The sequence below is a fragment of the Bicyclus anynana genome, chromosome 26 (assembly GCF_947172395.1).
Source record: "Bicyclus anynana chromosome 26, ilBicAnyn1.1, whole genome shotgun sequence".
Classification (NCBI taxonomy): domain Eukaryota; kingdom Metazoa; phylum Arthropoda; class Insecta; order Lepidoptera; family Nymphalidae; genus Bicyclus; species Bicyclus anynana.
The window spans coordinates 6,794,886-7,083,243 of NC_069108.1; the positions used below are offsets into that span (position 1 = coordinate 6,794,886).

The 288,358-nt window shown below is 36.9% G+C and overlaps 11 protein-coding genes across 24 annotated transcripts in view; 4 read left to right on the forward strand and 7 right to left on the reverse strand.

The window, feature by feature from the left end:
• Positions 1 to 4,460: 4,460 nt before the first annotated feature.
• Positions 4,461 to 8,755, reverse strand: LOC112057586 (zinc finger protein 568-like). The gene is made up of 8 exons (XM_052889716.1): positions 8,241 to 8,755; positions 7,766 to 7,940; positions 7,490 to 7,582; positions 7,270 to 7,413; positions 6,775 to 7,167; positions 6,624 to 6,703; positions 6,187 to 6,323; positions 4,461 to 5,926 (listed from the first exon to the last, which is right to left on the reverse strand). Exons 1-8 carry the CDS (start codon positions 8,318 to 8,320, stop codon positions 4,644 to 4,646), a joined length of 2,385 nt encoding a protein of 794 aa, XP_052745676.1. The 5' UTR covers positions 8,321 to 8,755; the 3' UTR covers positions 4,461 to 4,643.
• Positions 8,756 to 12,868: 4,113 nt separating this feature from the next.
• Positions 12,869 to 16,925, forward strand: LOC112045809 (zinc finger protein 271). 5 transcript variants are annotated; one of them, XM_052889717.1, is made up of 8 exons: positions 12,878 to 13,281; positions 13,580 to 13,754; positions 13,938 to 14,030; positions 14,107 to 14,250; positions 14,353 to 14,745; positions 14,817 to 14,896; positions 15,204 to 15,265; positions 15,526 to 16,925. In XM_052889717.1, exons 1-8 carry the CDS (start codon positions 13,202 to 13,204, stop codon positions 16,722 to 16,724), a joined length of 2,226 nt encoding a protein of 741 aa, XP_052745677.1. In that variant the 5' UTR covers positions 12,878 to 13,201; the 3' UTR covers positions 16,725 to 16,925. The 5 variants fall into 5 exon arrangements, with proteins under 5 accessions (XP_052745680.1, XP_052745681.1, XP_052745677.1 ...); XM_052889718.1 differs by having other exon boundaries at positions 14,116 to 14,250; XM_052889720.1 differs by lacking the exon at positions 15,204 to 15,265 and having other exon boundaries at positions 12,869 to 13,281; positions 15,526 to 15,699.
• A 10,452-nt stretch (positions 16,926 to 27,377) lies between these two features.
• LOC112045799 (single-minded homolog 1) lies at positions 27,378 to 98,522 on the reverse strand. Of its 2 annotated transcripts, none has more exons than XM_052889723.1 (9): positions 97,967 to 98,522; positions 48,722 to 48,943; positions 48,184 to 48,359; positions 46,546 to 46,661; positions 45,881 to 46,001; positions 43,725 to 43,903; positions 31,106 to 31,212; positions 29,749 to 29,896; positions 27,378 to 28,994 (listed from the first exon to the last, which is right to left on the reverse strand). In XM_052889723.1, exons 2-9 carry the CDS (start codon positions 48,894 to 48,896, stop codon positions 28,415 to 28,417), a joined length of 1,602 nt encoding a protein of 533 aa, XP_052745683.1. In that variant the 5' UTR covers positions 48,897 to 48,943; positions 97,967 to 98,522; the 3' UTR covers positions 27,378 to 28,414. The 2 variants fall into 2 exon arrangements, with proteins under 2 accessions (XP_052745683.1, XP_052745682.1); XM_052889722.1 differs by lacking the exon at positions 97,967 to 98,522 and adding an exon at positions 53,671 to 54,214.
• A 9,234-nt stretch (positions 98,523 to 107,756) lies between these two features.
• LOC112045815 (DNA-directed RNA polymerases I, II, and III subunit RPABC3) lies at positions 107,757 to 110,069 on the reverse strand. The gene is made up of 3 exons (XM_024082166.2): positions 109,746 to 110,069; positions 108,823 to 108,945; positions 107,757 to 107,920 (listed from the first exon to the last, which is right to left on the reverse strand). Exons 1-3 carry the CDS (start codon positions 109,913 to 109,915, stop codon positions 107,761 to 107,763), a joined length of 453 nt encoding a protein of 150 aa, XP_023937934.1. The 5' UTR covers positions 109,916 to 110,069; the 3' UTR covers positions 107,757 to 107,760.
• Positions 110,070 to 111,157: 1,088 nt separating this feature from the next.
• Positions 111,158 to 114,819, forward strand: LOC112045801 (H/ACA ribonucleoprotein complex subunit 4). The gene has a single exon (XM_024082139.2). It carries the CDS (start codon positions 111,387 to 111,389, stop codon positions 112,926 to 112,928), a length of 1,542 nt encoding a protein of 513 aa, XP_023937907.1. The 5' UTR covers positions 111,158 to 111,386; the 3' UTR covers positions 112,929 to 114,819.
• Positions 114,820 to 117,306: 2,487 nt separating this feature from the next.
• On the forward strand, positions 117,307 to 141,468 carry LOC112045806 (zinc finger protein OZF). Of its 3 annotated transcripts, none has more exons than XM_052889725.1 (6): positions 117,307 to 118,315; positions 118,974 to 119,107; positions 120,079 to 120,190; positions 121,199 to 135,068; positions 135,361 to 139,726; positions 140,573 to 141,468. In XM_052889725.1, the coding sequence occupies exons 1-4, from the start codon at positions 117,473 to 117,475 to the stop codon at positions 121,370 to 121,372; spliced, it is 1,263 nt and encodes a 420-aa protein (XP_052745685.1). In that variant the 5' UTR covers positions 117,307 to 117,472; the 3' UTR covers positions 121,373 to 135,068; positions 135,361 to 139,726; positions 140,573 to 141,468. The 3 variants fall into 3 exon arrangements, with proteins under 3 accessions (XP_052745685.1, XP_052745686.1, XP_052745684.1); XM_052889726.1 differs by having other exon boundaries at positions 121,199 to 132,829; positions 133,698 to 139,726; XM_052889724.1 differs by having other exon boundaries at positions 121,199 to 139,726.
• On the reverse strand, positions 139,755 to 141,651 carry LOC128199590 (uncharacterized). Its single transcript, XM_052889733.1, has 2 exons — positions 141,474 to 141,651; positions 139,755 to 140,524 (listed from the first exon to the last, which is right to left on the reverse strand). Exons 1-2 carry the CDS (start codon positions 141,649 to 141,651, stop codon positions 139,794 to 139,796), a joined length of 909 nt encoding a protein of 302 aa, XP_052745693.1. The 3' UTR covers positions 139,755 to 139,793.
• A 31,188-nt stretch (positions 141,652 to 172,839) lies between these two features.
• Positions 172,840 to 174,900, forward strand: LOC128199589 (uncharacterized). The gene is made up of 2 exons (XM_052889732.1): positions 172,840 to 173,070; positions 174,080 to 174,900. The coding sequence occupies exons 1-2, from the start codon at positions 172,887 to 172,889 to the stop codon at positions 174,814 to 174,816; spliced, it is 921 nt and encodes a 306-aa protein (XP_052745692.1). The 5' UTR covers positions 172,840 to 172,886; the 3' UTR covers positions 174,817 to 174,900.
• On the reverse strand, positions 173,065 to 175,203 carry LOC128199588 (uncharacterized). Its single transcript, XM_052889731.1, has 2 exons — positions 174,920 to 175,203; positions 173,065 to 174,050 (listed from the first exon to the last, which is right to left on the reverse strand). Exons 1-2 carry the CDS (start codon positions 175,201 to 175,203, stop codon positions 173,141 to 173,143), a joined length of 1,194 nt encoding a protein of 397 aa, XP_052745691.1. The 3' UTR covers positions 173,065 to 173,140.
• Positions 175,204 to 198,421: 23,218 nt separating this feature from the next.
• On the reverse strand, positions 198,422 to 214,027 carry LOC112057293 (uncharacterized). 4 transcript variants are annotated; one of them, XM_052889729.1, is made up of 7 exons: positions 213,438 to 214,024; positions 213,266 to 213,358; positions 213,125 to 213,187; positions 212,850 to 212,978; positions 211,945 to 212,742; positions 210,684 to 210,983; positions 198,422 to 210,379 (listed from the first exon to the last, which is right to left on the reverse strand). In XM_052889729.1, the coding sequence occupies exons 1-5, from the start codon at positions 213,730 to 213,732 to the stop codon at positions 212,222 to 212,224; spliced, it is 1,101 nt and encodes a 366-aa protein (XP_052745689.1). In that variant the 5' UTR covers positions 213,733 to 214,024; the 3' UTR covers positions 198,422 to 210,379; positions 210,684 to 210,983; positions 211,945 to 212,221. The 4 variants fall into 4 exon arrangements, with proteins under 4 accessions (XP_052745689.1, XP_052745687.1, XP_052745690.1 ...); XM_052889727.1 differs by having other exon boundaries at positions 213,438 to 213,939; XM_052889730.1 differs by lacking the exon at positions 213,125 to 213,187 and having other exon boundaries at positions 213,438 to 214,027.
• Positions 214,028 to 216,826: 2,799 nt separating this feature from the next.
• The window catches only part of LOC112045804 (uncharacterized), an 87,081-nt gene continuing 15,549 nt past the window's right edge, over positions 216,827 to 288,358 (reverse strand). Inside the window, exons 3-6 of one of the 4 annotated variants that reach the window (XM_024082144.2) lie at positions 259,281 to 259,673; positions 254,419 to 254,640; positions 251,114 to 251,338; positions 216,827 to 223,909 (exon numbers count right to left, since the gene is read on the reverse strand). In XM_024082144.2, the coding sequence (XP_023937912.1) occupies positions 223,717 to 223,909; positions 251,114 to 251,338; positions 254,419 to 254,640; positions 259,281 to 259,673 (1,033 nt within the window). In that variant the 3' untranslated portion in view covers positions 216,827 to 223,716. The remainder of the gene's footprint in view (positions 223,910 to 251,113; positions 251,339 to 254,418; positions 254,641 to 259,280; positions 259,674 to 288,358) is intronic. The other 3 variants (XM_024082146.2, XM_052889734.1, XM_024082145.2) reach the window with 3 other exon arrangements.

The window sequence follows — 288,358 nt, forward strand, 5'->3', positions numbered from 1 at the left end:
AGCAGAACCTGCCTTCCGAACCGGTGGTAGAATCTTTACAAATAGTCAACTGACGTGTTAAAAGTGCTTGTAAACTGAGCCTACTTGAAATAAATGATTTTTGATTTGAGTTGATTTGATTTGATATTTTTCATTCACATGAGAAAAAGGCAAAGGTATTACACCGTACAGGATGTTCCAAGTTTTCAAATCTCGCTCTATTCGCAACTCAATAAAAATTAAATGAAAAAATGAATGCATTCCACAGACAAGAACGCTGCATTTCATTCTAATTGCAAGTTTTTATTTTTTTATCAAACAATCAGGGCTTTATCTATGGTGATTCTATTTACGAATAAAACCTCCTTCGTTATAAATTAGGCTAGTACTTGGCTAGTACTCGTAACAGACAAAAAATAAAAAAACAAAATTATTTTAGCCCCTAGAGGCTGAAATGCTTGTTTAGCCCCGCTGTGGGGTGGTAATATGACAATGTTTTTGAGCAAGAGTAGTGAAAATGTAATTTTCGACGGCCTCCGTGGCGCAGTGGTATGCGCGGTGGGTTTACAAAACGGAGGTCCTGGGTTCGATCCCCGGCCCGGCAGATTGAGATTTTCTTGATTTGTCCAGGTCTGGCTGGTGGGAGGCTTCGGCCGTGGCTAGCCGCCAAGCGATTTAGCGTTCCGGTACGATGCCGTGTAGAAACCAAAAGGGGTGTGGATTTTCATCCTCTTCCTAACAAGTTAGCCCGCTTCCATCTTAAGACTGCATCATCACTTACCATCAGGTTGTAGTCAAGGGCTAAGTTGTAAAGAATAAAAATAAAAAAAAATAACCAAGTGCGAGTTGCACTCGCGTGACGAGGGTTCCGTACGATGTTAATCTATCATATTTTTGGAAACTGCCCTGAAATTACTACAGCCTTTCTTGATGAGTACTGTTTACCAACAAAGAAATTAGAAATGAAGGTAGAAAATGCATATCATTTTATAACTTACTACTTACTTGTCGTTCCCGTTCCCGTAGGAATACGGGGATAATATATAGCCTATAGCCTTCCTCGATAAATGGGCTATCTAACAGTGAAAGAATTTTTCAAATCGGACCAGTAGTTCCTGAGATTAGCGCGTTCAATCAATCAAACAAACAAACAAACTCTTCAGCTTTATAATATTAGTATAGATTTATTTTAAATTATGTATGGTTTGTTTATAAAGTGTTAAATAAAATATACATCCATAATCATAACCATATCTAATTCATCATTATCATCATTATCAACCCATATTCGGCTCACTGCTGAGCTCGAGTCTCCTCTCAGAATGTGAGGGGTTAGGCCAATAGTCCACCACGCTGTCCCAATGCGTATTGGGAGACTTCACACACGCAGAGAATTAAGATAATTCTCTGGTATGCAGGTTTCCTCACGATGTTTTCCTTCACCGATTGAAACGTGATATTTAATTTCTTAAAAATGCAAACAACTGAAAATTTGGAGGTGCATGCCCCGGACCAGATTCGAACCCACACCCTCCGGAATCGGAGGCAGAGGTCATATCCACTGGGCTATCACGCATTCACGCACATGATATATATTTCCAAAATAACTATCAGGGGGTGATCAGTGATCGATACTGATGCCATAAATGCAATCAGTAATTTTTTTTGTCTGCCTGTCTGTATGTTCGTTATAGAAAGAAAAACTACTCGACGGATTTTAACGAAACTTGGTACAGTTATTCTTCATACTCCTGGGCAGGTTATAGTATACTTTTCATCACGCTACGATCAATAGGAGCAGAGCAGTGAAGGGAAATGTTGGGAAAACGGGAGAAGTTACTCCATTTTTACAGCGATACTACTGTAAGGACTGTAGAGTAGGACGCTAGAGTTAATTAATTGTACAGCGTACAAAGTAGCATCAAAATAGTCAACATCACCATCAACCCATTTTCGGCTCACTGCTGAGCTCGAGTCTCCTCTCAATGAGAGCATAGAGGAATGGGGATGATGACTAGGTTTGAATATATTGACTTTAATGATACATTCGGGTAAATAAGGTCAATGTTAACTAATTTATACATAAAAAGCAAAGATTGTCTGGATATTTGCAAAATAAATAAGATTATAAAATTTCAAAATCTATTAAAAATATTTTATCGTAATTACATGAAAATTCATACAGTTTTAGTTTCCTTACATTAAATGTGTCATTTTTTAATAAATGAACTATAAACATAAACGCATAAATAAAAAAGATATTAGTAATTTTGATTAAGCGCCCATACAAATCTAACGATCATTAATTGCCCACGACGTCATTAGTTCGTACCATTTTGTATGGGGCGTTTTTCAGGGATCCGCGGCAGCGCCGCAAATCTGACCCTTTAAATCCGCGTAGCTCCGAAAGTAATGATCGCAGATACCCTGTTACTTTTACAAAATTGCTTTACTATTAGCATACTCTTAATTTATATACAATTTAAAAAAACTGTCATCATCCCTATTAGAAAATGGAGATGCATCGCACTCAAATTCACGAACAAAATTGTCTGACGTTCTTTGAGGGGGACGAGGTAAACTCACACATCGAAAACATTTAACACCATTAAGTATATTCTGTGTCCATACACTACACACAACTATAAATTTTACTCGCAGTACACACACGCGTAATTTTTACACAGACTAACACTAACACAGACATTGCCAGAGTAAATATATACAAGCAGTATTGTAACTCGGTCGTATTTTTGAAATAAATACCTACAGCCGCGCGGTACGTAAACATGTGATAGGGCTGCCCGCCTCCAGCATTTTAATTACATTTGCCAACTTTGTGTTTCCATTTAGTTTTGTAATTGTAAATATACTTTTTTTTAAATAAACAAATAAAATACTTTGTAAATTGTAGTAAAATAGGAAGTGATCAATAAAATGCTAATCAATGACCTTGAAGGATAGGTCATATTCATATTATGTTTATTTTGGTGATGCCATCTAGGTATTACCTCCACACTAGGTGACCAAAGATCAAGTGCGTGTCGGGCCACTCGCATTGTAGGGTTCCGTATATTATGTTAGCACTTTTATCCCTTATGAAATGCACAAAAATACCGATAACGATACCCCACACTATAGAATAGACGATAAAAATTCATCCTGACTGACAAGGAACCCCCAAAAATTTTTTTTTAATTTTCTTTTTACCACTTTATAGACGTATATTAAATACTGTTACTAAATCTGTTATCGCCGTTTAGTGTTAGAAATAGTAGACGGATATGACGTCGCTCGATCTCGTGTTGGCTTCAGTGTGCTCGTGGCGTTCGAGCCGTCCACATCTCTTGTTGTGTAATTCTTTATGGGTTACTTGGGATAGGCGGGGAGAGTGACTTGAGCGGAAAAGGGGAGTGTTTGTATACAGTCAAAGGATCCTTTAACCCTACTCACATCGTTCACAAGTACGTGACTCTACTCAAGGTCATTCTCTGCCATTCTAGGGACTTATTTTGGTTACAGTTTGATTTGTTAATTAAGTTGTTCTGAGAAGTGTTGTGAATCATAACCTTTGTTCGACATTAGTTTTCTTATATTTTGTAATCACCTTTGACTCCTATAATAAATCTCATCTCATCTCATCTTTTTAACTAACAACGGAATTAGTATGCAATTTTCGATTTCCAATTACTTATTTTTAAGTTGGTCTGTTATTTTTCGATAAATAGCAATTGCTTATTAGCCGTTAACTAACAGGCTAATTACCATACTCCTAATGACAGTCATAACCCATCTAGGTGTTAAGTTCTCATAAATACAAATTAATCAAACCCAATCACTAGGTAGCTATTGTTAACCATTGAGGAGTTCCAGTACCTATCCTTCGTCTTCATCATCAGACCCCTAATGACAGTCACAACCCATCCAGGTGTAAAGTTCTTGTCGGTAAACACAAGATAACTGTTGTACACCGTTAGAGTTCCCTCGTGTGTGTTTCGACTCCAGACCTTCATTAAGTTGTTGTGTTATAAAAAGGTTAATGGAAAAAATATAAAACGCTATAGTTGTCCTTACAATTTTTGAAAGTTTCCCTCGATTTCTCCAGGATCCCATCATCAGATACTGATATGGTGACAATGGGATCACTTCAGGAGTATACACTTTCAAACAAAAAAAAATTCAAAATGACGAAGTTCTGATTAACAAACATTAAAAAAAGTCCTCCTTTTTTGATCTCGGTTAAAAAAGAGTAAAGATTTGATTATAATTTGTTTGTTTGCATTGAATAGGCTCAGAAACTACTGAACTGATTTGAAAAATTCTTTGACTGTTGGGAAGCTACACTATCCCCGGAGCTATAAGCTAACGGGTGACGCCGCGTGCGTCTGCTAGTAGGTGATATTGTTGTTGTCGCTCAGTAGCGATCTCTAGACGCTAATATTTCACTTCACCATCATGTATAGGTTACATAAAAAACAACATTTTTTAAAATATCTTCAATTTTATTACAAGTACTTTTACTGTTCGATAGTAGCGATCTCTAGAGGCAGCCTTAGGCTCAGGAACACATGAGCACGTACACTGCAGGTGTTTGGGCGCTGAGCATTGTCCTTTGCCGAGTACGCCTACATGCACATGTCACGCACACAGGCATGAATTATGTTTCACAACTGCTCTTGTGAAGTGTGGGTTCTCATATGCATTAATAACTTGCTTTTTTGGGTACATTTATAATTGCATACCTCACAGGAAAATGGCTTTTCACCAGTGTGGATTTTAATATGCTGTAATAATTTATCTTTCCGTGCACATTTGTAATTGCATACCTCACAGGAAAATGGCTTCTCACCAGTGTGAGTTCTAATATGCCGTGATAAATCACCTATTTGTGCACATTTGTAATTGCATATCTCACAGGAAAATGGCTTCTCACCAGTGTGGGTTCTAATATGCCGTAATAAATTATCTTTTTGTGCACTTTTATGATTGCACATATCACAGGAAAATGGCTTCTCACCAATGTGGGTTTTAATATGCCGTAATAAATTACCTTTTAGAGAACATTTATAATTGCATATCTCACAGGAAAATAGATTTTTACCAGTGTGGGTATTAATATGCTGTAATAATTGACATTTTTGTGCACATTTGTAATCGCACATATCACAGAAAAATGGCTTTTCACCAGTGTGGGTTTTAATATGCTGTAATAAATTATTTTTTCGTGCAAATTTGTTATTGCATATCTCACAGTAAAATGGCTTCTCACCAGTGTGGGTTTTAATATGCCGTAATAAATTACTTTTTACAGCAAACTTGTAATTGCATATCTCACAGGAAAATGGCTTTTCACCAGTGTGAGTTTTAATATGCTGTAATAAATGATTTTTTCGTGCACATTTGTAATTGCATATCTCACAGGAAAATGGCTTCTCACCAGTGTGAGTTTTAATATGCTGTAATAATTTATCTTTTCGTGCACATTTATGATTGCACATATCACAGGAAAATGGCTTCTCACCAGTGTGTGTTCTAATATGCCGTAATAATTTATTTTTTTGTGCAGATTTAAAATTGCATATCTCACAGGAAAATGGCTTTTCACCAGTATGAGTTATCTTTTGCTTAAATAAATCAATTTTTTGTGAACATTTGTAGTTGCTTATAGTGCAAGAGTAAGGCTTGGCAGCAGTGTGGAGACTCATGCGTTGATTCTCACCAAGTACAACTTTGTTGGGTATCTTGAATATATCATATAACTGGACTACACAATCTGTGAATCTATTTGTATCTGTGTAGGGTTTGGTGCCGCTCTCAGATGATCGGTCGTCCAGTTCGCCAATGTTAGTTTCAAGGATCTGTTCACTTTTCTGAATAGCACCTGCTTCTTCAGTTGCCTGCACTTTGTTCTCGTTACTTGCAGCAAGTCTCGCGAACAGTGGAGTTACTGAAACAAAACATTCTTCTTATAATTTAGTCCGACAAACCTTTATGACCTTTATACAACCAATGATACTTCATAATATAAGTCTCAGAACAGTTATAGTGCCAGAGGTGCAGGGTTCAATCCCTGGCCATTGAACTATTGTCCTCCTTGCTTGCTGGGAGGGGGAGGGGAGTAATGGTCATATTTCAAATATATATTAGTGTTTTTGGCAGACGAAAGATTGTGATTCCCTCCTTGTAAGTAAACACTCAGTCACATACCTAAAGGTTGAGCACAGTCTGCAGCTGCCAGGAGAGGGACATCATTGAGCTTCCGACTGCCTGTTGCGTGGAACATAGCAGCAGAATGTGAGTTTGCAGCCGGGGGAGGGACATCATTCAGCCTCTGACTTCCTGTTCTGTGAAACATAGCAGCAGAATGTGAGTTTGCCAGCTTGAGATCCACAATAACACAGTTTTTATTTGAAGTAACAATATGAATGGACGAGGCAGATGGCCCACCTGATGGTGCAACAGTTTGCAGGGCGTGCAAGGAGCGTCCTACTAAGTGCTGCCCTGGGTCCATCAGCCTGAGGCGTAGGTGTGGAGCCTCATGGGCCTGTAATTACACCGGCAGCAGACCGGAACACTCACAGCACATTGTCTCAGACTTGTCCTAGTGCACAAGCAGTGTTATGACACTAGTGTTGTATACTGACTTGTTCTGCAGCACAAGTGAGTCACAGCTGCGGTTCACAGCTGCACGAGGCTCGAACACTTGTGATGCACATGCAGCGTTCTGCCAAACACAAAACTCATTTACAACATGTCTGTCTGTCCACAGAGGTCATTGTATGATAGATATGTCACCTGGAGATGCTTGCTCATGTGTTCCTTGTGTGCAGGCTCTTGCACAAAGTCCTCAAAACAAAATGCTTTCCTACCAAGAGCTTTACTTATAGCTTCATCCAGTAGCCTGGACTCTAACTTTATGCTCCGGTCAGAGTATTCATCATCAGAGGCACAATTGTGTTGTGCCAATTCCAAGTTATCAGCACTCAACATGGAGTCAGAACTGCCTTCATTCTTCACCACAACTGTTGCAACACCTCCCACTACAGATTCCTCTGCTGCTGTCTGTTCCTCTTCATCAGTGTGATCTATGTACAAGTCACAATGGTTAGCTCCTAATGTTGTTTGTGTCAAATTACACTTCAGATGTGCACTTGTGCAGTTCAGCAATTCTTTGTGTTGTATAGTATTCTGAAACAAGGTCAATGTTAACACCAAACAATCAACTCCTCAAGAGATGACTATGTGTTTCAGGTTTACTTATAAATGAAATAGTTAATACTGAGTACTCACTAATTCATATTGTTCAACTAAGTCTGTCATCAGTGAATGGGCTCTCAAGCTCAAGTCTCTAAATTTACTGAAGTTCATCAATCTCTGAGCACACAGCACACAGAGTGTTTGCTTCAGGTTTGCTCGACGACACAACTGAAACAACTGCACACACACATTACTGATAAACAGAAAAAAACAATATTATGTACTTGAATGTACAATTTGATTGTCAACTCACAGACAGTCCAGTTAGCTGTTCATATGCCTCCTCCAACTTGTGTTTGCTCATTAGAGACAGCTTGCTGTCAGTGTCCAGGCATATCATGCACATCTGTAAATATACCAATAGTCACTGCTGTGGCGTGTGACTAACGCTGCTGTAAGTGTCTTGATTGGAGAATTAGGTATTCATTGTATTTGATGTATCTGTTATTGCCATGTTAGCAAATAAATAAATTGTTATTAACAACTATTGTTAGTGATCTATTCACAAATAAAAACATAATAAACTGACCTGCACTGTTGAGGGAACAGCATTAGAGTGAATCTCCCTCACACTACTGTTTGTATTGAGAAAGTTGTCATCTACCAAGTGCTGGGAGCAGACCACAGCAGTGTTGGGCAGGTGAGGGTCTTGTACGCCGAAGGTTCTGAGCCAAGCAGTGCGGAGATTTCCTTCACTGGGTAATCTACATCAACATACATGGTATTCAGCTATGTGTCTTCACTAATAAGACTACTACTACTAATAGAGTAGACAATGAAATTATACTAGGATATAACTAGGATCCAACAAAGCTCAGTCACTTAGTACACAGTACACAGTGTAAGAGACAAGGTCATAGTTATTGCACTAGGCAATCTTTATGGTAAACTTTTGATTTTGAAAGTCGGAAAACTCAGAAAAGGGCTTGTTGACAAAGAGTTGTAAAGTTGTCTGGGAGATTGGTGGCTGAGGTGAAATTCACGAGATAACTAATTGTACTCACGCATGAAAGGTAATTTCCGTTTTCTCAGATGTTGACACATTGTTTGATGTATTTCCACATAAAGGCACGCAGCACCGCATTATTGCTTCTTCGCCACGAATACAATTGTGCTCACAGATTGAGGAAGTAATTAGATAGCTAAAGTGCCAAAGCGTGATCTGTTGTGATTGTGATCAACTGATGTACTGCTTTTGTGCTCACCGTAGAGTGTCGTCTGCTCTGCTTCACTTCTTATCTCATCATCATCACTAAGATCAGAATTCAGAATTCAAATGTTAGCCTAAGACCAGATAATATTATTTACCACAGAATTCATGCAACACTTCACGTTTCACGTGGTACTTAGCAATAATTTTTTTAGACTCGATGATACTTTTGACTTTTTTGTTTTTCTTTTTTGTAATGTGTTTTGAATGATTTAGTTGACAGGCCGTGCGTATTTTTAAAGGATTTTTTGGTAACCATAAAAATTCACTGGACAAGTGAACAAATATTTTTATTACCTGTCATTTGACACTTGACAGTTGACAGTGACAGTGTCAGCGACAGATAGTTGAGTTGATTGAGCACAGACCAAAGAGTAGAGTAAATATATGGGAAAGACATACGCAACAATAACGTTGACATTGCCTATTTCCCAAGTTCCCCAAAATTCAGAACCTAATATCCTGAAACCGGAGAGAAAATTTACCCAAACCCCCCACAAACCAACAAATAACGAAATAAGTAAAATTTATGCAACTTTTTTATTGAAATAGAAGTAAACAAGAAAATTAATCTAACTTATCTGATATGATTCAAGTTCAAAGAATGCAGCGCATTGGACGCTCCTAGTAATTTATATCACGTTATTTTACTACTTGAAAGATGTTCCTAACGTCTTACACAGTCATCATGTCAGCCGATGGACGCCCACTGCAGGACATAGGCCTTTTGTAGGGACTTCCAAACATCACGCTCCTAAGCCGCCGGCATCCAGCGAATCCCTGCGACTCGCTTGATGTCGTCAGTCCTCCTGGTGGGGACACCTTGGGACCCCAACGTCCATCGGCTCTTCGATCTATGTGCCCCGCCCGTTGCCACTTTAGCTTCCCAACACGTTGGGCTATGTCGGTGACTTTGGTTCTTCTACGGATCTCCTCATTTCTGATTATGTATAATAATGACTATAAACGGCACACCATCCATTATAAATTCTTGGTCTTTATTTTTAGTCAAAATTAAATTAATAACTCATCTAAACTTTTTGGTGGATTAACTTATTATTTACCTCAGTTTTATTGTACTGAATGCATATCGCACGTTTTGACTGTCTCAAGTCGAAAATTTTTCAAATCGAAATATCAAATTTTGTCATATCCGATTCGATTAGGTAAATGTGTAATGTTCATGTTAATGTTGTACTGTAGGGTTGTAACGTTGTACTGTAATGTTATATATCTATACTAATATTATAAAGAGGTAAAGTTTGTAAGTTTGTAAGTTTGTCACATTTTTTAAATGGGGTAATCTTCGGAACTACTGGTCCGATTTTAAAAATTCTTTCACCAGTAGAATGCTACATTATCGGGGAGTGCTATAGGCTATATTTTATATTGGTATCATATATATTAGCCGAGTTATCACAGTTTTTGTCATACAGGTCGGACTGAAAATCCTCTTAAACAGACTTATTCGCATGCGCTGCCTTAATTATTGTGTAAAATTGAAATTAATGTATGGAGACATTATGTATCTTTAAAAGTTCTACAAAAAAGTCCGCGACACCATATATCTATCTTCTATATATTAGCAGATATAGTACCTTTTGTGTTTTAAAAATTATTAATTTTATATACTTAGGTTTACGTCATTATTTATACAACTAAACTTTAATCCTTATTAAAATAAATTATTTATTAATCACAAGGATATTATGGAGATATGATTTGCCCTTTACAGTATGTTAATTACTTAAATAGTTTCGAAGATAATACAAAATTTCTAAAAGACGCAGAAATTCCGCTATATGACGTCGGGCGCTTTCACTTACGTAGTTCCCGTTCCCGTGTGAATATGGGGATCAAACATAGCCTATGACACTCGCAAATAACGTAGCTTTCTATTGGTAAAACAATTTTCCAAATCGGTCCAGTAGATCCAGAGATTACTTCCTACAACCACACGAACTTTACCTCTTTATATTATTAGCATCGAAGTCTCTATTTCTCTTGGTCATACCACCACTCTCAAAGGACTGGACCGATTTTGCTAAGGGTAGGAGTAAGATAGAGAAGTTACAGGGTAGGGTAGGGTACGGGTAGGGAAGCGTAGGGGTAGTGTAGGGGTAGGGTAGGTTTAGGGCCGGGTTTAGGGTAGTGGTAGGGTAGGGGTAGAGGTAGGGTAGTGGTAGGGTAGAGGTACGGGTAGGATAGGGAAGTGGTAGGGTAGGGGTAGAATAGGCGTGAGATAGGGGTAGGAAAGGGATAGGGTACGGGGAAGGTAGGGGTAGGATGGGAGTAGGGGTAGGATGGGGGTAGGGGTAGGATGGGGGTAGGGTGTAGGTAAGGTAGGGGTAGTTTTGGGATAGAGTGGGGGTAGGGGTAGGGTAGGGTTGGGGTAGTGGTAGGGTAGGGGTAGGGTAGGGTAGGGGTAGTGGTAGGGTAGGGGTAGGGTAAGGTAGGGTAGGGGTAGTAGTAAAGTTGACATCGAAATTTACGCGGACGAAGTCGCGGGCGTCCGCTAGTATACATATATATATTAATATATATATTTTTTTATGCATATGCGAGTATATTCTTTTTGGCTAAATCTGAAAAATACTAATTTTTTTTAAATGTTGGCAACTCTAATGTGCTGCAACGTCCCAGTTATCATCGAACACTGCACTCGAAATTGTGGACGAGTATAGTATACATACAAGTAATTATACCATCTCTAAGGCGTATCCGAAAGCAGGTGCGGCTCACCCTTCGCGCGGGTCATTCAACATGCGGGGTGATCCCTTGCCGCCGCGTGACGGGGAACACCTAAGCGCAGCGTAGCGCAGCGTAGCGCACGATGTTCGGAGATGGCAAAATGTGCATCCGACCATACACAGGACATGTGCACACAGCACATGTCCAGCTAGCTGCTAGGCCTTTGGTTCAATTTCGAAAGAGAGGGAAATTCCACATCTTTTCGTACCAAATTCTTCAGTACCTCAATACGAAGTCTTCTTTATGAGATATTAAATGCTTTTTCACGTAAAATATTTCTAGAACCAAAAGTATTTGTTTTGTTATTCAATCGTTCATTTTATGTTCTAAATTTGATAAGACAAATGAGTTCGGATTCGATGAAAATGTTTATAAAGTTTTATAAGAAAAGAAATAAAGAACGTTTGTAAAGTTGTTGGAAGTATAGTATTTTTGCGTAGATTATACGTATACGTACTATACATATTTCTTCAACAGTAGGTATACGGCACACAGACCCGAAATATATTATATATATAACATTACAGTACAACGTTACAACCCTACAGTACAACATTAACATAAACATTACACATTTACCTAATCGAATCAGATATGACAAAATTTGATACTTCAATTTGTAAAATTTTCGAGTTGAGACAGTTAAAATGTAGGAGTGCGATGTGCATTCAGTGAAATAAAACTGGGTTAATAAATATTAAGTTAATCCACCAAAATTATTATTCTTTTCTTATTTTTGTTTTTCAAGATACCAAATTTAATTTAATTCCAAATTCTTTACATTGAAATATATAATATAATATTAGATATAAACCTACTTTTACTAAAACAGGTCGAATTCTATACATTTAATCGCATTTTGAGATTTTACTTATACAATTTGTAACACCAAACATTAGCGTGGCATAGAGTACTACTAGCGCCATCTAGAATCTATTCATATAATACGAATTCTGTACATTCTGTACATTGAAAATATTTTGAAAATTTTTTGTTGGAGGGCATTATATAATCGATATTGAAGCTAAAAATATTATTTTTTTCGATTTTTTGTCTATCTGTCTGTCCGTATTTTTTTGTTATTCGAGCATCACGCTGAAACTACTGAATGAATTCAAATGAAACTTGGCACGGTTTAAGACCATAATACGGAAAAGGTCATAAGATACATTTTATTGCGAAAATAAAATGAGAAGGGGGTGAAATAGGGGTTGAAAGTTTGTATGGAAAGTCCTTCATTTTTAAAGTTACAGCTTTAAAAATTTGTTATAAATCATAAAAAAAAATACAAATATAATGTAACTAGCGGACGCCCGCGACTTCGTTCGCGTGAAACTCGTTGTATACTTTCAACTACCTCTACCCTAATATTGTGATATAAATTACTAAGCGGCGCGTCCACGGCGCTGCACTCTTTGAGTTTGAACTTGAATGATATCTAGATAAGAAAGCTTAATTTTCTTATTTTATTCTATTTTAACAAAAAAGGTGTATTAATTTTACTTATTTCGTTACTCCAACATGTGGCGGTTCGTGGATGTTTTTACCCCGAATTCAGGAAAGAAACTTGGAAAATAGACAATGGCAACGGTATTCTTGCGTATGTCTGTGCTCAATCAATTTAACGATGTGTTACCTTAGTACACTGTAATCTTTGTGTCACTGTCAGTGTCAAGTGTCATATGCAACAAAAATTTAATTGAATTGAATTATTTGTTGAGTTCAGTGAATTTTTAAGGTTACTAAAACTAAATCGTTCAAAACAAAAAAGAAAAACAGAAAGTCAAAAAAAGTATAGCTAAGTACCACGTGAAACGTGAAGTGTTGCATGAATTCTGATCTTAGTTATAAGAAGTGAAGCAGAGCAGACGACACTCTACGGTGAGCACAAAAGCAGTACCCCCATTGATCACAATCACAGAACAGATCACACTTTGGCACTTTAGCTATCTAATTACTTCCTCAATCTGTGAGCACAATTGTATTCGTGGCGAAGAAGCAATAATGCGGTGCTGCGTGCCTTTATGTGAAAATACATCGAACAATGTGTCAACATCTGAGAAAACGGAAATTACCTTTCATGCGTGAGTACAATTAGTTATCTTGTGAATTTCACCTCAATCACCAATCTCCCAGACAACTTTACTCTTTGTCAACAAGCCCTTTTCTGAGTTTTCTGACTTTCAAAATCAAACGTTACCATGAAGATTACCTAGTGCAATAACTATGACCTTGTCTCTTGCACTGTGTAGTGTGTACTAAGTGACTGAGCTTTGTTGGATCCTAGTTATATCCTAGTGTAATTTCATTGTCTACTCTATTAGTAGTAGTAGTCTTATTAGTGAAGACACATAGCTGTGAATACCATGTATGTTGATGTAGATTACCCAGTGAAGGAAATCTCCGCACTGCTTGGCTCAGAGCCCTCAGCGTACAAGACCCTCACCTGCCCGACACTGCTGTGGTCTGCTCCCAGCACTTGGTAGATGACAACTTTCTCAATACAAACAGTAGTGTGAGGGAGATTCACTCTAATGCTGTTCCCTCAACAGTGCAGGTCAGTTTATTATGTTTTTATTTGTGAATAGATCACTAATAATAGTTGGTAAGTACAATTTATTTATTTGCTAACATGGCAATAACAGATACATCAAATACAATGAATACCTAATTCTCCAATCAAGACACTTACAGCAGCATTAGTCACAAGCCACAGCAGTGACTATTGGTATATTTACAGATGTGCATAATATGCCTGGACACTGACAGCAAGCTGTTTCTAATGAGCAAACACAAGTTGGAGGAGGCATATGAACAGCTGACTGGACTGTCTGTGAGTTGTCAATCAAATTGTACATTCAAGTACATAATATTATTTTTTTCTGTTTATCAGTAATGTGTGTGTGCAGTTGTTTCAGTTGTGTTGTCGAGCAAACCTGAAGCAAACACTCTGTGTGCTGTGTGCTCAGAGATTGATGAACTTCAGTAGATTTAGAGACTTGAGCTTGAGAGCCCATTCACTGATGACAGACTTAGTTGAACAACATGGATTAGTGAGTACTCAGTATTAACTATTTCATTTATATGTAAACCTGAAACACATAGTCATGTCTTGAGGAGTTGATTGTTTGGTGTTAACATTGATCTTGTTTCAGAATACTATACAACACAAAGAATTGCTGAACTGCACAAGTGCACATCTGAAGTGTAATTTGACACAAACAACATTAGGAGCTAACCATTGTGACTTGTACATAGATCACACTGATGAAGAGGAACAGACAGCAGCAGAGGAATCTGTAGTGGGAGGTGTTGCAACAGTTGTGGTGAAGAATGAAGGCAGTTCTGACTCCATGTCGAGTGCTGATAACTTGAAATTGGCACAACACAATTGTGCCTCTGATGATGAATACTCTGACCGGAGCATAAAGTTAGAGTCCAGGCTACTGGATGAAGCTATAAGTAAAGCTCTTGGTAGGAAAGCATTTTGTTTTGAGGACTTTGTGCAAGAGCCTGCACACAAGGAACACATGAGCAAGCATCTCCAGGTGACATATCTTTCATACAATGTCCTCTGTGGACAGACAGACATGTTGTAAATGAGTTTTGTATTTGGCAGAACGCTGCATGTGCATCACAAGTGTGCGAGCCTCGTGCAGCTGTGAGCCGCAGCTGTGACTCACTCGTGCTGCAGAACAAGTCAGTATACAACACTAGTGTCATAACACTGCTTGTGCACTAGGACAAGTCTGAGACAATGTGCTGTGAGTGTTCCGGTCTGCTGCCGGTGTAATTACAGGCCCATGAGGCCCATGAGGGCACACCTACGCCTCAGGCTGATGGACCCAGGGCGGCACTTTGTAGGACGCTCCTTGCACGCCCTGCAAACTGTTGCACCATCAGGTGGGCCATCTGCCTCGTCCATTCATTTTGTTACTTCAAATAAAAACTGTGTTATTGTGGATCTCAAGCTGGCAAACTCACATTCTGCTGCTATGTTTCACAGAACAGGAAGTCAGAGGCTGAAAGATGTCCTTCCCCCGGCTGCAAGCTGTACTCAGCCTTTAGGTATGTGGCTAAGTGTTTACTTATAAGGAGGGAATCACATCCTTTTGTGTGCCAAAAACACTAATATATCTTTGAAATATGACCATTACTCCCCTCACCCTTCCAGCAAGCAAGGAGGACAATAGTTCAATGGCCAGGGATGGAACCCTGCACCTCTGGCACTATAACTGTTCTGAGACTTATATTATCAAGTATCATTGGTTGTATGAAGGTCATTAAGGTTTGTCGGACTAAATTATAAGAAGAATGTTTTGTTTCAGTAACTCCACTGTTCGCGAGACTTGCTGCAAGTAACGAGAACAAAGTGCAGGCAACTGAAGAAGCAGGTGCTATTCAGAAAAGTGAACAAATCCTTGAAACTAACATTGGCGAACTGGACGACCGATCATCTGAGAGCGGCACCAAACCCTACACAGATACAAATAGATTCACAGATTGTGTACTCCAGTTATATGATATATTCAAGATACCCAACAAAGTTGTACTTGGTGAGAATCAACGCGTGAGTCTCCACACTGCTGCCAAGCCTTACTCTTGCACTATAAGCAACTATAAATGTTCACAAAAAATTGATTTATTAAAGCAAAAGATAACTCATACTGGTGAGAAGCCATTTTCCTGTGAGATATGCAATTTTAAATGTGCACAAAAAGATAAATTATTACGGCATATTAGAACACACACTGGTAAGAAGCCATTTTCCTGTGAAATATGCTATTACAAATGTGCACGAAAAGGTGATTTATCAAAACATATGATGACCCACACTGGTGAGAAGCCATTTCCCTGTGAGATATGCAATTATAAATGTGCACAAAAAGATACTTTATTACAGCATATTAAAACCCACACTGGAGAGAAGCCATTTTCCTGTGAGATATGCATTTACAAATGTGCACGAAAAGATACTTTATTAAAGCATATTAAAACCCACACTGGAGAGAAGCCATTTTCCTGTGAGATATGCAGTTACAAATGTGCACAAAAAGGTGCTTTATCAAAACACATGATTACCCACACTGGTGAGAAACCATTTTCCTGTGAGATATGCAATAACAAATTTGCACGAAAAAATAATTTATTACAGCATATTAAAACACACACTGGTGAAAGGCCATTTTCCTGTGAGATATGCAATTACAAATGTGCACATAAAGGTGATTTATCACGGCATATTAGATCACACACTGGTGATAAGCCATTTTCCTGTGAGGTATGCAATCACAAATGTGCACATAAAGGTGATTTATCAAAACACATGATGACCCACACTGGTAAGAAGCCATTTTCCTGTGAGATATGCAATTACAAATGTGCACGGAAAGATAAATTATTACAGCATATTAAAATCCACACTGGTGAAAAGCCATTTTCCTGTGAGGTATGCAATTATAAATGTGCACAAAAAAGTAAGTTATTAATGCATATGAGAACCCACAGTTCACAAGAGCAGTTGTGAGACATAATTCATGCCTGTGTGCGTGACATGTGCATGTAAGCGTACTCGGCAAAGGGCAATGCTCAGCGCCCAAACACCTGCAGTGTACGTGCTCATGTGTTCCTGAGCCTAAGGCTGCCTCTAGAGATCGCTACTATCGAACAGTAAAAGTACTTGTAATAAAATTGAAGATATTTTAAAAAGTGTTGTTTTTTATGTAACCTATACATGATGGTGAAGTGAAATATTAGCGTCTAGAGATCGCTACTGAGCGACACCAACAATATCACCTACTAGCAGACGCACGCGGTGTCACCCGTTAGCTTATAGCTCCGGGGATAGTGTAGCTTCCCAACAGTCAAAGAATTTTTCAAATCAGTTCAGTAGTTTCTGAGCCTATCCAATGCAAACAAACAAAATATAATCAAATCTTTACTCTTTTTTAACTGAGTTCAAAAAAAAGAGGACTTTTTTTAATGTTAAATGTTGTAATCTCAGAACTTCGTCATTTTGAATTTTTTTTTGTTTGAAAGTGTATACTCCTGAAGTGGTCCCATTGTCACCATATCAGTATCTGATGATGGGATCCTGGAGAAATCGAGGGAAACTTTCAAAAATTGTAAGGACAACTATAGCGATTTAAATTTTTTCCATTAACCTTTTTATAACACTACAACTTAATGAAGGTCTGGAGTCGATCTGATGATGGAGTCGAAACGCAGACGATAGAACTCCTCAACGATTTACAGCAGTTACCCATTGTTTGGGCTTATTTTTATTAATTTTTTTTTCATTTTTAGTATGTAGTGTATTGGTCATACTTTAAAAAAATATGGCAAATATTCTTTTAAAAAAAATAAAAAAAAGACCTAACGTTTGTGGTGTTATCTCTGCATCTACTTAACCGATTTTGGAAACTCTTTTACTACTAGAAAGCCACGTTATTAGCGAGTATCATAGCTCTCTGTACGCAAAGATTTGTGACGTCTTTACTATAGTGTGTAAATAAGTAGGTACCTATTAGTATACATATAGGTAAACCTTCCTGAATCACTGTCTAATACTACATTTATCGGAAGCGATTCCATTTTTAACCGACTTCCAAAAAGGAGAAGGTTCTACGTTCGGCTGTATGTATGTTTTTTTTTTTATGTATGTCCAGCGATAATTCCGTCATTTGTGGACCGATTTTGAAAATTATTTTTTTGTTTTGTAGGGTTTGATTCCAGAGTGGTCCCATTTTTTTCATGTCAGGATCTGATGATGGCATCCTGGAGAAATCGAGGGGAACTTTCGAAAATCGTAGGGACGGCTAGTGCGTTTGTTAATGTTTCCATAAGGTATCTTAAACCACTACAATTTTATGAAGGTCTGGAGTTGGTCTGATGATGAAGCTGAAAAACAGACGATGGAACTCGTCAACGATTTACAGCAGGTACCTTTTGTTTGGGCTAGATTTATTTGTATTGATGAGAACTTTCCACCTAGATGGGTTGTGACCGTATTGAGGGTCTGATGATGAAGACGAAGGACAGTTAAGAGAACTCTTCAGTGGTTCCCAGTAGCTACCTTGTGTTTGGACTTGATAAATTTGTATTGATGAGAACTTTCCACCTAGATGGGTTGTGACTGTATTAGGGGCCTGGTGACGAAGATGAAGGAGAGTTAAGGGAACTCCTCGACGGTTCACAGTAGCTACCTTTGTTGGGACTTTATGAATTTGTATTGCTGAGAACTTTCCACCTAGATGGGTTGTGACTGAATTAAGGGTCTGGTATTGAAGACGAAGGACAATGAAGAGAACTTCTCGAAGGTTATTAGTATCAGTTTTGGTTACACTCAGTAGGTGTGCTAACACTAAAAATTAAAAAGTGTCATGTTTTAATTAAAGCCGTTTCTGAAAGAACCACAGAAATTTTGTAATTTAAACGGCTTAAATTAAAACATCACTGGCTTGGCACCGCCTTCAAACTGATCAGAAGGTAGCACATAGGTAAGATGTTATTTTTTGCTTTTTAGTTTAGGCTAATTTTTGAGTTGGAAGTCGGTTGAATTTTTTTATTAAAATTTTTATATCTATCATCATTATCAACCATAATTCGGCTCTCTGCTGAGCTCGAGTCACCTCTCAGAATGTGAGGGGCTATAATAGTCCACCACGCTGGCCCAACGCGGATTGGCAGACTTCACACACGCAGAGAATTAAGAAAATTATCTGGTATGCTGGTTTCCTCACGATGTTCTTCCTTCACCGTTTGAGACACGTGATATTTAATGTCTTAAAATGCACACAACTGAAAAGCCCCGGACCGGATTCGAACCCACGCCCTCCGGAATCAGAGGCAGGGGTCATATCCACTGGGCTATCACTACAAAGACTAAATAAATATCTAACATTTGTGGTATTATCTCTGGAACTACTGGACCGATTTTGAAAATACTTTTACCACTAGGAAGTCACGTTATTTGTGAGTGTCAGGTATTCTCACGGGAACGGGAACTAAAGTGTTTTTCAGGTAGCATGGGTACGGTGACAGTCGCCTGTGTGACGTTCATAATACTATTATTGTGAATCTATATACATATTACTATTATTGTGAATCGAGGCAAACTTTCAAGAGTGAAACGTACCGTCACCCGCACCATTCTACATGAAACGGACTGTACGCGGGTAAAACCGTGGGCCGTCGGCATGAACCTACTTACTATGTAGCAGTGGCGAAGAGTCCATACAGTCCGATTCCCATCGGGTTACCTTTTAAAAATCCATACATACATACAGTGGCGTGCATTAGGTTGTAGCAGTGGCGTGCATTAGGTTGTAGTAGTGTATGCAGTAGTAAGAAAAAAATAACCAAACTGGGAAAATCTGCATTTACTAAGGATTAAGAAAACATCTCTTAGGGTATGCAGTTTAATGCATACCACTGCATACACAGTTGTTATGAATGTTATGAATGTTATCGCCGCGTAGCAACGAATTGCGGTACAGACGGCTTCAGTGTGCTCGTGGCGTTCGAGCCGTCCACATCTCTTGTTGTGTAATTCTTTATGGGTTACTTGGGATAGGCGGGAGAGTGACTGGAGTGGAAAAGGGGAGTGTTTGTATACAGTAAAAGGATCCTTTAACCCTACACATATCGTTCACAAGTGCGTGACTTCACTCAAGGTCATTCTCTGCCATTCTAGGGTCTTATTTTGGTTACAGTTTGATTTGTTAATTAAGTTGTCCTGACAAGTGTTGTGAATAACCTTTGTTCGACATTAGTTTTCTTATATTTGTAATCACCTTTGAGTCCGATTATAATATGTAAGGATAATGAGAATCCGGAGTTTGCATCAAGCTGTATGAATTTCTTTTTATTTGCGACGGCTTACCTTCATGAAAATTCCATACTTCGCCACTGCTATGTGGGTAATGAAAATGCCACATTCTTACTGTTAAATGCATTTAATTTTTTTTCCGTATCATAAATAATATGTTTGCAATATCACAATTTCTTTGTTCAACACTCTCCGAATACATTTCTTTTTGATTAAGTCCATAATACCTACTAGTCCAGGATTCGTGGAACATTTTTACAATGGGGATGATGACTAGGTTTGAATATATTGATTTTTATGATACATTCGGGTAAATAGGGTCAATGTTAACTAATTTATACATAAAAAGCAAAGATTGTCTGGATATTTGCAAAATAAATGAGATTATAAAATTTCAAAAACTACTAAAATTTTTTTATCGTAATTAGATGAAAATTCATACAGTTTTAGCTTCCTTACATTAAATGTGACATTTTATAATATTTGAACTATTAAGATTTACAAATAACAAAGATATTAGTAATTTTGTTTAAACGCGCATACAAATCTAACGATCATTACATTGCCTATGACGTAATTTTTTCGAGCCATTTTGTATGGGGCGTTTTTCAGGGATCCGCGGCAGCGCCGCAAATCTGACTCTTTAAATCCCTGTAGCTCCGAAAGTAATGATCGCAGATATCCTGTTCCTTTTAACAAAATTGCTTTACTATTAGCTTATTCTTAATTTATATACAATTTAAAAAACTGTCATCATCCCTATTGATTACTATCAAGTTAATTTTCCGTGAGTAACTTTTTTTTTATTCTTTACAAGTTAGCCCTTGATTACAATCTCACCTGATGGTAAGTGATGATGCAATCTAAGGTGGAAGCGGGCTAACTTGTTAGGAGGAGGATGAAAATCCACACTCCTTTCGGTTTCTACACGACATCGTACCGGAACGCTAAATCGCTTGGCGGTACGTCTTTGTCGTTAGGGTGGTAACTAGCCACGGCTAAAGCCTCCCAGTTAGACCTGGACCAATTAAGAAAACCTCAATCGTCCCAGCTGGGGATCGAACCCAGGACCTCCGTCTTGTAAATCTACCGCGCTCACCACTGCGCCACGGAGGTCGTCAAAAAAGCTTCATCGTGATGAAACGCTTAACTTTTTTATTTACGAAAATCATCTGGTAGCTAACTGGGTTACCATAAAACATTCTGAGCGTCCGAACGAGATAATATACCACGCCATTTATAGGACATTGTGGCTGTTAAGTTGTAAAACTAGTCAACTAAAAAAAAAAAACTAGATATATTACTTAAGCAACAGTAAAAAAAACATCGCGCAGTTTCCCGAATGCAGCCCAGCTGAGTTGGATTCGGCGGTTTACCTTTCTCGAAATTGGCTACCTAACTAACTGGATCATATGTATAGTATATGTATTCGTCTACAATAGGGATGATGACAGTTTTTTAAATTGTATATAAATTAAGAGTATGCTAATAGTAAAGCAATTTTGTAAAAGTAACAGAGTATCTGCGATCATTACTTTCGGAGCTACAGGAATTTAATTTTTAATGATCGTTAGATTTGTATGCGCGTTCAAACAAAATTACTAATATCTTTGTTATTTGTGCGTTTATGTTTATAGTTCATATATTAAAAAAATGACACATTTAATGTAAGGAAGCTAAAACTGTATGAATTTTCATCTAATTACGATAAAATATTTTTAATAGTTATTGAAATTTTATAATCTCATTTATTTTGCAAATATCCAGACAATCTTTGCTTTTTATGTATAAATTAGTTAACATTGACCCTATTTACCCGAATGTATCATAAAAATCAATATATTCAAACCTAGTCATCATCCCCATTTCGAGTGCAGCGTTTTCAAATATAACTGGGTGGAGCGAAAATGAGCAACGAGTTGCGAAGCTGAAGTGTCAATGGGCGGGACACATAGTTTGAAGAGCCGATGGACGTTGGGGTCCCAAGGTGCTGGAATGGCGACCTCACAAAAAGCGCAGTGTTGATCGACCCCCTACCAGGTGGACTGACGAAATCAAGCGAGTCGCAGGGATTTGCTGGATGCAGGCGGCTTAGGTGATGTTGGAAGTCAATACAAAATGGCCTGCAGTGAAAATCCATCGGCTAATATGATGATGATGAAAAAAGACATCTGATTAGTAATAACTATTGGTAAACTCCCCTCCTCCTAACTTCTATTAATAACAGGTTATTAAAAGTTGTTATTAACCAGCTGTTTTTTTTACTGTCGCATAATTAATACAACTTAACAGCCACAATGTCCTACAAATTGCGTGGTAATCTCGTTCCGACGTTTATTACCTGGTAACCCAGTTGGCTACCAGAATCATGAATTGACGTAAATAAAAAAGTTGAGCGTCTCATTAAGGCTCAGACCAATTATAGAAGGACCTGTATCGCACTCATAGTCACGAACAAAATTGTCTGTCATTTTCTGAGGAAAACAAACTTAGATTTTGGTACATATCTTGAACTAAACTAGAAGTTTTTGCTCGTTTTTTACGCAATTCAATTACACACAAAGGTATTTTTACGGAGCTCTTTAACAGACGATCACGATAACAACTATTTAACACCGATTCTACAGAGACAGTTTTTATAATCGCATTAGATCGTTGATCATATACTTTGACAGAAAAGTAACGTCTAGCGAGGCAGGTCCTATACAATAATTGGTCTGAGCATGAAGGTGAAGCTACATGAAAAATTACCTTGATAGTATATAATTGTAAAACCATTCCACGGATCATAGGGGTTTATTTTCTAGTGAAGGTAGGGTTCATACAATGACTTTTAACAAAGACTTTCATATAAGTAGCTACTACTGGACGCCTGTGACTTTATTCGTGGTAACGGGGATGATGACAATTTTTTTAATTGTATATAAATTAAGAATAAGCTAATAGTAAAGCAATTTTGTAAAAGTAACAGGGTATCTGCGATCATTACTTTCGGAGCTACAGGGATTTAAAGAGTCAGATTTGCGGCGCTGATCCCTGAAAAACGCCCCATACAAAATGGTGCGAATTAATGACGTCGTAGGTACATAATTATCGTTAGATTTATATGGGTGTTCAAACAAAATTATTAATATCTTTGTTTTAAGTTATGTTTATAGTTTATAGTATTAAAAAATGTTACCTTTAATGTAAGGAAGCTAAAACTGTATGAATTTTCATCTAATTACAAACAAAAGATTTTTAATAGATTTTAAAATTTTATAATCTTATTTATTTTGCAAATATCCAGACAATCTTTGCTTTTTATGTATAAATTAGTTAACATTGACCTTATTTACCCGAATGTATCATAAAAATCAATATATTCAAACCTAGTCATCATCCCCACTGTTTTCACAAATTCTGCAAAACCACGGATTTTTCCGAGATGAAAGGTAGCTTAAATGTCGCTGCTTCACTTTCTTTCAGTTTTCCCATCCAAATCGGATTAGCCTGGACAAACAGACAAACAGACAAAACATTTTAAGAAAGCTCGATTGTGGTTTATTATCATGTAAATAGCTATGAGCATTTGAAAAAAGACGAAAGTTTTTCTTCTTGGTACATTTTATGCCCGCTGTCCATTTTAGATGAATTTTGATACAATGACGGCTTTTATTGAAGCATAAGCTACTTTTTATCCAGAAAAATCCAGCAGGATTTATGAAAAATTGATTTTTGTGCGGGCATCCATTTGTTCTAAAATAATTATTAATGTATTTCATATATATTTACTAATCTACTTATACCTGTATCCATATAAGTGTTTGTAACATAATTAACATAATTACAATATCTAAGTATTTTTACTAATTGAGATTCAAATAAAAATAAAACTTATTCATATAGATATTAAACAACAGATCTAGAGGTATCTAATTACAGGAAACTAAAAAGAACACATAGGCAATATAATAATATAGAATAATTATCGAAAGTAGTTTATAATTATGAAAAAAAATATCGTTTATTATAAAAAAATGTAGCGAGAAAATGCTCTTTTTGTGTGACGCGACTTATAACACCCTATTATTGTCACTAAGTTGATATTTCGTCTTACAAACGCCTATATTTTATACTAAATATTATTAATTTATCACAGACTAAGAGAAATGTAGACAGAACAGGAAAGCGCCGATCACTTATATAGAAACTGATTTTTTTTCCATCAACATGTTTACTTTGATTTATTGTCCAGTATGTACTGTGACTTTAATTATGAGCATCGGCAATTTTAGTTTACTTATCTTTTGTTTTAAATCTGAACTCCTTTTTATATCTAAAGCTGAGTTGCAACAGCATTTAAATGTATTTTATTTGGGGCTATATAGTGATGTGTTTTTTGTTTAAGTACTTATATAATTAAGTAGTAATATATTTATATATTAAAAAATGTATTAAATCGCCGGACGCATAATCACGAGTAGTTCTACTTCTACTAAACACTAAAGGTATTTATTTATAATTAACATGAGATGGAGACAACAAAAGTAACCTGGCTGTCGTTAACCTATTAAGTATTATAATATACTAGCCGACGTCACGCGGTTTCACCCGCGTGGTTCTCGTTCCCGTGGGAATATGGAGATAATATATAGCCTTCCTCGATAAATGGGATATCTAACACTGAAAGAATTTTTCAAATCGGACCTGTAGTTCCCGAGATTATCGCGTTCAATCAAACAAACAAACAAACAAACTTTTCAGCTTTATAATATTAGTATAGATTGTACTTATTTACAAAGGTTTACTTATAAACTTACTTATAATTTACGATATTTAGAAATATAAATAGAATTTATATTAGAAAGTGCAATTACTTATTGTGTAATAGCGTCAACTCTAAAAAAATCATTATACATATAAAGTAGCATATGCTAGAGACTTCAACCGTGTGGAACATTTGGATTCTTGTAACTAAAATCTAAAAAATACTAAAATCCTTTCTTATTGAGACAACGTCAATAGGAAACTACTTTCTGATTCTCAACACCGTTGCTACAGTAGTTGCGGTGTTGATATACCAGTCAGTAAGTCATCATTTCATTAGTAGGTACATTATTTTTAAGAACAACTAGATATTTATATTGTTTGTTTTTTTTTTCAAAAGATTATTTGCCAAAACATCTTTTAAATGTGACGAACATTCCCGTTTCCCTCCAACTAGTCGGAAAAGTCTTGTCTATTACTATTGTCGTATTGTGTCGTAGCGAGAGTCGCTATATAATTAAATGACGTCGCGAACTGAAACTTCTCTACTTGTATTCTGTGATGTAAGCTTTATTAATTAAATACGTACTCCGTCTATAATTTTCTTAAAGTCTGTGATTATTATAAACTAAAACATAGTAATAATTCCTTTATTTGTGCATACATATTTTTGGCACATAAAATTTCAAACAAAATTACTATAATAAGTTAGTAGACAATAAGTTTTATTGTCATTATAGTATTTTTGTTTAAGTATAAGTTATGCCAAATAAAAAGAGCACTGATAATTTTATTTATTATTACTATCCAGGTGTCTCTCCTTATACTCGTAGAAGAGGTGATTTGGAGCTTAAATTTGCCATGCTACTTCAATGCGAGTTGGCGGGCATCAGATGTTAATAACCAGGATCAGATCATATGATGTTCTTAGTATGGGGCACACCATTGGTGGATTTAGCAATAGGCTAAGTAGGCTGGAGCCTAGGGCGGCAGATTTTAGGGAGCGGCAAATTTGACCCAAAAACTTTCTCTTCTACAGAAATAAAGATAATGTAACTATAATTTTATATATATTTATAGTAAGTCTGCCTGGTAGGAAATCGGTAAAAAACCTTTTACTTTTACAACAGCAGGGTAAGTAACAGTCTCCAATCCCAGGCTCCTCACCTACCCTCTTTAAAAATTAATTAATATTAAATAGTCTCCGGGAAGGTTTTGAGGACCCAATAAATAAATTTTATTTATTTCTACTCTAGCGTAGCACATGCTGAGTGGTGACCATTTTGGTACCACACACATCATTTTTTTGGATTTAATTTAATCATTAGTTTAATATCTTTAAATTATTAGTTTTCCTAAATTTCTTTCATTTGTTTTAGGTATATGTTGTCTTTTGTGTATTATGTGTGTGTGTGTCCAAATAAAATATTTTTCTTTCTTTCTTCCTTTCAATTTTAACATTTTTAGTCCTCTACGTCCTGTACAGTCCTACTAAGAAAATATTAAAACATGCAATTAAATTGACACAATTTATGGTAATTGTATTGATTGCGAACTAGGATACCTATCGAATTTCAGAGTTCAGTAGGGCCTGCAAAAATTCAATATCCTACTGGCGGCAAATATGTAAATGCCACTGGGGCACACCCTTAATCAGTCCAAGATAATAATATAGATAGGTTAAGAGAGTCTGCGAATAATAAATAAAAGTCAGCGTTCTTTTTAAATGACACGTTATTTACAAGAAACTGTATGTACACGTGTTTACGAAATAAATATTTGTAGGTATATTAATAACGATAAACATTTACTTAGTCGAGGGTACTACAACATTGATGAGTCCCTTAATGATAAAGATGCTTGGAGGCCGTTGGATCAGCTTCCACCTTCACACAGGAAGTAAAACTATAAGAAATGTAAACAGTAATTGTTATCAATTGTAAATTATAATACTGTATGACTTTTTCAAAAGAGCAACTGTTGAGTTTCTTGCCGGTATCTTCTCAGCAGAACCTGCCTTCCGAACCGGTGGTAGAATCTTTACAAATAGTCAACTGACGTGTCAAAAGTGCTTGTAAACTGAGCCTACTTGAAATAAATGATTTTTTGATTTGATTTGATTTTGATACATTTTGGTGTTAATTATTATTTTTCTTCCCAAGGAAGTATATTGTGTTTTTTTTAATGTCCTGCATTTACTACCATATGACACATGCGAGGCGCGCGCGCTAGTGATTTAATTGTTTTGATTTTTAAAATTACTGTGATATTCAAAGGCATTTGACTTTTGTACCTAAATTTTAAATTAAATAAGTATACCTAATTACAAGATTTTTAGTACAATTTTCATATCTGTTTCGTTCTGAAAAGTGAGCCCATTCTCGATCATTTCGTTTCACGGAGATCTGACCACAGAGGCTCTTACATTCTAGAAGATAATCAAATGAATTATATGACCATAGAGTCCATAGAATACAGAGCGTTCAGCGCTTGTAGCCATGTGGCAAGTAGATTCTATTTCTACAAACTAAAAAAATGTATCGAAAGGAAAGAAAATATTGACTCCATAAAAACCCATACAGTAATAAAACTAAAAAAATATTAATTTATAAATTAAATTTAATAAATATTTACATTATTTACAATTTATAATTATTTATTTTCGGTGATGTCCGTCACGATATCATAAAAAACCGTTACAATAACCGTTACATTTTTGGCACTTAATTAGGTAATATTATAAACGATATTTTTTGTTTCGTTTTGTTTAAATACGTTACGTACTTCTTTATTTGTTAATATAACTTACAATTTAAAACACAGATGATTAAAATGTTTATTTAACCTTTTTAAATGTTTAAATTAAGTTATTTTATAAACATAAATTTAATTTCAATTGCGTTATACTCATCAGTGAAATTCAGTCACAACAAACTATAAATAATACTTCCTCAAATATACTAAAATACATAATAAATACGTTATTTTTAAAGTTACAGATCTTACATTGTGGATATTATACTGTCAACTATAATATCCACAATCACAATCACAGAGTAGGTAAATAATAATTACTATTTTAATAAAAATGTCTAGCGCAGAAATGCAGTATTTGCCACCATTCCACGTGGGCATAATTTGTACAGTTATAAGGTTCTTAGTGTATTCTTTCTCAATAAAAAAAGAAGATAAAAAAACCTGTTACCTACTGTATTTTTAATGTGTACGTGCACGCAATTAAGTACCTTAAACCAATTATAGAACAACCAGTATCGCTCCCAAACTTACGAACTTGTCTGTTATTTTCGAAGAAAACGAGCTTAGATTTGGTATATATCATATACTAAACTAGAAAGTCTTTGCCTGTTTTTTGCACCATTAAACTACACAAAAAGGTATTTTTACGGAGCTCTTTAACCGACGAACACGATTACAACTATGAAACATCGATACTATAGAGACAGTTTTTATAATCGCATTAGATCGTTGATCATATACTTTGACAGAAGTAACGTCTAGCGAGACAGGTTCTATACAATAATTGGTCTAAGGCAAGTATGAAATATTTCTTTCAGAAAATATCACAACACTAGTGCATCGATGTTACGTTACAGTAACGACATTTAAGAATAACGTTATCAATGCACGAACTCGTTAACCCCACCGCCATGATGGTGGAACTGTTGCGTGTTGTCCACTATGACACTTGTGTAGGGTTGTTCTTGCACTTGAGGGTTGGGGGTGATTTTACCAAAATTACCCCCAAAATTTTCCACCGGCCGTCCATTTTGTTGATTGTGACCGTAAAAGGAAATTAAATTGGTGTAGTTATACTGATTGACTTCTGAACTTTCTATTGAGCTGCAGGATGACGAGCTGGCTGAAAACGGTCTCTGGTTTTGAGGGTAGACGTAGTTATTCGGTACAACTTCCGGTTCCACGTAGTTTTCGTAAAATAAAAGGTCCTGGTACGAACCGTTTTGGTGGTATTCTTCGTGGTTGTCGTAAGGGATGACGGGTAGGGTGTATTCGGGGTAGTTGTACCCCCCGCTGGAGTCTGTGTTGAAGTCGTTCTCGTTGAGGTGGTTTATTTTTTCGTGTCTAGGGGGAATTTGGGGGGAGTCTGTTGGTCCGTGGGTCGCTGCGGGAATGTCTGCGTGGTTCATTTTCGGTGGTCCTTGGTCTATGTTTAGTATTAGGTGCTTTTCTTCGATGTCACTGAAATGGAAATAATATTTTTGTTCATAATAGAATTTCATTTTTGGACTGAAGCGTCGGATGAAAATGCTTTTTGTGATGTCAGTTATTTTCAGTTTTGGCACAATAATGAACTAAAGTGAAGTACGTCAACTAACTAACTTCATAATTTCATATATGTTTAATAGTAAATTTGTTGTATATCGGTGGTGGGAGACTTTGGCCGTGGCGTGGTTTGGTGTGTTACTACCCTACCGACAAAGACGTACCGCCACGCGATTTAGCGTTCCGGTAACTATGTCGTGTAGAAACCGAAAGGGGTGTAGATTTTCATCCTCCTCCTAACAAGTTAGCCTGCTTCCATCTTAGATTGCATCATCACTTACCTTACTTAGCTGAGATTGTAGTCAAGGGCTAACTTGTAAAGAATAAATTAAAAAAAAAATAATATTTTTTGCATTCGTTGTATGTATTCGTAGTGTGTAAGCAGCTTATATCCATGAACCAGAACTTAATGTATTAGTTAGTGTACTGTATGCTCAGACCAACTATAAAAGGACCTGTATTGCACTCATAGTCACGAACAAAATTGTCTGTCATTTTCTGAAGAAAACGAGCTTAGATTTGGTATATATCTTATACTAAACTAGAAGTTTTTGCCCGTTTTTTACACAATTCAATTGCACAAAAAGGAATTTTTACGGAGCTCTTTAACCGACGAACACGATTACAACTATTTAAGTGGCGTGACGTCACTGGTCGCCGGGTGACATACCTGAGCACGTAGTTGACGGAGACGATGCAGTGCGGGCGCGACGAGCGCGAGTTGTGCACGATGGTGGCGTAGCTCTGCATCCACACCCAGCCGCCGGACTTGGTCAGGAAGCGGTAGTAGCGTGACGTCACTTGCCCCTTTGTTAACACTGCACATAATAAAAATAAAAATGATGATGATGGCCTTCTCAAGAAGCCCAAAGGTACCAAGTCACTGAACCATAGGTCATCTGGCAAAACACACTGAAAAGAAGAATACATGAATAATACAGTGTAAACTCTTTTTAACGAAACTCAAGGGACTGAGCATTTTTTGTCGTTATAGAGAGTTATCGTTATATGGAGTGACCAAAAAAACAACCAAATTAACAAGAATTTTCAATATGTATGTCTTAGATAATAAATGCTTATAATTATTATAGATAATAATTGCTTATTTACTGGCCATGTTAACAGTTTAAGAGTAGGTTTACGACTGATAATACGATAGGTACCCAGTATGCTTGGTCGTAGACCATCACTTCCGAGAAAACAACGCATACTGTACGTTTACAAGGCAATGGGGATGATGACTAGGTTAGAATATATTGATTTTTATGAGACATTCGGGTAAATAGGGTCAATGTTAACTAATTTATACATAAAAAACAAAGATTGCCTGGATATTTGCAAAATAAATGAGATTATAAAATTTCAAAATCTATTAAAAATATTTTATCGTAATTAGATGAAAATTCATACAGTTTTAGCTTCCTTACAGCAAATGTGACATTTTTTAATATATGAACTATACGCATAAACGCACAAATAACAAAGATATTAGTAATTTTGTTTGAACGCGCATACAAATCTAACGATCACTACATTGTCTATGACGTCATTAGTTAGAGCCATTTTGTATGGGGCGTTTTTCAGGGATCCGCGGCAGCGCCGCAAATCTGACCCTTTAAATCCCTGTAGCTCCGAAAGTAATGATCGCAGATACCCTGTTCCTTTTACAAAATTGCTTTACTATTAGTATACTCTTAATTTATATACAATTTAAAAAACTGTCATCATCCCTATTAAGGATAACAAACGTTTGACCGACCTTGGATGTTTCGGAGCTTCAAAGTCTGTAGTTACCAGATAACATAACATAAACAATAACACCGATAATAAATATTTACTGTCTAAAAATATGAACACATGTCTTCGTAATAAAGAATGGCATATCGCTATAAAGAGTGTTTCAATATGTGGGTTTTAACGCAAACCAACCAAGTTGGGCTCACTTCAACGTTACAGGGAGTTTATTGTTAAAAAGGATAACGTTATAAAGAGTTTTCACTGTATTATAATGGCAACACTGTACTTACGCGTGCAGTGCGAGTAGCGCATGTGGAGCACATCGGTGCCGTGTATGTAGTGGTACAGCGTCTTCTCTATGAGGTCCTGCGGCTCGTAGCCAGTCAGCGACGCCACCCTGGAACATCACAAAACTCGTTATAGCGATAACGTTATTTGACTGATAGTTCGTCGATATCGATACCGTAACGTGATATCGGTTATTGTGAAAATAACTTATTTTAATTATCATGTTATGGCAACGGTTTACGTTGGCCAATAACAGAGTGTGTCGATATCTGTGAGGTAAAGTGATATCAGTTGACGTTTTGTTACGTGATCACCGCAAAAAGTGATCAGAGGGCCTAGTGGCAGTTTGATACTGTAACTATCACGTTAACGTGAACGCGAATTTCTAAGGAATTGAAACAGCGCCATCTAGTGGCACTACTGCACAACTGTTTCAATTCCATAAAAAATTGCGTTTACGTCAACGCGATAGTAACAGTATGAAAATATTGAAAACTCCCACTAGGCACGCTCAGGGCCTAGTGGGAGTTTGATACTGTAACTATCACGTTAACGTGAACGCGAATTTCTAAGGAATTGAAACAACGCCATCTAGTGGCATTACTGCACAACTGCTTCAATTCCATATAAATTTGCATTTACGTCAACGCGATAGTAACAGTATAAAAATATTGAAAACTCCCACTAGGCACACAGAATTTAGCTATTCCACTGAGCGTATACTGAGTTTTGTGTTTACTTATATTATATATTTATGTATACAGGGTGTCACGTAATGGGGATGATGACTAGGTTCGAATATATTGATTTTTATGATACATTCGGGTAAATAAGGTCAATGTTAACTAATTTATACATAAAAAGCAAAGATTGTCTGGATATTTGCAAAATAAATGAGATTATAAAATTTCAAAATCTATTAAAAATATTTTATCGTAATTAGATGAAAATTCATACAGTTTTAGCTTCCTTACATAAAATGTGACATTTTCTAATATATGAACTATAAGCATAAACGCACAAATAACAAAGATATTAATAATTTTGTTTGAACGCGCATACAAATCTAAAGATTGCCTATGACGTCATTAGTTCGAGCCATTTTGTATAGGGCGTTTTTCAGGGATCCGCGGCAGCGCCGCAAATCTGACTTTTTAAATCCCTGTAGCTCCGAAAGTAATGATCGCAGATACCCTGTTCCTTTTACAAAATTGCTTTACTATTAGCATACTCTTAATTTATATACAATTTAAAAAATTGTCATCATCCCTATTAATGGATAAATGCAAATAGTGTATACACCACCTAATTATCTAAAACTAATTTGAATAGTTTTCCAAAAACCTAATGATGACTTAAGAGTGTGCAATATGTAATTTGGTGGTTACAAATGGTTCTGGATCTCAGATTCTGGAAAAGTTAGGAGCCTGATATTTGGGTAATTGATATTTCAAAGTGTTAGCTTCGTTATGACTATACAAAATACACAATTTGTAAAACTTTTCTCGATAGTTTATTTTTTTGAAAAATAAATGTTTTGCTCACATTTTGCTTTCAATCTCAGGAAAAGCAAACTTTATATTAAATTTTTGTTTTGTATAGAAAATGAGTATATATCTTGAACATGGCCATTTTGTTTTTCGTTATGTAGTTTAATTTACTTGCAATTAGGTAAAAATGGTTTTGGCGCTCACGACATAAAATTTGCGACGCGCACCAATCGCTCCGTGCTTTTCACTCACGTGAAAGTCATAATTCGGCGTCTCGCTTGCGCTTCGAATTTTATCCATATCGTACCGACGTGCTGCGCGCTCTTAACGTTAGGTGAGCATCAAATGTTGGCATATCAAAAAAAACTGTTCCCTATTTCACCACAGGTCGTCAAACTTTGATGAAAAGCCAAAAAAAAACTGCACTCAAAAGAAACTCGACAAAACAATATGGCGTCGCTAATTGGCGGAAGCGAACCGATTTTTTCTGTCAACAGTTTTTTCGGTCGACGTAACACAAGTGGCGAGGGGTTATGCGATACTAATTACACAGCAATTTGGATTATAAAGGCCCTCGAGGGTTAAGTGCTAGGGGGTGGCTATCTAAAGTGGTGTGCACAAGGTTTTCAACTAAGGTAGTCGCTCATAACAGCCTATTTTACGCTACAAACATTCCAAGGTTGCACAAATTGACGCTTCGAAACAACGATATTTTATATTAAATATATATCTAATGTGAAAACTGAAGCGCACAAAAATGTGTTCGTTCGTTATCAACCCATATTCGGCTCACTGCTGAGCTCGAGTCTCCTCTCAGAATGAGAGAGATTAGGCCTTAGTCCACCACGCTGGCCAATGCGGATTGACAGACATCACACACGCAGAGAATTAAGAAAATTCTCTGGTATGCAGGTTTCCTCACGATGTTCTTCCTTCACCGTTTAAGACACGTGATATTTTAAAATGCACACAAATTAAAAGTTGGAGGTGCATGCCCGGGACCGGATTCGAACCCACACCCTCCGGAATCGGAGGCAGAGGTCATATCCACTGGGCTATCACGGCTTACTCTATTGACTCCAAGCATATTTGTCATTTTTGTCACCTTGACGATGTACCTTGAAGTTTTTTTGTCTCAAATTTCCCCGCCCAAAGTGCAAACAAGTGGCAATTATTCGTGACAGTACCACACCATTAGAGCTTTGAGTTTTTTTTACCGCTTTTTTGTCCTTCCTTTTTGCAAGGGTCGAATACAGGATGGCATGGAGACGCATTGAGCTTCAGTTTTTAACTTTATAAGTAGTTTATAGGATAAGTTTTTTTTTTTCAATAAAAGAATATTTTGTTGGTGCTGGAATGGCGACCCCGCACTAGTAAACGCAGTGTTGGTCGACCCCCCACCAGGTGGACTGACGACATCAAGCGAGTCGCAGGGATTAGCTGGATGCAGGCGGCTCAGTATCGTGATATTTGGAAGTCCCTACAAAAGGCCTATGTCCTGCAGTGGACGTCCATCGGCTAATATGATGATGATGAAAAGAATATTTGATTTTTTTTTTATAATATGACCAATACCGCCATTTTGAAAATGTATATAGCTTATGTCACTACCACAGTGCATACAAACTCAATGACACCTCACATGTTAAAATCCGTTTAGCCATTTGGGCTGTAAAGCGTGCCAAAGAAATTGACATACATACGTCATACATAGGTACTCTCGAAAAACATCAATCAATCAATCAATTTATTTCTTTGCAGATACATGCATTATATATACAGGTAGTCGGTAGATGTAGATGGTAAATGTATCTTGCCAATTAGGCATGCAAATTATTTATTAAGTATTTAATGATTCAAATGACAATTTCACCATTTAAAATTTACATCTTTACAATTAAAATATGTATTTTATTTCATCATTTACACTGTAGAATGCCTGTTGAGTTAGGTATTTATATAAATTATTTTTAAAGCATATATTCTTTTCTTTCCTAATTACTTTTGGTAACTTATAATAAATTCTTACTGCCGCAATGAATAAACTATTATGGTACAGAGTAGTTTTATGTTGTTCGCATCTAAATTATTCGCATCATCACCCTCCTCTGTCGCAGTCGGGTAAAAACAATCAAAAGCTAACTTGACATTGAATAAAGAGAAAAAAAATGTAAATTATAATGAAGTTTTGAAAAATTGAAACTAAATATTGCCAATAAAGCATCATTGCATTTTGATATCTGCACACACGTAATGCTGATACATGCGGAAATAAATCACTATTATCTATTTATACACATCTCAGACCAATTATTGTATAGGACCTGCCTCGCTAGACGTTACTTTTCTGCCAAAGTATATGATCAACGATCCAATGCGATTATAGAAACTCTCTCTATAGTATCGATGTTAAATAGTTGATCGTGTTCGTCGGTTAAAGAGCTCCGTAAAAATACCTTTTTGTGTAAGTGATTGCGTAAAAAACGGGCAAAAACTTCTAGTTTAGTATAAGATATATACCCAATCTAAGCTCGTTTTCTTCAGAAAATGACAGATAATTTTGTTCGTGACTATGAGTGCAATACAGGTCCTCTTATAATTGGTCTGAGATACACATCATTCACAATACAGACGAACAAAATCATAAATACAAAATAATCGACAATGTTTGTCTGTGTGAAACGTTTTCATGTGTTCTTATCTTATTATATTCTTTTCAAAGAAACAAAAATATTATATTTATAATGAGGAGGTCACTCTGGAGCCCTGACCACCGGTTGCTTGGACACTCGGAAAAAAAATATATCAATATTTTTTTTTTCCTCTATCCTTCCTAAACGCGAAAGTTTGTATGGATGTTTGGATGTTTGTTACTCTATAACGCCGCTACTACTGAAGCGATTTAGCTGAAATTTGGAATGGAAATAGATTTTACTCTGGATTAACACGTAGGCTACTTTTTATCCCGAAAAAATCCATGGTTTCCCGAGATTTGCGAAAACTGATGATTTTGATGATATGAATGTTTGTTACTCTTTCACGCCTCAACTACAGAACCGAATTAGTTGAAATTTGGTATTGAGATATATTATAGTCTGGATTAACACATAAGACTACTTTTAATCCGGAAAAATCCATGGTCCCCGAGGGATTTGTGAAAAACTAAATTCCACGCGGACGAAGTCACGGACGTCCGCTAGTTTTTTATAAATTTTTAATAGTGTATTGTATCATATTTTCTGTTTTTTTACCATTGTTAAAAATTGTAAAAAGGGCAGTTTGCTTTTTTTTTATTCTTTACAAGTTAGCCCAGAACTACAATCTCACCAGATGGTAAGTGATGATGTAATCTAAGATGTAATCGGGCTAACTTAACTAATTAAGAAAATCTCAATCAGCCCAGCCGGGAATCGAACCCAGAACCTCCGTCTTGTAAATCCACCGCGCATACCACTGCGCCACGGAGGCGCAAATTAATAAATGACAGAGGAAAAAAGCTATCAAAATGAAATAATTTAAATTCGTAATTTGTTTTTGAACCTTTATCCTTATATGGTCATAACGATACCGGTGTGTCTCAGAGATCTTTTTTGACGGCCTCCGTGGTGCAGTGGTATGCGCGGTGGATTCACAAGACGGAGGTCCTGGGTTCGATCTCCGGCTGGGACCATTGAGGTTTTCTTAAATGGTCCAGGTCTGGCTGGTGGGAGGCTTCTGCCGTGGCTAGTTACCTCAACCCTACCGACAAAGACGTACCACCAAGCGATTTAGCGTTCCGGTACGATGTCGTGTAGAAACCTAAAGGAGTGTGGATTTCATCCTACTCCTAACAAGTTAGCCCGCTTCCATCTTAGATTGCATCATCACTTACCATCAATTGTAGTCAAGGGCTAACTTGTAGAGAATAAAAAAAAGAGATCGTGTAAATATTTGCTGACGTAATAAAAGTCAAAGTCAGCTCTATGGTTTTCATAATGCTGACTAATAAGGAAGTAAAGTTATTGTAGTAAAGATGGACTTGACAATGTGAAATGAGTTTTATTGCATTTGCATTAAGGTGCATAATTCTTTGGTGGTGTATTGCGGATATGTTAGTTTTGGGGTGAAATATTTTCCAAGCACTTCTTTTTGTATCATCATTATCAACCCATATCCGGCTCACTGCTGAGCTCGAGTCTCCTCTCAGAATGTGAGGGGTTAGACCAATAGTCCACCACGGCCCATTGCGGATTGGCAGACTTCACACACGCAGAGAATTAAGAAAATTCTCAGGTATGCAGGTTTCCTCACGATGTTTTCCTTCACCGTTTGAGACACGTGATATTTAATTTCTTAAAATGCACACAACTGACAAGTTGGAGGTGCATGACCGGACGGGATTCGAAACCACACCCTCCGGAGGCAGAGGTCATATCCACTGGGCTATCATGGCTGTGAGACTTCGAATGGTTCCTCCTAACTATGTACCTACTTATGTAGGTAGCTACCTATTTACCAGGGGCGTATCAATGTTACGGGACCCCTGGACTACATGGGCCCCTTACGTGTGAAAGCAAAAAAATGTAAAAAGTAATCTACAATATTATTGGTTAGTGGTTACAAAATTAATCAATTCAAAGAAGCCTCAATAGCTCAACGGTAAGAGTGGTGGGACTCATCACCGAAGGGTGGTGGTTCGATCCCCGCCCCGTTGGTCTATTGTCGTACCCACTCCTAGCACAGTCTTTCCCGACTACTTGGAGGGGAATGGGAATGTTGGTCATATTATAAAAAATATGGCAAATATTCTTTAAAAAAAAAAAAAAAAATTGGTGCTTCCCAGTATAAAAAAAAACAAAATGCTGCAGCAAAGCTATACTTTGTGGTGAAAGAGTTTATTAGAGTAAATCAAAAACTAAAGAGATTTTTTGGGATTGGGCGCCCCAGCTAATTTTGATACAGGGCCCTTCTAAGGCACGCTACGCCACTGCTATGTACCTGGTACCTACCTATGTACCTACCAGTGGCGAAGAGTTCATGCAAATCGATTCCCGTCAGGTTACCTTTAAAAATCAATGCATATTCATTGTTGTACGGTGTAGATATATGCATCGATCGTAGATCGTTAGATGGGCCTCAACGCGTCGCGGAATTGTCATTGGTTTCACACATTGATTACGTCATCACTTACACATTTCTCTTTATTTGTGTTGTGGCTTGTGTTTTTGCACTTCCAAAATGAACTTGAAGGCATCATTAAGGGATTAATAATAAATAAGCCTTTTATTCGGACCTTATTAAGCATATCTTACAATAGTTTATACAATACAAAATATTACAGACATTTAAATATTATATCGTTTAAACATTCAAAACTTTTCGTATATTTCGTTCTTATTTAGTTTCTGTAGGTCCGTTTGCCAATCGGCAAAGGCCTCCTCCAACCTTCTCCATTCAGTTCTTTCTCTGGCTACTCTAGTCCAGGTTTTCCCAGCAACCTGTCTGATATCATCTTCCCATCTTCTTTGTTGCCTTCATCTGTTCCTTTTCCCTTCTCTTGGATACCATAATTAAGGGATTAAAATAAGAAAAAACAGTAAAAGTTTTTAAAGTCCACGTCCACTCACAGCATGCGCTTGTTACGTACTAAGATAAGATGTGCGTGCACGTCTTTGGATAATGACCAATTAAGCGTTTTTTAATAATATGGAGAGGCCCATCTAACGAATAATATCTATGGATTTTTGAGAAACTGGAGTTAGTATCACGCTAAATAATCCTTCTCTTTGGGACGACTTCATTTAAATTCCATTCTTCGCCACTGGTACCTACCTATGTACCTACTTACCTATGATTCTTCAAACACAATCTAAGCCCGAGAATTTTCATAAGAAAAAGTAACTAATACTGCTTTGTTCAAAGTATAACAGAATCAAAACAGAGTATTGAATGTCAAATAACACCTGGTCACCAGATGTTCGTAACTCGACACCTATTGCAGATTACCTTGGACTTTAATAAGATTAGATGATTCAAATCTATTGCGTTATGGACTAAGAGCCTGTGGATCCCAGACCTTCGTCATTTTATAAAATGTGTAGGTATAAGAAAATATTAGAAAATTCCTTATCCAACAATTTATTTTGTGGTCCAACATAAGTTTTGTATTGTGACCTAAGGGTAGGCAGTGCATTTTTGCATATATGAAGTGCACTACCTATCATAAGTAAGTTCGCTAGCCAATGCTAGTTGACCCTTTTTTTAATTGGTCTTAAATTGTTCTTTATCATACACTAGCGGACGCCCGCGACTTCGTCCGCGTGAAACTCGATGTAAACTTTCAACTACCCCTATCCTACCCCTACCCTACCCCTACCCTACTTTTCTGGTTGGTTTTTTACACCTTGTGTCCGAAAAACCCAAATATCTTACGGAACCCTATTTTTTTCCAAAATGAAATTTAGCCTATATTACTTGTGGATAATGTAGCTTTCGAATGGTGAAAGAATTTTTAAAATCGGTCCAGTAGTTTTGAGCCTATTCATTACAATCCAACAAACAAACAAACAAACAAACAAACAAACAAACAAACAAACAAACAAACAAACAAACAAACAAACAAACAAACAAACAAACAAACATACAAACATACAAACAAAGTTTTCCTCTTTATAATATTAGTATAGATTGACAAAAAAAAAATCATATTTTTTGAGACGTGATTACATGAACATTTTAGTTTTTAAACATGTTTTTGAAAATACGGGTCAAAACGCCTGTCGGCCATGACAGTCTATATTACAACTTTTTCATGACGTCCCTTATAATTAAAGCATTTGACAAAAATATTTGTCAACAAATTACGAGTAGTTTGACGTTTAAACGTCAAATGTGTTAGTGACGTCACAAAATGGATGGTAGCGTTTTTGACGTTTGGAAAATTTGAAAAAATACGTGATATTTATAATTTGTTAAGAAATCCTTAACTTTTATTAAGTAATTGATATCGATATAAGTATTTCGGACCCTTATTCTATACTACACAAAATTATATACAAAATGGCACGAATTTATGACGTCGTTGATTCGCTGATCGTTATATTTGTATGGGCATTCAAACAAAATTACAAGTATCTTTGTTATTTGTGCGTTTATGTATACAGGTCATATATTGAAAAATGTCACGTTTAGGTAATGTAAGGAAGCTAAAAATGTATGAATTTTCACCTAATTACGATAGTAGAATTTTAGTAGATTTTGAAATTTAACAATCTTATTTCTTGCAAACATCTAGTCAATCTTTGTTTTTATACATATTAATTACTAAATATTGACCTTATTTACCCGAATGTCTCATAAAAATCAATATATTCAAACCTAGTCATCATTAAATATTGTATTATGTAATAATAATCAGTGCACAGTAAAACCAACTGTGGTTTGTGTTGCACTATGGTAAGGCTTAATTGAAATGTGTTTTTTGTTGAATAATAATAAATAAAAAAAAAATCCCCATTGGCTACCATACATACTTATGGCAGGAGCATGAGCTGACAAACTTTCAGCTTTTTAAAATGACGAAGGTCTGGTGGTCGCAGGCTCTCCGTCTATTAGTATGAATCAGGCTTCGGAAAAAGATTGTCAATTCTATGCGAATAGGTATCTGTATGTTTAGGGTTATATATCTTAAAGCCTTAAATCAAAAAACAAACCTTTATTATCTATACTAATACTATAAAGCTGAAGAGTTTGTTTGTTTAATTGAACGCGCTGATCTCAGGAACTACTGGTCCGATTTGAAAAATTCTTTCAGTGTTAGATAGCCCATTTATCGAGAAAGGCTATAGGCTATATATTACCCCCGTATTCCTACAGGAACGAGAACCACGCGGGTAAAACCGCGCGACGTCAGCTAGTATATAATAAAGTCATATATGACTAGCTGAAGCCGCGCGGATTCACCCGCGTGGTTCCCATTCCCGTAATAATATCGAGTTGTGTATTCAGGAAGTGTATAAACACACATAAATATAATTATAATGTAAGTAAACACAAAATTGAATGTGTGTGCAGTGGAGTCGCTAAATTCGGATAATTTTTTGCTGTAGTAGGCACATGACATATCTATAGTATCAAATAATCATTGTAGGAATCCTAATTATGGACCGTAGCAATACTTTTAGTAGTCAGTACAGCATTCGCTAAAACTAACAAAGCGTGGAATACGCCCGCTGGCCAGGGCTGCCAATTTCTACAAACGCTAACGCTCCCACAATGGTGATGATGACTAGGTTTGAATATATTGATTTTTATGATACATTCGGGTAAATAGGGTCAATGTTAACTAATTTATATATAAAAAGCAAAGATTGTATTTGCAAAATAAATGAGATTATAAAATTTCAAAATCTATTATTTTTCTTTTATCGTAATTAGATTAAAATTCATACAGTTTTAGCTTCATTACATTAAATGTGACATTTTTCAATAAATGAACTATAAACATAAACGCACAAATAACAAAGATATTAGTAATTTTGTTTGAACGCCCATACAAACCTAACGAGCGAACGACGTCACTAGCTTGTGCCTTTTTGTATGGAGCGTTTTTCAGGAATTCAAATCTGACCCTTTAAATCCCTGTAGCTCCGAAAGTAATGATCGCAGATACCCTGTTACTTTTACAAAATTGCTTTACTATTAGTATACTCTTAATTTATATACAATTTAAAAAACTGTCATCATCCCTATTAAAAATTGTACGTGAATGGAATTCATTAGCACGTGATCAAGTTGTCGATGGGATCTGTCCCATACAATAAAAAATTTCAATAAAAAAAGTGTGTCAGCTCCGACGCACGAATGTTTACTCTTTCAGATCGACTGTCTAAATAGTGTATGTTGCCTCGCAGTATACACTATGTACGACTCAATAAGTGAAAACTACGCCTGAAAAGTGAAAGGTGCGCAACTGAGGAGCAACAGGTCGCGGCGTGCACGCTGTTGGCGGCAGCGCAGACAATAAATTAATGAAAAGTTCTAATAAACTTATAGTTTTTTTTTTATAAAAATAAATAGACAACAAATTGATAATTATAATTGTCTTTTTTCTTATTCGTTACTATACTATATTTTCTTTATAAATGTTGTATTTTTCACAACTAAAATAAAAAGAAAATATTGACAACCCTACCGGACCTAGCGGACTCGATAATAATTTATAGGCGTTCCGAGAAACGTATAGAACAATACGACCTGGCGAGGCGATTTCCATAGGTTCGAACGACCATACGTCACGGAAAATAAGGAAACATGTCAAATTCAAATTCTAAATTCATTTATTTCAATTAGGCTTAGATTACAAGCACTTTAGCCACTATTACACTAATATTATAAAGGCGAAAGTTTGTGTGTATGTTTGTTCTCGCTTTGCGTTGCGACTACTCAAACGAATTGGCTAAAATTTGGTATGGAAATAGATTTTTCTCTGGATTAACACATAGGCTACTTTTCATCCCGGAAAAATCCATGGTTCCCGCGGGATTTGTTTGAAGTTGCGAGCGTCCGCTAATTATTAGATAATGTTGATAATAATTACTGTTAAAAAAGTTACTGTTAAAAGTTACTGTTCCAAACGCGGCTTTGTCCGGGACATGAGAAACAAATGCCGTGCCGTGAAGTGGATATGACCTCTGCTTTCGATTTAGAGGACGTAGGTTCGAATCCGTCCCATGGCATGCACCTCCAACTTTTAAGGTATGTACGTTTTAAGACATTAAATAAGGAAACCTAAGAATTTTCTTAATTCTTTGCGTGTGTGAAGTCTGCCAATTCGCATTGGGCCAGCGTGGTGACTAAGGCATCCCCTCTCATTCTAAGAGGACACTCGAGCTCAGTATTGAGCTGAATATGTTAATGAAATGAAATGACCTCTAACCACAGCATCGTACAGCAAAAGAGCACAATATACGGTCGGTCCACCTGGAAAGAGAAGCGTCGGCAGACCAACAAAAAGGTGGGCTGATGACATCATTATCAAAACAGGGCGAGAATGGATGTCTCTCGCAAAAGATAGAGATTACTGGAAGAGGAGGCCTTCACCCGAACGGAATTCACATCACAAGAAGATAACTAACCATACTTACATTAGAATAAATATATAGATATAATTATAATTTAAACTAACACACCTAACAAACGTTTGAAATGTAAATTGATGTGGAAATAAAAGGCTTTATTATTATCTATACTAATATTATAAAGCTGAAGAGTTTGTTTGTTTGATTGAACGCGCTAATCTCAGGACCTACTGGTCCGATTTGAAAAATTCTTTGAGTGTTAGACAGCCTATTTATCGAGGAAGGCTATAGGCTATATATTATTGCTGTATTCCTACGGGAACGGGAACCACGCGCGTGAAACCGCGCGGCGTCAGCTAGTTATTATTATATACGGTCGGAACCTATGGACAGCCGGTCGGGGCAAGTTCAACGTTTATAGTTCACGCCAGTTAGCCACGGTGCGAGCGCCTCGCATTCTGACGCTTCGGCGAAGGGGCGCAGGCAATGACATTGGACAACCGCATTGTGCGATGTAGTACTCAATATATAGGTATGTACAGGGTGCTCGGGATCACATCACACTAATCCTACAAATATTATAAAGGCGAAAGTTTGTGTGAAAGTGTGTAAGTATGTTTGTTCCTATGTTGTAACTCTTCACAGGGGTAAACACCGCCACGCGAGTAGTTACAGCAGTGGTTCGTCTGACAATCGGGTGTTCTTACCTCGATTTGGTATATATCTTATACTAAACTAGAAGTTTTTGCCAGACCAATTATTGTATAGGACCTGCCTCACTAGACGTTACTTTTCTGTCAAAGTATATGATCAACGATCTAATGCGATTATAAAAACTGTCTCTATAGTATCGATGTTAAATAGTTGTAATCGTGTTCGTCGGTTAAAGAGCTCCGTAAAAATACCTTTTTGTGTAATTGAATTGTGTAAAAAACAAAAACTTCTAGTTTAGTATAGATATATACAAAATCTAAGCTCGTTTTCTTCAGAAAATGACAGACAATTTTGTTCGTGACTATGAGTACGATACAGGTCCTTCTATAATTGGTCTGAGGACAACCGGGTGTTCTTACCTAGCGTCCAAGAAGATGAGCCTCATGTCGAGGGAAGCTCTGAACATGAACATGTTGGAGTGCAGCTTGAGCTCGGTGACCGCGGAGGGGGGTAGGGAGTGCCCCACCGCCACCAGCCCCAGGGGTGCCGTCGCCTCCCCAAACCTCCGCGCGCGCAGGTACCCCGAGCAGTGGATCACCTGACAGACAACCAGGTGTTCAAATATAAATATGGAAGAAGTAGCCCTTCATATAACTTTGTGCGGTGATGTACGAGGTCGATCGACCTCGTAGCTCTTGAAGTCACTAGATGTGCGCGGTCAATTGACCTCGTACCGCAGCGGACGTGATAAAAGCTATGAAGGCTTTGGCCTCATTCGCATGAGCGTTATAAAAGCGATGCGTTAAACCCATAGTTGAATGTAGGTCTCTTTCCAACGCCTAAAATTAAAAATTCAACACAGCTCGAATGAAGGCCATTGGATCAGCTTCTACCTTCACACAGAAAGTAAAACTATAAGAAATTATAATGTTGTCATCAATTGTAAATTATAATACTGTATGATTTTTTAAAAAGAGCAACTGTTGAGTTTCTTGCCGGTTTCTTCTCAGTAGAACCTGCCTTCCGAACCGGTGGTAGAATCTTTACAAATAGTCAACTGACGTGTCAAAAGTGCTTGTAAACTGAGCCTACTTTTTTTATTGAGAAAGAATACAATAAGGAACTTAAGCTAACTTATCCTAAAACTATACAAATCATGTCCACGTGGAATGGTGGCAAGAATACTGGCTGCATTTCCGCGCTGATCCTTTGCGCAAAATATGAACCAACCCTTCTGTCACCAGTCGAGGCAACTAGCCGCGGTGAAATGATTCGGTGAAATTTTTTGGCACTGCGACCAAGGGCCCACCAAGGGTATCCACGGCAAAAGGTACAAATATGTAACTCTCTGTCAGAGAGGCATACTTGAGCCACTTACCGGTTTACTTAAAATGAATAAATTTTAATTTTTTTGAATAAAAAAGCGCAGTGTTTTAAAAACGAACATTTACTTGGGAAAGCATTTGTTGTATTTTAACGCTTTTTTAACGTCCGTTAAAAAAGCTCTCGTGCGAATGAGGGCTAACACAGAAAATTATACCGCTGCAGTACTAGTCGTCGTCATCAACCCATATTCGGCTCACTGCTGAGCTCGAGTCTCCTCTCAGAATGAGAGGGCTAAGGCCTATAGTCCACCACGCTGGCCCAATTCGGATTGGCAGACTTCACACACGCAGAGAATTAAGATAATTCTCTGGTATGCAGGTTTCCTCGCGATGTTTTCCTTCACCGATTGAGACACGTGATATTTAATTTCTTAAAATGCACACAATTGAAAAGTTGGAGGTGCATGCCCCGGACTGGATTCGAACCCCCACCCTCCGGAGTCGGAGGCAGAGATCATATCCACTGGGCTATCACGGCTATACTAGGGTAGTTCATTCCAACCCTAATCCCAAAAATCCTCCATCATTCGTGCAAATATAACAACGCATTATATTAACAGATTTGCGTTTGTTATTCATAATGCACCCCTCGTGTAGCGAGCGGCGCCGCGTGTGTATAATTGAGAGGGCTTGTATGTATATCTAATTGGCTGTGTTATTCGGCTCACTGTTGAGCACAAGTCTCCTCTCAGAATGAGAGGTGTTACGCCAATAGTTCACCACGCTGGCCCATAAACATTTCATGAGTTTCAAAGTTTTTAGGTAATCTATTAATAGAAAGCAAATTTTTGTAATTTTTTCAAAATTTTATAAGTTTAGTAGTTTCAGAGATTATAGTTTGAACTAATCTTGGTTATTATACATATAAATATTTTATTAAATAACTTAAGAAACCATTTATTTCAAAACTACGAAAAAAAATATTGAAGATTTGATTTGATGTCTTTCACATGATGAACTTTACAATTTTTATTTAATTTTCCATCTTGCCACCCAAAAATGGCATGTAGTAGCGCTTCTGTATTTTTTTTTATTTTCAGTACTTCCGGAGAAAAGTGAGGGGGGTGAATTTTCTTGAATAACTTGAAAATTATTTAAAAATATATTCTATTTATTTCAAAATTACAAAAAAATACATATGCTACGTCCCCAAGGGTGATCGATTAAGATGAAGAAGAATGTCGACTCACCTTGTACCCGGAGGTGGTGAGGCCGGCGTTTCGTTTGGCGAGCACGCACTTCATCCGGATGAAGAAGGCTCGCTCGCACTCGATATCCACGTTGGGGCTCCACGTGCCCCCCACTGGGTACCTACAATGTACACAAACATAAAGAACCAGGGAAATGCTGCGATATCAATGATATTTTAACCCACTTTAACACATTCGTGGTACGAGGTCAATGGACCTCGTAAGTATAGCATCTTCAAGAGTTACGAGGTCATTTGACCTCGTACCATACCACATAAAGTTTTAGTACGAGGTCAAAAAACCTCGTAACGCACCAGAGTAAAGTACAGAAAAATCAGTGCCGCAGCGGACTTGTTCTCAATTCGACGCATGTATTTTTTTTTTAATGTTTGTTACTTCAAAACTAATATATACCGCCGTGATAGCCCAGTGGATATGACCTCTGCCTCCGATTCCAGAAAGTGTGGGTTCGAATCCGATCCGGGGCAAGCACCTCCAACTTTTTATGAGATTGTGTTCAAAGGCTAACTTGTGGATTTTATCCTAGCCAAGGTAGCCCGCTTCCATCTTAGATTGCACCACTTACTATCAGGTGAGCTTGTGGTCAACGGCGAACTTGTAAAGAAAATAAAAATGTAAAGAATTAAAAAAAAAGTTAGTCTCACCCGAGCGTCGGCGGCACTATGTAAGTGTGAGGATGCTGCAGACTCAGCACCGCGTTCATCTCTTCGTGATCTGCTTGGTGGATGTACTCGTAGATAGAGTTACCGGTCAGCTCCACCTGTTGACAACAGACGTTTTTTTTTTTTAAAAAAAAAGAATATTTGCCATATCTTTTACAATATGACCAATACTCCCAATCCCCTCCAACTAGTCGAGAAAGACTGTGCTAGGAGTGGGTACGACAATAGATCAACGGGGCGGGGATCGAACCACCCATCAGTGATGAGTCCAACCGCTCTTACCGTTGAGCTATTGAGGCTTTTAATTTGTGGTTTATAAGTAAACTAGCGGCCTAAAAAAGTAGGCAGACCAAAGACGCGCTGGTCCGACGATATCGTCCAATTAGCAGGCAAAAATTGACTCACGGTGGCAAATAATAGAACTGAATGGTATCGGCTAGAGGAGGCCTATACCCAATGAGGGGTCCTTACTAGTTAAATAGATTTTATTAATTAGAAATAAGACTAACTCACTAACATACTAAACTTAAAACAGTTACACAATACAGTACTAACAATATACTAACATAAAAAAAAATTAAAACTGTTACTCTTATTAATTGAAAAACTTGTTTAATGTAATAATGCAAGGAATAATAAAGGCTTTGAAATTTAAATTGAAATTGAAGTAAACTGGCGGACACCCGCGACTTCGTCCGCGTGGTCTCAGTTTTTCACAAATCCAGCGGGAACTATGGATTTTTCCGGAATGAAAAGCGTTCCTTTTAGCAGATTCAGAAGTGATTACAAAAATAAGAAAACTAATTTCATCTGTCAGGACAACTTAATTAACAAATCAAACTGTAACCAAAATAAGACCCTAGAATGGCAGAGAATGACATTAAGTGAAGTCACGCACTTGTGAACGATGTGAGTAGGGTTAAATGATCCTTTGACTGTTAACAAACACTCCCCTTTTCCACTCAAGTCACTCTCCCCGCCTATCCCAAGTAACCCATAAAGAATTACACAACAAGAGATGTGGACGGCTCGAACGCCACAAGCACACTGTAGCCGTCCGTACCGCAAGTCGTTACAACGCGGCGATAACATTCCCTATGTGTTATTGCAGAGTAATATCTATTTCCAGTCCAAATTTCAGCAAAAGCGCTTCAGTGCCCCAGCGTAGGTAAATCTATCTATACCTACTTATAATAAATCTGTAGAGAGGTCAATTCTGTACATGAAATATATTTCCAAAATAACTATCAGGGGGTGATTAGTGGTCGATACTGATGCCAAAAATGCAATCAGTAAAATTTTTGTCTGTCTGTCTGTATGTTCTTTATAGAAACAAAAACTACTCGACGGATTTTAACGAAACTTGGTACAATTATTCTTCATACTCCTGGGCAGGTTATGGTATACTTTTCATTACGCTACAATCAATAGGAGCGGAGCAGTGAAGGGGAATGTTGAGAAAACGGGAGAAGTTACTTCATTTAAGCTTCCGTCGCCGTCGCATTGTCCCTACCATAGGGGTAGTAGGATAGGGGTAGGGTAGGGGTAGGCGTAGTAGTAGGTAATAAACATAGTACACATCACATACTTTTCGCCTTTATAATACTAGTGTGATTGTACCTGACTCAACCCGAGGTGTACGGACGCAGTTTCGCTGATGTACATGATCTTCCCGTCTGGTGCCACGACGAATATGAACCCGTCCAGGGTCTGGAGCAGGTGCGAGCCCAGCTCCCGGATGGAGAGCTCCCGCGGCTGTGGTGGTGGTGGTGCAGCACCCCACGCGTCGCCAAGACCTGGGGGGGATGATTGAAATTGATGAGAAAACACTATAGTCATAATTATCAACCCATATTCGGCTCCCTGAGCTCGAGTCTCCTCTCAAAACGAGAGGGGTTAGGCCAATAGTCCACCACTCTGGCCCAATGCGGATTGGCAGACTTCACACACGCAGAGAATTAAGAAAATTCTCTGGTATGCAGGTTTCCTTACGATGTTTTCCTTCACCGCTTGAGATTTTTGCCGGATTTGAACCCACGTCCTCCGGAATCGGAGGCAGAGGTCATATCCACTGGGCTATCACGGCTCTCTTTATATTAATAACCTTGCTGAGGTTAAAAGTACCAGGCGATCATAAACATAAATGTAGTAAACTCACCATCCGGGAATACTTGTCTCATTTTCAAATAACTTGTGGTCAATCTTATAACTGACGCCTTGTCCAGCTGTGAGGTGATAGCAGAGGGCAGAGGCAGAAGTTTGGCAAGCTCTAGAAACTCAGCGTTCTCTTTTTCTCTTCTGGATCTTGCTGCGTTCTTGCTTTTCTCCTTCATGATGGCCGCGCTGAGGACGTGCGAACGGTGTACCTCTTTGCGGCTAGCTGGTGGAAGGAGAAGAGAAGAATGTTAGTTTGCTTAACAGTTTGATACTGTTACCTTCACGTAACGTAAACGCGAATTTCTAAGGAATTGAAACTGGCACTGGCACTACTGCATAACTGTTTCAATTCCATATAGGAGTATGCCAGATCCTGACCCAGTCCTCACTCGAAATTTTGCGGAAAATGTAGATGTACTAAATATATTAAATTTTTAAATGATTGTTTTTTAATAAACCATTTTTACTGTTAAACTCCGGAATAAAAATCTGCCAAAAAAAGTAATTATATCCATTACGTTATTTCCTCATAGCTGACATTGTTTACTTATTTTTCAAAAACCTTATTGCGACCTTGGGTTCGAGCCCTTTAGAGCGTTTTTAGTGCATTCTAATTATTTTATGTTCAAAATGGCTAGAATCCAGAGCTGCGAAGTCAGATCAAAATGTAAAAATAAACTGTCATAACACTGTCAAACTATCAAAACTCGTAATAGACACCTCGGAGTAATTTGAAAATAATAAAATCACGTTTTTTTTATGTGCTAAGTGCTTCTGTATTTACAAAAAACCAATCACGACGCTTTATTCTATACATATATATCTACTTCATAATAAACTGCACATACTTAACCTTGAAATCAAACTTCAACTTGGATTTATTTTCATACCCCAAGTCATAAAGGGTTAAAAGGTAATATTTGTTTAATAGTACAAAAAATCCAATAAAATGATATATAATATATTGTTGCAAATTTTTTTTTTTAGTGGGTCAAACTTCTATACATTGTCTGGCATTGTCCTTTGCGTAAACGTCAACGTGATAGTAACAGTATGAAAATATTGAAAACTCCCTCTAGGCACACAGATATTGACGCTGGTTCACTGGGAAATAGGGCGGGCCCTAATGTGGGATATCTAACGTCACCCGGACGTGGGTTTTCTAACTCACGATCTCAGGGCGTCCGGACTGATTCACTCAGGTTACGGTTACACCATCCCGAATGGCCCTCTAAGCCGAGGTCCGAGTCTCATAGGAGACGCCTTTAGAGAGCCGTTCCGTCCTCTTTATTTCAGCCTTCGGGTCTCATCAGGCGATGCTTCTGCGCTCGCCCAAACCCCACATGGAGCCATCGGCACTTACTCAACACGAAAAAAAAACTAATATGGGACGCTACATGCGTTGACACATTAGCACCGTGTCATATCAGGGAGACAGAATCAAGACCGGGAGCCGCAGCAGAAAAAGCTGAAACCGGTAAGTGGCTCAAGTATGCCTCTCTGACAGAGAGTTACATATTTGTACCTTTTGCCGTGGTAAGAAGTAAATTATTACAAACTTTAATTGTACTACATGGCTATAGGCACAGAATATATGTGCTATAGGCCTTACAATCAAATCGGGATTATTTGACACTAAAGACATGGCTGTATGCTGATAGAAAAATTGTTTAATACATGGATTTGAAATATTTAAATGAAAAAAAACTGAAGACATGGTTGTACGGTGTAATACCTTTGCCTTTTCCCCATGGGAATGAATAAAAAGGGAAAAAAATGTACTGGTGCTCTTATAATACTCGCAAACGAAGTCGAGTGCAAAAGCTAGTTCACAGGATACATGATAAAATTATACATTCACACTTTCGTAATTTTAATGATGCAAGCATGAATATTTACCAACCCTTTGCGTCAGAAAAAAAGAAAATTTGGCGGGAAAACAACAGCGCGCCATGTTTTATTACTTTCAATGTATTTTTATATTTTTTTTAATATCTTGGCGGCTTTGAAGTCCGGTACTTTGAAATAGAGGATTTATTAATTTTTTACTGACCTACTAAATGTTAAAAATGTTAAAATTAAAACTCAAAATTTTGCATAAATTGTTTTAATTTGACTTTGATCTGTTTTTTTTTTATTACAAAAGTAATCTACTTAATTATTGTAATTTATTAAATAATAGTATGAGTTTTAGATTGGTTTAATTTTAGTTTCATTGACAGTTTTGCATAATTAAGATTTAAAGACAAGTAGGTACATTATAAAATTCACAATTTCAACAAAAAAATACACATTTCAAATAATATTAACAATTGTGAATTCTAAATATGCTTGGTGATTGGCTTGGCTTCTATGATTTATTATAAAATGAAGTATTTTTCGTTATTTATATTTTCTCTTTAACGTGCTTTTTCTTTTTTAATTCTTCACAAGTTAGCCCTTGACTACAATCCTACCTGATGGTAAGTGATTATGCAATCTGAGATGGAAGCGGGTTAACTTGTTAGGAGATGAAAAATCCACACCGCCTTCAGTTTCTACACGACACCGTAGGATATTGTGCTAGACCCAAAATGGACGTTCTCCTTTATTCTTATTAAAAAAATTATACATTCTTAACACAACGTCACAGAGTATCACGACCTGTAATGATGTAGGATGAATATGTATGAGCCCTTTGCACCTATGAAAAAAAAAAGAAATTGGCGGGAAAACAACAGCGCCATGTTGAATTATTCAGGGTTGGTAATACTTACAAATGTCCTTGCCGGCTTACAGAAAATAGAAATATGGACATCTAGGGTTGCCACTTGCGAAATTTTTATTTTTATTTATTTATTCAATGGCAAGTTAGTCCTTGACTAAGACCTCACCGGATGTAAAGTGACGATGCAGTCTAAGATGAAAGCGGGCTTACTTAAAAGAGGTACGAGTTTTTTTTTTTAAAGAATATTTGTCATATATTTTAAATATGACCAATATTCCCATTCCCCTCCAACGGTCGGGAAAGAGTGTATTAGGAGTTGGTACGACAATAGACCAACGGGGCGGGGATCGAACCAACACCCCTCGGTGATGAGTCCGACCGCTCTTACCGTTGAGCTATTGAGGCTCTGATTAAAATTATTTTATCCATATCTCTAACGGTTTTTGCGCATCGTACCGGTACGCTAAATCGCTTGGCGTTACGTCTTTGCCGATAGGATGGTAACAAACCACGGAGCCTATTACCAGACCATGCCTGTGCCAATTTAGAAATTACAAAAACCTAAACTGACCCGAGCTGGGAATCAAACCCAAGACCTCTGTGCTGAGAACCACAGTGCTAACAACTGCGCCAGAGAGGTAGTAAAAATCTAGGTGACATTGTCCCTTCGATTCGTATGTTTTTCGCGGATTAGGTATACTGATAGTTACCTAGTCGACAACCCTAACCGCCCTTTGGCTAACACCGCGCCAATAAAACAACAGATTGCAACCATTAACATTAAGTGTTGCCAGGAGTGGAGGAATTTGTGATAAAATTCCCTATTTATGCAATCATATTGACTACCTATTTTTAGTGTTACGATCACCAAGCGGCTACTTCGTTAGTTTAATGGTAAGAGTGACTTTGGATCAAGTCCCGTCAAGCGTTTTTCAGATAGCATGGGTCCGGTGACACTTGCCTTACGACGTTCATAATACGTACTGTTATCGTGAATCGCGGCAAACTTTCAAGAGTGAAACGAACTGTCACTGTACTCATGCTATCTGAAAAACACTATAGTTAGGAATTTGGTTGTACCTTGACGGCCTCAATTAAAAAAAAAACAAATAATAAAAAAAAACTGCCGTTTAATGCGATGCGTCCGATACGTACTATCTGTGGACGCCTACCATAAGCCCACCAACCCACATTGTAGCAGCGTGGTGAATGATAAAATCTATACTCTATACTAATATATAAAGCTGAAGAGTTTGTTTAGTTGAACGCACTAATCTCAGGAACTACTGGTCCTATTTGAAAAATTCTTTCAGTTTTAGATAGCCCATTTATCGAGGAAGACTATAGACTATTATCTCCTTATTCCTACGGGAACGGAAACCACGCAAGTGAAACCGCGTTGCGTTAGCTAATCCACTATATGACTGAGTTTTAGACAATTACGTGATAATGGAATAAATGATGGTGATAGCAAAAATATGGCTGAGTTTATGTGGGCTCTTCTCAGATTAGTGCGCGTTTGGAAAAAAAAGTAATTTTAATTTTAAGTTTTTCGACTTTACTTATCACCATAACAACATTGTCTTACAGTTACAAAAGTGCTTGTAAACGCTACAAATACATGAATTTTTAATGGGGATATGATGACTAGGTTTGAATATATTTATTTTTATGATACATTCGGGTAAATAAGGTCAATGTTAACTAATTTATACATAAAAAGCAAAGATTGTCTGGATATTTGCAAAATAAATGAGATTATAAAATTTCAAAATCTATTAAAAATCTTTTATCGTAATTAGATGAAAATTCATACAGTTTTCATGTTACATTTTTAATACATGAACTATAAACATAAACGCACAAATAACAAAGATATTAGTAATTTTGTTTGAACGCGCATACAAATCTAACGATCATTACATTGCCTACGACGTCATTAGTTCGTGCCATTTTGTATGGAGCGTTCTTGAGGGATCCGCGGCAGCGCCGCAAATCTGACCCTTTAAATCCCTGTAGCTCCGAAAGTAATGATCGCAGATACCCTGTTCCTTTTACAAAATTGCTTTACTATTAGCATACTCTTAATTTATATACAATTTAAAAAACTGTCATCATCCCTATTGTATTTAATGATTAACTCAAAATATTTTATTTTGAGTGATTTTAATTTTGACACTCATAGTGGATTTTGTAAAGTCATGATATCACTTCATGTATGTAGATAAAAAAAAAATACTTACGAAATTCCATATTATCAATGCCTGTTGTATATTTGCTCAACACTTTGCGACACGGATACTTCATTATTGTGGTATTAATTAATAATCTGTGGTTATTGCAATTATTTTTGTTATCTGTACGAATTACAAATTCAAAATTTTGTAATTGGAATGTAACGATGTTGTTATTTTACGGAGTAAGTTTCAAAACTTTCAATTTAATTTTAGAACGAAGGATTTAACAAATACAGACAATAAATTTGTCTATGATTCTTATTTGTTGAATGTAAAAAACACACACTGATTTTACTAAAGTTTGTAAAGCTTCACAAATTACAATTTTCGACCACACGAATTTCAAAACAAATTGACATAAAGTTTGTAATTTGTCTGTAGTTCTTATTTGATAAATTATACTACAAAATTTAAACTATACGCGTCATAACTTAGTCGAACTTAGGCTGTTTATAGTCTGCTTATCAGAGTCCAAAACGTCTAGTATCCAGAGCCGTAAAAAAAAATCTTCCGCGCGTAATGGAATTAAAAAAAATAATTGCACCTTACACCAACAGGTTCAAACGCTAACTGAACACACCTTCCTTCCTTATGTCCGTTTCCGAAAAAAAAAAATCCGCAGGTACAATGGATGTCAAACCCGTATAGATTTGAGGACTTCGACAATATAATGCCATTGTTCATTTTGTTTGACACTGTTGTCATCTCTATCTTGTTACGTAACGGTTTGGGTGACAAAAAATTGCGATAATAATCATCATATTTTATTAATACATCAGTACACATTAAAAGTGTCTGTGTGTTGTCTGTGTGTTGCTTATAGTGGGGATGATGACTAGGTTTGAATATATTGATTTTTATGATACATTCGTGTAAATAAGGTCAATGTTAACTAATGTATACATAAAAAGCAAAGATTCACTGGATATTTGCTAAATAAATAAGATTATATAATTTCAAAATCCACTAAAAATATTTTATCGTAATTAGATGAAAATTTATACAGTTTTAGCTTCCTTACATTAAATGTAACATTTTTTAATATGTGAACTTAAGAACATGAAACATAAACGCAGAAATAACAAAGATATTAGTAATTTTGTTTAAACGCCCATACAAATCTAACGATCATTAATTGCCTAAGACGTCATAAGTTCGTACCATTTTGTATCGGGCGTTTTTCAGGGATCCGCGGCAGCGCCGCAAATCTGACCCTTTAAATCCCTGTAGCTCCGAAAGTTAAAGTTAGTTTTCACAATCCGTTCATCTCTGTCATTCAGAAAAAAACATGGCGACCGACTCATAGATACAACCATAGACAACATAAATAGTGAGTAACACGGTATAGGACAGTCGTGCTACAATTGGGAAAAACTTTTATGCATAGAGTATGTCGCTGGCGCTATCTCTAGTATAAAATATCCTGCAACAACGGATGTCTCAAATAAAATCAAATATCTTTATTTGCAAGCTAGCACGCCCAGCGGATTCACCCGCTGAGTTCCCAAAACGTTACATACATATCTATTCAATAGATATCTATTCAATAGTCGAAGATAGCGCGTCGCGATTCATCATCATCATCATATCAGCCGATGGATGTCCACTGCAGGACATAGGCCTTTTGTAAGGACCAAACATCACGATTCTAAGCCGTTTACATCCAGCGAATTCCTGCGACTCTCTTGATGTCGTCAGTCCATCTGGTCTTGGTCGACCAACACTGCGTTTTCTAGTGCGGGGTCGCCATTCCAGCACCTTGGGACCCTAACATCCATCGAACTATGTGCCCCATCCATTGCCTTTAGCTTCGCGACACGTTGAGCTATGTCAGTGACTTTGTTTCTTTTACGGATCTCCTCATTTCTGATTCGATCACGCAGAGAAACTCCAAGCATAGCTCGCTCCATCGCCCGCTGAGTGACTTTGAGCCTTGTTGTAAGGCGACCAAGTCTCAGATATGTGTGTATGTATGTATTAGGGTTGCCAACCGTAGGTACTATAATATATAGTATCGTAATATATTTCAGGTCGGCGTAGTATATACTGTTGAAAAAATATATAGTAAGTAGGTACGAAAAAATACCATATTTTGAACATAACTGAAATCTAACAAACAAAATATTCATTTTAAAACTTTATTAACATTACTCTTTGAAAGATAATAGCGTTTAAAATTTGTCTATCTTACTGAGTTACAAACATTAAACGAACAAATTAGCAAAAAAGTTAAAAAAATAATTAAAATTCAAATATGAAAAAGAAATGAAATCCTTCGGAATGTTAGTCTCCAAGCTCTACAAGTACTATTCGCTTAGTTTGTTTGGACAAAAGGAAATATCTAGATCTCGAAATAGCGAATATTTTTTGTAGCTAAATCTGAAAAATACTATATTTTTCTGAAAAATATTGGCAACCCTATTAAGTAAATATGTATTGTCTAGAAATTACATCTCTATTCAATACATATCAGCCGATCACAGCGCGTCGAGATTATTATAAGTAAACATAATGAGCAAATGTTATGCACAGACACGAGTTGTAACTTTTGAAAAGAATCAATAAAATGACGTCCATTCGCATAATATGCTATAGGTATTTATCTGCAGACATCTTGGCGCGTGAAGTCTTGAATGGCATCTTTTTTAACCGACTTCAAAAAGGAGGAGGTTCTCAATTCGGTCGGTATTTTTTTTTTTTTATGTAAGTATGTACACCGATTACTCAAAGACGCTTGGATCGATTTCGAAAATTCTTTTTTTGTTTAAAACGGTATAGTCCCCATTTGGTCCCATTGCCATCATGTCAAGATCTAATGATGGAATCTTCGAGAAATTGAGGGGAACTTTCGAAAATTATATGGGTGTCTAGTGTGTTCGTATACTTTTCCATTTAGTACTTTTAAGCACTACAATTTCATGAAGGTTTAAAATCGATCTGATGATGGAGCCATAAAACAGACGAGGGAACTCCTCGGCATTTTAGAGCAGTTACCTTGTGTTTGGGCTTGATTAATTTGTATTAATGAGAACTTTCCACATAGATAGGTTGTGACTGTCATTTAGGGGTTTCGTGATGAAGACCAAGAACAATTAAGGGAACTCCTTAACAGTTTACAGTAACTACCTTGTGTTTGGCCTTGATTAATTTGTATTGCTGAGAACTTTCTACCTAGATGAGTTGTGTTTGTTATTAGGGGTCTGATGATGAAGACCAAGGTCAATTAAGGGAACTCCTTAACGGTTTACGGTAGCTACCTTGTGTTTGGGCTTGATTAATTCGTATTGCTGAGAATTTTGTACCAAGATGGGTTGTGACTGTCATTAGGAGTCCGATGTATTCGTTTGAGATGAAATTTTACACTAAAAATGGAAAAATAATAAAAATTTTAATAAAAAAAATACAACCGACTTCAAAACCTAAAAACGTACCCACTAAACTAAAAAGTGAAAAATAACATCATTATGTGTTCTACCTGCTGATCAGTATGAAGGCGGTGCTTAGCCGGTGTTGTCTTAATTTAAGCCATTTCTGACTGCACTACATGAAACAACACTGTCTGCAATAACTAAATCTATAAGATATTCTCACATGGCTTGAATTAATACATCACCGGCTTAGCACCGCCTTCATACTGATCAGCAGGTAGAACATATTATGATGTTATTTTTCACTTTTTAGTTTAGTGGGTACGTTTTTAGGTTTTGAAGTTGGTTGTATTTTTTTATTAAAATTTTTATTATTCAGTTATTGAATAATCGGCATTACTTTGGGAAAGTTCATAATGATTACTTTTTGTCGCAACTCATATTCTGTTCACCGTTGAGTGCGAGTCTTCTCTTAATGAGAGGGGTTAGGCCTTCCACCACCTGGCCCAAAGCTGATTGGCAGACTTCAGATTGGAATTTAGTGAAATAATTGGAATAAAAAACAACCTGAAATGATTAAACTGTCTTCCAAATATCTTATTACTCATTATTAAACAAATCGTTACTTTATTAGATGGTTAATACATTAGTTCAATTTAACTTATCACCACATAAATAATATGTCATCCGTGATAGCCCAATGGATTTGACCTCTGCCTTCGATTCCGGAGGGTGTGGGTTCGAATCCGGTCCGGGGCATGCACCTCCAACTTTTTAGTTATGTGCATTTTAAGAAATTAAATATCACGTGTCTCAAACGGTGAACGAAAAACATCGTGAAGAAACGTGAGGAATTTTCATTTTCATAATTCTCTGCGTGTGTGAAGTCTGCCAACCCGCTTTGGGCCAGCGTGTTGAACTATTGGCCTAACCCTTCTCATTCTGAGAGGAGACTCGAGCTCAGCAGTGAGCCGAATATGGCTTGACAATGATGATGATGCACATAGGCACAAAGTGGATCGCAATAAAGGCTCGTAATAAGTTCTCAGGGTAGGCAGCGCATTTTTGCATCTATGGTGTGCACGCCGCTGAATACCAACCAGCTACTTAAGAGCGCGCAGCGCGTCGGTACGATATGGATAAAATTCGAAGCGCAAGCGAGACGCCGAATTATGACTTTCACGTGAGTGAAAAGCACGGAGCGATTGATGCGCGACGCAAATTTTATGACGTGAGCGCCAAAACCATTTTTACCTAATTGCAAGTAAATTAAACAACATAACGAAAAACAAAATGGCCATGTTCAAGATATATACCTAATTTTCTATACAAAACAAAAATTTAAGAAAATAAGTTTGCTTTTCCTGAGATTGAATGCAAAATGTGAGCAAAACATGTATTTTTAAATAAAATAAACGATCGAGTAAAGTTTTACAAATTGTGTATTTTGTATAGTCATAACGAAGTCACTTTGAAATATCATTTACCCAAATATCAGGCTCCTAACTTTTCCAGAATCTGAGATACAGAACCATTTGTAACCACCAAATTACATATTGCACACTCTTAACAAACAGTGTCCCAGCAATAAACACTTGTGCACTCGAGCAAGCGCTCACACAGAGCACACGTGCACTAATCCTGCGGATCCGGGCGTGCGCCGGTGGTCCACACTTCATGTGTTGTTTTAAAGGGACAGCTGTGAGAGGTTAGTAGAGATAAATCGTTGCATACGTCACAAAATGGCGGGTAATAGGGATGATGACAGTTTTTTAAATTGTATATAAATTAAGAGTATGCTAATAGTAAAGCAATTTTGTAAAAGTAACAGGGTATCTGCGGTCATTACTTTCGGAGCTACAGGGATTTAAAGGGTCAGATTTACGGCGCTGCCGCGGATCCTTGAAAACGCCCCATACAAAATGGTACGAATTAAATACGTCGTAGGTACATAATGATCGTTACATTTATTTATTTGCGTTCGAACAAAATTACTAATATCTTTGTTATTTGTGCGTTTATGTTTATAGTTCATGTATTAAAAAATGTCACATTTAATGTAAGGAAGCTAAAACTGTATGAATTTTCATCTAATTACGATAAAATTATCTTTTTCCATTTTTTTTTTAAAGAATAATTGCCATATCTTTTAAACACGATCATCCCATCGTACTACGACTGTATTAGGAGTGGGTACGACAATAGACCAACGGGGCGGGGATCGAACCACCACCCCTCGGTGACGAGTTCGACCGTTACCGTTGAGCTATTGAGGCTCTAAAATGCGAGTTTGTATGGAGACTGGGTTTCTTCTTTCTTAAAAGAATATAGCCTTATTTCATAGCCACATAGGCTGGACCAACAAGGCAGTTATTAATTAAAATAGGACAAATAATTAAAATTCAGTTAAGCCTAAAGATTTATTTCCTTTGCGTGGGAACGGAGTAACAAGTCAATAAATTTACGCGCCAAAGTCAATATCTATGGCATTGTTTTTTTTTGTCGGCAAAGGCGTAGCGTCATAATGCCTATTGTCTCTGGCCGCAAAGACGGACGCACGTGTCCGAAGCAGGTTTTACTGTGTTTTGTTTATTTTGGACATCTCTTTTTTGCAAAAGTACACCTGTAGAGTCATTCATGAGTAATTGATAATTTGCTTTGGGTGTGAGAATTTTTGATGGAAGTTGTAAGTTGTAGTAGAGTTTTTTTTGGGATATACCTCAGAGGATAATTGCCTCATTGGTTCTGTGGTTAGCCTATGTTGTTTAGGATCACGGAGTCCAGGGTTCGAATCCGGTCGGGCCATATCAGATCTACTGAGTTTTTTACTTACTAAAAAATATTTTTCGAATGTCTCCCAGCTATAAATTACTGGATAACAGTAATGTGTTACTTTCCACCTTTCCATAGACAATTCTAAAAGCGTAGGTTTGCATACGAGAAAATAGTTATGGTTTAAGTGGCTAGCTATTTACCTACTTTTACTTATTTTTATCGTAATGGTGCTTATGCGTTTACTTAAAGTCACAACATTCCCACGCCTTCACTGTAGAAATTAAAAAAAAAAACTCCATTCATATTCAGCATTCATCATCATCATCATCATTATCAACCAATATTCATCTCACTGCTGAGCTCGAGTCTCCTCTCAGAATGAGAGGGGTTAGGGCAAATAGTCCACCACGCTGGCGGATAGACAAACTTTACACACGCAGAAAATTGAGAAAATTCTCTGGTATGCAGGTTTCCTCACGATGTTTTTCCTTCACCGTTTCAGACACGTGATATTTAATTTATTAAAATGCACACAACTGAAAAGTTGGAGGTGCATGCCCCGGGCCGGATTCGACCCACACCCCACACCCTCTGATTTCGATAGGCTAGGTATTTACCTACTTTTACTTAATTCGTAATGGTGCTTATGTGTTTACTTATACAAGTCACTTCATTCCCACGCCTTCACTGTAGAAAATAAAAAAAAAACTCCATTCATATTCAGAATTGCCGTGTCAAAATTGTAAAACAAGTTAGCTAACAATTATTTCGTACAATAAACAAAGAATTTTACAATATATTCCTTGTGTTCTAACTCATAAGGTTTACAGCAAGGAGTTTTTATTAGTGTTTTTTTTTTCTAAAAATCTATTGTCTATGGTCGGTTGACAGTGACAGGTCCAAATTGGCGGGGCTTGTAAAAGCGCGGGAAAGATGGCTAACAATGGGACCTGTTGTTTTACTATTTATTTACCGTATTGCCTTTAGTTTATTACTAATCATAAAACTTTTATTTATGCATTTTTTTTTTGTTTGCTGTTTGGTCAAATCTGTGATTGTGATATAAATGATTTTTATTTAATTAACATTTACATAAGTTAGATAGACTGATAGCCGTGATAGCCCAGTGGATATGACCTCTGCCTCCGACTCCGGAGGGTGCAGGTTCGAATCCGGTCCGTGGCACCTCTCCAACTTTTCAGTTGTGTGCATTTTAAGAAATTGAATATCACGTGCCTCATGCGGTGAAGGAAAACATCGTGAGGAAACCTGCATACCAGAGAATTTTCTTAATTGTCTGCGTGTGTGAAGTCTGCCAATCCGCATTGGGCCAGCGTGGTGGACTATTGGCCTAATCCCTCTTATTCTGAAATTCTCGCGATTTTTTTAATTTTTAATTATTTTTAAGTTCATGGTAGATTTAATTACAGCATTGTCAACGGCGCAGGGTGCGCAGAAAAACTTTAACAAGTTTATGTGTGCACCTTTTAATTTATCATTGTATTTATTATAAATAATTATAAAAATTAAAAAAAAAATGTTAGTAGCTAAGTTAAGAGTAGCTAAATTCGTATCAATTTTTGCAGTGATTTTCTTGGCACGTAACATATCTATAGTATACAATATCGTTGCCTATAGGGTAATTCCAGGATAGATGCCCCAGTGGGATAGATGACTTGATTTTTATTTCACTATGTTAGGAGCACTGTAGGAGTTAAATTTTACTGTAAGTAACGAGTCCTCCCCCTGCAAACCTTAGTGTCGGGAGGAATTTCGACCGGAGTGCATGAGCTTCGTCTGTGTGAGTAAAAATGTTCCGCGGTGAGACGACAAAAGGCGCCAAAATAAGATTCGTAAGTTCTTTCAACAGTGTATTTTTTCTCTCGCTTATAATTTTATTTTTTTTTCTATTTGTCTGCTTGCATTGAAGATTAGCCTATGTAAAGTGATAGATTTTATAGTAATTGAAACTCAACTTTTGTTTTTATTGATAAGGGCATCTATCCCCTACAAAAAGTATAGTTGCCCCGTTTTTTATTAGGATAGATGCCCCTAAGGGCAACTATCCCCAACTGTTTATTATAAGTGTTGTGTTGTTGCAGGAGAGCAAAATGCCTCGTAAATATAAAAGGAAACAGGGTGTTGTCCCTCGTACTGTAACCTAGACCGAAGACAGTATGCTAGCAGCGTTTGAAGAGATGAAAAAGGGAGAGAAAGGCGTAAATCAGATTTCTAGAATATAAGGAATACTATTTAAAATATTAAGACGAAGATTTGCCGTTAACAGCAATTCTTATTTTTAAAGTTACTGTATGTGTTGTTGTTTTAAATTTGAATTACTTTTACTTTGTATTGTATTGCATCATATCATTGTAGTTACTGTCTGGCATAATTATTACTGAAAAAAATTATATATATCTAGCATTTATTTTTATTTGTTTTATGAAAACATCCTGTAATAACAAAAAACGACTCGTGGCTCTTACATTCAAATTAGGAGAAGCTGGATTTCCGCTGGACCGAACAGCAATACGTCAGTTAGCATACCAGTTTGCTAAAAAGCTACAGCTAAAGTATAACTTTGACAAAGATGGCCAAGAAATGAAAATGAAAGTTATATAAAACACCATAAAGACTGATTATAATAATATAGTTGTTTGATTTCAGAACAAACCAATTACAATGTTCAATCTAAGTCGCCAATCCCCACTAAGGGCACCTATCCTCAGAAGATTTTTCATGATAAGTCTTCTATCCGCCACAGTAGGCGTCTATCCCATTTTTTAGAGGTTCATAAAATTACAATTTACACAAAATCTACACAGTCTATATCAGAAAGATTCAGATAATATAGAACATTAAGAAATATATTTAATATCTCCCAAAGAACGCAATGCTCTAAGATTATAAAATTCGGAGTTATTAAGCATTTTCGAAAAGTGGGGCATCTATCCTGGACTTACCCTACCCGTTTCTAGTACCTAAGACGTATAGCTAGGTACATAAGATTTGTCCGTAGTAGCTTAAATAAAAAAAGAAACACCCATAAATAGATCAATAGCAGTATATCCTCCAAAAATGTTTTAAAATCCCGAAACGAAAAAATGTCGAATCGTCACGCACGAAAACGATCTATAACGATTTGGATGTTCGAACGTGAACAAAATGGCGGACTACGATTTTTTTTTCACATTTTATTTGTTACGTTTAGATGCATATTTGTTTTTATTGCACCCGATCCTTGGTTTAAGTCACGGATATGCCATTAGATGACAAATAAGTATTTAGTTTAATGGTGTTCCGAATTTTTGGGGATTAGGTAAACTGAAGTGTTAAAACCGATTGTCGGCTTACAACTTACAATGGAGTTGGAAAAAAAGGTTCAAGTTAGATTTTTTTTTATTCTTTACAAGTTAGCCCTTGACTACAATCTCACCTGATGGTAAGTGATGATGCAGTCCAAGATGGAAGCGGGCTAACTTGTTAGGAGGAGGATGAAAATCCACACTTCTTTCGGTTTCTGCACGGCATCGTACCGGAACGCTAAATCGCTTGGCGGTACGTCTTTGTCGATAGGGTAACTAGCCACGGCCGAAGCTCTCCCCCAGACCTGGACCAATTAAGGAAACGTCAATCGGCCCTACCAGGCATCGAACCCAGAACCTCCGTCTTGTAAATCCACCACAAAAGCCGTCAAAACAGAAAAGGTTTTGACCTCTTTAGGCCGATTGACGTTTTCTGGCGGAAATAAAAGAAAATATTTTTCAACTAAGTATTTTTGATTACACAAATCTACGAATTTACTTAAAGTCTTCCGAAATAATATTCATTCTCTTCCAAGAAACGCAACACTAATATGGGTAAAATGGCGGATTGATGACGTTTTCGATGCAGTAGTCGACTTGACGTTTGCTGTCAATTGTCATGTCATAGTTGCTCTATGGGCGCCTTACTGATATAACTCAAAAACTTGGGTTTTTATTTTATTTATTTCTTTTTATTTAGTTAGATTTATTCACTTATTTAGATTTTAATAAAATCCTTGTATTTTTTTAATTTTAATGATACGCGGTACAAGAGTGAAATAGACCATCTCCTTTAACCTATAGGACTAATATAGCAACAAAGTAAACTAAATACCTACTTAAGTATAATTAGTTTGTGTATGGTTGTACCCTAATGTACAATACCCAATGAAAATAGTCAAACCGGAACAGTAAATACAAAATACTTGTGAATTTATGCTATGTTACAATGTATAGTAAAGGCATGGCCAGATATAGCTGAAAGCAAGCGAGAAAATTAAATACATACCACAGATTATAGAATAATAGACAGAGCGTACGGAAGACGGCAGGGATGCAGCCATTCCAAATACAATTTTAAAAACTAATACATTCTCGAGTCAGTAAGACACATAGTAATCTATACTTATAATAAATCTGTAGAGAGGTCAATTCTGTACATGAAATATATTTCCAAAATAACTATCAGGGGGTGATTAGTGATCGATACTGATGCCAAAAATGCAATCAGTAAAATTTTTGTCTGTCTGTCTGTCTGTCTGTCTGTCTGTCTGTCTGTCTGTCTGTCTGTCTGTCTGTATGTTCTTTATAGAAACAAAAACTACTGGACGGATTTTAACGAAACTTGGTACAATTATTCTACATACTCCTGGGCAGGTTATAGTATACTTTTCATTACGCTACGATAAATAGGAGCAGAGCAGTGAAGAGAAATGTTGAGAAAACGGGAGAAGTTACTCAATTTTTTAAGCTTCCGTCGCGTGTACAGCCATAATGGTTTAAGCTACATAAAAATCATGTATGACGGAAATGTTTTCCTTAAAATTTTCTATAAAAATACAACAGCATATATATGTCTATCTTTTATGGTTGACTCACAATAGCACGTGTAACTCCCGATAGCTTAGCAGTTCGGAGCTTTCTAATTAAATTTGTCTACTCTTATGTTTATAAGACTCATCACCCATCCCTAACTAAAAAAGTTAACATTATTACCTATTCAATAAAAAAAGAATCATAAAAATCGGTAAAGAAACACCAAAGTTATACAAGAAATACCCTAAGCCATCGCGCGTGTATACTAATTCATGCTATATGGATTATTTTTGTGTAACGGTTGCCGCGCTCGGCGCGACTCGCGGGGGGGGGGGGGGGGGGAATAGAGAAGTGCAGCCTTAATGGTAGGGTAGGGTAGGGGTAGGGTAGGGGTAGTGTAGGGTAGGGTAGGGGTAGGGTAGGGGTAGGGCAGGGGTAGGGTAGGGGTAGGGTAGTGGTAGGGTAGGGGTAGTTGAAAGTTTACAACGACTTTCACGCGAACGAAGTCGCGGGCGTCCGCTAGTCTATACTAATTTTATAATGCTGAAGAGTTTGTTTGATTGAACGCGCTAATCTCAGGAACTACTGGTCCGATTTGTAAAATTCTTTCAGTGTTCTAACACTGAAAGAAGCCTATTTATCAAGGACGGCTTTAGGCTATATTATATTCTCGTATTCCTACGGGAACAGGAAGCAGTTAAAGGAAAATTATTTATCATTTAAACTAAAAATTTCATGTTAGTAATCACATCCTACTTCCTACTAATATTATAAACGCGAAAGTTTGTATGGATGTTTGTTACTCTTTAACGCCGCTACTACTGAAGCGATTTGGCTGAAATTTTGAATGGAAATAGATTTTACTCTGGATTAACACATAGGCTACTTTTTATCCCGAAAAAATCCGTGGTTCCCGAGGGATTTGTGATAAACTAAATTCAAACACGGACGAACTCGCGGGCGTCCGCTAGTCTCATATTTAAAATATGAAAAAAAAATCAATCTAGTAGAACGATAATGAACAATTTAAGACGATTTAAAAAAAAAGTTTCAACTAGCCTATTTTAACGGAAAATTTTCGCTTCACGTTTAGAAGGTGTATTAATAGGGATGATGACAGTTTTTTAAATTGTATATAAAAGAAGTGTATGTAAATAGTAAAGCAATTTTGTAAAAGGAACAGGGTATCTGCGATCATTACTTTCGGAGCTACAGGGATTTAAAGGGTCAGATTTGCGGCGCTGCCGCGGATCCCTGAAAAACGCCCCATACAAAATGGTACGAACTAATGACGTCGTAGGTCATAATAATGATATCACATAATGATCGTTAGATTTGTGTGGGCGTTCAAACAAAATTACTAATATCTACCTCTGTTATTTGTGCGTTTATGTTTATAGTTCATTTATTAAATATGTCACATTTAATGTAAGGAAGCTAAAACTGTATGAATGTTTATCCAATTACGATAAAATATTTTTAATAGATTTTGAAATTTTATAATCTAATTTATTTTGCAAATATCCAGACAACCTTTGCTTTTTATGTATAAATTAGTTAACATTGACCTTATTTACCCGAGTGTATCATAAAAATCAATATATTCAAACCTAGTCATCATCCCCATTGGTATATGTATTCATATTTCTATTTATATATATTCTAATATTATATATATAGGTATGTTATATTAATTATTATTGTAAAGTAATGTCGAGTAAAAGTATGGTCGAGATCTTCGCGTTCCATTCTTACTTTACACTTCTAATTTGGTATAGGTAACTGCATATTATTAGGAGCACACAGGAGAGGCGCCATAATTGGATCTCGCTCCATTTTAAAATTTACTTCGGGCCGGCGCTGCAAGTCAGTAAAGTATTCCGGCATGTGGGAGGCTTCGGCCATGGCTAGTTACCACGCTACCGGCTAAACAGTCTAGTCTAGTCTGGTCTAGTCTAGTCAGTAACCCTATCGGCTAAAAATATCGCCTCAAAGCCGTTCGTCCGTATGTGTCCACACCTTACTTGTTGCTAATACACCGGCAGGCGTACGTGCTCGCGGCTGCTGTTATTTACTCTATAGAGCACGTAGCCGATCGATTACCGGCATACTTGCCCGATGACACGCAACTTACTTTGTAACCTTGCTGCAGCTGCAAGACTTCATCGTCAACCCATATTGGGCTCACTGCTGAGCTCGAGTCTCCTCTCAGAATGAGAGAGGTTAGGTTAGTCCACCACGCTGGCCAAATTTCATTTTTGTATATCAAGCGCTTTTTGTGATTTCGTGATTTGTGACCTTTTGCTTTTATATATAGCCGCGTATTTCTCGTTACCGTGAGAGTACAGGGATATAATATAGCCTATGACACTCACAAATAACGTGACTTTCTAGTGGTAAAATACTTTTCAAAATCGATTCAGTAGATTCTGCTGCTGTACAATAAAAAAATTTACCTAATTTTCCCGAAATTCTCGTAAAAATCCGTATTTCTAAATGAAGTAGGTACCTACATGAGTAAGATAAGTTAATTTATTTCTACGAGTCAGCATAATCTATGCACCTATTTTTTTTTTTATTGTTTACATGTTAGCCCTTGACTTGATCAAGTGATGATGCAATCTTAGATGAAAGTGTGAAAGGATTGAAATTATACACGCTGGATTTCCCAGCAAATTATTTATATTAGTTATAAATAGATTATTACTTTTTACATTTACAAACGAGCGAAGCCAAGGTTAAAAAAAAAAGACAAGTCATTTGTCATTGTCAAAGAGTATAGAGCAAGTGAAAAGAGATCACAGACACATAATGCAGACTATATTGCCTATTGCATTCTATACACTAACAAAATGTGCCAACTTGTTAGGAGAAGTATGAAAATCCACACCCCTTTCGGTTTCTCTAAAAAAAAATCTATTTCCATTCCAAATTTTAGCCAAATCGCTTTAGTAGCCGCAGCGTTAAAAAGAAACAAACATACTTACACACAAACTTTCTCCTTTATAATATTAGTGTGATATGTAAGTTAAGTTATTTCTCTAAGTCAGCATGCGCGTACAGTTTATTTTGAAAATGTGTAAAAACAAGAAATAATTCAACGGAAGAACACATAAATAATTTCGTGTTTTTTGTGCAAGCCCAGCTTACGGGGATTATGTTGTTGGTCGGATGCAAGAGTTATGGTTGCCGGGGCGGTGGTAATCCGACGGCTAAACGTTTGGGACATCTGGCGCTACCAAACGGTGAGGAATTTTATGAATAACTCACATTACGCATCCATATTCGGTAAGTAGGTAAGTAAATCGTAATAGTAATAGTAATAGTAAGAAAAGAAAGATCTTTATTTTTAAGTAATGCCACATATCACATTAAATCTAAATTATAACATATAATCTTTTTTACTATATAAAAATAAGTCGGGTTGTCCTTCCTGACGCTATAACTCCAGAACGCACGAACCGATTTCCACGGTTTTGCATTCGTTGGAAAGGTCTCGGGCTCCGTGAGGTTTATAGCAAAGAAAATTCAGGAAAACTTTCAACGTAGGGTAGGGGTAGGGTAGAGGTAGTTGAAATTTTACATCGAGTTTCACGCGGACGAAGTCCCGGGCGTCCGCTAGTCTACTATACAACGTGTCCCAAAATTCAACGATAAGCGGGCGCCAAAAGATTGACCTGCTCATGAGCACTTAAGGAAAAATAATAAAAAAAATATACCTAAATTTTTTTTTTAGTTACAAAATAAATTTTAAAATTCTTTGAAAATTTACACCTTGTATGATATTTTGAACTACCGCAGCTACAATTTCTTAAATATGCTTAAGATTTTTTTTGTATCGGAACCTAAGTAGTACTACTATTCACCACAACTCTTAAAAACACCACAATGCCCGCAGTTTTTACACAAAAAAAAATCAAAATATTTTTTTTCCCTCAAATTTTTAAAGATTTTTACTTTCAGTCTACTTTGACTCATGGTCTTGCAAAAAAAAGTATGAACACCGCTATGGCAAGTTATTTTCAAAGTTGACGCAACTAATCAAGATTTCAAAATAGTATAATACCCTAGGATAACTAGTCACAAAAAAAAATATGCGTACCATTTGTAAACAAGAACCAAATTTCTTAATTGTTCTTGTTGTTAGTAATAAATTTTACTATGTTCCAAAAATGTGTTTGTTATTTTAATTACACAACATTAAAGTAAATGTTCGAATTGTTTTCCACCGGCATTAATACAGGCACGACATCGCCTTAAAAACGACCGTTTTATTTTTCGCGCATATCTTCTAGCATTGATATGTGCCGCAGCCTGAGTGATTTTTTGCCGAAGCTCGTCCAATGTCGTAATCGGTTTTGCGTAGATCCTGTCTTTGAGACAACCCCAATAAAAGAAATCCAGGGGGTTTAGGTCGGGTGATCGGGGTGGCCATAGGATAGGACCAAGTCGCCCGATCCAACGCCCCGGATACTCGTGGTCTAGGTATTGTCTCACAGGACGAGCGTAGTGAGCTGGGCAACCATCATTTTGATACCACATATTTTGAAGGTCGCTTAGGGGGACGTCTTCTAGTAATTCTTGCAAATCATTTTGTAAAAAGTTCAAATAACTGTCCCCATCTAAGTTTCCTTGTAATTCAAAAGGCCCAATCACTTTTCCATTTAAAATGCCCGTCCATAAGTTGACCTTAAATTGATATTGGGATTTGTCTTCTCTCATCAGGTGCGGATTCTCATTGCTCCAGCTGTGTAGGTTGTGAAGATTTAAATAGCCATCTTTCTTGCAGGTTGTTTCATCCGACCATAGTACTTTATCCAAGAACTGAGGATCTTCCCGATGCTTTTGAAGCATCACTCGGCAAAATGCGATCCGCAGTGGATAGTCCCGTGATAGTAACGTTTGTACACGTCTGTAATGATATGGGTGTAGCCGATGACGTTTTAGTATTCGATGTGCTGAACTTTTTGGGATTCCCGTAGCTGCTTCTATGGCACGCACTGAGGTAGTTGAATCAATGTTTATTTCATTGAGAACTTCTTCATCGCATTCCGATCTAGGTCTTCCAGCGTTTCTTCTAGCTGACGGCAAACGACCCTCCGAAAACGCTTGATGCACATTCATAAATACCCGATAATCTGGATATCTTTGAGCGTTTGGGTACCTTTCTCGATACAATCTGCTAGCAGCGTTAGCATTGCACCGACATTCTCCATAAATGAGATGCATGTTAGCGTATTCCATCGGCGTGTATGGTTGCGGCATGATAACGCTAAACAGTCCAAAATACACCAAAAGTCCAATTCACAAAACACAGGCACAGTCCAAAATAATGCCAGGTCAGTTCAGTTTGCAGATCACTTAAGTCCAGTCCAAAATGCAAAGCCAAAAGTCGTTAGTACGAGAGCCACGTCAATTGAATACGGAAAGTTGCGCAGTAAACAAAGGAGCAGAGCGTACTGACTTGCTGGGAACAGGATTTTCTTTACCTGCATCATTGTCATTCAACAAAGAACATCTGTCTATCCCTCTCTAACGTATACTTATCGCTATCTTTCTCTCTCTCTCTCTCTCTTATTTTTAAATGTTATCGTTCGTTCCATTAAAATTCTAGGAAATTGCAACGTATGACTCACATCATTTTGTGCATAAAGTAAAAGTGATTTCTAGGAGCAAAAACATTTTAGAAATTTAGTTCTTGTTTACAAATGGTACGCATATTTTTTTTTTGCGACTAGTTATCCTAGGGTATTATACTATTTTGAAATCTTGATTAGTTGCGTCAACTTTGAAAATAACTTGCCATAGCGGTGTTCATACTTTTTTTTGCAAGACCATGAGTCAAAGTAGACTGAAAGTAAAAATCTTTAAAAATTTGAGGGAAAAAAAATATTTTGATATTTTTTTGTGTAAAAACTGCGGGCATTGTGGTGTTTTTAAGAGTTGTGGTGAATAGTAGTACTACTTGAAAATAACTTGCCATAGCGGTGTTCATACTTTTTTTTGCAAGACCATGAGTCAAAGTAGACTGAAAGTAAAAATCTTTAAAAATTTGAGGGAAAAAAAATATTTTGATATTTTTTTGTGTAAAAACTGCGGGCATTGTGGTGTTTTTAAGAGTTGTGGTGAATAGTAGTACTACTTAGGTTCCGATACAAAAAAAATCTTAAGCATATTTAAGAAATTGTAGCTGCGGTAGTTCAAAATATCATACAAGGTGTAAATTTTCAAAGAATTTTAAAATTTATTTTGTAACTAAAAAAAAAATTTAGGTATATTTTTTTTATTATTTTTCCTTAAGTGCTCATGAGCAGGTCAATCTTTTGGCGCCCGCTTATCGTTGAATTTTGGGACACGTTGTATAAAAATAAGTCGTGTTTTCCTTCTTGACGCTATAACTCCAGAACGCACGAACCAATTTCCACGGTTTTGCATTCGTTGGAAAGGTCTCGGGCTCCGTGAGAAAATTCAGGAAAAATTTCAACGTAGGATAGAGGTAGTAGAAAGTTTACATCAAGTTTCACGCGGACGGAGTCGCGGGCGTCCGCTAGTATGTTATACTTTAGATTTTAAGTGACTTCTTAATTTAATGTCCTGTAATATGTGGCATAACCTAGAGAAAGACCCCAACTCAGCATTTTGCCGCATACTTTCAATAAAAAAAGTATGCAGCACTGATTTTCAGTTAGGACCCAGTTCAGGTGCCGCCACGCACACAGTCAGCGATACACAGTAAGCGATTTAGCGTTCCGGTACGATGTCGTGTAGAAACCGAAAAGGAGTGTGGATTTTCATCCTCCTCCTAACAAGTTAGCCCGCGTCTATCTCAGATTACATCATGGGTTATCATCAGGTGAGACTGTAGTCAAGGACTAACTTGTAGAAAAAAAATTTTTTTTTAATCGTATTTTTACAAGTTAACCCTTGACTACAATCTCACCTGGTGGTTAGTGAGTTGGATGTAAATTTACACCAATACAGTTTCGGTTTCTACACGACATCGTATCGAAACGAATCGCTTGGCGGTACGTCTTTGATAATAGGGTGGTAACTAGCCACGGCCGAAGCCTCCTACCAGCAGGGGATCGCACCCAGGACATTATAAATCTACCGTGCACACCACTGCGCCACGGAGGCCGTCAAAAATACGTCTAACATACATATGTTTTATCGTGGCTCATAATTACCTTTATATGGTAAGCGTCCACATAACCGCATCATACGTATCGGACGCATCGCATCAAACGGATTTTCGCATCTAACGGACGGAGATAGCCTGGTGGATATGACCTCTGCCTCCGATTCCGGAGGGTGTGGGTTCGAATCCGGTCCTGGGCATGCACCTCCAACTTTTCAGTTGTGTGCATTTTAAGAAATTAAATATCACGTGTCTCAAACGGTGAAGAAAAAAAACTTCGTGAGAAAACCTGCATACCCGAGAATTTCCTTAATTCTCTGCGTGTGTGAAGTCTGCCAATCCACATTGGGCCAGCGTGGTGGACTAAGGCTTAATCCCTCTCATTCTCAGAGGAGACTCGAGCTTAGCAGTGAGCCGAATATGGGTTGATAACGACGATATATATTTTGTATTTGGCGTCCATCAAAGAATTTTTAATCGGTAGCCCAGAATTCTATGGTGGGCACTGAACCATTCTACGCCTATGGGTAAGATAAATTAGAAAGCTGAAGGGATTTTACTTAAGCGGGCTCAGTGACTAATGTTTGATTATTTAATTATCACTTCCAGATGTCTCAAATAATGATCGGCACCGGATTAACTTGTTCTCCGAAGCACGGGCGCGTGATATTGTCTTTACATATATCTACTAATATTCTTCATTAGCAACTCATATGCGGCTCATGTTGAGCACGAGTCTTCTTTCAGAATGAGAGGGATTAGACTAATAATGCACGCTGTCCTAATTCGGATTGGCAGACGTCACACACGTAGAGAATATATACCCCCAGGGGTCGCGCGGAGCCCTGGACCCCCATACATTGTATGGGGGTCCGCGATGTCATCTCTGGACCATACATAAATGATAATGTCTCGTATTTGAAATACTAATTAAAATATTGAGAGGGTCTGATCTTTCAACACAGATCTTACTGATATTACTGGCTTGACAGCGGCACCAAACCAATTTATAGAAATATCCAGTGATTCAGCTTTGAAATGCAATTTCAAAGAATCTTCATTATCAAGTTTTTGGGTTTTAAAGAGATATCCGACGAAGCACTGAAACATTTATTAATGTGAAAAGCATTCTCTACTCTTGTATTTACAAAAAATAAATACAGAAACAGTTGTAAGTACCTATTTTGTATCTGTAATAACTAAAATAAATACCTAATCGGATTTTTTTTACTGTTTATTTTTGGGAATTTTAGTTTTAAATATTGGATTAATTGAGTTTAATACTTAAAGTATAGGTAGGTATTTAAACAAATTATAGAAAACGCACGATTTTTTTCCTTTTTTAATTTTTTTTTTCAAATTTGGCGGATGATTTCAGTCTCTACTTTCATTAGCCAAACTCTATCTACTCTTCTTCCTCTAGTCTATGGTTGTTGGCGGCCATTTTTAAAAAAGATTGTTTGCCGCCAAAATGGCTACCGCGGTCCGCTCCGGTTTATGTGTCAATATTGTCTTGTTTTTTCGAGACAAACTCACAAAACTGGTTGTTGCGTGAGACATTTTTTATTTACGCTTTTTGGAAAGCAGTTTGGAATACCTATGCTGCGATGATTATTCTATTTGGTACAGATAGAGATAATCTATTTATTTATTTTAGCAATAATAATAATAATAAAGCCTCTTTATTTCCTATAAACCTTAAACCTAATTTCAATATAATGATTTTAAACTTATTTCGTGGTTGTTCATTATGAATGTTATTTAAACGGGTACATACCACGATAAAACGACGAGATTTTTATTGTCGATATTTCGACGCAGTTGCATGGATCGTGGTCACGACGGGACTGAAGTTGCGAGATGAGAAGTGAAGTCAGCTGTTAGGGGCAAAATCGATCTACCCTCTTTCTTGTTCTTTTTCTTTTTTCAACGACCTCGCGTTTTTGGCTGTTTAGGCAAACCACACTCACGACATCGCTTTTGTTATTATGCGTATCGCGGCGCCCTCTTGGTTTGCCTTCAATTCTACCACCGGGTACCCGGTTTTATCGTGGTATGTACCCGTTTAAATAACATTCATAATTTCAATATATTTTGAAGTTTTTACCTAAACTATGTTATACTAAATAATGATCATAAATATTTGTGTTATTTTTTTTTATTATTATTAAAGGAATCCCTTTGGTGGGTATTGGCCTCCTCCAATTTCGTCCATTCATCTCTTTGCTGCGCTATTTTAATCCAATTTTTTCCCGCTATCGAGATTATCTGATCTGTCGATCGCTTCTGTGGTCTGCCCTCATTTCTTTTTCCTTGTCGACCTGTCCATTTCGTTTCCATTTATTTTAGCAACCGACTTCATAAAAGGAGGTAATCGAGTCGCCGCGTATGTTTTTACTTTAATGTCTATTACCTCCTAACTTTGTCATTTATTAACTTTATGACTTTTTCAATACTTTCAACAACTATCTTCATATTCAATTTTCACAAAACCTTGACAAATTATACAGGGTGCTCGGGAGTGCAGCTTTTACTATTCTATTAAAGATTATTTAATTGACATTTTTTAATAAACTTTGACACTTTAGACTCAGAGAATAAGACATTTGAAATTACATAAATAGTGCGCTTATGATATTGTAAAAAACTTTGCATGCCAGTATATGGCGAATTGTATTATGTACCTACTTCAACATTTATTGTATACCAGCTAATGTACCTAACTATACAATTGCAAATAAATAAATTGAATTTTTTTTTTTTATACAAAATAAGCTCGCGCTTGACCACGATCTCACCTGATGGTAAGTGTAGATGTGGCCTAAGGTGATACGCGCTTGCCTAGAAGATGCCTATTCACTCTCATCTTAAAGATGCCCAAGTTGTAAGAATTAGGAAATACTGACTTCGGGAGAGAGTTCCATACCCTAGCCATACGTATAAGAAACGAAGAAGCAAATCGCTTCGTACGAGTCCTAGGAATGTCAATGACGTAGGGATGGAAACCTACCCGGTGTCTTGCAGTGCGGTGGTAAAAAGGTGACGGTGGTACAAGCTCAAATAGCTCCTGTGCACTCTCTCCGAAATATATTCTGTAAAAAAACCGAGAGACTAGCAACCTTTCTACGATGACAAAGAGTTTGAAGTTTTTTCAGAAGGGGTGAGTCTTCGCCTATAAGTCTCCTGGCTCGGCGATCTACAGCGTCCAAAGCAGCCAACTGATACTTAGCAGAGCCATCAAAAAGGTGACTGCAGTACTCCATGCACGATCGAACCTGAGCTTGATATAAAGTTAGCAATTGGTGTGGTGTGAAGTACTGCTTCACCTTATTTAGGATACCAAGTTTTTTGGCGGCAGTTTTGGCTTTGGCTTCTATAGATCGACCGAAATTAATGGTAGCCGATATGTCGACACCCAGAAGATCTATATGATCGGTGATGGGAACAGATATATTTCGGAAAGAAGGAGATGCAGTAAAAGGACTCCGTTTTGCTGTGAGTAGACACGCCTGCGTTTTGGAATTTAATTGAATTGGAGTAATTCCTTTTTACTCTCTATAAGTCTCCATTAACTCTAGGGTTATATCACAGAGTAACCAGAGTGAGTCAACAAACGACGTACTGAAGCCGGTGAAACCGATTAAAAAAAACAAACGTCACGCGTCTCCTTGACAACCGCATATACAAACTTTTCTCTGCGTGTGTGAAGTCTGCCGATCCGCATTGGGTCAGCGTGGTGGACTATTGGCCTAACCCCTCTGGTTCTAAGAGGAGACTCGAGCTCAGCAGTGAGCTGAATATGGGTTGATAATAATGATGATGACTTATGATGATATGGCATAAGTACAGGGCATAGGCATAAGTACCGGAAAACATTTGCCATATCAAAAAAGCTAGAAAATCCCTTCTGTAGGTTCGAACAGTCAGACAAACTTTATTTATATTAAGTAGAGATTAGTATAAACAACCTTGTATCACTTAGTATGAGCACAACATAATGAATTTCGCTGACTCTGCAAACGTATTGGGGACGTGAAATACCTAAGTACCTTTGAGGTTAGTAGGTCAAGTTTATTAAATGCACTTTGGCATTTATTTATTGATATCTTTCAGCTGGTTAGTTACAGACAATGAGGACCAAGGTTCGAATCCTGAATCATAAAAAAATACGTTATTGGGATTTTTCTTAATAGCAGAGGGATGATGACAGTTTTTTAAATTGTATATAAATTAAGAGTACGCTAATAGTAAAGCAATTTTGTAAAAGGAACAGGGTATCTGCTATCATTACTTTCGGAGCTACAGGGATTTAAAGGGTCAGAATTGCGGCGCTGCCGCGGTCCCTGAAAAACGCCTCATACAAAACGAACTTATGACGTCGTTGGCAATTAATGATCGTTACATTTGTATGGGCTTTTAAACAAAATTACTAATATCTTTGTTATTTGTGCGTTTATGTTTATAGTTTATTTATTAAAAAATGTCACATTTAATGTAAGGAAGCTAATACTGTATGAATTTTCATCTAATTACGAAAAAATATTTTTAGTACATTTTGAAATTTTATAATCTTATTTATATTGCAAATATCCAGTCAATCTTTGCTTTTTATGTATAAATTAGTTAACATTGACCTTATTTACCCGAATGTGTCATAAAAATCAATTTATTCAAACCTAGTCATCATCCCCGTTGGGAAGGAGTTAGTAACCTCTTTTCTAAAGTACCTAATCAAAAAATAAAAAAAATTAAATAAAAAAAATACAACCGACTTCAAAATCACAAAAATGTTTTACTAAACTAAAAAGCGAAAAATAACATTGTACTTGCAAACTTCTGATCATTTTGAAGGCGGCACCAAGTTAGTGTTGTGTTAATTAAAGCCGTATCTGAAAGAAATGACTGAAAATCCAGTTAAAATCTTTAAACGGCTTGAAAAAAATTGATAACCTTCTCCTTTTTTTGAAGTCGGTTAAAAATCACTGCGCCAAAGAGGTCGTTTCTCTTCAAAAATGTAGTCTAGTACTGTCATCATAACTTGTCATTGAATAAATAATATTTCTTTTAATTTTACTTAAAGGCGTGTGTTACATGGATAATCTGAATCATTTGAATTACTTTTTATTAAAACATAAAAAGTTTTTTTAGTTAAAAAAAAATAGTTATGCAATTCGGCTCCTATAAGTACTCGTCAACGCCTTGAAGTTATGGCAAATATTCCCGAGCAACCTGTATAATCGATACTGAGGCCAAAAATATTTTTTTTTTGCAATATCACAAGTCGCAAGTACACCCATAAACCTAATAACAACTATGGTCGTGAAACTAGTAAAATAAAAAAAAAAACTATTTTAACTATTCCGTCTTCGGTACCATCAAAATAATAACTTTAATTGTAATAGTAAAAACCGGATCTAACTAGCACGTATATGTTTAACTGTATCATTTTTAATCTTTGCCAAAATGCAACAAAATACTTAAAAATTAACAAAGAAAACGTTACTTAAAAATTAACAAAAAAAAATCTCAAAAAAAAAAAAAACAATAACCTAACAACTTTCCTCGTGATCTTCATTTAAAAAAAAACACACACAATAATCCAAATAAACAATTATTATTATAGATACGGTGACACGAAATTAAAAAAAAATAACTAAGAAAACAAAAAACATTTTCCCAAAAAAAGAAAAACAATATCCTACCAACTTTCCTCGTGATCTTCATTTTTATAAAAAAAAACACACAATAATCCAAACACAACAAATATAGACACAGTGACACGAAATTAAAAAAAAAATCACTAAATCAATAATTCACATTTTCGTGTTTCCGAACGTCTCAATCAATATGGCGGCGCGGAAAAGCGCGCGAACCGAACTGTCAACACTAACTGAACTAATTATATATAACAATGGTTTTACAATACACTTTACATGCGTTGGAACAATATATATTTACAAAAATATGTATGTATTGTCTGTCCATTTAATATATTTTTAGTAGATAATATTTATTACTTTTTTTAGTAAATAAAAATTTAGGAAAAGTCATAATGACAGTCATCATCTATACTAATATAATAAAGCTGAAGAGTTTGTTTGTTTATTTGTTTGTTTGTTTGTTTGATTGAACGCGCTAATCATAGGAACTACTGGTCCGATTTGAAAAATTCTTTCACTGTTAGATAGTCCATTTATCGAGGAAGGCTATAGACTATATATTATCCCCATCTTTTTACGGGAACGGGAACCACGCGGGTGAAACCGCGCGGCGTCAGCTAGTCATCAATAACAACCCATTTATTGGGTTACTGCTGAGCTCGAGTCTCCTCTCAGAATGAGAGGGGTTAGGCCAATAGTCCACCACGCTGATCCAATGCGGATTGGCAGATTTCACACACGCAGAGAATTAAGAAAATTCTCTGGTATGCAGGTTTCCTCAAGATGTTTTTCTTCACCGTTTGAGAAAGATGATATTTAATTTCTTATAATGCACACAACTGAAAAGTTGGAGGTGCATACCCCGGACCGGATTCGAACCGATACCCTACGTAATTGGAAGCAGAGGTCATATCCACTGGGCTATCACGGCTCTCAATATTAGTGTAAATAAGTAAATTATATAATGGACGGAGTCACGTGAATGTATTAGTTACACAATACACCGTGTTTTAGTTTGAACAATACATCATACATCCGCGCAGTCAGCCATTTTCAGTAAGTTATTACTTGTGGACAATATTTGCCCTTATTTTGTGTAGAACGAACCTGCATTAGCTAGACTTACCTCACTTCATTTTTCACCAGCCGTAGGTAAGTTATGGTAGCCAATAGGGATGATGACTAGGTTTGAATATACATATTGATTTTTATGATACCTACATTCGGGTAAATAAGATCAATGTTAACCAATTTATACATAAAAAGCAAAGATTGTCTGGATATTTGCAAAATAAATAAAATTAAAAAATTTCAAAATCTATTAAAAATCTTTTATCGAATCAGATGAAAATTCATACAGTTTTAGCTTCCTTACATTAAATGTGACATTTTTTAATATATGAACTATAAACATAAACGCACAAATAACAAAGACATTAGTAATTTTGTTTGAACGCCCATACAAATCTAACGATCATTATGTACCTACGACGTATTTAATTCGTACCATTTTGTGTGGGGCGTTTTTCAGGGTTCTGTGGTGACACAAACACAAACGTGCATGCGTTTGTGTTTTTGAAACTAAGAAGCAGAAGAAAACATTATAATATTTTCTATCTATCGATTACTTTTAAGGCGGTGCCAATGGCACAATTAATGGTCAGACCAATCGTACCTTGTTTTCATACCTTTATGCCTATTTCGGACTACCTACTCTAGTATTTTAGTCGAATACGAACAATTTTTGGATTTACCGCCCAAAAATCGTACGTACTCGACTTAAATACTAAAGTATTCCGAACTAGGCCTTAAGGTTGGAATTGTTTTATTTAATGAGGGTGTAAACATATATGCTCCAGCTTATTATCCAGGGAAAGATAAAGGGGAAACGAAGGCCTGGTCGTAGACGTACATCTTGGCTCAAGAACTTACGCCAATGGTTTAATATGAGTACCAGATCACTCTTTCGGGCAGCAGTGAACAAAGTTGAATTAGCCTTATGATTGCTGACCGATAGGACACTAAGAAGAAGCTTTTTTTTTTCTTTACAAGTTTGTCCTTGACTGCAATCTCACCTGATGGTAAGTGATGATGCAGTCTAAGATGGAAGCGGGCTAACTTGTTAGGAGGAGGATGAAAATCTACACCCCTTTCGGTTTCTACACGGCATCGTACCGGAACGCTAAATCGCTTGGCGGTACGTCTTTGCCGGTAGGGTGGTCGCCACGGCTGAAGCCTCCCATCAGCCAGACCTGGACAAATTAAGAAAATCTCAATGTACCCAGCCGGGGATCGAACCCAGGACCTCCGTCTTGTGAATCCACCGCGCATACCACTGCGCCACGGAGGCCGTCAAAAAGTAAACATATACCCTCATCTATTAGACCACTATGATAGAAGCAAAAGCATAGGTACTAGTACTTAATATATCTTATCTCCTATTATTAGAATCGTCGTCATCAACCCATATTCGGCTCACTGCTGAGCTCGAGTCTCCTCTCAGAATGAGAGGGGTTAGGCCAATAGTCCACCACGCTGGCCCAATGCGGATTGGCAGACTTCACACACGCAGAGAATGAAGATAATTCTCTGGTATGCAGGTTTCCTTACGATGTTTTCCTTCACCGATTGAGACACGTGATATTTAATTTTAAACACAACTGAAAAGTTGGAGGTGCATGCCCCGGACCAGATTCGAACCCACACCCTCCGGAATCGGAGGCAGAGGTCATATCCACTAGGCTATCACTAGGCTATCCACTGGCTATATATTATTAGAATGCAATACTATTATTATTAGCAATGCCCTGACAGGGCCCCATGTAACATGCTAAGCTCTTGTATTAGTCTGTAAGTGCATGGATGCTAAATAAATAAATATATAAATAAATAGATAGATAGATAGATAGATAGATAGATAGATAGATAGATAGATAGATTGATAGATAGATATATAGGTAGATGGATAGATAGATGGATGGATGGATGGATGGATGGATGGATGGATGGATGAATGGATGAATGGAAGAATGGATAAATGAATGAATGAATGAATGAATGAATGAATGAATGACTGAATGAATGAATCAATGAATAAATAATTAATTAATTAATTAATGAATTAAAAATAAAATAAAATAAATAAATAAATAATATTTATAATAAACTGACAAATAAAATGCGTTTATAAAATGCGGCATGTGTGGCTGTAGCAGGCTTTAGTCAAGTGTCGTTAGACGGAATTCTGCGTGCTGTTTGCCGTGATTTACGTTGTTCTGCATTTTGTTACGATTTTCTTTAAACAATTACGTTAAAGGCAAAGATTTTGTATAATTAGATATGTTGCGTGCCTACAAAATCATTGCAAAAAGTGATCCGAGCGCACACATGCTTAATTTTGTGTTTCATCATTATCAACCCATATTCGGCTCACTGCTGAGCTCCGGTCTCCTCTCAATATGAGAGGGGTTAGGCCAATAGTCCACCACGCTGGCCCAATGCGGATTGGCAGACTTCACACACGCAGAGAATTAAGATAATTCTCTGGTATGCAGGTTTCCTCACGATGTTTTCCTTCACCGATTTTTGAGACACGTGATATTTAATTTGTTAAAATGCACACAACTGTAAAGTTGGAGGTGCATGCCCGGACCGGATTCGAACCCACGCCCTCCGCAATCAGAGGCAGAAGTTATATCCACTGGGCTATCACGGCTTGTTTTTGTGTTTACTTATATTATATCTTATACTAGCGTACGCCCGCGACTTCGTCCACCTTCTATTATAGGACTCAAAAGTGATTACAAATATAAGAAAACTAATGTCGAACAAAGGATATGATTCACAACACTTGTCAGGACAACTTAATTAACAAATCAAACTGTAACAAAAAAGACCCTAGAATGGCAGAGAATAACCTTGAGTGGAGTCACGTACTTGTGAACGATGTGTGTAGGGTTAAAGGATCCTTTGATAGTCGACTAACACTCCCCTTTTCCACTCCAGTCACTCTCCCGCCTATCCCAAGTAACCCATTAAGAATTACACAACAAGAGATGTGGACGGCTCGAACGCCTCGAGCACACTGAAGCCGTCCGTACCGCAAGTCGTTGCAAACCGGCGATAACACTTCAGACCTCCTTAATCCGGCCCTGTCTTATAAACATCCGTTTGTCGCCGATAACTTTCTTGCAATTGGTTGCTTGCGTAACCGTCAAAACGAAGCTTAACTGGGTCCGCTAGTATAAGAATACGCAGACAATGGCTAACTTGTGTTTGAATAAAAAAAAAATCTATTAAGAATGAATATGTTAGAGCCCGCATGATTAGATCACACTAAGATCGTATGGGACCTAAAGAAATGGGTTTCTTTACAAGTTACGATACGACACACGACATTACGATCTTTTGTATAGGTAGGTACTTTGTTAGTTATAGTCATTTTAAATTACATTATAGTTAAGAGCGCGCAGCGCGTCGGTACGATATGGATAAAATTCGAAGCGCAAACGAGACGCCGAATTATGACTTTCACGTGAATGAAAAGCATGGAGCGATTGACGCGCGACGCAAATTTTATGACGTGAGCGCCAAAACCATTTTTACCTAATTGCAAGTAAATTAAAAAACATAACAAAAAACATAAAAATTTTAATAAAAAAAAATATAACCGACTTCAAAACCTAAAAACGTACCCACTAAACTAAAAAGCGAAAAATAACATCGTAATATGTTCTACCTGCTGATCAGTATGAAGGCGGTGCTAAGCCGGTGATGTATTATTTCAAGCCATGTTATAGATTTAGATTTTGCAGACAGTGTTGTTTCATGTGGTCCTGTCAAAAATGGCTTAAATTAAGACAACACCGGCTAAGCACCGACTTCATACTGATCAGCAGGTAGAACATATTACGATGTTATTTTTCGCTTTTTAGTTTAGTGGGTACGTTTTTAGGTTTTGAAGTCGGTTATATTTTTTTTTATTAAAATTTTTATTATTTTTAAATTTTTAGTGTAAAATTTCATCTCAAACGAATACATCAGACCCCTAATGACAGTCACAACCCATCTTGGTACAAAATTCTCAGCAATACAAATTAATCAAGCCCAAGCACAAGGTAGCTACCGTACACCGTTAAGGGGTGCCCTTAATTGACCTTGGTCTTCATTATCAGACCCCTAATAACAGACACAACTCATCTAGGAAGAAAGTTCTCAGCAATACGAATTAATCAAGGCCAAACACAAGGTAGTTACTGTAAACTGTTAAGGAGTTCCCTTAATTGTCCTTGGTCTTCATCACCAAACCCCTAAATGACAGTCACAACTTATCTATGTGGAAAGTTCTCATTAATACAAATTAATCAAGCCCAAACACAAGGTAAGTGCTGTAAATCGCCGAGGAGTTCCCTCGTCAGTTTTTTGGCTCCATCATCAGATCGATTTTAAACCTTCATGAAATTGTATCGCTTAAAAGTACTAAATGGAAAAGTATACGAACACACTAGATATCCATATAATTTTCGAAAGTTCCCCTCAATTTCTCCAGGATTCCATCATCAGATCTTGACATGATGGCAATGGGACCAAATGGGGACTATACCGTTTCAAACAAAAAAAGAATTTTTGAAATCGGTCCAGGCGTCTTTGAGTAATCGGTGTACATACATAAAAAAAAAAAAAAAAAAAAATACCGACCGAATTGAGAACCTCCTCCTTTTTGAAGTCGGTTAAAAATTGCCATGTTCAAGATATATACCTATTTTTCTATACAAAACAAAAATATATTAAGAAAATAAGTTTGCTTTTCCTGAGATTGAAAGCAAAATGTGAGCAAAACATGTATTTTTCAAAAAAATAATCTATCGAGAAAAGTTTTACAAATTGTGTATTTTGTATAGTCATAACGAAGCTAACACTTTGAAATATCATTTACCCAAATATCAGGCTCCTAACTTTTCCAGAATCTGAGATCCAGAACCATTTGTAACCACCAAATTACATATTGCACACTCTTAAGTACTCATACATTAAAGAATGATACAGAATGAGTCTATACAAGCAGCGTGGTCAATCCGGTGAAACCCATAAAAAACAAACGTCACACGTCTCCTTGACATCCGCTAAAAACTTTTTTCATAATTTGTATTGCAAGATTTAACAATTACAACAATAAGTACGTAAATTGATATTATAATAGACTAATATTCAGTATTTACCTATAAAAAATACTCCATCTTATTATTTTAGTTTTTGTGAACGTAAGTAATATTGAAAATTACTGATGCGCCGCTTCATGTCGTACTGAATCGAGAATGTACCTATTAGTTTTTGAATTCGTATTTGGAATGGCTGCCGTATTCCATATCTATTATTCTTTAATCTATTATTCTTTAATCTGTGTAAGTTACTATATAAAAATATCATCGTAAGCCCGCCAACCAATTATTAAAACAGAGTGGAAGTTAAAATAGGCCGATAATGATGACTATTTATCATTACGATTTTTTTGTTGGTACCATGTTTAATTTTCTGATTGGGTAAGTGCCGTACCCGTAGGTTCCTTAATCGGACCTCAACGGCGTCACCGGTTCCTCAACGGGGTTTGGGCGAGCGCTGAAGCCATTATCTATTCTTTACAAGTTAGCCCTTGTCTACAATCTCACCTGATGGTGAGTGATGATGCAATCTAAGATGGAAGCGGGCTAACTTGTTAGGACGAGAATGAAAATCTACACCCCTTTCGGTTTCTACACGGCATCGTACCGGAACACTAAATCGCTTGGTGGTACGTCTTTGCCGGTAGGGTGGTAACTAGCCAAGGCGGAAGCCACCCACCAGACAGACCAAGAGCAATTAAGAAAATATCAAGCGGCCCAGCCGGGGATCGAACCCAGGACTTCTGTCTTGTAAGTCCATCGCGCATACCACTGCGCCACGGAGGCCAATACGGAGGTCTAGATCTACAATCAGCGTCGTGTCGTGAAGCAAAAAGGGTCTTTCAATAAAAATCTCAAGTGTCAATTTGACATGTTATCATCTTCGATCCGGCCATAGACAAAGGAATATATTTATTCAGCCTCACGCACCTAGGGGATGTGGGGCCATGTTGTTTTTGTCTATTGTCCTCGACTTTATTGTGAGCATAGACAATGGCTGTGAGCTGTAATCGTTAGTTTATGGTCCGTTTACGACTTCTAATATTTTAGTTTGGAAAGCTCCAAGAAGAACCAAGTTCGATTCTCGCTTATAAAAATATGGATATCTACTGACTAACTTACTATTTTTTTCGCTTTCAAGTTTCAAAAAACTGAGTGAATTAACATGAGAAAATTTTTATTGAGGTATTTGCCTAAGTATACCTACATATTATGAAGAAATTACCTTGTTGGCCCAGTAGTTAAAAGGTTTAAATTAAAAGGTCCTGGGTTCGAGTTTGAGTCGATCTTTTATAGGTAGGTATTCCTTTTTAAACCATGTATTTATATTTTTTTGACTTAACGAACCGTTCATTTGCTGGTGGTCCTTTAAGAAATTAAATATCACGTGTCTCAAACGGTGAAGGAAAACATCGTGAGGGAACCTGCATACTAAAGAATTTTCTTAATTCTCTGCGTGTGTGAAGTCTGTCAATCCGCATTGGGCCAGCGTGGTGGACTAAGGCCTAACCCCTCTCATTCTGAGAGGAGACTCGAGCTCAGCAGTGAGCCGAATATGGGTTGATAATGATGATGAGGATGACACCTCCGTACTTAGCCGGACCGTTAACGTAGCAGTTGGTCGCGGAACTCGATTATTACCCGTTTTTTTTACCCGAATATACCGTTTTACCCGAATTACCTGGTGGGTAGGTAATTCTCTTTCCTTAGGAAAAAAAACTGGCACTGCGTATTGAAAATAGACTCATACAAAAAAAACATAAAATTATATTTTTTTTATTATTATTTACAAATTAGCCCTTGACTACAATCTCACCTGATGGTAAGTGATGATGCAGTCTAAGATGAAGCGGGCTAATTAGTTAGGAGAAGGATGAAAATCCACACTCCTTTCAGTTTCTACACGGCATCGTACCGGAACGCTAAATCGCTTGGTGATACGTCTTTGTCAGTAGGGTGGTAACTAACCGCGGCCTGGACCAATTAAGAAAATCTCGATCGGTCCAGCCGGGGATCGAACCCAGGATCTCCGTTTTGTAAATCCACTGCGCATACCACTGCGCCACGGAGGCCGTCATAATATAGGAAAATCCTTCAAAGAATTCATTTAACAAGAAGGCTGAAAAGCAAAAATGATTGTCCGCCATTCCACAACTAAGCGAGGGCGGATTACACAAAAATGGCGGTGCTTAAATCATTAAGTATAATAAATTACACATTCTCAATGCCATAGAGTACAAAGTGTAGCGTTAGTGACAAATGAGGCTGTAACAAAAAGATCCGATACCGCGTACGTGACGCGGAAAGCGATGCCCGAATTACAGATCCCGATAGACGGTTTGTCTATGGTTGCATTTTGTTTTGGCGGGAAGTTATACTGCGCGCGTTCGATTGGCACTTCCGAGGCGAATTAAAAAAAAAACAATAGTTGTTCGAACATAATCTTATGTTAGATTCTTATTCATACTGGTGTAAAGATTTTTAATTAGGAAAGGAAACTACATACCTATGTTGTACAAAATGGATTTTTTTTTTATTTATTTTGTACCAATATTAGTAACACACAAAAAGTAAAAAGAAAAACAGCGGACAAGGAAACACTTATCTCTATAAGAGATCTCTGCCAGTGACTCTTGGCAGTGGGAGAGATTGTCAACAAAAGAAATGGATAGGTACAACAAAAAAAAGTGAGGAAACATAATATACTTAATACATAAATAATAAAAGTAAATAATATTAAATACATCAAAAATAACACTAATAAATAAATTAAAATAAATATATAATTATAACAGTACATATCAATACTATATATAAATAATAACTAAATAAATACATATATACATACATACATATAATATAACGTTCTATGATAATAAAGAAAGATAGTGTTCATTTCTCTTGTAATACAGGACTATTGAATCCTCAGAGTATGCATCGCGTTTATGCATATATGAAGTGTACGCTTAATGCATGAACAATCTATACTAATATTATAAAGCTGAAGAGTTTGTTTGTTTGATTAAACGCGCTAATCTCAGGAACTACTGGTTCGATTTGAAAAATTCTTTCAGTGTTAGATCTACGGGAACGAGAACCACGGATGAAACCGCGCGGCGTTAGCTAGTATGCATATATGTGAAAGAATATAGGTTTTCTAAATATACTTAAACTGAGTTATTTAAAAAAACCTCTTTGGTGCCAGTATTGGATTTTATTTCTAGAATATGAACTTCTTACCCTGTCTAATAACCAATACGTAGAATTCTTCATCGTAAGTAACAGTCAAAGTAACGTCATAAATCAAAAGTGACGGTCTTAATCACAGAAAAATAAAGTCTTCTTTACTACTTACTACTTTTACTGTTACTTTAGCTTCACATGAAGAAACTGGCTGTAAGTAAAGAGCTAAAACATAGAATAAAGCACTATAATATCATAATCATACCAGCTCTAAGTAGGTTTATCTAGTTCCTAATTCGTAGGAATAAAATTCGAAGAACATAAACGAATGACTCATGGAATACCAAGTTAGGCGGTGCGGTGTTGTTTGAATAGACAAGGTTTTTTTTTTTATTTTAAACAATTTGAAATTGGAATGAAATGACACTGGCATTACAAATTTCACACTAATCACGCAACTTTATGAATGCTTGCAAAAATTGTAGTGCAATTGGAATTTGATTCTTAATCCCTTGTAATACAGTACTAGAAGATTGATAATGATCGAAATATAAAATTGTTGTACGTGCCCGTAGTACGCAGTAGTGGGTCTTTTAAATGTCACGATTCCCACGCATTCGGCATTGGGTGTTTTAATGAATGACTTTTTGTCACTAATTGTGTTTTTGTCAACGGGTGGGCTGGGCGTATGCAAAAATGTGAGAAAAATGTTCAATTATTATTGAGTATTGAATAATGGAAAGGTTTTGCTGAATGTAATAGATATAGATAGTAAAGTTATAGTTTTGCACACAAACTCGTACTTACTTTTAATTCATAGTACTTACTTTTAGTCATAACCTGTTGGTACCCTATTAAATAAATAAATAAATTATGTTGTAATTGTAACTTTTTTCTTTTCTTTTTTTTTCATATAAATTGGTAATTATGACTATTTGTGTTATTTTTATTTTGTACTTTTATTTAATTTAATTTAGTAATTGTGATTTATTGTATATATTTTTTTCTTTTTCACCATGTACCTACCTACAATATTTTGCACACTATTAATTTAGTTGAATGTTGTAAAGAACAATAATTCTTGCAAATAAACGATATTATTATTATTGTTATTATTATTAAATTTAACCTACCTAAGACACCTAGATCTATGGTAGATACAACACAAAGCGTCGCATTAGTAATTTTCAATATTATAGCCTACAAGAAAAATGGCGTCTTGTGTATTGTATTTATGTATATTTTAAAAAGTGTTCATCATCATCATCATTATCAACCCATATTCGTCTCACTGCTAAGCTCGAGTCTCCTCTCAGAATGAGAGGGGTTAGGCCAATAGTCCACCACGCTGGCCCAATGAGGATTGGCAGACTTCACACACCTAGATAATTAAGAAAATTATTCCTTCACCGTTTGAGAATAGTGATATTTAATTCCTTATAAAATGCACATAGTTGAAAAGTTGGAGGTGCATGCCTTGGACTGGATTCGAACCTACGCCCTCCGAATCGAAAGGAGAGATCATATCTCGAACTTTATTCGATTATTTATATCTACTAAAATACCATAAGTAAATAAGTACCTACTGCAAAAAGCACACGTCTATCCTGCACCTACAAAAATAATTGTCTATGACGGAAATTTAAATTTGTATTATAAATTCGAAAGAGGCTCGTAATTTAAAAATTTCGAACCTCTGTGAGAAATGTCAATTTATTTTTAGCTTTTATCGCGGACTATGAATGGCGACCGAATCAAGAAATTCCGTAACGAAAATAAACCTAACACAAAAGCCGTGCATCAAGTTAACACATTTCGACGTTATCATATCGACTCAACTTGACAAGTGGTGAAACCAAAGGGGCAAAAAAAATATTTTTTTCATAAATCATCAATCATTTATTGCCAGAATGTGGCCATATACAGATATGGTCATATACCTACAGATATTGTTACATTTTAATGTTAATACACAATCTGCCTCATAGGCGTGCAAGCCGAGTACATTATAATAATTTTTATTTACTAAGTAATATTAGAATTGTCAATTTTTTACAATGTCATTTCATAAATTAAAGTCATATAACAAACATAATAAAATTAAATTGAACCAAAGTAATACTGTCAAAACATTAAGTATACATTTACATGTTATTAATATAAAATAATTTGTCATTAAGGAACTCTGCTACTGTGTAATATCCTTTATCTAAGAGTATTTTAACCATTCTTCCTTTGAATTGCATAGCATCTAACCCTTTCCTTTGTTTTTTTTTTATTCTTTAATTCTTATTTTTTTATTATTTTATAAAAGAAAAAATGTACTGCGTACCTAAATCTATACTCTATACTAATATTATAAAGAGGTAAAGTTTGTAAGTTTGTAAGTTTGTCACATTTTTTAAATGGGGTAATCTTCGGAACTTCTGGTCCGATTTTAGAAATTCTTTCACCAGTAGATTGCTACATTATCGGGGAGTGCTATAGGCTATATTTTATATTGGTATCATATATATTAGCCGAGTTATCACAGTTCTTGTCATACAGGTCGGACTGAAAATCCTCTTAAACAGACTTATTCGCATGCGCTGCCTTAACTATTGTGTAAAATTGAAATTAATGTATGGAGGCTTTATGTATCTTTTAAAGTTGTACAAAAAAGTCCGCGACACCATATATCTATCTTCTATATATTAGCAGATATAGTACCTTTTGTGTTTTAAAAATTATAAATTTAATATACTTAGGTTTACGTCATAGGGTAGATGTAGGGGTTGGGTAGGGTTGGGGTAGTGGTAGGGTAGGGTAGGGGTAGTAGTAAAGTTGACATCGACGCGGACGAAGTCGCGGGCGTCCGCTAGTAAAATAAATAATTATAAATGCTTATCTTGGTAAAAAAAATCTATGCAATAGTTTTACCAAAGCAGTTCTCCTTCCTTTGTCTATTAATAGAGAGAAATTTAAAAATGGAATTTTATATCAAGTGTGAAGCTGGCAAGTGACCAAATCGTGCATAGTGAGTAGAGATACGTACGTAGCGTCTATTGTCTATGGAGGGCGTATCTGAAAACAGGCCCCGCCTATAGCACCTGGCCTTACAGATCTTGTTATAGACTCTGTATCTATATTAATGGCGTGAACAAGGTTTTTGACTCGGGTAGGCGGACTGCATGACGCAGTGGTATGCGTGGTGAATTTACAATACGGTGGTCCCAGTTGCGTGCATAAGGTTGTCGATCAGGGTATGCACTAGTAATAAAAATGGAAAAACCTGTATTTAATAAGCAGTATGAAGACGACTCTTAGGGTATGCGGTACTTTAGTGCATGTATGAAGTGCACGCCACTGGATGGTCCTGGGTTCCTTAGCCTTTTTTTTGATTGAGGATTTTTTAATTGGTTTAGGTCGGGTTGGTGGGAGGCTTCGGCCGTGGTTAGTTACCACCCTACTGGCAAAGATGTACCGCCAAGCGATTTACCGTTCCGGTACGATGCCGTGTAGAAACCGAAAGGGGTGTGGATTCATTCTCTTCCTAACAAGTTAGCCCGCTTCCATCTTAGATTGCATCATCACTTACCATCAGGTGAGATTGTAGTCAAGGGCTAACTTGTAAATAATAAAAAAGGCACTATATTGGGAAATAGGTACTCCCGAGCACCCTGTATTGTGCTAAATAGAAAATTCTTTCTCTAATACAAGAGAAGTCTCAATAGCTCAGTGGTAAATGAATCTGACTCATCATTGATGGGTGGTGGTTCGAGCCCGCAGGACTATTGTCGTGCCCACTCCTATAGTCTAGCAAGTTTGTTGATAACACTCCCATGATATGCGGGCGACGGGGGGAAAGACTGCGTGGGTGTCAAATCGTGCGTGCGGCGAAGTGATGTGCATCAGTCGTGGGTTTTTTCATTCATCGCTACACGCCCCCCGACCTGCGCGCATCATCGGGAGTGAACGAAGTTGCCATAACACAATCTTTTCCCGTGTAGTTGCGTTCCAATTACGGTCGAATTATGGTACCTACCAGTGGCGAAGGATGAAATTCTGACGAAGGTAAGCAGTTTCGAAGAAAAGGAATACCGCTTGATACAAACTGTACATCCTTCCTTACATAATACAAATACATATTACAATCATAAATGTGTATTTTTAAAAAGTAAACCCAGTGGGAATCGTCCTGCATGGACTCTTCGCCGCTGTATGTATAAGGCCTTGCGCCTTATAGGTACAATCGATACTGAAGCCAAAATTTTTTTTTTTTTGATTTTTGTCTGTCTGTACGTGTTTTTTTGTTATTCGGGTATCACGCTGAAACTACTGAATGAATTCAAATGAAACTTGGCACGCTTTAAGACCATAATACGGAGAAGGTTATAGGATACTTTTTATTGCGAAAATAAAATAAAAGTTTGTATGGAAAATCCTTCATTTTTAGAGTTACAGTTTTAAAATTTTGTTCATAAATCATAAAAAAATACGAAATATAATGAGATTTAAATTTTTTTTTAATTTAAGACTTAAAGTGGTAAAATAGGTCTTTAAAGTTTACATTGATTTCCACGCGGACGAAGTCGCGGGCGCCCGCTAGTAAATAATAAAATTTGAAACTTTATTGTTTGTAATTTGCCTAATAAATAGCGTATTTGCTAATAAATATATTATTTCGTTTCCACACTATTGACGGATATTTGACGGCCTCCGTGGTGCAGTGGTATGCGCGGTGGATATACAAGACGGAGGTCCTGGGTTCGATCCCCGGCGGGCAGATTGAGATTTTCTTAATTTGTCCAGGTCTGGCTGGTGGGAGGCTTCGGCCGTGGCTAGTTACCACCCTACCGGCAAAGACGTACCGCCAAGCGATTTAGCGTTCCGGTACGATGCCGTGTAGAAACCGAAAGGGGTGTGGATTTTCATCCTCCTCCTAACAAGTTAGATCGCTTCCATCTTAGACTGCTTCATCACTTACCATCAGGTGAGATTGTAGTCAAGGGCTAACTTGTAAAGAAAAAAAAAAAAAACTATTCTAGGTAGGTACATACAAAAACACATTACCCACCTTCGACAGTCGAGTAAAAAAACCAAAAACACTTTATAACTCTGTTTATTTTGAAAATGGGCTCAAATCCGGCGCACTCGGGCGCGTGCGTTGCTCAAACAGCATTTATTGGCTCAAGCTCAACGCGCGGCTCAACGATTAGCGTATGCTAATGTATATCAGAAGTGGGATAAAGGGTGATGAGTGCTTTTGCTACATCGAAATTACTACAAGGGGCGTATCCTGTATGTATTTCCAGTGGCGTGCATAAGGTACTTGATCAGGGCATGCATTTACAATTGAACCAAAGCGGGAAAATTTGCATTGGATGAGCATTAACGAAACATTTGTTAGGATATGCAGTGATTTAATGCTTGTATGAAGTGCTGTGTATATCATATTTTTTATTGCCTCATATCTTAATAACCGCTGAATAGATTTAGATATTGTTAGAATCGTTGATAACCCAAGTGTGTAAAGACTGTGGACACTGACTCGAGGTAAAAAATGGTTTTTTTTCGAATGCTGCAATATGGCGTGTATCTTGTATGTATGTCATATTCTTTATTACCTCATAACTAGAAAAACGCTGAATAGATTTACGTCATTAATATATTGTTAGATTCGTTGATAACACAAGTGTTCTTAGATCGGTGAAATTAAAAAATAACACAACTACTAAGAAGTAAGATTGTCTCAAGGTAAAAAATATTCGAATGCTGCATTATGGGGCGTATCTTGAATATAGGTATGTACTTATCTTAAAAAACGCTGAGTAGATTTACATCATTATGATGTATTCGTCTTGACAATCCAAGTGTTCTTAGATCAGTGAAATTAAAAAAAAAACTACTGTAAGATTGTCTCAAGGTAAAAAAATATTCGAATTCTGCATTATGGGGCGTATCTTGAATATAGGTATGTACTTATCTTAAAAAACGCTGAGTAGATTTACATCATTATAATATTAGTATTCGTCTTGACAATCCAAGTGTTCTTAGACCGGTGAAATAAAAAAAAGCCGACACAACGACTGTGAGACTGTGTCTCAAGGTTAAAAATAGTTTTTCTTTTTAATACTGCAATATGGGTATCAAATTCCCATCATGAGGAATTTAGAAATAGACATGACCAAGTTTATAAAACAGGTCATGCACCTCCAACTGTTCAGTCGTGTGCAATTTAAGAAATAAAATATCACGTGTCTCAAACGGTGAAGGAAAACATCGTGAGGTAATCTGCATACCAGAGAATTGTCTTAATTTTCTGGGTGTGTGAAGTCTGCCAATCCGCATTGGGCCAGCGTGGTGGATTAATGCCTAACCCCTCTCTTTTTGAGAGGAGACTCGTGCTCAGCAGTGAGCCGAATATGGGTTGATAACGACGAACAAATGTGTATCAGAAGTGGGATGTAAAGAGGGGTTAGATGAATACTTTTGCTAAATCTAAATTATTGTGCTTTTACTGGACTTCAAGAAGGGGCGTATCTTGTATGAGATTTAATTGTATGATTGATACAACTCCCCATTCTGAGAGGAGACTCGTGCTCGACAGTGAGCCGAATATGGGTTAATGATGAATGTAATATTGGCGGCTGTATCTAAAGCATCTTTTCCATGGCAGGCGTGTTTTTTTTTTATTTTTTCAACAACAAACATGGCCTTCAATGCTGCCGTGGAATAAATATTTGCAGGCAGTTAGGTAAGCTACCACCACTTACCACCTAGGCACCGTCCGTGCCCACTAAGTGGTGAGTTAGTATTTGTGTTAATTTGCTAAATAAACTGATGAATCACCGCTGAAATTAAGTCAAACGAAACTTTTAAACCTATATTAGAGTACAGTATTCACTGTTCATTAAAAAATTGCGTCGCAATTCCTATGTTCGCGGCGAAATATTTCGTTATTCGCAAATCTGACTGACGAAACTGACGTAAAATCTGCAAATTTAAACTTTAACTTGCAAATACCTATTGCCGAAATTGCGAATGGGTGGTTTAAGAATGCCACAGCTTAAAATCACTGTGAATAGAAAGACGCATTTAAATAAAAATTTTAATAAAAAAAATACAAACGACTTCAAAACCCTCAGACTAATTAGATAAAGACCTGCCTCGCAAGACATTATTTTTCTGTCAACGTATATGATCAACGATTTTATGCGATTATAAACACTGTCTCTAAAGAATCGATGTTTCGTAGTTTACAATCGTGTCCGTCGGTTAAATACCTCCGTAAAAATACCTTTTTGTGTAGTTATATGGTGTAAAAAACGAACAAAAACTGCTAGTTTAGTATAAAATATGTATGAAATCTAAGCTAGTTTTCCTTAGAAAATGACAGAAAATTTTGTTCGTGAATTTGGGTGCGATACTAGTCCTTATGTATTTAGTCTGAGTTGTGGACTACGGAACCATAAAAAAGGCTTGAAATTCGAATCCTGGATCGCATAAACTAACCGCTGTACCAACGAGCCGACATAAACGTCGATATAAATTCCAAAATGGCGTCTCAACATTACAGACATAAAAATTATTAACGGTCATTTTTTAAACAAAGAACAGTTGGTATTGAGGTCAGAGAAACAAAAGCCCTTGTTTTTGACTTTCCAAATGTAATTCGAAACTGTTTTGACGCCAAGGAACATAACATTCGTTCGTATCATATTCGGCTCACTGCTGAGCTCGAGTCTCCTCTCAGAATGAGAGGGATTAGGCCAATAGTCCACCACGCTGGCCAAATTGGCAGACTTCACACACGCAAAGAATTAAGAAAGTTCTCTGGTATGCAGGTTTCCTCACGATGTTTTCTTTCACCGTTTGAGACACGTGATATTTAATTTCTTAAAATGCACACAACTGTAAAGTTGGAGATGCATGCCCCGGACCGGATTCAAACCCACACCCTCCAGAATCGGAAGCAGAGGTCATATCCACTGGGCTAGGAACATAATATTTTTATAGAAATAAGTAGGTACAGATTTTTTATTGTTTTTTTTTATTCTTTACAAGTTAGCCCTTGACTAAAATCTCACCTGACGATAAGTGATGATGCAATCTAAGATAGAAGCGGGCTAACTAGTTAGGAGGAGAATGAAAATCCACACCCCTTTCGGTTCCTACATGACATCGTACCAGAACGTTAAATCGCTTGGCGGTACGTCTTTGCCGGTAGGGTGGTAACTAGCCACGGCCGAAGCCTCCCATTAGCCAGACATGCAGGGTTATTATGTAATATTTAAGTAATAAGTCACTACATCGTTTTTCATCGTATTTTCGTAATTGTGATCATCTAATATAGTTATTTCAACGAAATTATCTTAACTACGTCATTTTATATCATACAGTATTTTTCCTTTGTTTTACGTTCATCTAACATGATTTATTCAACGAAATAAACGACTTTTCGTTGAAATAATTTTACTACTTAATTGTTACTGCCACTTCAATATTACTACCTACCACTTTACGCAAAATATGTAATTTCCTTGAAAATACTTTTTTTATTTTTTTTTTCTTTACAAGTTGGCCCTTGACTACAATCTCACCTGATGGTAAGTGATGATGCAGTCTAAGATGGAAGCGGGCTAACTTGTTAGGAGTAGGATGAAAATCCCGCTCCTTTCTGTTTCTACGCGACATCGTACCGGAACGCTAAATCGCTTGGCGGTACATCTTTGCCGGAATGGTGGTAACAACGGCCGAAGCCTTCCACCAGCCAGACCTGAACCAATTAAGAAGACCTCAATCGGCCCAGCCGGGGATCGAACCCTGGACCTTCACGGAGTCAATATTCAATACTTCTATAGCACCTGACACTTCAAAATCATCACTTCCCGCCAGTAACCGTTCAACTCTCGAAGCGTCGACAACTCTCGGCCCTCTTTTTAAAAAAGGAACATCAATTAATTCCACAAACAAGTAAAACGCAGAGCAAACAGAATCCGAGCCCCTTACACACTGGGGTGCTTTTCACTGATAGGGCACGTTTGCTACCGGCCCTCCCATTGGCTGGCGGCCGGGGCAGACACCCCCGCGGCGGCCAATCACGAGCGAGCAGCCACCCCGGTTCGATTTTTAAATTTCAGGCCGAATTTGTGTCACAAAAAAAGAAGAATGCTATTTTTGGAATGCCATTTGATTGATGAATTGTTAGAAGCGTTTATTTAACTCGCACGCTTAGTAACTATGGATAAACAGCCTGTAAGGGTCAGCCTATACCTAATGTTTAACCGACTTAAAAAAAGGAGGTTCTCAATGTGACGCGTATGTTTTTTTTTCAGTTTGTTAGGTAGGTACCTACCTCATAACTTCGTCTGTTATTAACCAAATATAAAAATATTTTTTTGTTGAAAAGAGTTTTGTCTATTGTTTGTTTTTTTGCTTCCAGATTGGTTCTTATTAATTTTCAAGAAAATCGGTTTATATATTTTTTTTAAAATTAAAATAACTGAAACAAGTGAACGAAATTGCTCATACTGTATCAATAAAATGAAAAACCGGCCATGTGCGTGTCGATCCACGTGCAGTGTGTTGTTCCGTAGACTAAATGAGCACTTTAAACTCTTAGGTAATGTACAAAAAACCATTAAGGATACCCCACACCATGGAATAGACGATAAAAATTCATCCTCACTGTGCATGTAAAGAGGGTATCCCAAAATTTCTTTTTATCACTTTGTAGACGTTAATACTCTCTATAATTTTTTTTTATGCAAAATTAGTATGAAATTTTCGATTTCCAATTACGTTTTTTTAGTTGGTCGACTACGTTTAATAGCAATTGCTACTTAGCCGTTATAGTTTTCCTTGTAATTTCATTAAGTATATTTTTTCACGTATCCACAAACCGTTTAGCCGGTAGAGGGTGGGGACACTTGACTCTAACGAAAAATAGCTTTTTGAAAAGTTTCCTTGTGAAATATATTACAAAGAAATGTCTAAATTTAAAAAATGTTGGTGAAAATTCTCATATTTTTCAAAGACCTGTCCAACAATACCCCACACTATAAAATAAACGAGTAAAAAATTTATCCCCACGTTGAAATGTTTTTCAAGATTTTTAAAAAAATATTTTTCAAGATTTTATTTTACGACTTTATCTTACGACTAGCTGACGCCACGCTTTGTTGCCCGCGTGGTTCCCGTTCCCGTAGGAATATGGGGATAATTATATAGCCTATAGCTATCCTCGATAAATGGGCTATCTAACACTGAAAGAATTTTTCAAATCGGACCGGATTGGAATTCTTGAAATTAGCGCGTTCAATCAAACAAACTCTACAGCTTTATAATAAGTAGGTATAGATTTTATTTTATGATTTTACATTTTTATTATATATACTCATACTAATTTACAGTCGTTTCTAGTAGTAATAATCCCTGCGTTAAACCGCGGACAGACAGACATAGCAAATTGTATCTAAGGGTTTGTGGACTACGGAACCCTAAAATGGCGTCTTATGTTTTTTAATTTTATATAATTGTAATTAAAAATTTAACACTAGCAACAATTACGTAAATTAATTTTCTAACCAATAAAAAATTGTCCAACTTATTTCTTTAGTTTTTATAAACAATTTTTAAAATATTAAAATTTTAAAAACATAAGACGCCATTTTTCTTGAATAATATTGAAAAATACTGATGCGACGGTTCGTGTCGTACTGACTCGAGAATGTACCTATTCTTTTTTTAATTTTTTATTTGGAACGGCTGCGACACCGTCGGTATTTATCTTCCATTGTTCTTTAATCTGTGACTAAAACAAAAGAAATAAGACGGAGTATTTTTTATAGATAAATATTGATAAGTATTAGTACTTAGTCTATCATAATATTAATTTACGTAGGTAATTGTTTTAGTATTAAATCTTGAAATACAAATTATGAAAAAAGTTTGTACTTATATGCGGATTTCAAGGGGACGCGTGACGTTTGTTTTTTATGGGTTTTACCGGCTTCACCACGCTGCTTGACTCATTCATCATAATTCCTTCAGAAGCTACTATCTACCTAAGCTATTATTACGTAACTATACACTGAAAGACATTAAAACTTAATGCATCAAACTTACTCTTAAAACATTGCTCTTAAATAGATAAAAAAAAAATTTAAAATCTAGATAGATTTCAAAATTTACCTACCTTATAAGAATCCTGTAAGATGCTTCCAGATTTGTGTAACAGCCATTTTCAGAACTAAAATAGTCACCATTTTGAATTCCGAATACACGGGTAACATTTTTATGAAAACTATAAATAATTATTATTCCATAACAAATTTTGTTAACAAAATTGTAACAGATTTTTTTAAATAACTGACACAAACCGTTAATTTAAATACATATTTCACATTATCCACAGTTATGGCCTATTTAAAAAAGGTTTGCACTAAAATTCCGTTAAGATTAATAAGCGTTTTTATTTTAGTATTTTTAATCATAAATCTGAATTCTTGTGAAACAGTACCAAATCAACTGTCTAAGCTAATTAGTTACCTAATTAAAATCTACTTAATTTAACAGATTTTTTAAATTCACAAATATAGAACGCCACTGAATTTATTTTAAGGTTTTTTAAAGGAAGACTTTAGACGCACTTTTAATTAAAAACTTTTTTCACAAGCACCATAGACAAACTCTAATCTTTTAATCTCACTCAGTCAAAGGTCACGGAGTGTAAAGCCACGCGTCACACCGCTCGGGACGTGGGCTGAGAACTGAAATCGCGTCCCGTTCTCTCCCGACCAGAGGGATAGGGAGGGCAGGAGGGGTGTCTGTACTATAAACATTTTAATACACGTTTGGATTTGTTTTTGATACATTTATCGTCTATAAATTGCATACGCCTCGTTTCTTTATGCTTACTAGGAATAGTTGACAAAACAGATCCTATTATGTAGAAAACCATTGCATGTAGAGCATTGTAGGTCATGATAGGAATGCCTGTGATTGTATTCGTATCTCTACAGTCTATGGTTATTGGGGAGGGAACTTGGCCCAAGGTAACAGGTTCGTTTTCCGTTCGATAGACTATTGTCGTGCTCTTTACATATAATTAGGTACGATTGATTGGTAGATATTAAAAAAAAAAGAGAATTTCGTATGGTAAAAACAGTCATTACCTGTCTCGTTGGTCCAGTGGCTATGTGGCTTCGTGTCATGAGGTTGTGGATTCGAATCCTAGGTCGGGTCTATGAAAACCGGGCTTTTCTGATCGCATTGGAGCAGGGAGCTGACAAGCTCTATATTCTCTATCCGGTAGTGAATCGTTAAAATAGGCTGATAAATTGATAATTTTATTTAAAAAAAATAAAAAAAAAACAGTCGTTAAGTAAAATTATATTTAAAAAGAAAAACATTTGGACACCTACAATTTACCTTCGAAAGTAATTGTAGGTAGTAAGTAGGTAGGTAGGTATACAAGCTCTTTGCATCAAACTCAATTTTTATTTAGCCTCGTAGATACATAGGTAAGTAAAATCCAATTGTTTTTTTTTTATGTAAGATTGCAGTGTTTATGTAAGATTCTACAATTGGATTTACCCATTATCATTTTATTCATTGATAGGTAGATAGTGTTTTTTTATTCAACAGAATAGCCATTCCTATTTCAACAATAGGATAAATTGAACTATATACCTCCTTACCAAACCTTATTTAAAAAAAAACAACGCACCAAACCCCATTTTCATATTAAACCTACCTACTTAAAGATAAAATATTATCAATAGATAAAAAAGCAAAATGTTTTGAAATTAATTACTATAATAGTCAAACCTTTTCTAAAATTAAAAAATAAGAACTTTTCAGATAGGCACTCTAAATATAAAAAAAGCAATAGTAGATATGTTGTCTTTACCGTAAAAAACGATATTATATCGTATATTAATCCAAAGTTACACCATAAAGAACCTCGGAGCATAAAATAACCATTTCGGCAGTAAAAGACCAAACAAGAGCCCCAAACCGGTTTATGAAAAAAAAAACGTCATTTGCATCTGACGTTTGCCTCTTCCCGCCTACCGGAAATGGCGGTTTCTGATTGGTCGCGCTCGAACCAATGGCGCTAACAGATGCGAAGGTGATTCCAATTTTGAATTCAAATTATTATAAAGGCGGTGCACTATTGCTGTACAATTTATTTTATTATCTGTTTGAATTTTTAATATTTAAAAAACAATGTAGTTTTCATCGCGTTTTATATAAAAATGACCTTCTTATTTATTTTATAGTTTAATATATTATTTTCATAAAGGTATGAATAGCCCAGTAATAGTAATAATTCGTGATAGCCCAGTGGATATGACTTTGCCTCCGATTCCGGAGTGTGTGGGTTCGAATCCGGTCCGGGGCATGCACCTCCAACTTTTCAGTTGTGTGCATTTTAAGAAATTAAATATCACGTGTCTCAAACGGTGAAGGAAAACATCGTGAGGAAACCTGCATACCAGAGAATTTTGTTAATTCTCTGCATGTGTGAAGTCTGCCAATCCGCATTGGACCAGCGTGGTGGACTATTGGCCTAACCCCTCTCATTCTGAGAGGAGACTCGAGCTCAGCAGTGAGACGAATATGGGTTGATATCGAGATGATATTATAGATACCTAAACATTTTTTTTTTTATTTTATTTTATTACAAATAAATAAAGGGCCAGACTTAACATGGGTAGTGGGTTCGATCCCGTCCCGCTAAACTCTTGTGTGCCTTGTGTTTTGTGATCTTTATGAAGAGCTAGAAGTACCTACCTACCTACTTAAATTACCGAGAATATTGGTCATAGATATTAAAAGTACAAAAAAATATAAATTAAATTATTTTATAATATTCAAAAGGTTCAAAAAACTTTCAGAGCCTCAATAGCTCAACGGTAAGAGCGGTCGGTATCATCACCGAGGGGTGGTGGTTCGATCTCCGTTGGTCTATTGTCGTACCCACTTCTAGCACAGTCTTTGTCGACTAGTTGGTCTAGTAGGGGTACGAAAATAAAAAAAAAAACGGGGAAAAATGAGCTATTTGCTATTTTTTCAGAAAAAAAAAATTGCTATTTTTCAGGGAAAAATGACGAATTCAAAGAGGTAAACTTTGTGATGTTGGAGGGTTAATCTTTGGATCTACTGAGCCGATTTAAGAAATCTTTTAACATTAGAATGCTGGATCTACTGACCGGACTATTCTTTTACCATTAGAAAACCACGTTATTTATGAGAGTCATAGGCTATATTATATCCCCATATTCTCACAGGAACGGGAACTACGCAGGTGAAACCGCGGGGCGTTTGCTATTAGTTAATAATATAGTCAAACATTGAAAATTAAACTATAGTCTGCCAAATTCATTGATAACACTCCCATGATATGCGGGCGACGGGGGAAAAGACTGCGCGGGTGTGACATCGTGCGTGCGGGGAAGTGAGGTGCAGCAGTCGTGGGTTTTTCATTCAACGCTACACGCCCCCCGGCCCGTGCGGACCATCGGGAGAGGTACGAACGATAAGCCTCATTTGAAATGTCAGGTTATGCCATAAGTTGATGGTGATAATTAAAATCGAAAACTTTACAAGGGTTCCAAACGCGCCTTATAATCATCATTATCATCATATCAGCCGATGGACGTCCACTGCAGGACATAGGCCTTTTGTAGGGACTTCCAAACATCACGATACTGATCCGCCTGCATCCAGCGAATGTCTGCGACTCGCTTGATGTCGTCAGTCCACCTGGTGGGGGGTCGACCAACACTGCGCTTTGTAGTGTGGGGTCGCTATTCCAGTATCTTGCAAGGTGTGCTTTAATGTTACTATAGCGGTTTTACCCGCGTGGTTCGCGTTCCCGTAGGAATATAAGGATCATATATATATTGTAGCCTTCCTCGATAAACGGGCTATCTAACACTGAAAGAATTTTTCAAATCGGGCTAGTAGTTAGTGAGATTAGCGCGTTCAATCAAACAAACAAACAAACTCTTCAGCTTTATAATATTAGTATAGATTAGGTACCTAATAAAGGTAAGTAATAATTTGGCCAGGGTTTTTTTGTCGATCCAGTAACCTACCAATGTGCTTACCCTTAAAACCTTATGCACACCACATTTATAGATGCTCAACTAGTCGCAGTTTTATAAAATTGCTAGCGGACGCCCGTGACTTCGTTCGCGTGAAACCCAACTACTCTACTCCCACTCTACATCTACCCTACCATACAGAGGATGAGTAGTGACTCAAGCCTACCCCTACCCTACCCTACCCTACCCTACCACGCGACGTTAAAAAAATATAGTAATTTCTCCCGTTTTCCCAACATTTCCCTTCACTGCTCTGCTCCTATTGATCGTAGCGTGATGAAAAGTATACTATAACCTGCCCAGGAGTATGAAGAATAATTGTACCAAGTTTCGTTAAAATCCGTCGAGTAGTTTTTGTTTCTATAACGAACATACAGACAGACAGACAAAAATTTTACTGATTGCATTTTTGGCATTAGTATCGACCACTAATCACCCCCTGATAGTTATTTTGGAAATATATTTCATGTACAGAATTGACCTCTCTACAGATTCTCTCAGATTCTCCAGTAACCTACCAATGTGCTTACCCTTAAAACCTTATGCACACCACATTTATAAATCCTCTACTAGTTGTAGTTTTATAAATCCATATAAAAATTAAACACCTTTTACTCAAAACATTGGTTATTTGTAAGTAATTAAATTTGTCATTATTACAGTCAAGATACGAGCGCGTCGCTTGTAGCAAATTGAACCAATTTGACACCTCCCGGCTCCTCTCTTGCCCCCGTCGCCATCTCGCCCCCCGTCGCCCCTCGCCCCATTTACAGTTAGGGTAGTTTGGGGTAACACATTTTGACAATGTGCTTAAAAGCTGGTTTTGGCTGGTGGGAGGCTTCGGCTAGTTGCCACCCTACCGGCAAAGACGTGCCGCCAAGCAATTTAGCGTTCCGGTACGATGCCGTGTAGTAACCGAAAGGGGTGTGGATTTTCATCCTCCTCCTAACAAGTTAGCCCGCTTCCATCTAAGATTACCGCTTCCATCTTAGACTGCATCATCACTTACCATCAGGTGAGATTGTAGTCAAGGGCTAACTTGTAAAGAATAAAAAAAAAAGCTAGGTAAATTTAATAGGTTTTTCTTTAATCTTTACAAGTAAGTTCTTGACTATACAATCCCCTGATGGTAAGTGATGATGCAGTCTAAGATGGAAGCGGGCTAACTTGTTAGGAGGAGGATGAAAATCCACACCCCTTTCGGTTTCTACACGACATCGTAACGGAACGCCAAATCGCTATGCGGTACGTCTTTGAAGGTAGGTAACTAGCCACGGCCGAAGACTCCAGTCAGCCACGGTTTAGATTTGAAGATATTAATTTACTACCTAAGTAAATACCTATAGCTTTAAATACAGGTATATAGGTAACAGACAGGTATTTACTTACCTAACAACCCATGTTCGGCTCACTGTTGAGCACGAGTCTCCTCTCAGAATGTGAAGGATTAGGCGAATAGTCCACCACGCTGGCTTAATGCGAATTGGCAGAGTTCACAACAACCCATTTTTGGCTCACTGTTGAGCACGAGTCTAATCTCAGAATTAGAAGGATTAGGCGAATAGTCCATCACGCTGGCCTAATCCGGATTGGCAGATTTCACAACAACTCATATTCAGCTCACTGTTGAGCACGAGTCTCCTCTCACATTGAAAGGGGGTTAGGCCAATAGTCCACCACGCTGGCCTAATGCGGATTGGCAGATTTCACAACAACTCATATTCAGCTCACTGTTGAGCTCGAGTCTCCTCTCACAATGAAAGGGGGTTAGGCCAATAGTCCACCACGCTGGCTTAATGCGAATTGGCAGAGTTCACAACAACCCATTTTCGGCTCACTGTTAAGCACGAGTCTCCTCGCAGAATTAGAAGGATTAGACGAATAGTCCACCACGCTGGCCCAATGCGGATTGGTAGACTTCACACACGCAGAGAATGGAGAAAATTCTCAAGTATGCAGGTTTCCTCACGATGTTTTTCCTTTCACTGTTTGAGACACGTGATATTTAATTTCTCAAAATGCATATAAAAAGTTGGAGGTGCATGCTCGGGACCGGATTCGAACCTACACCCTCCAAAATCGCAGGCAGAAGTAGACTATACTCACATCTAAATAAAGCAATTAACAAAACATACGTTCGTAGGGAAGGCACGGAATGAAAAGCAATCACAGTGAGGGTAGGAACAGAATAAAACAATGCCAATTGTCGGCCACGTGGCCTTGTTAGCGACGCGTGGCGCGAGTGAAGTCAGGCGGCAAAACTGTACGCACCTTATGTGCTATGCACTAGTAAACGCCTGTGACTTCGTTTGCATTGTCGGCGAGTGAGTTATTTGATCGGTTAGCAAAATCTACTTTATTTATTGTGATAGATAATATTATCCTATTTAAGATGTTTCCGAGTTTTTGGCACACGCATATTTATTTATTTATTATCTTAACCCGGGAAAAAATTTAATTGCTTTTTTGTTTTTCGCGCGTATCTTGTATGTATCTTTGTATGTATGTATGTATGTATGTATGTAATATTCTTAATTACCTCATATCTTCCAAACCGCTGGATGGATTTACGTAATTAAGATATCGTTAGATTTGTCTTAATAACCCAAGTGTTTTTAGATAGGTGAAATTAAAAAAAAACCAACAAGACGACTGTGAGACGCTATAGACTCGAGGTGAAAAAAAAATTTTTTTTTTACTATTGCAGCATGGGTATCAAAATCAAGGGCTTTTTGTGAGAAATTCAAAATGGTATCATGGCCATGTTAAAAAAAACTATAATTAGAAAAACGTTATTTATTAATTGTCTATACAAAATACGCGAGGCGGATGACTATAAGGTGCGAGGTTTATGAAGTAAAGTTATAAAACACCTAAAATATACTAAACTAAATATATTGATTATGAAAATCCGACAAGTGCGAGTCAGATTCACCCACCGAGGGTTCCGTAGATCTTTTTGAATATTTACTTAACCTGTAAATAATGTAGACGAAAATCATTCTATTCAATATAATAGGTCCCGACTGTTTCTAATTGCTTTCGACACTTCTGGACTGAGCTTGTTTTTTTTTCTTTTCAGTTTTTGTATAATTTATGCAGTCGGGTTTTTTTATTTGTTTAATTAATTTTTGACTTGTCATTTCTGAAGTGAAACTCTTTATGCAGTTTTTTATGTTTTTTTTTGTGATTGTGTATTACTCATATCTACATTTTACTAATTTCTGCTTTTAGAAAGGTAAAGATTGTGGTATTGTAATTTGTAGGTAATCATTGGATCTACTGCACCGATTTTGAAAATACTTTCACCACTGGAAAGCCACGTTATCATTAACTAGCTAACGCCACGCAGTTTCACTCGCGTGGTTCCCGTTCCCGTAGGATTACGGGGATAATATACTATAGCCTTCCTCGATAAATGGGCTATCTAACACTGAAAGAATTTTTCAAATCGGACCAGTAGTTCCTGAGATTAGCGCGTTCAATCAAACAAACAAACTCTTCAGCTTTATAATATTAGTATAAATATGCTCAAGAGCACGGAAACTTCGAGGTAAAAACGCGGGGCGTCGTTTATTCACTTTATAACCGACTTCAAAAAGGAGGAGGTTCTCAATTCGGTCGGTATTTTTTTCATGTATGTACACCGATAACTCAAAGACGCCTGGACCGATTTCAAAAGTTCTTTTTTTGTTTGAATTAATACATCACCGGCTTAGCACCGCCTTCATACTGATCAGCAGGTAAAACATATTATGATGTTATTTTTTGCTTTTTAGTTTAGTGGGTATGTTTTTAGGTTTTGAAGTCGGTTGTATTTTTTTTATTAAGATTTTTTATAGGTGTAATGACGAGGTCTTTCTATAGGTATCTATGCTAAAGATAAAAAACGTACCTATCTACATACCCAATATAAATTATAATGATGCCCAAATATGAATCAAATTATTTTTTAAACGCCTCTAAGTTACCCTATTGTTATTCAATCATTAGTAATGATATTACCAACAATATGTGATCACACTCCATCGCGTGTGCCAGCTATTATATCCTCTCCCTGCTGCGACTCTGTAGGTACCTATTAAAAAAGTAGGGTGAAAATTGTAAGGAGTTAAAAATAACAACCTCATTGCCCCAGTAGTTAATTTATATGGCTTCGGTTGACGAGGTACTGGGTTCGATCTTAGAACTGCGAGCAAATTCGAGTTCTCAGTTCAAAGTTGGAAAGATGATGAGTTTTCGACTTATTATTATCACCATTATGACGATGCAAAAGATGCTTGTAAACTAAGCTTAATTGAAATAAATTAATATGTACCTACCTATAAGTGAATTTTGACTTCGACTTTTGACTTTAGTGGTGGTGGTAGGTACATCCTCATGCCAGAGCACATTAAAACTTGCTTCTTAGTCATTATTATCAACCCATATTCGGCTCACTGAATGAGAGGGGTTAGGCCAACAGTCCACCACACTGGCCCAATGCGGATTGGCAGACTTCACACACGCAGAGAATTAAGAAAATTCTCTGGTATGCAGGTTTCCTCACGATGTTTTCCTTCACCGTTTGAGACACGTGATATTTAAATTCTTAAAATGCACACAACTGAAAAGTTGGAGGTGCATGCCCCGGACCGGATTCGAATTTACATAAATTCCGAATCAAAGGTACTATAGCTGCCATCTAGTGAGCTATCGTGGAAACTAAATCATTCTGCACAACGTGTATGAGGCGTGTGAATATTCGAATTTTTTCTGTAAGTTTAGATAATTTTGTTGTAGTTTAGCAACTTGACACTAGATGGCAGTATGACAAAATTTAACGAATTAATTAGTATTTAACTGTGTCAATATATTAAAAACGTATAATATCACTAAAATCTAATCGCTGAATTTTTAAAAACACTTTCCAAAAGTAAATCGTTAAAAAAAAGTAAAATCGATTTAAAATAATAAATTGTAACAGAGCCATCTGCCAAAAGATTTTAGAACTGAAATTACTTTTTCTCACAAGATGGCTCTGATTAGTAAACTAATCTAACACGAGAAATAAATGGGAATTAGGATATAACGAATATAATAACTATATCAAAATATTAAAAAACGCTATTGTTACTAAGATTTTAATCTTTGAACTTTTTCAAATGTATTTTTCCTTAAACAAACTATAACGAAAAGTCTAAATTGTTCAGTTAAGGTGTACTAGAGCCATCTACCAGAAAACTATAGAACTACGACATTAAAACAACTTTAATAACAAGATGGCTCAAATTAGTAAAGCAACTCGTCACGAGATGGCAGAATTAAAAAATGGATTATTTTTGATATCAGACCAATCGTGAATTCACCACCCAAAATATAGCCCGACACTCACAAATAATGTGGCTTTCTAGTAGTAAAGGTAAAAGTTTCTCAAAAAAAGGAGGTTCTCAATTGAAGTCTATTTTTTTGTGTGAGTTACGCGATTACTCGAAGACGCCTGGACCGATTTGAATAATTCTTCTTTATAACTATCATTCATCATCAGAAATTGTCAGTGCCATCTATCGGAAAACTACAGAACTACGAATTTAAAACTACTTTTTATCACAAGATGGCTTTGATTAGTAAATCAACTCGCCACGAGATGGCGGAATTAAAATCTGTATTATTTTTTGCATCCGACCAACCGTAAATTTACCTGTTACCACCCAAAATATAGCCTGACACTCACAAATAACGTAGCTTTGACGTGTTAAAGAATTTTTAAAATTAGTTCACTAGTAATATTAGTCTAAAAGTATAGATTAGTTAGTTTGCCATCAAAATACTATAAAAAACTATTTACCCTACATTGCATATTACAAAAGGAGTTTAAATAAAACTAATATAAATATTAAAAAGCCAATTTCTTCATCAACAGATACATGTGCTGATCTACCTCGAAGCCGTGCAAGTTGTTAGCATCTCCTTGCAGTCGCATCAGCAATCCACCAAACGACACATATGCTGCTAATCTTGACGCTGGCTCTAGAGCCACCTCGTCTCCGTCTATCCTGGAACAATATTTTAAAACTATGTACGCCCATAACTTTCGAATGACTGCACCAAACTTGGTTTTATGTATTTGTTATTGTTAGGACAATTTTAAGTAATTTAAAAATTACAATCTGTAAAAATAATAAATAAATAAAAAAATTAAATCTGAGGCAAAGCTTTTCTATACTCCCATACAAACACAATAATAATTAAAACGTCCGCGACTTCGTCCGCGTGAAACTTGATGTAAACTTTCAACTACCCCTACCCTATTCCTACCTACCCTAACCCTACCCTACCCTACCCCTACCTTACCCCTACCCTAGGTATAATGTGTTGCGGACTTTTTTGTAGATATTTATAAGATCTACAATTAATTATAACATTTTATGGTTCTATCTTTTATAGTTTAGGCAGCGTACGCAAAATAAGTGATTTTTTACACCTTGTAAAAAAAATCCTGTCCTAAATAAAATTTAGCCTATGTTACTTGTGGATAATGTAGCTTTCGAATGGTGAAAGAATTTTTAAAATCCGTCCAGTAATTTTTGAGTCTATTCATTAGAAGCAAACAAACATACAAACAAAGTTTTCCTCTTTATAATATATAAGTATAGATTGTACTATATTTAAAGGCTTTTAGGTATAATTTTCTTTACCAATCATTTTAGCACTGTCAAAGCATAAATGGCCAGTTTTTAAGTGAAATTTTCTACATGATTTGCATCCTTTAATTATAAGAGGTCAATGTATAAATGATGCCAAAAATTGTAAAAAATGATGATTTTAAAAGTAATCTGCCTTCTGAACCTCTTGTAGTCTCTACAAATCAAACTTGATGTTTCAAAACTGCTTGTAAACTAAGCTTACTTGAATAAAAACATAAATTTCTAAATTAAACATACAAAATCATACTAACTTATAAACTTTTCCATACATAACATATTCAAAACTGTCCGCCCTGTTGCCTTCAGTTTCTAAAGGATTCCATTCTCCTCCGTCCGGGTAGCCATTCTCTCTCAATGTTGTTGCTAACACCAATCTACAATGAAAAAAAAGAATTTAAACAATATACCAATAGCATCTATTAAGTCTAATGTAGTGTATATTAAGATTGTTACTTAATCAAAATGTATTTTTCACTACTCTTGCTCAAAAACGCTGCCATATTACCACATATTAACACAACAGAGCTAAACAACCATTTCAGCCTCTAGGGGCTAAAGTAATATTGTTTTTTTAATTTATGTCCGAGTACTAGCCAAGTACTAGCTTACTAAAAAACTTTTAAAACATCAAGTTTTAAAAGTGCTTGTAACTATTTGTAAAAACTCTACCACCAGTTCGGCAGGTTCTGCTAAGAGGAGCCGGTAAGAACCACAGTTGCTCTTTTGTTTTGTGAAGGAGGAAACTGATCCAATGACCTACAAGTCAAAAAATTCATCAAATGTGTAATAACCATACCTTACTACACCAATATATCATAGCCCACCATTGCACCTCATTGTAATGTTTGGGTTATTCATTAAGCAGGTTGTTTATTTGTTGTATATCAAATATATTCAATGGCAGGTTGTATTTATGACAACCATAGAGGAATTAACTGACAGTGGGCTTCACTGATGTCTCGGACAGGCAAATTGTATCATTGATTATTGAAGACTTGTTTAATTACCCAAATATTTCACTCATGGTATACCTAAACAGGTTCATATTTAATTCAACGCTGCAGTCTACCGACCAAAATCACACTAAGCTAATGTAAAACAATGCTTCAACAAAACTTAGATAACCTAACTAAATATACATAGATTTTGGAACAATACCATTTAAAGTACGCACCTAAACTTATCACCCAACTCCATAGGGTATATCCACGAGTTAATGTCTAATATTAAATCCATTTTGAACGACTCTGATTCACAGTGCAACCTGCTTACTCTGTCGAACTTCTTTCCCTCTGGGTCCATATCTTTCACGTTGAATATATCCTCAAATAACACACCAGCCATTTTGTAACGAGTGAAACTACTTGGCTAATAAAAAAGGTGTTTTCTTTTATTATTATAACATAATTAAACTGAACAGGAACGTAAATATTTAGTTTACAATCTCGAAAACACGCCAAGCCCAAAACAAAACCAATCCAATGCTCAAATTCAAAAAGCAGTGTTACCAACTCTCCAAAATATTTATCCCTAAAGTTGGTGTCAAAAACCCCTAAAATAGCCTTAATTATTGAGTTGTCCCCCTAAAAAATATAAATTCATAATAATTTAGAAATAATATGCTGTCATATGTTTCAAAAGTCTATATTTAATGCAGAAAAAATACTACGTCTTTATCTGAAGATTCAGATTTTTTGAAATCATACATGTTGACAATGAATAAATTTAGCAATTTTTTTTACTCGATGAAAATTGCCTCCAATTTCCTCAGTGGTTGTAGAATAATGTAATATAATATGTCGTTATACGTTGCTAGGCCAAGAAAGAAATATTAAAATTATCATCAATTTAAAAATCCCTGAAAATACCCCTAAAAATTTCAGACCCCTAAAAAAATCCCATTTCACTTATTTGCCCCCTAAATCTGGGGGGAAAACCCCTAAGTTGGGAACCCTGTCAAAAAGTCAAAATCAACACAAATGAGAAATGACAAATGACAATTGATTTGACATTGACAATTAACAAATTCATTTACAAAGCATGCTGATTAGATGTGTTAGTTTTAATTTTAATCTATTAGGAAACTCAATGAAACATATAAATTAAATATTCAACTGTAGTAATAATATTTGCAGTATATTTAATTTTTGTAATTTTTTTTTTTTGCTACAGTTTTTAAATGTATTTGCAGCTTTTGTTTTAGATTCTGTTTAGTCTCTTTAAAAGCTATTCTCATGGTGTTGCCAACTTGGTATATTTTCCACTAAAACTGTTTATTTTAACAACCCATAGGTCGCAAAATACTATATTTATACGTCTTTCTTTTCTTACCAGCAGTACCAGTAAAGTTATTGAAATCTATTTAATGCGAACAAGACTAATCACAATCATTAAATTAACAGAAAAATTAAATATAACTCGCATACACGATTTATTTGTTGCACGCTTAGTCAAAACTTTTGGTTGTTGAAAATATGAGCTGTAGTTTGTAGTAAAAAGCCATTTGTAGTAAAAGGGATTCATAATTTATTTAATTCAATCTGGTGGAGTGGTTAGATTTTCAGTTGGGCTGGCAACACTGTCGTTAGACAACGAAGCGTCAAGCGTCAAGCTCAAGCCACACGGAAAATAAAATAACCTCACTCTCGCCGAGGCCGAGATTGTCAAGCTAAGACAAAAAATAAGCTAACCTCTTTGTACATACATACACGTGTTGTAATAAAAACATCCGAAATTATAAACATAATCTACAAAACTATTTGTGTGTGCAAAAAACTAATATTCTGTGCTGTGTTAAATTGAACTGTAACCAAAAATGACTGACGTATTGCCATCGGGCAGCGAAGTGTTTTCGGAGAAGAAAAAGAAGAAAAACAAAGATGGGGTGACTTTGGGCGCTTTCCAGAAGATCGGCGACTTCAAAATCGAGCCTTCTGAGAGTGTTACGAAGTTGGACACAGCGTACTGGCCTTTGTTATTGAAGAACTTCGATAGACTCAACGTGCGTACGAACCATTACACGCCGCTGCCATTCGGTAGTTCACCTCTAAAACGCTCTATCACGGAGTATGTCAAGTCTGGATTCATCAACGTGGATAAACCCAGCAATCCAAGCTCTCATGAAGTCGTATCGTGGATAAAAAGGATATTAAAAGTCGAGAAGACCGGCCATTCCGGCACTTTGGATCCTAAAGTCACTGGCTGTTTGATAGTGTGCATAGACCGTGCTACAAGGCTGGTGAAGTCCCAACAGAACGCTGGTAAGGAGTATGTTGCTATTTTTAACTTACATTCTGCAGTGGAGAATATCCAGAAGGTCACCCAAGGTTTGGAGAAGCTACGTGGTGCTCTGTTCCAACGTCCACCCCTCATATCTGCAGTCAAACGTCAGCTCCGAGTCAGAACTGTGTATGACAGTAAGTTGCTAGATTATGACCAAGAACGCAACATAGGTATTTTCTGGGTTAGCTGTGAAGCTGGGTCGTACATACGTACCATGTGTGTACACTTGGGACTAATGCTTGGTGTAGGAGGTCAGATGATAGAGCTAAGGAGAGTTAGATCAGGTATACAAGGTGAAAAGGAAGGCATGGTGACCATGCATGATATTCTAGATGCGCAATGGGCGTACGAAAACCATAAAGATGAGACATATTTACGTAGAGTTATTAAACCTTTGGAAGGTTTATTAATAGCTCATAAAAGAATCTTTATTAAAGACAGTGCTATCAATGCTGTTTGCTACGGTGCGAAAGTACTTCTACCTGGTATATTGAGGTATGAAGACGGGATAGAACTTGATCAGGAAATAGTGATTGTCACAGCGAAAGGGGAGGCTGTCGCTTTAGCCATTGCTTTAATGACAACATCAACTATGGCATGCTGTGATCATGGAGTAGCAGCAAAACTTAAAAGAGTAATAATGGAGAGGGACACATACCCCAGAAAATGGGGCCTAGGACCTAAGGCTTCACAAAAGAAAATGCTAATCCAACAAGGCAAGCTCGACAAGTTTGGTAAACCAAACGAGAATACTCCATCCGAATGGTTGAACAGCTACGTTGACTATAAAGTTAAGAACGAAACAGAGAACGGAGATGACAAGGCAGAAGATGCTGGCAGGAAAAGGACAGCAAGTACCGCAAATGCTGACGACCCAAACAACTCTGTTGAAGTCAAATCAGAGAAGAAGAAGAAGAAAAAGAAGCGTGACACAGAAGCAGAAGAAACTGAGCCAGTGACAGCTGAAACTGAAGTAAAAGAAGAGACAGCAGAGCCAGAAGCGGATGACTCTGTACGTAAAGAAAAGAAAAAGAAGAAGAAGAAAGACAAACATCAAGAGAAAGAGGAAGAATGAACACATCTTAATCTGACTGTATATAAAGGTAAAATGTAAACAGAGTTATTAAGCGTAGAAATGCAACTAATTCATTAAGTGCTAAATGTGTTTTATCATAACAATAAGAAATGTGAAAGTTTGTATGGATGTTTGTTACTCTTTCACACAAAAACTACTCAATAGATTTGGCTGCTATTTTGTAAGACTATCCCAAAATCCATGGTTGCCCCAGAATTTCATGCACCCAAAGTCGTCCTCTAGTATGTAATAATTGTGTAAACATGTTGGGAGTTTATTAAGAATGGATTTTTCATATCCATACTTAATCCAGTGATTCAGTACATGATTCTGAGGCTCTCAGCGTTGAAATTTCTTTCGTCGGTCTTTTCACGATATTGTAATTTTTTTTACCGTCTTTTTTAAACTAATTACAGCTTAGAAGTACTTATTATCTATCTCAATACGATTTCTAATAAAAATTGTCAAATCAAGATTTTTAACAAAAACTTGTCCTTTACACCCAGTATATCCTCCAGTATGAAAAAAATATGGGCATTGAAATTCAATGAACGAATTACAGAGTTATGTTATTGTCATTATTCTCCTATCACCATGCACTGCCTGCTACTCCTCGGTTTCCTGTACCTTTCACTTTTCAAGCGTGAGTATTGAGACATACATATAGTATGCTGCGAGGCATATAGGTCTTCTATTTAGACAGTCAATCAGAAAGAGTAATCCTCCATTAGTGCGTTGGAGCTGACACACTGATTTTTTTTTAATTCAGTGTCTGTTTTTTATCAGTTTGCCCTCCATAAAATTTAGCACTAGTTGATTGTCTTGTGTTGTTAAGAATAACTTGTATAAATAGCTGAGAGATTTGACTACAAGCTCATATTGCTCAAGATTGCAATCACACTAATATCTTATAGGTGAAAATGTATGTTACCTAGTACTGAACTGACGGCGGGTCATGGCTCCAGAGTGAGGAACCTTCTGTATCCAAATCTTGATCCAACAGTTAAGCGAAAAATTCTTAAGGTGTTGTTTGAAGCTCTTCACTATAAGACCATTCAACATTCTTACTTACATATTATTAGCATATTCAGTTGAACTGAATGTTTGTATGTCATTTTTAGTTTTGTAATATAATTATAGTAAAGATATGTGAGCCGCTAATAACTGAATTTCTGTATGTTGTGATGTAAAGCAAACTTCATAAGCATATTATGTTTAACTGGACCTGTTGATACAACATTGAACAACAATTTTTCATTTAATCTTTCTAAAGAAAGTTTGACTTTTATTAGTTCAGTCTGGCCGCTCAGAGATTACATTTCTGACAGGCTGTGTATGCAATGTAACTTCGAATTGGTGTACAAAGTTGTTGAACTGTGCTGTTTCCAGGTTATGCCAACTGTTTGTCTTTATAGTGACGAGACTAAATGACAAGGCAATTTCTGAGCGGCCATACTTTAATTGTAAAGCATCAACATTTGTGTGTGAAGGATAGTTTGCAAAACAGAAATATCTATACTAATATTATAATGAAGTTTTGTGGTATTGTAAGGGGTAATCTCTGGATCTACTAAACCGATTTTGAAAATTCTTTTGCCACTAGAAAGCCACGTATTTGTGAATAGCATAGGCTATATTTTATACCCGTATTCTCACAGACACGCGAATTATGCGGATAAAACTGTGGAGCGTCGGCTAGTTATGAAATAAGTTTCTATGTTTAAGTATAAGTAAATGATTGTGTTTTATATTAAGACAAGATGAAACCTCTTATTTAAAGATGTTTCTTAGTTTAAGCTTATAAATGTTAGTTATTAATTGATAAAATCTATTAATAAAAGAAAACTTGTTTTCAAATAAAATTACGGGTATGTTTGCCTGCATTTATGTACGATTTGTTTTTATTTTTATATCATACTAGCGGATGCCCGCGACTTCGTCTGCGTGAACCACCCCTACCCTATCCTACTCCCACCCTACATTTACACTACCATAGCCCTACCTCTACCCTAAGTATCCTTTGTCCGTCTCCTGGTTCTAAATTACTTAGCGGACCTTGTCAAGCTTTCGCTTTGACTCTTCAAATCAAAAAAAAATCAAAAATCATTTGTTTCAAGTAGGTTCAGTTTACAAGCACTTTTGACAGGTTGACTATTTGTAAAGATTCTACCACCGGTTCGGAAGGCAGGTTCTGCTGAGAAGATACCGGCAAGAAATTCAACAGTTGCTCTTTTGAAAAAGTCATACAGTATTATAATTTACAATTGATAACAATTACTGTTTACATTTCTTATAGTTTTACTTCCTGTGTGAAGGTGGAAGCTGATCCAACGGGCTCTACCTAAGGTACCCTCGACTAAGTAAATGTTTTTTAACACATTGCTTAAAGCTATGCATTGGCAGGTCCATCACAGTCTTGGGGATCTTATTATAGAAGAGTACACCCAAACCTACAAAAGATTTTTTTACTCTTTGGAGACGATATGCAGAAATGACTAACTTATGCCCGTGTCTAGTTAGACGTGGGTTTAAATCTCCTTTTCGTTTGTACAAATTAATATTTTGTCTTACATATACTATACTGTTATATATATATTGACAGGCTAGTATACCTATTTCTTTAAATTTTTGACTAAGGGACTCGCGTGACTCTATTCCCTATCCTATTCTACTCCTACTCTACACCTACCCCAGCTACCCCTATCCTACCCCCTACATCTACTCTACCCCTACCCTAAGTAACATATTGTATCACAGAATGAGTCTTTACAAGCACCGCAGTGAGGCTGGTGGAACCTATAAATTGGAGCAGTGTGCTGGGTCAAGTTCTATATGTCCTCCTATGAGGACAAAGGCCTGGCCCTGTGAGCCGTTAAAATAGTTGATAATGACATCTAAACCAAACCTTTATTGCATGAACAGTTATTTTAGAAGATTTAAGCTTAAATTTTCCCACTAATATTAAATACGTGAAAGTTTGTATGAATGGATGTTTGTTATTAGTCTTTCACGCCGAATGGATTTGTCTGACACAGGAATGAATGTAGATTCTATACTGTATCATAATCTATTATAAAAATGAATAGCAAATTGCGTTGGTTAGCGCATAACTCAAAAACGCCAATTTGGCCGATTCTTTTTTTAAAATGTTTGTTGAAGTTTTAGGATGGTTTTTTTTTATTTTTTTAGAAAAATTTGAAAAGACTAAAAAAGAAATTTATACTCATATACAAACGATTCGTAATAATTTGAATTTTATTATGTATAGGGTAGGGATAGGGTAGGGGTAGGGTAGGGTAGGTAAGGGTATGGAAGAAGTGCACAAAAGTCAAAGCGAAGCTTGACCGAGTCCGCTTGTTACTAATAACAATAGAATACTTTGTTACTTGAAATAAATATTATTATTATAATCGGCATCTTGCTGTTCTATAGCCTAGTTCAGACTACTTTAGTATTTTAGTCGAGTACGAACTACTTTTGGATTTACCGCCCAATAATCGTACTCGACTAAAATACTAAAGTAGTCCGAACTAGGCATAAGGTAGAAAGGAAAAGATACATTCACCAAAGTACCTTTATTCGGTAAAAAACCGACAAACAAAATTAAGAATAGGCAGATAGAGCGCTCGGAAAACGACGGTGTCGTAGCCGCACCAAATACAAAATTCAAAAACGAATACATTCTCTCTCAGTAATTTTCAATATTATTTAAAAGAAATGGCGTCATTGTTTTCAAATGTTTTAAAAACTGTTCTCAAAAACTAAGAATTAAGATGGAGTATGTTTTTATTGGTTATTACTGACTAATAAATTAATTTACGTAATTGTTGTTAGTGTTAAATTTTGAAATTTAACACAAGGAGACGCGTGACGTTTGTTTTTTTATGGGTTGCACCGGCTTCACTACGCTTCTTGCAAAACTCATTCTGGATCATTTTTATTCTGTGATTCTGTGTTGCTATAGAAATAAATTGGACCTTGACCTTGAATAGACTATTGGTTGGTCTTCCTGGGAGTAAATCTTAGTGCACGGCGCGCGCGGCCTGCGGGCTGCGATTGGTTGTGGTCGCTGAAATGGTAGCTACTCCGCAATAGATGGCGCTTGCCGCTTTCGTTCTAAGTCCATGGTTATTTATTTTTCATGCTCCTATATTTTTTTTTAATGTTAGCTCTGATAGCTCTGAGTTCTATTTCTTTTGAGCCTAAAGAAAATTCTAATTCTTACTCGTAAGGACATTGTAGAAAAAAATTATGGTGAAATAATATAATATAATTTAAAACTCCTTGCAGTATATATTCTTTGGTTTAAAACTTGGCCATTCGCCAAGCCAATCGATCGTCACGCCATAGATTATAAAAATGTATTGCGCCACGCCATGCCAAATGCCAATCGCCATTTTTAATTTTCAATTAATGTTTTGTGTGGCGTCAGGCGTGTGCATTTGCATTTGGCAGCTTGTAATTAAAGAAATATCCAGAAGAAAAACAATATATCTACAGTATTCCTCCAATTGAAGAAGATATTTAAGTACTTGTAAGTAGCCATGTCTTTAGATTACCTGTTAATTAAATTGGATTCCGACATGTACAACTTCGAATATTTTCAACAAGTCAACGTATGCCGTTTATGTTGGAAAACAGACCCCCTATCTCAATTAATAGAAATATCTACGGAGAATACGTTAAAAAACGATATAGTTGACAAAATAATCGATTGCTTAGAAATTAATTTGAAACCAAGTTCATTGCCGAAAAATATTTGCTCAGACTGTTTCGATCGTATCGACAAATACTATAGCTTCAAAAAGTTTTGCCAGAAATCTGATAAAAAATTGCGCGAGATATTATCAAATCACGAAAATAGCACAATAAAAAAAGAAGACGTGGTAGGAGACGAAACCTTCGATTGTTTTGAGAGTTTGAAAGGATCGGACAGCGAAAACGACCTTAAAATCGAAGAATTAAGGAAGTATAACAAACGCAAACCTAAACGAACACCTTCGTATTGCAATATATGTAGATTAGATTTTGAAAACGCCGAAAAATTCGAAATACACAATTCTAAATGTCACGGTGTAGAAAATGGCGGTTTCAAATGCTTCGGTTGTACAAAATTGTTCAAAAATCGCAAATCACGTCTCGGGCACGAGGTAAACTTCTGCAAAAGCATGAAAGATGGCTACAAATGCGTCTCGTGCGATAGACATTTGCCGAGAAGAGGCATGTATGAGTCACATATGAGGGATCATCAGAGAAATGTAGCGATACAACTTCCCGATGAGCTATTCAAATGTATAAAATGTGATTTATCATACAAAACTAAGCAGTTGCTGCAAGATCATGGGCTAAAAGTGCATAAGAATGATGTCAAGAAATATGTGTGCGAGGTAAGAAATTATTTTCTTACTGAGAATTTATTACTGGTGTGTACCAGGGTTAATTTCAGTGGAAACAAGGTCCCATAGTATGTTAAAACACTGACTGCTGTTATAAGTAAATAAATATTTGTCAGGGCCTATTTTGCTCTTGGCCAGAAGGCCTAGTGTCCATCTTAGACATCTACATATACATTTCAGTATAATATTTTCCTAAATATTAGGTTATCTGAAAGGAATCCTAAGCGATAAGGCTGCCTTTTTGTATCTTACTTTATATGTATTGTATTGTTTGTTTCCCTGTCTTGTGGCGTTTATATAAACATCTTGCGAAAAAACAACCCCAGTATTGATCTATAGCAAAGGACTTGAAATATCCATCAAATAAAGTGACCAAATCAATCTAACAGTTCTCACAAAGGAACAAATAAAATGTCTATGTAAAGATGTATTTATTATCATAATTTTAATTTAATTTAAATTTTGGTTGTCGGGGAGGAAAAAAATCCCTCCAGACTTCTGCTGGCTAGTCGGCAGAGCATGTCTGACTTGCATAGATTAAAAATAACCTCCCATGTACTCTTTGGTCAGTGTGGAACTGCTGCCTCGGGGTATCTAATTTAATCTAAATATATATAAAAATAATCAAGTAATATTACTTGTCCTCCAGAGCTGTGGCCGCGTGTTCACAAGGAACGACTATCTCCTGAAGCACAAACTCACGCACACCGGAGAGAAGCAGTATGAGTGCCCACACTGCAGCTTCCGGGCCACGCAGAGGTCTTCTCTTACTGTACACATCAGGTAATGTATGTTTATATATTTAGGGTTCTGTACCCTAGGGGTATTGTTCTTTATCAACCCATATTTGGCTCACTGCTGAGCTCGAGTTTCTGAATGAGAGGGGTTAGGCCACCACGCTGGCCTATAGGCCGACTTCACACATGCAGAGAATTAACAAAATTCTCAGGTATGCAGGTTTCCTCACAATGTTTTCTTTCACAGTTTGAGACATGTGCTATTTAATTTTTTAAAAAGCACACAACTGAGTAGTTGTAGGTGCATGCTCCAGATTATATTCAAACCCACACCTGGAATCAGAAGCAGATGTTATATCCACTGGGCTATCATAGATCTGGATACTGAAAGGGTAAAATGTATAAATATAATAGCCTTTTATTCCAAGCAGCCTTACATAAGTTATGCTATACATAAGTTATGTGTTGAAACGTTTATAGTATGTCCTGCTATTCATAGTGTCACTTGACATAGGCCTCCTCCAAATGCTTCAACTGCACCCTGTTGACCACAACTCTGGTCCGGCAAAGCCCCAGAGTTAGGAAGATGTTGTCATCCCACCTTGTTGGACGTCCACATTGTCTGCTCCCAACTTTTGGGTATCAGAGTGTTACTTGCTTGTTAAATTTTTAAATTTTGTAATGTAACATGGCCTGTCCAATGGCCAACCACTAATGGTCAAGTGCGGAAAAGGCCCAGGAAAGAAGAAGAAGATCCAAAGCTATTTCAAGTGGTCAATTCATTCAAGTACATTTGAGATGATTCTGTCAGTTAGTTACTTCTCTCCATTGCCTTCTGACACGCTAGATTTTCTCTGTGGGCTTCCACTAGTAAATAAATAAAACAAAGATTGAAACAGAATAGTGGTTCTTAGTTCACAATCGAAGGGAATGTATTTGTTCATAAAGTAAAAGGAAGTCTTTGACCCTCCCATTAAAATAGGTGGATGATGTTGATGAATGTAGTGTTCTCTTTAGAAAGCACACCGGAGAGCGTCCGTACGAATGCAGCTTCTGCCCTCAGAGATGCATCTCCAGCTCAAACTTGAGGGCACACCAGCAGAGACACTTGGGGATTAAATCTCATGAGGTAACTATTTATTGAGCCAATAAATATGATAATGTTGACCAAAACTTTGCCTTGCTCTGTGAAATCTTGCCATGCCTTGTTCAACTACTGATCATAGTTAAATAACTAATCTCCCAGCACTCCTGGGTTTGAATTAAGTTCTATGACTGGTGGGAGGCTTTGACCTTGGTTAATTACTACTCTACTGGCAAAGACGTAGCGCCAAGCCATTTAGCATTCTGGTGCGTGTAGAAACTGAAAGGGGTGTGGATTGTCATCTTTCCTAACTTAGCCTGCTTCCATCTTAGATTACATCATCACTTACCATCAGATAAGATTTTCTTCTTAATCGTACACTCTTGGCAGAGTGGTCGTGGTTGCACGTGTTGATGAGCAATGCCTTCTGTGCAATGCTCCTCCACTTTTGGCGATTGGCTGCATTTTGAGTACACTCCGCCAAAGATGACTGTCTAGCAGCCTTAACTAAATCCCTCCAGCGGGTTGGAGATCAGCCTCTGGATCTTTTGCCTTGGACTTGCCCTTGCACTACCAACCGCTCTATTGAATCACGATTTCTGGAGATGTGGCCATAGAACTTTAAGACTCATAAAAGCACAGCATATATATATAAAAAGAAAACCTCTTTAATATTATTTCTTTTTGGTAATTTACTTTTTTTTTCATGACATTGTCACATTTTAAATATTCTATATATTATTATTGACTTAACAGCAAAATATTAAAATTTTTATTAAAATATAAAGTAAATGTAAATAATGGCTTTGAATGTTGTTTTTATATTTTATTTATAGGTAAGATTTAGTTTAATTTAATTATTTAATGTAAAATTTAATACTGTAAATAACAATTATATTTTATTTATAGAAACGCAAACAAGCCTTTATTACTATCTATCTACTATCACATTCATGTGAAATAATTATCATTATATATATATACAGATATAGCATGCATCTTTTATGCAGAATAGACATAGGATGGTCATTTTAATACTGGTTTTTGTTTCAGTGCAAAGTGTGCAACAAGAAATTTGGGTACAAAGTCAGTTTGCAGGAGCACATGGCTACCCACATGCCGACGCAGGCGCATCAATGCGAACAATGCACCGCCTCATACTCTCGCCTGCGGGCACTGAAGAGGCACATGGCTGCCAGACACCCTGAGAAGAACCCACCAGATTGATGAACTGTGAAGCAGCACTCGTCACCTGAAAAGTTCCTACCACATGGGTGAACTATGAAAAAGTAATAGATTCTCAACAGATGGATGAACTGTCTAAAGAAGATTGAGATGATCCTACCAGATGGATGAATTATGAACGAGCACTCACAACCTCGAGAAGATCCTACCAGATGGATGAACTGTAAATAAGCACTCGCCACTTTGAGAAGATCCCACCAGATGGATGAACCGTGAAAGAGTACTCACCACCTTGAGAAGATCCTACCAGATGGATGAACTGTGAAAGAGAACTCACCTCCTTGAGAAGATCCCACCAGATGGATGAACCGTGAAAGAGTACTCACCACCTCGAGAAGATCCTACCAGATGGACAAACTGTGAAAGAGCACTCACCACCTCGAGAAGATCCTACCAGATGGACAAACTGTGAAAGACCACTCACCACCTCGAGAAGATCCTACCAGATGGACAAACTGTGAAAGACCACTCACCACCTCGAGAAGATCCTACCAGATGGACAAACTGTGAAAGAGCACTCACCACCTCGAGAAGATCCTACCAGATGGACAAACTGTGAAAGAGCACTCACCACCTCGAGAAGATCCTACCAGATGGACAAACTGTGAAAGAGCACTCACCACCTCGAGAAGATCCTACCAGATGGACAAACTGTGAAAGAGCACTGACCACCTTGAGAAGATCCTACCAGATGGACAAACTGTGAAAGAGCACTGACCACCTTGAGAAGATCCTACCAGATGGACAAACTGTGAAAGAGCACTCACCACCTCGAGAAGATCCTACCAGATGGACAAACTGTGAAAGAGCACTCACCACCTCGAGAAGATCTTACCAGATGGATGAACTATGAAAGGGCACTCACCACCTTGAAAAGATCCTACCAGATGGATGAATTGTGAAAGAGCACTCACCACTTTGACAAGATCTTACCAGATTATGAACTGTGAAAGAGTTAATAAAAGTATGAAAAAGGAATAAAGGTCTTTGGCTGTTTTTATTAATTGAGATTATTTTAGCATGGTTTAGATTTTTGTTTTGGTGAATTTTTCATCCATCATGGTATATGTTTGTTATCTTTATAAAATAAAAAGATGTTGGTAGGATAACCATCTCAGAATGACCTTGAGACTTATTGTATCTTTAAATTGTAAATTAAATATCATCCATTAGGCTATACATTTACAACCTTATTTTAAATTTCATTGTAATCTTTTATGATTTTTTTTGTATTTTCAGCTTGTGAAAACTGTCAGTGAATATTTTGCTATCATATTTACTGATAGTTTTCCAAATTTCAAAAATATGGGTAAGGATGAAACATACAGGGTGCTCGGGAGTATTGGCGTAACTCTAGGGTTATATTCTTTAACAAAAATTAATTCAAAATGTTCAAGAAACATGTGTTCTAAAATGAATATTTTTGGAGTAAATAATATTTCTTTTGTAAATAGATCTTAAAATGTTTCCCTTAGACGCATCCTTATAATTATGAATAACCAAGTTTTACGTATTATAAAATACAAGGTTAGATAAAGGCGTGTATTACATGGATAGCTTTTTTTTTTTCAGGAGGAAAAAAATCCTCATGGACATCCTGAACCGGATAGTGCCGGACTCCTACCGGCTAAAGAAAAGCCCCTCCTGACCCCAAGGCGTTGGTGCTCCTGCCAATTCGACCTACCACCAACACCCCTGTCTATGTATCACCGAGCTCTATTTCTTTCTCTGTCGTCCTTCTCTTTACACTTTATTTACACATGGATAGTTGGAATTATTTGAATGACTTTTTTTTTAGTTGAAAAAATATTGGTTATGCGGTTAGGCTCCTATAAGTGGACTCGTCAACACCTTGAAGTTATGGGAAATACTCCCGAGCAGCCTGTATATTCATATTTCAATTTTTTGCCATTTTCATCATTTGAGCGCCTACTTCTCTGTGTGGTGTAAATTAATTACTTTTGGTGATTTGTTAGTCAGTGTTTTTGTGTCCCTAGGTATATCAAAGTCGTAAAAATAGCTTCACTGATAGTTTTCCAAATTATAAAAAAAATTAATAAGGATTTTTTTTTTTTATTTTAGCTGTTTTCACTAATTGAGCATATAGTTTGAGGTTTGGTTTTTCCTTTCTTCGTCCTCAAGTGTTAAGAGGACACAGTTCCATTTCTGTTCATTACGGCTCCGCCTAAGTGTTATTTTTCTCAGTTAATTGAAAAGCTTTTACTAAACTAAATTACAAAAATAAAAATATGGAAATAGAGAATGGAAAGAATTTCATATTTTTATTTTTGATGTTCTTGTTAATTCTTTAAAAAGATAGCTAAAAGAGGGTAAAAAGAGGACAAGCTACTGGTAGCTTGGTTACCTTGCAGTGTCGTGAGACGTTTGCCAGTGTTCTGTTTTTCCTAAAAAACTGCTGTCGCGATTTTTTTTGTGTTCTGGTATATCAAGCTCGTGTAGTCTCGTATTCCCTGATAGCTTCCTAAATTACAAAAATATAAATATGGAAAAAGAGATTGGAAAGAATTGCATATTTTTATTTTTGAAGTTCTTATTAATTCATAAAAAAAAACTAAAAAGAAGAATCTGGTGCTAGGCTAACCACTTTGGAGTGTCATTAGCCGTCAGACAGTGTTCTGTTTTTCCTAAAAAACCTGTGCTGTCACAATTTTTTTTGTGGTCTGGTATTTCAAGCTCGTGTAGTCTCGTATTCGCTGATAGCTTCCTAAATTACAAAAATAAAAATATGGAAAAAGAGAAGGAAAAGAAATGCATATTTCTATTTTTGATGTTCTTATAAATTCTTTAAAAAAAAAAGAAGAATCTGGTGGTTAGCCTACCACCAGATTCTTCTTTTTACCTTTTTTTTAACCACCTTGGAGTGTTATTAACCGTCAGCCAGTGTTATGTTTTTCCTAAAAAAATGCTGTCACAATTTTTTTTGTGTGCTGGTATTTCAAGCTCGTGTAGTCTCATATTCGCTGATAGCTTCCTAAATTACAAAAATAAAGATATGAAAAGAAAGGGAATGAATTGCATACTTTTATTTTTGATATTCTTATTAATTCTTTAAAAAATAAGCTAAAATAAAAAGAAGAATCTGGTGGTAGGCTAACCACCTTGGAGTATCATTAGTCGTCAGCCAGTGTTCTGTTTTGCCTAAAAACTACTGTCACAATTTTTTTTGTGGTCTGGTATTTCAAGCTCGTGTAGTCTCGTATTCGCTGATAGCTTCCTAAATTACAAAAATAAAAATATGGAAAAAGAGAAGGGAAAGAATTGCATATTTTTATTTTTGATGTTCTTATTAATTCTTTAAAAAAAACGAAGAATCTGGTGGTTAGCCTACCACCAGATTCTTATTTTTACCTTTTTTTTTAACCACCTTGTTATTAGCCGTCAGACAGTGTTCTGTTTTTCTTAAAAAACTGCTGTCACAATTTATTTTTGTGTTCTTTGGCATTTCAAGCTCGTGCAGTCTCATATTCCCTGATAGCTTCCTAAATTACAAAAATATAAATATGGAAAAAGAGAAGGGAAAGAATTGCATATTTTTATTTTTAGTGTTCTTATTAATTCATTAAAAAAAAAAGCTAAAAAAATAGGGAAAAATAAGAATCTGGTGGAATTCTAACCACCTTGGAGTGTCATTAGTCGTCAGCCAGTGTTCTGTTTTTCCTAAAAAACTGCTGTCACAATTTATTTTTGTGTGCTGGTATTTCAAGCTCGTGTAGTCTCGTATTCGCTGATAGCTTCCTAAATTACAAAAATAAAAATATGGAAAAAGAGAAGGGAAAGAATTGCATATTTTTATTTTTGATGTTCTTATTAATTCTTTAAAAAAAACGAAGAATCTGGTGGTTAGCCTACCACCAGATTCTTATTTTTACCTTTTTTTTAACCACCTTGGAGTGTTATTAGCCGTCAGACAGTGTTCTGTTTTTCCTAAAAAACTGCTGTCACAATTTTTTTCGTATTCTTTGGTATTTCAAGCCTGTGTAGTCTCGTATTCGCTGATAGCTTCCTAAATTACAAAAATAAAGATATGGAAAAAGAGAAGGGAAAGAATTGCATATTTTTATTTTTGATGTTCTTATTAATTCTTAAAAAAAAGCTAAAAAGAAGAATCTGGTGGCAGGCTAACCACTTTGGAGTGTCATTAGCCGTCAGACAGTGTTCTGTTTTTCCTAAAAAACTGCTGTCACAATTTTTTTCCTATTCTTTGGTATTTCAAGCTCGTGTAGTCTCGTATTCCCTGATAGCTTCCTAAATTACAAAAATATAAATATGGAAAAAGAGAAGGGAAAGAATTGCATATTTTTATTTTTGATGTTCTTATTAATTCTTTAAAAAAAACGAAGAATCTGGTGGTTAGCCTACCACCAGATTCTTATTTTTACCTTTTTTTTTAACCACCTTGTTATTAGCCGTCAGACAGTGTTCTGTTTTTCTTAAAAAACTGCTGTCACAATTTATTTTTGTGTTCTTTGGCATTTCAAGCTCGTGCAGTCTCATATTCCCTGATAGCTTCCTAAATTACAAAAATATAAATATGGAAAAAGAGAAGGGAAAGAATTGCATATTTTTATTTTTGATGTTCTTATTAATTCTTTAAAAAATAAGCTAAAATAAAAAGAAGAATCTGGTGGTAGGCTAACCACCTTGGAGTATCATTAGTCGTCAGCCAGTGTTCTGTTTTGCCTAAAAACTACTGTCACAATTTTTTTAGTGGTCTGGTATTTCAAGCTCGTGTAGTCTCGTAATCGCTGATAGCTTCCTAAATTACAAAAATAAAAATATGGAAAAAGAGAAGGAAAAGAAATGCATATTTTTATTTTTGATGTTCTTATAAATTCTTTAAAAAAAAAGAAGAATCTGGTGGTTAGCCTACCACCAGATTCTTCTTTTTACCTTTTTTTTAACCACCTTGGAGTGTTATTAGCCGTCAGACAGTTGTTCTGTTTTTCCTAAAAAACCCGTGCTGTCACAATTTTTTTTGTATTCTTTGGTATTTCAAGCTCGTGTAGTCTCGTATTCCCTGATAGCTTCCTAAATTACAAAAATATAAATATGGAAAAAGAGAAGGAAAAGAAATGCATATTTTTATTTTTGATGTTCTTATAAATTCTTTAAAAAAAAAGAAGAATCTGGTGGTTAGCCTACCACCAGATTCTTCTTTTTACCTTTTTTTTAACCACCTTGTTATTAGCCGTCAGACAGTGTTCTGTTTTTCCTAAAAAACTGCTGTCAAAATTTTTTTCGTATTCTTTGGTATTTCAAGCCTGTGTAGTCTCGTATTCGCTGATAGTTTCCTAAGTTACAAAAATAAAAATATGGAAAAAGAGAAAGGAAAAGAAATGCATGTTTTTTTTTTGATATTCTTATTAATTCTTAAAAAAAAAGCTAAAAAGAAGAATCTGGTGGCAGGCTAACCACCTTGGAGTGTTATTAGCCGTCAGACAGTGTTCTGTTTTTCCTAAAAAACTGCTGTCACATTTTTTTTCCTATTCTTTGGTATATCAAGGCTGTGTAGTCTCGTATTCGCTGATAGCTTCCTAAATTACAAAAATAAAGATATGGAAAAAGAGAAGGGAATAAATTGCATATTTTTATTTTTGATGTTCAAGGAATAATAAAATTCTTTAAAAAAAAAAGCTAAAAAATAGGGAAAAATAAGAATCTGGTGGTAGGCTAACTATCCTGGAGTGTCATTAGTCGTCAGCCAGTGTTCTGTTTTTCTTAAAAAACTGTTGCCACAATTTATTTTTGTGTTCTTTGGCATTTCAAGCTCGTGCAGTCTCATATTCCCTGATAGCTTTCTAAATTAGAAAAATAAAAATATGGAAAAAGAGAAGGGAAAGAATTGCATATTTTTATTTTTGAAGTTCTTATTAATTCTTTAAAAATAAGGTAAAAAGAAGAATTTAGTGGTAGGTTAACCACCTTGGAGTGTCATTAGTCGTCGGCCAGTGTTCTGTTTTTCTTAAAAAACTGCTGTCACAATTTTTTTTCGTGTTTATTATTTCAAGCTCTTGTAGTCTCGTATTCACTAATAGCTTCCTAAATTACAAAAATAAAAATATGGAAAAAGAAAGGAAATGAATTGCATATTTTAATTTTTGATGCTCTTATTATTTCTTTAAAAAGGGAGCTATAAAAAGGTTAAAAGAAGAATCCGTTTTGTTGTTTTTATTATTTTTTTAAAAAGAGATAGCTCTCTTTTTAAAAAACACTGGGAAAAAAATAAAAAGAAGAAGCTGGTGGTATCATGTGACGTCTGCCAGTGTTCTTTATTTTTCTAAAAAACTGATGTCACAATTTTGTTTTGGGATTGGTATTTCAAGCTCGTGTAGATAATCATATTCACTGATAGATTTCTAAATTACAAAAATAAAAATATAGAAATAGGAAAGGAAAAGAATTTCATATTTTTATTTTTGCTGTTAATTATTAAATAATGTAAAAAAAACATACACTCGAATTGAGAACCTCCTCCTTTTTTTGAAATCTGTTACAAAAGGGTAAAAGCTTGTACTTTTTTTTGAGGTTTGGTTTTCGTTTTTTTATGTCCCAAGTCACAAGAGGACACAAAAAACACTAATTATTTCGGGAGTCTAGGTCACAAACCACGGAGAACAAGATGTCGAAGGCACCAAACGCACATAGAACCGCGTTCCGATCAACTACACTTAATTATTTCAATAGCCTTGCAAAACTGCCACAAAGATACGTGGTCATCACAAATCAGTTTAAATCTCGCGATTCGCGCAACTTCGGTCAACCGGCTTGCGCTTCGCGTTAACTTCAACAAACAACGCAATTTGCAGCGCAGGCGACCGGTGAGCGAAAACGAGCCGCTCCGTTCGGTTACGGCGTCAGCGCCCCAGAACGTCCATAACAAGCGGGATTAGCGCGACAAAATCTACAATCAGCGTTGGTATCGGGGATGTAGCTGCAAGCCTCAACCACTAGTTGGTTTTCGAGAGCTGTTTCATATATTGACTATTGTGGAGAGATCCAGGTCGTTATTGCGCACAAACCACGGAGCGCCCGCGCAGTGCGTTGCCACGGGATGGGTGCTTCGTGTAAGGTGACCTCTTTTAAATCGAAATGGCGTGCAAGTTTCCTTGAGAAGAGCACTCTTTTCTGGGTTTACCTCTATCCTCCAGGCATTCGGCGTTCTCTAGGCATTCGGTGTTAAGCCAGCTTGTGTGTTTAGCATTGAAGTCACCGGCCAAGATGACGAAGTGGCTTAAAGAGAGGAGTGACTGAATGTCACTTTCTAGCAGCTGTTTATCACATCTTTGATAGATTGAAACCAGTGTGATCGGCAAATGGCCGGTCATACTGACCTGACAGATTGTGACTTCCATGTTACTAAGCTCGGGAGGATCGAGAGGAGTGCAGTGAAAGAGCCCTTGGCTGTGATAAATAGCCGTGCCACCCTGCTTGTGGGTGGTCCGGTCGTTTCTAATCATTCAATAGTTCCCTATTTTGGGATCGCGAAGGCTAGGTTTCAAGAAGGTCCGGCACCAAAAAGATGTCCGGTTTGTGGTCGCTTATCCATTTGCGGACCCCGAGTATGTCATCGGTGAGCCCGTCTGCGTTGTAGAAGCCGACAGTCAGGGTATGCGGTTTTAACCTACCGTTGTGAGCCATTTAGAAAGTTTTTAAAGTTTTCTATCGCGCGGAGCATGATACTGTGCTCGCTCATTACCCTTAGGGCCTTAGTTGGAGGGTCTACTTTGTACTTCTCAATGAAGAGATCGTATTCTTCCATACGGACTACATCCGAGAAGGAGTGAGTCGCGTATGAAGCTTTAGACTTTGGGTTGAGCGGGCTTTTTAGCCGCAAGTTTGCGAGTCGCTGCCCTGCCGCTTCGCTTGCCTGACTGCTTGCCTGGATGTGGGGCCTTCCGGCATCCGCGATGATTCGCCGGATGGCCGGCTTCGCCGCACCGCAATCGGCTTGGGGGCACTTCAGCGATTCGCTCCTTGCAGGGATAATCGATAGTGCCGTAATCACCCAGGCACTTTACGCACCTGGGTTGGGCGAAACAGTTTTTTTGTAGCCGTATAACTGGCATCGGTGACATTGGCCGATTTGTCCTTTGTTATTTGGCTTCTCGAAGGAGAGACCAGAGAGGTGACAGATGGACCTGAGGTTGTATATCCTCATACCCTCGGGAGACAGGTGGACGATCGCTAATACGAGGTCTACGGGTTCTTTTGTACGCGTGTGGTACATAGGATGAACCTCGTGCACAGGAAGCTCCTGTGCAACGTGGTCGGCTTTTATTTACTCTATACTGAGCTCCTTTGGAAGGCCGCGGACTACCACGCGAAAGGACTCTCTCTTCGCGGAGAGCGTAGGTATGGTACCCCTATTCCGTTTGACCTCAATAATTGCTTGAGTGTGTAGGTGATTTTGATGAACGGATTTTGACGAAATTTACATATGTAAAGTGCGGAAACAGGGTTCCATGCACACATTTTTGTTGCACCCTACACTGAGTGTCACCACTCTTTTTCCACACACCACGCAAACGCGGCGCGATTGTTTACTCAAGCGGTGACTCAACTCTATTCTCTGTTGTTGGACTATTTGGGGCGGAAACGGACGGGCGGTGGCGTGCCGTGAAAGAAGTGAATTTATTAAATTAGTTCGAAAATCTCGGTGATTCATAGAAGATGAGTGACTGGCAATTATAAAGGAATTTAAAACTGATCCCCCCCCCCCTCTTCATAACATTGTAATCCAATATTAGGAATTAGAATGGGTCTAGTGGAACCTCCTACAGTGCCCTGTCCATTACCAATGGTATGTGGAGAGAATAGCAACCCTGTTTGTGTCTCTTCTTAACATGATATCAACATCACCGGAGGAAAGACCAGATATCTGCCCCCGGCGCATGTGCCTTTTGGTGAGATCGTGTAGGGCCTGCGGGACGAATTTGCGGTCGGTCCGCAGAGTTCATACACAGTCAAACCCAACAGATTTCAAACGTCGAGCCAAACAAGGGGATTGATAGTAATTATCCATCCACACACAACCCCTTGTACTCCAAGCCCTGGACTAATCTCAAGACAATCGACGGTGTAATGGCGTCCAACGAATTGCTATGCTGCTGGGGTGGGGATTTTCTATGAGAATGAATCTCAAACCGACATACGTCCCGGTTTGAGATTCGCATATCTCATAAGTTTTAATACCCTTCCTAGCAGATTTGTTTGGTATCAGCTGGCCGATATCAAGCCAGCCTTTCCACATAAGAAGGCTCTCATCAAGTGATATATTTTCTGCTGGAGTGTACATCTGCTGAAATTTGTTATTTAAATGTGTCAAAATTGATTGTATTTTGTAGAGCCTAGCGTCAGAGAAACTTACACCCGGTTCTAGTGCACACATGTTATCATTAAAGTGCAGACATCTATCTTCTATACTTATAATAAATCTGTAGAGAGGTCAATTCTGTACATGAAATATATTTCCAAAATAACTATCAGGGGGTGATAATTGATCGATACTGATACCAAAAATGCAATCAGTAAAATTTTTGTCTGTCTGTCTGTATGTTCTTTATAGAAACAAAAACTACTGGACGGATTTTAACGAAACTTGGTACAATTATTCTACATACTCCTGGGCAGGTTATAGTAAGTATACTTTTCATTACGCTACGATCAATAGGAGCAGAGCAATGAAGAGAAATGTTGAGAAAACGGGAGAAGTTACTCAATTTTTTAAGCTTCCGTCGCGTGTACAGCCCTAATGGTTAAAGCTACATAGAAATCATGTATGACGGAAATGTTCTCCTTAAAATTATCTATAAAAACACAACAGCATATATATGTCTATCTTTTATGGTTGACTCACAATAACACGTGTAACTCCCGATAGCTTAGCAGTTCGGAGCTTTCTAATTATTTTTGTCTACTCTTATGTTTATAACACTCATCACTCATCCCTAATAAGAAAGTTAACATTATTACCTATTCAATAAAAAAAGAATCATAAAAATCGGTAAAGAAACACCAAAGTTATACAAGAAATACGCTAAGCCATCGCGCGTGAATGCTAATTCATGCTATATGGATTATTTTTGTGTAACGGTTGCCGCGCTCGACGCGACTCGCGGTGGGAGGAATAAATAAAGAAGTGCAGCCTTAATGAGTAGGGTAGGGGTAGGGTAGGGGTACTTGAAAGTTTACAACGACTTTCACGCGGACGAAGTCGCGGGCGTCCGCTAGTTTAATAATAAAAAGCGATCGATTGGCATGTAAGCAGTAAAACCGGGTGTACAAAATACGTCACGGGTGTCATTCCAATATTCGTCAGGTCTTGTTTTGACAACAACCCCCATCGCCAGAATAATTGCAAAAAGGGCGTACAGCTCATCTGTCGTTGTATCCACCCAACGGCAGATGCGGCTTCTGGGACGGAGGCTGTTGTCCTCGAATTTTTGGGATGCCACCTGCTGTGCATATTTGTTTATCTCTGACGCTATGTGCTCTATGATCGGCCGATCCCATATTTGACCAAAGATCGTGTATGGGTCGACCGATGGAGCAGTAGGCGTTACATTGACTTGTGTGAAAATTTCGCGCCTCAATTCCGGAGGAATCTGAGGGCCGCGAAATTCTCTCCACTGAAAATCGTTAACGACCCTGAATGACCCTGATGAACGGATTTTGACGAAATTTACATATGTAAAGTGAGGAAACGGTTCCATGCACACTTCTTTGTTGCACCCTACACTGAGTGTCACACCTCTTTTTCCACACACCACGCAAACGCGGCGCGATTGTTTACTCAAGCGGTGACTCAACTCTATTCTCTGTTGTTGGATTATTTGGGGCGGAAACGGACGGGCGGTGGCGTGCCGCGAAAGAAGTGAATTTATTAAATTAGTTCGAAAATCTCGGTGATTCATAGAAGATGAGTGACTGGCAATTATAAGGCTGTGTCCCCAGTAAGCAAACTGTCAGCGGCCGACTGAGTGAGCCGCAAATTTGCAGCGAACTGAAATTTGAGTTAGCTGCAGACTCAAATCAATTTTCGTGCGTCGCAAGCAAACTTGAGAGAGTTAGCCGCTTATTTAGCCGACCGACTTAATTATCACTTTACTTTTGTTGTACGAAGGGAGTGGTTGTGTTGGTCACGATGGATATTTTTGAAGTAATTGGTATCTTAGAAGCGCTGAAAGAGGATAAAAGGAAGCACTGGGTTCACCCATTATACAAGAAAAGGTTGAGCATTGGACAATTTCACACTCTTTATCCAGAACTAAGGAAACATCCAGAAAAATTTTACGACTATTTCAATATGACTTCTCATACATTTGATGAATTGCTTAAATCTATAACCCAGTACATAGCTAAAAATAATATCACAAGAGATACATTATGTCCCGAAGAACGGCTTACTATAACTTTGAGGTAAGTAAATAATTAACGCTTTAGGATTTTAAAAAAATATGTTATTTTTATTGTAATACAAAGTCACTTTCGCATTTATAGTTTTTAATTTAACAATCACTTTTCAAAGTTACTGTATTATTTAAATTGAATTAAGAACATATATGGTAACATTAAGTTGGTAACCTGTCATTCCTCATCTTCAGTGTGGTTTGAATCGCCTCGCAATATTGCTTCTATGTCTTCTATTTCCGCTGAAGAACCTGTAGAGCTATGTGATGGACTGTTTCGAGGGTAGTTTTGCACATTTGGTGTACTGCTGCTTCCACTCGCATAGCCATACTGATGTGGGTACTGGTAGGCATTCGTCCATCCAGTTAGCATCATACCACCGTCTAACCATCACTAATATTATAATTATTATGTACACTATATTTTATATTTTTAATAATTTTCATCACTTCGAACCGAAATTCAAAATTCTGTGTTGGGGACATTGTCTTCATTTCCGGTAAAATATTTAGTAGAAAGTTCATATCTGGATCGTTTTCTCTTTTTTTTTCCATCGAGTTAATTAGGGCTTCTTGAAACACAGTCATCTTTTTTGGTCTTCTTGAAACACAGTGATCATTTTCATCTAAAATAGCGCTACTGTCGCTAGACGTCTCGGCGCTAATATTGCCAGATGTCTGGTTGCTAGCTCTAGAAACATTTAAAAACTGTAACATGTCCAAGTATGGTGTCTTGCGTTTTTTTGTTGCGCCACTTCCGCTTTTGACTGAGGAATCCTTATTTTTTTCTCTGGTGTGATAGTCGCGCAAACCCTTCCATTTTTTTTGTAGGTCTTTTACTGAAACAGAAATAATCGGTAGTTCAATATTCTTTCCAGATTCTTGTCAAGTGGACTAAGTTACAGAAAAATTGCACAAGAGTTTCTTGTTGGAAAATCGACGGTATCGAAAATAATAAGTGAAACTGCATGCATTATATGGGATATTTTACAGCCACAGGAAATGCCGGAACCTTCTGAAGAATTGTGGCTAGAAATAGCAAAACGATATTATAAAAAAACCAACTATCCTAATTGTATAGGATCTATCGATGGCAAGCATATCCGTATTAGAAAACCACCAAAAAGTGGGTCTAACTATTTTAATTATAAGAAGTTCTTCTCAATTGTTCTGTTAGCCGTAGCAGATGCAAACTGTTCTTTTATAGCTATTGATGTAGGTGCTTGCGGACGAAATGCTGACAGTAATATATTTAAAGAAAGTGGTTTTGGCAAAAAATTGGCGTGTGGGTCTCTGAAGATTCCTAACTCAACTAAATTGCCTAATTCAAATGGATTGCCCCAACCTTTCGTGTTTCTTGGAGATGAGGCATTTGGATTACAAAAGCATATCTTGAGGCCTTTTCCTAATAAAAGTTTAAATAAGGAAGAGCGAATTTACAATTATCGTCATAGTCGAGCTAGGAGATGCGTGGAATGTGCATTCGGCATCCTAACAAGCAAATGGAGAGTTCTGCATACACCGATCGCTACTAATGTGAATACAACCATCGCTATCGTAAAAGCCGTTTGTATTTTACATAATTTTGTCATAGCAAGAGAACAAGCACAATATGCACATATTTCGCGACGTACCTCAACAACTCTTACAAGTTCAAGGAGCCAAATTATTACTGTATCAAATTCTGGAAAAACAACAAGAGAAAACTTTAAAAACTATTTTCTTAACGAAGGAAAGCTATCCTGGCAAGAGAAATATTTGTAAGTTGTAGCTACAGAAAGAAATAGTGTAACGGAGTGTGTAAAGCCGTAAATACTATGTAAATTATGATACTTTGTTTTATGTAGTGAGTGATACAAGTATATTGTTGAATAAATAATAAATTCATTAGAATGGAACTTACTTCTTTTTTGTTTAGTGTTTTCTTCTAAGTTTTGCCAATCATCGTATATAATTTCAGCGACTTCATTCCAATTGCTCTGCTTTAACCGATTCCTTGCCACCTACATTTTTCAAATCTATTCGCCCGGGCCCCATATAAAATGTATTGACGCGTGAGTCGCGTCATTGGCCCTCCTGAATGGTGACGCACCTAGTGCGTCATTGGAACCCGGTAATGTTTTTGATACTATTTTAAGTAGTTTCAAGTATAATAATACAAAGTGAGACCTGTTACCGTGTGTTTTGTTTTATTAATTAGTTTAGTGTGCTTTAAAGTGACTATCTACGTGTCTAATAGGAAATGGAAGGTAAGTTACAGATTTTCAGCATGAGTTGTAAACATTTGGCTCGAAAATCAAAGAATCTTCGTATTTTATATCAAATTGGTGACATAAAAATACAAGGTGATTATTTTTATACATTTCCGGCTTAGAGTGGTAGGTTTGATTCCCGGCTCTAGTAGGTAAGAGACATTTCAAAATTCTTTGAATGCAATTTAATTTATTAGAAAATCAATGTCAGATCTTCGTTTGTCTTACAGTTTTAGACTTTTCCATATTGACCGTTCTAAATGGGCCTCCCGGTATGTTTTTTTTTCAGAAATTAGAAAACGAAAATATATTCCGGAAACGGAACAAGAGACACAGTGCGAGGATGACCAGTTATTTGAGGAGAACTCTCAATCCTGGGAATTTGATAGTGGAACAAATTATGTAAGGGATACTAGGAAGAATACAACGAAGGATAGTGCAACGTGCACAGAAAAGCAGACGGAAGATGTAAAGGCTGTGACAGTCGTGGATATGCACGGCTGCAAATATTTTGGGCAATTTGTGTCCAATGAATTACTTCGATTTAACATTACTCAAAGATATGTTATTATGCAAAATATTATAGAAATATTAAAAAAATAATTTAATTAATACATTACGAGTATGTATGTAAGATAAGGTTATAAGCAGGGGTAAATGAAAGAAATATTTAAGTTTTTGAAGATTTATTACAAATTAAAACATATTACAATATCGTACCCACGTATGTCTATTGTTCATTTTGGTAATTAAACACTGCTTATTTGACTGATTATTTTAATTAGGTAATTAAGGATTTGGTTTCATAGGAACAACATAATTACTTACTTTAATTGTTTTACATGTTAGAACTGATTAATCATAGTGATCATTAATTGTACCTGATTATTAAGAAATTCGTATATCATATATAAGCAATTATTCTACCTCCATGGCGCAGTGGTTAGAGCGTTAAATTCTCAAATCAATAATGATTAGTATTTGTGAAATGCTCTAAAACATTCCAGGCATAATCCAGGAAAACCTGGACAGTCAGGACAGCCAAACAACACATCGACTCTTTTTTTGTGGACATTAAAGCAGAGCCTGCACCGTTTTCTCATTGTTTTGCCATTTCTTTTGGGTAAATGTGCTGGCAAATGAATTCTACCCGAAACTGACGGTCGAATATTCTCTGATTTATTGGGTAACAGGTATTCAATTATTCGTAATCTAAAATCATATAAAGTTGTCTTCCTTTCTCTGTTTAAATTATAAAGGAAAAAAGAATTTAATAATTGCATCTGCATGATGTGGATAATTACTTTTTTATACCACCTTAACGTTTTATGTTCTGCACAATAATAATTTAACATTTGGTCATGCTTGTCCACTGATCTCATAAATTTATTGTAATTTACCTGCACTTTAGGTTTAAACGAAACGTTTCCGTATTTATTTTTTGAAAGTATGTATTCACTATTGTGTTCAGAACTCACGAAACAGACCTCCCTCTTATCTAGCCATTTTGTCACTGTTACATTTTTATTGTTATGCATAATACATGCTTCATTTTTTTGTAATTTTGTATTAATTAAATCTTTGGGATTCCCTTTTTTATTTTGCCTTAAAGTGCCGGTTAAATATGTGTTATTATTTAATAATTCGTTGGCCATATCAACGCTTGCATAATAATTGTTTACATATATAGAATGACCAACATTTAAATAGTTTTGAGTTAGTAAACGTAATACTTTTTTGACGTGACCACGACCACCCACTACATTATCTTGAGCCCCAGCATACAAATGTATTTTCATGCAGATACCGTTATTTTCGGCTAACATATATAATTTTATGCCATATTTGTGAACTTTATTTTTCATATATTGACGAAATCTTAATCGACCTGTCCATAATATCAGAGATTCATCCACAGTCAACTCTTTACTTGGATAATATATTTCTTCTAATGTTTTATTAAATATGTCAATTAATGAGCATACCTTTTTAATGCTTTCATTGCCTGGAATATTTTGAACATTCAACGCTCTTAAAATCATGAAGAATCTATTTCTTGACATGTAGTTTTTTAATGTAAAATCAAATAAATAATGTTTTTTCCAGTAATCAGTGAGCCGATTTAATTTTATTAATCCCATTAGGAAAATAATGCCAATAAAGGTCTGGAATTCTGGCAAAGATATTGGTTTCCACCTTTTGAATCGTGTATGCCCTGTACTCGTGGATTTCAGGATTTTACCATTTGCGTTTGTACACGTTATTATAAGATCATGAAAATGATTGTTGAATAACAAATTAAAAAAATCAATTGGTTCAGTTCCGGTCATATTTTTTTTAAGACCAGGGTTGCCAGTAAACGGAATTATATTTTCAAGAGCTGGATTACCCATGGTCCAGGTTCCTTCTTGAAGTACTTCCGCGTCTCGCAGTACTGGTTGCTCATTTTCGGTAGTAACTACCTCTTCCTCAGCCAAATCTATCCAATCATCTTCCAAAGTTTCTCCCAGCAGTATGCCATATAAGTCCTGGTCCGTAAATAGATTCTCCTCGTCTGGAAGTATATCTCTTGGAGACTCCATTGTCCTCAAAATATTTTCTATTTCATGTTCTGCTCTAGAAGTCGACGGTTGATCCATTGTTCTAAAAAAATCAAATGCGAGGTGTAAGTTACATAGTTTCAACTTTACGTCCCTAATTTTTTTTATTTCATTTTTTTTGTATTAACGTGCAGACTGAGTCATTACGTTTAAGAACAATGCCGCGCAACTCGTTATCGATAAAGGGATGCCGCTCGGGCGCAAATAAATACAACAATAGCATTGTTTTTACCTTGCGTTGTACGTTTCCCTGTTTTAGTTTACTAGTCATTATACCTACTATATTTTGTTGAGCTTTTATGTTCTGGTAAGTTTGTTGTTTGTAAAAAAAACTTAACAAATAACGTTAGTTTTGTTTGATAATTTATCACAATTTAAACTTTGTTCTTCAAAAATTAAATAAAGGATTATTTATTAACAATACTGTTTAAAATAAAACTATATAATACCCACCGCTACTGCTGTCTAGTTATTAAAAAATAAGAAATTAATATCAAAAAACTTACCACAGATGAACGGCAAGTAGATTGATTCAAATTCGATAGATTTCCCAGTAACACAAACGTAAAATCGGAGTCCAGTATCACAAGCCACAATGTCACTAATGCAAAATCACGGGAGTCCAGGTACACGCAAGCGAATGTCGTCGGTAGGGTCAAAAGTAATGAGAGCACGTCTGATGTCTGACAAGGGCACAACAGAAGTGATCTCGTCATCAACCCATATTCGGCTCACTGCTGAGCTCGAGTCTCCTCTCAGAATGAGAGGGGTTAGGCCAATAGTCCACCACGCTGGCCCAATGCGGATTGGCAGACTTCACACACGCAGAGAATTAAGATAATTCTCTGGTATGCAGGTTTCCTCACGATGTTTTCCTTCACCGATTGAGACACGTGATATTTAATTTCTTAAAATGCACACAACTGAAAAGTTGGAGGTGCATGCCCCGGACCGGATTCGAACCCACACCCTCCGGAATCGGAGGCAGAGGTCATATCCACTGGGCTATCACGGCTTTCAAGTATTCACGGATCACGGAAGTGATCTCAGAAAGGATAAATCGCCATGCGCAGGAACACTTTCGCAGGTCTACTTTACTTATACTTTACCGCGTCTAGTCACACGCTTCCCAATGTTGTAGGCACAATAAATTTGTGAAGTGAAGATAAAGAAATAAAGTCACCCTATTTGTTTAAATATTGTAATAAATTATACTACAACTGTTAGAGACAAAAATATTTCATTCCTATCAAATTCTTTTTTGAATTTTTTTTGTGTTGTGTAATGCCATGAAAGTAGAGAGTAAGATGGAGACAGTCAACATATCTGCACCTCGTTCTCAATTTTTAAGCGAGAGTAACCGTTAGATATATATTTTATTAGACATTTTTTACATTTTAGTGTGTGAATAATTATGGATGAATAAAAAAATATACCATGTGGTTGACGACCCCTGACAATTTAACTTTCCAAAATAATCTAGTGGCCACTGATATTATTGTCTCTAATGTGTTATTTTTTATGTAAAATAAAAGGATTTTTGGTTTAAATTGAATAAAAAATATATTTAGTACAATTTTCTAATGACGCGCTTGTCGCGTCATTGGCCTCCCTAAGGGCCAGGCCACAACAGTGCGTTGCGGCGTCGCATCGTAAAAACAACATCGCACAGCTATGCGATGCGATGTCGCAACGCAAAAATTTCATCGCATACGACATCGTACGTAAAGACGCTAACCAACGTTTCAGTTTCTAGTGAGACATGGATCGCACTGCGCGTGTTCTACTTCTGCTTGCGTTAAGGCGTATTAAGAAAAAGAAACAGAAAAGAAAGTACTGGGTGCACCCATTACTGACAATTATGAATAAAGATGGAAACCACTTCAAAAGGAAATATGAGGCGCTAAAAGTGGACGAGGTTAAATTTTTCGATTACTTTAGGATGAGTGTAGGATGTTTTGAAGAGCTTCTTAGTTTGATAAAGCCTCATTTACAAAAGAAATACATATTTAGAAAACCCATCGAACCTCTGGAGATGCTGGGATTAACTATAAGGTAAGAAAAAAATAAACTATTTATACTATAATCATACTGTTTAATCATTTTCACAATTTAGTGTTATTCAAAACTCGTATTCCGATTGTGTGTCATTCGTCAAATTTGTTAGTTCCTCATCGAAATTAATTTGTTCTGGCTCATTTGCATCATCATTCCTTGGCGTTTGTGGAGACGATTGCATAGGTGCCGGTGATGTTTCGCATCCGCTTTGGAAGGCACTGCGTTGAATGGATGTTTGGTAGCCACTCTGCATAGACATTTGAGCTGTTTGATAGCCAGTCTGAACAGTTGTTTGAGATGTTTGATAGTTTGCTTGGACGGATGTTTGTGAAGTTTGATAGTGGCTGGGATAGTATGATGGTTGGTGTAAATCAGTTAATATCTGTAGGACACGACTTTGGAAAATTATTGTTTGATTATCATTCAATTTTTCCAATGATGGCAAAATTCCTTTAAAAAAAGATAAATGTCTACTTTCAGGTGTTTTTAAAGCAGCTATAATATTCTTCTCAAATTCGTCTTCGTCAATTTTTCTTTTACGCGATGCAGGCTGGTAACGTGGCATGACAGGTTGCTGGCTTTGTTGGGTTGAGGTGCTTGGTCTTATTTCTTCATCGTCAAGACTTGATGTTGTTTTATTTTGAAAATTCTTTTTCAGAAATAGGAGCTGGTCGTATAGATGATATTGTTTAATTTTTTTGGCCCCAGCTCCGGATTTACATTGCTCGTTTAATTTTTTTTCGTATTTTGTAAAATTATCCTTGATTCCTCTCCATTTTTTTATGACATCGTTACCTAAAAAAATATGAAGAATAATGATTTATTTTGTTTTTTTTTTTTCAGGTACCTGGCGACGGGAAATACTTTTAAAGATATGCATTTCACATATTATCGTGGAAAATCTACAATAACAGAAATAGTAAAATTTGTTTGTCGTATTTTATGGAACATTCTTAAAAGGTTGGAATTACCAAAAATTACAACAGAGCTGATGGAACAAATTGCTCAAGAGTATGAAAAAAAGACCAACTTTCCTAATTGTATAGGAGCGCTAGATGGAAAACACATTCGTATATTGAGCCCGGATCACAGTGGATCCCTATTTTTCAATTATAAAAATTATAATTCCATTGTTCTATTAGCACTTGTTGATACGAATTACAAATTTATATATGTCGATATAGGTGCATATGGTAAGGAATGTGACTCCACTGTTTTTCAAAATTCAAAACTATACGACTTATTAAAAAAAGGTCAATTATCTATACCTCCGCCAAAACCGTTACCTGGCTTTCAAAAAGAAATTCCTTTTGTCTTCGTGGCGGATGAAGGATTACCACTGACAAAAAATATAATGCGCCCATATTCTGGGAAGTTTTTATCGATAGAAAAACGAGTTTTTAATTATCGTTTGAGCCGAGCCAGACGATATGTTGAGAGCGCTTTTGGCATACTCGCAAATAAATGGCGCATATTTCACCGACCCATTAATGTTTCTTACGATTTCACAATAGACATTATAAAAGCATGCTGTGTATTACACAACTTTGTATTGAATCGAGATGGCGCACAAACGTTTGAAGAAATGATTATTGACGATTCTTTGCAAATTTTACACGAAACAACACATGAAAGTAGAACAGAAGCTAACATAATCAGAAACGAATTTTGTAATTATTTTAATAGTAATATTGGAGCTCTAAGTTGGCAGTTAACGAAAATATAAATGTTTATAAGTACTTACCGATTTTTGATTTTTCAACAGTATTTAACTCCTCAAAATTTGAATATAAACTTGTACACACTTCCCTCCATGCTTCTGTTTTTAAATTTTTGTCTTTGAATTGTGATATAGTTTTGTCCCAAAGGACGGGACGTTCGTAAATTAAAGATATCAGGTGGTCGACATCGTACTCCGCCATATCGCTTAAAAAACACGTGCAGGTCGTTCAAAGTATGGACACCGACTAAACGGCAACGCGTTGTCGCATCGCAGATTTGTACGTTGCGCAGCGCATCGGAAATTTCCACGATGCGTTGTGCGGCGTCGTTGATTTTTGCGATGCGACGCCGCAACGCACAGTTGTGGCCTGGCCCTAAAGGTTTTTTCATGACGCGCTAGGTGCGTCATGGGCCATGAATCGGTTAATACTCTGTTGCTGTATTCTTCACTCGACATGTTCCATATGCATGGTCTATTCTGTATTTCACTAATGAACCTTTCCGTATCAAAGGACATCTTGGATTTTCAGTGATGTGTGTGTGCGTTGAGATTAGTTAGGTGCGATGCAAAAAAACACGTCCTAACACGATGATAGCTTTTTTCCAACTATCCGAATAATCAGTTTGCGGCAAACTGAGTCACTACGCCCGGCGAACAACCAATCGCCGCCGCCGACTGGAACCGGTTTTGGTGGGAGTCGGCCGCTCACTAAGATAGTCGGCGCGCGTAACGCTGCAAACTGCGTACAGTGAGCGCAAAACTAGCAAACTGTGAACACGCCATTTGAAATATATGGAAGGGCGTACTAAACCGATACGCCGCTAACTCAGTTGGCCGCTGACAGTTTGCTTACTGGGGACACAGCCTAAAGGAATTTAAAACTGATCGCCCCCCCCCCCCCCCCTTTTCATAACATTGTTATCCAATATTAGGAATTAGGATGGGTCTAGTGGAACCTCCTACAGTGCCCTGTCCATTACCATGGTATGTGGAGAGAATAGCAACCCTGTTTGTGTCTCTTCTTAACATGATATCAACATCACCGAAGGAAAGACCAGATATCTGCCCCCGGCGCATGTGCCTTTTGGTGAGATCGTGTAGGGCCTGCGGGACGAACTTGCGGTCGGTCCGCAGAGTTCCTACACAGTCAAACCCAACAGATTTCAAACGTCGAGCCAAAAGGGGATTGATAGTAATTATCCATCCACACACAACCCCTTGTACTCCAAGCCCTGGACTAATCTCAAGACAATCGACGGTGTAATGGCGTCCAACGGATTGCTATGCTGCTGGGGGCTGCTTCCTAGCAGATTTGTTCGGGATCAGCTGGCCGATATCAAGCCAGCCTTTCCACATAAGAAGGCTCTCATCAAGTGATATATTTTCTGCTGGAGTGTACATCTGCTGAAATTTGTTATTTAAATGTGTCAAAATTGGTTGTATTTTGTAGAGCCTAGCGTCAGAGAAACTTACTAGTGCACACATGTTATCATTGAAGTGTAAACATCTATTTAATAACAAAAAACGATCGATTCGCATGTGTGCAGTAAAACCGGGAGTATACAACGTGTCCCAAAATTCAACGATAAGCGGGCGCCAAAAGATTGACCTGCTCATGAGCACTTAAGGAAAAATAATAAAAAAAATATACCTAAATTTTTTTTTTAGTTACAAAATAAATTTTAAAATTCTTTGAAAATTTACACCTTGTATGATATTTTGAACTACCGCAGCTACAATTTCTTAAATATGCTTAAGATTTTTTTTGTATCGGAACCTAAGTAGTACTACTATTCACCACAACTCTTAAAAACACCACAATGCCCGCAGTTTTTACACAAAAAAAAATCAAAATATTTTTTTTCCCTCAAATTTTTAAAGATTTTTACTTTCAGTCTACTTTGACTCATGGTCTTGCAAAAAAAAGTATGAACACCGCTATGGCAAGTTATTTTCAAAGTTGACGCAACTAATCAAAATTTCAAAATAGTATAATACCCTAGGATAACTAGTCACAAAAAAAAATATGCGTACCATTTGTAAACAAGAACCAAATTTCTTAATTGTTCTTGTTGTTAGTAATAAATTTTACTATGTTCCAAAAATGTGTTTGTTATTTTAATTACACAACATTAAAGTAAATGTTCGAATTGTTTTCCACCGGCATTAATACAGGCACGACATCGCCTTAAAAACGACCGTTTTATTTTTCGCGCATATCTTCTAGCATTGATATGTGCCGCAGCCTGAGTGATTTTTTGCCGAAGCTCGTCCAATGTCGTAATCGGTTTTGCGTAGATCCTGTCTTTGAGACAACCCCAATAAAAGAAATCCAGGGGGTTTAGGTCGGGTGATCGGGGTGGCCATAGGATAGGACCAAGTCGCCCGATCCAACGCCCCGGATACTCGTGGTCTAGGTATTGTCTCACAGGACGAGCGTAGTGAGCTGGGCAACCATCATTTTGATACCACATATTTTGAAGGTCGCTTAGGGGGACGTCTTCTAGTAATTCTTGCAAATCATTTTGTAAAAAGTTCAAATAACTGTCCCCATCTAAGTTTCCTTGTAATTCAAAAGGCCCAATCACTTTTCCATTTAAAATGCCCGTCCATAAGTTGACCTTAAATTGATATTGGGATTTGTCTTCTCTCATCAGGTGCGGATTCTCATTGCTCCAGCTGTGTAGGTTGTGAAGATTTAAATAGCCATCTTTCTTGCAGGTTGTTTCATCCGACCATAGTACTTTATCCAAGAACTGAGGATCTTCCCGATGCTTTTGAAGCATCACTCGGCAAAATGCGATCCGCAGTGGATAGTCCCGTGATAGTAACGTTTGTACACGTCTGTAATGATATGGGTGTAGCCGATGACGTTTTAGTATTCGATGTGCTGAACTTTTTGGGATTCCCGTAGCTGCTTCTATGGCACGCACTGAGGTAGTTGAATCAATGTTTATTTCATTGAGAACTTCTTCATCGCATTCCGATCTAGGTCTTCCAGCGTTTCTTCTAGCTGACGGCAAACGACCCTCCGAAAACGCTTGATGCACATTCATAAATACCCGATAATCTGGATATCTTTGAGCGTTTGGGTACCTTTCTCGATACAATCTGCTAGCAGCGTTAGCATTGCACCGACATTCTCCATAAATGAGATGCATGTTAGCGTATTCCATCGGCGTGTATGGTTGCGGCATGATAACGCTAAACAGTCCAAAATACACCAAAAGTCCAATTCACAAAACACAGGCACAGTCCAAAATAATGCCAGGTCAGTTCAGTTTGCAGATCACTTAAGTCCAGTCCAAAATGCAAAGCCAAAAGTCGTTAGTACGAGAGCCACGTCAATTGAATACGGAAAGTTGCGCAGTAAACAAAGGAGCAGAGCGTACTGACTTGCTGGGAACAGGATTTTCTTTACCTGCATCATTGTCATTCAACAAAGAACATCTGTCTATCCCTCTCTAACGTATACTTATCGCTATCTTTCTCTCTCTCTCTCTCTCTTATTTTTAAATGTTATCGTTCGTTCCATTAAAATTCTAGGAAATTGCAACGTATGACTCACATCATTTTGTGCATAAAGTAAAAGTGATTTCTAGGAGCAAAAACATTTTAGAAATTTAGTTCTTGTTTACAAATGGTACGCATATTTTTTTTTGCGACTAGTTATCCTAGGGTATTATACTATTTTGAAATCTTGATTAGTTGCGTCAACTTTGAAAATAACTTGCCATAGCGGTGTTCATACTTTTTTTTGCAAGACCATGAGTCAAAGTAGACTGAAAGTAAAAATCTTTAAAAATTTGAGGGAAAAAAAATATTTTGATATTTTTTTGTGTAAAAACTGCGGGCATTGTGGTGTTTTTAAGAGTTGTGGTGAATAGTAGTACTACTTAGGTTCCGATACAAAAAAAATCTTAAGCATATTTAAGAAATTGTAGCTGCGGTAGTTCAAAATATCATACAAGGTGTAAATTTTCAAAGAATTTTAAAATTTATTTTGTAACTAAAAAAAAAATTTAGGTATATTTTTTTTATTATTTTTCCTTAAGTGCTCATGAGCAGGTCAATCTTTTGGCGCCCGCTTATCGTTGAATTTTGGGACACGTTGTATAAAATATGTCACGGGTGGCATTCCAGTATTCGTCAATTCGTGTTTTGCTAAGAACCCCTATCGCCAGAGTCATCGCAAAAAGAGTGTACAGCTCATCTACCGTTGTATCCACCCAACGGCAGATGCGGCGTCTGGGACGGAGGCTGTTGTCCTCGAATTTTTGGGATGCCACCTGCTGTGCATATTTGTCTCTGACGCTATGTGCTCTATGATCGGCCGATCCCATATTTGACCAAAGATCGTGTATGGGTCGGCCGATGGAGCAGTAGGCTCTACATTGACTTGTGTGAAAATTTCGCGCCTCAATTCCGGAGGAATCTGAGGGCCGCGAAATTCTCTCCACTGAAAATCAGTATCGTCCCTGGGTAGCTCCGTCAGCTCCACAAGGACGTCCGTTGCGTCAGCCGGTAGATCGACAACCGCGGCCGCTTCCAACGCCGCGAAGTCGTCGGAGTCAGCGTCCAGTGGGGTCTCGAGTGTACTTTGGTACGCTCGTGGCCCCATGATGGCCTCGACGTCGTCACCATCATCCTCCTCACTGGATTCGCCGCTACCTGCGACAAACAAATTTTATTATTGTACCTAAGTGTTGTACGCGGTACATTTAACGAATTCGCAACTTGTCTTTGCGTGCGACCTTGACTCCGAAGCAACACAGCTTGGGCAACTTGAGCTGCATTTAAGGTCATCGTTCAAGGTTTCCAAAAACAAAACTGACTACTGAATAATTACAGAAAGAAAAAATAACTTTAAATTGAAGAAAACCATTAAAATATCGCATTTAAACTCATGTGTCGTCTGAGCGTTGTAGCAACGAATTAACGTTTAGTGTTATAGAAATTAAAAAAAACAGACAGACCTTTAGACAGAAAAATAACATAAATATACGTGTTGACAAACTACCACTAGAAATTTTCATTCTCGATACTTAAATCGCCACTTAGCAGTTGGTTTAAATTTGGGCCACATTCCAAGCCGCTAAGTGTATTTTAAAAACTATTTACAAATACTAAAGAACTCTTAAGACGCAAGCAAGACTTGCAGTTTTATTTCAATCGCTCTAATTTACCTTTAGTTATTGGTCTAGAACACAAAAATTTTTTTATACACACGAGCACGAGTTTTTTAAAGGTGATTTGAGAAGAGGTTCTCATTCATTCTGTATCGTGACATTATTTCTCAATCAATCAAGTTCAATGAATATATTATATGATGGACCTGATGTTATTTCCCATGGATTAAAGAATTATTCTGAGGGAAATAATCTCTGGTCCATCATATTATAGATCCACTAAAAGTTGGTACCCGAATGCATCTTGGGCAACAAATTATCCTCCCAGAAGCCCGCGAAATTAACGCAGTGGGCGTTAGAGGTTATGCCGCGAGCTTCTTTCCAGATTTTTAAAAATATAGATTTGTCCCTTCGCATGCACCAAAAATGGGCAGCGGTCAAACCGCTGGGCATGTTGTGCCCAGGGTTGGCTCGCTCTCTTCAAACCTTTTAAGCCCCCGTTACAATATTAACAATTGACTGCGTCGCCGTGGCCGACATACAAAAAGCCTGCCTCAGCGAGCTCCTCTGACGTCTGGCGCATGTTCTGCGGCCAGCCTACGAAGCTTTTGAGGTGGGCATTTTTAGACTGGTACTGAGGATGTTAAAGCAAGACCTCGGCAGGTCGACCAATACCGCGCTCGTCGCGCATTGCAGGCACGACCTCTCTCCGGCTTTCTTCGCGGTGCATCTGAATCAAATTAAATTACAAGCCGCGAGCTTCTTTCCAAATTTTTTTGACATAAATGTTGCCCTTGACTTGCACCAGAAATGGGCAGCGGTCAAACCACGGCATGTTGTGCCCATGTTTGCGCCCCCCCCCCCCCCACCAATCTTTTAACACTCCGTCAAAGTAGTAACATTTGCGTCGCCGTGGCAACCAACAAATTGACTTCCCAGAAGCCCGCGACATTGACGCAGTGGGCGTTGGAGAATTTTATTTTTATTTATTTGGGACAGAAAACATTTACATATTAGAGGTTAGTAAAGGCTTAAATTACCATGCAAAGGGGTTCATAAATATGTAAACAACAACACTATCCACGAATTACACAAATTAAGAATAAGGGCGTCACAAAATAAATGCCGCGAGCTTCTTTCAAAACTTTTTTGATGTAGACCTTGCCCTTGTATCGAACCAAAAATTGGCAACGGTCGAACCCATTGGCATGTTGTGCCTAGGGCTGGTCCCCCCTCTTCCAACCTTTTAGGCCCCCGTTACAATAGTGACGTAACGTACGTAGAGAGTATTTTGTCGGACCTGTACGTTTTGTTGTTATAGTAGATGTTGTGGTCATGAGACTTTAGCTATATAGGTCATAATCGTACTAAAGAGACCTTGGCGTTTTTCATAAAACTTTCATAGATCCAAAAATGGGCAATCAAATCAAAAAATGTAATAAAGAATTATTCTGTGGGAAATAATCTCTGGTCCCATCATATTATAGATCCGCTTATAGTTGGTACCCGAGAGAAACAAATTATCCTCCCAGAAGCCCGCGACATTAACGCAGTGGGCGTTAGAGGGTATGCCGCGAGCTTCTTTCCAAACTTTTTTGATGTAGACCTTGCCCTTGAATCAAACAAAAATTGGCAACGGTCGAACCACTTGGCATGTTGTGCCCAGGGTTGGTCCCCCCTCTTCCAACCTTTTAGGCCCCCGTTACAATAGTGACGTAACGTACGTAGAGAGTATTTTGTCGGACCTGTACGTTTTGTTGTTATTGTAGATTTTGTGGTCATGAGACTTTAGCTATATAGGTCATAATCGTACTAAAGAGACCTTAACAATTTTCATAAAACTCTTGAGTAGTTTAATTTTTTTGAACTGAATGAGGTAGATCGTTATACAAAGCGGTCTCATCTCTGGTCTGCAAAAATATTGATTAAGGCGTTCCTTATACCCTGACAGGTTTGCCGGTAATTTTATTTACGATACCGTTTAATAGCTCTAAGTTACTGAGCTGAAACACTGGTTCTGCTTTAATAAACTGTAAAACTAACTGGTCACATAAACGTATAAATTGCGTGAGTACATTCGGGTTCCCATAAAATTCGGGTAACAGGCGTAAGGCCTCTTTTCCATTACACGGTTGTTCAAACGTACGGTGTGTAAGCCGTACGGTTGAAAAAACGTGCTAGCTTGTACATGATACGGCAAAATCACCGCGCGAGACATTGATAAGTACTGGCTAGTAGCGCTTTTTACTCGGGCTGTGTAGGACGTGCTGCGTCATGAATTTTCTTACGAAAAAAAAGATTATAGTTGCTTATTACATATATAGGAAAAAGAAAATAGAAAAAAAAAGGGAAGTAAGGTTTTGGATACATCCGATTTTAGAAAAAAGGGAGGAATATGGCGCGTTTCATACACTTGTCAAGAATCAATTGAGAGAAGATGAAGACTTTAGGCTCGTTGGCACTAATTTATTATAGCAGTGATGAATAATAAACACGATGGTACTATGATAACTCTTTAATTACTTTTTAGTTTAAATATTTACAATGGTAATACGAAAAGATTATGAGCGCGTCAAACGCAACAATCGAACGCACCGAGAACGAAAAGTGGGTAGATTTCGACTGTCGACTGCACTGAGCGCGGAGCGCGTGACGTAAGCCGGCCGCCGCGCCACATACAACGGGTTTCACTCGAGTATGCGCGCGAATTAAATTTAATGAGTGAAATGTGTATATAATAATTTGTGAGTGTGGAATTATGAATGTATGTAATCTAAGTGTGTATGTAAGTGTGAATGAATGTATTAAATAAATTAAAATAATTATATATAATGAAATAAAAATATATAATATTATATATTATAAATAAATAAATTAATTATGTATAAAGTAGTAATATTATAAATAAATAATGATATATGTAGCCTACAATCACTCCCCTCCAGAGGCCGTGTCTACGGACGATAGAAATCCGGAAACCGTACTCGTCTCCCTGACCGTGAGAAACGTGGAGTTTCTCCAGCTTGTTGCTGGGTGGATGGAGGGTCTGAAGGTTTAGATGGTGGGTCTGGAGGCTTGGATGGTGGAATATCCGGGGAGTATGGCTGGGATGTGTCGTCAGACAGTATAAACGCTGGTTTTAGTCGGTCTATGGATACTGTGACGCTTTTTCCCTTGACATTAATTTTGAAGGTCTTAGCACCTCTCTGCAAAATTTCGTAAGGACCTGTGTAAGCTGCTTGTAGGGACCCACGTGCAGCGTCATCCCTAAGAAATACGTGACTGCACGTGTCGAGCTGTTTGAAAACGAAGGTTTTGCGGGATTTGGAATGGTGCTGAGTTGGGACCGGTCGAAGTTTCTCGGCAAAGGATCTCATTCGAGCTGAGAAGTCAGTGATGTCGGTGGTGTAGCCAGGGTTTGCGCGGTCAAAAAATTCACCGGGCAGCCTGAGCGGTTCACCGTACACCAGTTCGGCTGAAGAGGCTTTGAGATCTTCCTTCATAGCTGTTCTTATGCCAAGAAGTACAAGGGGTAGTGTTTCGGTCCAATTTGAGTCGGCATGGCAAGTTATAGCTGCCTTCAGCTGTCTGTGAAAGCGCTCAACTAAGCCGTTGCACTGTGGGTGGTAAGAAGTTGTCCTGCGGTGTTCAAATCCAATGGATTTGGCCAACTGCTGGAAAAGCGCCGATTGGAATTGTGCTCCTCGATCTGTAACTATATCAGTAGGAACACCGTAACGCGATACCCAACAAGAAATGAAAGCTTTGGCCACTGTCTCAGCGGTTATATCGGTGATGGGGACAGCTTCTGGCCATCGCGTGAAGCGATCGACGGCTGTCAAACAATACCGAAAACCGTTTGAGTACTGCATTGGTCCGACAAGGTCTAAATGGACGTATTTGAACCGCGCTGAAGGTAAAGCAAGCGTACCTATAGGTGACGACACGTGTCGGCTTACCTTCGTGCGCTGGCAAGCCAAACATGCCTTAGACCAGTCGCGGCAGTTTTTGCGCATGAGAGGCCACACAAAGCGCTGTGCAACGAGCTTAGCTGTAGCGTTGGGACCAGGATGGCTAAGAGAGTGGAGGCTATTAAATATTTGCCTACGACAACTCTCGGGGACAAAAGGTCTGGCAGACGGGGTACTGACGTCGCAGTACATTTCAGTACGACTGCCAGGTATTGTCCTCTTTGTCAATCGGAGGGATGTTTCGCCGTTCAGGCACTGAACGAGCTCTGGATCGGTGGTCTGGGACTTGGCGAGCACTTCTAGATCGACCGGCATCTCTAATTCATGTACACGGGAAAGCGTGTCGGCGACGACGTTATCTTTGCCCGCGATGTGTTGGATATCGGTCGTGAATTGAGAGATGAAATCTAAATGTCGGAACTGTCTCGGCGAACAGTTCTGTTTCCTTTCGTGAAACGCGAAACTGATCGGTCTGTGATCCGTGAAGATAGTGAAGTGTCTCGCTTCGACCATGTGGCGGAAGTACTTTATGGCCTCGTAAATCGCGAGAAGTTCGCGGTCGTAAGGCGAGTACTTCTGCTGAGCGAGACTCAGTTTGCGCGAGAAGAAGGCTAATGGCTGCCATGCGTCGTCCTGCAACTGTTGAAGAACAGCACCTATGGCAATATCCGAGGCGTCTGTAACCAATGCTAGCTTGGCTCCGCAGTCAGGGTGCGCCAGAAGGGTAGCATTGGAGAGGCTCTCCTTAGTATCGGAAAATGCCTTCAGAGCCTCGCCAGTTAAGTTAATGGGGGTTGAGGCCTTCACAGAACCCATGAGAAGGGCGTTAAGGGGGGCTTGAGTCTGGGCAGCATTGGGCAGGAATCTCCTGTAGAAATTTACCATGCCCAGGAAGCGCCTGAGCTCCTTAACAGTTTTAGGGACGTTTATGTCCGCGATGGCCTTGACCTTGCTATCTAAAGGTTTGGTACCTTTGTCGGAGATATGGTAGCCCAGGAATGTCACTTCAGGTTCTCCAAAGACGCATTTTGCAGTGTTCACCAGCACGCCGTAGTCTTGCATACGGGAGAACAGCTCGCGTAGGTGGATTTCGTGTTCTTCGGGAGTTCCAGAGTATACCAAAAAATCATCAAGGTACGGATAGACAAAGTCAAGTCCACGCGTTAGTTCGTCAACGAATCGCTGAAACGTCTGACCGGCATTCCTCAAACCGAAGCTCATGAAGGGGAACTCGTATAATCCAAAGGGACATGTGATCGCCGCCTTCGGGATGTCATCCTCAGCCACTGGGATCTGGTTGTAGGCCTTCACGAGGTCGATAGTACTAAAGACTCGGCAGCCAGTGATGTTATGGGAAAAATCGTGAATATGGCGGATAGGATATCGGTCTGGGATGGTTCGGGCGTTCAACCGTCGGTAGTCGCCGCAGGGCCGCCAACTGTTGTCTTTTTTTGGAGCCAGATGAAGAGGAGACGACCATGGACTTTCCGAGGGTCTCGCGGTGCCGTTTGCAAGCATGGCTTCGAATTCCTGTTTGGCTATTTTTAGCTTGTCAGGAGCGAGGCGTCTGGGTTGGGAAGAGACTGGAGGACCTGGTGTAGTTCTGATGTGGTGTTGTGTTTGGTGTTTAGGTGTACCTGGTTTACCGGCGGGGCGGGTGATGTCTGGAAATTCAGCCAATATTTTATGATACCTACTGCTACCGCCAGTCGAAACCTTTACACTTGTTACAAGTACCTCGGGTGACGTCATACCTATAGTACTAATATTAGTAAGGCTATCGATAAGCCTATGGTTGCATATGTCTACTATTAATTTATAGTGAGACAAAAAATCTACGCCAATGATAGGTTTTGTGACGTCCGCGATTACGAAGCGCCACGGGAAGTTACGGCGTAATCCTATATTTAATGTGAGTTGAATGCAACCGTAGGTATCGATAACTGTACCGTTAGCCGCACACAGAGAAAACGAAGTTTTGTTACGACGTTCGCGGATTGCACTAACGGGGTATACGCAAATGTCACTACCGGTATCTACTAAATATTTAGTCTTCGTATCGCAATCCATCACAAATAAGCGACCTGAGTTCCGGCAATCGACGGCCGCCATCACTGATTGCTCCGATCGTTTCCCGACGCGGATTTAAAATTGCACGGCGGCACACACTTGTTTGCGCTAGCACCAAACTTGTGGTGGTACCAGCAGTTAGCGAACCGGCGGGTGCTTGAGGCTGATCGTCTGGACTGGGAACGGCTTCGACTCCTCCCACGGGCTTGACCACGGTCAGTCGACGATGTACGTTGGCTGTCGCGAGCGACGAGTGCGCTGACCTGTTTTGTGAGCTCCGCGACTTGTCGTACTAGTACGTCGAACGCCGACGATGACGTCACAGCGGCTGTCTGCCTGCACGGTGCTGCGATTTCAAACACGCGGTCGGCGAGCTCCGCCAGGGCGTCTAGTGAGCCTCTCTGTGACGCGACGATAGGTTGTATCTCCGTAGGAAAGCGGCTGGACCAGATTGTCCTTAAAAAATCTTCAGGGACGTCGGCGCCGGCTAAATGTTGCAGGTGTCGGAGAAACTGTGATGGTTTGCGATCACCCATTGTTTCATGCGTCAGCAGCTGTTTAATTTTGTTTTCTTTCGACACTGATAACCTTTTTATAAGCTCCGTCTTCAGTTTTTCGTAATCCGGGGGGCCTGTGATGATGTCCTCGACCTCGGACGCATGTTGTCTGTCGAGACAAGCGAGCACTTGGTAGAACTTTATCTCGTCATCCGTTATGCCGAACATCCGAAACTGCGCTTCTACCTGGCGAAACCAGATAATGGGTTTTTCTGTCCAAAACGGTGGGGCTTTGATCTGCCTCACAGGCGCGGTGTCTTGCGATTCACTTGACATCATTTTCGGTTTTGCGCGTGGCCGAGTGTTCACTGTAGCGGTCGTATCACTATCACTGCTCATTTTGATTGATTTTATTTGAGGGTCACCAGTTTAGGCTCGTTGGCACTAATTTATTATAGCAGTGATGAATAATAAACACGATGGTACTATGATAACTCTTTAATTACTTTTTAGTTTAAATATTTACAATGGTAATACGAAAAGATTATGAGCGCGTCAAACGCAACAATCGAACGCACCGAGAACGAAAAGTGGGTAGATTTCGACTGTCGACTGCACTGAGCGCGGAGCGCGTGACGTAAGCCGGCCGCCGCGCCACATACAACGGGTTTCACTCGAGTATGCGCGCGAATTAAATTTAATGAGTGAAATGTGTATATAATAATTTGTGAGTGTGGAATTATGAATGTATGTAATGTAAGTGTGTATGTAAGTGTGAATGAATGTATTAAATAAATTAAAATAATTATATATAATGAAATAAAAATATATAATATTATATATTATAAATAAATAAATTAATTATGTATAAAGTAGTAATATTATAAATAAATAATGATATATGTAGCCTACAAAGACAAGTTTTACAATTATTTTAGAATGCAGAAAACTACATTCGACAACTTGCTCCAAAAATTATCCCAGGAACTAAAACATCAAGATACTTTTATGCGAGAGAGTATATCGCCCGCAGAAAGATTGGCTGTAACTCTGAGGTAAGTAGGTACAAAATTAAATGACATATTTTAGTTTAAAATTGTTTATTGCACACAAACAAAATTATTACATGTAATTGAATTTTAATAATTATTAATTTAAGAACAAGTAAATAAAAAAATACACTACGCTGAAAATGCTACTCAAGTGCGGTACTAAAATCGAATTCGTCTTCAATAGAAACTTGAGAATCTGCCGAGATACTTTCCGCATTTACACTATGTACAGATAATTGTGATTCGGGTCGGTAGTGGATTGGCTCTAAACCAGAACCGTGTCCAAAATCATGAGAAGACGTCTGTGGACGACTTATTCCATAGCCCGATCTAGCAGCTGTAGAATATCCATATGTTGACGATTGCGCATTTGAGGATGCTGTACCACTTAAATATCCTTGATGGCCTTGATCCCATTGGTTTCTTGATGTAGGTATATACTGAGTACACTGTCTTTGTTGAATATTTTTAATTATTGAAATTACTTGAAACTGAAAGTCTATCATATTTTCATCACTGAACTTGTCAACTGTATCAGCGATTCCCATAAAAAAGTTCATACTACGGCTTTTCTTTTTCTCATCTCGTTCTGCTGAATCCATAAACTTCATAAACCTAATGTCAACTTCACTTAGGTCATTTTTTCTTTTTTTTTAGCCCTTTGCGTCTCACTCCGTTCAGTGTATCCCGAGCTTGATTGATTCGGGACTGCACTATCAAAATTTTCATTACTGAGGCTAGAATCATGAACATGTTCAGTCATGTTAGAATCGGTCTTGCGATGCTCAACATTTTTTTTTAGGAACATCATTTCATCATAGAACATATATTTTCTTATTTTTTTTGCTGAAGAACCAGACTTACATTCTTTAATTTTTTTGTCATATTTTATCCAGCTATCTTTCATATTGGTCCACTTCTTCATCACCATTTGCCCTGAAAATAAATAAATAATAATTATTAAATTCAAAATTTATAAAAACCCCCGACCTAAACTGAATCGACCCCGACCTAAAATGGGGTTTTAGTATTTGAACCTGAACCGTTTTGTTTTATATTTCAGGTATCTAGCAACAGGAGATACCTTTACTGACCTATACTACAGCTATAGAATTGGAATAAAAACCATAAGTTGCATCGTACGTGAAGTATGCCACTACATTTGGTTAGAACTGTATAAAGAATATATGAAAATGCCATCTAAAGAAGACTGGCTACACATTGCAAGCAAATTTCAAGAATCTTCCAACTTCCCGCTGTGCTTAGGAGCGGTCGATGGAAAACACATCAGACTTATTAAGCCAATTGATAGTGGCTCGATGTTTTTAAATTACAAACATTTTTTTTCTATAGTTTTGATGGCAGTAGTAGATAGCGATTACAACTTTATATTTGTTGACGTTGGCGCCTACGGAAAGGAGTGTGATTCCAGTGTGTTTAAAGAGACCCCATTTTGGAAAAATTTAACAAACAACGGATTAAATCTACCCGATGCAACACGTTTGCCTGGAATTGACTACGATTTGCCATATGTGTTCATTGCGGACGAAGCCTTTGCTTTGCATTATCACTTGCTTCGTCCATTTGGTGGTCATCAGCTTGATCAATTAAAACGTACATTTAACTACAGACTCACCAGAGCGCGAAGATTTGTTGAATGTGCGTTTGGCATTTTATCCAATAAATGGCGAATTTTTCACCGGCCAATGAATGTGTCCATCGATTTGGCAGTTGATATTGTGAAAACATGTTGTGTTTTGCAAAATTTTATACATAAGCAGGAAAACTTTCAGTTTCACAATGCGAGTGAAAATGAGTCCACCCTTGATTCAGAATCGGAACTAATCCAGTTACCTATCACGAATGCAGTTCGCGGAAGTTTGGCGGCTAATGAAGTTCGCAACAGATTTGCACAATATTTTGTATCTAACGAAGGTCGCCTCTCCTATCAAAACAACTATGCATAAGTAAAAAGTTAATAATTAAATATCTGTAACTTACCAAACTTGTTTTTCTCATCACCACTTAAATCTTCAAATGTGGGCTGGAAATGAATAAATATTTCTTTCCAGGAATCATATTTAAGCCGCTTATTTTTATAATCGTCGATGGTCTTATCCCATATTACAGGCCTTTCTTGAATCAACGTAATTAATAATTCTTGATTTATGTTCATTTTATAATAAAATCGCGAAACAGCGTATATAAGCGGTCACGAATCCGTGCGTACGTCCGGCACCGTCGACACACCCCGATAGACTGCCATACAACACTGGTGAAAATCACGCCGTGCGTAGACGCGGCGCGCCGAGGGGCAGTCACGGCGCACGCGGCCGCGGCGCCGTGCCTTGGCGCCACCGTGCATGTCGACAAGCTCATATAGTGATCCATACCACACTGACGACCGTGCCTACACGCGGCGAATTAACCGTAGATTTTCACGGCGAGAAACCGTGTAATGGAAAAGAGGCCTAAGGCCTTGTAAACTTGATCAACTAAATCTAAACTCATTTTGCTACTGAAATTATAAAAAATATATATTCCAAAGCTCTCATTAAAGGCAGTAATATACTTCCTAACATATTTCCTAAATTTCTTTTCTCATAGATTTTATTAATATAAATGGAGGGCCGTGATTTTGGGCCATTTTCGTACCCGAATGCACCTTAGCCAACAAATTGCCTTCCCTTCAGCCCGCGACATTAACGCAGTGAGCGTTAGCTTGAATGCTGCGAGCTTCTTTCCACATTTTGTTGACATCAATCTTGCCCTTGCCCTGCACCAAAAATGGGCAGCGGTCAACCACTGGGCATGTTATGCCCATGGTTGTTGCCCTCCAAACTTTTAACCCTCCGTCACAGTAGTCCCATTTAGTTGCGTCGCCGTGGCCAGCAAATGGTCTTCCTTGAAGCCCGCGACCTTAACGCAGTTGCCACAAGTTGTAAAGTGTAATCCTCATTTGCAAAAGTGCTCATAGTTTTAAAAATTAGGAACGGGAATTAGAAGGAAAATAAACAAAAAAAATAATTAATACATATATTACAAAAATACACACGTACTTGTACAACATTTATGTGTCATATTATATTGCTTTTATTAGTTCTTGAAACGGATCTTTATTATGTATTCTATTTTTTCGTCTCCATGAGAATACTGCCAACCAGTCTGCAAATTCGCCCTTACATTGGTCGTTTAGGAACTGTCTTTTTAATCCCCTTCAATGGCTCTATGCGTTGAGTGTGTGTCCCACCAGGTGCCACAAACCGATTATCTTGATCGCTATGATTTACTTTTCTATGAATATATCCATATTCTGGAAGGCCTCCCCAAAAAACAGTATGAATTATAGAACCTTCTAGGACATGCTTCTAAATTAGTGGCACCAATACCTGTGCAGATAACCTTATTCTAACCACAGAGCACTGTTAATTTGATACATACATAATGATGTAAGAATTAGTTCACTGTGTGTTAGCTGGGGAAAATCATTTATATTATCATTATGCACGGTTTCAAAATTCGACATACGCCTATTATAGTTCTCTCTTATAATGACTTTAGCTTAAGGCATTTTCTATATTCATATTTATTTGTTCTAATATTTACCCACCGTCTACACGATCGACTTAGGAGGGTGAAAATAGTTCAATAAAGCAGCAGCCACCTTAAAATCTTTCATATAATTTTTACTAGCCATATTAAAATAATTTTGGCGAAATTATCTCGTATAAAATCTACCGTTGACTACTTCTACAACCCAACGGCGTATGGTGACTGCTTTCGACTTATTTGCTTCAATAGTAGTCTGTTTCACCCTCTAAAGATGCGGGCACATAAGTTCTATATCCATGTTGATGAAGCAGGGGTAACGAATCAAGGAAGCGCCTATCTCAAGGCATCGCCTTGAATAAAGTATTCCCGTAATAGACTTTCATTTGAAAATTCTTTTTTCATTATATCTGAGTCAGAAGTAGTAGCAGGATAGGGCTCCGAGGATTATATGTCCACTACAAACGGTTTAATCAGATGTCGATATTTATGTAAGCTGTAAGTTCTTTTTTGAAATAGATAAGTCGAACTTTTTTCAATGATTTCTATTTTTATTTTTTAGTGGAGCAGTGGACTGTGGATTTTTCGAATCATATATGAAGATATGAATGAAGAGGACTGGCCTATAATGGTTTCTGTTTGCTTTCTTTTTCTTTCTCCAAATACGCTCTCGCATTTCAAGCGGTTTTATATGATTAAACTTGATGATGATTCACTGCAGTTAATGTCACGGACACTTTGAGCACACAAAAAAACAGAGTATAGTTTTAAGCGTTCTTGAATTCACTTGTGTTGCATGGTCACAGGACGCGGAAGTAATAGAATGATTGATAGGTGCGGGGAAGTGGGGGAAGGGAAGGTTTACGTTCCTTTATATGTGCGAGAATGATTTAATATACCATCTTCCTAGATCTTATTTGAATAAGATTATTATAAGATATATTAGGTATATTAAATGTTAATTATTTAATTAAACGTACCAGAGTATGTCCCATCAAATATTACAATAGGCCTGTCAACCGCCTCTAAGTTACCAAATAATGACTTTTATATTGTAAGATTTCGATCTATTTAGACATGGGTAATAACTGTTTTATTCGTTAACGCAATGAAACTAGTAATCACGTTTCAATAACGGTTTTTGAAACGCGTTATTCTGATAACGGCAGTTATTCATAATATGCTTAGAGAAGCGGCCGTGATCGTTGCGCAATGATCTTCAACGTTGACGGGATCACTGTATGTCTCCTCGTAAAGAGCTGGAATCAGAATATTATTATTGCACCTAAGAAGCTTGTCTATTGATAATAAAAGATTTAATCAATAAAACATGTACTTACCTCATTTTAAGCAAAATTTGCGCAGTCGCACTCGCACGTCGAAATCGTCGACAGGAAAAGATCGCAAACGGCACAACAGATGATGAAATTTTTCAATTGACATTGACATTAGATTATACCCACAGACATTTGTTTTTTTTGTGGCGGCTTTAAGTTCTATCGTAACTAACTGCGTAAATTAAAACATGGATATAATAACATTTCAGAGAATTTTCAAGGCCACCAACTGCACCGCATTTTAAATGCATATTATTACGAAAAGATATTTGTTGTAATATTACGACAGGGCAATTTGATTGGCATAAGGTAAGCTATTGTATGGATATCATCTTGGGTGTTTGTTTTAATGCGTTGCGATGATGAAGTAGAAGGTATATTGGAAACCTCAGTCTCAGTTAGTCTGTCAGTCTGTGTGTCAATTTTTAGTAACCTTTTTATTACATTTAGCCGGAAATCTAAAAATGACATGGATCTACTAATGTCACCTGACCGTTTCTTTTGTTCATTGAACATCTTGAAACTGTTCAGGAGCATTACTTGCATAACGTGTATTACTATTTTTTTATACCTATAGAATAAGTTTCTATACTAAGTTTATTTTTTATTAGTTTGTATTTCGACATCTGTCAAATGGAATTGTAAGAAAACAAAGGATTAAATAAATAGTCATATATCACGCAATGGTCTTTTACTACATGGTGGCAGTGGTGGGATAGTTTGCGTGGTTTAGAGAGGGGTGTTTGTTATTGTCAATTAGCCGACAGGTGCTATAGTTGGCCCCTTCTACTGCTTTGACCTGCGTGAGGACCTCGTCTAGCTCTTCTAATATAGAGAGTATTTCTAAGGCCCTACTCCCTGATTCTGTAAATAGCTGCATGAGATTAACAGATTTTAGATAGGCGTCCTTGAATACCAGATCTAACTGACTTAGAACTGCTCGGCTTATGGCCGGTTCATTGCCCCTGTTTTCACCATTTGTAGATATCTCGTCATGAGCTCTCTACGGATCTCTACATGGCTGTACAAGGTGTGCTTCTTGTCTACTATATATTTCCAGATGGCATCAGTGAATCCATCACCGAATGCATTGACGCGAGATATACCTGCTAGGCCCGCAGCCCATCTTTTCTTGCAAGCGGGGGCATTATCGGTTGTAGGGTCCTTTACCAGGCCCATCATTTAAGCAAGCCCTACGAATCCAACTCCTCGTTGGCCAGTAGCCGTTGGCACAATTTCGGAAGATGGAGCCTGTCTATTATAGTTCACAACATTAGATTGGGTTATGTTGAGTACCCAGTAAGCACAAGATACTATATAGTTTTCCTTCAGGGATTGAGACAAATCTAGCGCTAATCAAAGCTAACTGCTCACGAGCTCTATTAGCAGCTGGCCTACGACTCACTATCAGTTTCTTGGTCAACCCCAAGCTCCTCTCTGGGATACTCTTCAGCATCAGCGAATACATTTAACCCTAGAAGCCCAATCATATTTAAATAGCTATAAAGCCCAATCATACGTAAAAATTACGTGTAAAAATAAATTTCAGAGTTTTCCAATGTTTTTCTGGTAATGAACTATATTTTTGCATGAGTTATCATAATTTAAGTTTTAATTAATAAATAAAATACTTTTTAAGTTAAAAATACTCTTTATTAATACAATTATGGCACTTTAATCAAATCTTGGAAAAAAATCAACAAAAACATCAAGCTTCTAACACTATTTCTTAAAATTCCGTAATTATAAAAAAAAATCAAGTAGTTTTAATTGTTTTCATAAAATTAAATAAACTTGTAATAATACTATACAGGGTGATTCGGACTTTAGTACCGATATTTTTTTTCGTGGTTCAGTATCATTAATAGAACATAAATCTACAAACAGTTCGATACATTTTATGTAATTTTTTTTTATCAATTTATGTCTCAGAAATAACAAAATAATGGACACATTACCAAACAAACTGCGCAAATGCTGGCGGCACTTTGTAAGACGCCGACAAAGAAATACCGGCCGTAGGCATATCGCTTCGGCTTCGACTGACGGGGGTGGCAGAGGTGAGGGGATCGAAAAATCCCTGAGGACGCCTACCGAATTGCCGATGGGCGACCAGTGACAGACAATCTGCCGTCGCTTGCGCATTTACTATGTCGGGATTTTCAAATCGCGATTATTACGAAATAGGGCGAGTGTATTTGCTCAGCAATGAACGCCTTCGTGCAGCTTGCACAATGTACGAGTGAGTGTTCCTAGGCCACGAGCCCAAGGAATCCTGAACCCCGCAGTGCCTAATGTGAGGAACAAGTGTTATAAATAAACTAAATGAAAATTTTATTAAAACGTGCTCGGTTGTGCCTTGAAAGGAATGGACTTCATTTCGAACAATTGTTAAAATACAGTGATTAAAATTTTCAAATTAACAAAAACAAACTTAGTAAGTAGATATCATTGATGAATGTAAATATGCTGATTACAATTTTTTAAATACGCCTTTAATGCAAAAGTTTGCGCAATAATAATCATCATTTGTATTTCATTATTTCAATCGAAAGTTCATAGTTTTTATTATTATTATTACGCATGCACTTCAGGCATTATTGATGGTCCTAAGCCCAATAAAGTATGAAAGGAATATCGGTACTCAGCTCAAAAGTGACGACCTTTAATTATTATAAAAATAATAGGTATCAAACAAAAATAAAATAAACGCACAAAGGTCAACGGCCCTCGGCGCGGGCGCTCGCTAACCTACCTACCAGCTGATTTTGTAGTTGCCTATTACCTAGTACAGCGATAGGGTGACCCTCAAATTCTGTTTAAACGTAAATAACTTTAGCTAACGATAACTTTGTTATTTTTGAGTTAAAAAAAAAAAGAAAAAATACGTGTTCATTAAATTTTGTTTATGTACAAAATATAAAAATATCCGTACTTAAAAAAATTTCTTCCTGTATAAGTCTCTTAGAAAAAAACAGTCTTTAAATGCAGTCTTGACAAACATCAATATTGTGTTCTCCACATATAGCCTTTAAGCATTTGCAACACTGCGCTTTGGTCATCCGCTTTTTTTTATATGAACAAAATCCACAATAGCGTCGTTTCTTTGGTTCTGGCTCATCACTAATATTTTCCGGAGATGGCGGTACCACATTTTTCAAAACATTTGTTATATTGTCGCGTAGAGTTCTCTTCAAAGTAGGTGCTTGTAGTCGTTCTTGCATCCAAGGTGTCGTTAGATCTATGCTTAATTTTTTCATAAATTCTTTGCGGCTCATTGGTTTTTCTTGTTTATTTATCTTATTGTGACAGTATATTATATAGGAGTTCACAAATGCCATATTCAACATCCCGTAAAAGACCGCCATTGGCCACCTATTAGGGCCGGCGCCTACTGCCGGCACGGCGTGGCATGACACGGCAGAGCATCCCGCGGCATGCAATGGCATCCTGCGGCGTGCAGTGGCATCCCGCGGCGTGCAATGGCATCCCGCGGTGTTCCGCATCCTGCTGAAAGCCCAGCCACTCTGGTTAGTTTTGCTCCGCGCGTATTCGAAGTTGGTTGTGTCGCAAAAGAACATTTTGTTGTGTCGTTATGGTTGACTGGGATTTAGTATTAATAGCACTTCTAGCTGAAGATGAAGAGAGACAAATAAGAACTGCTAATTTGACGAACAGACAACTCTGGGTGCATAATTTATGGAGAACAAGATCTACAAATGGTGAATTCAGCAACTTATTTAATGATTTGAGATACGACATCGGAAAATTCTATGATTATTACAGAATGGACTATGAAAAATTTGAAAAGTTAAGTGATTTGCTAAAATCGCATATAAAGAAAATCAAAACTAATTTTCGATCGCCTATACCTGTTACAGAGAGATTGTCTGTATGTCTAAGGTTAGTGCATATTACATATTGCATGCGATGGGGCATAGAATTAGGCAAGATAAACTTAACCACTTCGGTTGAAACAGTTTAGCAGAATAACCTAACAAATTTTTGAGCAGTGTGTGACACCACGGAGCGTTTACTAATATTAAAATAAAAGTCTTGATTTATTTAGTAATTGTTTATTTTTATAATCAGCTATCTATGATCACAAATGTACCTATAGTACAGTATGATAAAAAGCGAAAGTATTATAAAAAATTTAGTTTTCATAATCCGGCAATTGAATATTGGAGTTATTGTCATATATATCACCATTATTTTGATGTCTGGATATAGGAGTAGGTATGTATTCTATATGAGTAGTACCATAGTTTGGTTCGGTGTTATATTGTTGTTCGGGCTTATTAAATGAAGAAAAATTGTGTAAAGGATTTCTTCTTTCGATAGTTGTATTATGGGTTCTGGCAACAGAAGTTGGTGCGTATTGCTGAGATGAATGAAATTCATTTGAAATATCGAATCCTGAACTTGATGTCGAAGGACGACTTCGCTGCACAACTGAACTTAACTCCACATTTTCCAAATGCTTTATTTCTGCATCAGTAACAATACGTAAAACATCGCGTTTTATTTCAGCTTGTAATTTTGGTGACAAAGTCTTCGCTGTTGCCGCCATTGCTTGAAAAAATATCTCCATAGGATGTTGTTCCTTCTTTTGGTTTTCAATGTATTTTTTTAATATTTCTGCTGTTGTTTCTGTATACTGTGTTTGCGATGACATGTATGATCGCTGACGAACATGTCTAGCTGGTCTAGAATCTGATGCATGGGATGAACACGACATTTGAGATACAGGCGATTGTGCTTCAGGAAAATTAACAGTTGATGGAGGCACTTGGCTCTAATACTAATAATGCAATCGATAGAACCAATGATACAGTTTTCAATAATCTGGAAGGGATGGTTGTAAGAGATTGTTTCACGGAATATTTTTCTAATGTTGGTAACGTGTACTGGCAAAATGAAATTGTTAATAGATGTTAGTTTCTATTTCTGACAATAAATAAGTAAAAAAATAACTTACGGGTTTTATTCATTTCTTCTGCAATTTTCTGCCATGCGTTCCTTTTCATATGTTGATCCATGTAGAAACGAGAGGAGACATCGTATATACACTCATGCGAACGAACCAGATTAATCAATTTCTCTTCATCCATTTTCCCGTATTTTACGTGAAGTAATTTACTGTATCGCGTACGCACGTGCTAATTTACTTGCCACGCTCAGTCAGTGTGAGAGAAAAAATCGCGCGCGCCAGTGCGTTTTCTCCCTCCCTTGCCCCCGCGCACCGACCGGAATGCGCCCCATCGAAATGCTGCACAAGTTTCAACCTTATTTCAACTAGCTAGCAATCATAATTCCTCGATCCAAAAATGACCCATATGTCTCACGGGATGCAATGGCGTGCCACGTCATACCGCCGCATCCTGCGGCGTGTCGCGTCATGCCGCGGCATCCTACGGCACGTCGCGGCATCGTGGTATCGAAATAAGGTAACGTAAATTCTAAACTTATTGAAATAAGATTCAAAATAATTTAATTAGTATTGAAATCCTTTGCCATGACATGCCGTGCCGTGCCGGCAGTGGGCGCCGGCCCTAAGTCTTCCAGTTAGCAGACATAGACTTACACATCTGATCAAAGGAATCAACGCCGCCTTTTGTTTGATTATAAAACAATATCATATCCGGTTTTCCGTTACTATTATTGATAACGGCATCTTCATCACAGGAAGACAATAAAAATACCATTTTCGACGGCTTTGGTTTATAGGAAACCAAGGTCAAAGGGCCATCAAAGCAAAAAATTGAGGATCCTACCGGCCGTGAGCGAGAATTCTTGATCTCTTCAGGTATTTCTCTTTTGTTAGACCTGATAGTTCCTACTATTGTTAGGTTGTATGGAGCCTGGAGCATGTTCTTAGCTAATGGGATAGACGTGAACCAGTTGTCGCAGGTAACATTTCTATTTGTGCCGTGTACAGTTTTAGTCAGCTCTTTTACATAAAACTCGCCCAGTGGTAAACCATTTGTTTTCGTACTTTTACCAAGGTAAGGTATGGCATCTAGCATATACTTTGTTGCAGCGTCACACATCATGGGGAATTTTATGCCATATTTATCAGGTTTATTGGGAATATACATCCGGAATGGACAACGGCCGCGAAAACCCAACAATTGCTCATCTACAGTCAAGTTACTGCCAGGAGCATAGTTTTGTCTGCATTGATTGATAAAAATCTCCCATATTTTTCTCACCGGCAAAAAAACATCATCGCTACGAAGAGTTGGTCGCAGTGTTTTATCGTCCATTCTCAAACATCTTATTATAAATTCAAATCTCTCTCTGCTCATCACTGATACATATCTGGTACCAGAGAATGTAGCGTCAAATAAGTCATCAGTTGAGAGGTGGTTATCTTTCATAACAGCCGTCAGAGTGAGAATTCCGACTAACGCCCAGATCTCCATTGTATTTGTATCCCTGTAGCTTGCTGAAATGTTTTTTAAATTTTGTCGTTTTACTGTCATCTCGACGTTTGTCCACTTGACTATTTCATGAATTATCGCGTCTGTTATATAAAGTTGAAAACAGAGCAATGGATCAACAATATTCCGACACATTCGCGTTGGTCCTCTATTTGTGCGTATAATATTGATAGCCGAAGTCCTTCCCGTCGTACGTCCCTTTGTAGTTGACCATATATGGTTGTTTTTTCCACGTATTGACCGCTGAGGCAAACAAATTATTCTGTGTGTAGTCAATGAAGTTACCTCAAGATTAGGCAATTCCCGAGAAGCAATATGTTATCGGAGCCCTCTTGCCTTCTTGTATCTTCAATGAAGTCGATCATCGCGTCCTCGTTATCACTCCAGACATCATCTTCAACTACAAGATCTTCTTCCTCGGAGTCCGAATCCAGCGGAGAATAATCGTCATCATATTCTAAAATTGCAACTATTTCGTCCTGGTTTAGCTGTTGACGGGATTCCATTTTGTATTCAACCTGAAAATATTAATATCATATGAAAAATGTAACGAAGCATTAAGATTAACTCAAATAAATCATCTTCTTCATCTTTATCAGCGTGGCCTTTGCTTTGAAGTAAAGTATCATCTGTGTAGTGGCCGAACACGGCGCCCCTCAACGCAATGCGGGGCCTATGAGCGCACGCGATGGGCGTCCGTTCCACTAGGGTCGGCGGTACACCGCGTCCTAGTTCGCCGTCAACTAATGTTAGTGCGATCGGTTAACCTAGACTGACCTTAACAATCGGCGGAGCCCTCATGTGCAACAAGCGCCGCTGGTAGCCCCTCTGCTACGCCCAGTGATCCACGAAGTTTAGGTGATGTGTCTTGTGTTGGTAGTTGGTATGTGTATCGGTGTATTGTGGATCACTCACCCGTCAGCAAACCCCAAGCACTCCAAGCAACACCACACGATCACGCGTTGTATGCCGATTACAAAGGTCAAAACATCGGACACAAAATTATAGTTAAATCACTCAATAAAATACGCGAACAAGGTCGGGTCAAACTGCACCGAGCGCGCAACAAACTCAAAACCTCCGGTATAGTGAACGCGGTTTCACTGTCAAAGCGTCGGACCAAGACTCGCGGTCAACAAGGTCGCGCGCGACGCGCCGGTCGTTCGTTCACCGCGCCAATCTACCGTTCGTTCGCAATTTGAGCGCCGTGGAAACGTCCAACGCCATCTAGCGCGAACAATCTGATATATGCATTTTCTGCGTTATGCCATTGGTATCTGTAAGTACATATAATTTAACTCCATATTTATGCCTTTTGCCTTTATTATATTGTCTAATTAATCGTCCTCGCCACAGTACAACACTTTCGTCAATTGTTAAATTTTTTGTTGGATTGCCTAAAGTTTTCATAAGCGAGTTAAAAAAATCTATTATTGGTTTGCTATATCTGTTAGGGTCAGTGTCACTGTATGAATTACTATCGGAAAAAGTTAGATTTCGAAGTATTAACAGAAATCGGTCCCGGGACATGAATAGTTTAAAAGGCAAATTTAATAATTTATTTGTGCTCCAATAATCATTGAGCCTATGTTATATGGCTCATATGGAAAAGTAACGCCAAGAAAATACGTATTTCGTCTTCGTTGGTGTTGTTCCATTTTAAATTTATTTTAAACATTTTAAAGTTTTCTTAATTGGTCCAGGTCTGGCTTGTGGGAGGCTTTGGCCGTGGCTAGTTACCATCTTTCCGACAAAGACGTACCGCCAAGCTACATTAAAATGATTTTGGCGTTAAAATCACGTTTAAATCTACCGTTGACTACTTCTACAACCCAACGGCGTATGGTGACTGCTCTCGACTTACTTGCTTCAATAGTAGAAAGTTCTGTTTCACCCTCTAAAGATGCTATATTGAATATAGTGTTCCTATAATGGACTTTCATTTGAAAATTCTTTTTGCATTATATCTGAGTCAAAAGTAGTAGCAGGATAGGGACCCCGAAGATCAAAGGGGATGATGACTATATTGTTGGTTTGAATATATTGATTTTTATGATACATTCGGGTAAATAAGGTCAATGTTAACTAATTTATACATAAAAAGCAAAGATTGTCTGGATATTTGCAAAATAAATAATATTATACTAAATATATTTAAAATCTTTTATCGTAATTAGATGAAAGTTCATACAGTTTTAGCTTCCTTACATTAAATATGACATTTTTCAATGAACTATAAACATAAACGCACAAATAACAAAGATATTAGTAATTTTGTTTTTTCGGACCATACAAATCTAACGATCATTATGTACCTACGACGTCATTAATTCGTACCATTTTGTATGGGGCGTTTTTCAGGGATCCGCGGCAGCGCCGCAAATCTGAACCTTTAAATCCCTGTAGCTCCGAAAGTAATGATCGCAGATACCCTGTTACTTTTACAAAATTTTGATTACTCAATTAAAGAAAGACTATTTATTTACAATAATTATTATTTACTATTTTCTCCAATAAATCCACCATTCTATTCTTCATTGCCTGCCAATAAAGTTGCGTCTGCAACTCCATTTCTCGGATTCTAAGGTTTTCTCTTTTTATAGAAATGTATTCAAATTGCGTACTTGTAATTTACGTAAGTATTGAACATTTGAACGTATTTCACGGTGGCTCTGTTTGCCGTCCATCTAATTTTTTTTCCGTTTAGTTAATGATGCTCGGTTTGTCGTTCATCCATAATTTTCCCTGCATCGTCGCGTGTTTGACGTCCACTCCGTACGTTTGGTTCCACCAACTTAAGTTGATGCGCTTGCCGCAACCATTTTAGCTTCCGCTATTACTATGGAAGTTCTCAGATTTATTGCTTTCTACGTTGTGCCTTTGTGCAAACAAAATTGGTGCCAAATTTTATTTATACTCACGACTTCACATACTGTTATTGTAGATGTAATCGCTGGCGTTCGTTCTTTCTTAATTTGTTTCAAAAATATTCCTTACGACTATGTTATCGGGGTTAGGCTGGCCATAGACGAAGGCAAACTTCTTCTTCGACCGGTGAAAAAAACTTAACTTGACCATAATATTTAGAAAATAAGATTTGCAATTGTCACAGGTATAACCTTGCCCTCAAAAGCAGAACAATGTTCGTGACACAAATCACATTGAATCCAATTTTCCATTGGTTAACCGTCTTCTTCAATATATATTTCACCGCAAAAAAAGCATATAATATCCTTAAATTATTTCATTTTCTTTTGCTGTTTGACCTTAGGTCAGTCTGTGTATTACTCTTCTTACATTTTTTGACTTATCATTCAGTCTTTTAATAATATTGTTAACTTTATTTTTCTTATTTTTCTGCTTTTGTTCTTCCTTGATCGGAGTCCTGGTGAATATTTTCGATTTTTGTAATTTCCGTTTACGTGAATGAAGTAATACTTTTTAACGCTGTCAGCTGTCAACACTGTCAGTCTATACACTTCATCATAACTGCTGGCCTTTTTTGGTCTTTATTATCAAGCTATTAAAATAAACATCAAATCAATTGACAAAATGTCATTTACCTACTGTGTGATACCCACCAGTAAGAACCGGAGGACATTTTAACATAGAATGTCAATTTCTGGTGTATTTTTATCATCAAAACGAATGCATTTCAGGAGAAAGTCAAATCTTTCGGCACTCATGCATGCCTTAAAAACAGTGCCGCTTTTTTAGGATTCAAACAAAAATCTGGTGGGTAAACGGGGCGGGAAAGTGTCGGGAACATACTTAAACTACGAAAGCGACAGGGACCTGTGAGACGAATGATTAGTGATCTAGGGTTAAAGTATAAAATCCATAATTTACACGTGTTTCCTCTTTTGTTCTATTTCATTAATTTTTAATTAACTTCCAAAAGTTGTACGTTCGGCTGTATGTGTGCTTTTTTAGATTCAAATATTCCATAAAATTTTTCGAAATCTGCATTTTACTGAATATCATTAATATTCAACTCAATGTCCTCACTTTTCATTATTATTTTTTTTATTTTTATTTTTCAAATTCGACAAATATTAATTCTTTTCAACTCGTCAAATATTAGAAGCGATGGTACTTGTTGCATTATGCAATTGGCTCGCATTGCACGAGCATAAGAATTTCCACTTAATAACTGAACTAAACGTTCTGCATAAATAATTGAAAGAATATCTTTAATTCCACTACCTACCTGCCATTATTTGTCTATTTTTCTAACCGTGAAAATCTCAATTTTGTGACGTCACAATGCTACTTGATGTACTAAACGTCAAACTTTTTTTTTATATGCAAATGTTAATCTTGTATTGAATTAAATTATCAATTTCTGTCTACAATATTATCTATATATAATTATATTACAATGTTCAACTTAATTCAAATTATTTACATAAAATATATAATATTCAGAGCCATAGATCAGCCTTCGCCTCGTCAAAAAACGTCAAAATGTCAAACTAATAATTGCTAATTAATATTATTGTCAAACGCTCCGTTTGGTAAAGGATTTGTTAACGTGACGTCATAAAACAGTTGAAATATAGACCATCATATCTGACAGCGTTTTGGCTCGTACAATAACCAAAAAAAATTCATGGAATCATGTTTCAAAAATATACGATATTGTTTTTCAATCTAGTAAAAGTAGCAAACTTGAATGGACTTATAGAAATTACTGGACGCTGTTCTATATTTTTATAGTAAAATAATGTAAAAGTATATGTATATGAATAATGTAGAGCACAAGCTACTATAAATGTGAGCACGTTTTCTTTTTTGTTGCCTAGAGTTTCATGTAGGCAAGAAATTCTTTTGTTTCATACTCCAAAGAGTCTTTCTACAGAAATACTTTTAGTTTTTATCTGAGCTTTGCTATATCTATCATCAGGAGAATTGGGAATAAGGTTAATAAATAAGGTTTACTTGCATAAACAATATCTCCCAACATAACTCTTTGAATCAAACCTTCTTCTAATTTTATTTTTACAGGACAAGTGTTGGAGATTTGACTATCATGTCCCCGCTCTCCAACGAGCACCAATATCAAATATTTCCAAATTAGATCCTCCAACGATCTGTAATCTGTATAGTTTTAACTTTGGACGTTGGACATTCACAGAAAAATAAGATTTGCGGTTTCTGTAAATCTCTGCAAAGAGTTATTTTAAGGTTATATAGCGGTGTTTTCTTTAATATCTTCTGGAATTTACCTCAAAGAGATTTTCCTTTCTGGATCGCATCTCAAGTTAGTTTGAGTGTCATCAATACTGGCATTGAGTTAGCATTCCTGCTATTTCATAGAATGCTTGATGGAACTGCATTACTCTGTCCCAGGTAGTGCAGTCCATTTTGCCGGCCTCCATGGCGCAGTGGTATGTGTGGTGCACAAGACGGAGTTCCTAGGCTCGATTCTCGACCGGCCGATTGAGGTTTTCTTAAATTGGTCCAGGTCTTGCTGGTGGGAAGCTTCGGCCGTGGCTAGTTACCATCCTACCGACAAAGACGCCATACAATTTAGCGTTCCATCTTAGATTGAATGATCACTTACCTACCATCAGGTGAGATTGCTTGACTACAATCTCACCTGATGGTAGGCTAACTTGTAAAGAAAAAAAAACAAAAAAATAATTATCAGAATCGGTTAATAAACGACGAAAGAGCCATGGTATGGAAAATTTTATTCATTTATTTCAGTTAACAAACATTAAAAATAAAAACATACGCGTCGAATTGAGAACCTATTTTTGAAGTCGGTTATAAATATAGGCGATCAGACAGGGCAGCGCCCGCCACGGGGTTCACACCGAGCTCACACCCCAGTCGCGTGGTCTTTTGAGCTCGGTGATTGGCCTTACTAATTAGTAATATCATGAGCAAATATTGTACCAGTCTCCTATAGTTGCTGTTGTCTTGTTTGCCCCCTTTCAATGAGTATTTCCCAAGGTGCTCGTAGAACTAGGTCAGGGTCATCTAAAGGTTTCCCGTCCCCATTCGTTTGTAAAATGTTATGAAGGATAGCAGTAGCAATTATTTAAATTGACCCGGATTCCCAATTCTAAAACCGGGAAGCGCCTTTTTCAAATACCAATAGTCTTTCTACAGTATTCCTGGTTCTTATTTGATACTCATCGTATAAAGACTCTTCAGCAGTGGTTATTCGGTCCAATGGCATCTATACCAATATTATAAAGAGGTTAAGTTTGTAAGTTTGTATCCTATTGATCCGATTTTTTAAAATTCTTTCACCAGTAGAATGCTACTTTATCGTAACACTAATGGTACGTTTACACGCTTGCCAAGCATTGGCAAGCGTGTAAACGTAAATCGACAATCGCAAGCACGTAAAAAGGGCGTTTGGCTTGGCTTGCGTGGGCTTATGCCTGCTTGCTTCCGATCTAGTCAAGTGTCGGTTTTTTACGCAGATCAAAGGGCGTTTGCGGCAAGCGCTTGCGATGCATTTACATGTTGGTCCGCGGTCGAATGAGGAGTCTTTCGTTTCTGGAACATTACCAAATGGAACCATGCATCTGGAATCCGAAAGATGCAAATCATAAATATAAGAATCAAGCAGATGCATGGATTCCTCTTGCTGAACTTACTGGAAGGCCAGTAAAGGAAATAAAAAAGAGATGTTAAACCAAATGCAATAGCCGTCACAAATTTGGTGTCTGCCATGCTTGGATGAATATTGCAGACTGACGCATTCACAAGCGTATAAACGCCTTTCAAACGCCAAACAAGATTTGTGGAGGCTTGGGACTCAGCCAAGCGTGTAAACTTACCTTAACATAATCTTTCAACTGGCATGCACAGTCACGACGAGAACATATAAACAATGTAATAAATTAGTGGTAACACAGATAGTTAGATTCAACTACACGGGGAACATTGTATTGCAACGAAACTAGTCTCCCTGCTACATAATAGTTGGAACATTACGAGTACACTTATCTCGAAATGTTTGTTAAGAAAGAATGCACGCATAACGCCACGTTCACACGGCGTGCTACCGAATCGGTTTTTTGCAGGATTCGGTTTAGTGGCATAAGTATTTCAATGAAGGAGTTCACACATGCATTCGGTTTCAAGACACGACAAAAAAGCCGAATCTTGCTGAAGTTGACATCCGATTTTGCGACTACAAACCGATCCGGCGATACTGCAAAATGCAGATCCGATACAGTGGTATAGGGCATTCAATAGATGCGTTCATACGATACACGCAGGGGTAGATTCGGTTTTTTGTCGGATCTTGAAACCGAATGCGTCGCACAAGCTGGGAAGGAGGGGTGGGCGGGAGGGACACACTGCACGTGCGCTTGCCAGTCGCCAGTTCTTTTCGCCCGCTTTGACTGACCGCTCGCTATGACGACGAAAAATATAAACGTTGAAAATTTAATTTCTCTTGTCCAAAATCGGCCAGTTTTATGGGACAAAACTCTCGAAATATACAAGGATAAAAACTTGAGAACTGCTGGCTGGCGAGAAATATGTATAAATTTAAATGAAGATTTTGAAGAAATGGAGGAGAAAAACAGGCAGGATTATGGTAAGTTTGTAATTTTTTAAAGTAAACAGGTTAAGTATTTGTACATTAGCAGTGTGTTACAAAATTAACGTTAGATTGATTCGTCTTGCCAAGGCACAGCTCCTGCTGTAGAAATAAAATAATTTGTGAATTCAGATCGTATAACATTAGCACATCGTCCACCTCGTGTACTATTTTGTTCATTGGGTGCATCTGTGAACACGTTAACCACTGATGATACATTGCTTGTTGTTTCTATGTTCGACTGTACACCTTCCATATCTATTATAAAATTATGAAGTACAGTGCAAGCCTTTACAATCGATATTGCTGTGCTGGTATCAACATCCAGTGGACGATGAAATATTCGCCACTTGTTAGCTAATATCCCAAAGGCGCACTCAACATAGCGTCGAGCTCTGGTTAATCTGTAGTTATATATTCTTTTGTTTCTATCCAAATGGTTTCCGCCGTAAGGTCTCATCAAATGTTGATGCAAGCCAAAACCTTCATCGCCTATTACTACAAACGGAATCGATAAATCGGAATCGTTTGTCAGTGGACATGCTGCCGGTAATTGCAAATCACCATCTATTAGTTTTTTCCAAAAAGTACACTCCTTGAATATTGTCGAATCGCATTCTTTTCCATACGAGCCCACACAGATGTATGTAAATTTATAATATGAATCAACCACTGCTAATAATACGATGGAAAAGAAATCTTTGTAATTCATAAACATGGAACCACTGTTGTTTGGCTTTTTTATCCTAATATGTTTACCGTCCACTGCACCAATGCAATGGGGAAAGTTTGCTCTAGTATTAAATCCATTGGCGATATATTCCCAGTCAGATATTGTGTTGGGTAATGTCATAAACTCCCCATGCAAATTGTTCCAAATAGCATTCGTTACTTCCTTAATAATGTTACTGATCGTAGACACTCCGACTCGGTAGGCGTAATGTAAATCCTTGTATGAACACCCAGAAGCCATATATCTGCAAGTAAATTTAATTATATTTTTCAGCTAAATCGATCGTAAAGAAGTGGACTAATATTAGAGACAGCTGGATGAGGAGTATTAATGAGAAAAAGAAATCAAAAAAATCAGGATCGTCTGCGACATGTCCGAGAGCCTACGTTTATCATCGTCAAATGTTGTTCTTAAAAAAAATTGTGTCGCCAGCTGACACACATGATAGTGCAACTATTGTTACACCAAACCCAGCAGACGATAGTACAGCCGCTACAGTTACATCAGATGTTACCCATGACAGTGCGATGGCTCAGGACAATTTATTCGGTGAAGATGTCGCAAATAATCAAGATGCTACAGATGAAAGTCAACAAGAAATTGATAATGAAAATTTAGTAGGTGGTTCAAAAAGAAAAAAAAGCAAACCATCGAGGCAGAATTTAAACGTGTTTGATAAGAAAATGAGTGAGTTTATAGATTATCAAATGGAATGCAACAAGAAGGAAGAAATGAAAGAAGACCGTAATTTGTTTTTCTTTAAAAGTCTACTTCCATCATTGGCAACGCTAAACGATAATCAAACATTAGAATTTCAATCAGGCGTCTTAAATTTATTGCAAAATATAAAGAACCGAAATGAATGGTCTCCTGCACACTCATCAACATACAACTATCAACCAAATGTGGCACAATCACAAGGCTATTTTACATCGCAGTACCAAGCATCACCAGAGTCTCAAAGTATTCAATCGAATGCTTCTGATTTACCAGACTTTCATAATATGTAGTTGGGAAACTTCAAACTGTGTACCTACCAAGCGATTGTCTATAATGTCTTAATCATATTTTTAATAAATTTAATTATAATAAAATACAGTATTTCAATATTACCTTATACATATCGCTAATTTTTCTTCTGGTCTAATGCTTTTCCTCATATTTGTATCACGCTTTTTCAAATCTTTTTCCACTTTTTTCAAAAGATTATCAAATGTAGGTATAGTCATTCTAAAGTAGTTAAAAAATTTTTGTGGATCATTTCTTAACTGCTGCATTAGAGTTGTAAAGGCACCAACTGTTGATCTTCTTTGTACTATTGGGTTTAACCACAATCTTTTTCTACGACGCTGACGGCGATAATACCAGTATAGTATAGCAAGACTGTTCACGTCCATCGCTTCCAAATCAACGTGAGGAACTGTGCGCGCTCTTGCTAATAAAAGCCGGATGGTGAGTTCACACGAGATCCCGATACGAGGCCGTCGGATACGGCCAAACAAGATGTGCTGTGTGAATACAACATTCGGTTTTTCCAGATCCGATGAAAATAAGATTCGGCAAATCGTGTCTCCGTGTGAACGTACCGTAACGCGTGTGCACTCGAACGCCGCGCGGGGGGAAGTGAACTACTAATACTACTACTAGTAGTATTAGTAGTTCTAGTAATAATTTTAAATCTGTGCTTTAGCTATTCTGTGGAAGTCCATTTGTGTTGTCCTAATTTCCTTTGCCATGGATGTCAAACCTAGCCTGCTACGAGCAAATACAACCAAAAGCTCCTTGTCTGCCAACGCAGCATGTAAAGAAGCATGTTGAATATAAAACTACGGGACCATTGGACAACTTCTGAAATAAGAAAAAGAACAAAGGTGAGCCTTGTTCTACAGAAAATAAGAAGAAATGGAATTGGACAGGTCATATAAGAAGGACAGATAGAGGAATGGACAAAGGATGTAATGGAGTGGTCTTCGAAACGGACATCAAGGATGTCAAATCAAAAGATGGGAATGATTTACCAAAAGGATGGAGGAGGTTAGCTCGAGACCAGAGATGAGTGGAAAAAAGTTGGGGAGGCCTATGTTTCAAGACAACCTGACCAGCAAAGTTGTTGCTAAAGTTATATTTTTTAGATAAATTTAAAATTTGTATTTTATATGTTGGAACTTGGAGCCCCCGGAGGTCAAATAAAAGACTTAAGTACTGCTTAATATTTGTAAAAATGTTGTGAACAGCAGATCACTTGAAAAGAACAGAGAATGACAGATAATATGACACTTGAATGTGGGAGAGTGACAGTTTGTATAGACAATATCCACAGACAGTGGCTAAGACTCCATTTCCCACTCACTGTACGGTACGATTACGATACATTGTAGTGATATTGTGTGTGCTGATCAAGGAGAGCTAATGCTCTTCTTGATAAGCACACACTACAGTGTGTTATAGGAAATACCGTCCGGCCCTTAAGGGTGTACTTAGGTATCGTGTATACATTATTTTTATGCAGTCCTTATTTTTAAAGAAATACATTTTTTCCCCGCACGAAATGAACATAAAAAAATACAAAATTATAAAAACTTACGTAGCAACACAAAAGTTGAGATAGGTTAATTATTAGTTGGCATTACTACAGAATAAAAACGCCGCCATCTATGTTTTGTGCTGCGTTTACACGTTTCTATTCAAAGCGATATTGAATGGGCAAGTAAACACACAAGTACACACAACAAGGTGATGGGTTTGTCAAGGTGCTTTATCATCTTGTGCTATTTACAAGCATGCATGCGTGCTTGCATAACTGGCGTGTTGTGATGTGTGTAAACACGAAAAGTTAATTTACGCAGATGGACGATGGCAGATGAATTAATAGTTAGTGGAAAATGATCTCCTTGAACATACATTACACCAGAAACTATCCCTTTTACTCTGAAACACAGTAATAGCTCTGTCGCAAATAGATCTACTACTACTAATTTAAGTCTGCATTTTGGGCGAGTGGCGCAAGCAAACTAAACACAGCATTACAGACATTGCACGTGTCAGCGGCGGCGCGGTGTTTCAAAGACAGTGGGCGCCGAAAACGATGGTACCTACTACCTACCCTTTACGATAAGCGACGCGGCTTTGTCACAAGGCTTTCTATTTTGCCGACTTTTGTGCCGCAGGTGTGTAGGTAGGAGGTAATAATCTAGATTACGTACCATAATTGATAGTACAGTGTTGTCACTTTAAATTTTCCAAGTTTTGGGACAATTTATGTTTAAAATTAGAAACTTTATTATCACGATAAAAATGCTTAATTATTGAATAATATTTTTTTAAATATTTTTTCTGTTTATAATATTATAATGCTTACACGCACATTTTGGATCGGACGGTATTTTAAAAACACGCTGTATAATGTAGACTATTCAAAATGCACATAATGTTCGAACTGCATACACGAAGAGTTACATTTACTAGCCGCTGTACCTTCATGAGCGCTGCCTTCTTTACTTCTCTTATCGTCATTAACTACTCATGTTCGCCTCAATGTGGAGCACGAGTCTCCTCTCAGAATGAAAGGGATTTACACAAGCAAAGAATTGAGAAAATTCATTAACAGATTGAAACCTATGAACAATAAATCTGATTTGTAACTGTGCCATATTTGGTACAATTTTGAAATGTTTATTTAATAGAAGGATCTAAATAATTAATTTGTTTTTCTTTACAATAACCCATCCATTCCTTAAAACACCCATCGTTGATACGTGTTAATAGTTAAAGAAGCTAACATTATCTCGATTGAATTATAGGTAACATTGATTTGTTTAATAGAGCTTCCCTGAATATTTCACGGCAACCAGGATAACCCTAGAGGAGATTTCAAATAAAGGAGATCATTCATTTTGGGCCCTTTTTGAAAGTGCCGGCCAACGAAAAAAAATTGCACGAATCGTTAGAACTAATCATTTGAAGTAATAGCTAATGTGGCATAAAAGTTGTCAGGTGGCTCTGAACCAAATTATACAGTTTCGATGATTCTTTATTTTCATACATTTTGTCAACTTTTAAAAGTGCCCGCTAAGAAAAAAAACTAGAAATACAATCTTTGTGCCATACTAACTATTGCTCCAAACGGGCAGTTCTAACGATACGTATCAGTTTTTTTCTTGGCGGGCACTTTTGAAAATCGACAAAATGTATGGAAATAACGAATCGTCGAACCTGTATAACTTGGTTCAGAGCCCTCCTACAATTTTTATGCCATATTAGCTATTGCTCCAAATGGCTAATTCTAACGAGTCGTGCCATTTTTTTTTGTTGGCCGGCACTTTCAAAAAAGAGCCCAGAAATGTATGGAGCGTGAATGATCTCCTTTATATGTGGACCAAAATCAATAGGATCTTTTACTGTATATTTTTTTTTAAGGATAGAAAAGACTGAAATAGAACAGCAATATTAGAAGTTGGGACTAGTAGCTGGTATTGAATGCTGTAATTGTTTTTAGAAATCTTCCATTCGCTCATTAAAATGTGCACTTAGTTGTGCAACGGTTTGCTGAATAGATTCCATTGTGTAACGATGTTAGGTTATAGCATCCATATAAATCGTTAGATGGACCCCTACATATTAAAGAACGCACAATATGCCTCGAGGTCCGAGTCTCAGAGGAGACGCCCTTAGAGAGTCGTTCCGCCCATCTACTCTGCTTCTGCCTTCGGGCCCCATCAGGCGATGCTTCTACGCTCGCCCATACCCCCCCGGTGACGCCGCTGAGGTCCCATAAGGAACCTACGGCACTTACACAATCAGAAAAAAAATCAATATTGTCATTACACAAAGACGTGCACGCACATCTTATTTTAGTACGCAACGAGCGCATGCTGTGAGTGCACGTGGACTTACTGTTTTTTCTTGTTTCGTGTTCTTTTTGAAAATGTAAAAACACAAGCCGCAACACGAATAAAGAGAAAGGTGCTCTTTCCACAGGTAAGTATTTTCGAAACAAATGACAATTCCGCAACGCTTCGGGGCCCATCTAACCATCTACGATCGATGGGTTATGTGTGTGTAATGATAGTATCAATTTGGAAAATATACCATAAATCACTGTGGAGATTACATAGGAATACACTACCTGGTAGGTAAAAGAAATTTTAACACAGAACAATGCCGTATTTAGTATTATATTATTATTATTATTAATTTTATTAAAAATATTAGAGAGCAAATTAAACATGTTATCCCGCCTTAAATATTTTACATAGGTAGGTACTAGTATTAATAATAAAAAGTGAATAATTATTACTAATAGTATAATTAAAAAAAATCAACCAGCGGGCAAAAAATTATATTAACGTGGGTACAGGTCTTAATAATAATCTATTTCGCTTCTGTCCATTAATGCCCGCACTAGCCTGAGATCCACGGCGGCGGCAAGCAACGAGAACGCGACGACGAACTTGTCCACCAGGGGCGGCGACAGGCAGGAGGGAGACACGACAATTGGTTTTAATTTTTCAAAGAAGGCACGTCGCGCAGCTCGCCAAAACAGGCAACCTCGCGCCCAACAATTCAGTTTTCGCTCCGCTCCCTATAGCGGGAAAGATTTAGCACAATAATATAATATTGGAATTATTTAATCGAATATAAAAAACTGCAGACGGCAGTGTCGGTCGCGCGAATTAATGACGCGACCGTGCTTTAACAGATGTTAGTTCAAAGGTCAAATCGCGACGTCAGTCGTCTAACGGTAAACCCGGCAAAAACCGCCGCGCGCGACTCGATATATAAGCGTAAGTTACCAACAAAATAATGTTGCAACATTAAATTTGTAACTTTTACAAATTTATTGTTACAATGTGTTTACTTTTTGTACGCCTACCCGCGAAAAAAAAAACAAATATATTTTTGATGGGCTACGGTAATTACCAACCTTTTATTTTTATTAAACCGCTATTTCTAACTGTATTTGTCATCATGTCATTTATTTAATTCTGTATTGTTTTTGATAAGTATGATAACCTTGTCCTTTTTTAAGTGTTCCAATTGAAACTTAAGAGTTGAATTATGTTTGGCGAGCAGTTCAAAAAGTTACCATGACTAAGCTGAGGATATTGGGTGATGAGATTTTCGTGGGACCCGCGACAAGAAAGGCTCAGTCCAGAAAGGGCGAATCGGTCGCGATTCTCTCGCGCGTATTACGCGCGACCGTTGCATCCACAAGGTGCGTACCAACGCGCGTGCATTTGGGGAGGAATTCAGTGCGAAACATTGAGTTGAACGTGCACTCGCTCTAGAGTTCGCGCGTTAACTGGACGCAACAAGGTGTCCCTAGTATCTCTCGCGCGAATCAAGCGCGTGTCTAGAGTCTGGCGTAGTGCACACGATTTACGCGCGTATTTTGAATTCGCGCGATGCTTGTGGGCGCGATGTATTGATGTCTAGTACTTCGACTTCGCGCGATACGATTCGCGACGAATTCACACGAATTCACCCCTTCTGGACAAGGACAAAGGCAGTTTGTGGATAGATACAATACAGCGTCTATAACAATACGCAAGATGTGATTCCTTTTTTCTTTCTCTAAGTGAATTACTTTCTCATTGTCTTGATCTTGCATGATCTTATTTGTTGTAGGTACCCGTGTTTTCCACTTGATCATACATTTTTGTGCATTTGAGTTGCCTCGTGTTCGGTTAATCTCTCTGAAACTTTTTTCCAATTAATAAACCCTGTAGAACACAATGCAGGTGTGGCGGTAGAAGACGGTTTTTGGTAAATTTTGCAGCACGCACAAAAAAACTGCGTGTAGGAGGGACAGGGAGTAGGAGTAGACCATAGTTTTTTAATTTTTTAGTGTAGAGGTTCCGGCATCCGGTGACGCTCCAATAAGTGTATATATCAGAATAGAATAGAATATCTTTATTTATCCACACACAAGTAATAAAATAAAAATAAACAAACAGAACATACAATACATACATCTGGTCGGACAAAAAAGGTATCCACCTCAGCGCGATGCCACAGCGAGCTCTGGTACATGATTACATATTATATAATTTATACTAAGTAAAATAAAATAATGAAACAAAAAGAACAGAGTAAAAAAAAAAACAAAATTAACATATATGGGATACTAAATTAACAGGAAAAATCAAACAATAAATACGAGTCAACCCGTAAAGTGAACGATCTGCCGCCACCATAGTATTGTAGTAAGGAGAAAAGAAATTAGAATATCAGGGCTCTTCTTGGGGTCGGGGATCACTTATATGTTTTGACAGCCTGGGGCAAATTTTCATAATATCTTTTAAATAATATGCTTAAGACTATCTTCACATTTTATTAATATGGCGTGGCTGAATTTATTTTTACTCACAACTTTTTTTTGTAAAACGATATTTGATTTATGAATATTATTTAAAAAATTTACAATACCACGATAAAACGACAAGATTTTTTATGTCGATATTTCAACCCAGTTGCATGGATCGTGGTCACGACGGGACTGAAGTTTGCGAGATGCGAAGTTGACATCAGCTGTTAGGGGCAGAACCGATCTACCCTCTTTCTTGATCTTTTTTCAACAACCTCGCGTTTTTGGCTGTTTCGGCAAACCACACTCACGACATCGCTTTTGTTATTCGGTTTTTCGCGGTGCCCTTTTTGTTTTATCGTGGCATGTACCCGTTTTAATAATATTCGAAATGAACAACCACGAAAAAGATAAATGTGACGTCGTTAAGCATCTCTACACAATGTCCTTCGTTTTGTACTTTTCCTTTCTTTTTATGCATAAACAATTTAATTTCCTCCGATAGCCAAGGGGCAGGCAAGTGCTTCATTTTGACAGGTTTTACTGGTGCATGCATATTTATTTATTTATTATTCAACAAGCAACACATTTAATTTGTGTAATTGTAAACTATTGGTGGAGGGATGTTATTATGTGGGTAGTATTTTAATCGGCTTGACGCGGCTGCGCCCGCGCCGTCATGTGGCAGTCCGGATTATAGACTAATCACGTATATAGTGTTACATTTTCATCCATATAATATTAGAGAAATAACTGGTTGCTTCTTGACTTCCAATAAATAATGGAACAGGTATTGATCCATTAACAGGAAGATCAGTAAGTTCAGACACGGCTAACACTCTTATATCATTAATAGAACAAACTGAAGAATACTATCCAACAGCTCTGTATACTCAAGGATCATTATCAGGAGTCATTGAAGATAATGCTTTTTATAATTCACCTGCTGCTCCATCAGGTAATTCTTCATTAACATTTACTTGGTGGAGTATCTGGATGAATCATATTGTAGTAGGGATAATTTCTATTATTGCATCTATTATTTTAACTCCAGCCATAATCAAACTTCTTTCAGCCTGTTTCTTTCAGCGTGTTTGTTGTATCACCGAATACAACAAATACGGAAACCCTTACCCGAAAAACCTTTACACCATCGCCTATAACCATTAATAACTGTAATAAATAAGTCAATTACTAGACACTTAACTAGAAAAAAAATAAGAAATCCATACTGCGTGAATTAAAAACGGCAATTCAGACATAAGCATGGCGAGTAATAAACTAAAATTAGAGATTTTCTATGTTAAACATATTTTCCAAATGTCCTACACATTGCGTGGTACATTATCTCGTTCCGAAGCTCAGAAATTTTGATTTCTTGGTACAAAGTTAGCTACCATAATCAAGGATTGGAACCCATACCGGAATCGGAGGCAGAGGCTATATCCACTGAGTTACCAAGGCTTGCTGGGCTATCACGGTAAATGACGATCAATAATCTAGTCCATTCACCGGATGCTAGAACCCCCAGATCCAAGCGGGCTCGCAAGTCTTTTATACTACAGAAAATATTTCTGATTATTATTTTTTAATTTGTGTAATTGTAAACTATTGGTGGAGGGATGTTATTAGAGATGGATAACTCATTATTTTTACATGAGGTTGAGGGAGGACGAGGTGAGGTGCTCGCGAGGACCTCGTGAGGACCCCTCATTTGAGGCGAGGAGTCGTACGCAATGCATCGCGACGCGCCGAACTCGCCGATGGCCGATATTCAGTGGAATGTCGGAGGCGAGGCGAGGGGCGGACGGGGGCGTCAATTCCTATAACTTGCGATAAGGATTTTTTCGTCTCTCTCCCACACATCTTTTCTTTCAGTTATTATTTTTTGACTGCAAAAATAAACGAAATACGAATCAATGACACTAGATTACAAATCTAAATACTCATGTTTTTAGGGTTCATAATTCAATATCATAGTTAAAGTTTAGAGTTCATAGTATTTATAAAATATTTTTTCTATATTTTATTTTGATTTTGAGTAATAATAATAATATTAGTTTACCTATGTTGATCTTGCACGTATTTTTAATTAATTCGTCTTTTGTGTTTTCTTGTACTTATTTGCATGTTTTAATATTGTTGGTGTTGTGGTGGATATACTGGTTGCTGGTGTTGGTTTTACCTTTCATATTATACAACGTGTCCCAAAATTCAACGATAAGCGGGCGCCAAAAGATTGACCTGCTCATGAGCACTTAAGGAAAAATAATAAAAAAAATATACCTAAATTTTTTTTTTAGTTACAAAATAAATTTTAAAATTCTTTGAAAATTTACACCTTGTATGATATTTTGAACTACCGCAGCTACAATTTCTTAAATATGCTTAAGATTTTTTTTGTATCGGAACCTAAGTAGTACTACTATTCACCACAACTCTTAAAAACACCACAATGCCCGCAGTTTTTACACAAAAAAAAATCAAAATATTTTTTTTCCCTCAAATTTTTAAAGATTTTTACTTTCAGTCTACTTTGACTCATGGTCTTGCAAAAAAAAGTATGAACACCGCTATGGCAAGTTATTTTCAAAGTTGACGCAACTAATCAAGATTTCAAAATAGTATAATACCCTAGGATAACTAGTCACAAAAAAAAATATGCGTACCATTTGTAAACAAGAACCAAATTTCTTAATTGTTCTTGTTGTTAGTAATAAATTTTACTATGTTCCAAAAATGTGTTTGTTATTTTAATTACACAACATTAAAGTAAATGTTCGAATTGTTTTCCACCGGCATTAATACAGGCACGACATCGCCTTAAAAACGACCGTTTTATTTTTCGCGCATATCTTCTAGCATTGATATGTGCCGCAGCCTGAGTGATTTTTTGCCGAAGCTCGTCCAATGTCGTAATCGGTTTTGCGTAGATCCTGTCTTTGAGACAACCCCAATAAAAGAAATCCAGGGGGTTTAGGTCGGGTGATCGGGGTGGCCATAGGATAGGACCAAGTCGCCCGATCCAACGCCCCGGATACTCGTGGTCTAGGTATTGTCTCACAGGACGAGCGTAGTGAGCTGGGCAACCATCATTTTGATACCACATATTTTGAAGGTCGCTTAGGGGGACGTCTTCTAGTAATTCTTGCAAATCATTTTGTAAAAAGTTCAAATAACTGTCCCCATCTAAGTTTCCTTGTAATTCAAAAGGCCCAATCACTTTTCCATTTAAAATGCCCGTCCATAAGTTGACCTTAAATTGATATTGGGATTTGTCTTCTCACATCAGGTGCGGATTCTCATTGCTCCAGCTGTGTAGGTTGTGAAGATTTAAATAGCCATCTTTCTTGCAGGTTGTTTCATCCGACCATAGTACTTTATCCAAGAACTGAGGATCTTCCCGATGCTTTTGAAGCATCACTCGGCAAAATGCGATCCGCAGTGGATAGTCCCGTGATAGTAACGTTTGTACACGTCTGTAATGATATGGGTGTAGCCGATGACGTTTTAGTATTCGATGTGCTGAACTTTTTGGGATTCCCGTAGCTGCTTCTATGGCACGCACTGAGGTAGTTGAATCAATGTTTATTTCATTGAGAACTTCTTCATCGCATTCCGATCTAGGTCTTCCAGCGTTTCTTCTAGCTGACGGCAAACGACCCTCCGAAAACGCTTGATGCACATTCATAAATACCCGATAATCTGGATATCTTTGAGCGTTTGGGTACCTTTCTCGATACAATCTGCTAGCAGCGTTAGCATTGCACCGACATTCTCCATAAATGAGATGCATGTTAGCGTATTCCATCGGCGTGTATGGTTGCGGCATGATAACGCTAAACAGTCCAAAATACACCAAAAGTCCAATTCACAAAACACAGGCACAGTCCAAAATAATGCCAGGTCAGTTCAGTTTGCAGATCACTTAAGTCCAGTCCAAAATGCAAAGCCAAAAGTCGTTAGTACGAGAGCCACGTCAATTGAATACGGAAAGTTGCGCAGTAAACAAAGGAGCAGAGCGTACTGACTTGCTGGGAACAGGATTTTCTTTACCTGCATCATTGTCATTCAACAAAGAACATCTGTCTATCCCTCTCTAACGTATACTTATCGCTATCTTTCTCTCTCTCTCTCTCTCTTATTTTTAAATGTTATCGTTCGTTCCATTAAAATTCTAGGAAATTGCAACGTATGACTCACATCATTTTGTGCATAAAGTAAAAGTGATTTCTAGGAGCAAAAACATTTTAGAAATTTAGTTCTTGTTTACAAATGGTACGCATATTTTTTTTTTGCGACTAGTTATCCTAGGGTATTATACTATTTTGAAATCTTGATTAGTTGCGTCAACTTTGAAAATAACTTGCCATAGCGGTGTTCATACTTTTTTTTGCAAGACCATGAGTCAAAGTAGACTGAAAGTAAAAATCTTTAAAAATTTGAGGGAAAAAAAATATTTTGATATTTTTTTGTGTAAAAACTGCGGGCATTGTGGTGTTTTTAAGAGTTGTGGTGAATAGTAGTACTACTTAGGTTCCGATACAAAAAAAATCTTAAGCATATTTAAGAAATTGTAGCTGCGGTAGTTCAAAATATCATACAAGGTGTAAATTTTCAAAGAATTTTAAAATTTATTTTGTAACTAAAAAAAAAATTTAGGTATATTTTTTTTATTATTTTTCCTTAAGTGCTCATGAGCAGGTCAATCTTTTGGCGCCCGCTTATCGTTGAATTTTGGGACACGTTGTATATATGTAGGGGTTCGTTTACGCTGACGATGAATTTTGTAACTACAGTGTAGAGGAAAGCGTGCATACGATACGATAGTCACTTTCCGCAGCTCGCGCATTCCGGTCGTTTGTAACTAAACAATAAAGATATGATATAGATGAAAACTTTTACCAAAATTGATGTAACTAGGGCTTACCATTGTATCGAAATCGCGCCTAATGATGTTGAAAATGCTGCCCAAATTTTGCCGTTTGGATTGTTCGAGTTCACCCGTATGACATTCGGCCTACGTAACGCTGCCCAAACATTCCAACGTTTTATGGACTCCATTTTTAAAGAATTAGATTTTGTTTTCATTTATATAGACGACATACTCATCGCTAGTGAGGACGAAACACAACACCTCAAACACTTAGATATAGTATTTCAACGTTTAGCTAATTATAATATTACTATAAATCTCTCAAAATGTATGTTCGGTCAAGCTACTTTAGAATATTTAGGTTACCATGTTTCGCCTGAAGGAATTCGACCCTCCGACGATAAGGTTCAAGCGATCATAGAGTATCCGAAACCGCAGACAGTGGAGGAGCTACGTCGATTCACGGGTATGATCAATTTTTATCGTGCTCATTTGCCCAATTCAGCTTCGTACCAGTCCCTATTTAACAAATATCTCGGGAGTACAAAAAAGAAAGATAAAACTAAAATTCAGTGGTCAGAAGACGCGAGTAAAGCATTTGAACAATGTAAGTTAAGTCTTAAACAGGCTACTACATTGGCACACCCACGGACTGATACGACGCTCGCTTTGATGACCGACAGTTCTGATTTTTGTGTAGGTTCTGTTTTACAACAGCAAGTGCATGGTGTGTGGGAACCTTTGGGATTCTTTTCAAAAAAGTAACCCACAGCTCAACAGAAATGTTCAGCTTACGATCGTGAATTGTTAGCTATTTACATGTCAATAAAATATTTTCGAAAACTATTCGAAGGTCGTCAAATTTCAGTGTATACCGACCATAAACCGCTAACATACGCTTTTTCGAAGTTAGGTAAAGAATCAAACGAAACACCACGTAGAATCAGACAATTATTATATGTCAGCGAATTCACTACAGACATACGTCATATAAGTGGACATAGCAACACGGTTGCCGACACATTATCACGTGTAGAAACAATCCATTGTCCTACAATTCTTGATTTCGATAAAATTGCAGAGTTGCAAGAAAACGATGCCTACGTGACTAACGCGAATAACTCCAATGCAATTTTAAAGAAATTCTCTTTACCGACTTGTAATAAAGCGGTATATTGTGATGTATCTTCTAAAACGGCTAGACCTTATATACCACAAGAGTTTAGGCGTGCAGCTTTCGAAAGCATACACAATCTTAGCCATCCCGGCATTCGCGCTACTCGGAAACTAGTTACACAAAAATATTTTTGGCCAAGCATGAATATGGATATCAATGAATGGTCTAAGACATGCATTAGTTGTCAACGAGCTAAAATTGATCGTCATACAATTTCCAATTTAGAGCGTATTCCTAAGGTCGATCGCTTTGCTCATATTCATATAGATCTAATTACTTTACCAACATCTCGAGATGGATATAGATATTGCTTAACGGTAATAGATCGTTGCACACGCTGGCCAGAAGCTTTTCCTATTCGTGATATTAGCGCAGATACAGTAGCGAAAGTTTTGTACGAGAATTGGATATGTCGATACGGAAATCCAGTACAGATTACTACAGATCGTGGATCTCAGTTTGAAAGTTCTCTTTTTCAAAATCTTATGAAGTTACTAGGTATAAATAGGATACGAACGACAGCATATCATCCACAAGCTAACGGAGCTGTTGAACGCTGGCACAGGACTCTAAAAGCTGCTCTGATGGCACGATTAAGTGATAAGTCCTGGGTTGAGGAGTTACCCACAGTTTTGCTAGGGTTACGCGCAGCATGTAGAAGCGACAGTGGCATATCAGCTGCTGAGTTAGCATTCGGACGAACATTGCGTTTGCCTGGAGATTTCTACGATACTACTCAAGTAGGATTTTCAGATCCTCATAGTTTAGTAGAAAACATTCGAGAACACATACAGTCCCTCCAGCCAATACCGGAAGGACACAGCAACTCCCGCTCGTATTTCGTTCACCCAAACCTACCTACCCTAACCTACGTTTTCGTCAGGGATGACACAGTACGAAAACCTTTAAAACCTCCTTACGATGGTCCATACCGCGTTCTACACAGAAGGTCCAAGGTTTACGTCATACAGATGCCAGGGAAACAGGTCAGCATTTCGATTGATCGCCTAAAACCCGCGTACATCTTGCAAGATCCCGGTGAAACAAGCATTTGTTCTGAAAATAAGTCACACAGTCCTAAAAAGGTCGAACCAACAGTTAGTCCCAACACAGGAGTCAAACCCGCGACCGTACACCGAACATCACGGTCAGGCCGATTAATAAGAACACCAGTAAGATTTGCTGAATAGGACTCGCGTACATTATAAGCGTTAATATAGCTAAGCGATACAACAATTATATTCCTATTGGGTAGAAGCAGGCGTTACTTTGCGGAAGTTCATCATGATTATATAATGATTTATTTATTTTGCTATCAACCGCGAAAATTCGGCGAACCCATGCGACAACGTCACCCAGGTCCGACAAAATACTCTCTACGTACGTTTCACCCCGAAACCGGAGCATCCTCAGGAGATGTTGACTCTACAACGTGCAATTGCACATGGGTTCGCCGAATTTTCGCGGTTGATAGCAAAATAAATAAATCATTATATAATAATTATATTCCTTATTATTTTTCTCTTATATAGATATACGAATAGTTAGTAGTAATCGTATCGCGCAGTTATGGAATGTAAACCTTTAGTATTAAGATAAGTAGGTTACAACTAAGCGTTTTTCTCGAATAAAAACTGACTTGAATGTTTAAATTTTATTGTCGTACTCTTACTTTAGTAACGTATACATACTTGTCATTCAGATAGACAAAATGGGTAAAACGTATAGCAAGCAAGAAGGAAACAAAGAAATTGTGATTGCCCAAAACGGCGCTAATGACGCACATTATAGCGCAGTGGAATATAAAATAGAAACTTATGGACTGATTATCGTAATTACTTTAATATTTTTGCTTCTAATATGTGGTTGCATCATGTACAAGAAATGCAACACTGCCATTAAACATTGGACTAGAAAAACCATGATGTCAGCGATGTCCACAAATCAGGTTGAAAAACAAAGTCAACCAGCAACAGCAGTCCAATACGCTTAATAATTAAAAGTAAGTCAGATCATGTTTGCATAATTTTAAGTAAAGATAACATTATTGTACCCAGTTCACTTGAATGTAATATTAGATTCTTTGTACCTGAATGTAATAATTGTAATTCTGCAAAAAGTTTGTGAACACTATAGGTGGGCTACTTTCCAAGATAATGTAACTTGACGCCTCATTGTTCAATATTGTATTGTGTAATTGTTTGCGTACTTGATAATTTTATCTATTCTATGTTTTCTGTACAATGTAATAATTCAGTATGAAAATTTTTGTTTGTTTGTTTGTATACCTACTTAATAAAAATTTTTTTTCCGCATAGGGGGGGAATACTGTAGGGGTTCGTTTACGCTGACGATGAATTTTGTAACTACAGTGTAGAGGAAAGCGTGCATACGATACGATAGTCACTTTCCGCAGCTCGCGCATTCCGGTCGTTTGTAACTAAACAATAAAGATATTTCCGTACAAAAGTGTATCATTAATAGCAACCCCAGCAGAAGTACCATAGTTGCTAAATATATATTCTACATATTTGGCGGGATAATGGCTCCAACAGTAAAAAAATCGAAAACTTAGGAGTTTTTTACGGATTTGGGAGAATATAAGGCTAAATGTACAATTTGCATGAAAATTTTGTCGCACAAGGGTGCAGGCCCCTATAACTTAACCAGACATTTAAAATCCGCTCATCCGCTTGTCCTAGCAGGGATTCAGGATAATGCTGCTACAATGTTTACACCTGCGATTACATCTACGTCTCAGGGTGAGTCATCTTCCGCCTGCCCCGAGGGTTCTACTCAATTTTTACCAGTAACATCTGCTCCGGATCGTCGTCCCCTTGTTCGTAATCAGAATAACCAAATCAGTCAATATTGTACGAAACCACTATCATTAAAGAAAACGGAAACTATTCTATTTCTACTCTCCAGTAAATCGCCTAATAAACGGGTATAACAGCCTCACCTGCCAGGATATTGACATCTTCGGGGATTCTGTTCAAATCTTCAAAAAAAAAAGTACTCGCGATAACTATTGTTTAAAATTTAAATTAAGTACCTCATTTCAAATACATTTTACATTTATTTTAAATTAATTTGACATTCTAATTACATTTATTTGATATTTATTGACATTCAGATTTATTTGTTTGAATTTGTTGCTTTTGACTTATTTCTGTAGTAATTTCTTTTTTTTGTATAATTAATTTGTTTAATTTGATAATTTATTAGTCTAGATTATTATTTTAGCAATTTAATCAAGGACACTTGAGGTAAATGTAATTTGTAGTATTAAGTGAAGGTAGTTTAATTTTTAAGTTTAACCGGACAACAAACAACAATGCTGTATTATACCTTTAAAAGATGGCTTGGTTTAGCACAAGAACTTTTTAAGTTTACCTATGTATAGATTATTTTTAATGTATCTTGTTGTCATTGTTGGTATATCAATTAATAAATAAATATATAAGTAATACTAACAGGGAAGTAGGCATATGGCATATTACAAATTTTTTAACAATGAATTTAATTTAGGGTTTCATCACCCAAAGAAAGATCAGTGTGATCTATGCACATCATACCACAATTCAAATGTCCAACAGAAACAAGATTTGGAAGATAAATAAAATAATTATTGGAAGCATTTGCAGGAAAAAACTTTGAGTTGTGCTGAAAAATTAGCTGATCGTCGCAATATAACCAAAGTTTCTAGAGTAGTTATTTATGACTTAGAAGCTGTTTTACAGTGTCCGAGGGGTGACACGTCGGCTTTTTATTATAAGTCTAAAGTACCAATGAGAACATATTTTAGAAATGGAGATGTCTTTATTGTAGACAGAGGATTTCGAGATGCTGTACATGATTTACAATAATAAAGCTACAAAGTACGTCTTGTCCAGACACTGATATTTCTCATAATTACTTATGCTGATACCTGAACGATCAAGTCAGCTGATCGGCATCGCATGGACGCTTCCGAGATATGATGCTGGAGAAGAATGCTCCGGATTCCGTGACAGCAGAACTCATGTATCGGTGCTAAAACATCTTAACATCTCAAATAAACTGTGCACTACCAGTCTTCAGAGGATCCTCGAGCCACATTGCCAGGAGAGAAGATAACATAGAGAAACTTAGTGATCACTGGCAAAGTGGAAGGAAAGAGACCTCGAGGACTTTTCCCGATGTGTTAGTCAGACAAAATTCGCGCCAAACTTGACACCAAGGTACATGAGGCTCTACAAGTCGCGACAAGCCGAGCCACATGGCGCGACATCGTTAAGAAGCAAGCTCATGTTAGGGGTCACGACCCTAAGTTATACGACTCAAGGACAAAAATACACATGCCAGAATCTGTTGAAGAAGGTAACTTCTAACTACACTTCAAGCTAATAAGACTTGTTACATTAGTAGGGTGAACGAAGGAGAAGTTCTATTGCCACTGATGGAACACAGATAAAGAGGACTTCGCGGTGACCTTCATCACAAGTTGCGAAATTAGAGGCGTTTTCTAACGAAATATGTTTTAAATTCTGTTAGACAAGTTTGAGAGTTTCGTCGTTGTATAAGCTCTCGAAATTCCAGTAAGATATATACTATGCACAAAAATTAAGGGAGCAGAAAAAAAATCCAAATTTTTGGGGGATTTTCAACAAGCTGTAACTTATACAAAAATGGTCGTACAGCAAAAAAATAAAAAGCAAATTGTAGCTCTAAGTGTTTAGTTTTTGGATCTGAGTTTGAAAATTTTTTTTTGAAAATATTTTTCGAGTAATCATAAGAAAACCGCCGAAAAAAAATTTTCGAAATTTTTTTGGTTTTTTTTTTAATCTACGGACGTGGAAAAAATTTTTTCGACTCAACCTCCATATGGATCGGATAGCTTGTTTATTCAGATTTAATTTAGTTTTTTTTAAATCTCGATACGAGCATTTCTCGCTGAGATATCGATGTTTGAATGGAAAAAGATCATTTTGTCTTTGATTACCAATATCTCAGCAACCAATGATCGCACAGAAATTTTGAGGTTGGTTTTAAAAACTTGAATAAATTCTCTACAAGGATTGGCAATTGAATTTTGAAAAAAATTTTTTTTTTAATCATTACATGAATTTGAAAAAGCATCCAAAAAAGGGCTTTTTGTCGTTTTTTGGAAAATCAAGCGCCCAATCAAAAATATTGCGGAAACCACTGACGTTAAGTGTGCCTTTTACTGTTCAATATACCCACAAAAACCCTACAAAGTTTCAATTCAATCCAGCCAACCGTTTTTTTTCCCACTTGATCGAATTTTTGAAAAAATTAAAGGAGCAAGAATTTCGCTCTGAAAATGTCATAATTTTCATCAAAAATGAAAAATTTTTTTCATTTTTCTCTCAATTCTGTATTAGTGACTTGAAAAATTTAAGAAAAAAAAAAATCGAAAATTTTTGAGAAAAAAAAAAATTTAAATTTTTTTTCAATTGGCCCAAATCAAAAAAAATGTAGCGACACACTTTCTCACCGATTTTACTCTTCCGCACTTTAATTTCCCTAGTCACAAATTAATTGAATAAATTAAAAGTTGATACCCCCAAGGCAAGTCGAATATTCGTTCTACGAATATTGGGACAATAATTTTTTCGTGCGAATTCCAACAGTGTCCACACACATACACGTGCGCAAGCACAAAAGCGTAAATCCGCCGTGCAACCTCCACGTGGTACGCTTTGGGTAACGCTAATGTCGGCGGTAATTTTTTTTTTTTAATTTTTTGAAGTTTTTAGCCAATTGATAAAAATTAAAAAAAAAAAATTTTTTTTTTTCTCAAAAATTTTCGATTTTTTTTTTCTTAAATTTTTTAAGTCACTAATACAGAATTGAGAGAAAAATGAAAAAAAAAATATTTTTTTCATTTTAGATAAAAATTATGACATTTTCAGAGCGAAATTCTTGCTCCTTTAATTTTTTCAAAAATTGGATCAAGTGGGGAAAAAAACGGTTGGCTGGATTGAATTGAAACTTTGTAGGGTTTTTGTGGGTATATTGAACAGTAAAAGGCATACTTAACGTCAGTGGTTTCCGCAATATTTTTGATTGGGCGCTTGATTTTCCAAAAAACGACAAAATGCCCTTTTTTGGATGCTTTTTCAAATTCATGTAATGATTAAAAAAACATTTTTTTTTCAAAATTCAATTACCAATTCTTGTAGAGAGTTTATTCAAGTTTTTAAAACCAACCTCAAAATTTCTGTGCGATCATTGGTTGCTGAGATATTGGTAATCAAAGACAAAATGATCTTTTTCTATTCAAACATCGATATCTCAGCGAGAAATGCTCGTATCGAGATTTAAGAAAAACGAAATTAAATCTGAATAAACAAGCTATCCGGTCCATATGGAGGTTGAGTCGAAAAATTTTTTTCCACGTCCGTAGATTAAAAAAAAAACCAAAAAAATTTCGAAAATTTTTTTTTCGGCGGTTTTCTTATGATTACTCGAAAAATATTTTCAAAAAAAAATTTTCAAACTCAGATCCAAAAACTAAACACTTAGAGCTACAATTTGCTTTTTATTTTTTTGCTGTACGACCATTTTTGTATAAGTTACAGCCTGTTGAAAATCCCCCAAAAATTTATAAATTTATTGCATAGTATATTATAGATACTCGCGTATCACATTTTCTGCATATCTAGAAAATACAGACAGCATAATTGGCTATTACTGCAATTGTAAATCTGGTAATAAAACTGTGGGATGTTGTGCCCATGTTATTTTAATAATATGGTTTCTGTCTTATGCTAGATGTAACACGGAAAGTTTACATCCACCATCGGCATTCTTTGATAATGAGAAATAGTAAAGTAGTTGTATTAAATATCACTAAATATTTAAATATCAAATAATACTGGTAAGTATGTAGCTACCTGCCTACATACGTGCATATCGCACCTTCGGTGCAACAAAGTCAAAAATAGCCAAAACTGCAAAATCGAGCTAAGTATGCCAAATCGTCTCTGAACCATGCCTATACGTGGGGCAACAAAAACATCCGCGAAAGTGTCTCAAAATTCTACTAGATGGCGCAGGTGCCTTTGTGGTTATTGGCGGTTTGACCATTCGTTTTGGGCCGACAACGTTTCATTGGACAGTAGTGCCCCCGCGCCCGCGAGTGTCTGACGTACGTTGGAGCTACAGCCACACAAAGGTAGTTATGACCATTTTTATTCTCACTTATTGGAACAACAAAAACATATCCATTCTTAAGACCTCAATTATTTTTTACAAATTACAAAAATTCTGGAGCTACAAAGGCATTAGTTATAAAAGCGTTTTTGTTGAGCCAACATTATTATATTTAACTACACAAATTGGAACTAGAAAGTCACTAACTAAAAAGTGTTTTTTTAGGTCCATTAATATTATTTTTTCAACTATTCTATTGGATCTACAAAGTCTTAAACTATAAAAATGTTGTAAAGGTCCAATATTAGTATTTAGAACGTGGTAATAAAAAGACTTGTGACTTTTTAATTCCATTTTTTGTATCTTAAGTACTAGCTGTTAAGTTTAAAAACAAAATTGAGACTTTGTTACTCCGTAATCATTTACTTATTAATTGTTTTTTGATCAAAGTTGCACCTAAATGTATATCTTACATCTAGGTGCACATTGTTTTTATTTAAATGCTACTTTGATGAAGATAACGATGATCAGTAATGCTATTCTCTGACAGACTGTACGACGAGCTCGTCGCCGAAACTAGCTTGTCCTCAATGGATTTTCAACCTTATTCTTCAAAAGATAAAGTCGAAAATCCAATAAAGACAAACTGTCTCGAGGCCGAGGACCAAAACAGTTGATTTTAAAAAAATTAGTTTCGGCTTTGCCGCGGCAATGTGTCTTTAGAGAATAGCACTACTGTATTTTATCTACGGTATCTTACATGCATGAATAAAGCCACTTTGACACACCCTGGAACGAGAAACTTAATTGGAAGTTGGTATAATTTGTAATTTCTTTAATAGAGAGGCTGTTCAGTTAATCTATTTAATTAACCTTTCATACTATCCTTTCTACTGTGTTGTTTCTCACTTCAGGCGCGCGCCTCTGCATTATAAAAAAAAACATTGTAAATATTTTTTTTATTTCAGAGAGCAATGGGTTCCCGAAGTAAAAAAATTATTTCTATGGTGGTTCAGGACAATAATTTAAGGGAAAACAATACATTAGTTGAAACCTGGTTAGCGAACTTTCATCCGGAAGACCAGGACAATGATCATAATTCCAATTTAGAATCTTCTCGTTTTTTAATCAATAATATCTCCAGTACTTGTGATACAAAAAATGAACTGTCAGTTACTAAACTTAATGACAGGAGCACAATATGTACTAATGACGTGGACACAGTTTTAATACCAGAAGTAAACGCTGATGCAATTTTACCAAATACTGTAATAGAGAATGTTACAACGAAAGATATTGATAATGTAGTCATTACTACAGATAGCGAAAGACTTAACCTTTCAGATGATGGAGAAATAGTTTCTTCCAATGTTGTTATCATAGATATAATGCCAGAAAACACTTCAACAAAAAATATGCTAAGGCAAGACACCATCTCAAATGCCATTGAAATTAACCCAGATAATAATGAAGATTTTTCCGTGAGTGATGGATCTGAATATGAACCACCGCAAAAAAAGCGACAAAAGAAAGTTTTCCAGCCAATCCGTAGACAATCCAGCTCTAGCAGTGATTCCTCTAGCTCTAACACCGACTCCTCCAGCTCAAGTAGCGGATCATCCAGCTCAAGTTCATCTAGCTTTGGCAATCGTTCCAAGCACTCCAAATCTACATCTCGTTCCAAACGTGTTTCTAATTTGTCAATTGTACATCATAATGCAGCCTCTGAAAATATTCAACCAAATACTGAACAAGCAAGTATTGTAACAAAGTCTAAAAAAAGGACCAAAAACCCAAGTCAATGGCAAAAAAACCAGAGAAAGTATTTAAAAAACACTGGTCAAGCATATACGTCATCTAGAGGTAAAGCCATGCCAGAAAAAAGTATTCGTCCACCTTGTACGAGTACCTGCCGATTTTCTTGTTCAAATAAGTTTTCCACAGACGATAGGAATGTAATATTTAATACATACTGGGGTCTTAATTCTTTTCAACGACAGCGTGACTTCCTTGCTTCTTGTGTAAAGCAAGTTGAACCTGAATTCCGTACTATCAAGATTCGAAAAGGTGGAGACATGAATAGAAAATGTAGAAAACCAAACACATCCTACTTTCTTGTAAATAAAGGTAGTGAAATAAGGGTTTGTAAAACGTTTCTATTGAATACATTGGCTATAAGTAATAAACCACTACGTACTGTAACTGAAAATAAATTTGCAAGCATAAGTGTAATTCCAACAGATAAACGCGGTAAGCACGGAAAACAGTCAAAGCTGGATGCTGAAATAATTCAATCTGTACGTGACCATATTAATTCGATCCCTAGGATGGAAAGCCACTACATCAGAGCCAATTCATCAAGAGAGTATATAGATGGAGGTTTGACTGTAGCTGAACTACACCGTAACTATAGTCAAAAACGTATTTCTGACAACAAGGAACCTGCAAATTACGACGCATACCATCGGATTTTCAATACCCAATTTAATATCAGCTTTTTTATTCCTCGTAAAGACCAATGTGACGTATGTGAGGCCTTTAAGAATGCTGTAGATAAAGAACCGTTGAGGTCCAGCTATAATCTACATCAAGAGGAAAAGAGTCTTAGTAGAATAGAAAAAAAACAAGATGTAGACGAGTGTAAAAAGCCTGATAGCAATAGCATTGTGGCTATATTCGATCTTCAAGCCGTATTGCCTTGTCCTATAGGTCAATCGTCGGCATTTTTTTATAAAAGTAAACTTAATTGTTATAACTTCACAGTATCAGATATTAAGGATGAGAAAACATATTGTTTCTTTTGGCATGAGGGTCTGGGTAAACGAGGAGCCAATGAAATAGGTTCTTGTTTGTACAATTTTTTAAAAGAATGTTCTTCGACTAAACCAAATTCAGACGTAACTTTTTTCTCAGATAACTGTTGTGGCCAACAAAAAAACAAATTCATTCTTAGTTTGTATTATTATGCCGTTTCAACCTTGCCAATTAGATCGATAACACACAAGTTCTTAATTCGGGGACACACGCAAAATGAAGCAGATAGCGTTCACTCGGTAATAGAGAAAAGTATTCGTCGAGCAAAAAAATCTGGACCAATTTACACGCCAGATCAATATGTGACTCTAATCCGTAATGCCAAAAAGACCGGTAACAGTTTCACTGTTAATGAAATGAGTTTCAATAGTTTCTACGATTTAAAGTTACTTTCTAACGATATTAACTTGAACACCGGCAAGAATGTTGATGGCGAAACAATCAGAATTTCGGATGTTAAAGTCGTGAAATTCATTAAAGATTCTGATACCTATTTGTACAAAACCACGTATAAAACTGAACATTGGAACAAAGCTAAAATTAAAATTAGTCGTGCAGGCTAAAAAAATATCGCAGATATTAATTTGAGTACGGCTTATAGCTCTAAGTTGCCTATTGCGAACAATAAAAAGCAAGATATTCGACAACTAATAGCTGCTAATATAGTTCCAAAATATTATGAAAACACGTTTAACAGTTTATTTGATTAATTATTATTTACAAAAGCTTAAATATAATTAAAATAAAAACTAAAATAAGAAAAAGTATTAAACTTTGCAAAAGTGCGTTTTTTACTGGATACTTACATTTTTTTGATATTATGTATATTTTTTATTATAAATAATAATTAAAAACAAAAAAATAATAAATAAATAACAAAAAATAATAATAATAAGAAGACCGTTATATTTTACTACTTATGTTTCATTATCGTTTGCTGTCTGCTAAAATGACAACAAAAAGTAAAGTCAATTATGATGGGCCTTTTTGATGAACATTATTTCCAATTATTTGTTTTTATATTTGATTTTTCTAAGTTTTTTTTGTTTATACTTAAGTTTAAAGATTATTATTAAACCATTTATAAGACTTATTAAAAGACTGTTAGTAAGTTCCTAAGCTCTAAAGACTGAGTATTATCTAAGTTTGCCTTTCCTAGAATTTGATTACAACTCAAAGTATGAATATGATGCCAAATAATGTTGTAGTTATAAGAATTTAATTGTTTTGAGTTACCTTTTTATTAATAGTTGATTTTTCAAGAAGAATATATAGGTACGATTATGTTTGATTACGACACTTTATTTCATTTAAAACCTTATCCTAAATAATAAGCTTAAGTCATAAAACTAAATAATTCCTGGTGCAACAAAGTCACAATTCAGGACACATTTTTTTATTATGTCTTTTATTAGGATTTTTTTGGTAATTTAATATAAGATTTTTACGTAAAACTATAGCAAACAAAATAAACAATTAATTTTATAAAAATTTTAAACCTACTATAAATAGCTATCCAGAAATACGGAAATAAATGCAAAAAAAATATTAAAAGTCTTCTCCTGTAAAATTAAAAAATGAGCTGTTGTGACTTTGTTGCACCGAAGGTGCGATATATGCCAAGCATGCGACCGCGCACTGCGCCGAGCCGCAGCAAACTGAGGCCGCGCGTGAAATGCGCCGATATATACATACACACCTTCGCTGGCTACATACGTGCATACCAATTCACGCATACGACTGCTCGCTGCGAAGAGAGTAAAATGACTGAGGCTGGCCCGTTAGGGCCCGAGAGAAGAAAGCAACACGACCAAGGCATAGCCTTCTACGTGAGGGGTCGCCATTTTCATGGCTGGCGACGTCTTTGGATTGGCTCTTTGTAGAGCCGTTTTGAGTAGATCCGATAGGCTCCGGGAGGGGTCTTTCGACACCCTCTCGGGGTGTTTCTCGCTTGTGGGAGGCCCCGGGAGGGTGTGTGTGGAATTTGAAAACCACTAAGTGGTAGAAAGGGGGAGAATGGGCGGTTTTACCTTACTCCGTGGGCGTGTTACATCACGGGTTGCTGGCGGTTAGACGGGTGATGCCTCCTTGCCTTGCCTTGCCTTGAGGACGTCTTGCAGCACCTCCAGCGCTGCAATTATCACCTCGTTGGTGCTCTGTGGGCGCGTGCTTCTTTTTGTCCCTCTGGAGGCGGCTGCGTTGGGCAGGACGTGGGTCCTCGGCTCGGTGCTAGCTTCCTCTTGTTGGGACTTCTTGGCCTCTTTGTTCTTGCTCTTCTTCTTCTTCCTCCGCTTGTTTTTGTTTGCTTCGGTCTGGGCGCCGGATGAGCCTCGCGGTCTCGGCTAGTTTGCAGGCGTCGTTATATTGTGCCTTGGTTGGCCGCTTCTTTACGGGTCGCAGTGCGGGCTGTCTTCACCGTGAGCGCGACAGTGCCTGTCGGGCAGGCCGAGTAGTTACTAACCACATCCACCACCGTCATTCTTCGATAATGAGAATAGTAAAGTGCCTATATTAAATATCACTAAATATTTAAATATAAATTAATACTGGTTAGTATTAACTTTTAATAATCTCATTATTGATACAAGTTGGGAGGAGGGTAGTTTACCAAAAGTTGTTACTAACCACATCCACCACCGTCATTCTTCGACAATAAGAATAGTGAGGAGGGTAGTTTACCAAAAGTTGTTACTAACCACATCCACCACCGTCATTCTTCGACAATAAGAATAGTGAGGAGGGTAGTTTACCAAAAGTTGTTACTAACCACATCCACTACCGTCTTTCTTCGACAATAAGAATAGTGAGGAGGGTAGTTTACCAAAAGTTGTTACTAACCACATCCACCACCGTCATTCTTCGACAATAAGAATAGTGAGGAGGGTAGTTTACCAAAAGTTGTTACTAACCACATCCACTACCGTCATTCTTCGACAATAAGAATAGTGAGGAGGGTAGTTTACCAAAAGTTGTTACTAACCACATCCACTACCGTCATTCTTCGACAATAAGAATAGTGAGGAGGGTAGTTTACCAAAAATTGTTACTAACCACATCCACTACCGTCATTCTTCGACAATAAGAATAGTGAGGAGGGTAGTTTACCAAAAGTTGTTACTAACCACATCCACCACCGTCATTCTTCGACAATAAGAATAGTGAGGAGGGTAGTTTACCAAAAATTGTTACTAACCACATCCACTACCGTCATTCTTCGACAATAAGAATAGTGAGGAGGGTAGTTTACCAAAAGTTGTTACTAACCACATCCACTACCGTCATTCTTCGACAATAAGAATAGTGAGGAGGGTAGTTTACCAAAAATTGTTACTAACCACATCCACTACCGTCATTCTTCGACAATAAGAATAGTGAGGAGGGTAGTTTACCAAAAATTGTTACTAACCACATCCACTACCGTCATTCTTCGACAATAAGAATAGTGAAGTGCCTATATTAAATATCACTAAATATTTAAATATCAAATAATACTGGTTAGTATCAACTTTTAATTATCTCATTATTGATACAAGTTGGGGGGAGGGTAGTTTATCAAAGTTGTTACTAACCAGATATTCTTTTTTTTACTGTTGCTTATTTAATAGTTATACAACTTAACACAATGTCCTACACATCGCATCGCATGGTAAATTATCTCGTTCCGACGCTCAGAAATTTTCATTTCCTGGTAACAAAGTTAGCTACCAGAATCAAGGATTGGAACCCATACCGGAATCGGAGGCAGAGGCTATATCCACTAAGCTAACACGGCTTGCTGGGCTATCACGGTAAATGACGATCAATAATCTAGTCATGAAAGGCTATTTTAAAAGTTCAAGGCTCCGAAGAACTCGCTTAAACACTGTATTATCGATGAAGATCCGAAAATCGCCCAAGCTTTTTCCATTATAAATAACGTAAATAAGTAGATGGAAAAACATGATGATAACGACATTTCCTAATTTTCATTAATTTCTGAAATAATTTAATTTTTGAAATTAAGGAAAATTAGAGATGAGCGAACGAAAATTTTAGTACAGAGAGATATTGATAATTTATAGTGTGGCGAACGAACTCTTTTGTTCGCCCACTTTAGATTTGGCCATCTACATTCACATTTCATATTTGTTTCATATTTAGAATACTGTAAAATGCGCAATGCGTGGATATATGGTTTTGCCGATTCCTTACACGATTACCAGTTCACCATTTCACTCTGTATCACCTATTTGATAAACCTTGTTATCGCCGCAATTTAGAAGCAGCTAAGCTTTTAAATTTATATGTTAATAAACAGTGTAGGAAATAGTAGTCTGTGACAGATATGATGTCTCTCGATCTCGTGTTGGCTTCAGTTTGCTCGTGGCGTTCGAGCCGTCCACAACTCTTGTTGTGTAATTCTTTATGGGTTACTTGGGATAGGCGGGGAGAGTGACTTGAGTGGAAAAGAGGAGTGTTTGTATACAGTCAAAGGATCTTTTAACCCTACACACATCGTTCACAAGTACGTGACTTCACTCAAGGTCATTCTCTGCCATTCTAGGGTCTTATTTTGGTTACAGTTTGATTTGTTAATTAAGTTGTCCTGACAAGTGTCGTGAATCATAACCTTTGGTCGACATAGTTTTCTTATATTTGTAATCACTTTTGAGTCCTATAATAACCTTTTATTTTATATCCTTATACAATTATTATAATCAGTGCAGTTTATAAATAAATCAGTTTATTATTCCTTTATATCAATATACCATAATATGGCGATAATAGCAGAAAATATATTACAACACCTTCACCGTATTCAGATTTGTCAATTTTCAGCCACAGCATTGCAGTTATAACTGAACACCTCCCCTCAACTTTTTTTTTAATGTGATACATAACAACACTATGAACTCAGATTTTAAAACTGAAAACCTCACTGCTAGGGACATTCCATAGGAATGTCGACAACTTATAGATGTTACTCTTTTATTAAATAACTCGTTTGATGCTCTAAATGTGAGCAATTTTAATATCGTCGTCGTCATCAACCCATATTCGGCTCACTGCTGAGCTCGAGTCTCCTCTCAGAATGAGAGGGGTTAGGCCAATAGTCCACCATGCTGGCCCAATGCGGATTGGCAGACTTCACACACGCAGAGAATGAAGATAATTATCTGGTATGCAGGTTTCCTCACGATGTTTTCCTTCACCGATTGAGACACGTGATATTTAATTTCTTAAAATGCACACAACTGAAAAGTTGGAGGTGCATGCCCCGGACCGGATTCGAACCCACACCCTCCGGAATCGGAGGCAGAGGTCATATCCACTGGGCTATCACAGCTCTAATTTTAATATACCGGATGGTAAAATACACAAAAGTGTTTGAAAGGATTCTCCTCACCATGAATTATGAACGGAAGGAAAAAATGTATTAAAAAGTGTTAATTTTTTACAAAACAACAAAACTCGATTAATAACATCAACTGTACCATTTAGTAAACTTAATAAAAACAATCGAGGACATGGAAGCAATTTGGCAAGTATTATCCGAAAAGTATAATTTAGACGCATTGTTGAATTTGAATTCATTTAAGACGACCCTGTTGGAATTTTTTTCTTGTTTGATGATCTAAATGTGAGCAAAATTCGATTAATAACATCAACTGTACCATCAATAGTAAATTTAATAAAAACGATCGAGGGCAGCCAATACTTTGGGGCCAATCATATCACGAGAAGAACTAGACATTCTTATCTGAGGTTTACATTGTTATGAGAGCCGTGATAGTCCAGTGAATATACCTCTGCCTCCGATTCCGGAGGGTGTGGGTTTGAATCCGGTCTGGGGCATGAGAATTTTCTTAATTCTCTACGTGTGTGAAGTCTGCCAATCGGGCCAGCGTGGTGGACTATTGGCCTAACCCCTCTCATTATGAGAGGAGACTCGAGGTCAGCTGTGAGCCGAATCTGGGTTGATAACGACGAACTAACAACCATATCAAATATTACTATTATTCTTTGTAAATTGCTTCTTCATGCGAGTTTTCTATGGCGATATTGGTGTTCTGAACACGCAACCAAAGATGTACTAAACATGAGGATATAAGCAAACGCTTCTCTAAAGCCAGAGGTAGAACTGGCAATTGACAGAAGTGGGAGGAACTAGCCCACCTCCTCAACAGTGACGGCTGATTATAGTAACATTGTTGAGAAATGGAAAAAGGTATGGAGTGACCTGAAAAATAACACAAAGGCTGACAGATTTGTAACAGAGAGTTCTGAATCTTGTCGGTGTACTAGCTGCAACTGAAGAAGTACAATTTCTCGATCTTTGAAAGCTTTTTTTCAATTTGTTGGGTGAACAACCTACTTAAGTAAATGTAATGAGACCAATTTATTCACTTAGAGACAGCGTGATACAAGCTACACTATGAACTCAGATTTTAAAATGTTGTAACTGAACACCTATCTGCAAGGGGAGACATTTCATAGGAATGTCGACAACTTATAGATATTACTCTTTTATTAAATAACTTGTTAGATTCTCCAAATGTGAGCAATTTTAATAAACCGGATATTAAAATATACAAAGGTGATGTTCGAAAGGATACCATGAATTATGGACGGAAAGAAAAAAAATTTAAAAACTGTAAATTATTTACAAAACAACAAAATTCGAATAATAACATCAACTGTACCATTTAGTAAACTTAATAAAAACGATCGAGGGCATGGAAGCAATTTGGCAAGTATTATCCAAAAAGAACAATTTAGATGCATTGTTGACACGAAATTTCAACCAAGACCCTGTTGGAATTTTTTTCGGGAATATCAGAAGCAAGGAACAATGCTCCAAACACAATTTCGTTTGAGGGGCGTTTAAAGCTCTTCTCCTTAACAACTATAGCGTTATACATTCACGTAGGGCAAATTGTGAGGAAGATAATAACGAATGCCTACAAAAATACGCTTTTTTCAAGAGAGTCAAGAAGAGTCAAGTTACTGAGGAGGATCTACTGTGATATTGGTTATCTCAACATGCAACCTAAGAAATACCAAACATGGGAATGTAATGCCAGAAGTGGAACTGGGAATTGGCAGAAGTGGAAGGAACTAACACACCTCCTTAACAGTGACGGCTGGTGACAGTGAAATTGTTGAGAAGTGGAAATAGGTTTGGAGTGATTTGAAAAATAAAACGAAAAAGAAAATGCGTCTCCATAGGGCAGCCACAGGTACTGGTCGATGTCCAGCCGGTTGCAGCAGGCTGACAGATTTGTAACAGAGAGTTCTGAATCTTGTCGGTGTACTATCCGCAACTGAAGAAGTACAATTCCACGACCTTGGAACGCTCCTGGACCATCAGCATTGTCACCGCACCAGACAGAGCCTGCAGCTTCATACAGGGACCACATGGCTGGTGACTCGTCCTAGAGTTTTTCGAACTATGCCTGCTCGGCCTGGGCAGACGTGTGAGACCTACACAGACTGAACAGGCTGCACATTTTCTGCATTCTGATGAGGAATGGGAGAAAAATTAATATAACAGTATAATGACTATAATATTCTATGAAATGAGAAAAGCTTCCGAGAAATGGAATAACAGACGAAAGGCAGGCAATGGGGAATAGACTTGTAACTTTATTGGAGATAATTGTAAATTATTATTGTTAATAAATAAATAGTTTTTCTATAAAACTCAAATTGCCTTTACCCTGAACCTGTTACAGCCAAAACCTGCCGAATCTAAATAATTTTGTACTGTAATGCTGAATATTATCAATTTTAATAAACCTGTGAGTTGGTTGTATTTTACCGTATTGTACAAGAAGATCAAAATGCCCCAAAGCATTGAAGTGCCTCATGCGTATCAACATAACAATAATCCAAAAAATATTATTGTCAAATTAAGCACTCTAAGTATTAAAAATAACATATCAAGCGCATTTCGGAAAAAAACCGATCAATGAGGTGTTTCCAGTCATTCATAAAACGTTTAAATGAACGAGCTCATATTTTGCTAGGCATCGGTTAGAGGCGCTGTCTTCAACTGCCGTCGAGGCAGAGCTCTGCCGAAGAGGCTTACCGGGCATTGCTGGGGATGGACGGCGCCGGGGTCGAGGACCTTGGAGTCCTATCGCAGAGACCTCGAGGAGTTCCAGGACTTCTGCGACGGACTGTTGAACGAGGACCGTAGGCTAAGCCGCTAGGCCAAGCGGGACGCGATTATTCAACTTCGTAAAGCTGAATCAATGGGTGACAATGACATGGGTATCATGGTAATACAACTTCTAAAATCTTTTTTAGTATTTTGCAAACTAAAATGACACATTTTATGATCAACAATAGATATTTCAGGCCCAATCACCAGAAAGGGTTCTTACCCGGCATTTCTGGATGCCTGGAACATAATACATTACTGGGCGAAAGTCTGAAAGATTGTACCGGAATGGCACATTAAAATACTTTATGCAACGTAATATCTCAATGTCACCTTCATCACGGCTTCTTTGTGGTTCGTCGTCGTCGTCGTCGTCGTCGTCGTCGTCGTCGTCGTTGCTCTTGTTCTTCGAGGCACGGATTATTCATAGAAATAATCAACGAATCGAATCATCTACGTGTACACGTATCTACGAAGTTACGCCCGGACCGCATCCGACGTGCCCTGAGGCAAATTCCGTCGGGTTCTCCGCGTCCTGGTGCCACCCTACATCTCGGCATCCCAACAGGGGAGTACTTCATACGGCTGCATCTTGATTAGCAGATAAAATACGTTCTACCACACAAAATTTGTAGGGTCGTGCCCTACAAATTTTGTGTGCCTACCGCGAGCTAGATTAAATTATTGAATACAAATTATATTTTTATCTCACCGGATTTTATTTAATAATATCTCCGCCCAGCTCTAACCCGGTCCCGGTGCAAGATGCCAGAAAGTATGAGAGACAAATTGCGGTCTGCTGGTTAGACTTGGAGAACGTATGATCTGATGATTTTCGCGTTGAAATGGTACTACTTTCCCAGCATTATTATTGAGTTAATTACATCATATTATTCTCAGTTAAAATTTGCCATAGCAGTAAACAAGGAATACACAAAACCCTTACAATACAATGTGGGCCTGTTCCAAGGTTGCTGCTTATCCCCAGTAGTTTTCAATATAGTTATTAATGGTGTAATAGATAAATTAATCAGTCACGAAAGGAAATGGGGTTATCAGTTTAAAATTAACAATAAGTACACTAAGTCCATCTTAGCCTTTGCAGACGATCTTGCTATACTGGCGCGTAACTCGAAATATTGTCAGGAACTATTAAATGAAGTGGATGAGTTTTGTTTGTGGACTGAGGGACTGAGGACAAAGCCAAGTAAATGCTACTGCCTATGTCTGGAGAGACGAAATACCAAATATACTTCCTACGATCCTAGAGCTCAAAAAGGATTGACTTCAAATAAAAGACAACAACTCTTCATCAACTCTTCATCAAAGAAGGTTCAATAACAAAATCATCTAGTAAGCCTTACTCAATCCTAGGTTCAGCACCTGATTGGACTTTATTAATGGATATGTATGTGAAGCATTATAAAATCCCAGCAGATGTTACTATTTCGAGATCTAGACCAGACATTTTCCTTTTGTCCAAGCAAACTAAGCGAATAGTACTTGTAGAGCTTACTGTGCCATGAGAGACTAACATTCCGAAGGACCACAGTATAAAAGTGAACAAATATTATGATCTAACAAATGAACCCAACTAAAAATGGCTATGTAGTTAGTCTGTACGCCGTAGAAGTAGGTGCAAAAGGATTTCCAGCAAAATCATTCTATAACTTGCTTATAGACCTTGGCCTCTCTAGAAGTGCAGCTAGTTCTATATTAGAACCTGTATCCAAAGCTGCTCTAATAGGATCTTACCAAATTTGGCTAGGCAGGGAGAACAACACGAGCAGAGAACGGGGAGTGTTGATCGATCATCAAGGAATTCCTTAACCCTACATCCTGTAGTCACAAGTTCAGGACTCTGCTTGCAGTTTTTCTCTCTATGATGCGATGGACCCAGCACCCACACAGTGAATCCATGGAATGTTAAGATATTCATCTCTCAACTATTTTATACACCTTTTATTTTATAGTCATTTTATATTTTCATCAGTGCAATAAATAATAATAATTAGTACATTGTCTTTAATCCTATATATCAATATACAACCACAACGGCGACACAACCAACAAGTCTGAGGTGGACAACTACAAACCAAAGACAAGAATTAGAGTTAAAAATCCCATAACCATATGCTAGATGCACATTAACTACATACAATAATAAGTGTTGTGTAAGAAAAAGAAAAAGAAGAAGTGTTGTGTGTCTAACTAACACAAATAGACTACAATTTCCTGAATATTTTGTATATGCACGTTTGTTAAATAATGGTAAGTGTTGTGTGTCACATAGACAGAACAAACAACACTTAACTAACAAAGTATTTAAAAGAATTAGCCATAATTATAATGAACATAGAGGTCATTCAATTGTACCCCAGAGATGGAACACAAAAGATGGGAAGATGACATGCCAAAAGGATGGCGTAGAAAAGGTAGAGACCGAGCTGAGTGGCAATGTCTGGAGGAGGCCTATGTCGAAGGACAACCTGACTGCGATAGTGTCATACAAAATAAGAAATAGTATAAAGTATAATATATGTAATCATAGTCAAAGAATAAAGGCTAATTTTATTTTTTATTTATTTTTATAATGAACATAATTAAATTCCCTTTTTGCCTCCAATTTGGAAGCTCCAAATAGCCAGTCTTAAAATTGAGAAGACCCATTTTTATGGAATTAATGGGAGTAAAACCCATCATGTTTAAGCTCAGCTCCCCAATTATGGAGCTAGGTCGCCTAGGACCATAATTGCAGAGGTACCAACTTCTCTATCTACGTAAAAAACCATTTCTTGAATATTTTGCAAATACACAATAGTTAAATAATGTTGTGTTGTGTGTCACTTAAACAGAACAAACTTATTTATTTATTTATTATTCTACAAAAAAAACACATTTCAATTAAGCCTAACCATAGTGCAACACAAACCACTTAACATTACTTATTAATTTATTAAAAGAATATTATCCATTTAGGTAGGTACTAAACATAACTAGAATTCCCCTTTCACCTCAAACTAATAAAAGAGAATAACATGTACTAAAAATGAGAAAAGACCCATTTCTAGGACATGGATGGGGCTATAACCTAACCATCATATTTAAGACCAGCTCTTAGACTGTGGAACTATTGAAACTAGTATCAAAATGCAGATGAAATGCTTCTCAACATATTATTTTATTTTGAACCTAACATTAAAATTACCAGACAATCAGAGAAAATATTAATATACGTAGTAATTTATAATACCTGTTCTATGCGCACTTTCATAGTGATAACTGGTTTAAGAAACTAAGAAAGTGCGCCTAAAAAGGCGTTATCGCGTCAAACGATTTGAGACCTTTTCGTTTGAGAGTAAGACGTCGATTCTTTCACTAGGAATGCCATGGAATTTCAACTTTTAAGATATAATATAAAGTAAGGCACCAAAAAGGTACATTTTATTCGACGTTAACAAAAACGAAGACTTGTCCGAGAAATAAGGGAAATACAGCAGCCATGACAACTGAATCTATTTTGGTAGGACAAAGTTCATACAATACGTATTATGTACACCACATGATTATTAAAATATATCAACATTACCCAATGTTTTAACAGACGAAAGGGAAACATTATGGCAAAAACAATACCAATTATCTATAAAATTCTAGCACACACAAAACCACAGATTAGTTATTAGTTACTACGTAACAGATAGGACACTGGCGTTGGGGCTTTTCATACAGTTTTCCAATTGTGCCGTTTTGGCGCTACTGTAGCCTTGCAGCTAGTGCTTACCTACTGCAGTCATTCGTTATCGATACTTTAGTGACGTCCCTACCTGATATATCGATAACCATAATTGGTCTCATTTATTTTATTTTGTAACCTTAATTAAAAATCAAACAAATTTATTTTTAAACGCTTTTATTTCGGAGTACGAGCTTTTTATATTTTTCGTAGGCAGATTTATGTATATCAGCCATTTTGGACACATATTTTTGTTTGATATCCCCTTTCAAAATTTTATTTATAATATTGCACCAATTGTGGACATGTAATCTTATTATACTATTGAAAAATACACTTTTTAATATTTCTGTGTGTGAAGAACAGCACCCCAACCAGGAAAACCTCAAACTTTTATTTAGCATTTTCTTTAAATTTTTCCCAATATTTTTTTCACAAGCATTTTTATTTAAATACTTATGTATTAAATTACTTCCATCCCTGTACATCTTAATAAAGTTTTCACTAGGATATGCTAAATTATCATTTTTGAGCATTTCGTATTCTCTTAATTTTATATAAGCATAAATATTTTCATTTGTAGAGCTGCTTGTATATGTTTTTAGGCAGCTCTTACATTGATTTTTTTTAGTTAATTTACGGCATAAGAACCCAGCCGTATAGGCTGAGCACTGAACTTTTATTTTTTCCAGTATAATTTCGTCTTTTAAAGACCCACTTGGACTGTTATGGTCTAGTATCTGTTGTTGTTGCTGTTGTGAAGTGGATGGCATTTTAAAACGGTTTTCTTTATCATTAGAAGAACTTTCAAATAAAAAATTTACATCTAGCAATGAATCGCCATCATCCACTTCACAGTTGGCAAATTTTGAGTGAGGACTCAACAAATTGGTTAATACCAATGATTTAAATGCATGCAGAAATGTATTTGCATCTGGGTTTATATTCCTATAATTCAGAGACCTTATCCTACCAAAAAAATTTTCCAGTGGGTCCTGGTAAATAAACCTTGGGTAAAAATATTCGATGCTATATTTTTCAAACAATAACTTAGATATTCTAATGAAACTTTCTAAGGTTGTTATCCAACCTTCTAAGGATGGAACACGCACAAGTCGAGGCCTTCCTGCTTTAACAGCAATTTTACTGCTACTGTCCTCAAATTTTAACTCTTTAATTATCTCTATGGCTTCTGTCCAAAATGAGTGATGTTTAGAATTATTCTTTACTGCCTTTCGTAATTTCCCTTTTTTTGCACAACCAGGTTTACAATTGACACTGTCAAAAAGCTTATCAATAAATGCAACGACTTCAGCTGTTGTTTCCATGGTGCTAGAGTGTCCAGTGTGTAAATTAGCTGAAAAAAAAATGAGAAACATAAATGTTAAATGAGAAACAATAAATATTGTACGTAAAATACTTCATTTTGTGATAAGAAGGAAAAGTATTTCCGTGCCAGATAAAAATTTGTAACATAACTGCATTAAATATTACAGATTTGGTTTTATCGCGTTTTATTTTAATGTAAAGTGAAGATTATTAAACAAACTAAAACATAATTATTTAGGTTTAGATATTATTTAAGAAAAAAAAACATGTGGTCTAGGCATTAGCTTATGAAGTCATGAGCTACTTCAGACTTTGTATTTATGAATACTTACAGACTGCATTTGTATATTTCAACATGGCAGCAGTTCGGGCACTTAAGGCTTGAGCTGCAACACTGACTTTCATTTTTTTAATTTTGTCAGGGTTGACATGGTGCTCTGTCAATTTAGGCAAAGCTCTGGTGTGTCCCAATTTACTGTCCACATCAAATATAAATTCAATGTCTTTCCATGTGGCTTTTTTTCCTTTCCAAATAATGTTTTTGTTGAGGAAGTTATTCCGTATTCCTTTAAGGAGATGAGGCGGATCAAAGAAGACACTCAAATTCTGCCCAGCAATGTTTATGGTTCCATCTAAAAAATTAATTGATTATTAAATAAAGTATTAGTATTAAATAAAATTAAATAAAAGGGGCTTCTGAGAGGATACATGAACTCATATGGGTTGACACTTGAAAAAGGGCTTAGTGCTTGAGATATAGGATCACTTAGTTGTATGTCTATCGAGACCCTTTATCTTATCAAATTTATTATTCAGATCAATATTTTCAACTAATATTATAAATGACTAAGATGTGTTGTATGTATCAATGTTGTTATTTTATTTAAGATTGGTGTCCATTAAACCATTAAGGTTGTTCCTGTAAATGACCATCATGGGTTGGTCATTCTCAGTCCTAGACTTCTTGCATCAGTCTGTAATGCTTGTTAAGTTTAGCCAAATTGAAATGGATATACCGCCATTTATTGGTTGCCAGAGTCTCATTGGTCTATCAGAAGAGGCCGACTAGTGCTAACCTCCTCCATAATGGATGATGATGATTATTTAAGATCTTCAAAATATTTGCACAGACATAGTTTGCAATCTGGAGCATATATTTATTTTATCCCAGAAGTTATTAAGTTCATCATCATCATCATTATCAATCCATATTCAGTTCTTCTCCTGAGTTTGAGAGTCTCCTCTCAGAATGAGAGGGGTTAGGCCAATAGTCCACCACGCTGGCGCAAGAAAATTTTCTGGTATGCAGGTTTCCTCAAGATGTTTTTCCTTCACTATTTGAGACACATGATATTTAATTTCTTAAAATGCACACAACTGAGAAGTTGGAGGTGCACGCCCCGGACCGAATATGATCCCACACCCTCTGAAATCAGCAGCAGAAGTTATATCCACTGTGCTATCACGGCTCACTGGGCTATTAAAGGTTATTGGGTTGCCACTTTATTTACAAATAGCTCCATCATTTTGCTACAGGCAAATACTATTTCAAGAAAGGGAAGTTTAAGTATATATAGATATAGCAATACTTACCATTTTTTATATTCTGAATATTTCGATTTCTAACAGTCTTCTCTGAAAGCTTTGATAGCTGTTCTAAATGTTGATCCTTGGTCACAAACCAATGCTATTGGTATGAGCCCAGTCAGAACTGTTTGGGAGACCAGTTGCTTTATTATATTTTGCAACGCAGCTGCTGATACAGTTCCTTCACAAAAATAAAATGCTATACATTGTCTCCACGGTGAACATATTCCTCTGACCATAAAAACTAATGCATGATCACAAAACCTTTTTTTCCTTTCTTCAGCTACATCCACAAAACCATAAATTTCATCACTTTTTCATTATATGTAAGATGTGGTGTTAACGATATTTCATCAAAGACAATGGTGCATAGTTTTTTATCTGTATTCCAATTTTTTATTTTATTTCTTATGAATTCAAAAACTTTGAAGTTCAATCCTGGTTCAATTTCTATCTTCTCTGAGAGACGATTTAATGTCCTCTTTGTAGGTAAATTAAATATATTTTCTAACAATTTATATGATTTTGGACTTTGCTTCATTAAAGTTAAAGATAATAGCTTTTCATCCAAGCTAAAGCGTCTAGCGTGTTTCTTTAGCCTACATACTCGTAATTGCATCATTAAAAACTTTTGTGCTTGTTTGTTCAAATAATCAAAATTTTTGAATAATTTTATATTTGTTCCATACAATGTGGCTTTTTCAATTCTTTCTTTGAACGTTTTATCCAAAGTTTCTGATGAAATTTCTGTAACTTGTTCGATAAATTTCTTTTTACTTGATTCCAGTTTTTTTATCAGCATATCTAAGAAAATACAGAATTTAAGATTATTATCATTTATCATATATCATATATAAGTATAGGAATAAAAGTATAATATAAATGGACAACTTCTACAATCTACTACTTACTGTGTTGGCTCTTCTTCTTTTTTTGAAAAGTTTTTAACTTTCGTGTTGACTGAGAGAGAGACTGCACAGACGTAGCAAGACTTTCCACTTCTTTATTATAAGAACAAGAATGTTGTTCTAAGACTTCAGCTGAAAATGCAAACAACTTTATCAGTCACATTCATGAGAAACAACTAGCACAGAATCAATTAGGTTTTTAACTAATAACATGATCCTAATACAATTTACATGCATGCCTATTATGAATTTGAATATCTTATGAAAAGTCAACAAACCTCTTTGATTTGTTGTACCAGATATGACAGGTTGAGAATATGAGTGTTCATGAAAGTTCTCACCTGAAATTTTAAGAAATTTTTTGTATAAGTATTTTAATACCTAAAGATTTGCATCAAAGAGATTTTAAATACACATACCTGCTCTCCCAATGACCAATAGAGCGTCTGTTACATCATCGTGCTCATCACTATCCTCTTTGTAATAATTATGATCGTTCAAAGAGTTTAGAACTGAAACACATAACAACCATTAACCACATAAAAGCCAATCTGTATTGCAACAAGACAAGAATTAAATAAAAAATCTCACCAGCTCCAGTGGAAGGACGTGGTTCCCCGTGTGCTATTTCGACATCCGTAAGTAAGCACGGATACGAATACCGAAGTCTTTTACCTTCTTCGTCAAACTGCTGTTTGTCGAAATGTTTCTCACAAACACGCTTTCTAATCAATTGATCTTTAGAGAGTCCAATGAGAAGAGAATTAGTAGGCACTAAGAAGGATAGCCACAAACTTCTTAAATTATCGTTCTTGGGAAAACTATAGAGTTTTTGCGTCTCACTGGTTGCATTACAACCACCGACACAACACTTAAATAGTCCCATCACGAATGTTTAAGAAAGTAAAACAGAAACTAAAGTATCAAAACGAGAAGGATTTAGATATTTTGGTTCTCAACTTAGCGTAAGCTTAAGGAAATCAACAAAACAACCTGCACCTGTGAAGTCGATATTGACACAAACAAAAAACACATCGACATTTTGTTAAGTGTTTATCAATATCACAGACCAAGGAACATATCACAGACTAGCCGCCCAGTTACAAAATAAAACCATAATGTGTACATACTCTTTGGTAACAGGGATCGATTGCAGCGACAAAACGGCACATACAAGAACTAAAGTGTCATACCCCTGCACAAAACGAAGACGAACAATGCACCAACGCCAATAAAATTGAAATTTAACATCACAGACGACAAATGAAGCTTAACATAATCACAGAGAATGAGAGCACAGAGTATGACAAATTGATAAAAAATCATAAAAGGAATGAAATAGAACGGAACCGGAAGTAAAAGCCAGGGTTACAAAGTATACTTTTGATCTTACCCCTGTAAATAAAATCAAAAACCTTAAATGAAAAATGTTCGGTGATTATTAATAACTTTCATTTATTGATTTATTATTTAAAACGAAAAAATGTAAAATATTGTACGAATTTAATAATAATAAAAAAGTTTTATTATTTTTACGGGATTTTTTAATGAGAGAGTTAGGGTATAAAATAAAAATCTCACAATTTACGGTATTGTTAACACTGGCACCATAAACGAAATAGAAAGTCCAGACTCCAACTCCAGAACTTTAAAAAGTGACGTACCTCGATTCTGCCAGTTCGCTTATATACCTACTTACTTACTTACTACTATGACACGCACGCAGATGCTTAAAATAAAGACAGATCTCGATTAATTTCCGATACTCGGCGCCAATATGGTGCTTCAGTTGTTTGACAGCATGAACGTCAAATATAATGTAACAGCGCATTCTAACGAGATAACAATTAAAATAGATTGCGCCATGCTACCAAAAATATCAATATAAAAAAAACAATACATAGCTTAATGGGGTTATCCCGGGGCCCTTAATTAGGGGGAAATGTACTAAGTTTGGAACCCTGGAAGCCATCAATTAAAGATGTTACCACAGATTAATAAATTAATGTAAGACGAATCCACAGATAGGATACTGTTTTAATTCCATGTACAGCGTGTACAACTCCTGAGTTCTAGTCTTTATATACACGTAAAAATAATTTACTTACCACAGACAAGACAACAAACACAATAAATATTAAACAACTTTCTTATTAATTTGTTTTCAATATTGGTAAATTTACTACAAGAAAACCCATGTTTCTGTAAGCAAATAAAGTAAGAAATATGCGTTTTTTTCATGTAAATTGTTAAATTTCATATAAAGGGATAATTCGAAGGATAACGATTGACGACCATTAGTCTCTGCAATTCTGCATTTTTGTAAGTGGCAAATGTTTGTTTATCCTCTGCCCACTAGATGGCGCTACCAAAAATATAGAAAATGACCATCAAGTACTTAGACCATTTCTAAGTTTTAAACACGTAAAAATAATTTACTTTCCACAGACAAGACAACAAACACAATAAATATTAAACAACTTTCTTATTAATTTGTTTTCAATGTTGGTAAATTTACTACAAGAAAACCCATGTTTCTGTAAGTAAGTAAAGTAAGAAACATGCGTTTTTTTTTCATGTAAATTGTTAAATTTCAGATAAAGGGATCATTCGAAGGATTGACGATCGACGACCATTAGTCTCTGCAATTCTGCATTTTTGTAAGTGGCAAATGTTTGTTTATCTTCTGCCTACTAGATGGCGCTACCAAAAATATAGAAAATGTCCATCAAGTATAAATATAATCTCCATTTATATAAATTTTATTATAAAATGAAATTATTACTTGCTTTTTACGTCGCTGTTATTCTTTCAATTTATGAAACAACTTAACAAAGTAAACTGACCGCTTAAGCCTAGTTCGGAGTACGTGGAACGATTTTTAGGCGGTAAATCTAAACATTGTTCGTCTTCCTCCAATAGTGCCATCTCCTATCGGAGGTCAGCAATCATGAAGGCTAATTTAACTTTGTTCACTGCTGCCCGAAAGAGTGATCTGGTACTCATATTAAACCATTGGCGTAAGTTCTTGAGCCAAGATGTACGTCTACGACCAGGCCTTCGTTTCCCCTTTATCTTTCCCTGGATAATAAGCTGGAACAGATGATATTTGGAGTTTCGCATTATATGACCCAGGTATTCGAGCTTTGGACTTGTTGCAGAACTTCTGTTGGCTTTCCCATTTTTTGCAGCACAGTAGTATTGCGTATACGATCCCTCCATGATATTCGCAGCATCCGCCTATAAACCCACATCTCAAATGCCTCAAGCTTACTACACATCGCTTGCGTTAGTGTCCAGGCTTCAACCCCATAAAGTAACACAGAGAAAACGTAACATCTACTGCCTTCTTTTATAAATTATATTCTTTTAACGTCGTCGACCATATTATTTGTGTATTGTGTTCGTATTGCTTGATATTAAAATATTTAAATGCCTGTTTGGAACAATTTCCGTCTTTATTTAAGACTAGCGGATGCCCGCGACTTCGTTCGCGTGAAACTCGATGTAAACTTTCAAATACCCCTACCCTACATCTACCCTACCTCTACCCTACTCCTACCCTACCCCTACCCTACCTCTACCTTACGTTGAAATTTTTCCTGAATTTTCTTTGCCATAAACCTCACGGAGCCCGAGACCTTTCCAACGAATGCAAAACCGTGGAAATCTGTTCGTGCGTTCTGGAGTTATAGCGTCAGGAAGGAAAACCCGACTTATTTTTATATATTAGATGGAGAGTTTTACTTAAAACTCTCCATCTTAAATAAAGACCCTTTTAAATCCTAAAGGTCTTATATTTCCACATTATCTACAATACATTGTATTATTATTTAGTCAATAGTTTATATTTCGAAGTAGGTTCATACTGTATAAATGTCCCATACTTTGGGTTCAATAATACATTTATACATAGCCCAGGCATTTTAAAGAATATCGGATTATACATTGCCGGTAACATGGATAAGTAAAAAAAAACGTTATAATTTTCTCATTATCATTTAATTAAAATTACATTTTTCAAAATTTAAGAAGACATTTTTAGGTCTTAGCATAATAAGTACATGCCGTTAATTTTTTTTAACTGAATTTAAAAAAAAACGTTATTTTACAGCGCAAAGGTTGGCTACAATAACGAATGCTAAACTATGTATTGTTAATTAAAAAAAAAATATGTATAATTTTTTTAACGAAAAGGAAATAAATAATGCCTGACCAGAAATATAAAAATCCTTGATTGAGGGCCCCAAAAGTGCTTATTCTGTTTAGTAAAAATCTAATTATTAATTATTCTTTACAAGTTAGCCCTTGACTACAATCTCACCTGATGGTAAGTGGTGATGCAGTCTAAGATGGAAACAGGCTAACTTGTTAGAAGGAGGATGAAAATCCACACTCCTTTCGGTTTCTACAGGACATCATACCGGAACGCTAAATCGTCTTTGCCGGTAGGGTGGTAAATAGCCACGACCGAAGCCTCCCACCAGCCAGACCTGGACCAATTAAGAAAATCTCAATCTGCCCAGCCGGGGATCGAACCCAGGACCTCCGTTTTGTAAATCCACCGCGCATACCACTGCGCCACAGAGGCTGTCAAAAGTTTCTTTCAAGAGTGAAACGAATCGTCACTGTATATGATATCTGAAAAACAATATAGGAATCGAACTGTTGTTGAAAAAAAACGTTGAAAAAAATTGAAAAAAGTTGAAAAAGCAGAAAGGTTCTTTGGGAAGGTTTTTTATTTTTCTGATCTCGGCACAAAAGAATAACATAGCATTCTTTATAACCCTAGCTTTCAAGCAACATCATAGCAAACATAAATTTCATAAAATTAATGGTAATTTATGGTCTGTAAGCAGTTTGATTTATAATAGTAAAACACGAAAATATTCTAGATTTTTCGATCCAACGATATTTTAATAAATAGTTACCCTTCGCAACCGGTTCTGATACAATATACATAATATTTTATAAAACCACATTTCTATCTCAGTATACATTCACAGACAAGGGCGTTGCACCATGGGGCAGCTACCCCATGAGGGCAGCTAACCTCTGCCCCCTTTCCCCTTTTTTTCCTTACAAGTTAGCCCTCGACTACAATCTCATCTGATGGTAAGTGATTGGTACACGACATGAACCGGAACGCTAAATCGCTTGGCGGTACTTCTTTGCCGGTAGAGTGGTAACTAGCCACGGCCGAAGCCTTTCACCAGTAGGGATGATGACAGTTTTTTAAATTGTTTATAAATTAAGAGTACGCTAATAGTAAAGCAATTTTGTAAAAGGAACAGGGTATCTGCGATCATTACTTTCGGAGCTACAGGGATTTAAAGGGTCGATTTGAAGGGTCGCGGCGCTGCCGCGGATCCTTGAAAAACGTCTCATACAAAATGGTACGAACTAATGACGTCGTAGGCAATGTAATGATCGTTAGATTTGTATGTACGTACAAACAAAATTACTAATATCTTTGTTATTTGAGATGTATAAATTAATTAACATTGATCTTATTTACCCGAATGTATCATAAAAATCAATATATTCAAACCTAGTGATCATCCCCATTAAGAAAACCTCACTCAGCTTACCCGGGGATCGAATCCAGGACCTCCGTCTTGTACATTGTCAAGATAGGATTCCATTTATTATACTCCTACGGCTTTTTAAAGGCATTCTAGAGGTGGAACAAGAAAAGAAACAGTATACCCAAAAACTAAATTGGCGAATTTCCTTTCTTTGATGTCGGTTAAAAATTGAGAAAGTGGTTGTTTTTCTAATCGAACTATATCCAGATAACTTTACATAAGTATTTTCATGCTTAGAAGGCAATTCAATTAATTTTTAAGATTCCCAACGTACGTAGTACAAAAACGAAACCCTTATTTCCTACATATACTCGCGCACATTTTTTTTTTTGTAAAAACAAATAAATGTTAATAAACATAAAAACACAGTATAAACTAATTTTATCTTTAGTTTATACTGTATTTTTTATGTTTATTTTATTTTAATTCTGTATTTTTTATGTTTATTTAGTTTATACTGTATTTTTTATGTTTATTTAGTTTATACTGTATTTTTTATGTTTATTTTATTTTAGTTTAATTCTGTTAATAATGTAATTGTGTGATAGACCCATATCTATATTTATAAACGCATATCTAAATCAGTTTTTCCCGAATTAGTCTAATTAATATTCTTTTAATTCATTTAATGTATCTATTCGAGTACTAAATAACGCATGTTGAGGTAACCTATAAGTGGGTCTATGAAACAACAACTTACTAATCCATGTTTTGTAAAACTCAATTTTAATTGTCATAACCTGTTGGTACCCTATAAAATAAATAAATAAATAAATAAATGAATATAAAAACATATTTATTTCTGATCCTACAATGACATCATCCTACATTTTGACGGCCTCCGTAGCGCAATGGTATGCGCGGTGGATATACAAGACGGAGGTCCTGGGTTCGATCCCCGGCTGGGCAGATTGAGATTTTCTTAATTTGTCCAGGTCTGGCTGGTGGGAGGCTTCGGCCGTGGCTAGTTACCACCCTACCGGCAAAGACGTACCGCCAAGCGATTTAGCGTTCCGGTACGATGCCGTGTAGAAACCGAAAGGGGTGTGGATTTTCATCCTCCTCCTAACAAGTTAGCCCGCTTCCATCTTAGACTGCATCATCACTTACCATCAGGTGAGATTGTAGTCAAGGGCTAACTTGTAAAGAATAAAAAAAAAAAAAAAAAACATCAACCTCTTTAGGCTTTGGGCCGGCGAAGTCCTTGCTCAAAGTTACAACATGCAAAATGTATACTGATGAAAAAATGTCACATGAACATCTACATAATTTAAAATACACATCACAATTATTAATTCTACATAAATATTGTCAAATACAGGAACTTTGAGAAGTAAAACTAATCTTATCGCTACTATACCATTTATTACATTTTAATACAACTTTCACCTAAGGGTGAATTGGGGTGATAACGATATTAACACGTTCGCTGCGTCACTGATTTTTCAGTACTTTACCAATACAATACGAGGTTAATTGACCTCGTATCGTGCAATACGAGGTTTTTTGACCTCGCACTAAAACTTGTTGTGGTGTGTTACGAGGTTAATTGACCTCGTATCGTGCAATACGAGGTTTTTTGACCTCGCACTAAAACTTGTTGTGGTGTGTTACGAGGTTAATTGACCTCGTACCGTACAATACGGGGTTTTTTGACCTCGCACTAAAACTGTGGTGTGGTACGAGATTAATTGACCTCGTAAGTATATCATCTTCAAGAGTTACGAGGTCGTCGGACCTCGTACCACACCACATCAAGTTTTAGTACGAGGTCAAAAAACCTCGTAACGCACCAAAGTAAAGTACAGAAAAATCAGTGACGCAGCGAACGTGTTAATTGTGAATATCTCTTTTATATTTAATTGTCAGACCAAAACAGTGTTACGATACAAAATGGCGTTTCGGATCATCCTGCGTTAAGCTGAAAAAAAAAAAATTTAGGTATCACCGGTAACGTAATCGTGCGGCGGTACATCACCCCGCGAGCGCCTCCCACCCTCCTGAAGTAGCCTTACGCGTCTTAATAGCTTTATGTACGACCCTATGCAAACTTAATGATGTTTCGGAAAATACAAGATTTTTAGGTATCAGCAGTAACGTAATAACGCGGCGGCGGTACATCACCCTAGCGATATCTGCAGTTTATTTCCCATACGTCATGAACATTACATCCAAATACACTTCCCGAGAAGAGCTCTTGTCTGAAAATGCCATTACCACTAAGGTAGCTGATATTTGAGCAGTGTCAAAAAAGTTTTTTTTTTAATGGATGAACCAAAGACTAAAAAAAAAAGAAAAGATCAAACTTATTTACATTATTGGTATTAAATTACAAACAGTAAATAGTTGTGAAACAGTTTCCTTTTATTTTTTAACTAATTCCAAGTGTATATTGTAGTTTTTTTTCTCTTTCTCTGTTTTTAATTTGTGTAAATTTATGTTAATTAATTTTTTAACACTTAATTTTTAATTGTTAGTACGCACACTTTATGCATGATGTGACTACCTTTAAGTAAAGTTATATGTGTTTCTATACCCTATTTATTAAGTTTTTTAATTCTGTATACATATAATTTTGTTGGTGGTCCAAATAATAAATAAATAAATAAATAGACGTGTACAAAAAAAATGGTTATTCAGAAATTTTCCTTTTTCATAACAACCCCAAAACACCATTCGAACAAAAGGTATGAAATCGCACTCGCACCTATTTTATTATGATAATTTTTAACAAACTACTTTTTGACATTATTTAAAAAATTGTTTACTTTTTTACGATTATCGTCTTTTTTGGAGTTGGGTTTTTCATTATTTTATTTAAGTTACATAGCTGAGTACAAAGATTTTATACCATTATAGGTAACTCGGTCCATCATTGAAATAACAAGTCACTACGTCGTTTTTCATGACTTTTGCGGTGATTGTGTAGGCACATAACATATCTAATAGTAGAAAATCGTTGGCTGACTATATAAGCTAAATAGAATAATAACATAACATGACCTTCACTGTAAGTCAGGGCAGAATAATCGACATCAGAACATTTTTTACAATCAATAGTGGACAATTGAATTATTGTAGGTACATTAAAAACTGTATTCAATATCAAGGATTAGCTTACAATCAAATATGTATGGTGTTTTAATTTATTTTCTATCAAAATCGAAATACATTTTCTTTCTACGGTTTTCTACAATTTTTAAAGATGACATACAACTACCGCCACCTAGCGGCGAGTAGCAAGTATTATATTAGTATAATTTGACAAGGAATTCTAGGTAACACCTATTTAATAAGTTAATTTTAAACCTTACGACAACAAGCTCCATAAAATACTATGTACATAATCATTAAGTATATAGCTACATATAAGTATTATATTTATAAACCCTCTACAATTTTTATCGAAAATTACATATGTAATTATTAGAGATGCGCCGACTATAAATTTTGCCGACTAGTCGACTAGTCGGTTGCAAAGATGCCGACAATTAATGTAAACTTTAACTAAATCCGCTAATTTTAACTATTTTATGAATATTTTAATGACCAATCTCAACTCAAAACATAAAAAAATATTTAAAGTTACTTTTGCTTTGATGGACTTTTGCTTGCTGGTAAAGTCAAGCAAAAGTAACTTTTACAAGCAAGTGAGATGAAAAATATATTTTTTTGTACAGATAATACTTTTATTATTAATGGAAGTGAAAGAGTTTTAATTAAAATTTAATCATGATGAAAAAAAAAAAATTTAGTTAGGATGATTTTTTCACCCTTAATACTTAATATTATTGAGAAATACATATAAAATAATAAGCCGACTAGTAGGCACTATTTATCGACTAGTCGCCGATTAGTCTTCTTTACCGACTAGTCGTTTACTAGTCGGTAGCGCGCATCTCCAATAATTATTACTATAGTTCGTACAAGACATTATTGCTCAGTTACACATTATATTTATTTATTATACACATTTGTAAGAGAATAAATTATTTTAGAGCGGTAGCGATTATTTAGCTGTTTGTCCCGGACTTTTCGACAACATTGAAACATGGTGATCCTTACAGACTCAAATGTTATCACTTAAGCCCGCACAAGATTCAAATCCTCTCTCATAAAAGGCCTGATTGAACCATACAACGCCAAAATATCCAGCTACTGACATTTAAAGAATCAAATAGCCTTTTAACTTAAAAGCTAATAAACAATATTTCTAAAATAACGAACAATACAGAACATAAATACATAAATATTACATTAAAAATAAATTAATATCTATATTTACTTCTATACCTATTTAACAGAAAGCGGTAACATCGGGCCAGCATTAAGTTTTTTTTTTTAATTAAGTACCTACTGGTTTCTGACATAGAGAAATTAGCAGGATTTCTAGTACAAAAAAAAACAAATTACAATGATTTATTCATCAAAACTTACAGATTTAATTAGAAAAAGTTAGTTCTTTCTGCGATTTCGTGGCCTAAGGGTTGTCTGGTCACCTATAGAAACAAAGATTTCTACAGGTGACCAGATGTAGTACTCCTTCAGTTACTAGATGGCGCTTCCATTAAAATTGAAAAAAAATGGGATTAACCTTATTTTTTTTTAATACGCTATCCCTCAGAAGGATTTTTTAATAGCACCAGCTCGGTACATTTATGTGCGAATCGGTAGTTTACAACTTTGTCGACCATAATAATTACAAAATGTTAGTACTTCCTCCGCTCACTAGATGGCGCTTTCAATATAATTGAAACCTTTATTACGGCAGCTTATCTTTCAGAAATTCTGTTTGATTGCACTTTCCGCACCAGGAGCTTTGTGTGCACATTTTGACGGGTTAAATTATGATTCACTTTGTTTGGTTATAAGTAGAAGAAAATAATTAAACCATGAAACAGACGACCAAATATTACTTCGTTTGCTTACTAGATGGCGCTTTCATTTAAATTGAGACGATTGAGTGAAATCAATATCTGTACATTTTAATACGGCAAGTTATCCCTTAGAAAGGCTTATTTGATGGCTACTAGATGGCGCTTTCACTAAAGTTGAGACGAAATTAAAATCTGTACATTCTAATTCGGTAAGTTATCCCTTTGAAGAAAGGCTTGTTTGATGGCGCCTCATCTAGTAAATTTTCCCCACCAAGAGCGCTGTGTGTACATTTTGGATGAAATAGAAAATATTCTAAACAATGAAACAGAGGAACAAATATTACTTCTTTTGCTTACTAGATGGCGCTTCCACTAAAATTGAAACGAAATTAAAATCTGTACATTCTAATACGGTAGGTTATCCCTTAGGAAAGCTTGTTTGATAGCGCCCCGTCTAGTACACTTTCCCCACCAAGACCGCTGTGTGCAAACTTTGACGGGTTTAAGTATGAAACACTTCGTTTGGACGACGTTGAAGAAAAGCTTCCCGACCATGTTGGATACCGACGTGTCAGCAAGTTTGAGGCATGCGCGGAACCTGGAAAATACAAATTAATAATTAATTTTCTTTCAATAGTTTCCATAAAAAATCGGTTGTCTGTAAAGTCGGTTTACTGACGATAGTTGAACGTGACAACGTCATAAGAAAATACTGATGGAATGTTCGTTAGTTTAAAATACTGTTTAATAATGTTTATAGACCAGAATATAATTTATTTTTTGTGAAAAAAGTTGGCAACACTAGAGCGAGGGAATGACGCATGACATGCATGTCATCTTTTTTCGAGTGTGCCGCCGGATCCTTCGAATTAAAAGACGTTGTCACTTTAAAACCAAAATATTTTTTTTACAGTTTGCTAGTCGACGCTCCGCGGTTTTACGCGCATAGTTTCCGTTCCGGTAGAACACGGAGATAAAATATGGCGACAGTGTAGGTAGTTCCCAATAGTGAAAGATTTTAAAAATCGGTTCAGTAAAGCCTATTCAATGCAAACAACAAACAATCAAATATTTTCTCTTTAAAAAATTAATATAGTAGTATAGATTAATAAAATAACAATTCAGAACAGAACACAGAAATTATTAATAACATTTGTTTATACGGTTCTAAAGGAGAGGCATGACGTTTGGTTTTTTTTAATGGGTTTCACCGGCTTCAGTACGTTGCTTGTAAAGACTCACGCTGGTTACTCTGTGGTCTACCATGAATTAGTATAAATATAATTGGTTCCATAATACGGTAAGAGATGGTGTTACCCATCTATTTAGTCTCTTTGACACCTATATAATTTAGTCTACATTATTAATCAAAAACATAGACGAATTTTGATACGTTTTTACCAATGATTTCCTCACATGAATTTTTTTAATATTTTTGTGTACCTATTTTTTGTTATTTTAACAACACAATTTTTTTTACTTGTTGTCAGTTAAACATATAAGTAAATAAATATATAGGGACAATCACAGAATTAAGACTGTCCAGAATGAGTGTTTACAAGCAGCGTGGTGAAGCCGGTGAAACCCATAAAACCCCAAACGTCACGCGTCTCCTTGACATCCGCATATACAAACTTTTTTCATAATTTGTTTATCAAAATTTAAAACTAACAACAATTACGTAAAAAAAGTACTCCATCTTATTTCTTTAGTATTAGTAAACAGTTTTTAAAATATTTAAAAATGATGCGACGCTTAGTGTGGTTACTGACTCGAGAATGTATTTGTTTTTGAATTATGTATTTGAAACGGCTATGACAGCGTCGTGTTCCGTACGTTCTATCTGCCTATTATTTTTTAATCTGTGGGGGCTATTGTTTATTGTTATTTGACGGCCTCCAAGGCGCAGTGGTATGCGCGGTGGATTTACAAGACGGAGGTCCTGGGTTCGTCCCCGGCTGGTTCGATTGAGGTTTTCTTAATTGGTCCAGGTCTGGCTGGTGGCTTCGATCGCTAGTTACCGCCCTACCGACAAAGACGTACCGCCAAGCGATTTAGTGTTCCGGTACGATGTCGTGTCTTCCTAACAAGTTAGCCCGCTTCCATCTTAGACTGCATCATCACTTACCAACAGATGAGATTATAATGAAGGGCTAACTTGTAAAGAATTAAAAAAAAACTATACACACAAAGCGTAGCTCGTGTTAAGCACCTAAAATTATCCAGTAGTGGAAATCGAACCCACAGTCTTGAACGCAGATCGCAGGATTACTAACCACTGCACCATTACAGCTAAACTTCTAAACTTGCAAGTATAATGTCGGATTTTATAGAACACTTTATAGGTCTTATGGTGGTCGTATGGTGGTCGTATAATGCACATATTAGAGGGAATTTACTGTCAGATTTTATTACGTGCTTTATCGTGTATTTTGTCAGCATTTTATTTTAATACACTCTCAACATCTCCGTTGAAGATTTATTTGGGTTTTATAAATTATAATGTCTGCGTTATTTATAGTAAATCATAGACTAATAATAAGCAGACGGACGATTGTATCTCGATATCGAACAAGTGAATCATAATGGCGCCGGGTATCTATGTGTGAGTGTGAAGTGTATTACTTGATATAGGAAACTAGGAATAGCTTCAGATTTTTTCCGAGATAAAAAGTAGCATATGTTAATCCAGAGTAAAAGATATTTTGCTGTTCCGCCTAATTAATCGATTCTTTAGAGACAGTTTTTATAAACGCGTTAGATCGTTGATCTTATACTTTGACAGAGGGATAACGTCTACCGAGGCAGGTCCTTATTTAATTAGTCTGAGGAACTGGCAGAATTGGGGTGAGCATTTTTTCAGGAGACGGAGTCTGGATATTTTATTACGTCTATGAGTATATTTTATAGTAAGTATTGGAAAAAATGTAAAGTGATTTTGTGTCTATGGCAGTGGGGTATTTATTTTTTCCAAGACTAAATCAGTTAAATTTGAAAAAAATATTTATTTTTTCCGTGACTATACAGACTATTAAATTCTTAAAAAAAATATATAATAAAAAGAGAGTGAAACTTTCTTTAAATTCGATTCTATTGAACGTGCTGTATGGCTATCGATCTTTGTCTTTGGAACTGAAAATAAAAAAAAACCTAGTTGCGACTTATGTTTCAAATATTGCAAATAATTGCAAATAGAGTATTTTTTTCGGTTTGATATTAAATAATCTAAGTCATTTTAATATTTGCGAAAATTCCTAATAACCTCCATTTTATGACCTACGAAGTCGTTTGAATTTATTACATACTTGTCATCACTCCGAAATTGGCACTAAACGGGTTTTGCATACGTTGCATGGCTTGAATACGAGTAAGTAAGTATAAAAAAATACATTTTAATTTATTAAAAAAAATACTAAAAACTTTTTGATTAATTCAATTAAGCGGATACAATATTATTAGTAAGTTGGCGGATTGGTGCTATAAATACAGATACGTAGTTAATTTTATACTAATTATTCTAATAAAAAAAAAGTTTACAAAAGAAACTTTAACGAATTATGACAAGGTATTGTAACCATCGTTGTTTTAAAAAAAAGTAGAGCAAGAACCCCAACCGTCAAATGAAAGAAAAAAAAACCCACAAAAAACTATAAAATTAAAATTAATTAAATTATTAATTCATAACAGGTTTTTTTTTGTTACACATTAATTATTTACCTATTTCACATTTTTTTTTCTTTTCTGAAAAAAATATTGTAGAGAAAAAAATTAAATTCTAGAGAAATTCTTTTAAAACGATGCCAGTGATGCACCGCACTATAAACGTTCGGAAATCGAGTGCATTTGACATTGACATATGCCACTGACATATAAAGGCAGTTTCGCGCCATTTATTGCGCTGAGGTGTTTCTGAACGGATATATTTTAAAAAATGGCTGATAGTTCTTTAATAAAATTTTTGTTCTATTTTTGAATTGTCAATTTTTATTTATCCTCTGAACAGGGTTCACCCTCTAATACAAATGCATGATTAATTTAATCTATAATAATATTATCTATATCTATATTAATAGTATAAAGCTGAAGAGTTTGTTTGTTTGTTCGATTGAACGTGCTAATCTCAGGACATACTGGTCAATTTGAAAAATTCTTTCAGTGTTAGATAGCCTATTTATCGAGGAAGGCTGAAGGGTATATATTATCCCTGTCTTACTACGGAAACTGGAACCACACGGGTAAAACCGCGCGGCGTCAGCTAGTATTTAATAATTGTTAATATCGAGGATAAAATGTATAAACATTTAATATATAAATAAATTTTACTTTATGAACAAAAAAATAATAATCCCTGAGTAGGTTGTCGTGTTATTTTCTTAGTAGAACCTTTTAGAACATTAAGTTTGCGATTCTATTTATCACCATTACTTACTTCAATTCCTGTTTTATATAACGTAGAAAACTAAAAAAAAACAATAACAAATGTATATAAACATTAAAAAACAACGTATTGTACTAATTAAATAAATTAAATTTCGCTTTTTGTGCTGTAAATATGTGCATTGTACAAATATTTGCACTCTTTTCTAGTTAAATATAGTTCCACGATTAAGCTGTCTGCACTAGCCAAAGGTTAAAACGGTTAAAACCACAGTTAGACCTAAATACACAACCCGGTTAGCCTCAATCTACCGTAGTCCGGAATAAAAAAAATATACGACATTCGATTTATAAAAACAACGTTTTTTTTTAATCTGACAGATGGTCGAGTGGCTTTAAGCTCTTAACACACTGCAGACTTTTAAACGACTTAATAGATTTGTCTGGTGGGAGGCATCGGCTGTCGCTAGTAATCATCCTACCGGTAAAGACGTACCACCAAGCGATTAATCGTTCCGGTACGATGTCGCGTATAAACCGAAAGGGGTGTGGATTTTCATCCAACTTCTAACAAGTTAGCCGGCTTCCATCTTAATTGCATCATCACTTACCATCAGGTGAGAATTTAAAAAAAAAACTTAAACTTGCTGCCGTATACGTGAGAGAAAAGGAAGCCAGTTACGAAGCGGAACCATAAGAAGTTACGCTTGATACCCATATCATGGGGGTGTATTTCAAATAGCCTGTCCGCCATCTTGCACGTCCGCCATATTGGATTTAAGTCACGTGACTAATTTTCGTATTTCTGACAGCAAACCCTTTAATTTGATACCCCCCCCCCCCCCTACTGACCCCATAACATGGGGGTGGATTTCAAATCTTGGGGAGGACGCCATATTCGATATTTATTGGAGTTTCTTAGCTAGTCATGTATTGTCAACAGAACTCAGAGCGTGTGCAAAATTTTATTTTAATCGAAGACCGGGAAGTGGGTCAAATTAAGATTCCACGATTTTCTTACATACATAGTTACAAATGAAGCTTGTAGAAAATACTAATACAAGGCGTTTTCCAATCATTACTCTAATACTCTTACTTCAAAGTCAAGGAGCAGTCAAAAGAAAACTACAAGTAATTAGGCAGCATGCGGGCGAAAGTCCAAGAACCTTTTGCTGACCGCTAAAAGGCTAACGAGTAGAAAAAAAAGAAAAAACCAATATGGCGTCTCGGGAATTTGCGCTAATTCTTTTTCGGGTGCGCTTTGTTTAATACCTCTTTCGTTCTTAAGACTCTAGCCCGCATTCGATTCGATGTTTGGCACTTGTGGCTTAACTAAGCCACTTATAGGGGCGGGACTATCGACATATCGATAAAACTTAAGCCTCTTTATATTAAGTTCTATAGAGTTTTATTTAATGATATCTTTACATATTCATTATTACATATTATTATTTATAATGCCAAGAAAAGCGAAGTGATGGTCTTTGAGGCTGAGGGAAAGTTACCAAGTAACGTTCCATCGCTTGTACTAAATGGGACAATTTTGAAACAAGTTCACCAATTTAAATATCTAGGACATATTTTGACCCCCGACCTCAAGGACGACACGGATATTGAAAGGGAGCGGAGAGCATTGTCAGTTAGAGCTAACATGCTTGCACGCAGGTTTGCACGCTGCTCACAGCAAGTTAAGACAACATTATTTAAGGCCTATTGCACTATTTTTTTACACATGCAGCCTGTGGGCAAAATATACACAAAGATCGTACAATGCTCTCCGTATCCAGTACAATAATGCATTCAGGGCTATTATGGGGCTACCTCGTTACTGTAGCGCGTCAGGGATGTTCGCGGAAGCAAGAGTTGATTGCTTTTATGCAACAATGCGCAAAAGATGCGGATCCCTGGTGCGAAGGCTGCGAGGCAGTACCAACAGCATTTTGGCAGTAATCGCCAGCAGACTAGACTGCACCTACGTGAACCACTGTTGTGGCGTTTCTAATGGAATGACATAGCACTGGTTCTCGTAAATACAATAGGTTTTAAGTAACTAACATAGATAATAAGAAATATTGTTATTTACTAATTTTTAGGTTTAGGTATACACAATTAACATACTTATAAGAGAATTTTACTAACAAAATGAGTCTTGGTTACTTTAAATAAATGAATTATTATATTATTATTATTATATTGATATTAATTAATAAAAGTTAAGGAAGAGCCGTAATAGCCCAGTGGATATGACCTTTGCCTCCGATTCCGGAGGGTGTGGGTTCGAATCCGGTCCGGGGCATGCACCTCCAACTTTTCAGTTGTGTGCATTTAAAAAAAAATAATTAAATATCACGTGTCTCAAACGGTGAAGGAAAACATCGTGAGGAAACCTGTACACCAGAGAATTTCTTAATTTTCTGCGTGTGTGAAGTCTGGACTATTGGCCTAACCCCTCTCATTCTGAGAGTAGACTCGAGCTCAGCAGTGAGCCGTATATGGGTTGATATCGATCGATCGAAGGATTTCTTAAAAAACTTATTTAAAATCATGTATTTTTCAAATTTTCCATACGTCAAAAACGTTGCCGTCCATATTGTGACGTCACAATGTGTACTTGGTGTACTAAACGTCAAACCAATTGTTGACTATTTTTTTATTAAACGCTCCGATTGTAAACGATTTGTTAACGTGACGTCATGAAACAGTTGATATATAGACTAGATATATACAGGATGATTCGGTCTTTAGTGCGGATATTTTTTTTCGTGGTTCTGTATCATTAATAGAATATAAATCTACAAACAGTTCGATACATTTAATGTATTTTTTTTTTAATTTATGTCTCTAAAATAACAAAATAATGTACATATTATTACTAAACAAGATATATTCAGCTTAAAAGTGATCTGGTGACGTCCTTTAGGTATCAAACGAAAATAAAATAAACGCACAATAGGGTGACCCTAAAATTCTGTTCAAAAGTAAATAACTTTAGCTAACGATAATTTTGTTATTTTTGAGTTAAAAAAAAAAAGAAAAAATACGTGATCATTAAATTTTGTTTATGAACAAAATATAAAAATATCCGCACTAAAAAAATTTTCTTCCTGTATATAGAATAGACCATCATGGCCAATTGGCGCTTTGGCTCATATTGTCAAAAAATATTTAAAAATTAAAATTTTCATGCAACCACGTCTCTGTATTATATCGTATCAAAAATATGATATTTTTTTCCAATCTAGTAGAACGATAATGAACAATATAAGATCATTTAACAGAAAGTGTCAACAAGCCTATTGAAAACACGACACTGTAATAACAAGAAAACACTAATAAAATGGGAAAATGTCGATATTCGATAAAAATAATGGACATCACTAGTTGCCCTACCGCTTGACCAAAACTTTGCAAAATCAAACGAGTGAATGTGAGCCCCGTATCGCTCCCACAGAGTACTTCTTCTTAGAGCTTACAGATTATTTATTACGTACTTTTTAACCAATTTTAAAAAAATATGGGGGTTCTCATTTAAACGAGCATTTTTTATGTTTGTTACTTAACTTCGTCAGTTATTAATTTATATTTATTTGAATTTTCACAATTATTAATACTTGTTTAAAAATAATAGGTAGGTTACAAAGTTGTTGAACTGCGCTGTTTCAAAGTTATGCCAACTGTTTGTCTTTGTAGTGATGAGACAAAATAACGAGGTAATTGTAATTGAACATGTTAGTCACATTCGATCACGACCAGTCAGAAACGCAATCTCTGAGCGGCCGGACTTTAACGTTTGACCAAAATAGATAAAATAACCAAATAACGGACATCAATCTTCTGAATGATAAATATGATTGGAGGCCATTGAATCAGTTTCTACCTTGAAACAGGAAGTAAAACTAAAAAAAATATTTAAAGATGTTATCATTTGTAGATTATTATAATATGTTTTTTTTTAAAGAGCAACTTGCCGGCTCTTCTCAACAGAACAGGCCTTCCGAACCGATGGTAGAATCATTACAAATAGTCAACCTTGACGTTTCAAAAGTGATTGTAAACTGTACTTGAAATAAACGAATTTTGAATTTTTAACCAAAAAACCGTTGTCAGGCTAACAAACCAGATGAAAGAAAAAAAAGGAAATAAAAGTTGTCAAACGCTATACCTTTCAATTGTGTGCATTTTAAGAAATTAAATATCACGTGTCTTAAACGGTGAAGGAAAAACTTCGTGAGGAAACCTGCATACCTGAGAATTTTCTTAATTCTCTACGTGTGTGAAGTCTGCCAATCCGCATTGGGCCAGCGTGGTGGACTATTGGCCTAACCCCTCTCATTCTGAGAGGAGACTCGAGCTCAGCAGTGACTCGAATATGGGTTGATATTGATGATGATGATGATGATGATGATGATGATGATCATGATACCTTTTATTACATAGAGATGTATATAGTCTTGCTCGGACATAATTAAGCGAGCGACAAGTCATTTATGTTGTCAAAAAGGAGCTCTACATATCTTTGAATAAAAACTTCCAAAAAGGAGGAGGTTCTACGTTCGGCTGTATGTATGTTTTTTTTTAACTGTAGCCTCTGTAGCTAGTCGCTCTGTGGAATGCATACACAGAGAAACCGCTAAGGGCTCGTTAAGTGCGAAATAAGTATCGCTTTGTCAGCTCGCATTCACTGATCCGAGACCGAACTATACCCGCCTAGCGCGCCATAGACTACATACCATAGACTGTAGATTTCATAGACTATAAAGCTAGCAATACACATAACTTTAGCTAGTATGTATACTGTAACGTATGACGCCAGTATACGTAATATCAACCCATATTCAGCTCACTGATGAGCTTGAGTCTCCACTCATAGTAAGAGGGGTTAGGCCAATAGTCCACCACGCTGGCCCAATGCGGATTGGCAGACTTTACACACGCAGAGAATTTTGAAAACTCTCTGGTATGCAGGTTTCCTCACGATGTTTTCGTTCACCGTTTGAGACACGTGATATTTAATTTCTTAAAATGCACACAATTGAGAAGATGGCGGTGCATGACCCGGACCGGATTCGAACCCACACCATCAATATATCCATAGTTTTGCTTACTTTTGGAAATCTGTTTGATGATAGTTTTCTAATGGTGCAAGAATTTTTAAAATCGGTCGAATAGATATTCGGTATGCTAAATCTGAACAAAAAAGCAATAAATCAAATCTTACTTAATCACTTGTACCTACAAGGAATTTTCCATTTTGTTCAATTTATGGTGTAGTGATTACTCTACTTAATACCATGTGCACGCCACTGAAATTGACCCGCACTTAGTATCAAACCCAAGACATTTCAATTACAAACCGAGGCAATTCCAACTGTACCAATCAAGTCGCGCGAGACAAGCAAGTGACATGTCTTTGAATTAAAAAAATCTTCAAAAAAAAATAAGAAAAACATACACTCAATTAGTTCCCAGTATCTTCACACTCTTATAAATATCGGCTTTCAAATTCTCACTCCAGTATACTGCTACGATGTCTCTGACATTGATATATGTACGAACCAAGATTCACACTTGAAAAATAAACCTTTAATAGACAGTTTTTTAAAAAAAATTTAAAAAAAAAACGGTTTTACAATATTATATTTTTGTCTGTATATATCTATACTAATATTGTAAGAAGGTTAAGTTTGTAGTTAGGGGGTGTCTCTAAATCTACTGAACCGATTTTGAAAACTCTTTATAAATCCAATCCCTCTACTATTGAGGCTTATTTTAGTTTTAACGTATGTTTATCTAGCGGACGCCCGCGACTTGACTGAATGAAAAGTAGGATGTACTTTTCCGGATGAAAAGTAGCCTGTGTTAATCCAGAGTAAAATCTATTTCCATTCCTTCAGCCGAATCGCCTCAGTAGCGGAGTTAAAGAGTAACAAACATACAAACGAACACACAAACTTTCGCATTTATAATATTAGTAGGCTTAGTAGGATTGGACAAAATATAGCCTACTAGCGGACGCCGCGCGGTTTCACCCGCGTGGTTCTCGTTCCCGTAGGAATACGGGGATAAAATATAGCCTATAGCCTTCCTCGATAAATGGGCTATCTAACACTGAAAGAATTTTTCAAATCGGACCAGTAGTTCCTGAGATTAGCGCGTTCAATCAAACAAACAAACAGACAAACTCTTCAGCTTTATAATATTAGTATAGATGACACACACAAATAGCGTAGCTTTCTACTGGATAACCAATAGGCCGTGGTTCAATCAATTCCTCCTAACAAAGTCTTTTCCGAGTAATCTGAGGGGAACGGGAATATTAGCCATATTTAAAAATATATGGGTAATGTTCTTTTTAAAAATATACTAATAAATATCAACTTTATTATATCAATGTCTCGTGCTCATATTTCGTAGACAACTGCCCGTTCACAAGTTGACACGCCGCCGCCGCCATCTTGCGGTCTTCGAAATTCGAAAATCGCGCGCGCGAGTAATGGCGCGGAAACCATAGACTCAACACGTCTACCATTATTTTTTCTTTTAAAGTTTTTGATATCAATGCATTTACATATTGAGATGTTATATTTTATGGAAAAAGTAATTAAACGCTGTTCGAGAAAATTCGTTAAACCTATACTTTAATATTATAAAGCTGAAGAGTTTGTTTGTTTGTTTGAACGCACTAATCTCAGGAATTATTTCAGTGTTAGATAGCCCATTTATCAAGGACGGCTCTAAGGTATATACATATATTATACGGGAACGGGAACCACGCGGTTGAAACCGCGCGGCGTCAACTAGTAATAGATTAAAACGTATAATCGAAATCGGTTATTAATTAGAGCCTCAATAGCTCAACGGTAAAAGCGGTTGGACTCATCACCGATGGTAGATGGGGTGGTGGTTCGATCCCCGCCCCGTTGGTCTATTATCGTACCCACTCCTAGCGCAGTCTTTCCCGACTAGTTGGAGTTGGTCATATTATAATAGATACGGTAAATATTCTTTAAATAAAAAAAAACAATTTTTTTTTTTATTAATGCTGCAACATTGCACTTGCGTGTTTGACAAGACAACTGAGCCCAAACTAAATGAGTTTATATTGTTTTGTTTAAGAGAACCTGTGATGATGAAGTGGGAAGGTTGCCCTTCCCACTTCATCATCAGACCACTAGACCAGCACTAAGGCATACTTTTCAATTTGTTTTTGCTTCTACGAGTATCTTCAGAAAGTGGTTTAATTTTAGTTTGCAAGATTGACATACGTGTGTCAATCTTGCAAACTAAATTAATAAGAAACAATGGTAAATAAAACATTGTAAAACATGAAAGTCTATCACACCAAGTCAAAGACATTAATCTCATGGATTCTACGTGTCGGTCGTCGTGTCTAATAACTAATAAGTCTATGCACCGAGGCCATTTGTAATGAAATATTGACATGGCAACATTCGGCCGGGCATTAATCGCGCAAACAACCCCCGTGACCAACAAAAAGACCTTTCCGCCCGAATAAACGGCGAAAATAGATATCGTACACCTACAAAGAACCCTATTTGACGTTCATAATTTATGTATTGTCACCGCGTATTTAACCTCCGCGGTATTTTTCACATTATGCGCCGTCAAGCGTGGCGATAACGGAACGCACCCATAAGCGAAGATTCAAGATGGCGCCGTTTGACAGCACTTTTGGCGGGAAGCGGCTATTGTTGTTTACGTTGCAAAATAATGGAGACACGGCTCTCTTAGCTTCTTCTTAGCTACGATTCTTGTACTTTTCGACATTTTGATCGTAAAATCGTCGTCGATATCAACCCATATTCGGCTCACTGCTGAGCTCTCCTCTCAGAATGAGAGGGGTTAGGCCAATAGTCCACCACGCTGGCCCAATGCGGATTGGCAGACTTCGTACATTATTTGATATGCAGGTTTCTTCACGATGTTTTCCTTCACCGTTTGAGACACGTGATATTTAATTTCCCACATCCTCCAGAATCGGGGGCAGAGGTCATATCCACTGGGCTATCACGGCTTAGATAGTAAAATAAGAGTACATTATGATATAAGTGCGGTAAGTTGAAAATTACAGCCGAGACGATATTGCAGCTGGAGCCGAAGGCGAGCTCTAATAAGGAAGCAGCGGCTGTAATTGTCAAAGCGTATGTCATATGACGTTTTATAACACATTTGCGAGGAAACACACTTTGAACACACTTTCTGAACATGAATTTGCATCTTTGCCTGTTTGCCATATAATTTTGATACGCTTGTCATTTTACACTGATAGCGAAGTGCGTGCGTTTTGCAAATGTTTGTGTTACTCATACTCAATACATACTCAATATTATAAATGCAACTTTGTCTATCTGTATCTCTGTGCTAAGGGTATGGTAGGTGTAGGGTAGGGTTGGGTAGGTGTAGGATGGGAGTCGAAAAGAAAAGGGGTAGGGAATGAGTCAAAGAAAAGCTTGGCCGGATCCACTAGTTAATAAAACAGTGTTAAAAACTAAAAAGAAACAAAATAATGTTAACAAAAGTGCCTATATAAAAGAATCATCATACGACACAAAAAAAAAATGGAAGTTCTGTTACCAAGTCGACGAGCTACATTCTCAGAAATCAATCAAATTCGAGACGCACTGTCAAAAACTCTCGACCAAACGGTATGCGTTCTAAGAAATGTGTTTGCGTTTTGCAATCATGTTCAATTTGCTAAAACAGAACCACACGCTGCGAACAATGTGGTGATGGTATCGAGGAAATTCATTATACAACACATCAATCAAAAATACTATTCTCATTGAAATCCAAATTATAAAAATAAAAAAAATGTAATCTATATCCATCAATCATCATCATATCAGCCGATTGAGTCCACTGCAGGACACAGGCCTTTTGTAGGCACTTCCAAACATCACGATACTGAGCCGCCTGCATCCAGCGAATGTCTGCGACTCGCTTGATGTCATGTTGTATGTAGGGTTAAAGACGTCTTTTAAAACTAGTGAACATTCCCCTTCTCCACTCAATTCCTCCCCGCCTATCACATAATCCAGGGTTTCTCAAACATTCGGCTACGCGAACCCCTGTTAAAATTTCCAAGTGACAGTGAACCCCCTACTAACTAATGAAACCCCCCCCCCAAAAAAAAAAAAAAAATTTGATTGTTGAAGAAAATGAGGTTTTTATTTGAATAAAAGGTAGCACATAAAGTACCAAAAGAAATGTCTTTGTAATATTTATGTAATGGATGTGCTTGTCTTGTCGCAAATGGATTCAATGTTAGGAGTAATTTTGGACAACTTTAACCTTCATTCTGACTAAGTATCAGTTATCAAGCCACCATTATGTAAACCTTGTCGCGAACCCCCTGGCGTCAAATGACGAACCCCTAGTGGTTCGCGTACCCCACTTTGATAAACCTTGCCATAATCCAACAAAAGGTGTTGACGGATCGAACGTCACTCTGCCCCCCACTACTCCCCATATCTAACTCACGGAACACTTCGTACTATCTCGGCTCCTGATGACCTATCTAATGACTAACACGCGCCGACACGCTCATCTATACTCTATACTAATATTATAATACTGAATAGTTTGTTTGATTGAACGCGCTAATCTCAGAAACTACTGGTCCGATTTGAAAAATTCTTCCAGTGTTAGATAGCCTATTTATTTTTCTTGTTATTTGTAAAATATAAAAGCTTAGTTTCACTTTTCTTGTTCTTTGTAAAATATAAAAGCTTAGTTTTAAGTTTACTGACCAAATAAAAATATTTTTCTTTCTTTCTTTCTTTATTTATTGAGGAAGGCTTATAGGCTATATATTATCCCCGTATTCTTACGGTAGCGCGGCGTCAGCTAGTAATATTATAAAGCTGAAGAGTTTGTTTGATTGAACGCGCTAATCTCAGAAACTACTGGTCCGATTTGAAAAATTCTTTCAGTGTTAGATAGCCTATTTATCGAGGAAGGCTATAGGCTATATATTATCACCGCATTGCTACTAGAACGGGAACCACGCAAGTGAAACCGCGCGGGGTCAGACACTACATTGATATAATCCATTACATTACATTGTACATAATAGGATTCTTCTATAAGCTTGCCTTTAACAAATGCCTTGAACTAATTAAAAGACATTCCACGGGACATACCTATATTTATTTCTCATGATAACTTTTTATTCTTTACAAGTAGCCTTGACTGCAATCTCACCTGATGGTAGGTGATGATGAAATCTAAGATGGAAGCGGACTAACTTTTTAGTGGTAGGATGAAAATCCACACCCTTTTCGGTTTCTTCTTGGCGATACGTCTTTGAAGGTAGAGTAACTAGCCACGACCGAAGCCTCCCCACAAGCCAAAGGTTTGTGAATAATATACACGTGACAACCTCACCTCATTGCCTAGTACAGTTACGCAAGCAACCAATAAGCTATCGGTGACAAACAGAAATTTTAGCCGCTAATAATATACGTTTAAGATTTTTTTTTTTTTTATTACTTACAAGTTAGCCCTTGACTACAATCTCACCTGATGGTAAGTGATGATGCAGTCTAAGGTGGAAGCGGACTAACTTGTTAGGAGGAGGATGAAAATCCACACCCCTTTCGGTTTCTACACGACATCGTACCGGAACGCTAAATCGCTTGGCGGTACGTCTTTGCCGGTAGGGTGGTAACTAGCCACGGCCGAAGCCTCCCACCAGCCAGACCTGGACAAATTAAGAAAATCTCAATCTGCCCAGCCGGGGATCGAACCCAGGACCTCCGTCTTGTAAATTCACCGCGCATACCACTGCGCCGCGGAGGCCGTCAAAAACTTACTTTAAAGAAAAAAAGAAAAAAGATACTTTAAACATAAAATAGAAATAATATTGGTAGCATAAGAATTAAATCTTATGCTACCAATATTATTTCAATTCTACGCTCAAATAACATAACCCTATTTCAATAAAAATCAAAACTCATCTTATAATTAAACACCTAACACCCTCCATTTAGGTGGAGGGTTAAAAAATGTAGTATCATCATAAACCTCCCGCCATTTTACTTAGTAGATAACGTCACAGATAAAAACTACCTTTTAGTGAAGGGACCATAGATAATGAAGACACAAAAAAACTTATAAAAGGCCATAGAGGATATTTTAACTAACCTCTGTACCAGAGGTTCCTAAACTTTGCTTTTCTTGAAGTATTTATTATTTTATTTGTTTTTCGCAGAATCCTTTTCAGTTAATTTTAAATATTTCCTTTATCAACTTCATACTTGTAACGTGAAAAACGTATGATTGAAAAAAATTTGTATATATTTATGCGTATAATATCTCGAACAGTCCGTGCAAGTCGATTCTCATCGGTTTACATTTAAAAATCTATGCATATTTATTGTTGTTCTGTATCTAGATATTTTAGAAACCGAAGTTTGTATGACACTATATGAATATGCTTTTCTTTGGGACGGCTTACCATCATATAAATTCCATCCTTCGCCACTGAAATATAATAATCTATACTAATATTATGAAGCTGAAGAGTTTGTTTGGTTGAACGCGCTAATCTCAGGAACTACTGGTCCGATTTAAAAAAATCTTTCAGTGTTAGATAGGCCATTTATCGAGGAAGGTTATAAGCTATATATTATCCCGGTAGTCCTACGGGAACGGGAACCACGCAAGTGAAACCGCGCGGCATCAGCTAGTATATTTTAAAAAGGTAAAGTTTGTGGTGATGTAGGGAATCTCTGGATCCAATAAACCGATTTTGATAATTCCGTTACCACTAGAAAGCCACGTTATTTGTAAGTGTCATAGTTATATTTTATCCCCGTACTCTCACGGGAACGGGAAATACGCGGGTGAAACCGTGGTACGTCGGATAGTTTGTAATTAAATGAATTTAAATCAGATTCATCATCATTATCAACCCATAGTCGGCTCACTGCTGAGCTCGACTCTCCTCTCAGAATGAGAGGGGTTAGGCCAATAGTCCACCACGCTGACCCAATGCGCACTGGCAGACTTCACACACGCAGAGAATAAATTAACAAAATTTTCAAATTCTCAGGTATGCAGGTTTCCTCACGATGTTTTTCCTCCACCCGTTTGAGACACGTGATATTAAATTTCTTAAAATGCACACTAATGAACAGTTGGAGGTGCATGCCCCGGACCGGATTCGAACCCACACCTCCGGAATCAGAGGCAGAGGTCATATCCACTGGGCCATCACGGCATCAGATGCATAATATGTGAATTGTTTCATGACAAATGGATTGGAACGGCCATAAACACACTCACACATAATATTGCCAGTATTTAATTTAAGAAGTTACTAACACATTAATAATGTATTTTTACTAACATAGCTATAAGCCTATTGAAGTTGAATTAATGTATGTTTGTTTTTTTTCTCTCATTTATTTATTACTTCTTTTTTTTTTAATTTTTAACAATATAAGTATAATAAAATACAAAACATTATTAAAAATTTATAAAAAAAAAAAAAATTCACCCTCCCGCTGCGGGACATTTGAGTGTCCAAGCAACCGGTGGTCAGGGCTCCAGAGTGAGGAACCTCCTCACAATACGCGCCGTCTCAAGAATCACTGCTTTTTGTATCCGACTCTTGATCCAACAGTTAAGCGAAAGCTTCTTAAGATGTTGGTCGAAGCTTTTCGCTATAAGACCATTGACTGAAACAACTATCGGAACAATAATAGTTGACTCAACATTCCACATGGCGGTAATCTCGTGAGCAAGGTCCAAGTATTTTGATACTTTTTCCTTTTCGGCTTTAACCAGATTATCGTCATGTGGAACAGTAATATCAACAATTATTGCACGACGCACTGACCGATCGACTAGCACTATATCAGGTCTATTGGCTACAATATACCTGTCAGTGATAATCGTTCGGTCCCAGTAGAGCAATGCACTGCTATTTTCAAGAACTGACGCTGGGTCGTACCTATAGTAAGGCATCTCAAAATCGATAAGGCCATATTGAAGAGCAAGCTGTTGGTGGATTATCTTGGCTACTTGATTATGTCTGTGCAAGTATTCGCCGTTAGCAAGGTGAGAACACCCGGACACAATATGCCTGAGGGACTCCCCAGGACGATGACACGCTCGACAGATGTCTAGAGTGCCATCTTTCATAATGTGTTTCCGGTAGTTTCTCGTCTTTATAACTTCGTCCATAATTGCACAGACAAAACCCTCGGTTTCCCCAAAGAGGTCACCGAATTGCAACCAAGATACAGATGTTATTTGATCTACATCCGGCCCAGTAAGGGCCTTGTAGAATCGTCCATGCAACTCCTTGCTCTTCCATATTGCCACACGATCTGAGTTACTGATTACTATAGGCTTGCGCCAGTTCTCTTTGCCTAGGGATAGCGGGGTAAGTCCCTTATCCACTGCAACGACATCCTGATACATACTCACATTCATCTTGAGAAAATGATCTCTGAGATTGCACACCTCACGATTATGGAGGTTCCTGGCGTTTAAGAAGCCACGTCCTCCACACTTGCGTGGGAGGTACAATCTCATTACAGATGAACGGGGGTGATGCATCCGGTATGACGTCAGCAGTTTGCGGACTTTACAGTCCAGGGAATCCAGTTCGGTTTGAGTCCACTTTAGAATGCCAAAAGTGTATATGAGTAAGGGCATGACCCAGCTATTAAAGGCACGCACCTTGTTACCGCCTGATAAAAGACTTTTTAGGACTTTTTTCAGGCGGCCAAAGAAGCGTTCCCTCACTACCTGTTTCATATTCCCTGCCTCAATACAAAGTGCTTCTGTCATTCCAAGGTATTTATAGGTCTCGCCTTCAAGGAGTGATCTGAGAATGACAGTTTCTGAAATAACTATATTCTCGGAGCTCACTATCCTTCCTCGCTCTACATTGATGACCGCACACTTGTCTACACCAAATTCCATCCTTATGTCATTGCTAAAGGTTTGAGTAATCTTCAGCAATGACACTAGGTCTGTACGCTTTGATGCATACAGTTTGAGGTCATCCATGTAAAGCAAGTGGGATATGAGCTCACCACCCCTGCGAAGGCGAAAGCCTAGCCCTGAATCCCGCAGTAAAGTAATGAGAGGATTAAGAGCTAGACAAAACCATAGAGGGCTCAAACTATCGCCCTGGAAAATACCTCGCCTAATCCCTATCAGTTCATTCGATTCAGAACACTCAGAAGCGCCTGGGTGACGAAAAACTGTCATCCACTGTCTCATACATGACTCAAGAAAAGAGCATAGTGTTGTATCGACCTTGTACAACCGCATGACCTCCATGAGCCATGAATGAGGCACTGAATCATAGGCCTTCTTGTAGTCTATCCAAGCAGCCGTGAGATTTTTTCTGTTTCGCCGAACCTGTTGGCAAATAGCAGTGTCTATGAGGAGAAGTTCCTTTGTACCACGAGACCGGGCCTTACATCCATTCTGTGTTGGGGCCAAAATATGATTTGCATTTATATGCATCGTTAATTTTGATGACAGAATGGATGTAAGGAGCTTATAGATGGTGGGTAAGCATGTTATCGGTCGGTAGTTTTTGGGGTCTGTGGTACTTCCGGATTTGTGTAGCAGGAACGTGACACCAGTTGTTAAAAATGCCGGTAGCGATCCAGTGTCAATGGCATTTTGAAATTGCACTGCCAAGATAGAATGGCCGCTACGAAACCATTTTAACCAGAAGTTGTGCAATCCGTCCGGTCCTGGGCATTTCCAGTTTGACGCCGGACGAATTGCACAACTTACATTTTCTGTAGTAATGGATATCGGAATCATTTTTTCCACTATTGCACACTCTTCCTTGACAGTACTCATCCAATCGCCTTCAGTGTGGCCTACGGGGGCCGACCAGATGCTACGCCAGAAATCTGACATAGCATCAGAAGTCGGAGGTTGCCCATCTGTCACACAGACACTGGATCGTTCCCAGTTCCTGTACACTTTCCGTTGGTCACTTTGGAAGATCCTATTCTGATTATACCGGTCAATACGCTCTTTATAACGCCTAATGCGTTGTGCCCATGCATAGACTTTCTGCTTCAAGAAGTCAATGCGTTCGGTGACACAAGCCAAGTACTGGAACGGACGTGTGTCAGTCCCAGCGAAAGCCTGAGTCACAAATCGCATAACTCTAGGGCGATTATTGCCCTCCTTGAAGCAGATTAGCTTAGCTATGAGAGTTCTAGTCAGTGTGATACGCCTTTCGATTCTGGTCCGCCAAGCTGGTGCTTGACCCGTCCTCTGCGGAGCCGTGCGTGGTTCAGGGAATTTGACATCCGCAATACGACACGCCGCAACGGCTCCACAGAATAGAATCGAATGCGTATCACTTAGGTCCTCAGATGTTACGAGATATTCACCTAAAATCTGATCTAGAACCCCCACTAACGCCATATTTCGTCTATGTATAGGCAAACGAGGCAATTTTGGTCTTAAATTAAGAGGCATGTACCTATATGTCATAATAGAATCCTCCAAAGTTCTCCTCAATTGCTCATAATTCTGGCTACTTACTTGCATATCGATACCATCCTGTAGCACCTCTGGGATGTTGGTTTGCAATGTTTGCTGAGGTAAGCTACGGATGGTATCGATTTGTACTGAAGTAGAGCGCAGTCGTTCAAGGTTAGCTTCATCCAGCAGATGACGTCGCTGGATTGCTCGCACCTGATCCGATAGTCGCTGCGCAGTCACGGTCACTGTTGGCTCAAGAGTCTGAAACATAGACAACATCCTTGACCGGTACGCAGTAAGGTTAGTTCCCCCCTCTGTTGCCCCATAGTACGCACGCATGACGCTCTCATTGAGTGGACGAGACCATCTCATGCGGCGCACTATACCACCGGTAGCGGGAGCACTCACTGGAGCCCGCAGCTCCACTTGCCCCAAGCTCTCCGATAGTATATCGTCGTCACTCTGCAGCTGGTATTGTTGCTGTTGTTGTTGCCGCCGCCGTGTGGTGACACCCCGATGAGTCCCCCGAACCGGAGTGGGTGTCACATCCCCCGCAGATGTTGGCGGGGTTTTAAATTCCTCCGGCGACGACGGCGATGATGACGACGATTCATAGTTCTTGATTTGTGCGCTCGTTCTGCCGCCTCCACGTCGCATGTTTTATCTTATTTGGGTTCATTGTATTATTCACTTGTTATATTGATGATAATTTCTATTTTATTTGAATTATTTATTGTATTTCTTTAAATTATTAAAATTATATTTAGTTGAGTGAAAAAAAACATGTCATTCCCGACGGGTGGCAGGTGTCATGTTTTACATGGGGGTGAAACTTCCGCACAGTTCGCTTACGTAAAATATTTTGTATGAAGTGCTGTCTTCCAGCGCTCACGGTACAAAAACTTAAGCGAAGTTTTCTCAGGCACAATATAGATGGCACGCATGAAGCACATTATTTGATTAAAATCACTCCTGTTCAGTCTATGAAAGTTTAAAAAAATATAGTTTCAAATATGACAGTTTAGCTGTCTTTGAATTTTTTCTGTTGTTGCTATAGTGATGTTTATGTTATGTCAATAAAAAGTCAGCACACAATCGGGATCAGAGTTTAATTTAAAACATGGTGACAGTGGTGAACGAAAAATATTAAAATAAGATGTAATCGGTACAAATATGTGTTTATAATGGGTATTTCTTGTGGATTTGGTGTGCATAGTGAATAATTAACCATGGAACATGCTCGACCACCATCGGAATTATGCTCAGAAGGCGGCCCGGTGTGTCGCGAAACGGCGTGGCGAAAATGTCGCCAGCAATTTTACGAATTCTTAAAGGTGATCAGTGGTTATTTATAATCATAAACGTCAATATTCATAGTTGGTGCACTAATGTTATCAGGCTGCTGAAGTGCATTAAGATATTTTCATAATCACAAAAGAAAAAATAAATCGTTGAATAATAAGAATCTTCTTTTCTTTCTTTGATTAAAAATCCTTTAATATTTGAAGGATTATTGCAATTTGTTTTCCTTATTTCTATATATTTATAAAATTTGGCTATTTTAAATATTTGGGTACATTAGTATTATATAGTGAAATAGGTGATTTTGTAAATATTATGTTTATGTTAAATTTTTTTCATTAAAAATTCTTATATAAGAATTAAGGAAAACAAACAGCAATAGTCATACAACTAAAATATAGATTGTACTCGTAGAGAGAACGCCATCTATGGGTAGCCAATAAATCTAATTAAAATGCGCCATCTAGTGATCACGGTACATAACTTTTTTTAACCGAAATGAGAGTTGCGTATCTATCTCAATATATAATGTATCTGGATTTGACTGAGGACCTTCTAAATAAACTCGAACGCTTGCAAAACTTGGCAATAAGATACATATTTGGTCTCAGGAAATTTGATCATATTACAGAATACCGTAGGAAGCTCAAGTGGTTACCTATAAGGCTTCGGCGTAATCTACATATTCTTTCTCTTCTTTACGCTATCCTTTTTCATTACTGGACACCATCCTACTTAAAAGAGCGTTTTAACTTCCTGGGCCCTCGCACTTCTAGGAACACACTACGATCTTGTAGGCAAAACGTTTTAGGTAAGATTAGGTGTAACACTCGAACATATTCAGAGTCTTTTACTATAAAAGCAGCTACACTTTGGAATGCACTCCCAGATCATATTAGACGGTCAAAATCCCTGACTATTTTTAAAAATCGTGTAAGGAAACACTATCTATCATTGTAATATATATGTGTTTATTATATGTATGTAGGTATGTATGTATGTATGTAAGTAGTTTGTTTGTATGTATCTATGTATGTATGTATGTATGTATGTATATATGTATGTATGTATGTATGTTTGTATGTATGTATATTGTATGTATATATGTATGTATCTATGTAGATGTAGGTGTATGTTATGTATATTTCATGTTTTGCTGTTTTTATCATTATTGTGTACAATTGTACAAAGTATATATTTTTATAATATGGAAATATTTAATTATAGTGTTTTTATTTATTTATTATATTAGTTATTATTATTTAGTGAATATTACTTATAATTTATTGTATTGCCATTTCCCATCTGACAGGATGTTTAGATTATTTATGATTAGGTTGCCTGGAAGAGATCACTATTAGTGATAAGGTCGCCTTTTGCCCAAAAATGTATGTGTTCTATTGTTATTTTCTGTTTTGTGCAATAAAGTTGTTATAAATAAAATAAAATAAATGTATCATCTATGATGTTTTATTATTACAATATGTACAATTGAACATTCGCCAAACCTAGGACCTCGTAATCCGCGGTCAAAATCAAAATCAAAATCAAAAATCATTTATTTCAAGTAGTCTCAGTTTACAAGCACTTTTGACACGTCAGTTGACTATTTGTAAAGATTCTACCACCGGTTCGGAAGGCAGGTTCTGCTGAGAAGATACCGGCAAGAAACTCAACAGTTGCTCTTTTGAAAAAGTCATACAGTATTATAATTTACAATTGATAACAATTTCAATTTCTTATAGTTTTATTTCCTGTGTGAAGGTGGAAGCTGATCCAACGGCCTCCAAGCATCTTTATCATTAAGGAACTCATCAATGTTGTAGTAACCTCGACTAAGTAAATGTTTTTAACACATTGCTTAAAGCTATGCATTGGCAGGTCCATCACAGTCTTGGGGATCTTATTATAGAAGAGTACACCTAAACCTACAAAAGATTTTCTAATCTAACAACTGGTTGAGGCAAAATCTCTCACATAGACCTTTTGTGATTTGACTTTGAGAACCACTGCTCTATCTTTATTACCAGAAATAATCTCTTTTATTACGTGACTATTATTTTGTTTACATATAAATATAGGCTAGGTGAATTTATTATTTTGATAGTCAACACATATCCCAACTTAATCCTACCAATATTATAAACGTAAACGCGAAAGTTTGTATGGATGTTTGGATGTTTGTTACTCTGTAACGCCGCTACTACTGAAGCGATTTGGCTAAAATTTGGAATGGAAATAGATTTTACTCTGGATTAACACATAGGCTACTTTTCATCCCGGAAAAATCCATGTTTCCCGTGAGATTTTTGAAAAACTAAAAGTCGCGGGCGTCCGTTAGGGAAATATTAATTATGACATCGTCTTTTTGTTACTTTTAAACCTCAATGACCAAGCCGATTGTAATAATTCACCGATGTAAAGCTACATTATCAGCGAGCACGGAAGTATCACGGAAACGTGAACTACGCGTGTGAAACCACTGGGCGCTACTAGTAGTAAATATTTAGTAATCAGCAGTAGCGAAGACTGAAATTTTCTCATAGGTAACCCGTTCATGTGTTTTTTTAGTCTAAATATGTTGAATTTTAATTTGATATTTGCTATTAATTCTTTTTTTTTAATTATTAAATAGAAACTACCGAATGCATAGCCGCTAACCCAATGGAGCCGTGATTGTCTAGTGGTTATGACCTCTGCCTCCGATTTCGGAGAGTATGGGTTCGAATCCGGTCCGGGGCATGCACCTCCAACTTTTCAGTTGTGTGCATTTTAAGAAATTAAATACCACGTGTCTCAAACGGTGAAGAAAAACATCGTGAGGAAACCTGCATACCCGAGAATTTCTTAATTCTCTGCGTGTGTGAAGTCTGCCAATCCGCATTGGGTCAGCGTGGACTATTGCCCTAACCCCTCTCATTCTGAGAGGAGACTCGAGCTCAGCAGTGAGCCGTATATGGGTTGATAACGATGACTCAATGCATTTGAAAGTTTGTATGCGAAATAAATAATTTAATTAATTACAGACATATGAGGTTAAAAATTTACGCCTTAAGTTGATAGATATGAAAAAAATTTGGAAAAAAATACGGAAAAAATCAAAAAAAAGTAGGAAAAATAGTAAACTAAAAACTATATATAGGGGATATAATTATAATAATAATTACATTTTTAATTACGGTCCGGGTCTTACAATATACACAACTTTTTAGTTGTGTGCATTATAAAATGAAATATCACGTGTTTCAAATAGTGAAGGAAAACATCGTGAGGAAACCTGCATAAGAGAGAACTATCTTAATTCTCTGCGTGTGTAACGTCTGTCAATCCGCATTGGGCCAGCGTGGTGGACTATTGGCCTAACTCCTCTCATTCTGAGAGGGCGAGCTCAGCAGTGAGCCGAATATGGGTTGATAATGATGATGAATAACAGGAATCGCTTGACAACTTATTGATCAAAATGTGATGAGAATTTTCGACGCTACGGACTTAAATACAAACAAACATACATAGACTACTAGAATCATTTTGGCTGCGCCGTTGTCGGATAAAAAATAGAATATTAATGTCCAAAATCATATGAAATGATCTTTTTAATTATCTACATAAGTTCCAATCAGCGTAACCGAACAGACGGACGGACAGACAGAATTTATTGCCGCCAATTAGTTGGTATGAGATTTTATCAGTTATTGTGATTGTGGGCTAGGACAGAGACGGAGTGGAGTAGTGACAGTTAAATTTAGTTAAATAACGCGCAATTAAATAATAATATTAATTTTAATAGTCAACAGTCATTCTTCCCCGTACTCTCACGGGGTATTAATTTTATTAACTAGCGGACGCCCGCGACTTCGTCCGCGTGAAACTCGATGTAAACTTTCACCCCTACCCTACCCTACCCCTACTCTACCCTACCCCACCCTTATTCCGTTTTCTAATTTTTATTAATATGAACTTTATACAATAACAATAAAGCTCAAATTGACAACGTTTTAGCCAGAAAAACATTTGTATGGGAAAAAGAAAATGGCTATTTTTATGGTTTTTCCGGCAAATATTTGAATTTTTCTCGCCGTAAGAACCATCCTAAAACTTCAACGAATATTTAAAAAAAAGATTTGGCCAAATTGGTCCAGGCGTTGTTGAGTTATGCGCTTACCAACGCATTTTGCGATTCATTTTTATATTATAGATAAAGATAATAGTGATAATAATTAATTAAGTCTTAAAATTAAAATTTAATTTACTAGGGTTTCAAACGCGCTTTGGTTTGAAAAGAGCCCACAACAAACTCAGTCAGGTTTTTCTTTTTTAGTTTACCAGTATTTACTTAAGTATTAATATTATCAGTATTTAACTTAAGTAAGTATTTAAATAGGCATATAAGAAGCCAGTCATGTAATACATTTCATTTCCAAGCTATTTTGGTTTTTTTCGATTTTTCTATAAGCTTGCGTTTAATAAAGACTTTGAACTTATTGAGAGACATGCCCGTAGTTTCAAGTTGCGTTTTATTATAAAAAACCTCAGACTAATTAGATAAAGACCTGCCTGGCAAGACATTATTTTTCTGTCAAAGTATATGATCAACGATCTTATGCGATTATAAACACTGTCTCTATAGAATCGATGTTTCATAGTTTACAATCGTGTCCGTCGGTTAAATACCTCCGTAAAAATACCCTTTTGTGTAGTTAAATGGTGTAAAAAACGAACAAAAACTGTTAGTTTAGTATAGGATATGTATGAAATCTAAGCTCGTTTTCCTTAGAAAATGGCAGAAAATATAAATAATTTGGGTGCGATACTAGTCCTTATGTATTTAGTCTAAGTAATAAACGTATGCAATTGCCCTCATAAGATTTTAGTGTGGCGTGCAACAATTTCATTTTTATTTCTGACATTAATATTATCATACCTTTTTTTAAAATTGCCTACGTTTTTATGTACTCGTATACTACCGTTAATTTGTAAAATACGTTACTTTCAAATCTCACTCGGAATATTGTAATCTGTCGATATATTGTGAACTGAACTTATTGATTACAATTAAACCTGTTATTTTTCGGTATATTTTAATCTATTGAAGTGATACCGATAAATTGCAATTTTAAAACGTCCGAACTTGCCCGTGATTAATCGGCCTCACAGACCGTTCTGTGTTCTTAGAGTTAGGAATGCAATAACTTTTAGTTTCAAGTCTCTGATTAAATCTCATTTAATAAAAATATTCAGCTTATAATTAAAATTTAATATAAACTTACATAAAAGAAAAAGTTGAGGTTTTTTGTGATTCCACGGTTTTCGCTGTTCTAAACTCGGAACCCACTATCTCACCCGTCGACGGGGTGGTGATGTTTTTTATTATTTCTATCCATTTTATTTCTAGTATAAAAACTTTTTATTTCCACTTTTTTAAACGAAGCGTTACCAGAAATGACTCTATTAATATGACCATTTGGGGACTTTCTGGTTTTTTGGAAATTATACTTAGGGTTGCCACAATCGTTGAGTTTGTTAATAATTTTATATTTATTTATTTACCGACCCAGGAACCGAATCCGGGGCCTTACGGTCTAAAGCGTCATAGGATTACTTACCATCAGGTGAGATTGTAGTCAAGATCCAACTTGTAAAGAATTAAAAAAAAGAAACTCCACTGTTGCTGTTAGGAAACAAGCGTGTTGCTAATTCAGTAACTATATTATCTAAGCCCGTGGCGAATTCATATGATGGGGATGTATTTTTTAAACGTTTAAATGACTTCAGCCAGTAGGCTGGGGGACCATTTTGCATTTTGCCAGCCCTGACGCCATATAGTTACGCTACTGTATACTATGTACACGTCACCGTTAAATTGTAAAATACTTTAGTTTATAATCTCACTCGCGATATTTAAATAAATACGTGATGTCACAATTCTTGAAGTATTTTATTTGACTGACATATGTGTTTCATTCCTAACTCTATGGACACAGTACGGTCTGCTGTAAGGCCGACCAATCAGGGGCAAGTTCGGACAACTGGCGTTTTAAGATTGTAAATTTACACTTTCACTTCGATAGATTACAATATACCGAAAAATAACACGTTAAATTGTAATCAGTATGTTCAGTTGACAATATATCGACAGATTACAATATCGCGAGTGAGATTATAAACCAACGTATTTTACAGTTTAACGGTGACATACATATACTATATATCAAATTAAACAAAGAAAGTAATTGTCAAACATTGTATATTATAGTCATATCAATAAAATAAATAAAATAAATAAATAAATATACTTAAACAATACACATCACTATCTAGCCCCAAAGTAAGCATACAGAGTAGCTTGTGTTATGGGTGCTAAGATAGTTGATATTATAATATTCATATACATTTATATACTACATATAAATACTTATATAATGTATAAATACACACAGACACTGGAAAACACCCATGCTCATCACACAAATATTTTCCAGTTGTGGGAATCGAACCCACATCACACAAATATTTTCCAGTTGTGGGATGCAGAAGGCAGGGTCACTACCCACTGCGCCGCGCGGCGGCCGAACTTACCCCTAGACATTTACTAGCTACAACAAAACAACAAACACGAAATACGAACCTTTCATCGCATCGGCAATGCATTAAAGTATTAACACGCCAGTTGTACAGTCCATACTTCTTCTCCATGCCACCGATCCAAAATGGACACCTCAAGTCGTGGACTCGGCAGCACCTGTCAGTCCTGGTGTATCCTCCGAGCTGCGAGTAGCGCGTCGCAGAGTAACCTTTGCCGCACCATTTGGTGCCCGGCACTCGGAGGAGTTCCATAGAGTCGCGTTTTTTTCTGTTGGAGATTGTTTTTTTTTTTTTTCGTTTTTTACGCGGCCTTGGACGGATGCCTCTCGAAAAGTTGCATTTTTTTTTTGTTTTAAAGAACAGCAAAGGATGCTTGTAATTGTTTACTGACTTTCAAAAAGGAGGAGATTTAAGGTTCGGCTGTTTTTTTAAATAAATAACCGAAGCTGATCGCGTGATGTGCGTCAGCTGTGACATTATTTAAATACATTCATAGGTACATGTACTTGGAATCAATTGGAATAATATTATGTTTTATTAATACGGAAGACATGGTTTTATACCTTAAAATTAAATCGGATATCAATAAAAGGATTTTACAGGAATATCAATGAAATGAATATACTGAAAACTTAGCTGTACGGTGTAATACCTTTGCTTTTTCCCTATAGGAAAAAATAAAGAAAAAAAAATACATGGTTAGGCTTAATTAGTTACAGCGTCGTAGTTATCATACTTCGCTTATTAAAATGTGACGTCACAGCTCACACATGTCACGTGATCGCTGTTTTCGCGCGAATTTCAGATTAATGCATTTTATTTTATTTTTGTATTTAAAAAAAGCTTTATGAAAAAAGATGATTGTAATAGGTGTAAAATAAACCTAATATTTTTCGAAAACAGACAAGTCAATTAAGAACCGAAATTAGACTGAAGTTGAAAATGACAATAGCTTGGCAAATTCGTTCGTAGCACACCCGATAGTCCGCGCGGGCCGAGGGGGTAGCGATGCCCCGCGCGCACGACTTCATACCCGCGCAGTGCTTCCCGCCCCGTCGCCCACATATCATGGGAGTGTCATCAAACAACTTGCCAAGCTATAGGTAAATGTTTCTAATACATCGATCTCCTATTAAAAAGTGGATGCACAATCAGCGACCACAAAACTTCCCCACTCAATGAGTGCCAAACATTCCCTACTCAATGAGTGCCAAACACAACTTCTTGGCACTCAATTCAAGTAGTCGCATTTGCAAATTCAACCTTAAACTCAATCCTTAAGGTTGAATTTGCTCTGAATTTGGGATTTTATTGAATATTGGTCTACATTTAAAGGCCTTTAGGTATAGTTTTCTTTATTAATAATTCTAAAACTGTCAAAGCAAAATTGTCCAGTTTTTAAGTGAAATTTTGTACATGATTGTGCGTCCTTTTATTATAAGAGGTCAATGTTCTAATAGTATTTTTTTAATTACAGTAAGGCAAAGTTTGAAACCTCTTCCGCTTTGACCACCAACGACAACAATAAATTTTTTTCAAGTATCGGGTCGTTAAATTTTTTTTTAATGTAAATTGTGTAATGTGTAAAATCCCTTACTGCATCTTGTGTAATAAATGACGCATTGAACTATTTATGAGTTTAGATCACATGTTTTATAGCTTTATTGGTCCCAATAAAAGATGGCTCCTAAGCTTCGTTAGGTACAATGTAAAGTTAAACTTTGTATAAAATATGAAACTAAACGAACTAAAGCAGGTATGGACAACCTTTGACGTGTGGGCCAAAGGGGAAAGCCCATAGCCTTTTAGAAAACAATTTATAAGGCTTTCTTTTCTTTTCTTCTTATAAGTGTTGTACAAAAATTATAGCTAAGGGAAATGCCCATTCCCGGGCCAGGCCTACCCTTACCGCCCGGAAACTTGGTTATATCTAAAAAAATCTTGATATATTTTTTTTTTATTCTTTACAAGTTAGCCCTTGCCTACAATCTCACCTGACGGTAAGTGATGATGCAATCTAAAATGGAAGCAGGCTAACTTGTTAGGAGGAGGATGAAAATCCACACCCCTTTTCGGTTTCTACACAACATCGTACCGGTACGCTAAATCGCTTGGCGGTACGTCTTTGTCGGTAGGGTGGTAACTAGCAACGTCGAAGCCGATTTGCTGTATCGGAAGAACAGACAGACAGATATTTTTTTAAGTTTTTTATTGTGTTTTAGTATCGTCTAAATAATTTAGTCACATTATATGTACAAGTACTTTAAGCACGTAAAGAAACACAGATAACTTGAAATCATAGACGAACACTTTTTGTTCATATGTAAGTATTGATGACAAGTTATCCCTTGTTTGCGATCTCACCGTGACGATGCAGTCTAAGATAGTAGCGAGCTTCTTGGAATAGTTACTTGCCGTAGGTACCCAGTTTCTACGTAGCATCATACCGGAACGCTTAATAGCTTAGCCACAGAAAAATACACACACAAAAATATTAATTTACTTTGATGAGTAATACTGGCTGTTTTTGGTGCATTTGCCTAAAAAAACACTAGAGCGTGCACTTCGCTATATGTGAAAAAGTAAAAATTATTCCACGCGCTCTTTCTTTTCGCTGTATTGTTTTAATTTTAAAATACGAAGTAGTGATGTATTTATTAATTCGACACTATTAGAAGTCCCAAAGGTAGCGTAAAAAGGTTACTCTAAGCCTCGTGCTCGAAAAATCGACCGATAGATACTTACAAGCCTATCAAAATGTCATCATATGGAAAACAGGCAACGATGTTGATGATGAACAGGCAGAAAGTGTGTGTCCTCGCAAATGTGTATAAAACGTCGTATGACATATGCGCGCTTCCTTACAGCCTCTGCTTCCTTACATTCCTTCATTATATATAGCTCTCGCCTAAGGGTCAAGATAGCAATATTGCCTCGGCTGTGATTTTCACCTTACCGCACTTATATGATGGATGTACTGTTACTACACGCTAATAATATTTTTTTCTTTTTGTTGTTTGTTTTAAGTTTTTAATATCGTATAATTATAATAACCAGAGCTCAGTTAAACCGAGTGTGAAGTTTAATAACAATGATGTAATTTTTTGTTTGGCGTATTTTCATTGTTTGATGTAATTTAATTCAAAATTCTTTAAAACTGTTTAATATAAATACTTGATTTCTCCATTAAAATTATATCAGCTGCTCTCTGGATATTTGGCTGAAGCTCTTCGCGCGTCTCAATAAAACGCATAATGATGAATCCAAAACCCATTTCCCAAAAAAAAAAAACAAGCTTCCAAACTCCCAAGCGCACCAACCAAAAAAAAAACAAAATCATAGACAAACCTCCTATCGCAACGGCAGTGTGATATCGTAAACGGGCTGAAGTTGAAATAGCCGAATCTTCGCTTAAAGCCGCCGATGTTCATCCGACAGTTGTCGTGGGCTCTACAACACCTATCTTCGTTCCTATCGGCCCCCAATTCGTTGTACCTCTCCGCCAACTGTCCAGCGCCGCACCATTTCGTGCCCGGCATTATGAAATTCTCCCTGAGCGATCTGCGGGACCTGTCATCCGTTGTCTATGGTTAGTTTTTAGGCTGTATGCGTTTCGATCTTTGCCTGCCATGAAAACAACAATATGTTTATGTCAAGATGGCGGGTTTTTTGTCGTAAAAGCGGCCGGCGTGAATGCAAAGCGTTTTTATTCAGCCTATTTGAATTATTTTGTAATAATTAATTTAATTATATATTAAAGCATAGTTGGTGTCCCAAAGCCAATGATTTTATAAAATCATTGCCCAAAGCGTATAATGATGATTGAGATGAATTATGTGCAATAGTGATGGATGTGCAAAATTAACGATATTTATTTTAATAATAAAGGTTTTCAACTTGATGGGTATTTTGTCTCAAAAAAAAATATTTTATACCATTTTTTTTTTTAAATTTTAGTAACAATCCTATTCGTCTCCAATCAGCCGGAAAGACTGTTAGAAGTATAGTAGACAATATTACAGCTTGTATCGTGTAGATAAATCACAATAATTATTATTCATAATACCTTAATATAATTTCCAGTTTTATATCTAAACCATAATTTCTTTGTATAACTAGTCATAAATTTTCTATTGCGTGATTTTTATAGCAATAGACAATTAATCACTTTAGCTTCCGTGTTTATGTTTTAAATGAATAACTAACCTCTTTAGATGGATTTATTCATAAGACTTATCCATAGAGGGTCATTGCCTGCATTCCGTGTAAAAGAAAATAATAATTGTCTATGAGTATTATTATAGTTTTGTACGGAATACAATTTACGTATGTTTAAAATGATTGGTTTGTTATTTTTTATTGGTTTTTTATTGATTACAAATAAATTAACGAAGACAACGATTTAAATCAAAGAAGGTTGTAAAAAATTATATCGTCGGCTCTTCTCAGCAGAACCTGCCTTTTGGTGGAAATCACTACAATTAGTAAAACTTGACGTTTCAAAAGTTGCCTATAAGGAGCCTTTTAGAAGCCTTGAAAATAAACGAATTTTGATTTTTGGATATATGTCGTTGGGTATTCTGGAGTACAGTGAGTCCCACATACCCGGCCGTAAATTGCGCAGTCTTGTCTGTCACGGGATATGCATAAAAGCATTTCCCAGCGAAAAAAAAATGGGTAAATTATGTCTTAAACTAAATCATGAAGTCAATGCGTCACTTCTAAAGATATGTTTGTCGGAATAAGCAGATAACCCATCGGATGTTTAGTGACAATCAACCAGGTGCTAGCAACATGTCCTAAAATATTTTTATACATGCTTATGGTCAATGATAATTTTATACTATAGATCGGTTACGGCCCTACAAAATCACCACAAAAAGTGATCCGAATCAGCTACACCACTGAGCGCACACATGCACAATTTTGTGTTTAATTTCTTTTATATATTTATATATATATAGTTTTTACATTTCCTGAATACAACTCGACATTGTAGACGATATAGGTATTATTTGCTTAAATAACGTTCGTTGTTTAATAAGCGACTAAATGAAATTAAGTAAATTTTCCACATTTGTCCGCCTCAGTTTTGATGCCCCATCTGTAGTATAAAATATCATTGCTTATTGTTAATATATTTTTTTAAATTTAAGTTATGATAAATGATGAAGAAACAGTCTCAAATGTTCTTGACCATAGTTATGTAGAGTTTTAGTCACAAAAAAGTGTCGGTGGTATGTGGTGCGAGGTGCGGAAGAGGTCACAGTATCGAAAAAAAATTACAAAATAATCTATATAGTATCCTTAGATATACTCTGTATGTCGACTTAGGTCAATTACTAAACATAAACAAAGTAATTATTTATAATGATGATTGATGAAGCAAACATATAGTTCACCTGTAGGCCTAACATGCGACCCATGACATTATCTCGTGAGGACAAATGGACCAATAGCGCCGAACCGAAAATATGGCTGTCTCTTTCGTATCCATGGGATGAAAGAGAGTCCGATATTTCCGGTTCGGTCACTCATTCGACATTTTATCTTCACAAACTGTCGTGGGTCGCATGATACCTACTGTACTAACTAACAAATGACAACGACATATCTAGTGAAGACAAAAAGACATTGTCGATCAAAAACGGTCAAAGTGGAAATATCACTCTCTCTTTCGTAGGAATGGGACGAAATCAGAAAAGTGAGACCGATATTTCCTGTTCGGCCACTTATTCCACATTTTGTCTTCACGAGCTATGTCATAGGTCGCTCGTTACCTACTGTACTGTACTAACTAACAAACGACATATCTAGTGAAGACAAAAATACATTGTCGACCAATAGCAGCCGAACCGGAAATATCGCTCTCTCTTACGTCGCGATGAGACGAAATCACAAAACGTGATAGAAAAATGTATGGGAATGACAGATCAGATCGACACCTTGATCATGTGACCAGTCGATAGCAAATTTCATTCCCATATATTGATTGATTTTCGAAGCGTTTGCCATCGTAGAAAGAGAAACGACGTGCCACTTGGCTAAAGGCCCGGATTCGAGCCTACAGAGCAGAGGTCATATCCACTGGACTATCACGTGTAAGTATTTCTAACCTACCGTTTAGTAAATGACCACAGCCAAAAGAGTATGTAAAAATGTAGATAGTGAGACAGTGGCGTGGATAAGGAATTCAAAATTATTGAATTAAAAAAGCAATGCTCAAAGACATCATTTGACGATTTATAATTACAATAAGATACCAAGTTAAAAATTTTGGCTGCGTTCAAAAATTTGCGTATGAATTTGGATAGAACAAGCACGCCACTGTTTAGTGTAGTAAATTTTTCTTTTAATTTTCTTTTTTATGTTAAATGTAATTTAAAACAGCTTTTACTCGTAACCGAGATCAAGCACCAATTAAAAGCTATAAAAAAATAAATTTTCCTGTAATAATAAATTCAGATTGATTTAATGCAGTTTTTCGAGAGGTGTTCCGTCTATATTTCTTTTAATCTGTGTACACAGTCACACACACACAAATACATAAACAAACATTGAAAGCACACATAGAAATTAGTGCGTTATATGAAAAAGCCTTGATAGACAATAGACATGATGTATATGAATAAATGCAAGACGTGACGTCACAATTAAGTTTTTGTTGTACCTTCATAGAACAATTATGTAGAAGTGACAATGAATTTGCGATTATAACTTTCGGAGATACAAGGACAAAAACGTTAAAACACGCCTCACACTAAAAACAGCAGAATTATGACGTCATAACAACGTAAAAATCGTATCATACAATAATCTATAATGAAAAATGTTACATTAAAATGTACATATATTATGAACCAATTAACTTTACAAGTTTTTTGACTGTTTTTTAAACTTTTGAACTTCATTAAACAAAAATTCCAATTATCGACAATATTTTTTTTTTGTAATTAAAGTCATTTAATCATTATTAAGGAAAGTTTGCTTGTTATTTCTATATGTATAAAACTTAATTTTTCCGAAATTCTCAAAATATATAATAGTTACTTTTAACTAAATATTAGGTAATATACTATTCAAAGGTCAAATACCCAATTTACATCTTGCATTTATTCATACATCGTGACAAGTTGGAAAATAGCAAAATAAATTAATTATTATTTTATTTAGATAAGCCAACACACACAAACTCAAAAATAATAATAATAAAATAAAACATCAAAAAGCTAAGAAGAATTCGTTTGAAATAAAGAAAGTTATCTTAATTTAAATGTAAAATTACAGTGAAAATATCGATAAAACTGAAACGGTAAATAAAAAAATAATTATTCAAGATTGTAAATAATTTTCTTAGATTTAATAATATTATTTTTTTTTTACATTATTATGGTATGATAATTATTTACTCATTAGTTAGGAGTAAGTGTGATAATAAATCATTTATTATTAATATTTGTCGACTCCCCGCGGATTTACCCGCGTAATTCCGGTTTCCTTGAGAATATGGGAGCAAAATGTAGTCAGTGACACTCACAGATAACGTGACTTTCTAGTGGTAAAAGAATTTCCAAAACTGGTTCAGTGGATCCAGATATTACAATACCACAAATTTTATAATATTAGTATAGATTCTATATCTATAGATATAGAATATCGATTCGAGAAAGAGATAGAATATCGATTTCTTTTATTCTATACTATAGAATAATGGAAATCGATCTTAACTTTCAACCCCTACTTCACCCCCTTCTATTCATATTTTCGTGTGCTTTATATATATATAATAAGCAGTCCAATAATCATTTTACAAAACTACGACTTAAAACATGAACGATTTATATTAAAAAAACTTCAACCCTTTTTAAACCTAGGGTAGAATTTTGAAAAATCTAGAATGACATTTTAGTTACTGACACTAATAGACACTAGTAGACACTGTTAGTATTTTACTCACTAATATTACAAATGCGAATGAAAGTTTGTTTGTTTGTTACGCTTACACGCATAAGCAACTAAACTGATTTTTAAAATAATTTCACCACTGGAAAGTTACATTATCTGCGAGTGACATAGGCTATGTTTTAAAAAGTCAACCTTATATAGATAGGTAATTTAATAATTAATTTATACTTGAGCGATTAAAAAATATAATAGTTTCGATGTTTTCACTGTAGGCAACATTTATACCAATGTAATAGAAAACTAACCTTTGCAAGCTGTTCTCACTGATTTTCTTTCTATTTTCCATCATTAAAGTCAGTTCTTCGTGCCTTTCGAAGCATTCCGTTTTTAATCTGTCATAATTGAACCACCTAGCGACATCTGTTGGTAGCTTGTCGCCGTTTTTTAAAATTCGAAATGTCACATTTCCAAAATGGCGATAATACCGCTCGTCGTCAGAATTCTTTGGCCTTTTCTCCAATATTCTGTAGCTTTCTTCGTCTAGCGCCATTTTTAATTCTTTTCTCAACGTTTTGATGAAGTGTCTCGCTGATTTCGTGGATGTAATGTATTCGCAGTCCTGTAGGACGCCATTCGGTGTGTATATCACTTGGACAAGATGGCGGCCGTCTGTCAATTGGCGGAGTTTCAGCCCACTGCTGTAACAAAGAAAAATAATTATTAATATTTTAGAATAATTAAAGGAAATGTCTCAAGCTGACGCACAAAGACTTCACCATCACCATAGAATTAAGATGATCCAGAATGAGTCTTTATAAGCGGCGTGGTGAATGAAAAACACCAAAAAAAAAAATAACAAACGTCACGCGTCTCCTTGACATCAAAAAAAAATAATTATTAATAAAAAGTACTCCATCATATTTCATTAGTTTTTGTGAACAGTTTTTAAAATATTTAAAAACATAAGACCCCATTTATAATAATTGTGTTTTTATTATGTTAATTTACGTAATTGTTGTTAGTGTTACATTTTGAAATACAAATTATGAAAACAATTTTCAATTTTCAAAAATTTCAAACAATATCTTTGCTATTTGTGCGTTTATATTTATAGTTCATTTATTGAAAAATGTCACATTTAATGTAAGGAAGCTAAAACTGTATGAATTTTCATCTGATTACGATAAAAGATTTTTAATAGATTTTGAAATTTTATAATCTTATTTATTTTGCAATTATCCAGGCCATATTTTTTTTTTTAGTTATAAATTAGTTAACATTGACCTTATTTACCCGAATGTTTCACGAAAATCAATATATTCAAACCTGGTCCTCAATAGCGTGCAAGTTCTGCATGCCCTAAAAGATGTTTTTCTTAATGCTTATTCAATGCAGGTTTTCCCAGATTGGTTATTTTTCTTACTAGTGCATACCCTGATCGACAACCCATAGCACGCCACTGCTAGTCCCCCCATTGTATCATACTAGAAGTTACTCATTAAACACTCGATCATTCTATGTAATAATTAATTGCAATAATTTAGAAAGTTATTGAATTCTTAATGAAAGTTTCATCTACTCGTATCATGTATATTGTAAAGACTCAATCAATTATTTATTTAATGATTTCTGCGTAAAACGGAACGCCCAAACCATGTTTATTCAAATACGTTAAAACACATTCATAAACAATCACTTTTTACTTTGACGGCCTCCGTGGCGCAGTGGTATGCGCGGTGGATTCACAAGACAGAGGTCCTGGGTTCGATCCCCAGCTGGGACGATTGAGGTTTTCATAATTGGTCCAGGTCTGGCTGGTGGGAGGCTTCGGCCGTGGCTAGTTACCACCCTACCGATAAAGACCAACCGTCAAGGGATTTAGCGTTCCAGTACGATGTCGTGTAGAAACTGAAAGGGGTGTGGATTTTCATCCTCCTCCTAACAAGTTAGCCCGCTTCCATCTTATTGCATCATCACTTACTATCAGGTGAGTAGTCAAGTGCTAACTTGTAAAGAATAAAAAAAAATGTATTAATTGTGACTAGCTTACGCCCGCGTTCAACTGGATTAAAAAAAAATCATATCTTTTGTGACATTAATCAATCATCATTATCAACAAATATTCGGCTCACTGCTGAGCTCGAGTCTCCTCTCAGACTGAGAGGGGTTAGGCCAGCAGCTATGATGGTTTAAATGGTGCTCAGGAGTATTTCCCACTTGGACATCGCATAGTTTGTTTGTTCCTCGTAGTAGTTCATAGAGACCCAGACCTCGAACCCAGGACCTTATGATACAAAACCACATAAGCTAACCACTGAACCAAAACCTAGAACTGCCTTCTAGTATAAGTCCATGGTCATTTCATCCCCCTATAACTGATACAAATGTAGTAACAAGTCGCGAGGCAATAAAAATATCCATTACATACCACCCTCTTTAAAAAGTGTTGTATGCAATAGTGCACAGCATTTTCATATGAATATTATTTTTACCCGAATGTGCGACATCTCAAACTAGGAAAAATGCCAATAGAATGGCCAGAAACAAGGGAAAATGCCAGTAGAATACACAGAAAATAGAAAAATGCAAATAGAATAGCCAGAACCTAGGGAAAATGTCAATAGAATGGCCAGAAACTAGGAGAAATGCCAATAGAATAGCCAGAAACTAGAAAAAATGCCAACAGAATAGCCACTATCTCTAAAATTACCATTCACAAATCTTGGTGTAAGATTTGTTTGTTTGTTACGATTTAGATCAAAAATTAATCGATTAATCGATCTCGATTTTACAAACTCTCGCCATTTGAAAGCTATATCTTCACCGAGTAACATACGGCAACGGGAACCATGTAAGCGAAACAGCAGGACTTCTACTAGTCTATACTTCTATACTAATATTATAAAGTTTGTAGTGTTGTAGGGGGTAATCCCTGGATCAACTGAAACGATTTAGAAAATTCTTTTACCACTAGAAAGCCACGTTATTTATGAGAGTCATAGTCTAAATTTTATCCCCGTATTTCCATGGGAACGGGAACTACGCAGCAGTGGCGAAGGAAGTTTTAGACGACAGTAACCCGTCTTAAAGAGTAGGAAACTCATACCCCTTGATAAAACTTCGGTTTTTCATACGTACATGGATTTTTTAAAAGGTAACCCGCCGGGAATCAGCCTGTATGGACTCTTCGCCGCTGCTACGCAGGTGAAACCGCGACGCGTCTGCTATTGCATAAAACCGTCCAAATCCCCTAAGACCAAGGGGACATCATAATTTTCCCTCTGAAGTTGTTAATTTTATTATCGTTTAAAACCCCATCAGAATATAATTTTTATGACATGTTACTTTGATGACTTCTGATGTTTACTTGGTTGTTATAAAATTATAACGGATGGTTCAAGGTTCGATCCTTAGTCAATGTCATCCTACTTATATAACGCGAATGTTTGTATGGATATTTGTTTGAATGTTTGTTACTCTTTATTACTAAAGGGATTTCACTGAAAATAGGAATTGGAATGGAAATAGATTTTATTCTGGATTAACACATAGACTACTTTTTATCCCGAAAAAATCCATGGTTTCCCGAGATTTGCGAGAACTGATGATTTTGATGATATGAATGTTTGTTACTCTTTCACGCCTCGACTACTGAACCGAATTAGCTTAAATTTGGTATTGAGATTATATTTATATTATATAAATATAATTCTAAATATATATGAGATAAATTATAGCATGGATTAATACCGAGGCTACTTTTTATCCCAGAAAAATCCATGGTTCCCGAGGAATCTGTGAAAAACTAAATTCCACGGACGCGGAATCGCGGACGAAGTCGCGGGCGTCCGCTAGTTTACAATAAGTTAATTTTACCATTGTACTATGTCTGATGAAACGCCATATTTTTTTTTTAAAAAGGTTTTAAATAAGATTTCACTATGCTTTAAAATGTAAAATAAAATTATAAATAAATGTAAAATGCTGTTTATTATGAATCGATAGAGGATACTCAGCCACATGATAAAAAGACAAGTGCGAGTCGGATTCACCCACAGAGGGTTCCGTACAAATCATTCGTAATAGATCAAAAACTATACACCATAAAAATAGTTAAAAATCTGTATAAACGTTTGCCACTGAAGGTCTTTCTGATACCTAACATGTCTTGCTCAAAGACACCGTTTTTTATGATTTAATTACAAATGTACATTTTCAATACACGAGCACCTGTGTAAGTATAAGACGAGACAATTTTTAGCTCTCATTTATTTATTACTTTTTTTTTTTAATTTTTAACAATATAAGTATAAAGAACAAAACATTATTAAAAATTTATAAAAAAAGTTCACCCTCCCGCTGCGGGACATTTGAGTGCCCAAGCAACCGGTGGTCAGGGCTCCAGAGTGAGGAACCTCCTTACAATACGCGCCGTCTCAAGAATCACTGCCTTCTGTATCCGACTCTTGATCCAACAGTTAAGCGAAAGCTTCTTAAGGTGTTGGTCGAAGCTTTTCGCTATAAGACCATTGACTGAAACAACTATCGGAACAATAATAGTTGACTCAACATTCCACATGGCGGTAATCTAGACGAGACAATAATTATTATACTCTACTTACTGGGCTGATTGAGGTTTTCTTAATTGGTCTAGGCATGGCTGGTGGGAGGCTTCGGCTGTAGCTAGTTACCACCCTATGTCAAGCGAATTAACCTTCCGGTACGATGTGGTATAAAAACAGATAGGGGTTTCATTGCATCATCACTTACAAGTACCATCCGGTGAGATTGTAGTCAAGGCACAGAAAACATAATATGTACAAAGTCTAACACGTAAAGAATAAAAAAAAGGGATCGGTTTTTCCTTATGAACTACGGTACCCTAAAAAGTGTCGCCTTGCAAACTTTAACACATGTACAAAGGCTAACACGTAAAGAATAAAAAAGGGATCGGTTTTTCATTATGAACTACGGTACCCTAAAAAGTTTCGCCTTGCAAACTTGACCCTATTCTAGAGAGACAAGCAAATACCCATAGAGACTATCAATTACCAAACCAAATTGTATTACAAATACACACCCTCACCCTATACGGTATCTCTACCACCCTCACCCTGTGACGGCTCATTTAACCCATCAAAGATCACAATGTGGGTGAAACATGAATGAACATAGCATGTATGACATTGACAGTGTGGTGCAGTGGGTAGTGACCCTGTTTTCTGCATACAGGACCGTGGGTTCGATTCCCACAACTGAAAAATATGTGTGCGAACATGAGTGTTTTCTAGTGCCTGGGTGTATTTATACATTTTTTTTTATTCTTTACAAGTTAGCCCTTGACTACAATCTCACCTGATGGTAAGTGATGATGCAGTCTAAGATGGAAGCGGGCTAACTTGTTAGGGGGAAGATGAAAATCCACACCCCTTTTCGGTTTCTACAAGACATCGTACCGGAACGCTAAATCGCTTGGCGGTACGTCTTTGTCGGTAGGGTGGTAACTAGCCACGGCCGAAGTCTCCCACCAGCCAGACCTGGACCAATTAAGAAAATCTTAATCGGCCCAGCCGGGGATCGAACCCACGACCTCCGTTTTGTAAGTCCACCGCGCATACCACTGCGCCACGGAGGCCGACAAAACTTACACATGTGTAAGTATTTATATATATTTATTAATGATAGCAGAAGCCATGCGGTTTCACCCGCATAGTACCTGTTCCCGTAGGAATTCGGGAAAAAATATAGTTTATGCTACTCGCTGATAATGTAGCATTCTAAAGTCTCATAATCTCTATCTCTACTCGACCGATTTCAAATTACGAATCGGTCGGGTATATTTCGAGTTAAATTGTAACAAACAAAAAATCTAATCTTCTTTATCCACTTAGCTGATCAACATAATAAAAACTCAACATAATAAAAAAAAGGTTCTCGAGTTAAAATAATTCAAAGTTTAGATTTAGATACGTCCTGCAAAATCACCTTTATTAAAAAAAAAACTTTTTCAAAATCTCGTACAACGAATCTAGAATTCATTGTATACTAGTATTTTATAGAAGTAGTTTGTGGTATTGTAGGGGGTAATCTCTGAATCTACTAAATTTAAAAATTATTTTATCACCAGATAGTCACATTATTTGTGAGTGACATAGGCTATAAAAAAACTTTTTCAAAATCTCGTACAACGAATTAAACGTAGTCTAATTTGTATACTAGTATTTTATAGTAAGTAGTTTGTGGTATTGTAAGGGGTAATCTCTGAATCTAATAAATTTAAAAATTGTTTTACCACTGTATAGCCACGTTATTTGTGAGTGTCATAGGCTATAAAAAATATTTTTTCAAAATCTCGTACAACGAATTAAATGTAGTCTAATTTGTTTACTAGTCTATAATATAAAAAAATGAATCGCAAAATGCGTTGGTAAGCGCTCAACAACGCCTGGACCAATTTGAGCAATTCTTTTTTAAAATGTTTGTTGAAGTTCTAGGATGGTTTTTACGGCTTATAGAGGTAGTTTGTGGTATTGTAATGGTAATCTCTGAATCTACTAAATTTAAAAATCATTTTACCACTGCATAGCCACATTATTTGTGAATATCACAGGCTATACCTTATCCCCGTCTCACGGGAACTAAGCGAGTGACACCGCGAGGCGTCGGTTCGTATTTAATGTAAATGATCTGTTGAGAAGTGTGAATTTAAATCGAGAGTGTGTCCGGCCACAATCCGTCTGCGCTGCGGACTGGCGCGAGAGTGTGGCGCTGCAATAAAGATTAGCCCGACTCTATGGTCGCTCTGTATGCTCTGTGTACTTTGTTCGCGAGGAATCTGTTTTAATTAATTATAATGGCGCTGGAGTTTGGCGGGAAAATCGTAGTAATCACATGTGGCTCTTGTTGCATTTTCATAGGGATGATGACAGTTTTTAAATTGTATATAAATTAAGAGTATACTAATAGTAAAGCAATTTTGTAAAAGGAACAGAGTATCTGCGATCATTACTTTCGGAGCTACAGGGATTTAAAGGGTCAGATTTGCGGCGCTGCCGCGGATCCCTGAAAAACGCCCCATACAAAATGACTCGAACTAATGACGTCACAGGCAATGTAATGATCGTTAGATTTGTATGCGCGTTCAAACAAAATTACCAATATCTTTGTTATTTGTGCGTTTATGCTTATAGTTCTTATATTAAAAAAATGTCACATTTGCTGTAAGGAAGCTAAAACTGTATGAATTTTCATCTAATTACGATAAAATATTTTTAATAGATTTTGAAATTTTATAATCTCATTTATTTTGCAAATATCCAGACAATCTTTGCTTTTTATGTATAAATTAGTTAACATTGACCCTACTTACCCGAATGGATCATAAAAATCAATATATTCAAACCTAGTCATCATCCCCATTATCATCATATCATCCGGTGGACGTCCACTGCAGGACATGGGCCTTTTGTAGGGACTTCCAAACATCACGATACTGAGCCGCCTGCATCCAGCGAATCCCTGCGACTCGCTTGATATCGTCAGTCCACCTGGTGGGGGTCGACCAACGCATACTAGTGCGGGGTCGCCATTCCAGCACTTTGGGACCCCAACGTCCATCGGCTCTTCGAACTAAGTGCCCCGCCCAATGCCACTTCAGCTTCGCAACTCGTTGAGCTATGTCGGTGACTTTGGTTCTTCTGCGGATCTCCTCACTTCTGATTCGATCACGCAGAGAAACCCCAAGCATAGCTCGCTCCACCGCCTGTTGAGTGACTTCGAGCCTTTTTATGAGGGTCACAGCGACCAGGTCTCGGATCCGTAAGTCATCACTGGCAAACACGCAGTGTTCGAAGACTTTCGTCTTTAGGCACTGAGGAATTATGGACGAAAAGATGTCGCGGAGTTTCCCGAACGCTGCCCAACCGAGTTGGTTTCGGCAGTTCACCTCCTTCTCAAAATTGGACAATTTCGAGCGCAGAGTCCTCAACAACGGTGGAGCGGTTACACATGATCTTTATTTTACTTATTCATTCTATTAACCCTAAAATATTAATCAAATATGACGTCTAACCGTCTAACGTACCAAAGACAATTAGTGTTTTTTTTTTCCTATGACTAACTATTTTACAGTCGAATGATTTATCATCTGTCTGGGTTCTTTATCGGTCGCCGCCTTAACACTCATTACACGTAAAATCAATTTGAAATAAGAACATCAGCGCTGCTATAAAGAAAGTTATCATATAAAAGAACCTACGTAATGCAAACTTTATTCTGCAGGTGGCAATTTTATGAACTAATTTAACAAGTAAGACATAAGGTCGAAAATTGCTTGAATTATATTTTCAAATAGACACTAGCGCCACGTTTAACGGCAAAGTTGTTTGTAAATCGAATTTTGAAATAAAATGAAATGATACATCGGTGGACGTCCGCCCAAATTACTCTTACCGACAATTTGAAACTATAGAACTTTATGACTATAAAAATAAAGTTCAGAATTGAATGTAGATGTGTATTGTAACAGTAAAATAGAAATGGTTGTTTAAGGTAAATGAATTTAGTAATAAATCTTTTGAATTTTAACGAATATAAAAGATCATTGTATTGACTGGTGTAATATTATAAATGATGTAATGCATACTGCGTGAGACGGTTTCTTTTAGCAGGTCTGTATCAAGTCTTTTGAAGATACAAGCATACCTATCTACATTTAAACAACAGAATAAAGAATAAATCCAGAATGAGTCTTTACACGCAGCGTGGTAAAGCCGGTGAACACATAAAATAAAACAAACGACAAGCGTCTCCTGGACATCCACATATACAAACTTTTTTCATAATTTGTATTTCAGAATTAATAGTTACGTAAATTAACATAATCTATCTATACTTATAATAAATCTGTAGAGAGGTCAATTCTGTACATGAAATATATTTCCAAAATAGCTATCAGGGGGTGATTAGTGATCGATACTGATGCCAAAAATGCAATCAGTAAAATTTTTGTCTGTTTGTCTGTCTGTATGTTTTTTATAGAAACAAAAACTACTCGAAGAATTTTAACGAAATTTGGTACAATTATTCTTCATACTCCTGGGCAGGTTATAGTATACTTTTCATCACGCTACAATCAATAGGAGCAGAGCAGTGAAGGGAAATGTGGAGAAAACGGGAGAAGTTACTCCATTTTTCAAGCTTCCGTCGCCATCGCGTGGTAGGGTAGGGGTAGGGTAGAGTTAGGGTAGGGATAGGGTACTGGTAGGGTAAGGATAGGGTAGGGGTATGATAGGGTCGGGGTAGGGTAGGGGTAAGGTAGGGGTAGGATAGGGTAGGGGTATGATAGGGTTAGGGTAGGGGTAGGGTCGGGGTAGGGTAGGGGTAAGGTAGGGGTAGGGTAGGGGGTGGGAGTAGTAGTAGGGTTTCACGCGGACGAAGTCGCGGGCGTCCGCTAGTAACCAATAATTATATCAATGAAAGAATAGTCTTTCTTCCATCTTATTTGTTTAGTTTTTGTGATCAGTTTTTATAATTATAATAAATATTTAAAAAAATAACACGCCATTTTTCTTGAATAATATTGAAAATTACTGATGCGACGGTTCGTGTCGTACTGACTCGAGAATGTATTCGTTTTTGAATTTTGTATTTGGAGCGGCTACGACACTCCATCTGCCTATTATTCTTAATCTGTGTTTACTAAAGAAAGTTTACTGAAAATCTCATAAACCAGACTCAGGATTCGAACCCAGTGCCTCGTGATCCGAAGACATACAAGCAACCACTGTACCTACGAAGAGTTTTTTACAAAAATATGTCAATGCAGAAAAAAAAGGCCTACCCGTATATTATTTGTATGTAATCGGATATCTTAAGACAAATGTGATGATTAGGTTGTTTTGAGACTGAACTTTGGACTGTAATCCGATGCTTGTGTTTTGTTAGAAAGCGACCTATTGAAATCTATACATGCAATATTTATTTTTATAAATAATATTGGCATAACTGCCTCGATAGCTCAGTGGTTAGTTTATGTGACATTGGATTAGGTTCGTATAATTCTTTTAGCAGTGTGCAAAAAAAAGTGGGCCTAAGCACCATAAATATAACAGGGTTCCCAACTTAGGAGTTTTCCCCAGATTTAGGGGGCAAATAAGTGAAATGGGATTTTTTAGGGGTCTGAAATTTTTAGGGGTATTTTCAGGGATTTTTTGAGTCTTTAATATTTTTAAATTGATGATAATTTTAATATTTCTTTCTTGGCCTAGCGACTTATAACGACATATAATACGTTATTCTACAACCACTCTGAGGCAGCTGGCGGCAATTTTCATCGAATAAAAAAAATTGTTAAATTTATTCATTGTCAACCTCAGACCAATTATAGAAGGACCTGTATCGCACTCATAGTCACGAACAAAATTGTCTATCATTTTCTGAAGAAAACGAGCTTAGATTTGGCATATATTTTATACTAAAGTACGGTTTTTGCCCGTTTTTTACACAACTCAATTGCACAAAAAGGTATTTTTACGGAGCTCTTTAACCGACGAACACGATTACAACTATTTAACATCGATAGTATAGAGACAGTTTTTATAATCGCATTAGATCGTTGATCATATACTTTGACAGAAAAGTAATGTCTAGCGAGGCAGGTCCTATACAATAATTGGTCTGAGTTGTCAACATAACATGAATTCAAAATATCTGAATCCTCAGATAAAGACGTAATATTCTGTCTTTATTAAATATAGACTTTTGAAACATATTACAGCATATTATTTCAAAATTTTATGAATTTATATTTTTTAGGCGGACAACTCAATAATTTAAGGCGATTTTAGGGGTTTTTACAACTTTAGGGATAAACATTTTGGAGAGTTGGTAACACTGAAATATAATTATATCTTAGTAGATGGCTTATTGATAAGTGCTACTACGAGTTTAAGGAATATTTGGCTTAATTTTTAATGACATCATCATCATCATCATTCTCAACCCATATTCAGCTCACTGCTGAGCTCGAGTCTCCTCTCAGAATGAGAGGGGTTAGGCCAATAGTCCACCACGCTGGCCCAATGCGGATTGGCAGACTTCACACACGCAGAGAATGTTTTAATAATTAATTAATTTAATGACATACTTACTTTTAATTCTAATTATTGTATTATTTTGTAATTGTAACTTTATTTTTTGCATACCAGAGAAATTTCTTAATTTTCTATGTGTGTGAAGTCTGTCAATCCGCATTGGGCCAGCGTGGCGGATTATTGGCCTAGCATCTCTCATTCTGAGAGAAGACTCGTGCTCAACAGTGAGCCGAATATGGGTTGTGAACTCAGACCAATTATCGAAGGACCTGTATCGCACTCATAGTCACGAACAAAATTGTCTGTCATTTTCTGAAGAAAACGAGCTTAGATTTGGTATATATCTTATACTAAAATAGAAGTTTTTGCCCGTTTTTTACACAATTCAATTACACAAAAAGGTATTTTTACGGAGCTCTTTAACATTACAACTATTTAACATCGATACTATAGAGACAGTTTTTATAATCGCATTAGATCGTTGATCATATACTTTGACAGAAAAGTAACGTCTAGCGAGGCAGGTCCTATACAATAATTGATCTGAGGTTGTGAATGATGACGCTGATGACGGAACCCACAGTACTGGAGAAAGACTTGACTTCCTCGGTTGACACGAGACTTAATTCCCGTTGGAATCGAATCCTAGACCCTGAGTGTAGCTATTTATAGAACTATTCCCACAAAGGCTCCGTTGTTTCGAACTAGAAAACAATTCGTCAACAGGATTACCGCGCGCCGCCATCAGCGGCGTCCATTTTGGCGTAAACGTCAAACTTACAAAATGGATTCCCGCCGGGCGGATCTGTGCCCGCGACCGCAGTTTCTGAATTTCGAAATGGCATTTTGACGTTTAAAACTACACTCTGTGTCTCATTTGTCCCGTAGTTAGATCAGCCACATATAATGTAGTCCAAGGTTCGAATAACAACAAAAAAAATACGTTATTGGGAGTTTTCTTACAAGAAAATCTTATTACGAGTATAAGGCACAGATGAAAGAATAATAGGCACAGAACTTTTTTTTTTTTTTTTCAGGGAGGAATAATAGGCACAGAACTAAGAACTGCCAAAATGTGGAATGCCCTACCGGCGTCTGTGTTTGCTGTCACGTATAATTTGTGCACTTTCAAGGCAAGAGTGAATAGGCATCTTCTAGGCAAGCACGCTTCATCTTAGACCTCATCATTACTTTCCATCTGGCTCTCAGACTAATTAGATAAATACCTGCCTCGCAAGACATTATTTTTCTGTCAAAGTATATGATCAACGATCTTATGCGATTATAAACACTGTCTCTATAGTATCGACGTTTCATAGTTTACAATCGTGACGGTCGGTTAAAAACCTCCGTAAAAATACCTTTTTGTGTAGCTAAATGGCGTAAAAAACGAACAAAAACTGCTAGTGTAGTATAAGATATGTATGAAATCTAAGCTCGTTTTCCTTCGAAAATGGCAGAAAATTTTGTTCGTGAATTTGGGTGCGATACTAGTCCTTATGTATTTAGTCTGAGATCAGGCTTGATTGTGGTCAACCATTCATAAAAAAAAAAAATAGGCACAGGGATTACTACACCATTGATGAGTTCCTCAATGATAAAGATCCTTGGATCAGCTTCCACCTTCACACAGGAAGTAAAACTATAAGATAGTAGCGGACGCCCGCGACTTCGTCCGCGTGGAATTTAGTTTTTCACAAAACCCTCGGGAATTTGAAAAAAAAAAAACAAAAACAAGTTAGCCCTTGACTACAATCTCACCTGATGGTAAGTGATGATGCAGTCTAAGATGGAAGCGGGCTAACTTGTTAGGAGGAGGATGAAAATCCACACCCCTTTTCGGTTTCTACACGGCATCGTACCGGAACGCTAAATCGCTTGGCGTACGTCTTTGTCGGTAGGGTGGTAACTAGCCACGGCCGAAGCCTCCCACCAGCCAGACCTGGACCAATTAAGAAAATCTCAATCGGCCCAGCCGGGGATCGAACCCAGGACCTCCGTTTTGTAAATCCACCGCGCATTCCACTGCGCCACGGAGGCCGTCATTGTAAAAAAAACTCATTCTGGATCATTCTGTGGCGTGTTCATAAAAAGTGTATAAACTCACATTGGTAATAAACAATAACGGGAATCGAACCCACGTCCCGTATCAGTCATTGAAACTAATTAAAAGCTGAAAGTGGTCACACAGGAAACATCACTTCGAATTTGTTCTAAGTTCGAAATTCGAAATGATTGACAGCCACGATAATACGTGCAAAGATGGCCGCCTTCTATTTCTTTCTTTTTAATTTGCCAGCTATGGCTTCTGGGGAGTTTAGAGATTTAAAAAAAAACAATTACTCAACATTCTATAGTTAGGTATTTTTAAGGATTTCCAAGCATTACGGTTTTGATTCACTCTGATCTAGTGGTTGCCTGTAACCCATTTGAATTCATAGGTTTATTTAGTAGGGTCTCACCTGATGGTAAGTGATGATGCAATCCAAGATAAGGATGCGGGATAACTTGTTAGAAGAATGAAACATCCACACCCCTTCTGGTTTCTACCCGACTTCGTACCGGAACGCGAAATGGCTAAGCGGTATCTTTGTCGGTAAGGTGGTAACTAGCCAAACCGGGCAAATTAGGAAAACCTCAATCGGCTCAGCCGGGGATCGAACCCAGGACGTCCGTCTTGTAAATCCACCGCACATACGACCACCGGGTGTGGATTTTATACTCCTCCTACTCCTAACAAATTATCCCGCTTCCATCTTAGAATGCATCATCACTTACCATCAGCTGTATATAGTATCTACATAAAAGTGTATTTAATTCCAATACGAAATAAGAACCAATAATATAACAGATAGCAAGCCGTGATAGCCCAGTGGATATGACCTCCGCCTCCGATTCCGGAGGGGTGTGGGTTCGAATCCGGTCCGGGGCATGCACCTCCAACTTTTCAGTTGTGTGCATTTTAAGAAATTAAATATCACGTGTCTCAAACGGTGAAGGAAAACATCGTGAGGAAACCTGCATACCAGAGAATTATCTTAATTCTCTGCGTGTGTAAAGTCTGCCAATCCGCATTGGGCCAGCGTGGTGGACTATTGGCCTAACCCCTCTCATTCTGAGAGGAGACTCGAGCTCAGCAGTGAGCCGAATATGGGTTGATGACGACGAACGATTACATAAAATCAGTTTACATAAGAAAAATACATTTTACAGTAACAATAAAAAGAAACATTTTACAAGTACTATTTGAAATAGTAGTGTATTTAATTCCAATACGAAATAAGAACCAATAATACAACAGAATGGTATAATTATTGGTTGGTAATAACCAGTTTTTCGTTGGTACCAGTGTTACCAACTCTCCAAAATATTTATCCCTAAAGTTGGTGTCAAGAACCCCTAAAATCGCCTTAATTATTGAGTTGTCCCCCTAAAAAATATAAATTCATAATAATTTAGAAATAATAAGCTGTCATATGTTTCAAAAGTCTATATTTAATACAGACAAAATACTACGTCTTTATCTGAAGATTCAGATTTTTTGAAATCATACATGTTGACAATGAATAAATTTACCAATTTTTTTATTCGATGAAAATTGCCGCCAGTTGCCTTAGAGTGGTTGTAGAATAACGTATTATATGTCGTTATAAGTCGCTAGGTCAAGAAAGAAATATTAAAATTATCATCAATTTAAAAATATTAAAGAGTCAAAAAATCCCTGAAAATACCCCTAAAAATTTTAAAAAATCCCATTTCACTTATTTGTCCCCTAAATCTGGGGGGAAAACCCCTAAGTTGGGAACCCTGGTTGGTACGAACGTACCATTAGCGCAGAACAAATGCAGGATTGTGTCGAGTCATAATCTTTCGCTGCGGTCCGGTACGGTTTGTTGATCTCGGTACGAAAGTGTGGGAACTAATTGAGTCAATAGTTTTTGGTACGATTTTATTTTTTTACTAACTATTTCTTAGTTACTGGTTAACTAAGACATACTAAGAATTACTAATAATTTATCCAGTTGTCTTCTAGCCTCAGACCAATTATTGTATAGGACCTGCCTCGCTAGACGTTACTTTTCTGTCAAAGTATATGATCAACGATCTAATGCGATTATAGAAACTGCCTCTATAGTATCGATGTTAAATAGTTGTAATCGTGTTCGTCGGTTAAAGAGCTCCGTAAAAAAACTTTTTTGTGTAATTGAATTATGTAAAAAACGGGCAAAAACTTCTAGTTTAGTATAAGATATATACCAAATCTAAGCTCGTTTTCCTCAGAAAATGACAGACAATTTTGTTCGTGACTATGAGTGCGATACAGGTCCTTCTATAATTGGTCTGAGCTTCTAGCTTTATATTATCTATACTAATATTATAATCTATACTAATATTATAAAGCTGAAGAGTTTGTTTGTTTGATTAAACGTGAATTGTTTGAATCTCAGGAACTACTGGTCCGATTTGAAAAATTCTTTCAGCGATAGATAGCCCATTTATCGAGGAAGGCTATATATTATCCCTGTATTCATATGGGAACGGGAACCACGCGGGTGAAACAGCACGGCATCAGCTAGTTACCTATAAACGCGAAAGTTTGTATGTATGTTTGGATGTTTGTTACTCTATAACGCCGTTACTACTGAAGTGATTTGACTGAAATTTGGAATGGAAATAGATTTTACTCTGGATTAACAAATAGGGTACTTTTTATCAAGGAAAAATCCATGGCTTCTCGAGATTTGCGAAAACTGATGATTTTGATGATATGAATGTTTCTTACTCTTTCACGCCTCAACTACTGAACCGATTTAGCTGAAATTTGGTATTATGATATATTATAGCCTGGATTAACACTAACTTTTTATCCCGGAAAAATCCATGGTTCCCGAGGGATTTGTGAAAAACTAAATTCTACGCGAACGAAGTCGCGGGTGTCCGCTAGTTACTAACTATTTCTTAGTTACTGCCTCCTAACTAGACATTTTTAGCCGTGATAGCCCAGTGGATATGACCTCTGCCTCCAATTCCGGAGGGTATGGGTTCGAATCCAGTCCGGGGCATGCACCTCCAACTTTTCAATTGTGTGCATTTTAAGAATTTAAATATCACGTGTCTCAAACGGTGAAGGAAAACATCGTGAGGAAACCTGCATACCAGAGAATTATCTTAATTCTCTGCGTGTGTGAAGTCTGCCAATCCGCATTGGGCCAGCGCGGTGGACTATTGACCTAAACCCCCCCCCCCCCCCTCTCATTCTGAGAGGAAACTCGAGCTCAGCAGTGAGCCGAATATGGGTTGATAATGATGATGATGAACATCAGATGAGACTGCAGTCAAGGGCTAACTTGTCAGAGAATAAAAAAAAACAATCTTTTTTTTCAATTTCTCTGTATCTGCATAGATAGGTCAATAGAAACATTATGTGAAATTAGAAAAAAAGCTGAGTATTGTTTCATAAGCCCATTCGCGAGGACAGTCTCTTTACAATTTTCTTCGCGTTTTGTTCGCGCCCGGCGACGCGAACGCTTTTGACGGCCCGGTGAGTGCACAGGTGCTAAATTGCACAGACTGTGCATACAGTGGCGTGCCTAAGGTTTTAAACTAGGGTAGGTAATAGTACCTACCCTAAATAGAGACCTTAGGCACACACAGAGAGACGAATATAGGTTTTTATGATATGTATAGACGTATCATAAAAACCCATATTCGTCTCTCTTTTGAGCACGAGTCTCCTCTCAGAATGAGGGGTTAGGTTAGTTCACCACGCTGGCCCAATGCGGATTGGCAGACTTCACACACGCAGAGAATTAAGAAAATTTTCAGGTAAGCAGGTTTCCTCACGATGTTTTTCTTTCACCGTTTGGGAATATGGATGCGAAGTCTGGACCATCGAGCAGATATTTATACAGCAGTATAGTTCTACAAGACTATTAGTCTATATTTATGCAGCAGTATAGTTCTACAAGACTATTAGTCTATATTTATGCAGCAGTATAGTTTTACAAGACTATAAGTCTATATTTCTGCTGCAGTATAGTTCTACAAGACTATTAGTCTATATGTATGCAGCAGTATAGTTCTACAAGACTATTAGTTTATATTTCTGCAGCAGTATAGTTCTAAAAGACTATTAGTCTATAATTCTGCACAAGTATAGTTCTACAAGACTATTAGTCTATAATTCTGCACAAGTATAGTTCTACAAGACTATTAGTCTATAGCGGCTATAGTTACGGCGCAGGGCGGAGGCCTTTTCGACTGTCGGCTTTGTTCATGCATACAATACGCTTAGATTGTTGTGGACATACCAGTCAGTCCATTGTATCTAAACTAATATTATACTAGTAAAGAGACCTTGTTGTGACTGTCATTAGGGCTCTGTTGATGGAGACGAAGGACAGCTAAGGGAGCTTCTCAACGGTTTACAATAGCTATCTTGTAATTCGGCTTGATTAATTTATATGTTTATTTTTTTAATCTTTTATCATGGTATCACTAAAAATGGAAAATTAAAAAATAATAAAAAAATATAACCGACTTCAAAATTATAAAAATGTACCAATTTAGTGAAACTTGGTACCGCCTTTAAACTGATCGCACTGAGAAGACTGCACATTGGATGTTATTTTTCGCTTTTTAGTTTAGTAAAAACATTTTTATAATTTTGAAGTCAGTTGTATTTTTTTATTAATTTTTTTTTCAAGCTATTGCATAGCTTCTATCGCGGGCCTTGAGCGCGGGGCCCGAATCCAGAAATTCCGTAACGAAAAAACCTCACGCTCCCCACTCCGACGGGCACGGAGATGTGGCTTGAAGGCCGTGTATCGTCTAACGTCGTTTCAGTTCGGCAGTCTTCAACACGGCGTTGTGTGCGTGCGATTAATAAACAATAATAACTTTTTATTTATTTAATAAAAGAAAAATTTGTTTTCTTATCGGTCACCACGCTCAAAAAGTGTAACTTGAATTAATATCAAAGAAAAAGAACTACTGTATGAGTAAAATAAAAAATAAATGATTATAATTGCATAAGTTGATACAAAACGAAATCAAATATTTCGGTCTTGTCCATACAAAGATATCTCTGAACCCGCGGGTCGAGCTAAACGGGCTATTAAGCTAAGTTGCACTTCGTATGTCACCCTTTGCATTCTCACTTTCGTAAAGGTTTATTGGGAAACGCAGTCGCAATCTCTATTGATATGAATTAGAACGGTTAAGATGCGAGAAATCGATGAGATTCTTTATTCCCGATTTGTTGATATTTCATACATTTTTTTTATAAATTTTTTATACATTTATTTCTAGTTAGGCTCAATTTATAAGCACTTTGTAAAGTCAAGATTTTTTTTCATTTTATTTTTTACTAGCGGACGCCCTCGACTTCGTCTGCGTGGAATTTAGTTTTTCACAAATCCCTCGGGAACCATGGATTTTTCCGGTATAAAAAGTAGTCTATGTGTTAATCCAGGCTATAATATATCTCAATACCAAATTTCAGCTAACTCGGTTCAGTAGTTGAGGCGTGAAAGAGTAACAAATACCTATTCATATCATCAAAATCATCAGTTTTCGCAAATCTCGGGAAACCATGGATTTTTACGGGATAAAAAGTAGCCAATGTGTTAATCCAGAGTAAAATCTATTTCCATTCCAAATTTTATCTTAATCGCTTTAGTAGTAGCGGCGTTATAGAGTAACGAACATCCAAACATCCATACAAACTTTCGCGTTTATAATATTAGTAGGATAGGATTATTTACCTAACCTAATGTTAGTCACACTAATTAGTTGTATTTTTTCCGCAACATCGTTCCATATTTTTGTGGTTATGCCTATAGATAAGAAAAACCCGAATTAAATTAATAATTAAAAATTGTTATTATTATAAGCTTGTTATAACTAAAGATTAATTTCACAAAATAAATTCAGTTTTATGTGATATCTGACGTTAAATTAAATCATCATCATTATCAGCCGATGGGCGTCCACTGCTGGACATAGGCCTCTTGCATGGACTTCCAAGCACATCGATCTCGAGCCGCCAGCATCCAACGGCACCCTGCAACCCACTTGATGTCTTCGCTCCACCTAGTGGGGGGTCGACCACTGCGCTTTCCGGTGGAGGGTCGCCATCCCAGCACCTTGGAACCCCAACATCCATCGGCTCTTTGAACCACGTGCTTCATAACTTCGATAAATTCGAGTCAATAAATCTTAAAATATAAACAAAATAGCATTCAGTAGTTAAAATAAATATAGGTCAAACAAGGTCAAACATTCGTCGAGCTAAAAACTTTTTTGTGCAAACTTTTCAGTCAGTCCACCCAGAGTCCGAGGCTGTAAAAAAATTAAAAAAAAAAAACGCCTGCCAACTTTCAAAATTGAAGTTGCACTTTTACACCGTGGGAACGGAAGTGCCAACTGGCCTGGGTTCGCGGTATTTGTGTTTTTATTTGTGGGTAAATATAAATAAACACTCGCATAGCTTAACGCGGGCGGTCGCCATCTTTTTTGCGCGGCAAAGTGTTGCTATTAAAAAAAAATTATCAAACTATTTTTAATAATCCCACTGCAATTTACCGCAATAGTCAATAATGTTTGATATTACGTCTTAATTTTTCATTACGTTTGTTTCATGTTAAAATTTAAATAGTTTTGAGTCGTCGTTATCAACCCATATTCGGCTCACTGCTGAGCTCGAGTCTCCTCTCAGAATGAGAGGGGTTAGGCCAATAGTCTACCACGCTGGCCCAATTGGCAGACTTCACACACGCAGAGAATTAAGAAAATTCTCTGGTATGCAGGTTTCCTCACGATTTTTTCCTTCACCGTTTGAGACACGTGATATTTGATTTCTTAAAATGCACACAACTGAAAAGTTGGAGGTGCTTGCCCCGGACCGGATTCGAACCCACACCCACCGGAATCGGAAGCAGGGGTCGTATCCACTGGGCTATCACGGGCTATATAGTTTTAAGTACATAGCCGTTAACTAAAATAGGTATAAGTTAGCCTTAGTTAGCAATTTAGTGTTATGTTGACTGTATGCTATTTATACACCGTGCTACCAGTTAGCCTTAGTTAGCAATTTAGTGTTATGTTGACTGTATGCTATTTATACACCGTGCTACCAGTTAGCCTTAGTTAGCAATTTAGTGTTATGTTGACTGTATGCTATTTATATGTATAAAACATGCTTGTGTATAATATTTCTGCCTAATAAAGAATTTTGAAAAACAAACAAAAAACTGCAATCTAATATGACATGGATGACCTCTGCCTTCGAGGGCATAAGTTCGAATCCGGGGCATGCACCTCCAACTTTTCAGTTGTATGCATTTTAAGAAATTAAATATCACGTGTCTCAAACGGTGAAGGAAAAACATCGTGAGGAAACCTGCATACCAGAGATCCGCATTGGGCCAGCGTGTTGGACTAACCTAACCCCTCTCATTCTGAGAGACTCGTGCTCAACCGTGAGCAGAATATGATCTAAGCATGAAGATTCAGATCTTGGACCCACCACGCGACTCCAATGTGGGTTGGTGGGTGAGTCTGTACGTTCACTATCAGATAATAATGATAATGACATAGATAACTTAAAATGCTCTCCGAGGCATAAGTAGAAAAACTGAAAGGAAAGAAAATCTCCATATTTAGAAAAAACCCAATGTCACAGCCACAGAATAAAGATGATCCAGAATGAGTCTTTTACAAAGTAGCGTGGTGAGGCCGGTGAAACTCATAAACAAACGTCACGCGTCTCCTTGACAACCGCATATACAAACTTTTATCATAATATGTATTTCAAAATTTAACACTAACAACAATTACGTAAATTAAAATATTATACAATAATAACCATTTAAAAAAATCCATCTTATTTCTTTAGTTACAAAAACAAACAGTTTTTAAAATATTTAAAAACTCAAGACGCCATTTTTCTTGAATAATATTGAAAAAAAAATTATTATAAAAACAAAAAACCCGATTGCCTAAGCGTTATGAACTGAAAAGAGAATAACAAGTATCACAATATAGATATATACTCTCATCATCATCATCATCATATCAGCCGATGGACGTCCACTGCAGGACATAGGCCTTTTGTAGGGACTTCCAAACATCACGATACTGAGCCGCCTGCATCCAGCGAATGTCTGCGACTCGCTTGATGTCGTCAGTCCACCTGGTGGGGGGTCGGCCAACACTGCGCTTACTGGTGCGGGGTCGCCATTCCAGCACTTTGGGACCCCAACGTCCATCGGCTCTTCGCACTATGTGCCCCGCCCATTGCCACTTCAGCTTCGCAACTCGTTGAGCTATGTCGGTGACTTTGGTTCTTCTGCGGATCTCCTCATTTCTGATTCGATCACGCAGAGACACTCCTAACATATACTCTAATTAACTACTAACTAACTAAATTCTTTGTGACAAAATTCAATGTGACAAACATTGGTATTTCATTCTTTGCGCGTAAGAAAGTCTTATCTGCCTTATCCCCGCCTGCAGCACCACAAAGATTAGTCAGAATCAGAAGAAAGAGTCAGAAGAAGAAAAAGAAGTCAGAAGAAAGAGTCAGAAGAAGAAGAAGAAGTCAGAAGAAAGAGTCAGAGAGAAGTCAGAAGAAAGAGTATATCTTTATTGTGATACTTGTTTTTCTCTTTTCAGTTCATAACGCTTAGGCAGTCGGGTTTTTTGTTTTTCTAGGGAAGGCAGTTTCTGCTGAAAGCACTGGCAATAAATTCAGTTGCTCTTTTTCGATAAAAATACTTTTTAGAAATCTAATTAATTCTAATATTTAATTTCATTCTGTTCATTAAAAATATAGATAATATGCAAAGTGTGATTAACAAATTAGCATCAACATTTAACGTCTTACTCTATAAACTACATAATTCAAAATTTAATTACTCCACGCATAAAATTATATTTAAACATCAAAAGTCTTTGACCATTGCGTGCATAGTGTAATAAAAAGAAAGAAATTCACGCGCCATGTTGAAAATTTAAATTTGGAACGCGCCGGTGCAGTTCGAATTGATATCACGTAATTATACACGGCACAGATTAAATAGATATTCGTAACTTCCGAAGAAGCCACTTTACAAGAAACGACATTGAATAAAAAAAAACTTCTTATAAATCATACATATTCTGAAACACTCCTTTAGAAAGAAAGGAAAGAAAAGAAACATTCCTTATTTAGAAAATCTCAATGTCATAGTATTCCAATTTGCCAGAAATAATCCTGCCCTTTAAAAAAACGCTCCACGGAAGTGATAACTTAAACTAATTGATTTAATTAATTATTGAATTTCATTAAGAATCCCTATGAATAATGTCGGAGAGGTGTGAAGAACATTTTGACAGCTGCAACCACAGATTAAATAATAATAGGCAGAAAGAGCCCACGGAACGCGACGGTCTCGTAGCCGTTCAAAATACAAAATTCAAAAACGAATTCATTCGCGAGTCAGTACAACACGAAGCGTCGCATCAGTAATTTTCAATATTATTCAAGAGAAATTGTGTTTTGTGTTTTTAAATATATGTACTCAAAAAATAAATAAATAAGATGGAGTATTTTTTTTTTGGTAATTATTGATTATTATATTAATTTACGTAATAGGCTACTTGCCTATTTTTTAAATAGTTTTTAAATTTAATTATTGAAGTATTTTAAGCTATATTTTAATTTGTCCCGTCAATAATAACCAGTAAAAATTATAATATAAATAATAAAACATGTACGTAAAATTTTTGCCATCGAAACACAACAATTTGACATTTGATTTTTAGTGTGACGTGATTCATAAAGGCTACGTTTCATTTAGGAATTTATGCTACAGAAAATTGATTTTTTTATGATAAATACCTATAATATAAAACAATATAAAAATGAATTGCTAAGCGCAAATCTCGAGTACGGCTAAACCGATTTGGCAATTTTTTTCGAATATTCCTTGATGTACGACAACGGTTTTTAAGGAGTTAGTAACAGACAGACAGACTTACTTTCGCATTTATAATAATAGTAAAGATTGCGTAATAAGATCCGATTATGCAACGATCAGATTAAATCGTATCGTAGTCGTGGCGTATAAAAAAACCCTATAGTTGTCCTCTTTTGACTTTCGCTGACTTCCTTCAACTATTAGCGTCTTGTCAACACAATCTATAACACACTTCATATGTATCCTATTACCTATACCTATGACGTAAGATTGATTTTTGTTTGTACGATTGACTAATAAATTTGTAATGAGAACCCGATACGCAAAATTAGTATTGCCTATAAGATAGATTTTATGGCATTGAGTTAAAGGCGATATTTGAATGGTTTACACGAATCATAATGTTGTAAACGTTTAAAAATAATATTAACTCACTTGCCAACCAGACAAAATGGCGTGATGTGACGAATATTTTTTTCATATTGTTAATTATATCGGTCAAGTGCTTATTTTTATGGTAATAAGGTTTATTTCGGTTTATTTCTGTAAGTTATTAAGAATTAAGTAAAGTCCTTCGGATTTTCGCTTACATTGCATCACTTTTAGGATTCCGTAGGAGAAAAAACCAAACCTTTTTTATGATACGTCAAGGTATGGCAATAATTTGACATGATAGCCATGATAGCCCAATGGATATGGAACTCTGCCTTCGATTCGGGCGTAGGTTCGAATCCAGGGCATGCACCTCTAACTTTTCAGTTATGTGCAGTATTTTTTATTCTTTACAAGTTAGCCCTTGACTACAATCTCACCTGATGGTAAGTGATGATGCAGTCTAAGATGGTAACGGGCTAACTTGTTAGGAGGAGGATGAAAATCCACACTCCTTTCGGTTTGTACACGACATCGTACCGGAACGCTAAATCGCTTGGCGGTACGTTTTTGTCGGTAGGGTGGTAGCTAGCCACGGCCTAAGCCTCCCATCAGCCAGACCTGGACCAATTAAGAAAACCTCAATCGGCCCAGCCGGAGATCGAACCCAGGACCTCCGTCTTGTAAATCCACCGCGCATACCACTGCGCCACGGAGGTCGTCAAAACGGTCGGTTATTCCCAGAAAAAAGGAAAACGCAAAAAAATCTTGACTATTTAATAACATTATACGTACCTACCCAGTTTATGAATAAGGAAAAAAATACCATTTACCTCCATATTATGTAAAAGCCATTACCGGACCCAGTAAATTTGCTTTGACTTATCCTACTTCACTTTACCTCATCGGCTAGTACAGTTACGCAAGCAACCAATAAGCTTAGCCGGTTATAAGACCAACGCAATGTTGGTCGACCCTCCACCAGGTGGACTGACGACATCAAGCGAGTCGCAGACATTCGCTGGATGCAGGCGGCTCAGTATCGTGATGTTTGGAAGTGCCTACAAAAGGCCTATGTCCTGCAGTGGACGTCCATCGGCTGATATGATGAATTAGATGTCTGCGGCGAAGAGTCCATACAGACCGATTCCCGCCGGGTTACCTTTTAAAAATCCATACATACATATTATTTGTTATAAATATAGTTGTATGGTTGTATGAGACACCGGAGTTTGTATCAAGCGCTGTGAATTCCCTTTTCTTTGGGACGGCTAGTATAGTTACGCAAGCAACCAATAAGCTTAGCCGGTTATAAGACCAATGCAGTGTTGGTCGACCCCCCACCAGGTGGACTGACGACATCAAGCGAGTCGCAGGGATTCGCTGGATGCATTTGGCTCAGTATCTTGATGATTGGAAGTGCCTGCAAAAGGTCCTGCTTTGGACGTCCATCGATATGATGATGATGATGATGATGATGATGATGATGATGATGATGATGATGATGATGATGATGATGATGACAAGATTCTATGTGAGATTAAACACAAGATTGTACATATGTGCGCTTTTCAGATCACTTTTTACGTTGATTTTGTAGGCACATAAGCTTTACTTGTAGCGTAAAATGTAATCCTTGCGTTTATCCATATCGTAGGAATAATAATAATATCCATTAGGAAGGATAAGCCGTGATAGCCCAGTGGATATGACCTCTGCCTTCGATTCCGGAGGGTGACGGTTCGAATCCGGTCCGGGGCATGCACCTCCAACTTTTCAGTTGTGTGCATTTTAAGATATTAAATATCACGTGTCTCAAACGGTGAAGGAAAACATCGTGAGGAAACCTGCATACCAGAGAATTATCTTAATTCTCTGCGTGTGTGAAGTCTGCTAATCCGCATTGGGCCAGCGTGGTGGACTATTGGCCTAACCCCTCTTATTCTGAGTGGAGCTCAGCAGTGAGCCGAATATGGGTTGATAACGACGAAGGAATTATTAAAATCGGTCAAGCAGTTCCGAAACTACAAACAATCAAATAAATAATTTATCTTCATAATATTAGTGTAGAAATTGTAAATTAATAATTAATAATGATAAATATTTTCTGTTGGTAAACTTAACCAACTATCTAAGTTCGAGAGGTCACACAAACGTAAACACACACAAACGTAAACACACACAAACGTAAACAGCACGTAATTCGTGTTATGTAACAGTTATATCAGAAAGAATCCAGCCAATGTCATTGCCAAGGCGAAATGCGTGCCAAGAATTTAGGCGTTATGTTATATCTGAGTTTAATATTATTAAACACTAGCTATATATATATAAATTAAATACTAAACTAAAACTTACCTATAAATAAAATATAAAAACAACATTCAAAGCCATTATTTACATTTACTTTATATTTTAATAAAAATTTTAATATTTTGCTGTTAAGTCAATAATAATATATCGAATATTTAAAATGTGACAATGTCATGAAAAAAAAAGTAAATTACCAAAAAGAAATAATATTAAAGAGGTTTTCTTTTTACATATATATACCTAGGACACACAGTCCAGTTAGGTAGGTCCAATTTCGAGAAAGAGGTGAATCGCCGAATCCAGCTCGGCTGGGCAGCGTTTGGGAAACTCCGCGACATCTTTTCGTCCGAAATTCCTCAGTGCCTGAAGACGAAAGTCTTCGAACAGTGCGTGTTGCCAGTGATGACTTACGGATCCGAGACTTGGTCGCTAACTATGGGCCTAATAAGAAGGCTCAGAGTCACTCAGCGGGCGATGGAGCGTGTTATGCTTGGGGTTTCTGCGTGATCGAATCAGAAATGAGGAGATCCGCAGACGAACTAAAGTCACTGACATAGCTCAGCGATTCGCGAAGCTGAAGTGGCAGTGGGCAGGCCACATAGTTCGAAGAGCCGATGGACGTTGGGGTCCCAAGGTGCTGGAATGGCGACCCCACACCGGAAAGTGCAGTGTTGGTCGACCCCCCACTATGTGGACCGAAGACATCAAGCGAGTTGCAGGGAGCCGCTGGATGCTGGCGGCTCGAGACCGTTTTGTTTGAAAGTCCATGCAAGAGGCCTATGTCCAGCTGTGGACGTCCATCGGCTGACAATGATGATGATCATGATGATGAAACACTAGCTGACGCCCGCGACTTCGTCCGCGTGGAAATCAATGTAAACATCCAAGCTCTATTTCAACACGTCAGTGGTTGAATTAAAAAAAAATTTGAATTCCATTATATTTCGTATTTTTTTTACGATTTATGAAAAAATTTTTAAAACTGTACTTAATTCTAAAAATAAAGGACTTTCCATACAAACTTTAAACCCCTATTTATATTATATTATTTATTTTATTTTTGCAATAAAAAGTATCCTTCTCCATATTAACGTTTATAACGTTTCTAAGCTAGTCATGTATTGTCATCAGAACTCAGAGCGTGTGCAAAATTTCATTGTAATCGAAGACCGGGAAGTGGGTCAAATTAATCATCATCATCATCATCATCATCATCATCATCATCATCATCATCATCATCATATCAGCCGATGAACGTCCACTGCAGGACATAGGCCTTTTGTAGGGACTTCGAAACATCACGATACTGAGCCGCCTGCATCCAGTCAGTCCCTGCGACTCCGATTGATTAATAACAATAAAGAATATGTATGCATGGATTTTTAAAAGGTAACCCGGCGGGAATCGGTCTCTATGAACTCTTCGCCGCTGACATCTACCTATAATTAATGTTAACTTGAGATATTGTGTAAAAGGAGGGTACTATTTAAAATTTCTCTCATTCAACGCGCGGTATCTGTCTGTCTACACATTACGGCGTATCGTATAAACATCGATCACTGTTACCCAATTCATTTACGTTTCACTCGATGACCTGTGGTACAGTGGTTGACTCGAAAACGAGGTTCTAGGTTGAATCCTGGACGGAAATTAGTAATGATTTTGACCGCGGTTTCACCCGAATAGTTAAGGTTCCAGTGACGATACGGTGATAAAATATAACTTATGACACTCACAAATAACGGAGCTTTTTAGTGGTAAATGAATTTCCAAAATCGGTTTCGTAGATCCAGAGATTACCCTCTACACCACAAACTTTTACAGAATACATACAAGTAAGTACCACTTTATAATATTAGTACCTAGTTTTTAATAGGTAAAAACTAGAGATGGGCCGAGTACTCGGTTGATACTCGGTACTCGGCGTACTCGGCGGATTTTTTGATACTCGTACTCGGCCGAATAGCTCGGTCGGTGAATGCCGAGTATACCTTGTTTAAGAAAAGCATTATTTAGGTACATATAATTAAAACAACAGTGTTAATCAAAAAGTATTTATCAGTAATTTAGAAATCTTTGAAAATCTCAATTAAATTTAAATAAAATTAAAATGAAAGATTTAAAAGAGCAACTGTTGAATTTCCCGTCGCTCTTCTCAACAAGAGACCGCGCCTTCTGAGCTGGTGGTAGAGTCACTACAAATAGTCAAACTTGACGTTTCAAAAGTGCTTGTAAACTAAGCCTACTTGAAAAAACCAATTGAATTGAATGAATACTTGTCTACGCGCGCGAAATGGGAATTTGATTGAACCGAGTTACACTCGGTTGAAAAAAAATTTAACCGAGTAAAACTCGGTACTCGTTACTCGGCAAAAGTGTTACTCGGCGCATCTCTAGTAAAAACGTCATCCGGTGCCTATTGACAACCTTTCTTGGATATCATTGAGTAGCTTTTATAGTAAGGGAGCCGAAGAGGGGTATTTTGCAGTTACTCGAGCGCGTCAGATAAACATAAGGGAGTATATCTTGCCCAATGCTGAGTAACTCCACCAAATATGATCCCTTAATATTGGTGAGTACGTTAACCAGCAGGTCAGATTAAGATAAGGCAGGTGAGTTGATAATCTGATGATTTGAACGTAACGGGGTAGGAGGGTTTTAAAATCACAAAATAAAACCCTTATATTTTATTTACATTTCATTTTTACTTATTTTGACGGAAATCTCCTAATTAATCGCTAAAATTTTCTGACAATTTTAGTGATCCAAAGTTTTAAGACCTGCTATTAAAGTCTATAGTTTTTTTTCCACCGCTAATAGTGAAAAAGTAAATGACCATTTATGTTATTTTCGCAATAAAAAAGCATCCTATAACCTTCTCCGTATAAACGTCTTAAACCGTGCCAAGTTTCATTTGAATTCATTCAGTAGTTTCAGCGTGATGCCCGAATAACAAAAAAAACACGGACAGACAGACAAAAAATCGAAAAAAAATATTTTTCACTACTCTTGCTCATAAACATTGTCATATTACCACACCACAGCGGGGCTAAACAAGCATTTCAGCCTCTAGGGGCTAAAGTAATTTTGTTTTTTTAATTTTTGTCTGTTACGAATACTAGCCAAGAACTAGCCTACTTTATAACGAAGGAGGTTTTATTCGTAAATAGAATCTTCTTCTTCTTTTGGTTATATGACTCGGTTTCTATTTAGCGGCCCTCGCCTTGCGTCTCGGGCCCTAAAAATACCTCGTATATAATGGGTCGTTTTAGCCCCTCGTATAACAATCTACTATTTAGCTTATAATGATTATATGATATGTATAATGCCCCCCAACAAAAATTTTCAAAATATCTTCAATGTATAGAATGTACAAAATGTACAGAATTCAAATTATAAGTATAGATTCTAGATGGCACTGGCGTGCTTTATGCCGTTTCGCTAACGTTTGTTGTTACAAATGGTTTAAGTAAAAACTCAAATTGCGAATAAATGTATAGAATTCGACCAGTTTAATTATAAGTTTTCTGAGGAACACGAGCTTAGATTTGGTATATATCTTAAATTAAAGTAGAAGTTTTTGCCCGTTTTTTTACACAATTCAATTACACAAAAAGGTATTTTTACGGAGCTCTTTAACCG

Excerpts from the sequence above, each read along its gene's own strand:
- LOC112057293 (XM_052889728.1), bottom strand. The coding sequence starts at position 210,756 with ATGAAAGTCAGTGTTGCAGCTCAAGCCTTAAGTGCCCGAACTGCTGCC. Across the intron at positions 210,380-210,683 it reads GAAATATACAAATGCAGTCT|CTAATTTACACACTGGACAC; the intron begins GTAAGTATTCAT and ends TTTTTTTTTCAG.
- LOC112045809 (XM_052889717.1), top strand. The coding sequence starts at position 13,202 with ATGCGGTGCTGCGTGCCTTTATGTGAAAATACATCGAACAATGTGTCA. Across the intron at positions 13,282-13,579 it reads ACGGAAATTACCTTTCATGC|ATTACCCAGTGAAGGAAATC; the intron begins GTGAGTACAATT and ends ATGTTGATGTAG. Across the intron at positions 15,266-15,525 it reads AAGCTGTACTCAGCCTTTAG|TAACTCCACTGTTCGCGAGA; the intron begins GTATGTGGCTAA and ends GTTTTGTTTCAG.
- LOC128199590 (XM_052889733.1), bottom strand. The coding sequence starts at position 141,651 with ATGGCGGAGTACGATGTCGACCACCTGATATCTTTAATTTACGAACGT. Across the intron at positions 140,525-141,473 it reads TGTTGAAAAATCAAAAATCG|GTAACGATGTCATAAAAAAA; the intron begins GTAAGTACTTAT and ends ATATTTTTTTAG.
- LOC112045806 (XM_052889724.1), top strand. The coding sequence starts at position 117,473 with ATGTCTTTAGATTACCTGTTAATTAAATTGGATTCCGACATGTACAAC. Across the intron at positions 118,316-118,973 it reads TCAAGAAATATGTGTGCGAG|AGCTGTGGCCGCGTGTTCAC; the intron begins GTAAGAAATTAT and ends CTTGTCCTCCAG. Across the intron at positions 120,191-121,198 it reads TGGGGATTAAATCTCATGAG|TGCAAAGTGTGCAACAAGAA; the intron begins GTAACTATTTAT and ends TTTTTGTTTCAG.
- LOC112057586 (XM_052889716.1), bottom strand. The coding sequence starts at position 8,320 with ATGCGGTGCTGCGTGCCTTTATGTGGAAATACATCAAACAATGTGTCA. Across the intron at positions 7,414-7,489 it reads AACAGCTAACTGGACTGTCT|TTGTTTCAGTTGTGTCGTCG; the intron begins GTGAGTTGACAA and ends GTGTGTGTGCAG. Across the intron at positions 7,168-7,269 it reads TAGTTGAACAATATGAATTA|AATACTATACAACACAAAGA; the intron begins GTGAGTACTCAG and ends ACCTTGTTTCAG.
- LOC128199589 (XM_052889732.1), top strand. The coding sequence starts at position 172,887 with ATGACGACGAAAAATATAAACGTTGAAAATTTAATTTCTCTTGTCCAA. Across the intron at positions 173,071-174,079 it reads GAAAAACAGGCAGGATTATG|CTAAATCGATCGTAAAGAAG; the intron begins GTAAGTTTGTAA and ends TATATTTTTCAG.
- LOC112045801 (XM_024082139.2), top strand. The coding sequence starts at position 111,387 with ATGACTGACGTATTGCCATCGGGCAGCGAAGTGTTTTCGGAGAAGAAA.
- LOC112045815 (XM_024082166.2), bottom strand. The coding sequence starts at position 109,915 with ATGGCTGGTGTGTTATTTGAGGATATATTCAACGTGAAAGATATGGAC. Across the intron at positions 108,946-109,745 it reads GAGTTGGGTGATAAGTTTAG|ATTGGTGTTAGCAACAACAT; the intron begins GTGCGTACTTTA and ends TTTTCATTGTAG. Across the intron at positions 107,921-108,822 it reads ATGTATGGAAAAGTTTATAA|GATAGACGGAGACGAGGTGG; the intron begins GTTAGTATGATT and ends ATATTGTTCCAG.
- LOC128199588 (XM_052889731.1), bottom strand. The coding sequence starts at position 175,203 with ATGGACGTGAACAGTCTTGCTATACTATACTGGTATTATCGCCGTCAG. Across the intron at positions 174,051-174,919 it reads AAATTAGCGATATGTATAAG|ATATATGGCTTCTGGGTGTT; the intron begins GTAATATTGAAA and ends ATTTACTTGCAG.
- LOC112045799 (XM_052889722.1), bottom strand. The coding sequence starts at position 53,734 with ATGAAGTATCCGTGTCGCAAAGTGTTGAGCAAATATACAACAGGCATT. Across the intron at positions 29,897-31,105 it reads GCGCTACTCGCACTGCACGC|TGTTAACAAAGGGGCAAGTG; the intron begins GTAAGTACAGTG and ends TATTATGTGCAG. Across the intron at positions 28,995-29,748 it reads TCCGTCAACTACGTGCTCAG|TGACATCGAAGAAAAGCACC; the intron begins GTATGTCACCCG and ends TTTCCATTTCAG.